General features: G+C 48.6%; 6 protein-coding genes, 1 long non-coding RNA gene and 1 other non-coding gene across 12 annotated transcripts; 5 read left to right on the top strand and 3 right to left on the bottom strand.

Moving 5' to 3' along the window:
• On the bottom strand, positions 19657-46404 carry C25H16orf72 (chromosome 25 C16orf72 homolog). The gene is made up of 4 exons (XM_018040433.1): positions 45480-46404; positions 44700-44780; positions 34476-34751; positions 19657-22690 (listed from the first exon to the last, which is right to left on the bottom strand). The coding sequence occupies exons 1-4, from the start codon at positions 45703-45705 to the stop codon at positions 22446-22448; spliced, it is 828 nt and encodes a 275-aa protein (XP_017895922.1). The 5' UTR covers positions 45706-46404; the 3' UTR covers positions 19657-22445.
• TRNAS-GGA lies at positions 134086-134158 on the top strand. Its single transcript has one exon. It is a non-coding gene; the product is annotated as a tRNA-Ser (tRNA).
• Positions 153189-207957, top strand: USP7 (ubiquitin specific peptidase 7). 2 transcript variants are annotated; one of them, XM_018040610.1, is made up of 31 exons: positions 153189-153470; positions 179658-179762; positions 184589-184787; positions 186202-186340; positions 187001-187089; positions 188922-189030; positions 189825-189955; positions 190393-190447; positions 191306-191386; positions 191488-191578; positions 193772-193854; positions 195537-195646; positions 197030-197186; positions 197906-198050; positions 198274-198404; positions 199050-199184; positions 199450-199551; positions 199685-199790; positions 200534-200626; positions 200716-200783; positions 201074-201174; positions 202044-202197; positions 202740-202807; positions 203250-203358; positions 203448-203525; positions 204457-204557; positions 205338-205437; positions 206080-206199; positions 206327-206398; positions 206526-206616; positions 206951-207937. In XM_018040610.1, exons 1-31 carry the CDS (start codon positions 153389-153391, stop codon positions 207055-207057), a joined length of 3312 nt encoding a protein of 1103 aa, XP_017896099.1. In that variant the 5' UTR covers positions 153189-153388; the 3' UTR covers positions 207058-207937. The 2 variants fall into 2 exon arrangements, with proteins under 2 accessions (XP_017896099.1, XP_017896100.1); XM_018040611.1 differs by lacking the exon at positions 153189-153470 and adding an exon at positions 180500-180674 and having other exon boundaries at positions 179652-179762; positions 206951-207957.
• LOC102171679 (lipopolysaccharide-induced tumor necrosis factor-alpha factor homolog) lies at positions 216076-220107 on the bottom strand. Its single transcript, XM_018039859.1, has 5 exons — positions 219976-220107; positions 219665-219746; positions 218170-218214; positions 216387-216528; positions 216076-216184 (listed from the first exon to the last, which is right to left on the bottom strand). The coding sequence occupies exons 1-5, from the start codon at positions 220105-220107 to the stop codon at positions 216076-216078; spliced, it is 510 nt and encodes a 169-aa protein (XP_017895348.1).
• CARHSP1 (calcium regulated heat stable protein 1) lies at positions 231857-245034 on the top strand. The gene is made up of 4 exons (XM_005697495.2): positions 231857-231947; positions 239863-240027; positions 240696-240818; positions 242853-245034. Exons 2-4 carry the CDS (start codon positions 239870-239872, stop codon positions 243013-243015), a joined length of 444 nt encoding a protein of 147 aa, XP_005697552.1. The 5' UTR covers positions 231857-231947; positions 239863-239869; the 3' UTR covers positions 243016-245034.
• LOC108633899 lies at positions 245424-246929 on the top strand. Its single transcript, XR_001917268.1, has 3 exons — positions 245424-245990; positions 246168-246284; positions 246482-246929. It is a non-coding gene; the product is annotated as an uncharacterized LOC108633899 (long non-coding RNA).
• PMM2 (phosphomannomutase 2) lies at positions 247017-272576 on the bottom strand. Of its 4 annotated transcripts, XM_013974851.2 has the most exons (9): positions 272396-272476; positions 270597-270624; positions 266613-266724; positions 264128-264204; positions 263325-263416; positions 260074-260173; positions 259886-259961; positions 257688-257803; positions 247017-248404 (listed from the first exon to the last, which is right to left on the bottom strand). In XM_013974851.2, exons 3-9 carry the CDS (start codon positions 266707-266709, stop codon positions 248303-248305), a joined length of 660 nt encoding a protein of 219 aa, XP_013830305.2. In that variant the 5' UTR covers positions 266710-266724; positions 270597-270624; positions 272396-272476; the 3' UTR covers positions 247017-248302. The 4 variants fall into 4 exon arrangements, with proteins under 4 accessions (XP_013830305.2, XP_005697551.2, XP_017896159.1 ...); XM_005697494.3 differs by lacking the exon at positions 270597-270624 and having other exon boundaries at positions 272396-272576; XM_018040670.1 differs by lacking the exons at positions 270597-270624; positions 272396-272476 and adding an exon at positions 268370-268392.
• TMEM186 (transmembrane protein 186) lies at positions 272691-275464 on the top strand. The gene is made up of 2 exons (XM_005697493.3): positions 272691-272731; positions 273873-275464. The coding sequence occupies exons 1-2, from the start codon at positions 272729-272731 to the stop codon at positions 274506-274508; spliced, it is 639 nt and encodes a 212-aa protein (XP_005697550.1). The 5' UTR covers positions 272691-272728; the 3' UTR covers positions 274509-275464.

The raw sequence follows: 285268 nt of genomic DNA, 5'->3' as shown, positions 1-285268 counted from the left end.
TGCTCACCTGGAAAGAGGGCCGTCTGGACTCTTCAAAAATCCTTTGACGGGACTTCCCTTGTGGTCCCGTGGCTAAGACTCCACACTCCCAATGCAGGGAGTTCTATCCCTGGTCAGGGAACTAGGTCCCACGCGTCACAACTGAGAGTTTGCATGCCATAAATAAAGATCCCAAGTGCCTCAACTAAGACCTGGAGCAGCCAAATAGATGAATAAATGTAAATAAATGTTTTTTTAAAAAGATGCAAGCCAAGGTGTCTGATCACAAGCGCCCTGTAGATCATAACTTATTAGATTTTATTCTTGCCTCATCAAGCACATTAAAAGGATTTGGTACCTGTCCTTCAGGGAAGGGCCACTAAATCCATAGATTGGCCTAAAGAAAAATAATCAGACATAATTTAACAAGAATAAGAGAGATGACAAATAGGAATGTACCTTCACGCAACTTGATTTTAAGAAAAGAATGGTTATCTCAATAAATGAAGCTAAATTTTCTTCTGGACCCCAGAACTCAATCCATGTTTATACGTATCAGCTATCCTTTAGGTTAAATGGACCTGTTAGGCGAGCTTGGGAAATGTTAACATTTTACTATTTTCTACAGAGAAAACAGCTTCAAATTTGCCTACCAAACAACTGATGAGCTGTTAAAGTACAACCAACCCTTTTTTAAATTGAAATGAAATGAAACTATACAGCAGTTTTATTAAAGTTCTATATGAAATAATTTCTCTTTCTGTAAAATTCAGTTAATATATAAAATACTGCTTTATGCCATTATAAAAATATTAGTACTTAATTTTTTTTTATTATATCAGTGTAAAGTAGTAACTGTAGTAAAGTAGAGAAGAGTGACACTGTAGAGCAGATAGTTAGCAGCATCACCAACTCAATGGACATGAGTTTGAGCAAACTCCAGGAGACACTGAAGGACAGGGAAGCCTGTCGTGTTGCAGTCCATGGGGCTGCAAAGAGTCACACATGACTGAGGGACGGAACAACAGAGTAGTAACAGGCTTTATTTCACCCCTAAATGTTATATTAAATTTTATATTTATTTATATTTAATAAGTCAATATTGTTAATTTTGAGCATTTTTTTACATTAAAGAACAACCATCTTGATATTTATCTTTTCTCTCCTTTCATCCATTGATAACAAACCTTGTAACAATTTTCTTTCTTCCATTTTACTCTCCTTGAATTCTGTGATTCAGTGGTTAAGAATCCGCCTGCCAATATAGGGGACACGTGTTCGGTCCCTGGTCTGAGAAGATCCTGTATGCCTTGGACAACTAAGCCTGTGGACCAAAACCACTGAGTCCACGTGCTCCAGAGCCCACGCTCTGCAACAAGAGAGGCCACCGCGATGAGAAGCCCAGGCGCAGCAACTGGAGAAAGCCCGCTTGCTGCAACCGGAAAAAGCCCACTCGCCGCAACCAGAGAAAGCCCCCTCTCACTGCAACCAGAGAAAGCCCGCTTGCCACAACCACAGAAAGCCCACTCACTGAAACCAGAGAAAGCCCGCTCATAGCAACAGGAGAAAGCCCTCTCACTGCAACCAGGAAAGGCCCTTCTCACCACAACCAGAGAAAGCCCGCTCTCACCGCAACCAGAGAAAGCCTGCTCACTACAAGAAAGACACAGTGCAGTCAAAAATAAATAAATAAATAAAAATTTTACTGTCCTTGTGCTTTTTCCCTTGGGATTCCTTAGGAATCACTATTTTGCAGAATCAAAGAATGTGAGAGCCAAATGGGATCTCAGAAGCAACTAAGTCAAACAAATGCTCATTGGACACAGAAGTAGCTATCACTGAATATTTGATACATAGGCCACCCATAGGTTACAAAGGACAAAGTTGAAATAGGGTCACTGACTCTGGGAAAGCGTTCCAACATGTTGTCTAAAACAGAGAAAGCCAACAAGAAGAATGCATCTAAATTATTTTGAAAGGCTGGGATTCAAATGTGGGAACAACTGAGCTATGTGCTTGTAAACAGCTATTTCAAAGAATGTATGACTTATCTTCCAACTGAAATGCCAGGCAAAATGTTCAAGCTGAGCTTTGTCAGCTAGAACAGTTAAACAAAAGAGCTCAACTGAAATCCTTTCTAGTTGAATTTGTTTTTTATGATGATACTGTTGTTTTGGTTTTTGTTTTTTTTGGTGGATCTTAATTCCCAGACCCAGGATCGAGAACAATAGTGAGAGTACAGTGTGCTAACCCCTGGACCACCAGGGAATTCCCAGATACTGTTTATTGTTTGGAACTAACACAATCTTGATCATGTTTCTTTCCAGGACTCTAGAGCTCTTGCTGGGACTAAGGGACTGCTATTACAGTTAGAAGCTAGAGAGTCTACAATAAGCGGCAGACATTTACTGAGTGTTGTAATGTGCTAGCTCTTGCAACAGGCAAGTTGTACATAATAACTCATTCCGTCTCTCCAAGAACTCTACGTGGTCATGCATTTCTTAGGGCTAAGTTCAGTTACAAGTAACAGATCCAAAATGTCAATGACCTAAATAAGATAGAAGTTAGAATCCGCCTGTAGTGCAGGAGCCCCGGGTTTGATCCCTGAGTCAAGAAGATCCCCTGGAGAAGGAAACGGCAATCCACTCCAGTATTCTTGCCCGAAAAATCCCATGGACAGAGGAGCCTGGCAGGCTACACTTCATGAGGTAACAAAAAGTCTGACACTATAACTGAGCAACTATCACTAACACTTACTTTTCCGTGACGTAAAAATCTGTGATGAAGTGGTCCAGGGCTGAGGTGGCAATTCCACACTGTCAGAGAAACAATTTTCTTCCGTCTTGTCCATCTGCTGAGCATGTCTTCCATTCTCCGTTCCTAAAACGATCTCATGTTCCAGAAGGCTGCTCCATCTCCAGCCATTACACCTGCTCAGGGTAAGGAGAAAGTGGCGGAGAAGGGCAACAGCCCCTCCCAGAAGTTCCCCGCATCATTTTTATCTATGCCCTATTGGCCAGAACTCAGTCACATGACTACACATAGCTGCAAAGGAAGCTGGGGAAAGTAGTCTTCATTTGGCATTGCTATTGTTTGTTTAGTTGATTAGTGTCTGACTCTTTTCGACCCCGTGGACTGTAGCCCACCAGGTTCCATCCTTGGGATTTTCCAGGCAAGAATACTGGCATGGGTAACCATTCCCTTCTCCAGGGGATCTTCCCAACCCAGGGATCAAACCCTTGTCTCCTGCATTGGCAGACGGATTCTTTATCACTGAGCTGCCAAGGAAGCCCCTCATTTGGCACAGCCCCAGCTAAAATTCAGGGGAGATAGGATCTTGGGGGGAAATGAGGAGTCTTTGCCACAGCTAAGATACTACTGTTAATCCTCTTTCACAGAGGAGGAAGCTTAGAAGTTAGTATCTTGACGAAGGTCACAGCCTTAATAGGCGAGGAGCTAGAATCTGCAAAATGCTATTTTGTGGCACTTTTTCTCATGTACCTGGCAATGGTAAGGTATTGGCTACTAATTCTACTATGTTGCTCAGAAGAGAGAAATTATACAAAAACAATATATTTATAATTTTACTCTATTATACTCAAACCGGAGAAGGCAATGGCACCCCACTCCAGTACTCCTGCCTGGAAAATCCCATGGACAGAGGAGCCTGGAAGGCTGCTGTCCATGGGGTCGCTGAGGGTCAGACACGACTTCACTTTCACTTTTCACTTTCATGCATTGGAGAAGGAAATGGCAACCCACTCCAGTGTTCTCGCCTGGAGAATCCCAGGGACAGGGGAGCCTGGTGGGCTGCCGTCTCTGGGGTCGCACAGAGTCGGACACAACTGAAGCGACTTAGCAGCAGCACACTCAAATTGCTATTTTATCAACCAGAAATATTTCAGAGTGCAGCTATCCCTGTGACAGAGAATACTGAGTAGATGAACAGAAAATAGGGTTTCCCCTTTGCCAGGGAATGTGGGCAAATGAGCCAGCCCCACTCATGTCCCAGATGGCTTTGAGCAGCAGATCAGCCTTCTCCCTCTCCAGGACTCACTGTGGCTATGGTTGCAGCATCTTGCACCCTTCACAGAAATTAACCCAAAATGGATTACGCCCCTAAATGTAAAATGTGAAACTATAAAACCCCTAGAAAATAACATAGGAGAAAACCCAAGTCCATGATGTTGGGCATAGTAATGACTTTTTAGATATAACACCAAAGGCACAATCCATTTAAGAAATATTTGATGAGCTGGACTTTGTTAAAATTAAAAAATAAAAACTTCTGCTCTATGAAAGACAATTCAATAGAATCTGAAGATCGGCAAACGATACATGTGATGAAGGTCCGCTACCCAAAACATACCAAGAACTCTTAAAACTCAATGATAAGGATATAAACAATCTGATTTAAAAATGGGTCAACACCTCCCAGAGTATTGGAAATAAAAGCAAAAATAAACAAATGGGGCCTAATTAAAAGCTTCTGCACAACAAAGGAAACTATAAGCAAGGTAAAAAGACAGTCTTCAGAATGGGAGAATAATAGCAAATGAAGCAACTGACAAAGAACTAATCTCAAAAATAGACAAGCAACTCCTGCAGCTCAATTCCAGAAATATAAACGACCCAATCAAAAAATGGGCAAAAGAACTAAACAGACATTTCTCCAAAGAAGACAGATGGCTAACAAACACATGAAAAGATGCTCAACATCACTCATTATCAGAGAAATGCAAATCAAAACCACAATGAGGTACCATTTCACGCCAGTCAGAATGGCTACTATCCAAAAGTCTATAAGCAATGAGTGCTGGAGAGGGTGTGGAGAAAAGGGAACCCTCTTACACTGTTGGTGGGAATGCAAACTAGTACAGCCACTATGGAGAACAGTGTGGCGATTCCTTAAAAAGCTGGAAATAGAACTGCCATACGACTCAGCAATCCCACTTCTGGGCATACACACAGAGGAAACCAGAATGGAAAGAGACACATGTACCCCAATGTTCATCGCAGCACTGTTTATAATAGCCAGGACATGGAAGCAACCTAGATGTCCATCAGCAGATGAATGGATAAGCAAGCTGTGGTACATATACACAATGGAGTATTACTCAGCCATCAAAAAGAATACATTTGAATCAGTTCTAATGAGGTGGATGAAACTGGAGCCGATTATACAGAGTGAAGTAAGCCAGAAAGAAAAACACCAATACAGTATACTAACACATATATATGGAATTTAGAAAGATGGTAACAATAACCCTGTATGGGAGACAGCAAAAGAGACACATGTATAGAACAGTCTTTTGGACCCTGTGGGAGAGGGAGAGGGTCAGATGATTAGGCAGAATGGCATTGAAACATGTATAATATCATATGTGAAGCAAATCGCCAGTCCAGGTTCGATGCAGGATACAGGATGCTCGGGGCTGGTGCACTGGGACGACCCAGAGGGATGGGATGGGGAGGGAGGAGGGAGGGGGGTTCAGGACGGGGAACACATGTACACCCGTGGCGGATTCATTTTGATGTACGGCAAAACCAATACAATATTGTAAAGTAATTAGCCTCCAATTAAAATAAATAAATTTAAATTTTAAAAAACTATTAAAATAAATAAATAAAGGGGTCAAAGACCTTAAGAGACACCTCACCCAAGAAGATACACAGATGGCAAATCAGCATATGGAAACATGCTCTGCATCATATGTTATCCGGGAAACACCAATTACAACAACAGTGAATAGCATTACATGCTTATTTAAAAGGCCAGGATGTGAAACAGCATCATCAAATGCCGGTGAGGACGTGGAACAACAGGAACTCCGATGCACCGTTGGTGGGAATGCAAAATGGTCTAGCTACTTTGGAAGACAGTCTAGTGGCTTCTTTCCTTTAATATTTTATTTATTTACGTACTTATTTGGCTGCACTAGGTCTTAACTGCAGCCTGTGGGATCTATGTCCCCGACCAGGGATGGAACCCGGGCCCCCTGCATTGGGAGCGTGGAGTCAGCCACTGGGCCACCAGGGAAGTCCTAGTCTGGCGGTTTCTTACAAAACTAAACACATTCTTACCATAGGATCCAGCAAGCTCGCTCCTTGGTGTTTACCCAAAGGAGCTGAACACTTTGGTCCCCGCAAAATACCTGCACGTGGATGTTTACAGTAGCTTTATTCATAAGCCGTGGTACATCCAGACAGCAGAATATTATTCAACACTAAAAAGAAATGAGCTATCAATCCATGAAAAGGATGGAGACATCTTAAACACACATTATTAGGGGAAAAGACCCAGTGTGGAAAAGCTATGTACTTTTCACACTATGTGGTGAGATGATTCTAACTGTATGACATTTTAGGAAAATCAACAGTAGAGTCACACTTAGAAGATCAGTGGTTTCCAGGGGTTGGGGTTGTGGTCGGGGGCTAAGAATCAATAGGAGGAGCACAGGGGGGTTGGGGGAGGCGCAGCGAAGCACTGTGTGATACCTAATGATGGATCCATGTCATGATATTAATACCATGTCCAAACCCGCAGCATGTACACCGCCAGATGAGCCTTGACATAGACTTCAGGTGATTTAGGATGTGTCAGAATAAGTTCATCACATGTACCACTCTGGGCGGGATGTTGATCATGGGAAAGGCTCTGGTAAGGAGGTGGGGGCGGAAGGTATATGAGAAACCCCTGTACCTCCTCTCAATCTTGCTTTGAACCTGAAACTGCCTTTTTTGTCCTATTTAGCTTATTTATTTATTTTGCTGCATGGATCTTAGCTGTCACATGCAGGAGTTTCACTTATGGCATGTGAACTAAGTTCAGCATTCAGGATCTGGTTTCTCAACCACGGACCGAACCCAGGCCCACTGCATTGGGAGCGTGGAGTCTTACCCACTGGACCACCAGGGAAGTCCCTAAAACTGTTCTTTAAAAAAAAAAATCTTACATTGGAGTCAAGGAACCTCCTAAAATAGATCTAGATGTATGTTACTAGGGAAAAGGCTAAAGGCTCTGTGCCAAGCCCCCCACTCCTATTAAATTATAAAATATTAGCAGTCTGGATCAATGGCTCTCAAACTCCAACATGTATCAGAATCACCCAGCGAGCATGTTAAAATTCGAGATTTTCAGCAGCCTTGCCCACCCCACCTCCAGCAAAGTCTGATTCAGGGAAGTTGGGGTGTACCCTGAATCTTTACTATCAAGTCTCCCAGCAGCGGCCAGCGGTGCAGGTTCAAGAACCACAGTTTAAGAAACATGGGCCCAAAGGATCTCTGTAAAGATCTTGACATAAGGAGTCTTGCAGGGTCTTTTCCAGCTCTGACCAAGCAGCGCCCCCAGCAGACAAGAGAGAACACCAGACACTCGAGCCCCATTGTTGGGTGGCTGCGGGGGTGGCGGTGAGCTGCGCGGACCGCTGCGCTGTGGGCCAGGAGCCTCTAGATGGCAGTGCTCAGCCAGAAACAGAGCCCTCGGTTGGTCTGGGGCCCTGCCCAGGGGAAAGGCGCCGGGGCCGCCCCCCACAACCTTCCCCAACTGGTTCACAGAGGGTAGGCCAGGCAAGGAGCCTTGGGAACACACACGTGTGCAACTGAGGCAGGAATGAATGCTCATTTGGGCATTTGACATTACCAATAATGATAGTAGCTCACATCAGCTGCCAGGCACTGTTCTAGCCAAATTAAGATCATGCTGTGTGTATTTCCTACTATATTATGAGCATTTCCTCATTTCTTGAAATAGTGTTCAAGAGCATGCTTTCTAAAGGCTTCATAATTTCCGACCTAATTTAACTAATAAGATTCATTTAATCAATGCCCTATCACTGGGCTGTTATGTTATTTCTTGGTGTCTTCTATTCCAAGTAAGATACTGTTGCCTAAGAAGGAGTTGCCACAATTCTGACTATTTCCCTCTTGGGGTAAATGTTTAGAAGTAGAATTACAGGATCAAAATCTAGGGCCATTTGTAAAGATCTTGATATATATGGCAAACTTATTTTTTGGAATATTGGAAGTTTGCCCTCAGGAGCATGTATGAATGTACATCAGCCTGGATTTCCCAGCGCTGAGTAGGATCCACTTATCTTTCCAAAACTGTATCCAAGGGAATTCTGGCAGTCCAGTGGTTAGGATTCCGTGGTCTCGCTGCTAAGGGTCTGGGTTTGATCCCTGGTCAGGAAACTAAAATTCCACAAGCCAAACAGCATGGCCGGGGGCAAGGGGGAAAAAAACTGTACACAAAGCACAATATCTCTTTTTAAAATGTGAATTTCACAAAGTAGGGTTGAACTTCCTATTCATATATTGATCGGTCATTTGTATTTCTGCCTCTGAATTCTCTGTTCATCTTTTCATTTCTCCTTTCTAGTGTATTACTCGTCACAGTCCCATTTTCCTTTCAATTTTGTTTATATTGGTGATGAACAAAAGTTTAAATTTATGCTATAATCAATCTTTTATTTTTAGTAAAAATATTGCCCATTTCTATGCTTGTGAGGTTAAATATTCATGAATATTTTCCTTATGTTTTACATTTAACTTTCTAAACTTATTAAATATTAGCTACTTATTCAAATATATTTTTTTAATATTTATTTATTTGACTACCAGGTCTTAGTTGCAGCATGTAGTTTCCTGACCAGGGAATGAACGTGGACCCTCTACATTGGGAACATGAAGTCTTAGCAACTGGAGCACCAAGGAAGTCCCTCAAATGTTTTTAATATTTATTGTTACTTTTATTTTTATTTATTTGGCTGCACTGGGTCTTAGTTGCAGCGTGTGAGACCTTTAGTTCTGGCATGTGGCTCTAGTTCCCTGTTGTGGTTGTTCAGTCGCTCAGTCGTGTGTGACATTTTGCAACAAATGGACTGCAGCACGCCAGGCCTTCCTGCCCATCACCAACTCCCGGAGTTTGCTCAAACTCAAATCCATTGAGTCGGTGATGCCATCCAACCATCTCATCCTCTGTTGTCCACTTCTCCTCCCGCCTTCAATCTTTCCCAGCATCAGGGTCTTTTCTAATGAGTCAGCTCTTCACATCAGCTGGCCAAAGTATTGGAGCTTCAGTTTCAGCATCAGTCCTTCCAATGAATATCTAGGATTGACTTCCTTTAGGATTGATTGGTTTGATCTCCTTGCAGTCCAAGGGATTCTCAAGAGTCCTCTCCAACACCCCAGTCCACAAGGGTCAATTCTTTGGCGCTCAGCTTTATGATCCAACTCTCATATCCATGGGTTTCCCTTGTGACTCAGCTGGTAAAGAATCCACCTGCGATACCAGAGACCTGGGTTTGATCCCTGGGTTGGGAAGATTCCCTGGAGAAGGGAAAGGCTAGGCACTCTAGAATTCTGGCCTGGAGAATTCCATGGACAATATACTCCATGGGGTCACAAAGAGTCAGACACGACTGAGTGACTTTCACTTTTCTCACATCCGTAAATGACTACTGGACTACTAGACCCTGACCAAGGATCAAACCTGGGCCCCTTCATTGGGAGCTCAGAGTCCTAGCCACTGGACCACCAGCAAAGTTTCTACATTTAACTTGTTAATGTCTCAATATACCTGGGAGCATGAAATGATGGGCTAACAAATTTTCCCCCAAATATTCAGCTTTCCCCATACCACTTATTGACTAACCCATCATTAATGACTTCCATCATTTTTGTGCTATTTTCTGATAGAATATCATGTATATTTTCTGCAGTATCTATCCTGTTTCATTGTTCTTGCCAACACCTAGCTTTTAATTATTACCATTTTATATATTTTTTTAAGGTCTTTTATTTCCAAATTTCCTTAGCTAATCTCAGCTGGGAATTCTTTCAGCTGAACTAAAATACTTCTGATCCATTTCCAAAAATCCCTTGGGACTTTTAATAAAACCATAAATTCAACTTTGAATGGTAAATTCAAAATTAATTTGGAAGGCGTTCCCTGATGGCCTAATGATTAGGATTTGGGGCATTCACTGCTCTGGCCCAGGTTCAGTCCCTGGGAACTGGGATCTCACATGCCCCCCCAAAAAAAGTTAACTTGGAAAGATTCAACACTCAACTGTGAAGACAATATGGGGAAATGGGTGCTTGCAGACACTGCTGGAGGCAGTATAAACTGGTCTTTCAGAAAGAGGATTTGAGTGTCTCCCAAATGGCACCCCACTCCAGTATTCTTGCCTGGAGAATCCCATGGACGGAGGAGATTGGTGGGCTACAGTCCACGGGGTCACAAAGAGTCGGACATGACTGAGCAACTTCACTTTCTTTATCAAACTCTTAAAAGTATCTGCGCTTTGACCCAGACCTTCTATGTCTTGGTATCTAGAAATTTCACACATATGCACAAAACGTTCACTGCAGCACTTTCTGCAATAGACTACAGGAGATAAACTATATATCATAGAGGCTGGTTAACAAATTATGGGATGGCCAAACTCTGAAATACTACTAGCAGCAGGCTGGTCTGCATACACAGAGGAGGTTCTTGATTTAACGTGAAGAAAAGCAAACTGCTAAACAAATGCCTACAGCAGAATTCCATTTATTATTCTTTATAATAATATAAATATATAAAAATACATAATGATAGGAAATAGTCTAGAGCAGGGGTCAGCCTTCTGTCAAGCACTAGACAGTAAACATTTTGGGCTTTGTGAACCACGAGGTCACAACTATTCAACTCTGCAAATGTAGCCCTAGACTGAAGTATGTAAACAAACAAGTGCAAATAAAACTTTATTCACAAAACCAGGCAGGGGACCGAATTTGGCCCTCAGATTCTAGGCTATGGTTTGCCGACTCATGGTTCAGAAAGATAGGTACCAAAATGATGTTAAAAATTATTGCTTCTGTGGTAAAAGTGGGAGGAGGTAGAGGGGAATTCCTAGGGGAAAAGAGGAGGATTGTGAGATCTGACAGCAGATTCCCCAGGCCCAAATCCTGACTCCAAAGTTGCTGGGCCCATTCATCAGCACCTACTCAGCATCAGGAATCCCCAGGACAAATCCTGCCCTGGGGGTTTGAGGGACCAAGGGGGCTATTAGCCCTATTATGGGCGAGGACCCTTCCGTATTATATTTATCCACTCTACCATATTAAATAAACTAAATGGCAAATGCTATTATAAGAACTTTATGATGTTAACTCATTAATATCTGTATTAATTTTTGCAGAAACTAACACCTGTGGCTGGTGATTTGTTCTGTAAATGATATTGAAAATAACATTTGGGTAACAAAGGAAAGGTGGCTCAGCGATAAAATATCCGCCTGCCGATGCGGAAGACTCAGGTTCCATTCCTGGAAGATCCCCTGGAGGAGGGAAGATTCTCTGGAGTAGGAAATGGCAACCCACTCCAGTATTCTTGCCTGGAGAATCCCATGGGTAGAAGAGCCTGGCGGGCTGCGTCCATGAGGCTGCAAAGAGTCGGACACAATTTAGTGACTAAGCACACACACACACGACAAAAGACATATTAATACTCCTCTGGTCAATAATGTGTTAAGTCATTAAATTTACTTAAGCTTAGTAGGCAACTCATCCACGCAGTAGATGAGGAAACTGAGGCACAGAACAGTTAAGTGGGTTTGCTCAAGGTCACACAGCTCATCAGTGATGGAGCCAGGTTATTTGAATCCAGGCAGCCTGTGTCCAGAGATTGCACATCAGCATTTTTTTTCTTTTTTTAGTCCTGCTGTGTTGTTCTGTTTCTTTAAATAGTGTGCCAGCCATTCTAATAAAGAATTCCATTTATGCTAAAGAAAAGGCATGATTGAGGGGGAAAGAAGCTATTCTCTCTCTTTATGCTGAGACCATGAAACATCATCATTTAACTGGAGTGAATAAAAAGCAAAATTAAACACTTAAAATGATACCAAATGACACACTCCCGACTGGATCACAAGTTTCAGCGAAAGGAGGATTTGATCCAGTAGAGTCACACAGCAAGAGAGTCTGGATTTGAGAGAGATGAAATTCCAAGTTTGAGTCCCAGCTGGGGATCCTCAGACAAGGCACTCAACCTCTGAGCAGCAGCTGCTCCACCGATCAACAGGCAAGCCTCGGGGGTCGCAATAAACTTGCAGTGGAATACATGCGTGTAAAGTACCCAAGACGGCATCACCGACTCATGGACATGAGTCTGAGCAAGCTCTGGGAGTTGGTGATGGACAGGGAAGCCTGGCGTGCTGCAGTCCATGGGATCACAAAGAGTCGGACACAACTAAGCTACTGAATTGAACTGAACTGAGAGGGTTATCAGCACCACTGGCCGTCCATCTCCCTGAGGGCATAGCACAAATTCCTGCAGGATTGGCGGATTTCCTGTTTGTTTTGGCATGTCCTCCTGCAGACTGAGAAGCCCAAGCCTGCTCTGCCCACAGCCACGGGTGTCTCCTGCCAAAGGCTAATGGAAGGATTACAGCCACAACTGGAGCCTAGGAAGGACTTCAGAGGCAAAGCCCTGGAGGGCAGACCCGAGGCACCTTCAGTACCCTGGTGCAGCCTGGGAATGGGAGGGAATTTGGGGGTGTCGGGGTGTCCAGGAACAGGAACTAAACCCTGAGAATAACTAACTGCAAGTTATGGTTCATAGATTCCAGAGTATCCCAAGCCAGGACCTCAAATCCTGGGCCGGTGAGAGGGCCCATTTTAGAGGTAGGCAACGTGAGGCCCAGGCTTCCCTGATAGCTCAGTTGGTAAAGAAGCCGCCTGCAATGCAGAAGACCCCGGTTTGATTTCTGGGTTGGGAAGATCGGCTGGCGAAGAGATAAGCTACCCACTCCAGTATTCTTGGGCTTCCCTTGTGGTTCAGCTGGTAGAGAATCTGCCTGCAATGTGGGAAACCTGGGTTCAATCCCTGGGTTGGGAAGATCCCCTGGAGAAGGGAAATGCTACCCACTCCAGTATTCTGGCCTGGAGAAGTCCATGGACTGTATAGTCCATGGGGTTGCAAAGAGTCAGACACAACTGAGAGGTGAGGCCCGGTAGGCTAGACGGCAGTTCCTGAAGGAGCCTGGAAAGACATCCAACCTTTCTCCCAGAGGCCCTGACTCAAGGGAGGCCAAAGCCAGCCCCACCCACAAAAGGTGCTCAGTTGGGCCAACAGTGTGTGTTGAACTTAAGCTTTCTTAACCAGCTGTGCCCTCTACAATTCACCTTCACCCTGGGGATGGCAGCATGACTCACGGATCTGATCTGAATGGACCACCCCCAACAAACAGGGCTTCATGGAATTTTCGCAGTATGTCTAGGCTCCTGTTACCCAGTTTGACAACGAAGGCCTAGACCAAGCAGCAAATTCAACAGAATTATTTAGGGGGTGAGGTCCAGAATGGTCCAGCAATGGGGTTGGGCACTGGGAAGTGGTGCAGGGTGGGAGGGCATAGAGAGGTCCTTAGGGGAATAGAAAAGGACTGTGCCATCTGGCGACAGACTTTGTGGACTCAAACCCTGACGCCAGGGTTCCTGGGCCCATTCATCAAGCACCCACTCAGCGCCGGGAATCACCTGGACAAGCCCTGCCCTAGGAGGACTGTCCCTTTAAGGCTCTGGTGGGCGGGCCCAGCCGTCTCCATGGAGCTGAGTCTAGGCTGTTTCTCAAGTCTTTCCCACACCAGGCCCAGACAGGAAGTGAGTCCCCACAGGAGAACGAGGGGCGCCCAGCCTTAACGGGATACTCAAGGCAGCAGAGGTCCCACCCCCATCCCGTGCGGGTGAGGCCTTTGCGGGGTGCCTGGCTTTGCCGGCGCAGAAACACGGTTTCAGCATCTGCTCGCATCAGCGAATGCTGCGCGCCTGAGGGCAGTTCTCAAACCCAATCCAAGTTCAGCCAGCTGACCAGGTCATTCAGGTCACACTGGCATCTTTCAATCCCCGACCAGGCCCCCAACCCCAGGAGGCAGTTAACCAGTGTCACCCCTACTTTGCATGAGGAAACTGAGGCTCAAGTCAAAAAACCTATCCAAGCTCCCAATTCTCTCGAATTTGAACCCAAGCTCTAGCTCGACAGGGAATGCTCACAAGCATAGTATCTTCTAGACAAGACAGAGGTAGACAGATACCTGTTCAGATCCTGGTTTGGGCACCCCCTTAACCTTTCGGTGCCTCTGTCTTCTCATCTGTAAAATGGGCATCCCTTCAGCCCATCAGGATGTGTTTACCCGATGTCCACTCAGTGACAGGCCCAAGGAGCGTGAACACAAGTGGCCTCCAGGAAACGCAGGAATTTCCCATGCAAAAGTAAAGCCGTAAATAAAATCGCAATAGGATGAGAAACAAGGAGCAGAGAGCATGACTGGGGAAGGGGGAGGTCCATGAGAGGACATGGAAGACAAACCCCAAAAAGAATAACGGGAGAGCTTTCTCAAAGAGGGGGTGAACCCCTCCCCATCGGCAACTGCCGAAAACCAAGCACGGTGGGGGCGGGGGGCGGGCAGGCGGTGGACAGGTCCCCAGGTCCCCAGGCTGTTAGGACCAGCCCCACACACACGGCCTGGAAGTAATTCCCACGGCCTCCAAGCGCCCCGACCCCCGCTGGCCACCTACCAGAGCCAGGACATCTGGAAGAGAGGCTCTGGTGTGGGGTTACTGGCAGCCGCCAGGCGAGCCAATTTAAACAGGGTTTCATTGAGCAGCTTCATCTTCTGACGTCGGGGTCCCACGATGAGAGGTGTCTCCGGTGGCCCCGCTGGACCCACCAGCTGCGCTCTGCTCCTCGTGGGCTGAAGCCGAGGGCTGAGGGCACGAGCCCCAGGTACAGCCGGCCCTTCCCCTTCCGGGCGGGCCCCTGGTACTGGTGCCGCTCGCCGCCGACCGGAGACCACCTGCTCCCCCAGAGAGCCCTCCTGCAGTCTGGGGGGGCCTCAGTGGCCCCCCTTCACCACTTAACACCCTCAGGACGGCCACCTCCTCTCTGGAGAAACGGATCCAGTCTTTTCTGTAGCCCCAGGGCCAGGATGAAGAACTCGGTGCTCACCCGGAGGCGAGTACCCTTCCGAGAGAGACATCACCTCTCTCATCCTCACGAACACCCTTCTTTACAGACGGGGAAAGCAAAGCAGGGTGGCCAACGCTTGCCCGCTGGGTGGCTGACTGTCCCTACTGGGCTCCACACCCTCTGAGCACAGCAGCGCAGTCACAAAGTCAGACACCCAAGCCTCACTCTCTTCTAGAAAATGGAGCTGACAGACCTGCCCCACGAGCCCGCAGGTATTCTCACCCTCTCAACAATACAATACAAGGTACACATCTGAACAGGCTGGCAAGGGAAGAGTTCCATTATGTTATCTGAAAATAGTGCAGTTAAGAGTGTTAAGTAACCCTTTTTGTATAGTTTTTCAGGAATACATTTATCAAGATCAAACCAGTTCAGTTCTCGAGGAAATCAACCCTGAATATTTACTGGAAGGAGTGATGCTGAAGCTCCAATCCTTTGGCCACCTGATTCAAAGAGTTGACTCATTGGAAAAGACCCTGATGCTGGCAAAGACTGAAGGCAGGAGAAGGGGGTGACAGAGGATGAGTTGGTTGGGTGGTATCACCAACTCAATGAACATGAGTTCTGGACAAACTCCAGGATATAGTCAAGGACAGGGTCACAGAGGCATACACTACTTAGCAACTGAATAACAAATGTACCACCCCAGCCTTACCTTCTGCTCCTTCTAACAGGATTCCAAGCTGAGTGATTGCAATGGTCGGTGTGCCCCAGGACCAAGGTCCTTCGGTTCCTGCCGTGTCCATCAGCCCATCTTGGCCCATCTTCCCTCACAATTGCAAGCCACAGAACCCCGGGGCTCAGCTCCACACAGGACATCCAAGAGGAAACAGCTCACAAGGGCTTGTCACCTGAGCCTTTCTGTACCATTTTCCCACGTGCATGTATTATCAATGAAAAAGTTTAAAAATAAGCAGGAGTAATAGATAGTAGGGCTCAGGATTTTTTTTACCTTTTTAAGGTAGAAACTCTGTCCTCTCCCCACACCTTTGGAATCAATGTATATGGGTGGGGAGTCCAGGAATCTGTATTTTTAAACCTCTCCCAAAGTGACACAGCCCTGCCAGGAGGGCTGTCTCCCGGGGCAGGGCTTCTGGTGAGCTCTGATTCACAGGGCCCTGGGACCTTGTGGGTACAAATTTCCTCCTGCCAAGCCCAGTGAAACAGCCTGCCCCAGAGGAAGGCACTGGTCACGTCCAGACTTCCTGAAAGCTCAAGGGACCGAAGGTGGCTAGGCAAGCAGCCAAGGAGAGGGGCAGGGTCCTCTGACAGCACCAGCTGACCTCAGCCTCAGGGCTGAGAAGCCCGGGGCCACTGGCTGAATTAACAATCTGGAAAGGGCCCAAGCACCACCCTTCTGCATTCTCCTCAGAACGCACCGGAGCTGCTTCTCAAGAGGAGCTTCAAAGATGCCGTGCCTGGCTCCCACCGCAAGGAGTCCCATCTGGTCTGTATGGGGTACGCCCTAACATGTTGCTTCAATGATATGGGGTAGGAGGTGGGAGGGGGGTTCAGGATTGGGAACTCATGTACACCAGTGGCGGATTCATGTCAATGTATGGCAAAACCAATACAGCATTGTAAAGCAAAATAAAGTGAATATTAAAAAAAAAAATAACAAATGTGCAGGCTGGGTGAGAACCCCAGGACTGGAGGGACAGGCAGGGAGAGGAGCTGAGCCACTGCAGAAGCCAGAAGAGATCCTTCTCCCAGGCTGCAAGGGGGTTTTTATCCAGCCACGTGGACTCACACTGAACAGCACTTGCGCCGCTTCCCACGTGCCAGCTGTGGTCCAGGCCTCTTCACCTCACCCTGCACCTGAGGCAGGGCTCAACTCCCTGACCAAGCCATCCTCTTCACCACCACACACTGGTTTCCGTCAGACTGTGAAGGCCCATCATGAAAAACAGGGACTTTTCATGAAAACCTGGAAAACTTCAAGTCACCTTTTATTTACTCATTCGTTCAAGAACATGTCCAAGTTCTACACTTTGTGTCAGGCACTGACATCCAGACAGCCTGGGTTTTCAAACTGGCTGTGAAATCGTGGTAGTTCACATACAGCATCCTGTTTAGGGAGATACCGGTGTGTGTCCACGCTAGGTCTTCATGGGAAAGGTTATTTCTTACCACTGATCACGGTCCAAAATGCTTGAGAAACACTTGAGAAGCAGCCCCAAATAGCCCCTCAGAACTTCACGGTTGTTACAAATGTCTATAGATACACCTGGAAACCAACACTGCTTTTGTGGCCGTGAGGCTCACCAAAGGAGAGACGGATGAGAAAAGCCTTCAACCTCCTCCGTGGTTTGGTAATTGTTCCCCCGCCCCACCCCAGAAATAGCCCAGCACCACTGCCACCCCTAAATAAATACCAATGGTCCGAGACTCTTTCCTCAAATGCCAAAGATATGGAGGCACCTACCTTGGTGGACTTACGGAGGATATCTGGATCCTAAGTCCACCAGGCCCCAAAAGGGGATGAGAGCAGCCCAGACAACGCACTGGTGGCAAGCGGCCCCAGCGCCTCCAAACCCCTCTTCCCAGTCAGGCTGCACGCCTGCTGAGCCCTCCTCGCAGCTCCGAGAACAAAGCCCAGGGCTCTCGAGTTTCCCACGGCAGCTGAGCGCACCCCCCACAGCGGCAGCAGGACTCTCAGTTCTCCCGAGTGCGGCGCTGGCGCCAGGGCTTGCACCTGAACGCACAGACCTCACGCCCCCTCGGGCTCTGAAGGCCTGGCTCCCCAACCCGAGCATTAAGAACTCATAAAGGTCGGTCACTTGGACTTGCTGGACTGTGGCATCCCAGCAAGCATTCTACTTCAGTCTGGAAAGTAAGACCTCCACAAACATGTGGATTGGCTTTTGCCCTAAAACTATTACTTTACAGACCGCAGGCTTCACCCTGTTCTGGGTACCTATGCCTCTGGTTTTAGACTAGCCCAGGATACAGTGAGACCCATCTTCAAGCCTGGAGCTTCCAAGTTCCAGTCTCTCACATCCCCCAGGTGTATGACTTGTGTATGGCTTAATACTTACTGCTATACCGCCACACACATGAAGAACTCAGAAACATACAGAAAATCATGTGGCAGGTTACTCTCCAAAACAGTTGTTTTTAACTTTGAAGCATGAAAGAGAAGATAAGTTGAAAGGGCCTTTAGGTTGTCTGTCATTTTAATTTTCTATACAAAAATGCACATTAAAAAAAAAAAAAAAAGCCACAATCCAGAGTTAAGGACTCCACTGATAGGAAGCAAATTTTAAGTGTAGATGTAAATGGTATCCACAGAATTCAAGTCACTAAGTTTCGCATCGTTTTTCTTTCCATCCCATGTCACAAACGATGAAACAGAGCCCAGGGTGGTGAACTTACCCAGGCTCCCACACCTAGTAAGTGGCGAAGTTGGCTTTCAAATCCACGTGGTTTCAAGCAAAGGCTCTTCCTTCATACAAGGGGGCAAAAGGCAAATGAAAATTGTGAGATCATTTCCATCTGCAAGTAGTACAAATACCCAGCAGCTAAGATGGAAAAGGCACGCTTACAACCACGTTGATGGAAGTTATTAACCGTTCCTACTTTGGTAGGACCTATCAACATTTTAAGTATGAATTCCTTTGAACCAGCAATTTTACCTGCAGAAATTTATCCCAGAGGAACCTAAAAAAAAAAAAACTATAGACGGTTCACTGTTAACCATGATAAAACATGGGATCCCCATAAAGTCCCAATGTGTAAGGAATTCTGTTTAGTCATAAAATATTACCACATATATCTAATCTTATGCAGTAAGATCTGCATACACTATATGCTACTGTATGGCTGGATTTTTGCAGCTTTTTTTTAAAAAATTAAGCATTAACTGAATACAAATAAAATGAGAGACCATCAGAAATTTGGAGTAAAATCAGCAAAAAGCCCGTTTTACTGAGAGCCACAAAATTTGTGTTTTGACTCTCAAAACCCTCTTGTGTCATGGGCTGGTGTGTGCTGGACTCCACAGAGAACATGCAGGTCCCGTCACAGGAAGTAAAACCCTGTCAAATGCATTATTACCACACACAGAGAGACCCCACTAAAACATCACATACCTCACCAAAACTCCAGGGCAGGGTCTGGAAGCTAGACAAAAGCAGTGTAAGGCCACCTGAGCTGATCAAAGTTGTAGCGGCTTCTGAGGAGGGTGCAGGGGCCACAGAAACATCTGCTCAGAATAACCTCCTAAATTTAACTTAACATATGAAATCTTAAGTTTCTTTTCACTTTGAAATACATCCATATAATCTAGTGGATGAAGCGGCAGGCTATACAAAATAAAGTGCGATGAGATTCATCTGCTAAGTCACTACACCTCTCAGAACATTCCAGTAGTAAGTAACGTTGCCTTACACCTTCACCGCACTGAGGCTGGCTCGTCCTCTCAGCTGGGTCTTGGTGATCCCCTTAATACTCAACGAGATCAGGAACTTAGCCCAGCTTTCAATGTTGCATGGCAATCTTTAAGGCCAAAAGCCAAAGTGACCCAAGTTTAATGAGTTCCGAGAGCCCCGGGAAAAATATCTCAGCTAGTTATTTTGTAAGCCTGAACTTCCATTTTATGTCAAAGTTACTCAGATGTGATGACCAAAAACAAAACTGCAGACAAGCCCCAGGGTTTTTTGTTTTTTTTTTTTTAATTATTTATTCATTGAATGATTTAAGGTGTGCACCACTACTCCGGTTGGGTAAACCACACTGAAGAATTTGACTGCAGGTCTTTAAGTTCAGCCAAATGCTTTCCATTCACTTTGCTCTATAAAATACTAAACATTCAATGTAAGTTTTTAATGCTCAGCCATGCTTGGAAGACTGCAGAAGGAGAACCCAACCCACTCACGCCAAGTTAACGTGACAGGAGCAGAACTCATGAGCTGTGACGTCTAAAAGAATCCCAGAATCTAGCTTAAGATGAAAAGAGGTTCTGTTCCCCCAACATAAACTGTTAAAGTTTTAAAATTCTGCCTACACTGTTCTCAAAGAGACTGGAGAAAAAAAAAAAAGAAAAAAATTCAACATTATTAAAAAAGTATCACACAAATATGCAATCTTCCATGATTTGTTTTGCATCTGAAATGGCACAAAGAAAGGCTGCAAAAAACCTAGCAGTCAGAACTAAATTTTCCTAAGAGAAATTACCTCCCTTTCAACCTCCTGGGTCTCCGGCAATGGGGTGGAGATGGGGAAGGAGTTAACCAGTCTGGTGACAAACCGCATTTAGAATTGAATGCAATGGAAAAGAATAACAATGTTAAAGTTTTTCAAAAGTTTAATGGAGCCAATATATAAATTGTGTTCTGGCAGACGTGAAGACCTGCTTTCTCTTACCAAAGAAAATGGCACATGTTTTATCAAAATTTGACAATCCAGAGTAAAGGGTACTGAGATTCAGAGCACCAACTAAAACAAAAACCACCAAAAAAAATTTTTGTCACTAACTTGGAGAGAGGAACTACACCCAAGGCATAAAGAGGAGATTAAATATGTGTTCCTCAGCCTCAAAAACCTTTAGAAGGAGTTCTGACCTCTTGTGAGCAACGCTTCACACTATCAAACCCAATTCCAGAACCTAAATTTACAAAGATAGAAAAACAAAGATAACTCCAAATGCATTTCTTGGTATATTCCAAAAGGAAGTGTCAAGTATTGAGAATACATAAGCTTGCCCATTTCTGGTATAATGATAAACTGTTATAATTCTTCCTATCATATTAAAAAAAAAATCCACTTTTGCAAAAATTTAGAAATGCCTCACTTTCATTCCTAGGTTTAGCATGGAATTGACTTTCTTTAAATAAGGGCTGTTTATCTATAGTGAATACAGAACTCCAGTTCACACATTTCCATTCACATCCCACCTGTCAATGAATATTATGGTGAACTTAGCAAAATTTCTTCAAAGATTATTAAATGGCCAGAGAAAATTGCAAACGTTAACAAAGTGCTGTGAGTAATTACTGGAAAAACCCTTATACTGATTTGCAATAGTCTTTAAAGGATAAAAAACAGGAAGTAACTGATACTGAACTATAAGTTTGCAAGGAAACATTTTCACTGTCCTACTTGAGATATATATATATATATAATAATATGGTAGAATAAATTACAGTACCTGGCAGGCTGACATCAGTTCTTCATCTAAAAAAAGACTACCATTCAGTTCAAGATATTAAAAATGAAGATGAAACATGCTCTAAAACACTGTAGCTACAAGAGGTCTTATATTTACTCAAAAGAGGAATCTATGAGAACTTTTATTTAGGTCTAACCTAACATCTAGAGGACTTCCATGCGATTCCATCTTTTCCCAGAATGAGATTCCAAACTGCACTTTCTTGGAGAGGGATGTGGAGTTGGGTTTTGCTATTTAAATTGGGATCACATTAATTATTAGCAGACAAAAGACCTTTCTCTTTCACCCATTCCAATGGAAACTGCACAAAGCAGAACATTCATGAAAAATGTAAAACAGAATGTGAAAGACTACAATGCCTAGCCTCCCCCACCACCCATCTCCCTCTCACTAACACTGAACCAAAAAGGAAGCCCGTTCTCAAGAATTCGTGACCTCTCTACTTCAGGTCTCCATCAATGCAGTCATCGTGTTTACATTTACCATAAGGATAGTACCCTGCTTGGGAAGTAGTACTTGTCTTAAAGATGAATTATTTTAAGCCTACAGGGTTGATTGGGGGAGGGGGGGCAATTTAATATTGCTACTTTTAGAGCACTAACACACACAAAGTGAATCCAATAAACTTCTGTGTATTGATTCAGTATTAAGTATTAATTGCATGACCATCATAGCACCTCTTTACATCACACAATCACCAGAATTATAGACTGCTTCAAAAACTAAAAAATAGGGCACAGTTCAATAATAATTCAAAGTTGCACGCTGTTACTAGAGAGAAATCAGGTGCGTGGTACAGTGCTGCTGCAGAAATGGAAGCCTGGAGATCTGACGAGGAAGCCAGATCATGTGTTTTAGACAATTTAGAAACCTGGCAATACTGTTGGAGCAAAATACTCAACACAGCAGGAAATGGACCCTCCCCCCCACCCCAAAAAAACCATTCTATAACCAAATAAACATCTGATATTTCCTTTCCCCTTTGAGAATAAATACAGTTAAGGTCACTTTTAGCCTTGAAACGGATATATGTTTGCCTATGAGGATCCTACTACACGGTATCTGATGTCCTCTGCTAGGATTATAGTTTTAAGAAAGCCATAGTTACAAGAGGCATCTACTATAAATACCTAGAACTTTCTTTTTATGGCAACCACTATAGGATTCACTTGTCTTAAACAGTGAACAATGGAAGATGGCCTCATATGTTTCCTTTGCAATAATAGTAATATGTTGAGGATCAAGTGGCTTTCAAGCAGCATGGTGGGTGTGAAAAATGTTTGCAGTTTAGATCATTCTGTTGCGTTTATGGGTTGGTGAGTCTGTAATGACATCGCCACACTGGGCTGAGGTACGCTTTCTAGTTCCACCATTGTCCAAGTGGAGTGCCATTTCTTCTGATATGAAAGTGTTCAAATCGACATCATGGAGTCCATTTCTCCTTCGACTAGCATTCGATCCACTGCTTACATGTGTAGGAGAGCCTGGGGTACTCGAGCGCACGCTTATACTAGCCATTGCACCACTAAGACCTAGGAAGAAGAAAAAAGGTTTTAAGAGTTGCTCGATTATTCCACCCTCTCGAAAGCAACCCACTTTTACTTTCAACGTCGTCATCGCGAAAAAGGAGGTCTGCCTATTTTCCTCACAAAGGGGTTCACCGGGGGAGCGGTTTTTCTCCTGGAGGAATGAATCGTCTGGCTCTGACACAGGCGATGTTCATGGGTAATACTAATCAATATTTACAATCCAGGTAACTACCAATTACTGGAAGCATATGATACATGGCAGGTACCCTCCTAGGTGTACAAATCCATCAGGAAATCCTGCCATCTACTCTACAAGGTAAGCACAATCTGTAACAAGAGCTGAGGGAAGAGGTGCTGGCTTTAAACAGAATGTCTTCCTTGTCCTCTCTCTGTGCCAACAGATCCCTGTGCTGTGCTCACGCGCACAGGGGAGCCTGCAGGCATTTCCAGCCCTGACTGGACTCAACTCTGACATCTCTATAAAGTGACTTTATAATTTAGCATCTAAAACAATACACTATTGAGCCTTAAAAGCAGTCCCTAACTATTAAGAATGATCCTTGGACATCAGATACAAAGTGATTCTGCCCTGGACAAATCAACCTACATGCTCACCCCAAGGTCTGGACTGTACTTGGGACAGCCTAACAACATCATCTCTAATCCTTCAGAGAAGCGGGGAGAGCAAGGGTGGTATAAAAATTCCTGCTGCCTTGCATTCAAGGTTAAGAGTTACTAAATCCAAAGCATTCCAGCACACATGGTTGGATACTCATTCCTTAGACCCCTGAACAGTTAAAGGAGGCAAATGGATGTTCTGCTTCTAAATGCTCGGGATACACCTGTGAAAGGCATGAGAGGGGCTAGGAGACACGCCACAGCCTTGAATTCAATAACCTGACTTCACTGGATTTTCCTTCTCAAGAACTTCCCCTTGGGCTATCTGAGTCTCATAATGGATTTCTTCTTTGCTTGACTGAACTGATCCGATCTAGTATAATCAACATTCGCAGAGAACAGGACTCCTATCTCAACAAGTCAGCTTAAAGGTTGATTTCCTAGGGACCCATTCTAATTTACTCTGTAAATGTACTTTAAATTTGATCATTAGGGAGCAGAGAATCCTTTTTCCACTTACCATACCAAAGCGTTTAAATTCCCTTTGACACCGTTGTCACTCTACAAATAGCCCGTGAACGTCCGCCCATCTTTGGTAGGCCCCAACCGCCTCCCAGGTACTCTCTGCAGCCCATACCTCCCTTTCTAAGCTGCTCTTAGCTCCCTCCTGCAGGAACCAACCAGACCTCTCACTGCCCTCTGGGCAGCAGCAGCACCCTCTCACCCTTCCGCTGGTGGCCAGGGGAAATCTGACCTCATCTTTCACTGGCTCTAAGCCTTTCCAAGGCCAGTGCCCATTAAAAATAAATAAATGCACTAATATTGGAGTACTTCCTGGGTCAGGCACTTTTTCGTTTCATCCTTGGAATAACCCTGAGATCTGTATCCTCTCGCTTTTGCAGATGAAAAACCAAGGTTAAAAGGTTAATAAGTAAGCCACTCGAGGTCACACAGCTAGCAAGCAAAAGCCGGGACCCAAGACGCAAGCACAATCTAAATTCCTAACTCTATCCACCTCCTCAAATCTCAATTCTTTCAGCACGGAAGTAGCCTCAGGAACTTAGGGTTCCAGTCTACCTCGTAGTGTCTCTGTGGCTCCTCTCCCTTCTGCTCTCTTCAATCCCATCCTAACACTCAATCCTTCACTCCCAGCATCAACTCATCTGCGTTTCCTAAAAACGGCCTGGTCTGCACCTGCCTTCCGACATCTGCTCCCCACTGCGTGAAGCCCAAGTCCCTCCCACCTCCGTCTCCCATCCTGGGCAACTTGCCCGGTTCTCCTATCTCTCCTCTGAAACTCTCTTTCCTGTTCTCAGGCTGCCCACTCCTTCCTCAGTGGCCTTCTCTTCTGTCCGTCTGGCTGACGTCAGCCAGCTACACGCCTTGGCCCCTGAAGCTTACCTACAGGAGGCATTTTCCACATCAGTGCCACAGGAACAGACCTTTTTCCTGAGCTCAAGGGCCCATTCGAATTTCTAGCTGCCTGTTGGTCCTCCAAACCTAACACCTTTGGGGAAAAAACCCACACTGCTTCTTCCCTAGCTCACACAACTTTATTAAAATAAAGTAAAACAGGAAAGGAGCACCCTGGGCTGATGTCACATAGCACAGTACCACTGCTCATCTCTTCCCAGACAGTACCTGTTCATCTGTCTCTCGTGAACGTAACACAGTGTCTGGCACGCAACAGAATGCTTCAAGGCTTTACCCCTCACTCTGAAATCCAAAGCTGTTGATGTTTATTCACCTCTCCAATGTCAGGAAACACACCCACGTGGCTCCCTTATATGTCTTTGTCATGAAGATAACACTCAATTATTTCCAGCTTGCTGGGTTTGGTCTTTTGTCTTTAAGTTCTCCATCAAGACTAAACCCCTTGAGGGGGACAGCTGTGCCTTTTTCCTAATCTCGCATCCTGTAACGTATTACTGAAAAGTGTCCACATACTTGAGACCACCTTTTCATACCTGTTTCATAACGCAGGAGGTTCTAAGGTAATTATGCTGCAAAATATAGGCCCTCGGCAATAAACTGGGCTATTTCAGTAATTAAACTCGGGATCCCCTGAGCATGAGACCCCAGAAAGAACAAACTCCGGTCCAATGACCTTCCGGTTAATGTAGGAGCCACGTGGCTGTATGTTTAACATTCAAGGCTCATAAAACGCTCCATCAGAAGTGAAGAGTCACCTCAAACAAATGCTTCAACTGCTATCCTCCATGAAGAAAGAAGAGAGATTTTAAAACATCAATTCGGTCCTTTTGAAAATTCCCCCAGTAACTTCCAGAAAACCACAATCTTTTTTCTGTTGGGTGTATGACCCTGGGCTTAGTTTGACAGCTAAAGCAGAAGTCACAATGTGTAACATTACCTATTTTATTTTCTACTCTCAGCAGTGAAAATTCTTTTCAAGGTTTAACTTAACTAATCTTCCCCAAAAGAAGACTTTTCATCACAAGGGTCAAACAAAAAAATTAAGATTAACAACCAAAAATATATGTATTTTAAACAACCCAAATTTTATTTTATAAACCAGTGACAGCTACTAGGAGATGCTTTAGGAAACCTTAGCTAAGCCACATAAACAATCACAGGCCTATACAAGTACAGAGAATCTAAACATGCTTCAGAACTAAAAACTAAGTTGTATGGCCCAAGGGCATACGACTTAATTTCTACCAAAACACACTTTTTCGAAAGGGCTGTGGGAATATCAATTGACAAAAAGCAGTAGAACAAGCAGTATCATTAGACAGAAAAGTCCCCATTGCTTAATACAAGATAAACTTAATCGTTTTAAAAAGTGTCTGCATTCCTTTTAAATGATTAGTGCAGGAGTGGGGGTAAAAAAAAAACAATTAGGAGGATTTAATCATACTCTGAAAGCTCCCACGGGAGCAAAAAACAAAAGTTACAGTCCAGGTTATAGGAATCTAGGTTACATGGCAAATTGTTAAAAGCACATAACTATAATTTTCATACCAAGGTCATGCTCAGGGTCATAAGAAAATCCTGTTTTCAGAATTAATTACATGTAATTCCAGTTTACCAGCACATAGTTAGGTCACACAGAGGCACAAAAAGCAAACGCAGAACCCAGCCAGCTTCCCTTCCTCCGACCCGCAGCCCTGGAAGTGGCCTCGAGGCGGCCTCTACCCTTTCCGCTGGCCGCCCAGCCTCCTGCAGCACCTGCGCGCCTCGCCCTGGAGGAGACAAGGCCGACCGTTCACTGTTTACTGCGGATCCACTCAGCGCAGCTCCAGGACCCTCGGGCTCTCTCATCTCGGGCAGAAGGGGGATGTGAAATCCCCACAACTTGGACCAACTGATTAACATCCTGACTGGAAGCCCTAAGAAGCTGGCATTCTTGCATTTGAAATAACTTGCACTATTCAAATGGCAACAACTCCCTTTGCACACAGTTGTATTCTGAGGTTTCAGGTAAGCAATGTGTGTAAATGTCGTGTTTTAAGTGCACAGGGGGGAGAAGTTCAAGCATGGAAAAGTGCATTCTACTAGGAAGACTTAGGTAATTTGAAGTAGATACCACTCCCCACCCCAATCTGTGAATTGTAATTCTGAACTTTTATTGAAGTAAAGCACACTAAATCAAACCAATTACAAAGATACATGTGTCACACCAAGAAAACATTTTCAGTTATGCTGACAGCCCAAAATGCTTTCAATTTTTCAGACAGTTTTAATGCCATGGGAAAAATGCTCACGACGTTAAAATGAAAAAAGCAAGATACAGTACCATATATGCAGTATGATCTCAGCTATGAAATAATTTTAATATTTATACATTGAAAAAAAAAAGACTGGAAGAAAATGCACCAAACATTTAACTGCAGTTATCTCTGTAAAGTGGGACAGCAAGATACTGAATTTTTCACTTTTTGGAAATTTTCAAATCTTCCAAGAAATCAGTATTATTAAATCAGAAAACTAGTGAAAAAAATTAAATATTAAAACTGTTTCACAACTACCAGTGGATTATTAAGGAAGTACTAGGTGAGTAAACTGGCTTTAAGGCCTGGCTACATGGACTCCTTTTTCACCTCAATGAAAAAAGTGTCCAAGAAAATTTTACTGCAAGTTTTGTATCATTAATGCTGGCAGCTTTTTAAGCCCTATCTCCAAGAAACTTCAGTAGCTAATATCTAAATCTTAATAAACAGAAAATGCCAACTTTTCATCAAAAATTTAATACTATCTTAATCGCCTTGATTGTTTTTCTTCTCAGAGGCTGGTCTGAACAAAGGCTATAATTAAAAAATTCCAGCCTTCAGAAGAGTTTCAATTAAAGATTATTTTAAATAATCAATTTAAAGCAATTAAGAGATGAGATTTGCTTTTGGTGCATTAATCTCTTACATCTTAATTCCCAAATAAGTTTTGCAAACATTTACTGTGAAATAACTACTGACAGTTCTCTGTTATTTCAGGAAGATGCAGAATGTAACATTCAACAAGCATTTATTAAGAACCTACTGTGTTCCACACATTGTGCTAGGAGTGTGGGCAAGATGTGGAAAAGGGATTCTGAAAGACTGGATATAAATCCCCCCACAAGCCAGTTCTAATCTATTCTCTGCAACTGAAACGGCCAAGAAGCTTCTTTCATATTGTACCATCAGTTTAAAAGAACTTTTTGTGTGACTATCAACATTTGTTTCTATGTATTTAAGTTTATCAATGGAAGAAATAAAAAGTGATAGAAAGAGACAGGAACCAAGCATCAATACTCAAATTTCTTCTTAAATGTACAGATCTCAAGGTTACCAGGAAGACACAGGCCAAATGTTGTGACAAAAATAACAAAAGCAACAGAACCTGTGCTCAAAGGAGAAAGAAAATCCTACTGGTCCATACTGCCTAAAATCACAGCTTTCCAAAACACCAGAGGAAGCAGGGAACCATTTTATGACAAATTAGGAATCTGCCTTACATTTTTTTTCTAGGTAAAGATGTCTACCTAACCTTATATCCCTGAATAAGATTTCAACTGAATGCCTTTTTCTTCTAAGGCCCTACACTCAGTCTCTCCAGATCCAAGAATCTTGTCAAGCACCTTAATGATTTAAGAGACTAAGGATCACCACATATGCCAGAAAGACTTTGTTAGACATAAGACAGAAGCCAGATATGGAGGCTATTAACTCCTAAAGTGACGGATCTGTGCCTCAATCTGATTGGGATTACATGCCTCAAACTGACTAATAATACAATTCTATTAGGCTAGAAACTCCTTGAGAGATTATGTGATTCATCTTTGTATCATCTGCTCCTATCACTAGCCTCTGAAAATCAGAATGCCTGGCTATTTACTGTGCTCAGTAAATGCTGGGCAATAGGAAAGACTACAGAATGACAATATACATTTTTAAATGACCACACCTTTCACAAAAGGATTTTAATTGCATACCACAGTCAGCCAGCCAAACACACTCAAAGACACATGCACACACGCACAAGGGTTTCCAAACCAACTGCTTGACTTCAACCCGCACTAAATACTATGTCTTCTTCTTAAACGAACAACACATTATCTCAGAACGAAACAAAAAACATCAAATTTAAAAACACTTTCCCTTTTGGCAAGGGAGGGAATTCTCCAGTATCATATCAAAGGCCAGATTGCCTGCACTTGCCTAAGACCCTTTCAGTACTTACAAACATAGTAGTCCACTGATGTTTAAACAACATGGAAGTAACTTGAACTTGAGCAAGGAGGCATCTTAAAGCCAAATGCCAGTGACAGCAATGGTTCCCCCACCAGTTACCCACTCTTTTAACAGCACACCCTGTGTGAACTGAATAACTTTACAAAGTCAAACCCAGGCCCAATGGGATTAGTTCCCTGTACTGCAGTTAAGAATGTCATCAAAATGATTTTTGAAACTAAACCCAAGTGTCTCAGATTTCTATGGAACAGTCTGAACCAGGGCTCGAAACGTACAAAGACCACCTCTAAGATGATCTGAGCAAGAGCAAGGTTTTTAATAGAGTTAGCAAATGAGTGAGGTCTGACTTGCAGCATCCTCTCCCATCCAGGTCTCTTCCACACCTGGGCCCCATTCTAACTCTGGATCTTTCTCATCTAATCCCCATGATGACCAACAGAACTCCTCTGAGGAGACTATACTTCAATCTAAGGCTTTCTAGACCCAGGGCAAGTCAAGTCAGCTCAGAATCTTTCCACCACCAACCTCCCCAGCTTATACCAACATGAAACAAGCTCAAGATCTTAGTAAGTAATAATATAAATAGGTAGTTAACACTAAATTTTAAATTATCCCTTCCTTTTGAGTAACTGCACATTTAAAAGGCCACCCTTACTAAAAGGAGAGGCAAAGGACCCTCAAAGGCCACCTAAGCTCCAGGCCTGTTTTTGGAGTATCGCCATCAGGGCGCTCACAGGACTTGGAACTAACCGAAGTCCTCTCCTCTCAAGGCAAAGAACACTTTACCTGTGTAAAGGCTAGGTGCTGCACTTGGCTTCTCACTCTATGTATTGCCTTACAAACAAAACACGTCACCTTTTCAGAGGTGACTGCCCTGGAGAGGTTGGTCACCCTGCCCAAGGTCATACTGGGAACGCAGCCTAGGTACAAAGCCTGAATACTCTTCCTGCTGAAACGAACCAGAAATAGAGGTCACAAGCCATTCATCTTCAAGCCTATGTACCCAGATTCACTTATGGGGAAAACCCCGAGGAAGAAATACCAAACTTAATGTTCTAATGTGTTCAGGGAAGAAAAATAAGCTTAGAGACCTGCTGGGGGCGGGGGACGGCAAGGTATGAGGAACCCTAAATGTACAAGTAGAGGTAACTGAATTTGGGAGCCAGATAGATCTGGAATATCTATTCAAACGTTTACTGACCTGGTCAATTTTAGTCAAATAAGCCTTTCTTCTTCAATAAGATAGCAATAACCCTGGGTAAATGTGGACAGCCCTCCCCCAGCAGGACGCTGACATGACCTAACACTGAAAGGACTGCTTTAATGGTGCCTCATCACCCTCAGGCCCCACTCCAAGTCTCAGCTGTTCAGGGTGAAGAGCTGACCGTGCAAGAGTCCTAAGATACACCTGCTCTGTTCTCCAATCTCCTCACCCTCATACTGCAGTCACCCAGGAAATCTGTGAGCCTCAACTCTCTGTAAAAGTTCTCTGTTCTGTTGACTTAACAGACCTCTGAACCCTGTGTCAGGCTCAGGACATATCTATCCCAGGTCCTGTCACAGCCAGCAGCTCTGAGACACAGCCCTGCCCCACCACACCCCCAGTCTACAGACAAGGAGACCAGATGGCCCGCTCAGGGAAGACCACAGAACAGGGAGACTGAAGGCAAGCTCCATCCCGGAGGAGACGCTCCATCAGTCTGAAGGGATCAACAGGCAGAAGAGAAAGCTTAGAAAAAACCATGAAGGTGTTCAGATGACACAATACGGCTAAGAAACCTGACCCAAGGTCAGATCAACTGACAAGGGCCTTACAATGTCATGCTGAGTTCTAACTTCACCCTACAGACCACAGGGAAACGAACGTTATTTTTCAGTGAACCAACAAGATCAGAGATCACTCCAGTGGTCCCAGGAAAGATGGACTGGAGATTGGGTCAACTCGGACTGGGAAGCAAGAACAGGCAGGAGATGATTCCAAGAGCCCAGGGCTCCCCTCCTCCAGAAAAGCCTTCTCTGAACTTATCGCTATGGCACACTGTGGAACTTTCTTTTCTGACCCCAGAACACCCTTACATATGACATTAAAATCAATTATCCAAGTGTGCACTGACCTCAACAGAAAAGGAAGCACCCTATTCAATCATATATTCCCCAGAGACTACACAGTATCTGCCACATACACATCTGCTGAGTGCAGAAATGAGGGAAAAAACATGTTTTTGCTGTAGTTGGGGATACCCTGGTGGAGATGTAGGCCAGGGCACAACAGGGTATACATGTTTAAGCAGTCTGGAGAGAGGATCTAAACTGTAAGGACAAATTTTAGAAATTAAGACTAAAAATCCCTTAAAGGGATTGCAGGAGGTAGCTAACAGCTAAATCCAGGGGAATGTAACCTATTCCCCTAAGTCACTGAAAGGTCAGAGGTCAAAGAAGCCTACTGAGAAGACCAGAAAAGGAAAATTTCTAGAAGAGAAAGGATGGCTAAGAGAAGCCTAATCAGAAGACAGGCAGGGAACCACAAAATGATCCAGATGATCTTTGGTCTATCTGCAATCTGTTTACATAAAAACAAGATGCCAGCTATGAATCCAGTTCCCAATAAATTTTAGATAATATTCTTTAAGACAAGCATGATTAAGAAAAGGAGTCATCAACACAGCAAACACTTATGCATTTCTCTGATTTCCATGAGTTTAGCATCCAGATGAGGACATATCATGTACACAGAAAATGAACAACATATGCTGCAAACAAGCGCCAAAATAAAGCACTAGGTTATATTCCTTAAATTCCAGTAACCATTAGCTGACAGTTTTGATTGAAATTGTTTGATAACTATTAACTGATGTATTGGGTTGGCCAAAAGGTTCATTTAAAGAACCTATGGCTGACCCAATACTTTTAATTGCAATTGCATATTTAAGTCTAAGGTCATGAGGGGTATTTATCAAAGGACCTTATCATTAGACCCTCACTGTCTAACATGAAATACTCAACAATTATGTCGTGGCCATTTCTACTCAAATAATTTTAAGCATATATGGGAGCACTGGTGGAAATGAGAATTTAGAAGCTGATTTTAAAAAAAAATACAAAATAACTGTCCTCTTTTGTGAGGACATGAGGTCATCTGTAGAGAAGAATAAACAAACATGACCTCCTACAATGTTTGCTTTGATTAGAAACTTCAAGTCAGACTCAATTCTTTTCCTACTTCCCCCTAGGACCCCAAAACTTCATAAATGTAGCCTCTCCCTCCAAAGAACCCCAAGAACTGCAATCTGACCTCACATTTGGTAGATCTGGCAATGTAAATTATATGCAAAGCCAAATTCTGACAAGCATGCACCCTAATTAGGATATTTCCAAATATATTTAAAAATATCTGAATAGTTTAGACTTCAATTTAGAAACTATTCAATAAATCAGATCATCAGGACACCAGGTTACAAAGTTAGCCATTAATCTAATTTACAATTTAGTTAATAATGCCCTATTATTAGAAATCATTTAAATTACTCAAAATACTCAATTCAGACTAGCATTTTCAATTCATGGATGTCCTTTAAAACCAAAAGAGCACAAAACTCCATAACTTATTTCTGTATACTCTTTACAAGTTGCTCTATTACTGCACTGCAACTTCAAGTTTTAACTATGCGAATTCAGTGCATGAACCCTAGGAATACAATATATTCTGTATTGGCACTACTTGAAAAGTCTATCAAAGTGGAAGGTTATTTTTTTAGATAGCTTTAAAATTAAACTTTTTAAAACCCTCACAATTCAAACACAAATCAAAATTTTAAATAGTACCTTCCTAAAATTACACCAACACTAAAACTCCCAAAGTTCAGTAAAATAATAAATCACAAAAGTTGAACGAACTCAATTTAAGAAAACGGAATGGGAGCTGGAGAATACAGTAGTTGTGGGGGGTGGGCTCCTGGCTTGTCCTTCTTACCATGTGTACAACTGCACTAAAGGTTTTATAGCAAGAGTGGCATTTATGTATGTTTCTCAAAATTGTTTTCTCTAAGCGTATAATACAGGAAAAAAAAGACTCAAAAGTGAAATGGAATGAATCGTATATCCACTGGATGACAAAGAAAATCAAAATGTTTAAGGAAACACAACTACATCAAATACTAACATGCACTACAATTAATCTGACAAACTGTACATGTCTAGTAATTTTTTCCAAACTTAGTGGTGAAAGATGTGAAACTTTTAATTCAACAGAACAGATCAATCTCTATTTTGCCTGAGTTTCAAAAATTCCACTATGTTAGGAACAGCAAGCAGTCTTAAGTACTGCATCCATACATCATGAACTTTCTTGCAATAAAATGTTTTTGTCTTTTTAACTAATCATAAACTCACAATCAGGACAGGGAAAAATAACAACACTTTTCCCAAGTCCATGTTCTGAATGGGGTTTTAGGTATAAAGAAGCAATGCTTGCCAAAGAGAAAAAGAATCTCTGTAAGCATTAAAGCTTCAATGATACAGAAGCTCTTTGTATATATCCCACTTATTATTACCAGGTTACTTTATTTTAGATGACCTCCACTGTGGTCCAGAAATGTTAACTTTTAACAAGGCTCATGACCTAACTCACTAATGACTGCTATCTGCGTAGTCACTTGCACAATCCATGTTTTCATCTTGGCTTCAACACCAAGTCTTGATATTCTGTGGTTGTATTTTTACAGCAGTATTGAATGACCTATAGAATACCTCTCCCACTTCTATCTGGAAGCCTGCATTAGAGAACAATCCACAACAGACTTACTGACTACATTCCCCAGGCTTCTCCAGTAGGACTTAAACCCATCAGCCAAGAAGGCCCTCTGACAGCAGGTCTGGCCCCTGGGGAGATGGAGATGGAATTGGCCTCTGACAGGCCTGACTATCAAGCAAGGCCCTCCGGACAACAGACATAAGGAAAGCTAACCTAACTATTCTCACATCTGTCCTCTCCTTCTCAGGCCCATCAACACTCACCCTCTGCAGGCACACTCAATAACCTAAGCTAACAAAGGGAGTTCCCAAGAGAACTCCCCCGACAGTTACCTGCCTTACTTGCCTGTCACTGACTAGGCTCTCCAGGCAATTATATAGGCGAAAGAATTCTTACGGCACAAGAACTTCCTCTTTGACTCAGAAGAGTGAGAGAGTATGTACAACAGAAGTGTAAAGCAATAAATTCTAATCAATGTTGCAAAAGATGCAGTTATTTTAACACCAATCAGCTCAAACTAACTTCCAAAAACAGTTTTTAGGATAGGCTGGCTAACATTCAAAAACTGCCCATGTAAGTTCTTAGCTTACATTCTATTTAAAACATTTCTAGAGCAAGTAGGTACTATTATAGACAAAAAACAGTATATCTGGATCTAAACCTAAATGTGAAATTGGGTCCACAGACACACTCTTAACCATTTTTCCAAAGAAATATGTTTAAACGGCTTTACCATGCAGAGCTATGGCTTCCCGGAAGGGTTGCAAATCAGTCTCTACAGATGAGCTAGTTTCCGTTGAAGTAGCTCGGTTAGGGGACACTACAGTCAGTCTTGGGGGAGCTCTAGAATTTCGTGGTGGAGGAACCTTTCCACACAGGAAGCTGATCAAATCTTCTCTACGAATAGTTCTTCTGCGCTTTTTAACCCAAGCCAACACATCCTTATTGCGTCGCTGATAGCCAATCTGAATTCCAATATCAAAACTTCTCTGATGAGTATCCACGCTTTCTGTTAGAAAAAAAGAAGAAAAAGATACATGATCATCAGTAGAGCCAAGGCGCCTTCCCTCCTACAGAAAACCATTTTACAAATTCACCAAAATGAGTATCATTAAGTAGGGGGCTCTTAAGTCTATCAGTCATCTATTCCACTGAACTTCATTCATGTTTATAATGTTATACATGACGTCTAATCACAACTGCCTAAATTCAGTCAACACATCACACAATCCTGGAACTTCTGTCTTGTTCTTTTAAAAAAAAATCAAGATAAAAAGGACTAATTATTAGCCAAATTATTAGCATTTTAATAATGTTTCCTTAAGAAGCTAACTATCTAAGCAACCTAGCTTATTTAACAATGCTGCTGCTGCTGCTGCTACTAAGTCGCTTCAGTCTGTGCAACCCCAGAGATGGCAGCCCACCAGGCTCCCCCGTCCCTGGGATTCTCCAGGCAAGAACACTGGAGTGGGTTGCCATTTCCTTCTCCAATGCATGAAAGTGAAAAGTGAAAGTGAAGTCACTCAGTCATGTCCAACTGTTAGCGACCCATGGACTGCAGCCCACCAGGCTCCTCCGTCCATGGATTTTCCAGGCAAGAGTACTGAAGCGGGGTGCCATTGCCTTCTCCAGTATTTAACAATGCTAACAATGGGTAAATCACTAAACGTTTATTAGTACTTTGCCCAGCTTCACCTGAGAAAAAAGGTACATGAATACCTTGCACTACCGTCCCCTCAGTGCAACCGAGGCAACAGGCCCTGGGTGACCACCACAGGATTCAAGAGCTACAATTTTTGGTCCAGAGTCTATGGGCCTTAACCACTAAGCTATGTTGTCATCTCAGAAAAACGAACTCTCAGGAATTCTACCCAGGAGCATTCACATCCTTCAACAGATGACTGAACACTGCCACAAGTCACTCAGGTTGTGCTCTCCCTCCAAGTACCATGTCACTTCAGACAGGTACTCCTACTGACAGGTTCAGCATCAAGAACTGGACACTAAAAGCAGGAGCAGGGCTTCCAGGTGGTGCAGTGGTCAAGAATCCACCTGCCAATGCAGGAGATGCAAAAGACATGGGTTCAATCCCTGAGTTAAAAGATCCCCTAGAGGAGGAAATGGTAACCCGCTCCAGCATTCTGGCCTGGGAAATCCCATGGATAGAGCCAGAGGAAATCCCACGTTACAGACGACAAGGGTCACAAAGAGCCGGACATGACTGAACACACACATACACAGACACACACACACACACACACACACACACACACACTGTAGCAAATATTTTAAAAATTTAAGGGAAAACTAATACTGACTGACTAGTCACCAAAACCAAATAGCACTGCGGAAACAAAAAGCCACACTCATTTCCCTAGGAATGTTTTCATTCTGCTTCCAGTTCCCAACAGTTTTCTGTAACTTCTAACCATTCCCAAAAGACCCTGTCCTAAAACCTATGACTGGTCTCCTCACCTCCCAGTAGATACTGCCCCCTGTACACACTAAACCCAAATTTTCAGTAAGACGAGGCCTGTCCCTAGACAAAAAAAAGAAAACCATGATGCCTGCCCTTTAGCGGCTTTACAGTTCAAAGAAAAATACCTGGGAATTTAAGTTACTGCAATTTTTAGTTGAGCTGTTGTGTTAGCAGGAAAATCACTAATACATCTTTAACGACATTAGAGAAGATGGTTCCTTTCCCCAAGTACGAATTCTCATTTAACACACAGAATCATTCCTCTATTACTTTTCCTGGCTTTGATTTTAATTCTATCTGCTACATCTAAAGTAGATGCTGAAAGGATAAGCAAACCAGTGACTAAAGAAAGAGCTGTGTCCCAAGAAAGGTAACAATCCAAACACCACAGAGGCTCCCAAGCTGCTTGAATTTGCATTATTAAAAAACATGGGGACTTCCCTGGTGGTCCAGGGGGTTAAATCCTCTGGGTTCCCAATGCAAGGGGCCTGGAGTTCAATCCCGGGTTGGAGAACTAGACAGATCCCACATGCCACAACTAAGACCCTGCACAGCCAAATATTTTTTTAAAAAAGCAACAGGGTAGCACAAACAGAACTTTATAATAAGGCCTATTCTTTAGCAGATGATCAGTTCTTGATGCTAAGAAGAAAAACGGAACAAGTTGGTCATGGGAGTACGCTAGAAAATAATAGATTCCATCACAGCTTTCTAATTTTACAGATATAAATGCTACTCCTGAATGACTTCTCCAGTGTCCCACTACTAGTATGCCCAAGTTACAGTGTGAATCAATGCATTCTGATTTCTCATTTTATCATCAACAAAACAAAGCATGAACCCCATTTAAAAAGTGAATAGCATTTAAGAGGATAAGTGCCTTCCCATCTCTTAAAGACTTAGATTAAGCCAACCTTAGATAAAGGGTGGATAATCTCTAAAATGACCTTGTAAGGCTGCAGGGTGTAGACCCTAAGTGACTTTTAAGAGAAATTAAGTTATGGAGTAAACTAACCCCACCCCATGCGACCACAAAAATGAGGGTAGCTGTCCAGTGTGATGCTTCTACAAGAAAGCAGGTTTCTACAAACCTGCCCGACCTGAGAGCATCGTTGTAATCAAGCTCTTAACCAGAGAAGTTTCTGTTTCCACAAAGAATGACCTGAGAAATTTTAATTTTTCGAGAACCAAATGGGGGTAAGCCCAGAACTGGAAGTCCATAGGGAAAAAGTTGAAAGCATGAAAGGGGTACAAGAAACAAGTGTGAAGCAAGCACGGACAGTACAAAGTAAGATGAACCAGGCATGTAAATGTACACCTGACAAAACAGACAGCAAGGCTGAACCTGATACAAAACTCAAGAGCCAAAAGAAGGAACCACGTGAGGTGGCTTAAGAAAAAGAAAACAAAAACCTGACAATCCTGGGAATAAAGAGCTGTGATTTGTTTTGATTTGAACACATGAGGAAATCCCAAAAGTCAGATCTGCAAAGGGCTGATGCTTTAATCACAGAGCTGAACAAAGCTGAAAAACTCAATAATCATAGTTTTAAAAGCAGTTATATAACAAGCTGTGAACGTCTTAAAATACTGACCAATCGTTTCATCTTCAAAAGTTCTGCACAAGTCTCAACATCAGGAACAACCAAGAACACACTAAGCACTTTGTAAGCAGACTCTTAACAGACGAAGAGGTACAGGAGCAGAAAAGCAGACTGAACATTCATGTCTTCAGGTACATGCTTTTGCACTGTCTGGGCATAAATTTGCTCTTATACCATTACAGCATATCCTGAAAGCCAAAGCCAAACACTGCCACATAAATTAACCCAATCTCCATCATTTCCTTAAACCAAGAATATCATGCTGACACTATAGTTCTTTACAGTTCTTTAACACCATAAAGAAGGCTGAGCGTTAAAGAATTCGAACTGTGGTGCTGGAGAAGACACTTGAGAGTCCCGTGGACTGCAAGGAAATCAACCCTGAATATTCGTTGGAAGGACTGATGTTGAAGCTACAATACTTTGGTCACCTAATGCAAAGAGCCAACTCATTGGAAAACACCCTGATGCTGGGAAAGAGTGAAGGCAAAAGGTGAGAAGAGGACAGCAGAGATGAGATGGTTGGATGGCATCACTGACTCAATGGACATAAATCTGCACAGAGTCCAAGAATAGTGGGAGGAGAGAGGAGCCTGGATTCTTGCAGTCCATGGGATGGAACAGTCAGACAGGACTTAGCAACTGAACAAATGTTGAAGAATTCTGAAGAGTTATTTGGTTGAAAATGAAACCTTCCTATCACATTCTGAACTAAGCAGAAGAGATAAAATGCTTATTGGAGAATCTTAAGAATAACTAGACTAGATTTTTAATCACAGGTTACTTTAAGGTCTAGTAGGATAATAAACACTCAAAGATGGCCTCCAGAAAGCTCTCGGCCAAAGACTGCTTTGAATGCATCTGAACTGTGTCAACTAGACCACCAAGTTCTAGAAGGGCAGAGCACAGAAAGCTGTGGGACAGAGTCTTGTGTCCAACACTATTTTACTGATGCCAAAGCCACTGCAGCAAACAGCCATAAGCGTGAAGGTTAGGAAAAGCCCAAGGGCATCAAAATGTCAATCTAACCTCTAATCACAACACATTCATTTCCTTAGTCAAAACAAACTGATTCATACAAGAAACAGTAGACATCTTTGCTTCGTATTGAAAAAAAAAGTTTTTATATTAAGTAGCTGCAGTAATAGCTAAAGTGATAGTGGAAGAGAGTGAAGCCTGGCATGCTACCGTCCGTGGGGTCGGAAAGAGTCGGACACAACTTACCGACTGAACAACAATGCAAGTAGCTGACACTGAACTCAAAGAATTTTTATTAGTCTCATTTTTCCACCACTGGCAAGGGATAGCAGGCAAAGGATCTATGATTTCTGAGACGAAGACCAAATGCAAAACTTTGTTACATGAAACAGACATAATCAGATTTCATGTATGAGTTAACCAAAGCAGATATCCCAATTTCATAAACAAGGAATTGGAACTGAGGCTCAAAGGGCCTTGCCCAAAGTTAGACAGCGAAAGCTCTTTCTAAAATAAATTTCTTCCTCAACAACAGAGAAGCCATCTTCCATATCTTTAGGGGACCTACAAACCAGAAAATCAGATAGACCAAAGTGCATTTCCAAGGAATACTAACAACTACAAACATTTGAACTTAGAATTAAATCTGTACTAACCAACTACTCTGCTCTAGGAAAAAAAATATATATATATACATATATGTTTCATTAGAAATAATTTTGAGTCATGTCAAAAAAAGTTTTTCAATTGTTTTAAGGAAGTAGTTTCTATACATTCTGTAACATAGTATCCAAAATAAACAACTTCTAGGTAACTTATGCACTGACTTAAATCCTCGCCTAGCATGAATGGCAGGACTCAGGGAGGATGCAAGCGGCCCCCTGCCTGCCATCCAGTCTGTGTCCTCCCTCTCCTAAAGGTATTCCAAGTCTCTGGCTAGCTCTGGGGAAAGCTTCCTCCACATTTGCTCAAATGATGAAACGTTTGGTTTAGTCTCAAATCTGTACAACCACAAAACCATGTGATTTTTCAGGCCAGAATACTGTGAGTGGGTTACCGTTTCCTTCTCCAGGGGCTAATATACTGAAACTAGCCTAATGATAAAGCCCAGAGGGGCAGACCCACACATGGGAGGAAAAGCGCTGCAGAGGAGGGAGGGCTGAGCCACTGGGTTCAGTCAATCCCACCCTCAGGCTTCAAGCTAGAGAGCAGCCAATCCATGTCCAGCCTGACTTTTATCTTCTGGTCTCTGCAGCCAAAACCTTTTACAGAGAAGATACACATAAGAAACCGATTTTTCTTCTGTAACTCTTCACAGATAAACAATAATGGTAATGACTGAAGCTGCTGCCTAGTGAGACTCGGGGTATTTAATCTTAATCCATACTAAAATGTTTTGAACAATCTCAAAGTAAAAGTGAAGTCACTCAGTTTGGTCAGATTCTTTGCAATCCCATGGACTGGAGCCTGGCAGGCTCCTCCAAGCCAGAATACTGGAGTGGGTTGCCATTTCCTTCTTCAGGGGATCTTCCTAACCCAGGGATCAAACCCAGGTCTCCCGCATGGCAGGCACTCTTTACCATCTGAGCCAACAGGGAAGCCCCAACAGTCTCAAAACTCAATGGTTTTCTGTAGCAGGAGAGTTACAAACCACTCCAAGGTCAAAACATAAGCTCAAACTTCAGTATCTGCCTGCAGGTAGATTATACTTTCTCTGACCAGTTATTTAAACACCCCTCATCCACAAATTCTTAGTACATGCTGTTCACTTTAGTTCACATACAAACCCAAGAGGACCACACTGAAGTGAGAACAACATACCACAGAGGATCTGGCATCAAGATGTCTCAAAACTAAGGACATTAAAGGGCATCCTACCATTTTTCTCCCCTGTCAATTCTATTTACATTTAGCCCTTTTAGGGAAAGATGAAGACACGCCACAGAAGTTATTCCAACAGAAGGAAATTTCTTCCCTTCATGTTAAGCAGTCCACAACCAGAAACATTATCTGAAAAACAGGACCAACTCGTAGTCTGTGACCACCAACACACTCCTCACTTGAAGACTCACTACATGCCATACTAAGAGCTTGGTTGCTAAGTTGTGGGTACTTAAACCTATTTCCAGTTGAGAAAATGAAGGCACATTATAGTCAAATAGTTTTTGTTCCATTATCTGTCTCCAGGGTCATATAACTAAGTAGAAAGAACAATCTCAACTCTGAACTAGAGGCATCATGGGGAAGACTCCATGATAATGATGCCCTGGCCTTCTGCAAGCGCTGCTAGATTCACACCTTGAGGACAAAAGCTGTGCAAGGAGAAAACCACAAACCTCTTTAATATAAACTATATCGTAAGATCTCAACATATAAGGTAGAAGTCAGTATGCAACTCAAGTTTCAGACACAGTTTTAAAATGTAGACAGCTTAACATAAGACAAAAATCAGGAAAGACATGACAAAGCTGAGAGCAATGAGAGAGAGAGAAGGGTGAGAAGCGGTGCAGGCAAGCACTGGCTCGCAGGTGGCTGCTGCAGAGCCAGCGGAGCACAGTGCCCATCTCCGATGACCAGGAGGCTCCACAGGACAGCTCTGTCCTCCAGGAAATGGCCACTACCTTAAGCCCCTGACAGTAGAAGCAATTTCAAACTAATGAGTCAGGAGAGAGATCGAAACCAGTCAGCCAAGGAAACGGGAGGTGGATTTAAGAGGCAAACAGGCTTGACCAAGCAGTTCTCAGATAAGCATCAAGCTGGACTAAATTAAAAACCTTAACTCCCTTTTAGTTGTAGGGGAAAAAAAATGTACTAAGCCAGGGACACAACCCGACTGAATATTTAACAAACAGCACTTCCTTTAAATTTACCAAGTCAAAGTAGAAACCACCACCAGTCATCAGAATGTTCTTCCCTTTTCACCCTTCCAAGGATGCCCATGTCTGACCCAACTCAGTATGTGAAGTGGGAGGAAACCATACACTCCATTTGGCTGAGTTCCATCCACACTGAGGACACCCCAACTCACTCTCCTCCAAGTCTCCAGCCACATGTAACCAAACCAACTGAACGTTCCATGTTTCAAAATCCCACAGGCAATCAAAAGGGGCCCTCTGCTAGACTTTTACCTCATTCTGACTTTCCTAAGCACTCACTGTAGCTGTTATCAAGAAGCTAGTAAAAGTGCCAACCTCTCTCCAGGCTGGGTGAGGCAAAATGAGCCATTTTTAGCTTGTAAGATAAATGCTTAATCATACAAAGTACAAGAGCACTGTCCATTTACAGGGATCCCTCAAAACCATCTCCCCACCCACCCCCCTCCTGGAAATTACATTTAGATACTGAATCAGAACTGTGACTAAATTTACCACTACTTACAGCTGCATGTACTGTGACACTACCTTGCTAATTTTATTGATTCTATTTAAAGTGCTCAATTATTAATACAGCTGCATTCTTGTTCTCTGAAGACCACACCCTGAAAAGGAGGAAGAATGTGAGGATCTGCAGAGCTCATCCACACTTTCCTTGCATCAACTAAACAAAGAATAATACTGCTACACAACCAAATTCCACAAACCACAATTAACCACTCCTCAGGTAGAAAGAGGATAGTAAAAGGGGATGTATTTCATTTTACAGAAATAGGATAAAAAATAAAACTAAGGCTGGACTGACAATCTAGCATATGCAATAATGCAAGAATTTCATGTTTGTTTAAAAAGGAATTCAATGTCTTTCTTCAAGTTTTCTGAACAAAGAAAAACACCGTTAAGAAGCATTTTCAAATCAAGTAAATTAGGGATTATTTCAGAGTTCAGCTTCTGAATCCATTTTTTTAATATGAAGAATTAACACTAAAGAAAACTGCCAGCTATAGTCCCAAGGAGATACATTCCAGGAGCACACCAACAGCACCAAAATCGTAGAACATTCATTATCTGTGTATGCCCTCCCTAGTCAAAGAGCCTGGCACATAAAAAGGACTTGAACTAAAAAATAACTGCTAAAACTGAGTGGATACACTGTAACACCTCCACACAACAGAAGCTAGTCAGGAAGGTGGGGGGAAGGGGGGGTTACTGAACTGTTTGTTATTATCAACAATGTGAACTCAATGGAGCATCTCAGAAACATGGAAGTGGAAGAAGCCAGTCACAGAAGACTCCACATTATACAGTTCTATTTGCTAAATTAAAGAAACGCAAAAACCATACATACAACAATCAAATCAGTACTTGCCAGGGGCAAGGGTGAGGGGATAGATATATCCTATTTACTAACAAAGTGGTTGTCAAATTCAACTTATACATCTTAAAAGAATGATCTTTACTGTATGTAAATTATACTTCCAGAAACTGGAATTTTCCAAGAAATGAGCTCCAACAATTATTTCAAAATTTCCTGTTTGGGTGAAACCTAGAGCAATTCCAGAGAACGTTCAAAACCCTCAAGTAGTAATGGATACTAAAAGTCAAATTTTAAGCAAATCAGCTACATAAAATCAAAGCTGACCACTGGGATAACATTTAATCATTTCCCTTTTTTCAGTAAGCCTGCACTATTAGTTCATTATTCCCTGAAATTAACATTCCATTCACCAGTTTAATCTTACATTCTCAAATTACCATCCCAAAAAACTGCAAGATCAACCCAGGAAATCCAAAATAAAGGACGTTTTCCCCTGAAGAGTACTATCTTAATTTGCTCATTCTTACACAAGAATGAAAATCTGAACCAAGTCTGCTCCACAGCCTGTTTCAACCTATTTTGATAATTCTGAAATGCACAAAGCTCTATTGCAAGTATCAGCAATTTCTAGCTGTTTAAAAGCATTTAATTACATTTTTACTAAGATTAACACTCAAATTCAATTCCTTTTTCCACAGAAATCTTGCCAAAAATCAAACCCAAATTTCCAAATCTTCAAAAATCGAGTAATACACAAAAATCTAAACCCACTGTTACTGAGAGTGCAATGGGCAAGAATATTCAGGCACATATGGTGGAGGGGGCGGGATTAACTGCATAAAGGCACTACCAAAAAACACTAATCAACTCAAACTGATCAGATTTCCTACCTACAATGAGATGTCAAATAGAAGGCAGCTCTGAAAGCAAATATCTGATGCCGTTGCTAGGAAATAACAGCACGTTCACGTGAGCACAGATTATTCCAACTGGCTAGTTTCCAATGCACCTAAATGCAGGGCCTGCAGGAAACTGCCTTCCACGAGATCCTTTTCCAAAAACAAGTGTCCCTCCCACTTCTGTCCTTGAGACAAACTCTTCTTCCCCAGATGCCCAAAGAGCACGTCTGGCCGGCTGAAGTGCTGGGCCTCTCAACTTGGGCACTACTACCCTCTGGGACCTGGGGTAGGGACTGGTAGGCGGTCTCACGCGCAGCAAGCCTATCAATGATGACATTAGCGTGCTCCTTGCAGGCGTGTTCAGTCGTGTCCGACTCTCTGCGGCTCTACGGCTCCTGCCAGGGTCTTCTGTGCATGAGGATTTTCCAGGCAAGAATACTGGAGTAGCTTGCCATTTCCTTCTCCAGATCTTCCTGACCCAGGGATTGAAGCCGAGTCTCTTACGTCTCCTGCATCTAACCACTGAGCCATCGGGGAAGCCCCCTAGAGTACCCCAGACACCGCCAAGTGCGGGCGAGGGGGCCAAACGACCCCAGATGAGATTCCCGTTATCTGGAGATGACATCACATCAGCGGAACCCTCCAGCTGCAAGGTACTGAGACTTAAGTGGCTGGATTCCGGGGCAGGAAACACTCCGGCGATCGAGATCGAGGCGGCCCTTGCACTCAGAACACCCGACCGAAACCCGGACGCAGGCTGCCCTCCTCCCGCCCCCGCCAGCGGCAAGGCTGCAGGTTCTCTTTACCTTTGTAGAGGTTCGTGACGGCGGTGGCTGCGTTTTGGAAGGGAACCCACAGAGAAAGTCCTGGCTGCTGACACACCCGGTCTGAAAAACGACGAAAGGTATAGGGAAGACAAAAAAAGAGAGAGACACACATACAGAGAAACACACAGAGACACAGAGAGAAAGAGAACAAGCGATGAAACTTGGGCGTCGATCATTCGGGAACGGCCATATTAGGTTTCGCCATTTTGTTCAAGTTTCGTGATCCCGCGCGGGGTGGTGGGCCCGACGAGAAGAGGGGGTCGGCGGCGGGGCGGCCCGGGGAGCCGCCGGAGCTCGGGGCGGAGGGCGAAGGGGGGGCGCAGCCAAGGGCCGAGGCGCGGCGGAGGGAGGCGGCCCCTCGCAGTCCCCGCCCCGAGGCCGGCTGCGGCACAATAGGGCCCCGGGGCCTCCTCCCTTCGCCATTTTGTGACCGGGGGCTCCTCCCTCGCCCTCCCCGGCCCCGGGGAGGCGCCAGCGACCCGGCCTCAGAAGCCGGCAGGGGACCCCCTAACCTGAGCCCCGCCGGGGGTGCGTCCCTCAAACCGGGCGCCCCCCCAACCCTGCCCCAGGCCGGGCCCCAGCCGCCCCCCCACCCCGAGCCCCTCCCGAGGGCCCGCCTCCCGCGGCGCCATCTTGCGGGGAGGGGGCGGCGGGGACGCGGCACGACGGCCGAAGCCCCCGACCCCGGGGCTGTCCCCCCGCCGACGGACGGCCAGCCCCGCAGGGGCGCAAGATGGCGGCGGCGGCGGCGGCCCTCACCTTTGTAGAGCTGGGCCACGGCGGTGGCCGAGTTCTGGAAGAGGTGCCACAGCTTCTGTTGCTTGTGTTCGGGCTGCGCGGCGGCCGCCGCCTCCTCCTGCAACTCCGGGGGCAGCTGCTCGTCCTGCTCGGCCTCGGCCAGGCACTGCCGCTCCCACTTGGAAAACCAGTGCTCGGGCCCGTGCTCCTGGATCTCGGCCTCGCCCTCCTCCTTCCGCTCCTCCATCCTCCGCGGCCTCCCGCGGCCTCGCCGCCGCCGCGGCCGCGTCCTCCTCAGGCGGGACCCCCGCGGGAGCGTCGTCGTCGAGCGGCCCGGCGGCGTGGCCCAGCTACCGGCGGCGGCGACGGCTCCTCGCGGCGGCCCAGGCCTCCTGCACCCCGACGGCCTACGAGCCCCGCCCCGCGGCCCCGCGCTGCCCGGGACGACCCCCGCCCCGGGCCTCCCCACCCCCGGGCCCTGCCGAAGGTCGCCGCGGGCCGGATCAACGCCGATTCCCCTTGCCTCGCCGGCCCGAGCCCGTCTACCGCCCCGCCATGGCGCCGCGGCCTCCCTAGGGCCGCTGCCGCCGCAAACCGCCTATCCCTGCGCGCAGCCCGGCTTGCGCCGCCGAGCCCACCCCGAAGACTGAGGAACGTCGTCGTCGCCGCGGCTGTCGACGCCTCTGCGGCTTCTGTTCTCCGCCCTCCCCCGCCCACATGCTGACTGGGGGAAGCACCGCCCACTTGGCCCCGGCTCCCCGCTCGGTTGGGGCGCGCCCGCTCCAAGGGCCTCCATTGGTCCGATCCGACTGGTTCCGCGTGCCAGCCTATGATTTCAGCGCCGTGATTGGCTAGTCGGCCTGTCCGCCTGACGTAACCAAAGGGCGGGGGGAAGGGAGTGAATGTCAGGAAGGATGGAGGAGGAGGAGCTAACAGTGGTTGCGTCCGAGCCTACCAAAAAAAAAAAGGGGGGATAAGTGCGCATGCGCACAGGCCCGCTGCCAGGAGCCAGCGGACATCGGTCACGTGACCCGGCTCCACGACCGCGCCCCGCGGGGGCTTTTCCGGCGCTTCCAGGCCCCAGGGGATGCAAAGTCAATTCTAGTGATCGCGCGGCGGGGACAGAGGGGTGTGGTGGGGTGGTGGCCCGCTACTCCAGCCCTTTGGGCTTCCAGACGGAGGAGAGAAATGAAAGTGAATTAGACTCCCAGCTCGAGGCCAGATTTGCAAGTGCTTTGCCAGCTGTTTATTTCAAACACCCATTTCTTAGATAGACAAGCTGAGCCTCAGCGTCCTTAAGGAAAAAAAAAAAAAACTTCCCGAGTCGCGAGGCCCGCGGGCCCTCCCACCAGCCTGCCGGGCGCCCCGGAGGCCTGCTGCTCGCTCTGCGTAGCGCCTGGGAGACCCTCCGGGCCGCCCCCAACCAAAGTGCGCCCCTCTCCACGAAGGCGCCAGCCCCATCCCACCCCAGGGGACACTGTCCCAAGACCAGACCGCAGCGGCCAGGAAGCCGAGAAGAACCCCGGGCGGGAGCCCGGGTGCCGAGCTGGCGGCCCCGCACCTGTCCCGAGCGGCACACTCCTAGGCCACATGCGGCCGCCTGCGTCACGCGCCAGTTCCCCCGCCGCCCCCGGCCGGAATCCGTGTAGCCGCGCCGAGTGGGAGGCCCCGCTTCCAGGGGGAAAGTTATGCGCAGGCTTCTGATTCAGCCGTGTGCCATCTCCCTAGGCACCCTCCGCCGAGCCAGGCTGCGCGCGCCACCTGCGAGGCTGCGCGCTGCTGTCAGGGGGCCGGGGGTGGGGGGCATACCCGGGGGACTCAGGATTTAGGGGAGAAGCAACGCTATCAAGGGGCGATGACGGCACAGAGGCAAAGCTGGCCGTCACACGCTGGCGGCGCGGGAGCATGAGCCACTGGGGCTTGGAGAAGTCCTACGAGCTGCCAGAGCACCCTTCTACAAAGCAAATTTGGCTGTAAAGCCATCACCTGGGGAATAAAATCTGACCTCACTGTGGGCTACAAGTCCCTGCAGGATCCGGCCCCGCCTCCTCTGTGTTCATCTCCGCGCCCTTCGCTTGGCTTGAGCCGCCCAGCCACATTGACCTTTCCGTTTCCTCGGAAACTGCTTTTGCTCTCTCAGTTCTCTCTTTCTGGAATCTCCTTCCTCGTCATTTTTCAAGGCTTCTCTCAAATGGCCTTTGGAAGCAGAGAGCCCTCGACAGACCGGCCTCGTTAAAGTACCATCCCCTTCACTCTCCTGTTGCCTGGTTTTGTTTTTTCATAGCCTGAATCAGTATCTGAAATGACTTATGTATGTGTCTCTTTTCACTGAAAAGTAAGTTCTTAGAGGGCAGGGATTTTGGCAGTCTTGTTCCTGATTGAATCTTAAAAGATAAGTAGAGTTCAGAAAGAGGGAGGGGTGGAGGTCAGGGCGGAAAAGACCTGCCCTGCAAAAGTAAGGATTATAGAGGAATCCCAGGTTTCTTTAGGTCAACTAGAAGGGGAGGGAGCAGCAGCTAGGGCACTTTGTCCGGTCAGTATTAGAGGCACACAGCCTAGGGTCTGTTTTGTACAAGCACTACAAAAACAATTTATTGATTCTATAGTGTTAAATTTTTTTAATGCAATAGGAAGAATTTTCCGTTATATCTACAGCAGATTATCATTGTCTTTATCATCTGAACGCATTGTAGTGTTTTCTGTGATAATGGAGATTTTTCTGGGACCTACCAAGATCTTAGGTGTATCTCTCTTAACTCTGGAGACCAGAATACTGGCAAATGATTCTTTTCAGTCTAAACTGTCTTTTTAAAAACCTAAGCAACATAATTATGCATCAACACCTGGCGTACAGGCTTCCCAGGTGGCTCAGGGGTAAAGAATCTGCCTGGCGATGCAGGAGACTTGGCAAGATCCCTGGGTAGGGAAGACCCCCTGGAGCAGGAAATGGCAATCCATTCCAGTATTCTTGTACTTCAGAGTACCTCGGTTGGGCAAGAATCTGCCTGCAATGCAGGGTTCAATCCCTGGGTCGGGAAGTACACTGGAGAAGGAAATGGCAGCTCACTCCAGTACTCTTGCCTGGAGAATTCCTTGGACAGAGGAGCCTGGCGGGCTATACAGTCCATGGAATCCCAAAAGAGTTGGACAAGACTGTGTGACTAACTTTTCCAGTATTCTTGCCTGGATAATCGCATGGACAGAGGAGTCTGGCAGGCTACCTGTTCCATGGAGTTGAAGAGTCAGACCCAACTGAGCATGCTCACACAACTTGGTGGGTGCTCCCAGTCAATCAGCAAAAGCTGTAGGGCGAGGCTCAGAAGCGACCGCTGTGAAAAACAGCATGTGCCAAATGCTGTTTGCCAATGATGAGAATCATGGAGGGCTTCCTGGGGTTGGGGCGGGGGGCGGGGGGAGCGGGGGACGTGGGGGGGGGGGTCAGGGGGCGCGGGGGGTGGGTGGAGCATTTTTAGCTAAGCCATGTAGCTCAGGCAAGGCTTGGAAAGGAGGGGCCCCTCGGGGGGCGGGGACCCATAGCTTCAGAGGCGCAGAGGTGGAAAGGGAATGATGTGATTTAACTTGAATCACTTTCTCTGTCTGATGATGGTGAGATGGTGCCATCTCATTTGGCTTTCTAAATAATTGTACAGGCACTTCCTAGCTGAGTATCCTTGGGAAAATTAAGTCTCTCTGAGCATGATAAATGGCGACAATCTCAGAAAGTCGTAGGGTTAAGAAAAAACGGTTAGGTAAGAAAGTCTCAGGATTAAAGGATAATAAGTGGAGAAAGTACTGAGTCCATGATCCCATCACACGAAATTACTCAACAAAAACTAGCACTCAAGGGGCTTGGAAGAATGCTCCTGGATTAGCCTCAATCCTTGGTATTAGGAGGCTGTGTGAGCCACAAAGAATGTGACATCTTTCAACTAAGATCTGGTAACTTCACATACATTTAATGAACTAATACCTACAAGAAATTCCCTGGTGGTTCAGTAGTTAAGACTTGGTGCTTTCACTGCCAGGGCCCTGGGTTCCATCCCTCCGTGGGGAACTAAGATCCACCCAAAGCACATGGCAAGGACAAAAAAAAAAGTAATATTTAGAACTGGATGGCTCAAGAAAATATGGATTAATGTATACTTTCATTTTTAACACCCAGATTTTGACGTATGTGTATAGAAACTTTTTGATATAAAAGTTATATTTTGCAACTTGTGAAACCTGTCTTTTGTTTCCCATTTTGTATCTTGGACTTCTCTCAATACAGCCACCGCATTCCTCTTATTGACAGTCCCATAGCGTCACATGGTAATACATGTAACAGTTCTCTGCAAAGGACATATACTTTTTGGTGTTTTCAAACTAACATTTACTCAGCACACATTCAATGACTTTCTTCGTATAAATTTTCTAAAATAAAATCACTTGGTGAAAGCAGTGTATCTTTCTGTATTCACTGGTTTTGTCATTACAATTTTTAACAGGTTTCCTAATGTTGGAGATTGTGACAGTCTTTAGCTATTGTAAACAATGCTGTAGGAAACATCCTTCCATGTGTGTATACATGTGTCTGTGTAAATATATATCTTCAGAAATATCATTTTGGGGTCAAAGGTGTATGAGTTAAAAACTTTATAAGAAACTTCAAAAATGCCCTTTGGAAAAGTAGAGTAGTTGGCACTGCCTTCCATAGTATATGTGTGCTGTGTTTATATAGTACTATCTATAGTATTATAGCTAGTACTATCTATAGCATTATAAAAAATGTTTTACTTTGCTTATCAAATAAGTGAAAAAAGGGTGTCCCTTTGTAGTTGTACTTTGATTAGCCCAATTTCCCAGTTTATTAGTGGCTTTTTTTATTTTGTCTATGCTTTTCTACTTTTCATGTGTTGCAAATATTTTTAAATAGGCAAATCTCTTAAATCTTCTGAGTTTTGGGAATTCCCTGGCAGTCCAGTGGTTAGAACTCTGTACTTTCACTGCTAAGGACTTGGGTTCAATCCCTGGTTGGGAAACTAAGATCCCAAAGCCTCACTGCATGGCCAAAAATATTAAAAATAGAATAAAGCGTCTGTGTTTTGCATAAGGCTTTCTACATTCCAAGACTGTTAACATGGTTAAACTAAAACTGTAGCAGCAGTCCATCTTTTTCCTCATGTGTTTTGACTACAAAACAATCAGAAGTGTCAAGAGAATAGGATACTAATAGCTTCTTACACTATATAATGCCTGCATTCATCACAGTGAGCAGCAAAAGTGGTCTCATGGATTAATTACTGCCAGAAAGGTCAAAGTTAGACTCGAGGACATGAGTCAAAAAAACATAAGAAAAGTCAAATAATATTCTAAGCACAAAAAGGGAATACTAATAGCAAGATAAAATAAAGTATCTTTTATTTAACATTTAACAGCATACAAATCAGCAAGCACATTTAAATAAAGGCAATTATTTTGTGTCTTTTAATATAGAATAAAGTTTAGGACCATTGTCAGACCCCATGGGCGAACTGATGGGTTTTACTAAGGATCTCTCAAAACTGAATATAGAATGGGATAATGCGTACATAACACAGTCTGCTAGCTCTCTGCCCAATTACCATTTCACAGTTATTCTTTGCTAACAGAGCCTAAATTTTATTCAAGTGGGAGAGGTGCCCTTTTTTTTTCCCCTTAGATATGAGCACACATTTTATTGGGATAATGGCTCAAATAGCTTCTTTTCAGGCACGACAATGTTGAAGGCCAGTTCATTTTGCAGGAGAGCTTTTTTAATCAGAGACATATCGTGTTCAAGAACGGGCTTTATTGGCCATCACTGAAGCCTTTTTGGGTGAATTTAGCAAGGACTATCATGTCCTCCAGGCCAATGGAGGGAAAAAAGATGGCAGCCAAATGATCATACCAGTGGGAAACAGAAGGTGCCCACTTGGCCTTGAGGAAAAGAAAGGTTGGCACCTTTGGGAACTCAAGGTGCCCATCTTAAGAACTACATTTCCCAGCATCCCTTGCAACTAAGAGGCTGATGAAATAAGAGGAAGTCATTGGGTAGGGCTTCCAGGAAAGCTATTTAGAGGGAACTGACTTAGCTTGCCCTCTTGCCACTTCCTCCTTCCTTCTATCTGGAATACAAACAAGATTGCAAGAGTAGCAGCAGCCGTCTTTGACCATGAGGTAATCTTAAGGAAGGAAGCTATATGCCAAGGATGGTAGAGCAGAAAGGAGGAAGTCACAGATTAATGGACTAGTGGATGTCCCTGGGCTAGCTATCACTAGACTTTTTATCTAAGTAAAAGAAAAAAAAAAAAAACCTGTAGTTGGTATAAGCAGCTGTCATCAGGGTCTCTGTGCTAACAGCTAAACAGAATCCATAATTCATTACAGTATTGAAGCTCATGGCGATTTGCATAGTGCTAAATAAATGATATTTGAGGATGTTTTTGCTTTGCTTTCCTTTTAGCCACTGTTTATGCCACTTTTCCCCATTATAGGAGCAGGTTCCTTCTACCTCTTCCAGGGCCTGAAACTGGGCTCTTGTCGAACACTCAGAAATGAATTGTCCGAGGAGACACGTGCTGACAAAGCAAGAGACTTTACTGGGAATGGGGCTCCCTGGGTGGAGAGCAGGAGGGTCAGGGAACCCAGGAGGACTCCTCTGCCATGTGGCTCACAGTCTCGGGTTTTATGGTGATGGGATTAGCTTCTGGGTTGTCTTTAGCCAATTATTCTGACTCAGAGTCCTTCCTGGTGGCACATGCCTGTTCAGCCAAGATGGATTCCAGAGAGGAGGATTCTGGGAGGTGGTCGCACATGTGATGTCTCCTTTTGACCTTTCCTGAACTCTTCCGGTTGGTGGTGGCTTATTAGTTCCGTGTTCCTTACCAGGACCTCCTGTTGTAAAACAACTCAGGAAAATGGTTAGGATGGTGCCTGGCCAGGGTAGGCAGTTTCAATCCGCATGCTTCCCCCAACGTGGCTAATCCTCAGTCTAGATTCCCTGGTGGCTCAGACGGTAAATCATCTGCCCAAAATTCAGGAGACTCAGGTTCGATCTCTGGGTTGGGGAGATCCCCTGGAGAAGGAAATGGCAACCCACTTCAGTACTCTTGCCTAGAAAATCCCATGGATGGAGGAGCCTGGTGGGCTCCAGTCCATGGGGTTGCAAAGAGTTGGACACGGCTGAGCAACTTCACTTTTCAGCCTGGATGTGTAGCTGCAAGTTGCTGCCAGTTATGAGATAGTAAATAGGTTAAGAATGTGATCCCTCATTCTGACTGCTATCCAATGGGAGCGTCACAGGCAATTAAACGAATTTTCAGCCTGTGGCCTTCCCAACTAGCCACAACTTTGCAGGCAGTACCCTGCTGAATGATTCCTTGGTTATCCTGAAAACTGACACTGTTCTCTAAAAACAGAAACAAAGGCTTAGGTCCCTTTGCCAATGTGGGTCTCACCAGAGAACCAGCTTCTCACTGAGACAAGATGTTTACACATCAGGCGTGCTGCCTGACCACCGTTTGCATCCTCAAACGTCCTCTTAGGAAATCGACCACTCCACACACACCACCTGGCAATCGCATTCAAATGCAGAGTTCGGTTCTGGGCAGCTGGGCTAGCGGGTGGCAGGTAGGGGGCACTGAGAATCTGCATCATTTCTTTCTTTTCTCTTTTTTCAATATATTTTTATTTTTGGTTGCGCTGGGTCTTTGTTGCCGCCCTCGGGCCTTCTCTAGTTGCAGCAAGCAGGGCCTACTCTTCATTTCGGTGGATGAGCTTCTCATTGAAGTAGCTTCTCTTCTAGTGGAACACAGACTCTAGGGTGCAAGGGCTTCAGTAGTTGTGGCGCCAGGCTTAATTGCTTCGCGGCAAGTGGGGTCTTCCTGGACCAGAGAATGAACCTGTGTCCTCTGCTCTGGCAGGAGGATTCTTATCCACTGTACCACAAGGGAGGTCCAAGTCTGCAATTCTAACAAGCTCCCACGTGATGCTGCTGCTGATTTTAAAATATGCTTTGCTTATTAAACATTAATTTTAAAATGCTTATTTATCTTTCCTAGTGAGGAAAATGTTGTCTTCTAGAAAAATATTTTTTCAAATAGAAGAGAATTACTTCATTGAGCTCTCCTAGGAGCAGAAACTGTCATGAGGCTGAGAGAGCAAGCTGTTGATCTGGGAGGTGAACCCAGAATGGGAAAGGAAAGCAGAGATACGGAGGAGCCAACTTGGGGTGCATTAATGAATGGGTTCACGGTTTGCATATTGCTGAAGCCTGGCTTGGAGAATTTTGAGCATTACTTTACTAGCATGTGAAATGAGTGCAATTGTGCAGTAGTTTGAGCATTCTTTGGCATTGCCTTTCTTTGGGATTGGAATGAAAACTGACCTTTTCCAGTCCTGTGGCCACTGCTGAGTTTTACAAATTCGCTGGCAAATTGAGTGCAGCAGTTTCACAGCATCATCTTTCAGGATTTGAAATAGCTCAACTGGAATTCCATCACCTCCACTAGCTTTGTTCATAGTGATGCTTTGTAAGGCCCACTTGACTTCACATTCCAGGATGTCTTGCTCTAGGTGAGTGATCACACCATTGTGATTATCTGGGTTGTGAAGATCTTTTTTGTACAGATCTTCTGTGTATTCTTGCTACCTCTTCTTAATATCTTCTGCTTTTGTTAGGTCCATACCATTTCTGTTCTTTATCGAGCCCATCTTTGCATGAAATGTTCCCTTGGTATCTCTAATTTTCTTGAAGAGATCTCTAGTCTTTCCCATTCTTTTGTTTTACTCTATTTCTTTGCATTGATCACTGAGGAAGGCTTTCTTATCTCTTCTTGCTATTCTTTGGAACTCTGCATTCAGATGCTTATATCTTTCCTTTTCTTCTTTGCTTTTCACTTCTCTTCTCTTCACAGCTATTTGTAAGGCCTCCCCAGACAGCCATTTTTCTTTTTTGCATTTCTTTTCCATGCGGATGGTCTTGATCCCTATCTCCTGTACAATGTCACGAACCTCAGTCCATAGTTCATCAGTAAAGTAATGATCAAAATTCTCCAAGCCAGGCTTCAGCAATACACAGACCGTGAACTTCCAGATGTTCAAGCTGGTTTTAGAAAAGGCAGAGGAACCAGAGATCAAATTGCCAACATCCTTTGGATCATCAAAAAAGCAAGAGAGTTCCAGAAAAAACATCTATTTCTGCTTTATTAACTATGCCAAAGCCTTTGACTGTGTGGATCACAATAAACTGGAAAATTCTGAAAGAGATGGGAATACCAGACCACCTGACCTGCCTCTGGAGAAACCTATATGCAGGTCAGGAAGCAATAGTTAGAACTGGACATGGAACAACAGACTGGTTCCAAATAGGAAAAGGAGTAGGTCAAGGCTGTATATTGTCACCCTGCTTATTTAACTCCTGTGCAGAGTACATCATGAGAAACGCTGGGCTGGAAGAAGCACAAGCTGGAATCAAGATTGCTGGGAGAAATATCAATAACCTCAAATATACAGATGACACCACCCTTATGGCGGAAAGTGAACAGGAACTAAAAAGGCTCTTGATGAAAGTGAAAGTGGAGAGTGAAAAAGTTGGCTTAAAGCTCAACATTCGGAAAATGAAGATCATGGCATCTGGTCCCATCACTTCATGGGAAATAGATGGTGAAACAGTGTAAACAGTGTCAGACTTTATTTCTGGGGGCTCCAAAATCACTGCAGATGGTGATTGCAGCCATGAAATTCAAAGACACTTACTCCTTGGAAGGAAAGTTATAACCAACCTAGATAGCATATTGAAAAGCAGAGACATTACTTTGCCAACAAAGGTATGTCTAGTCAAGGCCATGGTTTTTCCAGTGGTCATGTATGTATGTGAGAGTTGGACTGTGAAGAAAGCTGAGCACCGGAGAATTGATGCTTTTGAACTGTGGTGTTGTAGAAGACCTTTGAGAATCCCTTGGACTGCAAGGAGATCCAACCAGTCCATTCTGAAGGAGATCAGCCCTGGGTGTTCTTTGGAAGGAATGATGCTAAAGCTGAAACACCAGTACTTGGCCACCTCATGCGAAGAGTTGACTCATTGGAAAAGACTCTGATGCTGGGAGGGATTGGGGGCAGGAGGAGAAGGGGACGACAGAGGATGAGATGGCTGGATGGCATCACCAGCTCGATGGACATGAGTTTGAGTGAACTCCAGGAGTTGGTGATGGACAGGGAGGCCTGGCGTGCTACGATTCATGGGGTTGCAAAGAGTCGGACAGGACTGAGTGACTGAACTGAACTGAATGAATCGGTTACTGCCATGAGTCCCTTGGGGACCTCCGGGAGTGAGGAAGCTGGAGTCCCTCACGTTGGTTGAGGTTGATTGGGTAGCAGTCATATCATCCACTGGGTCAAGCCCACTTCCACAAGAACAAGGGCTCACCAGAGAATCACGTGTCCTAGCAGAGAGATGATGGGCAAAGTGTAAGTCAAGGAGATAGAGGCAGGTGCCAGTGGGGTCTGCCACTCCGAGGGTGTATCCTATATAGAAACTTCTGGTCTTTTCCAGGAACCACCTGCCTCCCACCCCAACTCCAGGTCACCAAGATGAAACCCTACAAGCCTTATTTTGCAGACCTCGGCCAGCCCATACATTTCCAGCCTATAGGCAGGCTAGGACAAAAGGCACCTTCTGAAAATTAATTTTTTATTGAGATCTAATTCACGGACCATTAAATCCACCATTTTAAAGTGTACAGTTCAGTGGTTCTACATTCACTGTATTGTACAACCATCACCACCATCTAATTCCAGAACATTGTCATGACCCTTATAAGAAACCCAGTGGTCATGAGCACTCACTTCCAATCCACTCCCTCCCCCTGACCCCGCCCCCGCCCCCCGCCAGCCCCCGACCACCACCAATCTACTTTCTGTCTCCGGATTTGCCTATTCTGGACATCTCATAGAAAAAGAATCATCGTACAATATGTGACCTTTTGTGTCTCGTTTCTTTCTTTACCTTAATGTTTCCAGTGGTTCCCCAGGTTGCGCTCGTGGTAAAGAACCTGCCTGCCAATGCAAGAGACACGAGAGACTAGGGTTTGATCCCTGGGTCGGAAAGATGCCCTGGAGGAGGGCATGGCAACTCATTCCAGTATTCTTGCCTGGAGAATCCCTTGGGCAGAGGAGCCTGGCAGGCTGCAGTGCATGGAGTCACAAAGAGTCACACGACAATCGACTTAGCACACAATGTTTCCAAGATTCATCCATGTTATATAATGTATCACTCCTTCAAGCTTTTATGGCTGAATAATATTCCATTGTCTGGAGAGCCCACATTTTATTTACCCCTTCATCCATTGGCGGACGTTTGGATTGTTTCCACTTTTTGGTTATTATGAATAAGGCTGCTGCTATGAATATTTGTGTACAAGTGTTTGTAACATATGATTTCAATTCTACTGAATGTCTCAATTCTATTGAGTGTCTCATGTTAAATTATTTAGGGGGAGGGTGCGCCTGTGTAGCCACCACATGGCATGTGGGATCTTAGTTCCCTGCCTAGGGAGTGGACCCACGCCCCTTGAAGTGGAAGCGTGGAGTCTTAACCACTGGACTGCTGGGGGTGCCCTCAGATGACTTTTTTTTAGCAGCTCTAAGTAAGTTCAATGGCTAGGTTGGTAAGTTCCCCTGGATGAGGGCATGACAACTCACTCCAGTATTTTTACCTGGAGAATCTGTCCAGAGGAGTCCATGGGGCTGCAGAGTCGGACACGATTGAGCAACCAAGCACACAAGTACATTCCGTAGTTGCAGCGAACGGGGGCTTAGTAGAAGGATTCTTAATGGCTGCATAATACTTATCCCTTGTGTGTTTTTTCTAATTTATTTGAGCATTCTCCTATGCAGTTCAGGGTTTCTCAGCCTTGGCACTATTAACATCGGGGCTCAAATCATTATTTGTAATTGATTTCTAATAATTTAGGGCTGTGCAATGCATTATAGGATATTGAGCTTCCCTGGCTTCTACCCCTAGATGTCAAGCAATGCCATCCCCACCCCAGTTAGTTATGACAACCAAGAATCTCTCTGGATTTTGGTCTCCTGGCATGGGGGGGAGGGGGGGAACAGGACACGGAAATCACTTTGGTTGAAAATCACTGCCATGGCTGGACTTCCCATTGACCCAAAAAAAGGGTTTCAGTCGGGAGGTGAGTCTCAGAGCGTGACCCCTGCAGCAGCAGCAGCAGCACTACCTGAGAACTTGTCAGAAATGAAAACTCTCAGGCACCTCTTTCAGACATGAGAAATCAGACCTGCAAGGGGTGGGACCAGGCCAATCTATGCCTTAAAGGGCCTTCAGGGGATTCTGAGGCCCTCTCCAGTGTGGTAGGGGGGCTGGAGGTGAAGGTTTCAGAAATAAGAATAGTGTTTGAGATGGGAGCAATACGTGTTTGTGGTTGCATCATCTGATTTTTTTTCCCCTCTGGCTGATCCGTGGCTGGTGTAGGCGATTAGTACAAATTAGCTGAGTTCTGGTGTGCTTTTGACTTAAATACCACCTTTCAGCTCAGGATTACCAAACACCATTTATTTTTACCCCAGGGAGGCTCTGAGAGGCTCCAGGGCCAAAGACAAAAATTATGAACAGAAAACAAGTGGGTCAGCTGACTTTAGGCTCTAATCACCGCTTGGGCTTCTCCACTGCGTGTCAACCTTAGTTCTTTAAACAAAGAGCATCTCTTGTCTTTTCAGATACTGAAGAACCACAGAAGGTGAGGCCAAGCCAAGGTGTGTTGCTGGCAATTACCTCTCCCTCTTGTTATCATCTTGGACCTCAGCTACCATGAGTGCAGCTCAGAAGTATGGGGGTTCACAACTTTCCTTTCCCGGCTCCTAAATGGTGGCAGATCCTTGCCTTCCCCTGGAACCAAAGAGCCTCTGGTCCAATGGGTCTCAATGGTGACAGTACTGCCCCATCCCAGGGGGCATTTTTAAAGGGGGCTGGTGGCTGCGTTATCACAATGATAGGGACCTTTTGGCATTGAGTGTATTCATGTGCGCTGGTTGTTAACCATCCTGTTAGAGTGCTGACTCACGGGGCTGTAAACCGAGGAGGGCATGCGACCCAGTCCAGTATTCTTGCCTGGGAAATCCCACGAACAGAGGAGCCGGGAGGGCTACAGTCCGTGGGGTCGCAAAGAGTCTGACACAACTGAAGCGACTTGGCATGCACGGGGATGTAAACCGGTGCAATCCTTTTAAAAAACAATTCAAAAAATAAATAAATAAATGAAATGATAATAATAAATTAAAAAAATAAAAAAAAGAAAACAATTCAAGAGTTTCCTCTAAAATTCAGCATACGCTTAGGATTAAGACTCCGCCACTGTACTCCCAGATATTTATCAGAAAAGAAAGTCTGCATGCACATTTATACACGAAAGTTCATACCAGGTCTATGTGTAACCGACAAAAACTGGAGGCAACCTGAATGTCCATCAACAGGTGAAAGATACACGGACTGGGGTACATTCATACCATGGACCCAGTGGTCCCCTGCGATAAGGGTGGACTATTGTTGCACAATATGGCGCAGATGAATCTCAGAATAATTGTGTTGAGTGAAAGAAACCAGACACAAACAGTACGTGTTTTATGATTCATTTCCTTGACATAAAGTTATAAAAAAAAATGCAAGCTAATCTATAGTCATAGAAAACAGATCAAAGGTTGCTGGGAATGTGGGGGAGGGTGGGGAGAGATATGAAGGGAGGAATTACCAAGAGTATCCCATTGTAATTCCTTTTGGGAAAGGAAGCAGTTTGGGTGATAATTACGTTAATTAACTCCCCCCACCCAACCCCTTGGGGTGGCTTGCATCCTGGCAGCTGGTTTCTTTCAGCGGAGGGAGGGAAAGAGGGAGGGAAACCATTCAAAACTTTGGATAGAGCTGAAGTCTTCAGTCCCCTCCCCCCACCCCTTTTTAGAGGTCAGTGGTTGAAGCTGAGTGCTAACCCTCCTGTCACATGATCACCTGGTGACCAGCCCTATACCAAGGCTGTCCAGGGGGTCCCACACTAAAGCAACGCTTTATACTGCTCATCAACATAAACTCAGGTGTGACTGAAAGGGGCTTCTTGTGAATTCCCTGGCTCAGACGGTAAAGAATCCGCCTGCAATATAGGAGAGGCAGGTTCAATCCCTGGGTGGAGAAGATCCCCTGGAGGAGGGGACCACAACCCACTCCAGTATTCTTGCCTGGAAAATCCCATGGACAGAGAAGCCTGAAGGGCTATACAGTGCATAGGGTCACAAAGAGTTGGACGCGACTGAGCAACTAACATTTTCTTGTGAATAGCAGAAGACCGCCCCCTCCCCCCCTTCACTCAGGAAATTCCAAGGGTTTTAGAAGCTTAGTGCTTGGAAGCAGGGAAGAAGACCAGATATTTTCGTATCATTCTGCAGAGGTTAAACAACTCATCCAAGCTCATGGGGCTGTCCTCTGGCCACCCCTCCTGGTCCACTCTGCCGCTTCTCTCAGCTCCCAGCCCCTGGAAGTTCGACGAGTTGAGCGCTTGTGCACACATTGATGGGCGCCGCGCATCTGCAACAGTTTAGCCAACGGGAGCCCAAGAAAGAGAGCAGAGGGCGGGACACGAGCTCCGGCACTTAGTCTCCCGGTTCCTTACCTGCGGGGTTGCGGCAGCCTGGGATTGCAGTCCTGCCGGGACCCACGCTTTCTCCCTAGGGCTACCCCGTCTGATTGCTGGTAACCACTCCCTCTGCTCGCCTTTTCCAGCACAGGAGAGAGAGCTTAGCTGTCCTTGGCCCCAGAGTACATGATCCCCTGTACTGCTCTCTCCTCAAATTATCCAACTTGAGAGGTCACCTGTCTGGTGCAGGGACCCTGGCTGATACAGAAAAGAAGCAGTAGCCTGGGATTGGTGGTGTGATGATACGATTATGTATCAGATGTCTTTCTAAAGTTCACTTGAATGGCTCTCTCTGCCCGTGCTTAATTGCTCAGTCTTGTCTGACTCTCTTCGACCCTATAGATTCTAGCCTGCCAGGTTCCTTCTGTCCATAGGATTTCTCACGCAAGAATACTGGACCAGGTCGCTATTTCCTTCTCCAGGCGATCTTCCCGCCCCAGGGATTGAACTCACGTCTTCTGTGACTTCTGCATTGCAGGCAGATTCTTTACCACTGAGCTATGAAGGAAGCCATGCTTTAATGACTAACTACACAGAAATTACATCATTTAATGGAGTAAATAAAAAATAACTTTTAAAATTAAACTACATTTTCTTTTCAAAAAATAAAAGATATTCATTGTAGGGAGATATAAAAACACAAATAAATGGAAAGAAATCATACTCTTGGCCCACAACTCGAACGTAACATCTTCATATATATCCTTCCATCATTTTTTGTATGCATAAACATATATACATTGGTTTTACAAAATTAGAATTTTCCTATTTTCATCCACTCAACATAAATTGTAATTAACTTCTCACACTGTTACACCCTTTTCAAAAATTTTAAGTACATATGTATTAATTTATCTTAGCCACACTATTTGGTGTGTGAGATCTTAGTTTCCTGAGCAAGGATTGAACTTGTGTCCCTTGCAGTGGAAGCTTACAGTTTTAACCACTGGACCACCAGAGAAGTCCCTGTATCCTTTTAAATGTTTGCTTGGTGTTGGGTTGTGGCATTACATCATTGGTTTTAAAGCTAATTTCCAGAATCTGCCTGCAATTCAGGAGACCCTGGTTCGATTCCTGGGTCAGGAAGGTCTCCTGGAGAAGGGATAGGCTACCCACTCCAATGTTCTTGGGCTTCCCTGGTGGCTCAGCTGGTAAAGAATCCACCTGCAATGCAAGAGACCTGGGTTTGATCCCTGGGTTGGAAAGATCTCCTGGAGAAGGGAAGGGCTACCCACTCCAGTGTTCTGGCCTGGGGAATCCCCTGGACTATCCAGCGGTTGCAGAGAGCAACTTTCACTTTCCTATTTGGGGCACTTAGGTCATTTTCAATTTTTGGTTCCTCCAAATAATACCATACTGAGTTGAGTTGAGCTTTTTTTTCTTTTTCTGTTTATGCTGGTCAAATCTTTGCATACATGTTTACTTTCTTCATGTAAATTTCTAAACATAGAACTGATGTATTCAGGAGGCACATTTTAATTATTCGTGTATAAAATGCCAAATTTCTTCCCGATTTCTGCTCTTACTCTGGACAGCCTATGAAATGTCTACTTCTCTACATCCCCTGCAACACTAGATATTAAATATTTGCTTGAAAATCGCTGCAAATCACTTCAATGTGATCTATATTTTTCCAGTGTAATGTTTTAATGTAATTCAGTGTCTTCAATCTGAAAAATAAAGCGTCTGTCTTTAAAGCATGAATTTAAATCAAATAAATTAAAGCTAGCCTTTCTCTGAATAGATCTATGCAGCAAAAATTAATGTTAGAATTACAACCACACAGCCAGAGTGAAGAGGAAATCAATGCAACAGTCAATTAAAATTAGAGCACTTAACAGTGTCGAAATCTGACAGGCACCATCACCAGGTGAGCAAGTTCACATCAAGAGTGAAAAATCACAGGGACTTCCCTGGCAGTCTAGTGGTTAAGCCTCTGAGATTCCACTGCAGGGGACATGGGTTTGATCCTTGGTCAGGAAACTACCACCCCAGGTGCTGAGCTGGGCAACCAAAAAATTTTAAAAAAACTTTTTTAATGAGTGAAAAATCCTACTGGTAGAATATATCTTTAATGTGGGCCTTGATAAGGTACTTTTCCTTCATGATTTTCCTCCTCATAACTGTAGCGTCCTCATGAGAAACACATGGACATTCTACAAAATACCTAAGCAGTACTCCTTAAAATAATTAAGGGAAGTCATAGTAGCCATAGATGAGTATGTCCATCACTGATAAATGGATAAACAAAATGAGCTATGTCCACTCAGTGGAATAATATTCAGTCATGAAAAAGGAACCAAGGGCTGATGCCTGCTACAACATGGATAAACCTTGGAGACACTGTGCTCAGTGAAAGAAGTTAGACACAAAAGGCCGCCTGTTCTATGATTCCATTCATACAAAATTTCCGGAATAGGCAAAACCATAAAGACGGAAGGTAGATCAGCAGTTGCTGGGAGGTGGGGGTTGTGGTTGTGGGGAGTGAGTGCTACGTGGGTGTGTAGTTTCTTTTTTAAATATAGTACCTTTTTTTCTTTACAATTTTTTTCACAAATACAGCCTCATTTACTCATTACTTTTTTTTTTTTTTTTTGGCCATGCAGTGCAGCTTGTAGGGTCTTAGTTCCGTGACCAGGGATCCAACCTGCACCCTCTGTGGTGGAAATGCAGAGCCTTAACCACTGGGTCATCAGGGAAGTCCCCTGAGTGTGTGGTTTCTTCTAGAGGTGAAGAAAACATTCAGGACTTAGTAGGGATGACTGCCCAATTTTTGAATGTTAAAACTGAAGTGTACCCTTTGAAAGAACGGATATGGTAGTACGTGAATTGCAACTCGATTGGAAAAAAAAAAAAAGTCTGAGAAACTGTCACAACCAAGAGGTGTCTAGGGAGTCACGGTGAGTCCATGTGATCATCTGGTGTCCTGGGTGGGATTCTGGGCCAGGAAAAGTGCATTTAGTAAAAACTAAGGAAATCTGAACACAGTACAGCGGCCAGTGAAAAATGTGTCACTGTTGGTTTATTCATTGTGGCATACATATGCGGACATTGTGAGATGTTTATAATGCAGGAAAACCATGGGGGGACGTGGGGGAGGGGGCAGATGGGGAATCTGTACTGTCTTTGCAACTTTCCTGTAAATCTAAGAGTTGAAAAATTAAAAGTCGGGGAGTTTGGGAAGGGACATGTACACACTGCTGTTTTTAAAATGCATAACCAACAAAGACCTGCTGTATAGCAGGAGAGACTCTGCTCAATGTTATGTGGCAGCCTGGATGAGAGGGGAGAATGGATACATGTATACATATATGGCTGAATCCCTTCACTGTTCACCTGAAACTACACAACATTGTTAACTGGCTATACTCCAATACAAAATAAAATATTTAAAAAATTTTATTAAGAACATAACGATCAAGGCATACCCAATGGTGATAATTTGAGCCACTTGAAGAAAACACAAGAGAAGGCAATGGCACCCCACTCCAGTACTCTTGCCTGGAAAATCCTATGGATGGAGGAGCCTGGTGGGCTACAGTCCATGGGGTCTTGAAGAGTCAGACACGACCGAGCGACTTCACTTTCACTTTTCACTTTCATGCATCGGAGAGGGAAATGGCAACCCACTCCAGTGTTCTTGCCTGGAGAGTCCCAGGAACAGGGGAGCCTGGTGGCCTGCCGTCTCTGGGGTCGCACAGAGTCGAACAAGACTGAAGTGACTTAGCAGCGGTAGCAGCAGCAAGAAGACACAAGTGTTCTTGCCTCTGGCTTTAAGGACTCAGTGCATTCTGAGTTTGTCTTTAGGAAAACTGCCCACTTGGTAACTGAACCTAGCATTGGCACATCAGGTCACCAGGGAAGCTGTTGGCTGAGCTCAGGATAAACACCCGCGATTCTATTCTCAGTAAGTGGTTTTCACCACTAACCCTCCTTCCTTCCCCTTTGGTTTGTCTGTATCATGTCCAGGCCTGAATTATCCTTTCGGGGTAAGATCTGATTCTGGGCGATTTTTGGCTTGAAAAATATTGGGAGATTTCAGTAGATTTGCCTAAAAAGAAAACTCTGATGACTTTTTTTGTGTGTGTGTAAACATATGACTAACTTCAACATTAATGCCAATGCTTATGACCAAGGAAATCAGATGACACAAAGCTAAGCAGAATTTTCAAAAGACAAGGGATGCTATATGATATCCAGACACCGGTTTTCAAGGGGGCACTGGTGCAGTCCTGAGAAGCAAGCTTGCCTTGTAGAAACACCCAGGATATTGACGTATTAAAAAGAAAAGGACCACCCCAAGCTTGGAAGTTAGGGTCTTGAGAAGCAAGTCCTGAGAAGCAAGCTTGTCTCGTCGAAACACCCAGGATATTGACGTATTAAAAAGAAAAGGACCACCCCAAGCTTGGAAGTTAGGGTCTTGTGAAAGTTTTTAGTAGGAGACAGGGTACTTGAAGAGCTTAACTATTTGGAAAAACAGGGTAATGGGCCTCACATCTGTGAGTATTCTGAGAAATCATTTAAATTCACTGAAATCATTATTTTAACGACAATAAAAATAGCCCTGGGTAACATTTTCTGCACAGACAGCAATGCTATGTTTGTTCCCTTTTTAAAAGCAATCCTGTGACTCTCCACAAAACCGAGTATTGAGGCTGAGTCCTGAATCATTCCGGATACATTCCTTGGAGAAGAAGCTTGACCCAAACCAATTTTTTAAAAAAGAAAGCTCCAAAGAGCCAAATTCTTGGCTTTTATGAGCTCCTAAGCAGGCTTTTGAAATTCATGGTGGAGACAATAATCTTGAAAGCCAAGTATTTTGATTTGCAAGATTTGCAGGAGAGAGACTTTTTTTAAAAAAAGATCTCTAAACTTTGGTGTTGAGTATCAAAACTTTGGATTCAAAAGCAAATCCCTGAAGAAATTTTGTAATAAAGCTGATGCCATAATAAGCAATACATTTGCAGGGAAACTAATGAAAAGTCACATTTTCCTTTCCTTGAGGCTGAAATTTAAAAAAAAAAAAATCCTGGGGAGGAGAAATTAAAAATCCCAGAGGCCTGGGGAGTGGATGAAACTGGATTGGTCATGAGCTGATGAGCTGATTGTTGTTGAAATTGCATTCATTTTTTCCCCTCTACTTGTGCCTATTAAAAAAAAAATTTGTAGTAAAAATTTTGCTCTTGTGACTTTTTAGTGTGGAAGTAGGGAGACCAGTAAGAAGTTTATTGAAACACTTGAATCTAACACAACACTGTCAACCAACTGTACTCCAAAATAAAATGTAAAAATTTTTAAGACAAAAAATAAATCAATTAATTAAAAATGAAAAAGAGGAAAGACTTCCCTGGCAGTCCAGCAGTTAAGACTGGGTGCTTCCACTGCATGGAGAAGGCAATGGCACCCATTCCAGTACTCTTCCCTGGAAAATCCCATGGACGGAGGAGCCTGGTGGGCTGCAGTCCATGGGGTCGCTAAGAGTGGGGCACAACTGAGCGACTTCACTTCCACTTTTCACTTTCATGCACTGGAGAAGGAAATGGCAGCCCACTCCAGTGTTTTTGCCTGGAGAATCCCAGGGACGGAGGAGCCTGGTGGGGTCGCACAGAGTCGGACACGACTGAAGTGACTTAGCAGCAGCAGCAGCAGCTGCCGCTGCAGAGGGCATGGGTTCAATCCCTGGTCTGGGAACTAAGATCCCATATGCTGTGTGGCACAGCCAAAAAAAATTCTTTTTAATTAAATTAAAAATTTTAAAGAAGTTTATCTAGATTATGCAGGGAAGAGGTGGTGGTGCTTGGACTAGGGGAGTCATTATGGAGAGGAGGGAAGAGGCTGGATAGAGGCATTTGGATTCAAAATATATCTGGCGGGATGGCACTGGATTACTGCAACATCTCATACCCTAAACCCCATGCATTTCCCCTCCTCCTTCACATCGAGAGCTTACTGTCCTGGGCACTAGACTTTGGGAAGAGAAGATGGGTTTCAAGAAAAACAGTATGGATGGGGTTAGTCTCTAGGCTGGGTTCCTGAGAAGGGTCTTTGCTCTGAACACTATATACAGCCTGAAGGACTTTAGAAACATCCAGATGCCTGTGAGCTTTAGTCTAGGCACCATGGGAACCTCAAAGGGTCTTTAATAGGCCTTGGTTTGAGCCGATTTTAAAAGTCCTTTGACCCCAGCTACTGCATGGAGCAGTTTGGAGTGGGCTCTCTGTGAAAATGGACCAGTTATGAGAAGCTGAAGCATTCTGCGTACTTTATATAAATGTGCTTTTACTCCTCCAAGCCACTGTGTGAAATGGGGATCAGTATTTTCATTTTGAACACAGGCAATCTGAGATCAGAGAGGATGAGTCACGTACCCATGGTCACACAGCCATCACCCTAAGGTTGCCAAATAAAATATAACGAAACCTGGCATGTAACATAGTGACACTAAAAAAATTATTCACTGTTTATCTGAAATTTAACTGGGTGACCTATATTTTTATTTGCTAAATCTGGCAGCCTTAATTACTGACCAAGCCAGGATTTGAGTCCAGGATCTTGCTCCAAAATCCTGATCCTTCCCCCAGACTACCCTGCTTCTAGGGCAAGAATTTGCCCCAGTTCATCTTGACACCCTGCTCATCACCTCTGTTGGACCTTGCCAACATAGAGTCACTGGCAAATGTTTATTGAGTGAATATGCAGAACATGCAATGTCAGAGAACTTGAAAGTTTTGCTGGGCAATGCAAAATTCTAGTACACTGAGTCTGGTGGTGGGTTAAGAGCACAGGTTCTGATATCAACTCCCTGGGTTCGGATCTGGCAACCATCATTTACCCAGCAGCCCTGTGATATGGGACCAGTTACTGAAGCCCTGTGCCTCAGTTTCTGCATCTGTAAAATGGGATGATAGAAAATAGTACTACTAATAGTACTTTCCTCAGAAGTCTGTTTTGAGGATTAATGGAGCAATGCCAAGGCTTACTTCACAGAGAATAAGACCTCAGGAAATGTTGGCTATGAGAACAGGTCAAGAGAAGATAAAGTAATAAGTTAAATGCTGTGATCCCTCCTCACACTGACAAAAATACGAAGGCTTTTCTTTTGGGGTGGGAACTGTGTTTCCTTTCCTAATCGTCCCAGGTGTGGTCACAGAGCCCTGCCCCTGGTAGTGCTAAGTCGTTTCAGTTGTGTCCGACTCTTTGTGACCCCATGAACTGTAGCCCGCCAGACTCCTCTGTCCAAGGGATTCTCCAGGCTAGAATACTGGAGTGAGTTGCTATGCCCTCCTCCAGGGGATCTTCCCCAGCCAGGGATGGAACCTGTGTCTCTTGTCTCCGACACTGGCAGCCCGTTTCTTTACCATTAGCGCCACCTGGGAAGCTCCTAGTAGTAGGCACCATAAATACTGATTCAATCAATAAATGAGCCAGGAGAAGAGTTTGTAAGGAGATCAGAATTGACCTCTAAAAATAACCCCCCCAAAATGGCGCTATATTCAATATCTTGTAAGAACTTATAATGAAGAATAATCTGAAAAAATATATGTGTGTTTAATTGAATCACTTTGCTGTATACCTGAAACATGACAAATAAACTATATTTTACTTAAAAAAAAATTTTTTAGGGCTTCTGTGGTGGTCCAGCAGTTAAGAATCTGCCTTCCCATTGCAGGGGAGACAGGTTCAATCCCTAGTCTGGGAAGATTCCATTTGTCTTGGGGCAACTAAGCCCGAGAGCCACAATTACTGAGTACTCACTCTAGAGCCCGTGCTCTGCCACCAAAGAAGCCACCGAAACGAGCTCTTACCCCGCAACTAGAGAAAGCCCTCAGCAACGAAGATCCAGCACAGCCATAAATAAATTAGAAGGATTGAAAATTTCATAGGAAAAAAATTCAAACCCCAACACCCAAAATAAAAGAAACCCAGAGAACCAAAACTGGATCAGAGGGAAATAATTAGAGGGACAATCCCAGAATGTGACAGTGAGTGAGTCAAAGCGTCTATTATTGAAAAGATTGTATTTTGAGAGAAACATTTTGATCACCCAGAAAAAAGCAAAACTAGATTGGGGGTGGCAAACGACAACAGATCCTCTCATTACAGCAAAATTAATGCAGGTTTTACATTCAAGAGGTCACGAAACAGCCTGGCTGGTGACACTCGGGCCTAATTATCGTGCCTAATAATTACCTTGACTAATTAGAGCAAAGGTTTTGGAGTCTGTTTCTATTCCCAGACATTGAGTCATCAGTGACCCAGAAGAAATCATTTCGCTCTATTTGCGTCTTGGATCATCCACTTGGAAGCACCCTCGGCCAACCCCTCAGGGAAATTCCAAAGGCTTTGTTAATTAATATTTGGAAACAGTGTAATTTGTATACATTGGGGCTTTAGAAATATGACATCAGTATGTTCTGTATGGTGGGTTCATTTATTTAATTACTCAGCTAAGCTCCAGGGGTACTTAATATTTATTAAGCTCCTATTCAGAGCCAAGCCCTGAAGTAGGAACTAGGAGTGCAGTAGTGAAGAAGAAAGATGAACCCCTGTCCTCATGCAGCTGAGAGTCTAGTGGTCGAGACAGATGATATGTCAGTGAAGCAGCAAATAAAATAATCACAAACTGCTAAGTGCTAGGAAGAAAGCTAATAGAACTCTGCCACAGACAGCAGCAGGAGGCACCCACTTGTTTTAAGCTCTATGTGTTTATTTTATGTTTTGACTGCTCTGGGTCTTAGGTGCTGCACGAAGGCTTTCTCTTGCTGCAGCAACCAGGGGCCGCTCTTCACTGCGGTGCACCAGCTTCTCATTCGGTGGCTTCTTCTGTTGCAGAGCACAGCCTCTATGGTGCACAGGCTCAGTAGCTGTGGCGAACGGGGTTGGTTGCCCACCCCATACAGTCTCTCAGGGGAGCCCCAGGGGAAGAGTCCCCAAAGTCCAACCTGGTACCCTGCCCATTAATGCACCCTGCACTCATTTTTCTCCCTTCCATGTCTCACTTCACTCCCTCTCAGAGCTTCCTGGAATTAGCTCTCAAGGATGGGATGGGGCACACGATGTGTCTAGAGTGTAAAACGTAGGGATGTGCTTAAACTGATAAAGGGATAAACACGTGTGGTCTGTCCCTATGATGGAGTAATGTGCTGCTGTGCTTAGTTGCTCAGTCGTGTCTGACTCTTCATGACCCCATGGACTCCTCTGTCCGTGGGATTCTCCAGGCAAGGACACTGGAGTGGGTTGCCATTTCCTCCTCCAGGGGATCTTTCCAACCCAGGGATCGAATCCAGGTCGCCCTCATTGCAGGGGTTTCTTTACCGTCTGAGCCATATCCTGCCTCAAAAAGCAATGAAGTTCTGGTGCATGTCACAATGTGAATGGACCTCAGAAACATCACAAGTGAAAAAAAACAGACATGAAAGGTCACATATGGTAAGCTTCCATTTATGTGAAATGTCCTGAAGTGGTAAATCTAGTGGTTTGTAGGAGTTTGGGAGGAGGAGGAATGGAGGGTGAATGCTTAGTGGATACAAGGTTCTTTAGGGTGCTGAAAAATGTCTTGGAACTAAATAGAGATGATGGCTGTACGACAATGTGAACGTATTAGAAGTCACTGAATTGTTCACTTTAAATGGTTAACATTAATTTTATGTTGTATGAACTTCACCTCAATTAAAAAAAACACGTTAGGGGCTTCTCTTGTGGTCCAGTGGCTAAGACTCTGTGCTCCCAGTACAAGGGTCTGGGGTTCAATCCCTAGTCAGGGAACTAGATCCCACAGGCCCCAACTGAAAGTCCCGCATGCTGAAACTAAGACTCCATGCAGCCAAATAAATAAATATTAAAAAAAAAATACATTACATGCACACACACAGGCATACGCTGAGTTGGGGCCAGGAATCCTCAGCCCAGTCCTGGGACCCTGCTTGGGAATTGTCACCTGGCATCGCCCCAAGGGAGGGGAAGCCCCTTCTGTGCTGAAAACGATGTGGGCCTTCCTTCCTGACTGAATTTGAACTCAAGGTCGTCTGGGGAACAGCCCGGGGGGGGGCAGGGAGCTTTCCTTCGTCAGCATCCTAGGCGAGGCTGGGAGAGTTAGAAGTGTGACAGTTGAGGGCGTCAAGGTGATGACTCATCCCTCAGGCCGAGGAGCCGGGAATCCTGACAGGGGGCTGAGTCACCGTTTCCGGCCCGCTTTGTGCTGACTTGCTCATACCTCCAGTTCTTGGCCTCCCTGAGTTCTTTGAGGGGAGGAGGCCAGGGGCTCCACACAGTTTGGGCCTCCATTCTCATCCTGCCTCTGCCTTCTTGGCCGGGACTGTCTGACCCAGGTGAAGCCACAGACGTGGGCCCAGACCAGCAGTCCCCATACAGCTGTGCATGCGTGCTAAGTCACTTCAGCCTTGTCTGACTCTGTGATCCTATGGACTGTATCCTGCCAGGCTCCTCTGTCCATGGGATTCTCCAGGTGAGAATACTGGAGTGGGTAGCCATGCCCTCCTCCAGGGGATCTTTCCGACTCAGGGAGCAAACGGTTCTTTACCACTAGCACCACCTGGGAAGCCCACCACCCACCTGCGGCCAGCTCTAAATGCTGGCAGTGGTGAGACCTTGAAGACATTCCTGCTCTGAGGTTTTCTTGAATGGGACAACCCCGTCCATACCTGACTTACCTAAAACACTCCTTTAGTCTAATGTTTAAAAGAGGAAAAAGAAGCCTTAGCCTCAGGCAGAGATGGGCTTGAAGGCCCAGATCTGCCTTTTATTAACTGTGACCTAGGGTTCCTTATTTGACCACTCAGTTCTTCTATTTTCTCATCTGGAAAGCGAGATAATAACATTATCTGTTTCCAAGTGTGGGCAAGAGGATGGAACAGGACTTTGGAAAAAAAATTATTTATTTATGGCTGTGCTGGGTTTTCCTTCTGCGAGAGGGCTTTCTCGACTTGCAGCGAGCGGGGGCTACTCTCGAGCTGTGGTGCATGGGTGGAGGCTTCTCTCGTTGCCAGGGTGCTCGGGCTTCAGTAGTTGCAGTTGAAGGGCTCCAGAGAAAGGACTCAGTAGTTGTGGCGCGTGGGCTTAGTTGTTCCGAGGCATGTGGAGTCTTCCTGGGCCAGGGCTCAAATGGACTCTTATCCACTGAGCCACCAGCAAATTCCTTTCTTTCCTTTTTTTTTTTTTTTTTTCTGATTAAAGTATAGTTGACTTACAATGTTGTGCTAATTTCTGCTGAACAGCAAAGTGCCTCCGTTATACACATATATACATTCTATTTGAATATATATGTGGGCTTCCCAGGTGGCGCTACTGGTAAAGGACCCGCCTCCCAGTGCAGGAGACATAAGAGATACAGGTTGAATCCCTGGGTTGGGAAAATCCCCTGGAGGAGGGCATGGCAACCCACTCCAGTTTCTTGCCTGGAGAATCCCATGGACAGAGAAGCCTGGTGGGCTACAGTCCACAGGGTCGCAAAGAGTCAGACGCGACTGAAGGGACTTGGCATACATTCAACATATCTATATACTTTTCCAGACGGTTTATCCCAGAGGATTGGATACAGTTCCCTGTGCTACATAGTAGGACCTTGTTTTCAGCATCTTTTCAAAGGTGTGTAATGACCGTTTCTGTATTACCTCCTGTGAACGCCCTGAGACTGTTGATAGCGCTGTGGATAGTTCACGCTGCTTTCTCAGCACACTCCAGCTCTGCCCTACAGTGGCCGTATATGTCCTGGCAGTCCAAATCCTCTCTTTTCCCTGTGGTAACAGTCCCTGTGGTCCCCTTCTCACCAGTCTCCTGCGTGGGCAAATTCACAGCCTTTGGCCCAAGGGGAGCCAACAGGTCCATCCCCAGGTCGTGGTGATTGGTTCATGGCAGAGCCCATGACCCCAGAAGGGCCATCCAGAGAAAACAAGGCTCCAACCTTCCTTGACTTCTTTTCCAGCTCTTGGACAGAGAAACTCTTCTCCCTCTGCATTTGGTTCAGCAATATGGGGAATGTGAGGTTGCCAGGGAACCCCAAGACAAGCCAGAAACTGAAGTGGCCACAGAGAAGGCAAAACCAAGGATGGCAGAGATTCTGGGTCTGGATGCTATTATTACCTGAGTCTCTGGATGCAGCCTCATCCAAAGTCAAGCCATGCCTGAAATTCCCCATGATGGAAGGGAATGAATTTCTTCTTCTTTTTCTTAGAAGTAGTAGTCAAAGTCACTCAGCCGTGTCTGACTCTTTGCAACCCCATGGACTGTAGCCCGCAAAGCTCCTCTGTCCATGGGATTCTCCAGGCAAGAATACTGGAGTGAGTTGCCATTCCTTTCTCCAGGGGGGGATCATCCGGACCCAGGGATTGAACCCACGTCTCCTGCATTGCAAGCAGCTTCTTTACTGTTGGAGCCACCAGGGAAGCCCATTATTATCATATAATATTATTATTTGAATGATTATTTATTTTTTAACAACTTAGGTTGAGATTGTTGGGTTTTGGCTTTTGAGTTTTTTCATTTATCCTCTTGTAGTGAGTCTTAATTGATCCCCATGCACAGAAGGAAGAAAACACAGAACTATATTCAGGCAAACTTGGCTCTCCAGCCTGAAGGCTCATAGATAAGCTGCCCAGAAGGAGTTAAGTACATCTTTTTTTTTTTTTTTCTAATGCTAAATGATGTGGAAAGCATGAGCCTCCCTGTTTTGGAGGGAAGCAGGTAGGCACAGAAAAGACAATGCCTGGCCCTCCGATCCTTGGAGAATTTATTAAAAAAAAAAAGAGAAGGAGGAAGAGCGTTTGTGATCTGAGCAAAAGCCTGGGCGGCAGGAATGAACAGACGGACTCATTACTTTATGTTTGGCTCTGCGGTTTTCTTGCACGGGCTGGAGGCTGGGGGCTCTCCTTTATGGAAAGAACCACAGCTGTTACCGAGAGAGGCTTTCACACATTTGGTGAACAATTGTCTTTGAATTCTAATTTTTACTTTCCAAATAAAATGGACTGCTCTTGAGATTAGCCAGAGGTCCCCAGACTGGGAGAGAGGAGGCTGCTGGCTGCTGATAACGCAGGCGGATCACCAGATAGTGAGAGGGGGAGAATCGGGGAGGGAGAGAGAAGGCGTGGGACTCCCAAGGTCAGACTCTGCCTCCCTCTCTTACCAGCTGCTCCAGTTGCTATGACAGCAACACAAAGTACCCTCCAGACTCAGTGCCATGAAGCAACCATCTATTTGGCTTACAGATGCCTGGCAGAACACATCAACTAGGGGCTTCCCTGGTGGTTCCCTGGTGAAGAACCTGCCTGCCGACGCAGGAGACGCCGGAAACGAGGGTTTGATCCCTGGGTCAGGAAGATCCCCTGGAGGAGGGCATGGCAACCCACTCCAGTATCCTTGCCTGGAGAATCCCACGGACAGAGGAGACTGGCGGGCTACAGTCCATGGGGTCGCCAAGAGTCGGACACGACTAAAATGACTTATCATGGACATTCTTTTTCGCGTTCTTTCTCATACAGGTTATCACAGACTACTGAGTAGATCCCTGTGCTATACAGTAGGTCCTTGTTGGTTATCTGTCTTCCATGTGGTAGCGTGTGTATGTTCATCCCATGCTCCTGATTTATCCCTCTCCATGTTTCCCTTTGATAACCATGATTTCATTTCCCATAACTGTAAGACTGAAAAATACGGAATGCTTCATGAATTTTCATGACGACTAGTGCAGGAGCCATGTTACTCTTGTCTGTATAGCTCTAATTTTAGTATATGTGCTGAAGCAAGCACCTAACCGTGTTTTCTGGTTAAACATTATTTTCAGATGTATTTGACAGAAATAAAGTATGGGTTATTGTTAAAACAAACAAAAATACGAAAGTATACATTTAAAAAGAGCAATCCCCTTGCAGTGACCAATCCCAGTGAAAGGTGGTAAAGACCGTTAACAGTTTGGTATATATCCTCCTGCATACTGAGAAGTCCCTTGACAGTCCCTTGAATTGCAAGGAGATCAAACCAGTCCATCCTAAAGGAAATCAGTCCTGAATATTCATTGGAAGGACTGATGCTGAAGCGGAAGCTCCAATACTTTGGCCACCTGATACGAAGAACTGACTCATTGGAAAAGACCCTAATGCCAGGAAAGGTTAAAGGCAGAAGGAGAAGGGGATGGCAGAGGATGAGATGGTTGGATGGCATCACTGATTTGATGGACATGAATTTGAGCAAACTCGGGGAGATAGTGAAGGACGGGGAAGTCTGACATGCTGCAGTCCACCGGGTCATGACTGAGCTACTGAACACCACCACTACAATATATGTTCTACAAAAGTGAATACATGCATGTACAGGGTGTGGTTTTCAGCAGTGAGTTCATGTGATAGGACCCCTTTTACTACCTGCTGTATTCAGCTAATGTATCTGGACGATCAGATAAGGGCTGACGTCAGAGCAATTCCAGAGGGCATCTCCATAGAGGGCAGTGTGAATGGGCTGGAGAGGAAGCATCGCAAGGAATACCCAGCCTGTGCAACTTCAGCACTGTGGACAGGGGCACAGCTCACCCCTCCAACCCTGAATGGTCAATGCAAAGACGACTAAGACATAGACATTGTCCTCAGGGAATTCACAGTCTTGTGGGAGGGTCAGCTTTGTGGTGGAATGTGAATAGTGTTAGTTGCTCAGTCAGGCCGACTTTTTGCAACCGCATGGACTGTAGGCCGCCAGGCTCCTCTGTGGAATTCTCCAGACAAGAATACTGGAGTGGGTTGCCATTCCCTTATCCAGGGGATCTTCCCAACCCAGGGATGGAACCTGGGTCTCCTGCACTGCAGGCAGATTCTTTACCATCAGTCAGTCAGTTCAGTCGCTCAGTCGTGTCCGACTCTTTGTGACCCCATGAACCGCAACACGCCAGGCCTCCCTGTCCATCATCAACTCCTGGAGTTCACCCAAACCCATGTCCATTGAGTTGGTGATGCCATCCAGCTATCTCATCCTCTGTCGTCCCCTTATCCTCCTTCCCTCATTACCATCAGAGCCACCATAATAGCTTAATAATGACATTACAAGAAAATACAGATGTAATTCCCCAAACTCTGCCCACAAGACTTGAGTAGGATCTTACTGTAAGTTGAAGGGAGTTTTGTCCTGACACATGGTTTGTGAAAGAATGAATTGCTGTTGGGTTTGACTGATTGTAGATGAGTTGTGGTGTGGTTTATCTAAAAGCTATTGAATGCATCTTATAATACTCAATAAAAATGTTTATTCTTTTACTATATAGTCAAAGCTATGGTTTTTCAGTAGTCATGTACAAATGTGAGAGTTGGGCCATAAAGAAGGCTGAGTGCTGAAGAATTGATGCTTTCGCATTTTGGTGCTGGAGAAGACTCTTGAGAGTCTCTTGGACTGCAAGGAGATCCAACCGGTCCATCCTAAAGGAAGTCAGTCTTGAATATTCATTGGAAGGACTGATGCTGAAGCTGAAGCCCCACTACTTGGCCACCTGATGCAAAGAGCTGATTCAAGGGAAAACACCCTGATGCTGGGAAAGACTGAGGGCAGGCGGAGAAGGGGGCAGCAGAAGAAAGACAGTTACACAGCATCACCGACTCAATGAACATGCATCTGAGCAGACTCCGGGACATAGTGAAGGACAGGGGAGCCTGGCGTGCTGCAGTCCATGGGGTCACAAAGAGTCGGACACTTGGTGACTGAACATCAACAGTGTTCGTGAACATCCACTGAGCATCCTGTGCTAAGCATGTTGCTTGCATTATCTCTGTTAATCCTCTTCACCACACTCTGATGGAGATAATCTTAAGGATCCTGTTTTACAAATGAAGAAACTGAAGCTCAGAAAGATGAATTGACAGGAGTGAATAGTGATCTTATAAACGCACAGGGAAAACCTCTAAATGTGGCATTTGGGTGGCAAAAGCCTGTGGCCCGGTATGACATTCAGCTAACTGGCCTTGGGGGTTAAGGTACATGCTGAGAGAGGGTGTGCCTTGCAGTTGGGCCCTTTATTTATTCATGCTGTAATAAGGAGCTGCCCTGGCGTCTCAACTAGTAAAGAATCCGCCTGCAATGCGGGAGACATGGGTTCCATCCCTGGGTTGCGAAGATCCCCTGGAGAAGGGAACAGCTACCCATTCCAGTATTCTGGCCTGGAGAATTCCATAGACTGTATAGTCCATAGGGTTGCAAAGAGTCGGACAGGACTGAGCGACTTTCACTTCACAAGGAGCTGCTGCTAAAATTCACTCACCTCCGTACAGCCACGCAGGAACAGTAAACTTCTATCTCCTGGCCGGCGGGACGTGGCTGTAATGTCCCAGACCGCCACAGCCACATCTCGTGCTGTCTTTGTACCTATGGAAGCATCCAGAGCAGGCACTTACTTGTCCAGGGATCCCCTACGCTTGTGGGTTTACTTCCCAGACAGGGCCTCGGGCGTCTCTCTCTCGCCCCCTGCTGTCTGCTTTCCATACTGCAGCCAGCCTCCTCTAATAAGTATGTGAACTATTAATATTTTGCTCTGTTGTTGCTTTGTTTTCCTGTATTCCTTTTTCCTTATTATTGGCACTTGTAGGATTTATTTTTTTTATTTTATTTATTTATTTGACTGCACCGGGTCTTTGTTGTGGCATGAGGGATGTTTAATTGCAGCATGTGGAATCTAGTTCCCAGATCAGGGGTCGAACCCCCGTTAGCCGCGTGGAGCCTTAGACACCAGACCACCAAGTAGGTCCCTAGGATTTATTTTATTAATCTTGAAATTAAAAATAATTCAGTAAGAAATGTTTCATAGACGCCTCGACTATTGAGTTTGGCTTATAGAAATTAAGTTTTTCTTTTCAGATAAGAAAAATGATTCCCCAATTATTGCCATAAATATTTGTCTCATTATCTGTTCTTTGTTTCTCGAATGTGTAATATTCATTTATTGAATTTCTTGGCTCTTTGTTTCTATTTAATACTTCATATGCAGTCCTTTAGTCTCTGAGTTTAATTTTTTTTTTCTATAATAAATTATACACCACTCCAAGAAAATGCGTATCTGACCCCTCCTTGGATGCTCCTTCATGGCAACCCATCGGCTCTTGGAGTGCTGTGAATGCCCCTAGACCTGCACACCTCATTCCCACCCCCACCCCCGCCACTTTCAAACTCCGCTTCATACACAGGCGCTCTTCACCACCCCAGCTCCTTGTTTGGTTCTGATAACATGTACAGCATGACCACGCCAAGGAACTGTGGGCACCCCCGCCCTCCTCGGGTCAGCCTGTCTGGGGAGAGGGAGGCGGTCTCCACAGGAAGTAGGTCCGCTCTCTGCGGCTGCCCGCAGGCCTCTCGGCTAAACACACCAAGGATTTATTCTCATCATCACCACCCCCATCAAAGGTGGTAGGACATTACTCTGCGATGCCTTTCCGGAGCTACAAATTATTCCCAAGGAGGCTCTGAAACAAGCCTTATTTCCTCTGCTGAATCAGCTCCCTGGAGGAACTTGCGGGCTGGCAGGGGAGGGGGAGGGGGAGGGGAGGGACTCTGGAAACCCCAGTCTCCCGTCAATCCTTCCTTCCTTCCATGTTTAAAAAAATAACTTATTTATTTGGCTGCGAGGGGTCTTCGTTGTGGCATGCGAACTCTTAGTTGCAGCATGTGGGATCTAGTTCCATGACCAGGATTGAACCTGGGCCCTCTGCATTTAGGAGCAAGAAGCCTTAGCCACTGGACCGCCAGGGAAGACCCCCACCCATATTTTTAAAAAGTAACCCCCCAAAAGGTGAAATTAGCATTTATATTTTATCTAACCCAGTATATAAAAAACTATCATATCAATATATACTCCACATTTTCTTAGTTTTTAATGAGATACTCTAAAATATCTGGAATGCAAAAGTAGGAAGTCAAGAGATACCTGGAGTAACAGGCAAGTTTGGCCTTGGAGTACAAAATGAAGCAGAGCAAAGGCTAACAGACTTTTGCCAAAAGAACAGACTGGTCACAGCAAACACCCTCCTCTAACAACACAAGAGACAACTCTACACATGGACATCACCATATGGTCAATACCAAAAATCAGATTGATTATATTCTTTGCAGCCAAAGACAGAGAAGCTCTATATAGTCAGAAAAAACAAGACCAGGAGCTGACTGTGCCTCAGATCATGAACTCCTTATTGCCAAATTCAGACTTAAAGAAAGTAGGGAAAATCACTAGACTATTCAGATATGACCTAAATCAAATCCCTTACAATTATACAGTGGAAGTGAGAAATAGATTAAAGGATTAGATCTGATAGACAGAGTGCCTGAAGAACTATGGATGGAGGTTCATGACATTGTACAGGAGACAGGGATCAAGACCATCCCCATGGAAAAGAAATGCAAAAAGGCAAAATGATTGTTTAAGGAGGCCTTACAAATAGCTGAGAAAAGAAGAGAAAGGAAAGGCAAAGGAGAAAGGGAAAGATATACCCATCTGAATGCAGAGTTCCAAAGAATAGCAAGGAAAAATAAGAAAGCCTTCCTCAGTGATCAGTGCAAAGAAATAGGAAAACAATAGGATGGGAGAGACTGGAGATCTCTTCAAGAAAGTTAGAGATACCAAGGGAATATTTCATGCAAATATGGGCTCGATAAAAGACAGAAATGGTATGGACCTAACAGAAGCAGAAGATATTAAGAAGAGGTGGCAAGAATACACAGAAAAACTGTACAAAAAAGATCTTCATGACCCAGATAACCATGATGGTGTGATCACTCACCTAGAACCAGACATCCTGGAATGTGAAGTCAAGTGGGCCTTAGGAAGCATCACTATGAACAAAGCAGTGGAGGTGATGGCATTCCAGTTGAGCTATTTCAAATCCTGAAAGATGATGCTGTGAAAGTGCTGCACTCAATATGCCAGCAAATTTGGAAAACTCAGCAGTGGCCACAGGACTGGAAAAGGTCAGTTTTCACTCCAATCCCAAAGAAAGGCAATGACAGAGAATGCTCATACTACTGCACAATTGCACTCGTCTCACATGCTAGCAAAGTAATGTTCAAAATTCTCCAAGCGAGGCTTCAACAGTATGTGAACCAAGAACTTCCAGATGTTCAAGGTGGATTTAGAAAAGGCAGAGGAAACAGAGATCAAATTGCCCATTTGGTAATAGAAAAAGCAAAAGAGTTCCAGAAAAGCATCTACTTCTGTTTTATTGACTATGTCAAAGCCTTTGACTGTGTGGATCCCAATAAACTGCGGAAAATTCTTAAAGAGATGGGAATAACAGACCACTTGACCTGCCTCCTAAGAAACCTGTATGCAGGTCAAGAAGCAACAGTTAGAATCAGACATGGAACAACAGACTGGTTCCAAACTGGAAAAGGAGTAGCAAGACTGCATATTGTCACCCTGCTTATTTAACTTCTGTGCAGAGTACATCATGAGAAATGCTGGGCTGGAAGAAGCACAAGCTGGAATTTAGATTGCCAGGAGAAATATCAATAACTTCAGATACACAGATGACACCACCCTTATGGCAGAAAGTGAAGAGGAACTAAAGAGCTTCTTGATGAACGTGAAAGAGGAGAGTGAAAAAGCTGGCTTAAAACTCAATGTTCAAAAAAGGAAGGTCATGGCATCTCGTCCCATCACTTCATGGCAAATAGATTGGAAACAATGGAAACAGTGACAGACTTTATTTTCTTGGGCCTCAAAATCACTGCAGATGGTGACTATAGCCATGAAATTAAAAGATGCTTGCTCCTTGGAAAAACACCTATGACCAACCTAGACAGCATATTAAAAAGCAGAGACATTACTTTGCCAACAAAGGTCTGTCTAGTCAAAGCTGTGGGTTTTCCAGTAGTCATGTATGGATGTGAGAGTTGGACTATAAAGAAAGCTGAGCGCTGAAGAATTGATGCTTTTGAACTGTAGTGTTGGAGAAGACTCTTGAGAGTCCCTTGGACTGCAAGGAGATCCAACTGGTCCATCCTAAAGGAAGTCAGTCCTGAATATTCATTGGAAGGACTGATGCTGAAGCTGAAACTCCAATCCTTTGGCCACCTGATGTGAAGAACTGACTCACTGGAAAAGACCCTGATGCTGGGAAAGATTGAGGGCAGGAGGAGAAGGGGTCGACAGAAGATGAGATGGTTGGATGGCATCACCGACTTGATGGACCTGAGTTTGAGCAAGCTCCAGGAGTTGGTGATGGACAGGGAAGCCTGGCGTGCTGCGGCCCATGGGGTCGCAAAGAGTCGGACACGACTGAGCCACTGAACTGAACTGAATGAGATACTTTCTTCTTTTCTCATATCAAGTTAGGAAGCCCTATGAATATTTTACACCACTAACATATCTCCATCTGGGGGCCCCCACACATTTTGTGCTTAGTTGTTCAGTCATGTCTGACTCTTTTGTGACCCCATGAACTGTAGCCCCTCAGGCTCCTCTGTCGATGGGGATTCTCCAGGCAAGAATACTGGAGTGGGGTTGCCATTTCCAGCCCCTGTGTTAACAAGGTGTGGCTGGTGGCTCCCATACTGGAGAGCACTGCTCCAGAACACTCATTCTCAGCGGGAAGTTACCCCCGCCCCACTCCACCCCTGTTTCACTAGGAAGACATTTGGGAAATTTTAGGCACTCTTTTTGTTTCCACACCGTTTTCTCTCCTTTGGCTGCACCTTGCAGCTCCTGGGATCTTAGGTCCCTGTTGTCCTTGTTCAGTCGCTCAGTCAAGTCTGACTCTTTTTGACACCATAGATTGCAGCACGACAGGCTCCTCTCTTCACTGCTGCTGCTAAGTCGCCTCAGTCGTGTCCAACTCTGTGCGACCCCTTAGACGACAGCCCACCAGGCTCCACCGTCCCCGGGATTCTCCAGGCAAGAACACTGGAGTGGGTTGCCATTTCCTTCTGCAATGCATGAAAATGAAAAGTGAAAGTGAGCTCGCTCAGTCGTGTCCGACTCTTTGCGACCCCATGGACTGTAGCCTACCAGGCTTTTCCATCCATGGGATTTTCCAGGCAAGAGTACTGGAGTGGGATGCCATCGCCTTCTCCGCCTCTCTTCACTGTCTCCTGGAATTTGCTCAGTTGCATGTTCATTGAGTCGGTGACACTATATAATCATCTTATCCTCTGCTGTCCTCTTCTCCTTTTGCACTCAATCTTTCCCAGCATCAGGGTCTTTTCCAAAAAGTTAGTTCTTTGCATCAGGTGGCCAGAGTAGTGGAGCTTCAGCTTCAGCATCAGTCCTTCCAATGAATATTCAGGGTTAGTTGATTTCAGTTAGGATGGACTGGTTGATCAGTCTCCTTACTGTTCAAGAGTCTTCTCCAGCACCACAATTTGAAAGCCTCGGTTCTTTGGTGTTCACCCTTCTTTATGCCCCAGCTCTCACATCCGTACGTGACTACTGGAAAAACCATAGTTTGACTGTACAGAGCTTTGTCGGCGTGGATCAAACCCATGCCCTCTGCAGTGGAAGCACGGAGTGTTAGCCACTGGACCAGGAGGGAAGTTCCTGTTTCCACAATTATTGAAGAGCTGTTGGCGTAAAGCGGGCAGGCGCCAGGACAGCGCTGCCAAGTGAAGAACGGTCCTATGTCCCTCGTGTGACTTTTGAATCTTCCACTGGACATTCACAAAGATGGTAAAACAAATGAGCAAGCAAACAGAAACATCTGTAAACTCTGAACCTACCTCTCTGTTTTATGCACGATCCCAGAGTGTCTTTTGGACTCTTTTGTTGTACGCTGAACAGTCCAAGAAGTTAGCTACCCAGTAAATCCCGGGAAGACCATGCTTTGTTTAGTTTGGAATCTTACCAGGAGTCATCTACCAGCTGGGAAATTCACATTTCCAAACGCGGTGTCTGGGTGCTGACACAGCACAGCCGTATCAGTTTGCATTTTCAGCATCTGCCCGCTCTTTTAAGTCTCGCAGAGTATTTGTGCCTACGCATTTACTTGTAGAAATGCATATTACTTTATTGTAAATGACATTTTTTATATTTTTCTTTTTAAAAATACAGTTGGGTCATGGTATTCATTTTTGTAAAAGTATGCGTAGAAAGAGGCTACGTTGTCCATGAATTTTCTTTCAGGAGAGTAAAGTGAGATTATGAAATATTTGTATTTAAAGGAAGCTTTAGGGACTTCCCTGGTGGCCCAGTGGCTAAGACTCCACACTCCCAATACAGGGGGCCTGGGTAATATCCATGGTCAGGGAATTGGATCCCCATGCCACAACTAAGGGTTTGCATGGCTCAACGAAAGATTCCCACCGGCCGCAACAGAGATCAAAAATCCTGTGTGCCGCAACTAAGACCTGGTGCAGCCTAATACTTTTTTTTAAAGAAAAAAAAAAGGAGCTTTGCGTGTAATGGGTTGTCTGCAAGACCCAGGCCCTGGCCTCGCCCAACTCTCCTGTTGCTTGGAGGGACTGAACTGTCTTTTCACCACCTGAGGTTTCTAGGGCATCTCCTGATGGCACACTTTGATTGTGTGTCCCAAACCCTAAAGGATCTAGGCAAAGTAGTCAGAACCAGGTCACGAGGAGCCTTGAATGCCATCCTAAGGGCTTTGAACTTAATCCTGAAGGCAAAAGAAGCCACTGAACAGAGGCTATTTGTTCTTCGTTTGATTTCAAATCGTCCATGTCCACAGCCTCTCTTCAAAATTTCCCCTGTATTTAATAAAGCCTTCATCTTGAAATAATTTTAGAGTTATGAGAGGTTGCAAACATAGTACAGAGAGTTCTCATCCACTCTTCACCCCCCTTTCCCTAATCATAGCATCTTACATAAATAAATTTTCAAAACCAGGAAATTAACACTGGTATAATGCTATTCACTAAACTCCAAACTTCATTTACGTTCATGGTTCACCGGTTTTTACAGGTGTTGTGTGTGTGTGTGTGTGTGTGTGTGATACTATGAAATTTTATTACAGGTGTCTAGATTCTTATAACCACTTCCACAATTGTGATACAAAATGGTGGCAATGCTACAATACATGTTTAAAAACTACGTGCTTTACTGATGGGCAAGCCATTGTGTGTTATTTGGTAAGTATTCACAATGGATCATTGTATAGATTATACAAAGAAGGATGGGGGAAATGACAGGACACGTCCCTTTTTATTTCCTTTGATCAGCTATATTTTTTATTTTTCTTTTTTATTTTTCTTTTTTATTTTTATTTTTTAAAGAGTCAGAAGTATTGTTTCCACATTTTAGGTAGCTAAATTTCCATTCACCGCTCAGTCTTACAACTCTGTTTCATCAAAGTTTGTTGTCTTTATCAAAGGACTTCAAACTAGAAACCAAAACACAAGGGATGGTATGACATATCCCCTTTGTTGTATCTTTTTTTTTTTTTTTTTGCTGTATCTTTTTTAAAAGGGATCATAAGAATAATTTGTGAAATAATTTTGATAATGAGTCAGTACCTAGACTATGAATCACAATCTTGACTGCTGATTGATTAGGAGCACATGAATAGAAAGATTCTTTTAAAAATCTTACGTCCAGGCTCTAATTTATACCAATCAAATCAGAACCTATTGGGACTTTCTCTGCAGTCTGGGGGTTAGGACTCCACGCTTCCAATGCATGGGGTGCCGGTTCAACCCCTAGTCAGGGAACTAATATCTCATATGCCACTTGGTGTGTCCTAAATAAATAAATAAAATGAAAAATATTAACAATGTTTATTTACATGGATAGCATATAAATGCTATCAAAGTTAAAAAAGAGTCACAACCCTATTTGCATAGGGTCTAAGCATCAGCAATATTTTAAACTTTTAATTTTGAGGTTATTTTAGATTTATAGAAAATTTGTAAAAAAAAAAAAAAAAGAGCCCAAATAGTTTCTCAAAAACTCTGATGCTGGGAAAGATTGAAGACAGGAAAAGAAGGGGACGACAGAGGACGAGATGGTTGGATGTCATCACCGACTCAATGGACATGAGTTTGAGCAAGCTCTAGGAGATAGTGGGGGACAGAGGAGCCTGGCATGCTGCTTTCCGTGGGGTTGCAGAGTTGGACACGACTGAGAGATTGAACAACAATATCTCTTATAATCATAGGGCAATGGGGTTACTGGTTATGGAGCAATAAACAACTCATAGGTACCTACCTCCTAGTTTTGTAAAGATTGATTTTTTTTTTAGAAATCCCATTCTGGGTTGGGCTTCCCATGAGGCTTAGTGGTAAAGAATTCCCTGCCAATACAGAGCACTCAGGAGACTCGGGTTCAATCTCTGGGTCAGGAAGATCCCTGGAGGAAATAGCAACCCACCCCAGTATTTTTGCCTGAAAAATTCCACAGACAGAGGAGCCTGGTGGGCTGTAGCCCACGGGGTTGCAAAAAGTCGGACACGCCTGAGTGAGCAAAGCACATATTCTGGTTTGTCTGCCCTCAGCAAAACTTAAATTAAATTATTTTTGGCTTCGCTGGGTCTTCATTACTTTGCATGGGTTTTCTCGAGTTGCAGTGAGCGGGGGCTACACTTTGCGGGGCTTCTCACTGTGGCGGCTTCTCTTGTCGCAGAACATGGGCTCTAGGCGCACGAGCTTCAGTAGTTGCAGCTCAAGGGCCCTAGAGCAAGCTCAGTAGTCATGGTGCACAGGCTTAGCTGCTTCACTGCATGTGGGTTCCTGCTGGACCAGGAATCGAACCCAGGTCCCCTGCATTGGCAGATGGATTCTTATCTACTGCGCCACCAGGAAAGTCCAAGATTAAATTTAATAATGTATGGTAAAGGGCTTAGCATAGTACCTTATATAATTGCTTATTAATGTGTTTAAGATGATATACACACATACACAGAGATTAAAAAATGACAGCGATCCCAGGGACAGCAGAGAGAATGTCCTCATCAAATGTCTTGAGGAGAGAAAAGTACAGAGGCTATTGCTCAAAGTCTAGAGAAGTTGCTTGAAAAACTTATGGAAAGAGGGCTGCAAGTTGGTGGCCAGGAACCAGAATTTAGCCCAGGAATGTGTTTTTGTTGGGGTCGTAAAAAAAAATTCTTTATAAAAAAAATCCAAACCACTATATAAAACTCAAAAAAAGTATTTTAACATCAAATTCCACATTTCATTTTCTCTTGAAAATTCCTAAGCTATAGCAACACTGGGCTTCCCAGGTAGCCCTACGGGGAAAGAGTCCACCTACCAATGCAGGAGACATAAGAAACTCAGGTCTGATTTCTGGGTCAGGAAGATCCCCTGCAGGAGACCATGGCAACCCATGGCCTCCAGTATTCTTGCCTGAAAAATCTCGTGGACAGAGAAACCCGGCGGGCTACAGTCCATGGAGTCCCAGAGTCGGACACGACTGACGCGACTTAGCACATATGCACGGCAACACTGCACCCACCCTTCCCCTGGCAACAAGCTGCTGGAATTCAGTAGTAGCTGTCCCTTTAAAAAAGGGAAGTGTCGGGATTCCAATTTGCCACAGTCCCTACTCCTCCCAATTGCCCTCCAGCACTAAGGCTGAAACCCAAACACACTTCACATTTCAGCATTTGAGTTGCCATTTTCTTTCAGCAGAGCCATCTTTCTCAGTACTCGTTTCTCTCTCTCAAAAATGGGGAAGTTAGAGAAAAGACTTTCTGACATTTGAAAAGGAAATCTAAGTTCTGTATTATGTGAAGAAAGATTACTCAAGGCTCCCTGGCATTTGGTGGCATGAATTTACCCTTTCGAACTTTATAGATTCTTGCTAACACCTGTCAGAAGCTGACAAGCCTGGGAAGGAGGGGGCTGGGTGTGGCGGGGCGGGGGATGGAGAACACAGGCGCTTCTAGAACTCCATTCGCCTTATTGCTACAATCTCAAATGTTACCGTATGAAAGAGAGGACTGGGAGGCTCTGGAAAACAGGAGATGGACAAACTGCTGTTTTCTGCAAATCCCCGGACAGCTGGTATTCTTGGCAGACACCGAATTGTATGAGACCAGAGAAGGAATTTCTCAGCAATGTGCATTAAAATCTAGCTGCCTGTTTGACTCAGTGCATTTTCCCCTCTGCAACAAGAACGTGTTATGTTAATGCTCCTAAGAATTATTGGGTTGCAAGGTATAGTTTTCAAGATACGAGGAAAGAACGAATAAGAAGGGTGATGTCAGTCATTTATCTGATCACCTATGTGCCATGTGCTTTTACACACTCTGAGTTTTCTCCTCCTGTCTCCCCCTTTCTATTCCCCGAATTTACACTGAAGTCAGCCTAGTACTCGTGACCTGAGGGGAGAGACGGAGCAGGGGACAAAGTAGAAATAATCTTTGGGGCTTTTGTTTTCAAAACTCAAAAAAGCACGTTATGTGGAGTAACAGCCAAGAAATAACTGTGATGGAAATAACTGTGATGTGAAGCAGATGCAGAATGCCTTGATTCGTTTGTTAAAATTTGTGTTGGGGAAAAAGGAAGGAAGGAAGGAAGCTGTGTAACTCTAGTGCCAAGAGGCTTCTTGGAGAAATGGCTGAGTTTAGACCTGGAACAGGACATGTGTGACGTGAGCAAAGACTACGCGGGTCCTCTGAAATCCAGATGTTAAGTTCAAGAGTCTCCTGAACTTAACTTAACAAAGAGGGGATAATTTGACTATCAATAAGGATAACTGAGGGGCTTCCCGGGTGGCTCAGTGGTAAAGAATCCACCTGCCAATGCAGGAGACATGGGTTCGATCTCTGGGCTGGGAAGATCCCCTGGAGAAAGAAATGACAAGCCACTCCAGTATTCTTGCCTGGAGAATCCCATGGACAGAGGAGCCTGGTGGACTGCAGTCCATGGGGTCGTAAGAAAGTCAGATACAATTTATTGACTAAAACAACAAGGATAACGGAAATGGGTTGAAATAAATACATTTAAATCCATAAATGCAAAATCATGCTTTTAAAAAAAACAAACAAACCTCACCTTACAGGATATGAATGAACCAGCTCATTCTGTTTTGAAATCTGGCCAAGAAGGGGAAAGAAACAAGCATTCGTTTTGCCTTCCTTCTTCAAATAGAACCTCAAGATAACTAAACAATTGATTTAGCGAAGATTCCACCTAACACAGGAAGAAAGAATAGATTGAATCAGAACGTCGCCACTTAGCAACTTTAAATAAATTAACAGTTAAGGCAACAAGCGTTAATGACCTCAAAACTGACAAAAAGAGACAACCTGAGGCTGTGTACTTTCCAGCAGAAACGCACACACCAGCCTGAAGAAGTCTTGCCCAACAATGGAATCTGATACTAAAGGGATGAATATTAGGGGACAGTAGGTGGTCTCTGCCCCAAGCAAGAGGAAGCACCTCACAGGCAGACAGAACAGCCTCAGGACACAAAGCCTTTCAGAGTTGGGAATTCCCTGATGGTCCAGTGGTTGGGACTCTGTGCTTTCACTGCCGAGGGCTCGGTTCAGTCCCTGGTTGAAGATCCCACAAACCACGGAGCACAGCCAAAAGCAAAACACAAAACAGAGTACCTGCTACTTGAGCTGGGCATTAGGGACTGAGTGGGAGTGAGCCCTTCAAAGATACAGCCATAGAGACCTGAGAGATGTCAGCCGTGGGGGAAATGAAGTCCAGGGTGGCTGGAGAATTAAGAGCAAAAGAAGTCTCTGGAAAGGAGGCTGCTGCCCCACTCCTGTGTTGCTGTTGATGTTCAGTCGCCAACTCGTGTCCAACTCTTTGTGACCCCATGGACTGCAGCATGCCAGGCTTCCCTGTCCACTATCTCGCAAGTTTGCTCAAATTCATGTCTGTTGAGCTGGTGATGCTGTATAACCATCGCATCCTCTGCCACCACTTTCTCCTCCTGTCTTCAATCTTTCTTAGCAACTCAGGGTCCTTTCCAATGAGTCGGCTCTTCACAATCAGGCGGCCAAAGCATTGAAGCTTAAGCTTCAGCATCAGTCCTTCCAATGAATATTCAGGGTTTGTTTCCTTTAGGATTGACTGGTTGGATCTCCTTGCAGTCCAAGGGACTGTCTAGAGTCTTCTCCAGCAGCACAGTTAGAAAGCATCAATCCTTTGGTGCTCAGCCTTCTTTATGGTCCAACTCTCACATCGTACATGACTACTGGAAAAATCAAATCTTTGACTCTACAGACGTTTGTTGGCAAAGTGACATCTCCGCTTTTTAATACACTGTCTAGGTTTGTCATGTCTTTCCTTTCAAGCAGCAAGCATCTTTCTGTTACAGGGAATGAAAGATCAGGGAAGTTAGGAAATTTAGCCAGGGTCAGTCTGTGAAGTCAGGACTTAAACCCAGGTTTATAGAATGCTTGCAGCCTTGAGGTTTCCATTTGCTCAGTAGGATTTTTTGTTTGTGTTGCTTTTTTTCTTTGCATTAAATCACACACCCAGATGTGCTGGGCATGGAGCCTAGACAACAGTATTTTTTTAAGCCCCCATTCGCATAATTCCAACCTGCAGTCTGGATTGAGAACTACTGGGTGGGTTGATCCTCCTAAATCTCCACGCACTTTCCAATGACTCTAAATCCCTCATTCGGCCTGTCCAGGTGGACACGCTTTCACCGTGCTTGCTTAATTTTGAGCGTCGGAAGTTTCTTGAAGGTGGGGAGTGGTGGTGATGCAGAAGCTAAAGCAGATGAGCTCGGCTGTTTCCTCAGGGAAGGAGGCCCAGGGACTTCTTCCCACATTTCGGTACCCAATGTGCAAGAAAAGAAGCTGAGAACATTCTCCCTCCTGTTGTTTGGTTTGGGGGAATTTTTGTTGGTGCTGTTCTTTGATTTTTTTTTTTTTTCCACCTAGACTCCTACGAGGTGAGAAACGGGGAGTCCTGCTTGGCTGGGCAGGCGGGCAGGCAGCTGCTGGGGCCGCCTCCACACTGGAGTCATCGCCGCATCCTGACTCTCAAAGTGGTCCAGGCCGCACACCCACCCACCCCAGGGCAGGAGCCGCAGCTGCAGGCGCAGAGCAGACGGAGCGCCGCCCCTCGCCTCCTCCGCCCCCACCCCCAGCGCCGCTGCGAGGGGAGGGCAGAGGAGGTGAGAGAGGGGGAACCTGTGAACCATCTCCCAACTGCCGTGTGCACCCGTTCCTCCCGGGGAGCGGAGGTGGCCCCCAGGGTGCTCCTCTTCTGGACTCATCCTCTCTTTTTAACATCCAAGTGGGGATGCCCCCACTTAAGGCAGTACGGGGCGGCCATCTCAAATTCCAGGTTTAGCAAGCTGCAGCCTGCTTTTCCGGGAGCTGGGCGCGCCTGAGCCTGACCCTCTTTCTCAGGTACCCAGGGACCCCGTCTCTCTCTCTCCATCCCCTCACATCCCCTTAAACCCGAGTCGACTGTGTTACACTAGCTTTGAGAGTAATGGCACTGGCTGAGGTAATGGCAACCCAGGAAAGGAAAGTTCCTGCTCAACGTGAGCAATCACCCTTAAGCAGTCATTTCCCGCTGTGTTAGCTAGGAGCCTTTGGGTTCCAAATAACTGAAACCCATCTGAAATGGCCCTGGAGAAAGACGCGGCAACCCCCTCCAGCATTCTTGCCTGAGAAATCCCAAGGACAGAAGGAGCCTGGCGAGCGACTGTGCACGGGGTCGCGACTACACAACAGCATCTGCAAGGGGCTTAAGCGGATGCGGAAGGGATCGCGGCAAAGTCCGGGGCGGGGAGATCTCAGGTCCGGCCGGATCCAGCACCGGTGCGAGGCTTCGTTCTTTCCTGTCCTGTACCTTCCCTCCCTCTTGTTTTGTGTCCCCCCTCTTCTCTTTCCTGTCAGTGGCTACCCTCCTCGTCCTCCCCATCTCTCTCTCCATCCTCCCTCCCCCTCCACCACCTCTGCTCACTAGAAACCAATAGCGTGTGCCCAAGCACACCCGCGGGCACACACACGGAGCAGTTGTGACAACCCAAAGTGTACCTAAACATTGCCAAAATCTGTGTGCATGTGTGTATCACACCTCCCCTGCCTCATTAAAGGAAGAAACCTTTGTGAGAGATAACTGAGGGGTGGAGCAGTGGGGAAAGGGAGCCTGTGGGTCCTAAATCTGGATTCCTCTGAAGATAAGCTTCCCACTGCCATGTCTTTAACTGAACTGGGGAGTTGTTGTTCAGTCGCTCGGTGGTGTCCAACTCGTTGCGACCCCGTGGACTGCAGCACACCAGGCTTCCCTGTCCTTCACCATCTTCCGGAGTTTGCTCAAACTCCTGTCCTTTGAGTCAGTGATGCTATTCAGCCGTCTCATCCTCTGTCACCCCGTTCTCCTCTTGCCCTCAATCTTTCCAGCATCAGAGTCTTTTCCAGTGAATCAGCTCTTCATATCAAAAGTGGCCCAAGTATTGGAGCTTCAGCTTCCGCATTGGTCCTTCTGATGATTATCAGTGTTGATTTCCTTTAGGATTGACTGGTCTGATCTCTTTGCAGTCCAAGGGACTCTCAAGAGACTTTTCCAACACCACAATCTATCCTTTGGCACTCAGCCTTCTTTATGGTCCAACTCTCACATCCATACATGACTCCTGGAAAAACCATAGCTTTGACTATACACACCTTTGTCGGCAAAGTGATGTCTCTGCTTTTTAATATGCTGTCTAGCTCTTCTTCCAAGGAGCAAGCGTCTTTTAATTTGGGGAGAGCCTGCATGAAATCCCACCTTATCAGTCCCTGAAGCTTTCTGGGCCTGTGTCACTGTTGTTTATTTATATTTTAATGCTGTGAGCATAAAAGAGATATTTATTCAAAAACATTTAGCGTGGCCCAGAATTGACAAGTTTATTTTAAGGTCCTGCAAACCAGTCCTGAGAGCAGGGTTTGATTGCCACCTTGGCATCAAATTAGTGCCTTTGAAGATGCATTAAATCGTCCCTTTGATCTAATAATTGCCTTCTGCTATGGCGACGCCTCCCAGCTGGAAACAAAAGCCATTGTTAACTCCTGCAACTTAAAGAAAAATGTAATTTTTCTCAGACTGGAAGGTTAGGAGGTGACAAATTACCCAGATTTGACTGTTTTCTTCCCAGATTTGGGCTGAGGATGGCACCTGGCTTCGCTTGTAAACTTAGTTCCTTTGTGTGTGCATGTTCAGTCGCTTCAGTCATGTCTGACCTTTTGTGACCCTTAGACTGTAGCCCGCCAGGCTCCTCTGTCCATGGGATTTCCCAGGCAAGGATACTGGAGTGGGCTTCCATTTCCTCCTCCACGGGATCTTCCCGACCCAGGGGATCTTCCCGGCCCAGGGGATCTTCCCGGCCCAGGGGATCTTCCCGGCCCAGGGGATCTTCCCGACCCAGGGGATCTTCCCGGCCCAGGGATGGAGCCTGAGTCTCCGGCATCTCCTGCATTGGCAGGCTGATTGTTTAGTGATGAGCCAGCGGTGGTGGTTCTTTATCTGACAGCAAAAAGCTTGCACACTGTGTCTCCCTTTTCACCCTGGATTCTGGAAACAACAAAACTTAAGTACAGAACAATAACCATCAAGTTCATTGACCATCTCCTGCCTGGCTCCAGATACAATTATCCTGCCTTCCTTAAGTGGTTAGAGGTGACTCATTTTTCTTTATTATTTTTGCTTACTCTGGGTCGTAATATTTCAGGAAGGAATCTCTATGGATCCCACTGGGGAAATGAATAAGCAAATATGTGAATTCAGCTTAGATTTTAAGCTGAATAATAGGAAATTGATTTTTTGTAACTTAAAAATAGCTGAGTATCAACAAATTCATATACTACAATCTAGTGTTTATGGATGGTTGGATGGTTGGATGGCATCACCGACTTGATGAACATGAGTTTGAGCAAGTTCTGGGAGTTGGTGTTGGACAGGGAAGCCTGGTGTGCTGCAGTCCGTGAGGTCACAAAGAGTTGGACATGACTGAGTGACTGAACCACACTGAGTGTTTCTGGGGCCCTGAAAGAGCCACAGAAGGGACGCAATGCTCCCAGATTCAGGACCCAGATGGTGAGTGGTGTCATTAGGTTAGAAATGGTCCCCAAACCCAAACAACCCCTGGAAGACCATTTGGTGGTCTAGACCTACAGTTACCAGTAGCAGCCAACTCAGGTGCGTTTTACTTTCTTCCTTAAAAGATGTAGTTATCAGTGGTTGCTTGGAGACAGGAAGTAGGGGGGAGGGAGGAAAGAGTGGAGGGAACACAGAGGGATTCCAGGAAACTTGTGGGCGGTGATGGGAATGGTCACTATCTTTTTTTGGCTGTGCTGGGTCTCCGTTGCTGTGAGTGGCCTTTCTCTAGTTATGGCGAGCAGGGGCTACTGTGTTTTTTGCAGTGTGTGAGCTACTCATTTTGGTGGCTTCTCTTGTTGAAATGCATGGGTTCTAGAGGGTGGGCTCAGTGGCACGTGGGCTTAGTTGCTCCATGGCATATGAGATCTTCCCAGACCAGGGATTGAACCTGTGTCCCCTACATTGGCAGATGGATTCTTAACCACTGGACCCCAGGGAAGTCCAGGATGGCCACTATCTTGAATATAGTTATGGTTTTTCAGATATATATATATATATACACACACACACACACATACATATATATCTATATGTACTAAGTCACTTCAGTCTTGTCCGACTCTTTGCGACCCCATGGACTGTAGCCTGCCAGGCTCCTCCATCCATGGAGATTCTCCAGGCAGGAATACTGGAGTGTGTTGCCTGTCCCTCCTTTAGGGGATCTTCCCCACCCGGGGATCGAACCCCAGTCTCTTACATCTCCTGCAGGCTGGTTCTTTACCACTAGTGCCACGGGGGAAGCCCTTTATGTATATATATGTCGAAACCCTACATCAAAATGGACACTTAAAATATTTGTGCTGTTTACTATATGTCAATCATCCTTCCAAAACGTTATAACATTCTGCATATGTGAAACAAATCAAGGATTACGTACCATTTTTTAAATATTGCAAAGTGATTTTGTTCCACCCATCAGGATGGTCACCATCAAAAGAACAGAAAATGACAACTGCCAGCAAGGAGGCAGGGAAGTTGGAACCCTTGTGCAGTGTTGGTGGGAATGAAAAATAGTGCAGCCACCATGGAAAATAGTATGGAGGTCCTCAAAAAATTAAAACTATAATTATTCTAAGTTCCAGCAATCTCACTTCTGGGCATAGATCCAAAAGAATTCAAAGGAGGATCTTGAAGAGATATTTGCACACTTACGTTCATAGCAGTATTATTCACAGTAACCAAGAGAGGGAAGCAACACAAGTGTCCACTGACAGATGAATGCATAAAGAAAATGATTATTTTCACTTCTCCTGGGTTGGCAGGCAGGTTATCACTAGCGCCACCTGGGAAACCCCGCGGCAGATGACTACTCAGCAATAAACAGAGTCAATGATCAAGGCGTGCAACAGCTCGAATGAATCGCAGAATTATGATGCTGGATAAAAGCAGGCAGACCACCCAAAGACTGAGCACACACTGTATGATTCCTCTGAGGGAAAGCTTTTTAAAAATGCAGATGAATCTATAGTGACAGAAGGCTGATCGGTGGTCACCCAGAGATGCAGCAGAAAGAGAGAGAAGAAAAGGAGGGAGACTCGTGGAAGCCACCGGGAAACATTTGGGGGGATGGACAGGTTCACTGTTTTGATGGCTGTAATTTTTTTTCTTATGATTCTTCCAGTTTTATCCAGATATATTCGACGTACAACACTGTATAAATTTAAAGTGTACAGCATAATGATTTGGCATACATACATCATGAAATGATTATCCCAATAAGTTTAGTAAACACACATCTTCTCATATAGATAGAAAATTAAAGACATAAAAAAATTTTTTTGTGATGAGAACACTTGGGATTTACTCTCTTAACAACTTTCATCTATAACATACAGCAATGTTAATTGCATTCGTCATTGTGTGCATTACCTCCTTAGAACTTATTTATCTAATAACTGGAAGTGTGTCCCTTCCGCCCACCTTGGTCCAATTCCCCTCCCCCACACTCACCCTTTGGTATGTGCAAATCTGAAATATTTTTCTGTGAATCTTTGTTTTTGAAGTGTAATTGACCTACAATGCTATGTTAGCTCCTGGTACACAACATAGTGATTTATTATTTCTGTACATTTCGAAATGGTCAGCACTGTAATTCTAGTTATGATGTGGTGGCTGTGAATTTATTGCAGGTGTCTGTGTACCTCAGACTCATCAAAACGGACACTTAAAATATGTGCTGTTTATTACACGTTAATTATCTTAAAAAAAAAAACTATGATGGAATAGCTACCACTTTTTAAATGCTCCTGAAGCTCTGTTCTCATTGCTTTGTTTTTTTAAAAATTATTTATTTTTTAATTTTTGGCTGTGCTGGGTCTTTGTTGCTATCCAAGGGCTTTCTCTAGTGGTGATGAGTCACTCTCTAGTTGCACTGCACAGGTTTCTCATTGTGGGCCTTCTCTTGATGCCAAGCAGGGACTCTATAGTACAGGCTCAATAGTTGGGCACACAGGCTTAGTTGACCCTTGGCATGTGGAATCTTCCCAGATCAGGGGTTGAACCCGTGTCCCCTGCATTGACAGGTGAACTTTTAACCACTGGACCACCAGGGAAGTCCCTCATTGCTTTACAGACACTATCTCAATTAACTCTTACCACAGTTCCGCTCTACAGATAGAAAGACAGAGGCTCAGAAAGTTGAAGGCACTGCCCAAGTCCACGCAACTATTACTAGGTCTGTCTGGCTTCCAAGTTCATTCTTTTTCTGCTGTCAACCTCAAACAGCATCTCTGCCACACACATTACAGCTAATCTTCCTTATCACTCACCGCAAGCTGAATACTTTGTACAAATTAATTTAATCTTGAGCCTTGGGGAGTTTGGGTTTGCCCAAGGACACACAGTAAGTAGAGCTGGGATTTGAACCCAGGGAATCTGAGGCCAGAATCACATGCTGAACGCAAGTGCTCCTGGAAGGACACCCTTCCCAGTTTCTCCTGGGAGCCCTTCTTGAATAAAATACTTGTCCAGAATCTCTGTCACAGTTTCTGCTTCTGGGGAATGGAAACTTAGACAGCATGAGGTTAAAAGGCTTTCTTCAGAACACAGATGTTTTAACTGGCAAGAGGAGGGGGTCAGAGTTGCTGCTCTAACAACAGAAACTAGAAACAGCCCTGGGGGCCAGACTGTGCACTGAGATGTGGGATCCTGGGGCAAGTGGGGGTGGCATGGGACTGCAAAGCCACCTCGGATCCTGAGAGGATGGGCTTTGCCTAGTCCCTCCCACGCTGTATTCTTTCCAAAAGGGCCAGTTCCCTGCCACTGATCTATTTGTCAATTTCCAGTTGCCCCCTCATGGCATGACTCAGCCATGGGGCAAGGAGTGGGGATCCCAATTACAAAGGAAGAGAAACCCGTTCAATCTTTCACTCAGTGACATTCACTGAGCTTGCCTCCAGGCCAGGCATTATGCTTGGCACTGGAAGGATCTGATGGTGAACAAATGCCCTTCCCTGATCTCAGGGAGCCAAGGACACGGCTCCAGGAATAAGCCGTCTCAGCAAGAGTGATTCGACGGAGGAAAGCACAGATCCCGCGGAGGTGAGACGAGAAGCGTCTAACTCTTTGCTACCCCAAGTGTGGTTCACGCACCATCAGCATCAGCATCATCAGGGCAGATGTTGGAAAATGTAGAAACCCAGGTCCCACTCTAGACCTACAGAATCAGAACCTACAGGTTAACTAAGGCCCACAGTGATTTGAAAGTGCATTAACATTTGAGGAGCTTTAATGTAACCGAATCGGGGCGAGACAGGCTGAGGTATAGGTGCGGGTCAGAGAAGGCTGCCTGGAGGAGACGACACCTGAGCTGGACAAAGGAGTAGGAGTCAGCCAGGTCAGGCAGAGATTGGCTGGCTGTTCTCCAAACCTGCTTATTCTTTTCTGGTTGGACCACATTCCAGCGTCTTACAGTTCCGGGTGGCCACATGACCAAGTTCAGGTCGGTGGAACCTGAAGAGATGCCTTGGGCACCCTTTGCAAGCCTGGCCCAGGGAAACCTCCACAGTCTGATCCTGCTGAACTTTCCGGATTCACCAATCACATGGAGGTTGTGCTGCCAATTCAGGGCTCACAGGTGCGATCCCTGGTCGGGGGACTAGGATCCCACATGCTAAGTGGTGCAGCCAAAAAATAAAAATTAAAATCAAATAATCTTAAAAAAAAAAGAATCCATCTTCAATTTTACAGTGAAAAACAACAGAAAAACAACGAGATACCACTACACACCTATTAGAATGGCTGTAATCCAGGACACTGACAACACTAAACGCTGGTGAGAGTGTGGGGCAACAGTTCATTGCTGGTGGAAACGCAAAGTGCTATGGACACTTTGGAAGACAGTTTGGTGGTTTCTTATGAAACTAAACATATTCTTAAAAAAAAAAGACTAAATATAATCTATAATCTTAGTGGATGATTCAGCAAACTGACTCCTTGGTATTTACCCAAAAAAAAAGCTGAAAAGCTAAGTCTACACAGAAACCTGCACACAGATTTTTTATAGCAGCTTTATTCATAAGCGCCCAAACCTGGAAGCAAATAAGATATCTGTCCTTCAGTAGGAGAATGAATCAATAAACTGTGGTCGATCCAGACAATGGAATTTCATTCAGCGCCAAAGAGAAATGAGCTGTTAAGCTATGGAAAACCATGTAGGAAACACAAAGAGGCTTCAGTGATATGTTGTACAGCCCAGGGAACACAGGCAATCATTTATAACACGTTTAAGTGGAGTATATAATCTATCCAATGGTTGAGTACACTATGTTATCCACCTGAACCTAATGCAATATTGTGAATCTACTATACGTCAATTACAAAAAAAAAAAAGAAAAATTGAGAAAAGACAAGACGTGGAGGAAACCCAGACACATATTATTAAGTGAAAGAAGCCATCCTGAAAAGACCACGTGCTGTAGGGGTTCAGCTACATGACGTTCTGGAAGAGGCGAAACTATGGGGACCAAGAGCAGTGGTTGCCGGGGATGAGAGGAGAGGGAGGGACGGATGAGTCGGCGGAGCGTGGAGGATGTTTAAGTCAGTGAAAATACTTTACATGACACTAGAATTACGCACACATGTCATGTAACATTTGTCCAGACCCATAGCAAGCACAGCACCAGGCGTGAACCCTTATGTAAAGGATGAACTTTGGGTGATGATGTGTTCAGGTCAGTTCGAATGTTACAAAATACGCCACTCTGGATAAGAGGAGCTCCTGAGAGTGGGAGAGGCCAGGTACGTACAAAAAGCCTCTGTATATGAACAGACGGCATGAGGGAAATCTCCGTACCTTCCCCTCAAATTTGCTGCGAACTTTGTTGTTGTTTTTGCTGTGAACTTTAAATGGCTCTAAAATATGATAAGCTGCCCTGGTAGTTCAGTCAGTTAAGAATCTGCCTGCAGTGCAGGAGACCTGGGTTCAATCTTTGGGTCAGGAAGATCCCCTGGAGAAGGAAATGGCAAACCACTCCAGTATTTTCTCATTTTAGTGAGAAAACAAGATTCCTTTTATAGCTAACATGGCCGGGGCACATTGATCTGATAAGGCCATGGACATCTGTGTTTATTCAGCATCACCGTTCTTCTGTGTTACCGTTTTTTATTAATTTTTATTGGAGTATAGTTGATTTACAATGTTGTGTTACTTTCTGCCGTACAGCAAAGTGATTCAATTATATATGTACGTGTATCAGCTCTTTTTTAGATTCTTTTCACCTCTAGGTCATGACAGAGTTTTGAGTAGAGAGCCCTGTGTATAAATAAGTCCTTATTAATCACCTGTTTGATATATAGTAGTGTGTATATGTCAACCCCGATCTCCCAATATCCCTCCCCCCACCATCTTTCTTTTAAAAGAGATGTCTGACTGGGATCCATTCTTCTTCGCTCTCTTTTATTTACCTGGTAGTGCACACTGGTGAAGAATCCACCTTCCCCGGGGCAGGGAGGCTCAAGAGATGTGGGTTTGATTCCTGGTGCGGAAGATTCCCCTGGAGAAGGAAATGGCAGCCCACTCCAGCATTCTTGTCTGGGAAATCCCATGGACAGAGGGGCCTGGTGGACCACAGCTCACGTGGTCGCAAAGAATCGGACACGACTTGGCGACTAAACCACCACCACAAGGGCAAGAACAGGAGAGTCTGAGTTTCGGCACCAGATGGGGACCCAGCTCCCGAATCTCTGCTGAGCTGCTAAGTCTCCACTAGAGGGCGCAAGGGCCCCAGTCAGCTGAACCTTGGCACAGCCCTGGCCGCTGGGGTCAGGGCACTGGCTAATGATTCAGCACGGGGGCGCCCTCCCTGCCCCGGACGCGGCGGCGGGGGGCACGAATAGCAGGCTCTCCAAAGCCCCAAGACTGCAGATAACACCCCTACCTCCCTCCAGAGCTTCCGCTGGCATCTGATCCAGATATGCTAATGACAGTCTGGGGCCGCAGTGCCCGCACACCCAGAAGAACATCCTGGGGTGGAGTGAGGGGGTAATTTTGCCCACCACCCCCCAACCTCGATTCTGCATTCCTGAGCTTTGACCTCCACGGAGCAGCCACAGGGCAGCTTGAAACCCTCCCAGCCCCTCTGCAGACAGTCTGGCTGTGTCGGAGAGCTCGCAGGTACATTACAGGCTAAAATAGCCCTGTGTTGGATCAGCCTGCCCTTCCTGTACACGTCCTGGTTTTCATTTACTGTAAATTACCCTGCTTCTCCTATGAGACTTGAAAGGGAGAGGAGGGAAAGGGCAGGAGCGTAGCCATGAGTTTGCTTCACCCAACATGGCGGCCTCCAGTGCAGTCACGGCAGAAACAGGGACTGACCCAAGCCTCTGAGTGTAACCTAAGGAGCCTGCATGAGAGGTGGCGCTGGGAAGTGCAAAGGGCCTGGGTCTCCCGAGTCAGAAAGGCTCAGGTTCAAGTTCAGCTCCCTCATCTACCAGCAGCTGGTTACCTCCCCTCTCAGGGCCTCAGTCTTCATTTTGAAAGTGGAAGTGGGGACTTCCCTGGTGGTCCAGTCGCTAAAACCTCTCGCTCCCAATGCAGGGCGTGCAGGAACGATTCCACACGTCCCAACTAAGAGTCTGCATGCCCCCACTAAAGATCCCACGTGCTGCAATGGACACAAAGACCAGGTGCGGGCAAATCAATTTAAAAAAATTTTTAAAGTAGGACTTCACTGGTAATCCAGTGGTAAAAAATCTGCCTGCCAACGCAGGGGACACTGCTGCGATCCCTGGTTCGGGAAGATCTCACCTGCCTCAGGGCAGCTAAGCCTGGGAGCCACAGCTGCTGAAGCCCGCGTGCCTAGAGCCTGTGCTCTGCAACAAGAGACGCCACTGCAACGAGAGGCCCTCACACTGAAACTAGGGAGAGGCCCCTGCTCACCGCAACTAGAGACAGGCTGCGCTCAGAATAAAGATCCAGTGCAACCAAGATTAAACAAACTTTTTAAAGTGGAGGTGATATTTAGCACACTGGTAAGAGATAATGATTCCCTTTGTTGTTGTTTTCTCCCTAAGTTGTGCCCGGCTCTTTTCTCACCCCGAGGCAGGTGAGATCTTCCCGTACCAGGGATCGCAGCAGTGTCCCCTGCGTTGGCAGGCAGATTTTTCACCACTGGATTACCATGAATTATAGCCCTCCAGGCTCCTCTGTCCGTAGGATTTCCCAGGCAGGAATACTGGAGTGGGCTGCCATGTCTTCCTCCAGGGGATCTTCCTGACTCAGGGACTGAAGCTGCATCTCCTGCTTTGGCAGGTGGATTCTTTACTATGTTTCCCTAGCACCCAGCATAGCAGGGCTTCAATTCATATTAGATAAAATTGGACAGTGGCTTGAAACAGCCTTATTATTATCCCGTCGGTTTTGTCAGTGGCCTCACGAGGCTATTTCACAGCTGATGTTGCTTGGGGTCTCTCAGGCTGTTGCAGTCCGATGGATGGAGTCATCTTGGAGGCTTCAACAGAACCTGGGAAGGTTGGATGCTGCTCCTCTCCAAGCTGCCTCAGGGTTTATCTTCTTCTCCGTGTGGCCCCCTCCAGCTTTATCTACCGCATCTTGGGATTCCCAAAAGCCCAAAAGTAGAGCCGACAAGTCTTCTGATGCTTGGGTGTGGAGCTGACAAGCATCTCATATGTCATCATCTGTTGGTAGGTCCCAGGTCTTGCAGATTCAGTGTGGGAGGGACCTGTCCAGAGAACAGATACTGGAGGTATGGCTCACAGGGAAATCTGGTTAGGGACTAAATGTGAGATGGTGTATTAGTGTCCTGTTGCTGCTGGAACAAACCACCACAAATTTAGTGGCTTCAAGCAACATACATTTATTATCTTTCAGTCCTAGAAGTCAGAACTGCGAGATAGATCTCTCTAAAGAGTCTCCCAGTAGTTAGGTACAAATGTGAGAGTTGGACCATTAAAAAAAGGCTGAGCGCCAAAGAACTGATGGTTTCAAATTGTGGTGCTGGAGAAGACTCTTGAGAATCCCTAGGACTGCAAGGAGATCAAACCGGTCAATCCTAAAGGAAATCAACCCTGAATATTCATTGGAAGGACTGATGCTGAAGCTGAAGCTCCAATACTTTGGCCACTTGATGCGAGGAGTCAGTTCATTGGAAAAGACCCTGATGCTGGGAAAGACTGAAGGCAAAAGGAGAAGGGGGCAGCAGAGGATGAGATGGTTAGATAGCATCACTGACTCAGTGGACATGAACTTGAGCAAACTCTGGGGAGATGGTGAAGGACAGGGAAGCCTGGCGTGCTGCAGTCCATGAGATTACAAAGAGACACAACTCAGCAGCTAAACAACAACCCAATAAAAGGGCTAAAATCAAGCTGTGCCTGGCTGCCTCCCTTTCCGGAGGCTCTGGGAAAGGATTCCTTGCCTTGCCTTTTCCAGCTCCTAGAGACCACCCGCGAAGGCTTCCCAGGTGGCTGAGTGGTAAAGAAATCCACCTACCAATGCAGGAGACACGGGAGATGAGGTTTTGATCCTTGAGTCGAGAAAGATTTTCTGGAGGAGGAAATGGCAACCCACTCCAGTATTCTTGACTGGAGAATTCCATGGACAGAAGAGCCTGGTGGGCTACAGTACATGGGCTCACAAAGAGTCGGATACGGCTTAGCGACTAAACGACAAGGGCAAGAACAGGAGAGTCTGAGTTTCAGCACCAGACCCAGCTCCCAAATCTCTGCTGAACAGCTAGCCGACTCTTTCCTCCCAGTGGCCACTAGAGGGCGCACGGCCTGCCCTCCCCGCCCCCAGGGGGCATGAACAGCAGGCTCTCCAAGGCCCCAGGACTGCAGGTAACACCACCCCAGTCCAGAGCTTCCGCTGGCATCTGATCCAGGCAGGCTAATGACAGTCTGGGGCGGCGGTGCCAGGAGACCCAGAGGAACGTCCTGCGGGGAGGGGTGTCTCTGTCCCCACTTCAGTTCTGAATTCCTTGACCTGTGACTCCTCCCCATCCTCATCACGTTACTTCAACCTCTACTTCCCTCATCACGCCTCCTCTTTCTTCTGACAGCCTGACACCTGTCTTTACAAATAAAGTTTTATTGGAACACGGCCACATCCATTCATTTCAGATTGTCTGTGGCTACTTTTTGGACTACAATGGCGGAGCTCTCCACTTGCAAGAGAAACCATGGCCCCCAAAGCTAAAAATATTCAGAATCTGGCCCTTTGTAGAACAGTTTGCTGACCCCGGTTAAAGTCAGTGGTTCTCAACTCCAGCTGTAATTTAGAATTATTTGGGGAAGCAGTCCTTTCAAAGATGCCAAAACCCTGGGCCCCACTCAAAGCCGTTGTCATTTAATTGACCTGTGGGTGGACTCAGGGCATGTATTTCTTAAGAGCTTAGGGACTTAGGGACTTCCCTGGCTGTCCAGTGATTGGGACTCTCTGTACTTCCAATGCAGGAGGTGCGGGTTTGATCTCTAATCAGGAAACTAAAATCCCCATGCCCTGCGACACAGCCAAAATAAAATAAAATAAATTAACCACCTCTGGCATCTCACAATAATCTTTTAAAAAATACCCAGGTGATACTATTGGGCAGCTAAGACAAAAAACCATTGGTCTAAGCCAGTCATAGCTATTCAGTTCGCCTTTAATAGGAAATGATTTGGTGATGGGAACCAACTCTGGCCAATGAACCATAATGGGGAGTTCATTGGGGGTGGGTGGCTGGTCTGGGAACCCTTTCCCACTCTGATATAAGGACAAGGATAAGGAGAAAGTGGCTGTAATTATGGCTGATTCTCCCTTCCTGTTGTGGATGCTGTTGGGTAAGGGCCCATGGAAATAATTAATTTCAATATCAGAAGAAAAAAAGAATAGAATCCTGCCTGCCTTGTATTTGCCTTTATACCAATACAGTCACAAAATAGTCTTTTTTTTTTTTTTTAATGGAGGAAGATCCCAGAAAACTTATAATATGACCGTGACAGTGCCTGGTACAGAATAAGCCTTAGTAAATAAGAGTTGTTTTCATCATCCTCAGGATCACTGCTGTTAGTGGCAAGAATGGGTGTGGTCATCAGACCAGCCTAGCCAGATGGAAGGGTGAATACAGCCAAAGTAATAACAGGTACAGAAGCGGTGAGTGTACACACCCTGCTTTGTCCTAAAGGCAATCATCTTCTCCTCTTCTCCACCCAGCCTCCCTATCAGGTGGATGTTATTATCCCCATTCTACAGATGAGGAAATGAAGGCCACATCAGTTAAGTAATTTGCCTTGGATCACACAGGTAGTCAAAGGGGAGGCAGGATGTGAGTCCAGGTCTGTGGGATGTCACAGCCATATCTTCTCCGTGCTAATCAGAGAAGAGAGAAGTCCTCCAGTGACGGTCATGGGCATTTGGATTGGAGCAAACAGCTGACAACACTGGAAGATTTTTGGAAAGGAGCTAATGGCATTTAGGGAGCTGGTGGGTTGTCACATTAATTCCAGGGAACATTTGAAGAGGTGTCTGGGAGTGTTAGGACCTGAGCCACTCAAAGGATTCATTTTTCCTGGAAACAGCTCACTTGGGCCATACACTGAAAGTGAAAGTGTTAACCACTCAATGGAGTCTGACTCTTTTGTGACCCCATGGACTGTAGCCCACCAGGCTTCTCTGTCCATGGGATTTTCCAGGCAAGAATATTGGAGTGGGTTGCCACTTCTTTCTCCAGGGGATCTTCCCAACCCAGGGATCAAACCTGGGTCTCCTGCATTACAAGCAGATTCTTTACTGTCTGAGCCACCTGGGGAGCCCAAAATAACAAGATATAATGCACCACAGCCCAGAACTCCTGGTCTCAAAGGTCCTCCAGCCTCAGCCTCTCAAGTAGCTGGGACTACAGGTACAGGCCACGGTGCCTGGCAGGCAATACTCTGGTTTAGTATTAAAAGGTTTTAAGTTTAGTGTCAAAAGGAAGTTGGTAGGACTTGCATGGTGGTCCAGTGGCTAAGACTCCATGCTCCCAATGCAGGGGGCCCAGCAGGGAATGAACTAGATTCCACGTGCTGCGACTAAGAGTTCCCATGCTGCAACTGAAGATGTCACATGCTGCAACTAAAAAAAAAAAAAAATCCTGCATACCATCACAAAGATCAAAGATCTCATATGCTTCAATTAAGACCGCAGCCAAATAAATAAATAAAAATAAATAAATATGTGTGCATGCTCAGTTGTGTCTGAGTCTTTGCAACCCCAGGGACTGTTGTAACCCACCAGGCTCCTCTGTCCAAGGGATTCTCCAGGCAAGAGTACTGGCGTGGGTTGCCATTCCCTTTTCCAGGGGATTTGCCTGACTCAGGGATCGAACCCAAGTCTCCTGAATTGCAGGTGGATTCTTTACCACTGAGCCACCTGGGAATCCAAATAAATACACATTAAAAAAAAAAGAGAGAGAGAGAGAGAGAGATGGAAGGGAGTTTCAAAAGGGAGGGGATGTATGTATACCTATGGCTGATTCATGTTGAGGTTTGACAGAAAACAGCAAAATTCTGTAAAGCAATTATCCTGCAATAAAAAATTGATTAATTTAAAAAAAAAGGAGTTAGAGGAACTGTCAGCCCAACCACCCATCCAGCAATGATCTGGAAAATTATCTCTTTGAATACCTTGACTTTGTGGTGGGAAAAAATACTACAAACCCTACTCATGATCTGCACGATGGCTTTGTTCAAAATGATCTGGCGCTAACAAACAGTGATCTATTAAACAAACACTTACTACATGCCCAGTTTGTGCCAGGTAGTCCATCGAACAGTGGGGCACAGAGCTGGAAAGATTTACAAATCTCTGTCCTTTCAGAGCTTATATTCAAAGAGGGGAGCGTGTCCCAAAGGAAACAGACAAGCAACTCAAGCGATAACAAATTATGACCGGTTCTGGGAAATAAAGAGGAGACTGTTTACTGGAGACAGAACGCAGGTTACCCGGTGTTCTCCCACATCTCTTCTTTCTTTTAAAGTCATAGATCCTGGAGAAGGAACTGGCACCCCACTCCAGTATTCTTGCCTGGAAAATTCCCATGGATGGAGGAGCCTGGTGGGCTACATACAGTCCATGGGGTAGCAAAGAGTCGGACACGACTGAGCCACTTCACTTCATGTGACCTGTAATGTTCGTAGTGTGTAGTAATATTAATGTTTCTAGTAAAAGTGAAAATCTTCTTTTATCTCCTTTCATGTAAATGAAAATAAAACATGTTTATCACTTTTAACCTTCAAAAATAAATAAATAAATAAAGTCATAGATCCCCCCATTCGTAGCTGGGCATGTGGCCATGCAGGCCTTCCCTGGTGGCTCAAATGGTAAAGAACCTGCCTGCAATACAGGAGACCCAGATTCCATCCCCGGGTCAGGAAGATCCCCCGGAGAAGGGAATGGCAACCTGCTCCACGATTCCTGCCTGGAGAATTCCAAGGACGGAGGAGCCTAGCGGGCTACGGTCCATGGGGTTGCAGAGACTTGGACAGGACTGAGTGACTAACACTTTCACGTGCCGTGTGGAATATCCCAGGCTTCCTGGTGGCTGGCGTGGCCATGTGACTGAGTCCTCTCCAATGGGATTGGAAGCTGAAGCCATGTGTGCCTCTTATAGGAAGGGTCCTAAAAGACAGGGTGGATGGCAGAATGCTGGAGCACCTGTCTTAACCATGTAATGAAGGTCGTGCCCAGCAGAGCAACAGGGTAGAAGGAGTCTGGCTTCTTGGGGCCTTGAAACCCCAGCCCAGCCTAGCGCTGCCCACTTTTGGACTTTTAGGTGACAGAGAAGTAAATACCTGTGGTTAGAACCCAGCTATAGGGGAGAGGGCTTACTCTGCGTGGAATGGTTCAGAAAGGCTTCCTGGAGGAGAGGGCATTAGATGGATGCCATCCAATACAAACATAATGCAAGCCATATATGTGATTTCTAATTTTCTAGTAGCCACGTTTTCAAAGTAAGAAGAAACAGGTGAACATTTTTTTTTAATTGCTTTTCTTTTTTTTACTAAGTCTTGGAAATCTGGTGTATGTTTGATGCTTACAAGCACATCTTGGTTCGGACTAGCCCCATTTCCTGTAGCTGAGTGTGAGTGCCAGCGTCTGTGCTGAACAGCCCAGCTCTGAAGAAATGAAAGAGCCAAGGAGGAATTCTTCAAAGAGCATTTTATGCTGAGGAAACCAGGCTGAGTGCAAAAGACCAGAGTGGGAAAGATCAGATCTGAGAAATACGAGTCCTCGCTTGACAGAATCTTCCCCAAATACAAGATGGGCCCAGTAGGGGGCTGGCACGCTTTAATGTATATATTAATTATATATATATATATATGCACACACACATATATATGTTTAGCTTTATTCACTTTAACATGTTTTTTAAAAAATTGTCTTGTACTTGATTTACAATGTCATGTTAGTTTTAGGTGCAAAGCACAGCGATTTAGATAGATAGATAGGCAGGTAGATAAATTTTCTTTTCCAAATTGTTTTCCCTTATAGGGTGTTACCAAATACTAAATATACGTCCCTACGCTATACAGTAGGTCCTTGTTCGTTATCTATCTTTTTAACCGATACGTTACTCAATCATTTATTTACTCATTTTTGTTTTTGGCTGCCCCGGCTCCTCATTGCTACGCACTGGCTTTCTCTGATTATGGGGAGTGGGGGCTGCTCTCTAGCTGTGGTGTGAGGGCTTCTCGCTGCCGCGGCTTCTCCTGCTGCAGAGCACGGGCTTCAGAGGGAGGGGACTCAGTCATTGTGGCCCACAGGCTTAGTTACTCTGCGGCAATCAGGGATCAAACCCGTGTCCCTTGCATTGGCAGGTGGATTCTTAACCACTGGACCACCAGGGAAGTCCTATTAACTAGTATCTTGAAAGCACCTTGATATTGGATTTCCCTTCTTCCAGTAGTAACACCAGGGTCCACCACAATGAGTGATGAGTCAGACCTTTTATGTTCAAATCTTTGCTCTATTTCATACTGCTGTGTGACCTTGGCAAATTACTTCCTCTCTGTGTGCCTCCGTTTTTTTTTTTTTTTCCCATCCCTAAAGGAGAGATGATAATTATAGGACTTGCCTCAAAGATAGTTGCAAGAAATGTATGCTAAGCCCTGGGGGCACTGCTGGGCTTGTGGCGGGCGTCCTTTAGACACTGGCTGTAGACTTGGGATGGTTTTTAGCTCCTAAGTTAATGATAGGCAAGAAGAAACGAGTAAAATATGATCCTAGTGCCAGCTGGGTTTCCTGAGCTTCAGACAGGAGAGGAAAGAAGGGAGGTGAATGTTCCAAGAATGCAACTCATTTAAAGTCGTAACATAAGGAAGTGGGTGGTGGTGCAGATACAAATGCAAACTGGAAAAAGTTAGCCAGCAAGAAAAATAACCCAGGAGATAAATGGACACAGAAAAAGAACGGTCACTATTTTTTTTTTGCCTCTGTGCTATGCCCTAAGGTTTGGAAACTCAGAATGCCTAAAGGAGCTAGGCTGGTTTTGCAAATAAGTGAAGCCACTTGACTGTAAGATGATAGAATATGGTGGCATCCATGGCAACAACTTTCCAGGCTTAGCCAACTGAAGTCAGTCCTAAAGTACATTTTCTCTATTTGGCAGAGTAAGAGCACTCATAGTTGGAACTTCATCAGTTATGTGACCATGGAAAAGTTGCTTAACCTTTGTGCCTCAGTTTCCTTATCTGTTACACAAAGACAATCGTAACTATTCACAAGAATAAATGCAGGTGAATTTGAACAGGACTTGACATGTAGTGTGAGACATCCAGCAAGTCCGCCTCTTGAGAAAATTGTATGCAGGTCAGGAAGCAACAGTTAGAACTGGACATGAACAACAGACTGGTTACAAATGGAAAAGGAGTACGTCAAGGCTGTATATTGTCACCCTGCTTATTTAACTTCTATGCAGAGTACATCATGAGAAACGCTGGGCTGGAAGAAGCACAAGCTGGAATCAATATTGCTGGGAGAAATATCAATAACCTCAGATATGCAGATGACAACACCCTTATGGCAGAAGGTGAAGAGGAACTAAAAAGTCTCTTGATGAAAGTGAAAGAGGAGAGGGAAAAAGTTGGCTTAAAGTTCAACATTCAGAAAACGAAGATCATGGCATCTGGTCCCATCACTTCATGGGAAATAGATGGGGAAACAGTGGAAACAGTGTCAGACTTTATTTTGGGGGGCTCCAAAGTCACTGCAGATGGTGACTGCAGCCATGAAATTGAAAGACGCTTACTCCTTGGAAGAAAAGTTATGACCAACCTAGATAGCATATTGAAAAGCAGAGACATTACTTTGCCAACAAAGGTCCGTCTAGTCAAGGCTATGGTTTTTCCAGTGGTCATGTATGTATGTGAGAGTTGGACTGTGAAGAAAGCTGAGCGCTGAAGTATTGATGCTTTTGAACTGTGGTGTTGGAGAAGACTCCTGAGTGTCCCTTGGACTGCGAGGAAGTCCAACCAGTCCATTCTGAAGGAGATCAGCCCTGGGTGTTCTATGGAAGGAATGATGCTAACGCTGAAACTCCAGTACTTTGGCCACCTCATGCGAAGAGTTGGCTCATTGGAAAAGACTCTGATGCTGGGAGGGATTGGGGATGGGGGGGGCAGGAGGAAAAGGGGACGACAGAGGATGAGATGACTGGATGGCATCACCGACTCGGTGGACGTGAGTCTGAGTGAACTCTGGGAGTTGGTGATGGACAGGGAGGCCTGGCGTGATGCGATTCATGGGGTCGCAAAGAGTCAGACACGATTGAGCGACTGAATTGAACTGAACTGAAGTGAAGTATTATAGGGACTTCCTAGTTGAGAGTTCTGCCAATGCAGGGAACATGGATTTGACCCCTGGTCCATGAAGATTCGACGTGGAGAGGGGCAAATAAACCCAAGTGCCACAATGACTGAGCCCAACTGCCAGGACTGCTGAAGCCCATTCACTGAGAGCCCGTGCCACAAGAGAAGCCACCACAATGAGAAGCCCTGCCACCGGCAACTAGAGAGTACCCTGCACAGCAAGGAAGAGCCGGTGCAGTCATAAATAAATACATAAAAACATTTGTAAAAAGCAATATTATGTTGCAGGCAGATTCTTTACCAACTAAGCTATCAGGAAAGCCCAAGTATTATATACCATTATATAATATACCATTATGATTACTGCTGCTATTGTTGTCGTTAGTTGCATTGCAGAAACGGGGCGGTGGGGTGAGAACAGAAGGGCGTGGCATGGGTGCACCAGCTAATCCTCACACGGTGTGATTAAAGGCATTAGCATGGAAGTGCTAGAGACCCGGATCTGCCACTCACTAGCTGAGTGATTCATTTACATTATGTAACATCTTTGAATTCAGCTCTCTCAAATGTAAAATGAGGGTAAATATCTACATGCATCAGTGAGATGTCTTTGGCTGTAAGGAACAAAAATGTGTATCAACCATAAGAAAATGTATCATCTCACATAGCAAAAAGCCAGGAGCTAGGGTGGGCTTCAGAAATGGCTAATCTTGAAGCTGAATCGAGGACCCAGAAACTTTTATTTTTCAGGCCAAGGTTGCGGTTCTTTTGTGGCTATTGGAAGACTTCTCATGGTAACTGAGGCCACATGCCTTGTTGTTCATATCCAACTGAGCAATAGAGACTCACCCCCCCAGATCATGGACTAAAATTCTGTCCTTTCAGTCTAATTGGTCCAATTTAAGACTGAGAAGCCATTCCCTGGGGGATGCCTGAAGCTGATTGGCTTGGGCCTGGATCCCTGAGCCAGTCACAGGCAGCAAAATGGGATTACCAAGTTTAGACCAATCAGAGTCCACTCCTGGAGCTGGGGGACGGGATTGGCTGGCCCTCAGTCACGTGGGCTACATGCATCTCTGGATTTCAAGAAAAGCCAGGCTGGTTGCTGAGTAGGCAATCAACAGTGCCCCCCGCACTGCCTCCCAGGGTTATCAAGAAGATTAAATAAGAAAATGCCTTTAAAGCACTTAGCACGGTGCCTCACACCTATTATTAAGCTTATCTGTGTTGTTAGTGGGAGCCAATTGAGTGCAGGGCACTGCTAAATTGGTTTCCAAAGGAGAACAGAGAGTACTGGCAGGGTAGATTTTTCTTTCTTTCTCTTTTTGCTTGGTACAGTTAAAAGAAAAAGAGTATAAATATTCTTAACCATTTGCCAGCTGTCAGGTGCCTTGAAGACAGACTCAGAAACTAATGCAATCATGAGGCAGTACTTGAGTTTAATCTGATACAACATTCACCACCACCACCCCCCCAAAATAATAATAGATGTAAACAAATGAAATGACTGATCTTAAGGGGGTGTGAGGGTCATGAAGCTTGAGTTTTGGGGGCCCTTACTTCTCCCTTCCTAAGACCTGAGTGTAAGATGATGACATATTTTAGGTGTTGTGTTTTTAAGTCATAGGGTGTGCTTTTTGATCCTTTAGATCAGGGGTCGGCAAACAGTAGCATTTGAGGCAAACCTGGCCTGCTGTTGGTTTCCTAACAATTTTATAATAGTGATTAAATCTTTTTTTCTTGAGGAAGACCACTCCAAAATCACATCAGCTGGAATCCCCGATGTGACTTTCTCCTTTGAATACAAAGCCAAACTCACAGAGGTCAGTTTGGAGGTAAGTTATTGGTGAAAACCCCTGGGAACTTCAGAGGTAAGTTCTTTCTCTTTCCTTTTCCTCTCTCTCTGGTCTCTGTTGCTTGCTGCCTGGCTTTATTTTGCATGGATATTCTTGCTATGTGGCTTCCCAGATGGCTCAGTGGTAAAGAATCCTCCTGCCCACGCAGGAGACGTGGGTTCAATCCCTGGTTTGGGAAATTCCTTGGAGAAGGAAACAGCAACCCACTCCAGAATTCTTGCCTGGGAAATCCCATGGACAGAGGAGCCTGGTGGGCTACAGTCCATGGGGGTCACAAGCGGGTCGGACACGACTTAAAGCCTGAAACAACAACAATACAGCATTACACCGAGGAACTTCAATCATTCACTCCATTCCCATCAGTGTTATCACTGAGGGTACTGTGAACCAGAGGAGGGACGTTTCAGTTTACACAAGGTTACCCTGTATTTGCACAGCAGATCAATCAGTATCATGAAATCACAGACCTGATATAAAGTAATCCTCCCCCCACATTCCCAGGATGAGAAGTGTTACAGGGGAGGGAGAAAGTGCCACATTTATCGTGTCGCTGGTTATGGCTCATCATCTTGGGCCTTCTGACCCACAAAAATGGGAAAGGGCTGGAGTCAGAAAGTCTAGCAGGACTCATTTAGGGCTAATCAAACGGATGTCTTTTAATTTACCCGCAGAGGCTCCTCCTTGTGGAAGCTTCTCTCAATGCTGCCAGAGCCTCTTTCCTAGAATAGCTGCAGTTCAGGGGGTGGAGGTGGGTATATTCTCATCCATCAACTTCAGAGAATCCAACATCATTTTTCATCGCTACCTCCAGGGATTCCAGCACCACACCACTCCCTTTAGTAGACCGGATGTCATCGGCATCTCACCTCCCAGTGGTGTTCAGCAAAATTGTCTCCCTGTCAACCCAGGAGAATGACAGCTGTAACCAAATGCTTCCTCCGTCCTTGTCAAGAGTCAGCTGGGGCAGGAAGGCAGCCAGCTTGAGCAAAGGAGAGAGCTCACGTTCAGGAGACGGGAGCACCTTGCCGAACCTAAAGGCCTCAGGAGGGTCCAGAAGTGGAAAGCCATCAGAAACGCAGAACGGTTCTGCATTTCAAGAGCATCTAGGCTCAGTTTCTCTTTGCGAGTTGCATGCCTCCTTTCTCTCCCCAGCCTGACTCCCTGTACTCCTGGACCACTCCAGGGACTGTGGCAGCTTCAGAGCTCACTCCTAGCCACACAGTCTTTCTCTCAACCTCTCTGTGTGCCTGGTAGTGGAGGAAGGGTGGCCACAGATGGTTAGGCAGGTTCCGCCCTGTGCAAGGGCCCCTAAGCAGTGAAGCCCCTAGAGGGTTGAACCCTAGTCCCTCCTGTGTTTATCAAGCCATTCATTAAGGGTGAAGGCTGCATCTACCCACAGGGAAGGTCTTCCTCTAATTCTGCAAAGCTGTTGGATGTATTAGTGGTACCCAGAGCAAACTTTTCTCTGAACTCATCCTCCAACTGTGGCCCTTGAATTTACTTAAAGGAAATTCTCTTTCTCCACTACTTGCAGCTTGACTGAGCTTGTTGATCAAGGTACCAAAGGGTAAGGATGTGCTGGGACTAGACCTGTCTTAAAATCTAAATCTTGGAGCCTGCTCACCCTGCAGCAGTGCCTGGAGAGACTGGTGGAGCCCAGCTCGTGGAGCCCAGGGCTACTCCTCTCCCTTCCTGGGTCTGGGTTGTTCACCTTTTCCTTGGATTCTCTGATCTATCCTCTCTCCTTCCAACAAATGCCTATTTTTTACTTAAGATAAAGTTGTATGCTGCCTAGAACCCTTAGAACAGAAGAATCCTAACTTTATAACAACAGCAACAACACGCATATTTCGAGCACTCCCTGTGTGCCAGGCGCTGTTTAAAGCACCTTATGTGTAAATTCATTTTCTCCTTACAACAGCCCTACGAGGTAGATACTAATGTAACTATTCCCATTGCGCAGATGTGAGAACTGAAGCTTGGGGAGGGGACTTAACGTGCTCAGGACCACCCAGGTGTTAAGGAGTGGAGCTTGGATCTGGAGTCAAGCAGCCTCAAAGTGTCCAGAATTCACATTCTTCTTTAGTCTCAGTTCCAAATTCCCAGGAAAATGATTCCACTTGGCCTTAATGAGTCAGATATACAACCTCAGTTCAGGGACTTCTCTCATGGTCCAGTGGCTAAGACTTAGGGCTCCCAATGCAGGGGGCCTGAGTGTGATCCCTGGTCAGGAACATAGATCCTGGATACAGCAACTGAAAGAAAAAAAGATCCTGTGTGCCTCAAGGAAGAGAAAAGATCCGTTGTGCCGCAACTAAGACCTAGTGCAGCCAAATAAATAAAAATAATTTTTTAGAAAAGGGGGACCTAGCCATCTGCCTTTTTTAAAATAGTCACCCCAGGCATTCTTATGCTTATTAGGTTGAAAACTGCGCTCTCTTTGTAGTGAGCCTCTGAAGGGAGAAGAAAATTGCAGTCTTTGTTTGGGATGTCCTGAGCATCTTGGCATAAGGCAGATCAGTGGTAGAGACGGACATGCCCGCTCTGTCTCCTTTCTGCCCCCGCTGCAGCCTGGCGCCCCTCTGATGGCACGTGTGCAGAGCAAGCGGAGGCTGAGCCCTGGGTGTGAATCAGCTCTTGGGCTGCCCGGGAGTCAATGAATGTTTCTTGGTTTCTAGCCTGGCAGTTCAGTCCGTCGGAGCCAGAGCTGGTCCCTCTGGCCCCCAGGGATAAAGGCTCACATGCTGCCAGTCTAACAAGATGACAGCTAGGCAAGATGGGGCATCAGATTACCTTTATCTACTTTGTTTCACTTTTTTCTATTTCATATTCAGTGCTCCCATTTCATTTAGTTTATGTTTTCCAACTTTGCCATCTCTCTCTCTCTCTTTTTTTTAATGTTCTTTCTCAAGCCTTTATCAAGCAGAGTAGAAAAGTTTTTGTTTGCACATATATAAATCATATGTATAATATATATTTTAGAAGACATAAATTTTTACCTAACTAAAAAATTTATGACATATTGATTCCACTTGTTTGACTTATTATGAATAGAACACTAAATTTCTATTTTAATATAAATTTTAATATCTAGTTTAAATTTTAGTATCTATTTTAATATCTGTTTTTTAAAAATAGATATGTAACAAGCAACAAAAGTTTATTGTACAACACAGGGAACTATGAGTTCGTATCTTGTAATAACCTATCATGGAAAATAATTCCAAAAATAATATACGTATATATGTATGAACGAATCATCTCGCTGTGCACCTGAAGTGTTGTAAGTCAACTCTACTTAGTTGCTCGGTCATGTCCAACTCTTTGTGACCCCATGGACTGCAGCCCGCCAGGCTCCTCTGTCCATGGGGATTCTCCAGGCTAGAATACTGGAGTGGGTTACCATGACCTCTTCCAGGGGATCTTCCAACCGAGGATTGAACCCAGAGAAGGCGAGGAGGAGGAGGAGCAAGCCTCCGCCCTACTTCCTTGCAAGCAGCAGGCTGTGTCCCCTACAGGTGGCACCTGGAGTGAGAGAAAACCCTGCCCCAGTTTTTTCCCTGGGAGACTTTTATCCTTTGCCCCACCCTCTTTCTGGGAAAACACCGATTCTTCTGGCATCACCTGAGCTGGGCATTGCACGGAGGTCAAGAGTGTAGATTGCAGAGCCGGGTTCAATCCCTGATTCTGCTGTGTGATGCTGGCAAGTTACTGAACTACGCTGTTCCCTCAGTTTCACAGAGGCCTGCCCCTCATGCGCAAGAGGGAGAATTCAGTGAGTTAATATATGTCAGGGACCCAGTGCACCTGATGCCTGTGAGACAGAAAACAAGGAAGAAGTGTTTTTTGGTACCATCAGCACTAATATTGAAGATAGTTATTAATGTTCTGTGTGTGTGTGTGTGTGTGTGTGTGTGTGCTTAATCCCTCAGTTATGTCCAACTCTCTGCGATCCCATGGACTGTGGCCCGCCAGGCCCGTCTGTCCATGGGGATTCTCCAGGCAAGAATACTGCAGTGGGTTGCCATGCCCTCCTCCAGGGGATCTTCACTCCTCCAGGTCTCCCGCATTGCAGGCAGATTCTTTACCATCTGAGCCACCAAGGAAGCCCAAGCTCTTCCCAAATCCATGAGCCAGTGTGAAAGCTTTAGATGTATGTTATAATCTTCATAAAAACCCAATAGGGGGACTTCCCTGGTGGTTCAGTGGTTAAGACTCCATGCTTCCAATGCAGGGGACACGGGTTTGATCCCTGGTCAGGGAACAAAGATCCTACTGCTGCGTGGTGTGGCCAAAAAATACAATAAATAAAATAAAAACCTATTAGGTTCTGGAACAACTGGATAGTGGTGATGGCTGCCTCACACTGTGAATGTGCTTACTGCCAGCAAATTGTGCAGTTTAGAATGGGAAAATGTTACATCTTTATGTTATGTATATTTCACATCCTTCCCCCAACACACACCCGAAGTCCACTAGGGTAGGAGGTATTGTGATCATTCCTTTATTACAAATGAGAGAAACTGAGGTGAAAGAGCCCCTGCACCTGCCCCAGGGTCCCAGGGCTGGGAGTGGCTCCGCCTGGATTTTATCCCAACATGCTCCACACTACTGTGAACACAAAGACCCACTATGTTTCTGTCCCCTTGTCCCTCCCTCCTTTTATTCTTTCATTCGACAGCCATGAGTTGTACCCCTGCTATGTGCCAGGTCCTTTACCAGACCCTGGAGAGTCAACAGACAGCAAGAGAGATGATCCTCAAACACTTGTCCAGAGGAATGTACACTTACCCCCTGGGCTGGTGCTGAGATGAGAGGTGCCAGGAGAGGAGATGACAACTGGTGTGAACCAGTCGGGGGACCTGGGGGACAGCGTCATGGAGGAAGTGACAGAGTCGGGGTGAAAGATGCTAGGAGTCCCCGTAGGGAGGTGGGAGGGGAAGAATGGTCCTGGCAGAGGAAGCAGCCACTCGTGCAAAGGCCCTAGGGCCCATGTGGCTGGTGAGAGGGCATGGGAGAGACAGAGGAAGCCAAGGGCAGAGAGGACCACACAGGTTGCCACGTGGGGAAGCTTTGCCTTTGTCCTAAGTGTAATAGGGGTCTTTCAGAGGTTGAAGCCAGGAAACATAGCCTATTTCGCCACCCCTAGGAGAGCCCACCTCTCCCCAGCCTTGACGTCCCAGCAGCAATAATAAGGAGGGCCAGTGCTCCTCCTCAAGACCCCTCCTCACCCTCATCCCCCGTACCACCATGCCTCACCTGCCCCTCAGCCTTCTACCTGTACCCTCCCCAGCCTGCCCTTCTCCTTGCTTTATTCCTCTCCAGAGATCCCTGGGACCCTGTGTATCTTACTCTCAGCTTGTCTCTTCCCCTAGAATGAAGGTTCCTCAAGGCCAAAGACTGTCTCCCCGGTGCCCCCAAACAGGGCTGAGCATCCAGTAGGTGCTCAGTTATCAGGTACCCAACCACTGAAAGGAGTCCTAATGCCTCATGCAGGTGGCAAGGGGGCAAAAGTGAGGGGCCAGAGCTTCCCCGATGGTCCAGTGCTTAGGAATCCACCTGCCAATGCAGGGGACACGGGTTCGATCCCTGGTATGGCAAGATCCCACATGCCACAGAGCAACTAAACCTGAGCGCCACAACTACTGAAGCCGTTGCACCAAGAGCCCGTGCTCTGCAGCAAGAGAAGCCACCGAAATGAGAAGCCTGCGCAGCCAAAGATAAATTAGACTAAAATTAAAAAACGAGTAGGGGGCCAGGTAAGGATCTGCTGTGGGGTTCTGAGTGGAGGCACTGATGCTTGGGCTGCAGAAAGTGAAAGTGTTAGTCACTCAGTTGTGTCCGACTCTTGAACTGTAGCCCACCAGGCTCCTCTGTCCATGGAATTCTCTAGGTAAGAATACTGGAGTGGGTTGCCATTTCCTTCTCTAGGGGATCTTCTCAACCTAGGGTTAGAACCCAGGTCTCCTACATGACAGAGAGATTCTTTACCATCTGAGCTACCAGGGAAACAGAAAAACGGGAACATTTCACAGTGTGGGAGCAGTCCTCGAAAAGCTTCTGAAAGTGTCTTGGCCCAGGAGAGGACAGTTTTCCTGATTGGAGAAGGCCCAAGGTCAACCTGGGTGTGATAGCGGGACTGAGATTAGAAGTCTAATCCATTTCCACCCAGCAGGACATATCTGATTGCACCCACCAGACCCTTCCTGGACCCCTCCTGTCTTCCTGCAGCTCACACAGAAGCCAGCCTCCAGGCATTTGCCCTCCGGGTCTTTCACTCCTTAAGGCAGAGCCTCTGCTTCTCCTTCCTGGTCTAGCTTCAAGGCTCAGCTTCAAAATCAAGCCTTCACAGAAGTGTTGGAGGAGAGAGAATGGGAAGGACTGGGGGGAAGGGAGTGGAGAGAAGCCAGTCTGGTTCTAAGGCCAAAACACAAAAGTTTTTCGGATTCATTCATTCACCAAACTGCGGTTGTGTGTGTGAGTTGCTCAGTTGTGTCCAGCTCTTTTTGACCCTGTGGACTGTAGCCTGCCAGGCTCCTCTCTCCATGGGATTCTTCAAGCAAGAATACTGGAGTGGGTTCTATGTCCTCCTCCAGGGGATCTTCCTGACCCAGGGAACAAACCCGGGTCTCCATTGCAGGCAGATTCTTTACCCCCAGTCATATGCAGGCTTTGGGGAGACAAAAAGGAGACGGAGGAAATTCTTTCTGTTTCGTGGAGCTGACAATCAATAGCGGGGAGATGGATATTAATTATCACAACAAATTATGATTATTACTACTACTACTGGGGACTTCCCTGATGGCTCAGGTGGTAAAGATTCTGCCTGCAATGCAGGAGATCCAGGTTTGATCCCTGGGTCAGGAAGATCCCTTGGAGAAGGGAATGGCAACCCACTCCAGTATTTTTGTCTGGGAAATCCCATGGACAGAGAAGCCTGGTAGGCTACCATCCACGGGGTCAGAAAGAGTCGGACACAACTGATTGACTCAACAACAACAACAACGATTATTATTATTATTTTGAATAGTCTGTATGAGGGTAAAGTGACCTCACTGCACGTCAGAGTCTGAAGGAGACATTCTAGAAACACAGGGCTCCCTGCCCAGCCAGTGCCCAGGTTCTCTGACATTGCTCTATTCTATCCGCAGAGTGACGCCGGGGCCAGCGTGACTGTCTCCGTTGCTGAGAATCCAAACACTGAGGCACAGAGAGCTCCACCCCTCACCCCTGACCAAGAGCAGGGCTGGCGGGCAGAGATACCAGGGCGGCTGGACACTTACCTCCCACTGCCCCTCCTTAGAAGGCGTTCCTGGACCACCCTCTCTTCCCCTCAGCCTGCCTTGCTTCTCTTCCTGGCACTTGGAGATGTATCTATTTTTTAATCCAACTCCTCCAGGAGAATGTAGGGCCAAAGGAAAGTTGCTGATGACTCAGCCCCTGCTGCTGCACTCACCCGAAAATAATTGGATTTGGAAAGAAAGGCATTCCGTTGACTTTGATTAGCCCTTTAAAATCATAACTATTATGGGAGCTCTCCTACTGACAGAAACCCTTGCTAGACTTGGCTGCGTTCACATCCCTGTTCCTAAGGCTGAGCACATAGTAGGTGCTCAGTAAGGACCTGGTGAGGAAATGGATGAGTGAAACCACTGGGGACTTTCCTTTCACTGATCAATTATATCCTCCCTGTGCACTTTTTCTTCCTCTCTCCTTCCCCGATTCCTTCCTGACCTCCTCAACTTTTGATGCCCTGTTCCATGTCTTGCTCTTATGCAGAGCCTCTTATGTACAAACTAAAAGTGACACAAAGTTCACAATAGTGGGGTCAATAGAATCTGTTTTTTAAATTCCCTTTAAGGGAATTCAATGGATGTCCAGTGGTTCGGACTTGGCGCTTTTGCTGCGGGGGTCCCCAAGCTGTGTTGGCACGGCCAAAATGAAAAAAAAAAACAACTCCCTTTAAGATAATGTGTTGTATTGTGCTTAGTCACTCAGTCGTGTCCAACTTTTGCAACCTCATGGACTGTAGCCTGCCAGGATCCTCTGTCCATGGGGATTCTCCAGGCGAGAATATTGGTGGGTGGGTTGCCATGCCCTCTTCCAGGGAATCTTCAACATTATTTTATGGAAGTATTTTTCCATCTCTTGCTTCTTTTTTCAGCTTTGGTATATGTAATATAGGCTTCCCAGGTGGCTCAGTGGTAAAGAGTTGGCCTGCCAATGCAGGAGATGCAGGTTTGATCCCAAGGTCAGGAAGATCCCCTGGAGAAGGAAATGGCAACCCACTCCAGAATTTTTGCCTGGGAAATCTCATGGACAGAGGAGCCTGGCAGGCTACAGTTCATGGTGTCTCAGAGTCAGACATCACTGAGCGACTGACCATGCAGTCATACTTAATATACAAAAATTGTACATTAAAAATATGTATTTATGTATTTGTCTTCACTGGGTCTTGGTTGTGGTTTGTGGCATCTAGTTCCCTGACCAGGGATCAAACCTGAGCCCCCTGCTTTGGAAGTGAGAAATCTTAGTCACTGGACCACCAGGGAAGTCCCCTAAATTGTGCATCTTTAATGTATTTATTTTGGGAGTTTGGACACACACATATATGCCCACAATACCATTGCCACGGTCAAGGGAACAAAAATATTCATCACCTCCCAAAGATTTCTTGTGCCCCTTTTTTTTTCTTTTTGTGTAGTCAAAACACTTACCCTGAGATCTGCCTTCTCCACAAGTTTTTAAGTGAGTGACATGCGTGCCTGCTCAGTTGCGCAGTCAGGTCTGACTCTTGGCGACCCCATGGACTGTAGCCCACCAGGCTCCTCTGTCCACAGGGTTTCCCAGGCGAGAACGCTGGAGTCCGCTGCCATTTTCACCTCCAGGGGATCTTCCTGACTCAGGGGTCGAACCCAAGTCTCGTGCATCTCCTGCACTGCCAGGCGGGGTCTTGACCACTGAACCACCCGGGAAGCCCAAGTTCATGACACCACGGTGTTAACCGCAGGACCTAGGTTGCACAGCAGGTCTCTGGAATTTTCTCCTTGTGGAGTTAGACCAAAGCTGGAGCGGGGAATAATCCATTCTGGGGGGAGTGAGGCGGGCGTAGAGTGTGGAGAGCGGGGCCACTGGCGAAGCCTTCTGAAAGGGCAGAAGTCTGAGAAAGACTCTGAAAAATGTCCAGAATTTCATCTCCTGTGGGCCATGGAAACTGCTGGAACAAAAGTGTGGAGGTAGAGAGAGACAAATACTATATAATATTGCTTATATGCAGAATCTTAAACATACAACGAACTATCAAATATGACAAAAAAAGGGCAGACTCAGGGATTCAACAAACTAGTGGTTACCAGTGGGGGTGGTGGGGGCTATGAGGGGAACTAAGTCGCTTCAGTCATGTCTGACTCTTTGGGACCCCATGGACTAGAGTCCACCAGGCTCCTCTGTCCATGGGATTCTCCAGGCAAGGATACTGCAGTGGGTTGCCATGCCTTCCTCCAGGGGATCTTCCCCACCCAGGGATCGAACCCACATCTCTTATGTCTCCTGCATTGGCAGGTGGGTTCTTTACCACTAGTGCCACCTGGAAAGCCCCCTGGGGGGAGCGGGAGGTGCAAAGTATTCGGTGTCAGATAGGCTAAGGGATGAGCTATTGCACAACACAGGTGATATAGCCAATTTTCAAATATTTGTTTATTGATTTGGCTTCACTGGGTCTTAGTTGTGGCACGTGGAATCTTTGCTGCATTTTCTGGGATCTTTGGTTGTGGTGCACAGACTCTCCAGTCATGGTGCTTGGGCTCAGTAGTTGTTCAGTTGCTCAGTCATGTCCGACCCTTTGCGACCCCATGGACTGCAGCATGCTAGGCCTCCCTGTCCATCACCAACTCCTGGAGTTTACTCAAACTCAACTCAACTCCCAGAGTTTACTCAACTCAGTAGTTGAGGCATGTGGAATGAGTTGCTCTGTAGCATATGGGATCTTAGTTCCCAGACCAGGGATCAACACTTCATTCTAAGGTAGCCCCTGCATTCTAAGGCGGATTTTTAACCAGTGGCCCACCAGGGAAGTCCCAGCCCATATTTTATAATAATTGTAAGTGGAATATAGTCTTTCAAGTTGTATACAATTTTAAAAAGTATAATAAGAAACTAAAATGCAAAAAAGAAATTAAAAAGTAAAGCAGTAACTGACATTAGAAGAACTCCAAGTACCCAGGGTAGCTAAGCATGAGGGGTTTTGTAGGGAGTGGCAGTTTGTCAGGCCAGCAAGTCCTTTTTAAAGTACTTATGACTCAAGTGGCTGCATATTTAACTAATGGTTATATCTGCAGCAGATTTTGCATCAGCCCTAGAAGGGTTTTATTTTTTACCTTTATTGAGGTATAATTTACACATCATAAAATTAACCCATTTAAAGTGTACAATCCAATGATTTTTAGTAAGTTTACCGACATGCACTTCCACTATAATCTAATTTTAGAAACTTTTCATCACTCTCAAAGGATCCCTTGGGTCCATTTACAGTTAATCCCGTTTGCTCCACCAGCCCCGGGCAACCACTAATCCACTCTCTGTCTCAGTGAATTTGCTTATTCTGGACATTTCATATAATTGGAATCCTACTCCATGTGGTCTTTTGCATCTGGCTTCTTTCACTGAGGGTTTTTCTAGTGGCTCCATGGTAAAGAATCTGCCTGCAGTGCAGGAGACTTGGGTTCTACCCCTGGGTCGGGAAGATCCCCTGGAGAAAGAAGTGGCAACCCACTCTAGTATTCTTGCCTGGAGAATTCCCATGGACAGAGAAGCCTGGCGGGCTACAGTCCTCAGGGTTGCACAACTGAGCGACTAAGGACAGCGTCAGTTCAGTTCAGCTGCTCAGTCATGTCCGACTCTTTGTAACCCCATGAATTGCAGCACGCCAGGCCTCCCTGTCCATCACCAACTCCTGGAGTTCACTCAAACTCATGTGCATCGAGTTGGTGATGCCATCCAGCCATCTCATCCTCTGTCGTCCCCTTCTCCTTCTGCCCCCAATCCCTCCCAGCATCAGAGTTTTTCCAATGAGTCAACTCTTTGCATAAGCATGGACCCAGAAATGTTGACTGGAAGGTCTTTATGGCTGCCTATTTTCATGTCTTTTGGATAAATACCCAGGAGTCGACTGGCAGGTTGGATCGTCAGTCAGTTCAGTCGTTCAGCCGTGTCCGACTCTTCGCGACCCCATGGACTGCAGCACGCCAGGCTTCCCTGTCCATCACCAACTCCCAGAGTTTACTCAAACTCATGTCCATTGAGTCAGTGATGCCATCCAACCATCTCATCCTCTGTCATCCCCTTCTCCTCCTGCCTTCAATCTTTCCCAGCATCAGGGTGTTTTCCAGTGAGTCAGATCTTTGCAAAGTATTGGAGTTTCAGCTTCAGCATCAGTCCTTCCAATGAATATTCAGGACTGATTTCCTTTAGGATGGACTGGTTGGATCTCCTTGCAGTCCAAGGGACTCTCAAGAGTCTTCTCCAGCACCACAGTTCCAAACCATGAATTCTTTGACACTCAGCTTTCTTTATGGTCAAACTCTCACATAAGTACAGACTACTGGAAACGGTGCCCTACAAGTGTAGTGGCTTGATGACTTCATTCTTTTTTTTTTTATGACGTTTTACATGTAGCCGTACATGTAAACCACCATACAAACCAACACCAACTAACAGAATATTTCCAGCACCCCAAATTTCCCCTCACCATACCCCTTCTCCACTCCCTGTCCAGTGGTAACCGTGATGCCAAGTTCCAGCACCATTGATTAGTTTTGTCCCTTCTTGTAGCTGATGTAAATAAGATGTTTGTCATGTTGTCACGTCTCAATAATTTGTTTTTTTATTGCTACAGAGCCCTGGAGAAGGAAAAGGCAACCCACTTCAGTATTCTTGCCTGGAGAATTCCATGCACAGAGGAGCCTGGCACGCTACAGTCCATGAGGTCGCAAAGAGTCGACACGACTGTCCAACTAACTTTCACTTTCCTTTGCTCTAGAGTATTCCGCAGTATGATTATACTAAAAATAATTTAACCATTCTCCTGTTGATGGACACTTGAGCTATTTCTAAGGTTTTTGTTGTTGCTATTGCTATTAGTATATCCTATTACTTAAAAAAAAAAAAAGAATAATTCAGACTTCCCTGGAGGTCCAGTAGGAATCTGCCTGCCAATGCCGGAAATGCGGGCTCCATCCCCAGTCCACATGCCATGGGACAGCGAAGCTGGAACACCACAACTGCTGAAGCCCTAGAGCCCATACTCTGCAACGAGAGAAGCCACTGCAATGAGAAGCCCAGGCACAGCAAATAGAGTAGTTCCTGCTGGCTGCTAGAGAAAGCCCACGCAGCAGCAAAGACCCGGTGCAGACAAAAAGAATTTAAAAAATTTAAAAGAACATTAAAAAAAATTTTTTTTAATTAGAAAAAGAATAATATGTTCCGACCTAAATAGTATGTTCCCAAAGCATTCTCAAACACCCGTAGTATGACAACCTGGTAAGAATTTATTCAAAATATAAAGCTTTTAAAATGACCTGATTATTTCACAGCAGTGAATTTGTTAATGGGAACTTTGTGAAGTAGGCGTCAATATGGTACAGTATGTACGGCATATAATAATGCTATATAACATTATGTTTCCTTTGTGCAGCGAACTTGTACTGTAATATGATTAAACAGTGAAATAATGTGTTAAGGTTACAAGAAAAATATCTAAAGTGGACCTCATTTCATAGCCCCCAACATACCTAGCCAACTTTGGAACCTATGAAAGGGTAAGTCTTCAGGGAAAGAATGGGTGAGATGAAATGAACAGCATTTATATTTTTTAGTTTATTTTATTTAAGTATAGTTGCTGTACAGTGTTGTGTTAAATTCTGCTGGACAGCAAAGTGACCCAGTTATATAGGTATACACATTCTTTTTCAAGTTCTTTTCCATTAGTGTTTATCACAGGGTATTGATATAATTCCATGTGCTATATTGTAGCATTGTTGTTTATCCAGTCTAAATACAATAGTTTACTTCTGTCACTGGGGCTCTAGCCTTTCCCATTCTATTGTTTTCCTCTATTTTGCTTCCCTTAAGAAGGCTTTCTTATCTCTCCTTGCTGTTCTTTGGAACTCTGCATTCAGTAGGGTTCTCCTTTCTCCTTTGCCCTACGCTTCTCTTCTTTTCTCAGCTGTTGGTAAGGCCTTCTCAGACACCCACTTTGCCTTCTTGCATTTCTTTTTCTTGGGGATGGTTTTGGTCATCACCTTCTGTACAATGTTAAGAACCTCCGTCCATAGCTCTTCAGGCACTTTGTCTACCGTATCTAATCCCTTGAATCTATTTGTCACCTGCACTGTACAATCTTAAGACATTTGATTTAGGTCATACTTGAAAACCTAGTGGTTTTCCCTACTTTCTTCAATTTGAGCCTGAATTTTGCAATAAGGAGCTGATGATCTGAGCCACAGTCAGCTCCAGGTCTTGTACAGAGCTCTTCCATCTTCGGCTGTGAAGAATACAATCAATCTGATTTCGGTATTGGCCATCTGGTGGTGTCCATGTGTAGACTTGTCTCTTGTGTTGTTGGAAGAAGGCATTTTCTATGACCAGTGAGTTCTCTTGGCAAAACTCTATTAGCCTTTGCCCTGCTTAATTTTGTGCTCCAAGGCCAAACTTGCCTGTTACTCTAAGTATCTCTTAACTTCCTACTTTTGCATTCCAGTCCTCACAGAGTCGGGCACGACTGAAGCAACTTAGCAGCAGCAGCAGCATGATGTAAAGGGCATCTTTTTTTTCCCCTTGGGTTCCAAAATCACTGTGAATGGTGACTGCAGCCACGAAATTAAAAGATGCTTGCTCCTTGGAAGAAAAGCTATGACAAACTTAAACAGCATATTAACAAGAAGAGGCATCACTTTGCCAACAAATGTACACATAGTCAAAGCTATGGTTTTTTCAATAGTCATGCACGGATGTAAGAGCTGCACCATAAAGAAGATCTGAGCATCAAAGAATTGATGCTTTTGAACTGTGGTGCTGGAAAAGACTCTTGAGAGTCCCTTGGACAGCAAGAGGGCTTCCCTGGTGGCTCAGAGGTTAAAGCGTCTGCCTGCAATGTGGGAGACCTGGGTTCTATCCCTGGGTCGGGAAGATCCCCTGGAGAAGGAAATGGCAACCCACTCCAGCATTCTTGCCTGGAGAATCCCATGGACTGAGGAGCCTGGTGGGCTACAGCCCACGGGGTCGCAAAGAGTCGGACACGACTGAGCGACTTCACTTTCACTTGGACAGCAAGAAGATCAAAACAGTCAATCCTAAATGGGAAGATCCCCTGGAGAAGGAAATGGCAACCCACTCCAGGTATTCTTGCCTGGAAAATCCCTTGGACAGAGAAGCCTGGTGGGCTACAGTCCAAGGGGTCACAGAGATTTGGACACAACTGAATGACTAACACTTTCTTTCTTTCTTCTTTGGAAGGACTGATGATCAAGCTCCAATACTTTGGCCACCTGTTGTGAAGAGCAGACTCATTGGAAAAGACCCTGATGCTGGGAAAGACTGAGGGCAAGAGGAGAAGCGGGCAGAGGATCAGATGACTGGATGGCATCACTGACTCAGTGGACATGAGTTTGAGCAAACTCAGGGAGATAATGAAGGACAGGGAAGCCTGGTGTGGTGCAGTTCGTAGGGTTGCAAAGAGTCAGACACGACTTATCGACTGAACTGCTACCAGGTGGTTGGTTCGGCAGTATAGAATCTGCCTGCCAATGCAGGGGACACGGGTTCAATCCAAGTTGGGAAGATTCCCTAGAGAAGCAAATGGCAACCCACTCCAGTATTCTTGCCTGGGAAATCCCATGGACAGAGGAGCCTGGCGGGCTACAGTCCATGGGGGTCTCAAAGAGTCAGACACTACTTGGGGGCTAAACAACTAATCCCATACTCCCAACCCATTCCTCCCCTTCCCACCTCCCCCTAGGCAACCACAAGTCTGTTCTGTGTTCTCGAGTCTGATTCCGTTTCATAGATAAGCCCATTGTGAGACGCACAGTGTTGAAATGGTAGACACTGATTTGGACCATCTATCATCTATCTTATCTACCTATCTAGGAAAATATAGCCAATATTTGGAGTGAAAGTCCGAGTACGAGGTGGGTTTTGCACAGTAATTCAGTAAGAGACTCCAAATTGTTCTAACTGCAGTCTTTGTAGTGATCTGGAACCACACCTGGAGTAAACCTTTAAGCTATGCAAATGAGCAAGGATTCCAGACCCTGCCTTCGGAAGAGCTGGGGTGGGGAGGAGGGTGGTGGGAGGGAGCCTTTAATAAGTGGAGGCTGAGAAGGGTAGGACCAGAACGCTTTCCCATTACTGCTGGCTCTCCCAGACGCAGGGCCCTCTTTATGCTCCCAGACAACTCATTGTCTTGGGATCTGCCATGCTATCGAAGTCAAGGACACCTCAGAAACGGAAACGAATGCCTGTGTATGGCCGGAGGACCAAAGTATCAAATGGCCCCCGATTGCTGAGACAGCTCTCCCCTAACACCCCCAGCACCAGCTTAGCCTGCAGGCTGTTCCTGGAAGCCCGGAGGGACACAAGACAAGGTATGCTTTTTGCAATGACGTTTTCCAAACTCAATTGCTGGTTCATAAGAAAGCTGTTGATTTCAGGGAGGGGGAAAATCCCATGGATGTAGGAGCCTGGTAGGCTGCAGTCCATGGGGTTGCTGAGAGTTGGAAACGACTCAGGGACTTCACTTTCACTTTTCACTTTCATGCATTGGAGAAGGAAATGGCAACCCACTTCAGTGTTCTTGCCTGGAGAATCCCAGGGACAGGGGAGCCTAGTGGGCTGCCGTCTATGGGGTCGCGCAGAGTCGGACACAACTGAAGCGACTTAGCAGCAGCAGATCTTGCCATGGGCCACCTTACAGAAATCTTAACTTTGCCTTCCAGAACTGGTTTGTTTCTTCTCCAGGGAGGATGTAGGTCTGCATGCAAATACGTCTTTTCCTTTGCAGTTGAGCCTCTGTTTCTCATTCTCTTGCATTTGTTGGTTTTTCTTTGGAAGTTGAATTGACCACATTGAGGTTGGGTCTTTGAGCAGCTAGTTGAAAGAGAGGGGTGGGCACAGAGGTTAGTGGATGGGTGGAGAGGAAAGGCCGGTGGGTCCAGGATCATGGCTAAAAGCGCTCCTCCACAACACCAGGCTCCAACATGAGATGGGCACAGATGCCCAAGAGCAGTCATAATCACCCTTGAAAATCCGTTAAGTCACTTTTGCTACCTTTTTAAAATCCAGTTATCTTCCAAGGTAAGAACAAGATTACCTAATTGAGTACAGCTGAATTGACTGTTGTGTTTAGAAATGTCATTACTTTTCCCTCCTTCAAAAAAAAAACAAACAAACAAACTTCAAATCCGGAATCATCCCAGTCCAGAGCTGACGTTGTATAAGTTAACATGAAAATACTGAGCTTGTTCTATCTCTGTAAAACTTCTAAGATCTTTTTCCTCCCTTGGTTTCATCTGAGGCTCACGGCCCTTACTCCCATCCCTTTGAAACTGACATTCCGGGCCTCACATAAACACCATCTTCAGCTTCCTTCTGCATGTTTTTTTGTGGTTCCCCATTGCCTGGATGGGGAAAGTGGTTAAAAAATACCCACCTGCGAATGCAGGAGACACACGACACTCGGTTCGATCCCCAGGCCAGGAAGACCCCCTGGAGTAGGAAATGGCAACCCACTCCAGTGTTCTTGCCTGGGGAATCCCATGGACAGAGGTGCCTCGTGGACTACCGTCCATGGGGTCACAAAGAGTTGGACCCAACTGAGCCCACACGCAGTGGATAAGGGCTTTCCAGGTAGCGCTAGTGGTCAAGAGCCCGCCTGCCAATGAGGGAGACAAAAGAGGCGTTGGTTCTATCTCTGGGTTGGGAAGATCCCCTGGAGGAGGAAACAGCAACCCACTCCAGTATTCTTGCCCGGAGAATCCCCAGGGACAGAAGAGCCTAGCTTCTTCAGCCATACTGTCGCAAAGACTTGACACGACTGAAGTGACTTCGCTTTACCTGCACAGGGAATTCAGCCTTCAGAACCCCACAGACAGGTAGAGGGGTGTGTGTCTGAGGGTAAGGTTGGAGTTGGGGATGTTGGAGGAAGATGCCGGACTACTCCTTGGTGGGTGGGGTGCCTGCAAAGCTCTGCTAGTTCCCACAGCTGCCACAGACATCCTGGCTCTGCTCAGTTCAATTCAGTCGCTCAGTCGTGTCCGACTCTTTGCGACCCCATGAATCGCAGCACGCCAGGCCTCCCTGTCCATCACCAACTGGAAACCTACAAACCCTACAAATGTATCGGTTTATTCCTTTAGGCAATATTTGAGTCTTTCCTGTGGATTCTAACTAGAATGAGATAAGGGCAGTTACTACCTTACGGAGGATGGATACATTCTGCTGGAGGAGACAGAGGCTTTTTGTTTTTTAATCTATATTTAGCAAAATGTCAGCTCAGGTTGAGCACCTGTGTGTACCTGGCCCTAGGGAATGGGGTTCTGCTTCACTGAAGAAACTCACATCTAGTAGGGAAAAGATGAAACAGGGATTTTTGGCAAACACCACTGACGGTCCAGTGGTTAAGACCCTGCACTTTCAATGCAGGGGGCGTGGGTTCGATCCCTGATCGGGGAACTAAGATCCTATGTGCCATGCAGCACAGCCAAAAATTGAAAGGAAAAGAGAGGCAAAACACATAACAAGTGTTAAGTCATCAGTCCTTTTAATCAACTGCAACGATGGCTGTGAAGAAGTATCAGGTACAGTGATGGGATGCTACAGAGGACCTTAAGAAAACGAAGGAAACACTGTGCATCATTTCTCTTAGTAAATCTTTGAAATCTAGTATATATTTCACATAAATATGGAATACTTATGGGTTGCTAGGGTAAAGGATGGGGAGAAGTGATAGGGAGTTTGGGATGCCCATGTATACACCTCTTCTTAATATCTTCTGCTTCTGTTAGACCCATGCCATGTCTGTCCTTTATTGTGCCCATCTTTGCATGAAATGTTCCCTTGGTATCTCTAATTTTCTTGAAGAGATCGCTAGACTTTCCCATTCTGTTGTTTTCCTCTATTTCTTTGCATTGATCGCTGAGAAAGTCTTTCTCACCTCTCCTTACTGTTCTTTGGAACTCTGCGTTCAGATGGATATCTTTGCTTTTCTCCTTTGCCTTTCCCTTCTCTTCTTTTCTAAGCTACTTGTAAGGCCTCCTCAGACAACCATTTTGCGTTTTTGCATTTCTTTTTCTTGGGGATGGTCTTGATCCCTGCCTCCTGTACAATGTCAGGAACCTCCATCCATAGTTCTTCAGGCACTCTGTCTATCAGATCTAATCCCTTGAATCTATTTGTCACTTCCACTGTATAATTGTAAGGGATTTGATTTAGGTCATACCTGAATGGTCTAGTGGTTTTTTAGACCACTACTTTCTTCAATTTAAGTCTGAATTTAGCAATAAGGAGTTCATGATCTGAGCCACAGTCAGCTCCTGGTCTTGTTTTTGCTGACTATATAGAACTTCTCCATCTTTATCTGCAAATAATATAATCAATCTGATTTCGGTGTTGACCATGTGTAGAGTCCAGTGATGTCCATGTGTAGAGTCTTCTCTTGTGTTGTTGGAAGATGGGTTTGCAATGACCAGTGCGTTCTCTTGGTAAAACTCTATTAGCCTTTGCCCTGCTTCATTCTGTACTCCAAGGCCAAATTTGCCTGTTACTCCAGGTGTTTTCTTGACTTTCTACTTTTGCATTCCAGTCCCCTATGATGAAAAGGACATCTTTTTGGGGTGTTAGTTCTAGAAGGTCTTGTAGGTCTTCATATTAAGAAGAGGTGGCAAGAATATACAGAAGAGCTATACAAAAAAGATCTTCATGACCCAGGCAATCACAATGGTGTGATCACTCACCTAGAGCCAGACATCCTGGAATGCGAAGTCAAGTGGGCCTTAGGAAGCATCACTATGAACAAAGCTAGTGGAGGTGATGGAATTCCAGTTGAGCTATTTCAAATCCTAAAAGATGATGCTGTGAAAGTGCTGCACTCAATATGCCAATAAATTTGTAAAACTCAGCAGTGGCCACAGGACTGGAAAAGGTCAGTTTCCATTCCAATCCCAAAGAAAGGCAATGCCAAAAAATGCTCAAACTACTACACAATTGCACTCATCTCACACGCTAGTAAAGTAATGTGATGCTCAAAATTCTCCAAGCCAGGCTTAAACAGTATGTGAACCATGAACTTCCAGATGTTCAAGCTGGATTTAGAAAAGGCAGAGGAACCAGAGATCTAATTGCCAACATCCATTGGATCATCGAAAAAGCAAGAGAGTTCCAGAAAAACATCTACTTCTGGTTTGTTGACTATACCAAAGCCTCTGACTGTGTAGACCACAACAAACTCTGGAAAATTCGTAAAGAGACGGGAATACCAGACCACCTGACCTGCCTCTTGAGAAATCTGTATGCAGGTCAGGAAGCAACAGTTAGAACTGCACATGGAACAACAGACTGGTTCCAAACAGCGAAAGGAATACGTCAAAGCTGTATATTGTCACCCTGCTTATTTACCTTATATGCAGAGTACATCATGAGAAACGCTGGTCTGGAGGAAGCACAAGCTGGAATCAAGATTGCTGGGAGAAATATCAATAACCTCAGATATGCAGATGACACCACCCTTATGGCAGAAAGTGAAGAACTTAAGAGCCTCTTGGTGAAAGTGAAAGAGGAAAGTAAAAAAGTTGACTTAAAACTCAACATTCAGAAAACTAAGATCATGGCATGTGGTCCCATCACTTCAAGGCAAATAGATGGGGAAACAATGGAAACAGTGACAGACTGTATTTTGGGGGGCTCCAAAATCACTGCAGATGGTGACCGCAGCCATGAAATTAAAAGACGCTTTCTCCATGGAAGGAAAGTTATGACCAACCTAGACAGCATATTAAAAAGTGAAGACATTACTTTACCAACAAAGGTCTGTCTAGTCAAAGCTGTGGTTTTTCCAGTGGTCATGTATGGACGTGAGAGTTGGACTATAAAGAAAGCTGAGCGCCGAAGAATTGATTCTTTTGAACTGTGGTATTGGAGAAGACTCTTGAGGGCCCCTTGGACTGCAAGGAGATCCAACCAGTCCGTCCTAAAGGCAATCAGTCCTGAATATTCACTGGAAGGACTGATGCTGAAGCTGAAGCTCCAATACTTTGGCCACCTGATGGGAGGAACTAACTCATTTGAAAAGATCCTGATGCTGGGAAAGATTGAAGGCAGCAGGAGAAGGGGATGACAGAAGATGAGATGGTTGGATGGCATCACGGACTCCATGGACATGAGTTTGAGTAAACTCCGGGAGTTGGCAATGGACAGGGAGGCCTGGTGTGCTGCAGTGCATGGGTTTGCAAAGAATCGGACAGGACTGAGCAACTGAACTGAACTATACACACTGCTATATTTAAAATGGATAACTAACAAGGACTTACTGTATAGCACATGGAATCTACCCAATGTTACGTGCCAACCTGGATGGGAGGGGAATTTGGGGGAGAATGGATACATGATTATGTATGGGTGAGTCCCTTCTCTGTTCTCCTGAAACTATGGCAGCATTGTTAATCCGCTACGCCTGTGTGAGTGCTAAGTCATGTCCAACTCTTTTGCAACCTTTCTGTAGCCCTCCAGGCTCCTCTGTCCATGGGATTCTCCAGGCAAGAATTCTGGAGTGGGTTGCCATGCCCTCCTCCAGGGGATCTTTCTGACCCAGGGATCAAACCTGCGTCGCTTGTGTCTCTTGCATTGGCAAGCGGGTTCTTTACCACTAGTTCCATTTGAGAAGCCCCTCACCGCTCCCCCTCAGCCAATATGAAATAAAAACCCTTTTTTTTTTTTTTTTAAAGAAAGTGAATGATGTCACCTGGGGCAAATGTTGGAGGGACGTGGATGGGCATCTCCAGAAAGTCCTTGAGGCCTTCAGATTTAAAATGAGGTGGAAAGGCAGGCAGGGAGGGTCCAGATAAAGCAAGGTGGGATCTAGAAGGTTCTTAAGGGAGTTATCCCATCACATTTTGAAAGGATGACTCTGGCTATGGTGGGAGGAGTGGCTTAGACATGGGAGTGTCTGGATGGATGGGCCTGGGAAACTGGGGGCGCCCTGGGAGGGTAGAGGGGAAAGAAAGTCAAAGAGATGAACAGGAGGGTGAGAAGGAACATTGGCCTGAACTTGGGCAGGCAGGGATGGACAGAGGCAGGGAACTCATTAGGAGCTGTTAGGAGGCAGAATAGAGTTCCAGGTGGGAAGAGAGGATAAGGCATATGATGGACAGACTTGGGCTTCACCCCTCTAGGAAGACTGGGCTACCTGGAGGTTGTCCCAGTGAAATACCTGCATGGTACTCAGCACTCTTGAGAGCTGGACATGCACAGTGCTAACTAAACTCTTTGTTGTTGTTGTAATTTAGTCACTAAGTTGTGTCCAGCTCATTTGTGACCTCAGAGACGGTAGCCCGCCAGGCTCCTCAGTCCATGGGGTTTCCCAGGCAAGAATACTGGAGTGGGTTGGTTGCCATTTTCTTCTCCAGGACATCTTCCCGGCCTAGGGATCGAACTCATGGCTCCTGAATTGGCAGGTGGATTCTTTACCACTGAGCCACCAAGGAAGCCCAACTAAACCCATGAATTCGATTAATCCTCGTAATAACCCTCTAACCCTGTGCTTCGAGCCAAACTTTCTGCCATGATGGAAATGTTCTATATCAGGGCTGCCCAGAACAGCAGCCACCAGCCCCGCTGGCAGCTGGGCCTTTGAAATACAAATAGTGCCACTGAGGAGCTGAACATCTAATTGAATTTAATTTGAATTAATTCAAGTTTAAGAACTGATGCTTGATTCTGTTACTGAAGAAATTTTAAGTGTTTTTGCAATAACTTGGTTATATAGTTCTACTTTTGAATATTGATATTATCTTCAAAGGAAATTTGAAAATACATAGAAATACCATTTAAACTGTTCTTGATAACATTTTGACTCTACTTTTTCAAGGTTAAATTTTTTGAAATCTGAATGGACATCAAGTATTTCCCAGTGAAATTTTGACATCTAAATTGAGATACGTTGTAAATGTGAAATATAGGCCAGATTTTGAAGGTTTACCGAGAAAAATGATGTATGTAAAGTGTCCCATTATTAATTTTTTTATGTCAATTACATATTGAAGTGATAAACTTGGAGGGACTTCCTAGGTGACTCAGTGGTTAGGACTCCTGTCTCTTTCACTGACGGGACCCAGGTTCACACCCGAGTTGGGGAACTAAAGTCCTACAAGCTGTATACTGTGGCCAAAAAGAAAACAAGATAAGCTTGGATATAATTGAGTTAAATGAAGTATATTTATTAAATATAAATAATATTTAAATGATGATTGCCAAAGCCTGCTAACTGGTCTCTCTGTTGTTATTGCTGTTGCTCAGCCGCTAAGTTGTGTCTGACTCTTTGCGACCTCATGAACTGTAGCACGCCAGGCTCCCCTGTCCTTCACCATCTCCCAGAGTTCGCTCAAACTCATGTCCATAGAGTCGGTGATGCTATCTAACCATCTCATCCTCTGCCACCTGCGGTCTCCCTGCTCCAGGGCCAAATCTCCTCCAGCAGCCAGAGATATTTTTAAAAGTGTAAATCTGACCATGCTCTTCCCTGTCTGAAACACTTCAATGGCTTCTCCATTCCAAATGTATCAAATGTAAATTCTTTCCCATGGCCTGGCACTCATTTGATGCTCACTGAAACATTTGTTGAAAAAATAATGGAAAAAAGATTCCTTTCGTTTGTTTCAAACCTATGTTTTTTAAACTTAAAGACATTTTAAACTGAAAAATTTTAAACACTTAAAATTTATTATTCATGGGGATTCCCTAGCGGTCCAGTGATTAGGACTTGGTGTTTTCACTGCTGGGACCTGGGTTCAGTCCTTGGTTGCAGAACTTAGGTCCTAAAAGCCAAAAAATTATTACCCAGGATAACATCCCATCTGCAATAGAAGTCCATTTTCGTGAATCATCTCCATCACTGGCTATTCATCTTTTAAGTTTTTAACTATGGCCAATTTGCTGGGTGAAAAAGTACCTTGCTTTAATTTAGATTTCCTTGCTAGTAACTAGGTTGGCTACCTTCTGTTTGTTCATTATTTACTATTTGGTTTTATGACCAAATTAATCAATAAAACTTTGTTTTTATTGAAAAATATTCTTTTCTGCAAGAAGGATTTCCATCCTTCGTCTATGTCATGACTATTTTTTCTCTATTCATTGACTTAACAACAATGATTTTTGTTTGTTTATTTCATGAGTATTTTTTCCCTATTCGTCATTTGTTGGCTTAACATGAATAGTTGTTTTTGTTTTAATTTGGCTGCACTGCTCAGATTTCAGGATCTGAGTTCCCTGACCAGGGATTGAACCATGCCTTTGGCAGTGAAAGTGCAGAGTCCTAACCACTGGACTGTCAGGGAATTCCCAACAAAATATTTTGAAAAGTAGTCTTCTAGAAGAAAATGAATGCTTGCAAATAAATCTAATTAATTTAAAATACAAGTTAAGAAAAAGATTGGTGTGTGTGTATTAGGAAAATGGTTGATAAAGAAGAATAAATAGTAGTTGATATTTATATGGCAGGCTTCCCTGGTGGCTCAAGCTTCCCTGGTGGCTCAAGCTTCCCTGGTAGCTCAGAGGTTAAAGCGTCTGCCTGGAATGCAGGAGACCCAGGTTCGATCCCTGGGTCAGGAAGATCCCCTGGAGAAAGAAATGGCAACCCACTCCAGTACTCTTGCCTGGAGAATCCCATGGAGGGAGGAGCCTAGTAGGCTACAATCCATGGGGTTGCAAAGAGTCAGACACGACTGAGCGACTTCACTTTCTTTCACTTTCCCTGGTGGCTCAGTGGTAAAGAACCAACCTGCCTATGTAAGACATGTAGATTCGATTCTTGGATTAGGAAGATCCCCTGGAGAAGGAAATGACAGCCCACTCAGGTATTCTTGCCTGGGAAATCCCATGGACAGAGAAGCCTGGTGGGCTATAGTCCATGGGGTTGCATACAACTTAGCAACTAAACGATAACAAGAACAATTTACATGGTAAGTGCCATTTTACCCAGAGCATTCTGCATCTGCGGTCTTCTTTTTTTTTGGTAAAGTTTCAGATGTTAAATAGTTTGGACCACTCAATCTGTCTCAACCACTCCAGTGTGCTACCCTAAGAACCACAGGCAATAAATGAATGGCTGTGGCCCTGTTCCAATAAACCTTATTAATGGATACTGAAATGTGAAGTTTCATAATTTTTCAAAATACTATTTTACACTGATCCTTTTCTCTCAACCATTGACAAAAAACGTAAAAACCATTCTTCCCTTTTGGGGCTATACAAAAACAGGAAGTAGACCAGAAAAATGTGGCCCACAGGCTATAGTCTGCCAACCCCTGCTTCGTCGCTTTTGAACTTGACTGTAGCTCAGTGAGATTGATGGCAGCAGGATTCTCCACTTTGAACACATGCAGGGGCAGGTTCAGGAAGGGGAGGACGCAGAGCTGATTGAGTTCTGCCCTGTGGCTCACAGATGCTCAAAGGAAAACCCGAAAGCTTTTACTCAAAACCAAACTGCTACAGGTTTTAGAAACTTAAGTTTGTAATGAATTTAAAGTTTTAACAAATTCCTCCCAAGACTAAATACTTCAAAGAAGGAATACCATGTCCCTTTGAGAATAGTTATTTGAATACTTTGCTTGCCAAACTGGATCCCATCAGGGCTACCCACTTTAAACTCAGCAGGTGGGTTTGTCTTTTTAATGTTTATTTCTTCATTTGGCTGCGATGGGTCTCAATTGTGGCATGCAGGATCTTCAGAATCTTTGGTTGGGTCCCCTGGGATCTAGTTCCCTAAGCAGGGATCCAACCTGAGTCCCCTGCATTGGGAGCAACTAAGTCAACCAAGCGGTGGAGCCCCAGCTTCAGAGTGTAGACAGACTTAGAATCCTGGTCCTAACACTTGCTGTGTGACTTTGGACAAACTACTGCCAACCTCTACATAAAATAATCATCTTTTAGGGTTGTCGTTTTTCAAATCTGAATCAATGACTTAAAAATATGGGTCAAACCTCAGTTTTTGTCCTCACGTGAAGTAGTACCAATTGTATGTTGTTGTTGTTTAGGCCCTAAGTTGTGTCCAAATCTTTTGCAACCCCATGGACTGTAGCTGGCCAGTTCCTCTGTCCGTGAGATTTCCCAGGCAAGAATACTGGAGTGGGTTGCCATTTCCTTCTCCAGGGGATCTTTCCAGACCAGGAAGTGAACCCAAGTCTCCTGCATTGGGAGGTGGATTCTTTAACACTGAGCCAGCAGGGAAGACCAGATTCCTTTGACCCCCACATTTATTTAAGGCTCCAGTAATCTCAAGGCTCATAGGACCAAGAGGCCTGAAGAACACTTAGTGTGTCTATACTCCGACCCCATCTGAGCAGGTAAACAGAAATACCCGCCTTCCATTGTCAAGGGTAATCTTGAATGATTAAGCTTTATAAATGTTGCCGAGTCTTCAGGAACACAACCTGCCCAGAAAATATGGGAGCCTGGAATCCACCCTACCCAGCTAGTGTGAAAAATGGAGTTAAAAGTAGAAAAAGTAACAGGACTTCCCTGATGGTCCAGTGGTCAATGCAAAGGACCTGGGTTTAACAGGTTTGATCCCTGGTCTGGGAACTAAGATCCCACATGTGTGCAATCACAAAGGAAAATTTGAAAAGTAAGTTAAAAAAAAAAAGTAAGGGAAGTAGCTGGCGCAGGGGCGGCCAGGCTAAATAATGGCTGTTTGTATTAGTTCAGTGGCGGAGTATTAATCTAGGAATTTCTGGGATGTGGGTTTTGAAATTTGACAGGCCTGCCTGAGTCAGAGCAAGCTGATGTGACCTCCTATGGAGTGGGGTTAAAGCTGCAACAGTGGAAATCTTTTGTGTCTTGTTTTGTTTGAAATAACAGCTTTAGTGAGATATAGTCTACTTACTGCACAACTCTCCTAGGTATATAATTAATGTTATTTTTTGGCTGTGCTGGGTCTTCGCTGCTGCAGGTGGGTTCTAGTTGTGTCTCTTCCTTGCAGTGGCTTCCTTGCTTCCTTGCAGTGGCTTCTCTCTTGTAGAGCACACGGGCTATAGGGCGTTCTGGCACCAGGGCTTAGTTGCTCCATTGAACCCGCATCTCCTGCGTCTCATGCATTGTAGGCGAATTCTTTACTGCTGAGCCACGGGGATTGTGCAGCCTGTCCTGAGTGCTTCTCACGAATTCATCTACGTGTCCTAACAACCCCATGAGCAGAGAGCTGTGCTTGCAGTTGTCCAGTGCGTGCATAGCACCAAGTGTGAGGCAAGGGATCAGAGTTGGGCAGGGTCAGAGAGAAGCGAGAAGGGGGAGGGTCAGGGAGAAGGGAGAAAGTCGACAGCGGGGCGGGGGCTGGGGCGGGGGCGGGGGCGGCAGAGGAATTTTTAAGATGCTCATTTTGATAGTGGGGGAGGGGGATACTCGTCCCTATGCATTTGCAAAACCGATAGAACCTCACAAGGAATGAACGTAATCTATTTGGAGCATGGCTGTGCTGGGTCTTGATTGTGGCATATGGGATCTAGTTTCGTGACCAGGGGTGGAATCTGGGCCCCCCAGGCAGTTGAAACACGGAGTCTTAGCCACTGGACCACCAGGGAAGTATCTAGAGTGAACTTAATGCACACAAATTGTGTTAAAAGTCAAGAGGGATATTGGCAGGGGTTGGGGGGGGGGTTGTCCAAAGACGAAATGCAGACAGTAACAAATGAATCCAACTATAGGACAAGTATTTAACAAAAGCTCACTGAAGGGGGTGGGAGAAAATAGAAGCTGACTTAAATGACTTGGACAATGGCATTGTTAATGGAAACTATGAAGCTAAAATCAAAGCACTGGACATTTTTGAAAAAGGTGAGGGTAGGGTGTAAAACCCAGCCCAAGAACCTCTGGCCAATCTTGCTTCTGGTAACAAAGGCTCTGTCTGTGCACACTGCCCTGTGATGAGACAAGTGTCTGCCAAGAGGGGCACTTCTATTTCAAACAAAGGGGCTGTGTAGGCGAGTCCTGGCCCTGCCTACGACCTGGAGCCATTACCCCATTTTACAGATGAGCAAGCGAAGACAGAAGAGGAGGTTAACTGGTCCAAGAACTGGCCCAATAAAGGGTCAAGGTTTAGCTTCTGGAAGTAACTCAAAATACCTATGAACAGATGAATAGAGAAATAAAAGTTGTACATCCTGCAATGGAATATTATTCAGCCAGAAAAAGGACCTACACACTGACACACGCTATCTTGATGAACCTTGAAGATAATATGCTGAGTGAAATAAGCCAGACACAAAAGGCCACATATTTTCTGATTCCATTTATGCAAAATGTTCAGAATAAGTTTATCCATAGAGACAGAAAGCAGATTAGTGGTTGCCAAAGTCTGTGGGGACAGGAACTATGGACTTAGTGCGTGCGTGCTAAGTCACTTCAGCTGTATCCAATCATTTGTGACGCTATGGACCATAGCCCACCAGGCTCCTCTGTCCATGGGATTCTCCAGGCAAGCATACTGGAGTGGGTTGCAGGCAAGCATACTGGAGTGGGTTGCTATGTCCTCCTCCAGGGAGGAGAGATCGAACCTGCGTCATTTATGTCTCCTGCATTCGCAGGCAGGTTCTTTACCACTTAGGGCCACCTGGGAAGCCCCAGTGGGTAGAGGATTTGGGGGGAGAAATTAAAATATTCAAAATTGGCCACAGTGATGGTTGTACAAATCGCCGAATACACCTGAATTAATGATACACCTAGAAGGAGTTCCCGGTGGTCCGGTGGTTAAGAATCCACCTGCCAATGCAGTGGATATGGGTTCCATCCCTGGCCCAGGAAGCTTGCACATGCCGTGGGGAAACCAAGCCCGTGCCCGTGAGCCTAGAGCCTGTGCTCCGCAGCAAGCAGCCTGAGCACCAGGACGAAGAGCAGCCACGGCTCACCACAGCTAGAGAGGGCCCGTGTGCAGAAACAGAGACCTGGCGCAGCAGTGAGCACATGAAAGGTGCATGGAGAACTACACTAAGGCCCGTCCAGTCAAGGCCACGGTTTTCCCAGTGGTCACGTATGGATGTGAGAGTTGGACTGTGAAGAAAGCTGAGCGCCAAAGAATTGATGCTTTTGAACTGTGGTGTTGGAGAAGACTCTTGAGAGTCCCTTGGACTGCAAGGAGATCCAACCAGTCCATCCTGAAGGAGACCAGTCCTGGGTGTTCTTTGGAAGGACTGATGCTAAAGCTCCACCTGAATTAATTAGAAACTCCAGTACTTTGGCCACCTCATGCGAAGAGTTGACTCATTGGAAAAGACTCTGATGCTGGGAAGGATTGAGGGCAGGAGGAGAAGGGGATGACAGGGGATGAGATGGCTGGATGGCATCACTGACTCGATGGACAAGAGTTTGGGTGAACTCCGGGAGTTGGTGATGGACAGGGAGGCCTGGCATGCTGCGATTCATGGGGTTGCAAAGAGTCAGACACGACTGAGTGACTGAACTGAACACCTCAAAGAGGGGAGTTCTTAAAAAACAGTCTTTCCTGGGATGGTGATGCTGAAGGCGCTGGGACCATACTCTGAGAACTTGCTTTGGGGTGACCTGTATAATGTGGATCAGAAAGTGCTAGAGAAGTTCTGGTGACCCCGGGGGAAAAGGGGACAAAAGAGGTTTTCCATAGTGCCAGCCCTGGCAGAACCTGGGAGTCCATTGTACCCTGGAGGAGGCAACCAAGAAAAATGGTACTAGGCTGAAGGTCTCAGATAAGGGGCCCTTGGACCCCCTACCACCAACCAAGACTCAAGAGGCCTGGGTTCTCTGCCTTCTCATCTCAGGTTCCCTGGAGCTCTGCGCTAATGCTATATGGTTTTGCTATGTGTTTCCTCCGGATGTTATTATTACAGTATTATATGCACATGATAAAATTATTATATGCACAGAAAAAATTCAAACAGTACAGCAGGAATCGACACATTTTCCATTAAGGGCTGAGTAAGTACTTGGTAAGTATTTTTGGCTTTGCGGGCCCTGTATGTGACCTCTGGTCTCTATTGCAGCTATTAATTTTGCCTTCATCTGCTGCAAGTAGCCATAGATAACACACATATGAATGAATGCTGTGTCCCAACAAAATCTAACTTTTTAAAATAATTTTATTTATTTATATTCCTCTTTGGCTGAGCTGGGTCTCCATCGCTGCCAGGGCTTTTCCCTAGTTTTGGCGAGCAGGGGCTATTTTCATTTGCCATGCACAGGCCTCTTGGGCTTCTCATTGTGGTAGATTCTCTTGTTTCAGAGCACGGGCTCTAGAGCACAGCCTCAATAGTTTTGGTACAAGGGTCCAACTGTTCTGAGGCAAGTGGGATCTTCTCGCATCAGGGATTGAACCCATGTCTCCTGCAGTGGCAGGCGGATTCTTTACCACTGAGCCACCAGGGAGGCCAAAATTTAATTTTTTAATATGGGAATTTAAAACAATTTACTGGAGTTTAGTTCGTTTACAATTTGTGTTCAGTTCAGTTCAGCTACTCAGTCGTGTCCAACTCTTACGTATGCCAGGCTTCCTTGTCCATCACCAACTCCTGGAGTTTGCTCAAACTCATGTCCATTAAGTCAGTGATGCCATCCAACCATCTCATCCTCTGCTGTCTCCTTCTCCTTCCACTGTCAATCTTTCCCAGCCTCAGGTCTTTTCCAATGAGTCAGTTCTTCGCATCAGGTGGCCAAAGTATTGGAGTCAGCTTTAGCATCAGTCCTTCCAATGAATATTCAGGACTGATTTCCTTTAGGGTGGACTGGTTGGATCTCCTTGCAGTCCAAGGGACTCTCAAGAGTTTTCTCCAACACCACAGTTCAAAAGCATCAAATCTTCGGCACTCAGCTTTCTTCACAGTCCGACTCTCACATCCATACATGACCACTGGAAAAACCATAGCTTTGACTAGACAGGCCTTCTTTGTTGGCAAAGTAATGTCACTGCTTTTTAATATGCTGTCTAGGTTGGTCATAACTTTTCTTTCAAGGAGTAAGTGTCTTTTAATTTCATGGCTGCGGTCACCATCTGCAGTGATTTTTGGAGCCCAAGAAAATGAAGTTTATCCCTGTTTCCATTGTTTCCCCATGTATTTGCCATGAAGTGATGGGACTGGATGCCATAATCTTAGTTTTTTGAATGCTGAGTTTTCAGCCAACTTTTTCACTTTCTTCTTTCACTTTCATCAAGAGACTCTTCAGTTCTTTTTTTCTTTCTGCCATAAGGGTGGTGTCATCTGCATATCTGAGGTTGTTGATATTTCTCCCAGCAATCTTGATTCCAGCTTGTGTTTCTTCCAGCCCAGTGTTTATCATGATGTACTCTGCATGTAAGTTCGATAAGCAGGGTGACAATATACAGCCTTGACATACTCCTTTCCCGATTTGGAACCAGTCTGTTGTTCCATGTCTGGTTCTAACTGTTGTTTCTTGACCTGCATACAGATTTCTCAGGAGTAAGGTAATGTGGTCTGGTATTCCCATCTCTTTAAGAATTTGTGTTAGTTCAGGTGTATAGCAATTACCTATTTTATATACAGTAGTATTGTATATATGGGACTTTCTCAGTAGCTCAGCAGATGGAGACTCTGGTTCGATTCTTGGGTCAGGAAGATCCCCTGGAGGAAGAAATTGCAACCCGCTCCAGTATTCTTGCCTAAAAATCCCATGGACAGAGGAGCCTGGTGGGCCACAGTCCAGTGAGTAGACAGGACTGAATGATTAAGTACAGCACAGTGTATATATCGGAGAAGGCGATGGCACCCCACTCCAGTACTCTTGCCTGGAAAATCCCATGGACGGAGGAGCCTGGTAGGCTGCAGTCCATGAGGTTGCTAAGAGTTGGACACAACTGAGTGACTTCACTTTCACTTTTCACTTTCATGCATTGGAGAAGGAAATGGCAACCCACTCCAGTGTTCTTGCCTGGAGAATCCCAGGGACAGAGGAGCCTGGTAGGAGGCCGTCTATGGGGTCGCATAGAGTCGGACACGACTGAAGTGACTTAGCAGCAGCAGCGTGTGTATATATATATATATATGTGTGTGTGTGTGTGTGTGTGTGTGTCAAGCCCAGTCTCCCAGTTTATCTCTTACTCCTTGAAATAAACCTTATTTTATCTTATTTAGTTCTACCAGTTTATTGCTACCAACCCATCACCCTCCACCCTCATGCACACATGCTTGGTCATGTGACCCCATGGACTGCACCCCGACAAGCTCCTCTGTCCATGGACTTTTCCAGGCAAGAATACTGGAGTGGGTTGCCATTTCCTTCTCCATAAATCTTACTTTTAAAAACAAGTACTTGTATTTTTGGGCAATGGGCCTTAGTTTACTAATTCCCGTGGAAAAGTAAAGCTAAAAAAATAAATAAATAAACATGGAATCTCCTCCTCTTCCCAAATTCCTCCAAGGAAACCACTGTTAATTTTCTTGTGTATTAGTATTGTGGCTAAAAGCACAAAAGTCAAGTTTTTATATAAAGGCAAAACAAGCCAGGTGGCATCATAATTTTGAGTGAAACCCAAAAAGCCCAAACCATTTTTTTACTCCCTTAAATACCTTGAATGTAACAGAGATTAAAAACATACTTTTTAAAATATATTTTCATTCGGCTGTGCTGGGTCTTAGTTGTGGTATGTAGGATCTAGTTCCCTGACCAGGAATCGAACCCAGGCCCCCTGCCCACGGAACACGAAGTCTTAGCCACAGGACCACAGGGAAGTCCGATGTTTTGTTTGTTTGTTTCATAATTTTACTCATTTATTTTGTTTACTTTTGGCTGTGCTGGGTCTTCGTTGCTGTGAGAGCTTCCTCCAGCTGCAGCGAGTGGGAGCCACTCTCTGGCTGTGGCGTGAGGGCTTCTCATTGCGGTGGCTTCTCTTGCTGAGCGTGGGCTCTAGGGCACAAAGGCTCAGTACCTGCAGCTCCTCGGCTCCGGAGATCAGGCTCAATAGCTGTGGTGCCTGCGCTTAGTTATTCCGAAGCATCTGGGATCCTCCCAGATCAGGGATCAAACCTGTGTCTCCTGCATTGGCAGGCAGATTCTTTACCACTGAGCCACCATGGAAGCCCCCTGAATTTTTTTGTTTAATTGATAAAGCAAGTCAGAGTTGATAAATAACAATGGAAACGATTTAACATATAGCTCCTATCTTTAGGATAACTTAGTAGGTGTTCCAAAAATGTGTATTGCATCATTTGATTTTTAAAAATACTCCAGGATGATAAGCATTCTCCTAGAGAATCAGGGCAGTTCAAGTTAAATTTGGCCCAGTTAATTTAACCCAATATTTTGAATATCCATGTAGATTTATTAATTGCAGATTTATCTTCTCTGTCCTCTGCTTTTGAATTTCTACTCTCAGAGTATCTAAGAACTGAATTCTGTATTAACCACTGACTGCTTGCATTTGTCTTCTTGGGATGTTACTTCAAGTCAATAGCAGAATTAATCCAGGAAAAAACAAGGTTTTTAGAACTCAGCTAACAAGGACAGTCTTTCTCTAGGTCTTGAACATTTTTATTGTAAGAAAAAAATATCTTGATAACACCAAATCCTGAAACACATTGTTCCTTGCCATTTAAAGATACTATAGTTGTTAAAAAAAAAAAAAAGAAATTCAAAAGGCTCTCTCAAAATGTAGATTCTTAAAGTATTGACAAGAATTTCCTTTCTATTTTCCTTTGGTTGATGTGCTGAGCAGGAGCAGAGATTATTTATGAACAAAAACTACTCTAAAGAAATAATTATTAATATGGGATATTATCTTTAAAAAAAATAGAGCAATCCCCAGGGTTCCTGGCACATAGTAACTGCTTAATAAAAGTTGTCTATTTTGTGCGTAATTTTCTTTAAAAGGGACCTCGGTGTTCTCAAGTTGGTTGCCTCAGAACCTGAGACTCTTTCCCTATCAACCTTGATATCAAATGCCATTATTTTAATTAATTTAAATTGCCTGAGATCCTATCTGGCAGATAAAATCCAGTTGCTGCTTGCAACAGTCACTGTACTCCAAACAGTGGTGCAAAAAATCTGCTTGTTGCCAGCATGTGTATTTATTGAGTCAATCAGAATATTACTCAGCGTAACTCCCCTGGTGGTCCAGTGGCTAAAACAGGGGGTTTTAGCCCCATGCAGGGGTTCAATCCCTGGTTGGGGCATTAGGTTCCCATATGCCACGACTAGGGCTTCCCTGGTGGCTCAGACGGTAAAGAATCTGCCTCCAATGCAGGAGACCAGGGTTTCATCCTTGAGTAGGGAAAATCCCCTGGAGAAGGGAATGGCTACCTACTCCAGTATTCTTGCCTGGAGAGTTCCATGGACAGAAGAGCGTGGAGGGTTACAGCCTGTGGGTTTGCAAAGAGTTGAACAGACTGAGCAACTAACACTTTCACTTCATATGCCACAACTATGACCCAGGGCAACCAAATAAATAAACATTAAAAAAAAAAAATTTCCTGAGCAAGAACTATGGAAGGAAAGACCTATTTCCTGACCAGCCATAGAGCTTAGTATTAATAGCTTAGCTGTGCCTTGTGTCCAAGTGTCCTAAGAGATGGGAGACAGGGGATCCAAGGATGTGACAACCTCACTGGCCAGGGGACCCACATCACAGCCTTAAAGACGTTCCTTTTTTTCTGCCTTCATCCAGACCTTGAGTATGGGGGTGCCGGAGAAGCATTCTGCATTTGTTGCCTGAGTGAATGATTGTACGTGAGGTTAAATACATTTACTTTGAACGCATGGATGTTCTCCACCCTCATTTTCAAACCCTCTTTGAAAATAATTTTCCAGGTCTGCAGTTTATTTTTAGGCTAATTAGGAGAAGAGTAAGTTGAGTCATTGAACGAGCTAATGCCAAGTCTGGAGGCATTTGTGTTTGTCACAGCTGCTACCGGCATTCAGTGGGTGGACCAAGGATTCAGATAAACATTCTACAGTGCACAGGGGAAAAGTGAAGTGTTAGTTGCTCAGTCGTGTCTGACTCTTTGCCCCCTCATGGACTGTAACCCTCTAGGCTCCTCTGTCCATGGGATTCTCCAGGCAGGAATACCGGAGTGGGTTGCCATTTCCTTCTCCAGGGGATTTTCTGGACCCAGGAATGGAACCCTTGTCTCCTGCATTAGCAGACAGATTCTTTACCACGGAGCCATCCTGGTTCAAATCTTTACCTTATTTGTTTTTATTATAGTAAAGTACATAAGATAAAATTTACCATTAATGACATTTCATCCATTCACCATGTTATGCAATCATCACCAGTATTTCTGGAACATTTTCATTACCTTGCTCCCAGAAACCGCATATCCATTAAGCAGTCATGCCCTCCACCCCCATACCCAGCCTCTAGCAGCCATTAATGTGTTTTCTGTCCCTGGATTTGGCCATTCTGGATATTTCATATAAATGGAATCATACAGTATGTGGCCTTTTGTGGCTGGCTTTTTATTCAATATAATGCTTTCAAGTTTTATTGAAGCAGGTATACATGCTTCCTTTTTAAGGGCTGAGTAATATTCTACTGTAGGATACATCGCCTTTTGTCAATCTATTCATCTGTCCATGGAAATTTGGTTGTTTCCATGGAAACAATCTTCTGATAGGAAACTGTCATGCCTCCTGCTGCAGTGAACATCTGTGTACAAGTTTTTGTTTGAGACCCTATTTTCCATTGTTGGGTACATCCCCATGAGTGGCATAGCTGGGTCATCCCGTGCTAAGTCTATGTTTAAGCTGTATTAAGAATCCCTTCCCTTGTTTTTCATTACCTCTCGGCCCTTTCCTTCTTTGCGCCTTGTTTCCTCTCCTGTAAAGAGGGGTGCGTGGTTTTATTTCAAAGGGCAGTTGAGAGGATTAAACGAATGAGTTACTGTGAGCCCTTGGCCCCGTGCCTGCCACGGGGAAGCGCTCAATAAACACGAGCAATTACCATTGCTCTTACCTGACTGTGGGGATTAAGACGCTTGAACACAAAGCATGCTACCTAGCTCTTTGAGGAGTTACTATTTGGTTTACAATTCATGCTAAGAAAATTCTGTCAGGAATGTGTGAGATGTGGCAAACCTCTAGGCTGATCCTGGTCAAACATGAGTCAATTGCCTTTCAAAACAAAGGATGGTGGGACTTCACTGGTGGCCCAGTGGTTAAGACTCCACGCTTCCAAAGTAGGGGGCGTGGGCTCCATCCCTGGTCAGGGAACTAAGATATCCCATGTGCTGTGAGGCCAAAAAAATAAATAAATGATAAAACTAAAATAAAACATGGCTTCCCTGGTGGCTCAGTGGTAAAAAATCTGCCTGCTAATCCAGGAGACCCAGGTTCAATCCCTGAGTTGGGAAGATCCCCTGGAGAAGGGAATGGTTACCCGCTCCAGTATTCTTGCCTGGGAAATCTCATGGACAGAGGAGCCTGGAGGGCTACAGTCCATGGGGCCACAGAGTTGGACACGACTGAGCCAGTGATACTTGATTGGTAAATGGCAGAGACTGAATTTAGTCTTGTCTTGCTTTGGCTGCTCTGGGTTTTTGTTGCGGCACGCAGGCTTTCTCTAGTTATGGTGAGCGAGCGCTCAGGCTTCTCGAGTTCAATCCTTGCTCCGGGAAGATCCTACGTGCTGCAGCTACTGAAGTTCTCACCTCCTAGAGCCCATGCTCCACAGCAAGAGAATCCACTGCATCGAGAGACCCGAGCACGGCGACTGGAGAGCAGCCCCCGCTCCCTGCAACTTGGGAAAAGGCCATACCGCAATGAAGACCCAGCACGGCCAAAAAAATAAATAAAACAAAATTATAGATCAAATTTATAAGACTCCGCAGAAAGGAAGGTTCCTGAAGATTTGGCATGAGCAGTGCCATTGAAAAGTGGCCTGTATCGCTTTTCAGAATGAGAAGATAGTGTAAACACAGTCCCAAAATTATGAGGGTCCTGATTCCAGTGGGGGAGGGGGATTTCACATTGCGGGTATCAAATGAGTTGCTTAGTAATTTTTTTTTTTTTTTAAATCATGGCAATTTGGAGCCAGACTGCTTGGGTTCAAATTTGGACTTCTCCGTTACCAGCTGTGTGACCTTAAGCCAGTTACTTAACCGGGAGCCTCAGTGTCCTCCTCCATGAAATGGGCATCAGAGCGCCTGCCTCACAGGGTTGCTACTGCTGCTGCTGCTAAGTCGCTTCAGTCTTGTCTGACTCTGTGCGACCCCAGAGATGGCAGCCCACCAGGCTCCTCCGTCCCTGGGATTCTCCAGGCAAGAACACTGGAGTGAGTTGCCATTTCCTCCTCCAATGCATGAAAGTGAAAAGTGAAAGTGAAGTCACTCAGTCATGTCAGACTCTTCTCGACCCCATGGACTGCAGCCTACCAGGGTCCTCCGTCCATGGGATTTTCCAGGCAAGAGTACTGGAGTGGGGTGCCACTGTCTTCTCCCACAAGGTTACAGTGAGAATGAAATGAACTGGGTGACACCTGAAGTGCTTCAAGTTCCTGCCTCACAGTAAGGGCTATTTAACAGAGCGCTTACATTGTTTTTTTCAATTACCCCATTGTTCCATAGTCTTGGGCTTCCCTGGTGGCTCAGATGGTAAAGCGTCTGCCTGCAATGCAGGAGACCCAGGTTCAATTCCCGGGTCGGGAAGATCCCCTGGAGAAGGAAATGGCCACCCACTCCAGTACTTTTGCCTGGAAAATTCCATGGACGGAGGAGCGTGGTAGGCTACAGTCCATGAGTTCCCAAAGTGTCGGACACAACTAAGTGACTTCACTTTCACTTACACAGTTTTACCCTTTTAAGAAGATCTGACCAAGAGGGGTGGTAGTAGTCTGACAAATTTTCCTAAAATGCAAACAAACAGAAACAGGAAAAGAAGGCACTCACAGTCTCACTGCCTCTCATTAGGGCATCTTTGTCTTAAACTTCGAGGCAACCCACTCATATTACCAAAGCATCTTTTCGTGAGCTGTTTCTTTCTTTCTTTTTTTTTTTTTTGAGTAAACAATATCCCACTATCTGTAGCACACCAGCCAACCATGAACAGCCATTCTAGAAGAGAGTTTGCTTTAAGGTTTTGTGACTTCCTTGGTGGTCCACTGGTTAAGTAGGACTTTACCTTCCAATGCAGGAGGTGCAGGTTGGATCCCTGGTCAGGAAGCTAAGATCCCACATGCCTAGAGGCCAAAAAACCAAAACATAACACAGGACTATTGCAACAAATTCAAAAAAGGCTTTTTAAAAAATGGTCCACATCCAAAGAAATTGTAAAAAAAAAAAAAAAGAAAGGCAGTAAGGTTTTGTTGTTTCACAGCCTAGAAGCATATTGGCCACGTGACTTCCTTAGCCGCCCCCATGGTCATTTTCGCCATTTGTTTAACTCAGGCAGCCCTGTCCTTTTCACAAGTGGGTTAGGGTTAGGCCTATGAATAGTTTTGAGTGAAAGGATGATGGTGTCAGGAATGGGGAAGGGCTGGGGTCTCATTCATTCTTTTACAAGAACAATCTCACAAGCTCTGGATGGGAAACTATTTGAGAAAAGTCTTATCTTTTCACTTGGTTTCCATAACAGCCCCTTGAGATAGAAACTAGCCTCCCCATTTCCTTGATAAGAACCTTGAGTTCTAAGAGGTTGGGTAAGTTTCCCAAGTTCAAGTTTGCGGAACCCCCTTGAACCACCTGGTTCCGCACCCTAAAGCCCCTTACCCTCCCGAACTGCTTACAGATACACGACCTTTACCGAATGCCTTATCTCTATGCCCACATCCTCACTAACCTTGTGGTTAGGGGTTTAAGTTGTATCTTTCCAACTATGGATTATAACACTTACACTGAAAAAAAAAAGAAAAAGAAAAAATGTGCTTGGTACTCTCATTTCTTCTTTGACATGTCCATTAATTTATTTTAGACCCTGATGAGAACCTGCCTTCCAGGTAGGTAAATAGTTTGGGTGGGTCTCAAGAAAAAAAAAGCTGACCAGCTGTTTATGCCGAGTCATGGCTGGAGCTCTGGGAGCAGCAAAATATGTTTTGCTCAGACAGTAGTGATAGGGTGGCCCCTCCCTACTTGGCTCTACCTACTGACAAGGGAGCTGGTCCAGAGGTTCCTGTCTCCCCGGTTTTCTGTCTCTTCCTCTGGTCCTTGGTTTCTCGGAACCAGGGGAGGGGTTGTGAAATTTAAAACAAATTGGCAGTGACCAGAAACAGTGAAAATCCTCTTGCCCAAACAGAGTTCTCCAAACAGCTTCTTTGGAGCATCTTGGCATTAAGGCTCCCAGGAAGCAGAATTTCCACACTGATTCCCTTCTTCTGCAGAGTTCTTTCCCAACAACCCCTTCTGCATGTAAAGGGGCTTTAATAATTCCACTGGGCCAAGAAGAAAACACAGTAGCACAGTCCTCGGGAATAACTGAGTCTGGGCCTTCTTGGTAGGCTTCAAAGTGCACTGGTCTTGCTTTCCTAGTAGCCATGGGGGCCTAGGGATAAATTCTCCACCTGCCATCCACTCCTCTGTGAAAGATGGGCAAGGGCGGAAAAGAGTAAAGAAGTAAGAAAATCCATCTGAGATGCCTTAAAAGCAAGCAGGCGCTGTCTTTCCCATCTTTGCCCCAGACGGCTCCTAGCTCCTCACTAGCAGTTAGTAAGCATCAGCTGGGGTGGAAGCAGTGATTCAACCTTTATTGAGTATCTGCTATGTGTCAAGCACTGTGCTAGGTTCTGTGGACAGAGCTGTGAGAAAGATAATTTCTTCCATCAAGATGCTTCTAGGAGTGGACAGAGATTATTTATACATGTTCATTTTGTTTGTTTTTCCCTTTTCGCTGTATAACATGTGCATGCTAAGTCATTCAGCTGTCAGACTCTGCAACCCCATGGACTGTAGCCCACCAGGCTCCTCTGTTCATGGGATTTCCTAGGCAAGAACACTGGAGTGGGTTGCCATTTCCTTTTCCAGGGGAGCTTTCTGACCCAGGGATTAAACCCAGGTCTCCTGCATTGCAGGCAGATTCTTTACCACCTGAGCTACCAGGGAAGCCATCTAGGATGACGGTTGTAGGGAATAAGAGAATGCTAGGAAGTACTATGAAAAAGTAAACCAGTTCCCAGAATCATCGTTTCCTCTGTGGGTCCCTCTTTGTATCAGCATATGACTGTGGCCCACATCTGCTATATATAATATATCCCCACCTCCCTAGGTGACCTCTAGGCTCTCATATCATCTCCACACATTTCTACCCATCAGTCCAGAATCCTGTTGAACTAATTTCTTCACACCTCCATATGGATAATGTCTGGGGCTTCCCAGGTGACTCAGTGATTTAAAAAAGAAAAAAAAAAAAAATCCACCTGTCAATGCAGGAGACTCCGGAGGTGCAGGTTCGATCTTAGGTTGGGAAGATCCTCTGGAGGAGAAAACAGCAACTCACTCTAGCATTCTTGTCAGGAATATCCCATGAATAGAGGAGTCTGGTGGGCTACAGTTCTTAGGGTCGCAAAGAATCGGACATGACTGAGCAGGCATGCATAGATAATATCTAACAAGCACTTCAAATGTAATACAGTAAAAAAAAGAAAAAAAGGCAAACACAAATAAAAACAACAACCCCTTCCCAGCTCCCCAAAGTAAAGCCAGAAAAACATCTCAATTTTACTCCCAAACCTGTGTCTCCTCCAGACTTCTCCCCCATGTTGGTAACTGGCAGCATCATTCACTTAGTTGCTCAAACCAGAAATCTGAGAGCAATACTTGATTCTTCTCTCTTCTGTCCCACCCAACTCCAGGGTATCAGCAACTTGACCTGCCAACAGACTAACCTGTTTTCTCCATCTCCACCCTGCCCCCACCCCAGGCCACTCCATCTCCAGCACTCTCCTAGACTACGAACAGCATTCACTCCGGTCTTTTATTCTCATTCTCATCTTTTTATTTTTAAATTTTATTATTTGTTTGACTGCACTGGTCTTAGTTGTGGCATACAGTATCTTTAGCTGCAGCATGTGGGATCTCGTTCCCTGACCAGGGATCGAACCCGGGCCCCCTGTGCTGGGAATGTGGAGTCTTAGCCACTGGACCACCAGGGAAGTCTCCTCATCTTTTTCTTTTTTTAAAAATCAACTTTATTGCAATCTGACCCATACCATATAATTTACCCACTTAAAGTGCACAATTCAGTATTTTCAGTATATTCACAGAGTTGGATAATCACCAGAATCAGATTTTGGATATTTTCATCACCCCCCAACCCAAAGAAACCCTGTGCTTTCTAGCAGTCACTCCCCAAACCCTTAACTGTCCTTAATCTATCTTTCATATCTATAGGTTGATTTTCCTGCTCTGGGCATTCCGTGTCATTGGAATCATCATACACTATAAGATCCTTTCTGTCTGGCTTCTTTAACTCAGCACAGTGTTTTCAAGCCTCATTCAATTTTTTAAAAAAAATTAATTTTAAATGAAATGATGAATGTTTTTAACGATAAAAGGTATAATGCACAAAGATAGGCATCATAAATCATTAGACACCTTAACAACAAAGAAACAGATACATATAGCAAAAAATCAGAATATAAAGAAAAATATATAATAATAGTGAGACATATTAACATTTCTCTGAGAATATTTTATCAAGTGCAGAAAAAATAGGAGCATCTTGAATGATGTCATTAATTTAAATATATTTACATTTAATTAATTTATATTAATCCATTCTTCATTGCCAAATAGTATTTTACCGTATTGGGTGTATCACATTTAGTTTAACCATCATGCAAAGTATTCCCTACTCTTATCCTTTTTTAATTCCCGAGTTGGTTCTGAACCCAGTGATGAAGATAAGGTTGGCCAGTGTGGAACCCGATAAGCACCATTATCATTGCCTGCCACCCCTTCCGCCAGAGCGGTCCGGTCTGCCCTCCCCCAAGTGAGAAGGGTTCATTTGCATCTGAGAACCGTTTATTAGCATTTGTGTGAATAACAACACCTCTTCCTTATCTGGGGGGTGATGCTGGGGCTGGACTGATTCGTCGTGAAGTGTCTCCTTCCCTCTTGAATGTCACTGCTTGGGTCCAGCAAGAAACTCACGGGTGGGAAATGCTTGAGGGGTGGGAGGTGGCGGGGGGCTGGATCTCATCACATTTGAATCATACATTCATTCAACAAATATGTATCTGAGTACTTGCTCTGTCTCAGGGCGCTTGGGATACCACAGAGAACAAAACATTCTTTTCCCGCTAGGGAGACCGACAGTGAATCAAGTAGAGAAAACAGGAGAAAAACGCAGGGACAGGAGATGAGCAGATAGAAAATCTTCCTGGTCATTTGAGGACAAAATTATATTCTCCCTGGAGACGGTCACTAAGAGATACAGTAGAGACGCAGAGATGTACGTATCCTTCTCCACTCCCTTCTTCATCCACACTGCCTTGGATCTCATCAGAAAGTTGAGACCCCAATCGCCGGTCTCCCAAGGAATGGGAAGGAGGCAGGCCCTAAAGGATCTCAGCCAGATTGGGTTGATGTGAAGGGAATCAATTATTGCCAGATCAAGAGGTACTTTGACTGGTTTTGAGGGGACCAAAACCTGGTTTCTGGTTTGGGCTACAGTGAGAAAAGTTCTCGCACAGCGCGGTACTGGGCTGAATGAATTACACATCTGTTTTCAAAGAGGTAAAATAATCATCACCAGGGCCAGCAAGGGCTGACCAGCGCCGGCCGCTCGCTCCGATCGGGCCGTCTTCTGCCGAGTCCCGGGACGTCTTCAGACAACCCTCCCGCGGTCACCGGGCCCCGGGCAGGGTTTCGGCCCCTGCATCCCCCGCCTCCCTCCCCGGACGGCCCTGGGGCTTCCTGGATGGACCACACTCCCTGCCCGGCACCTGCCGGGGCCACTCGCCCCGCTAGGGCTGGGGGCCCCGGGTGCGCACGCCGGGGCTGGTCCGCGAGGCTCCGGGGCGGGCCCCTCGGGTCGGGAGAGGCCGAGGCGGGCGGCGCGGGGCGCCGAGCCGCTGCGCTGAGGGCCGCGAGCGGGCGGGCGGGCGGGCGGACCCAGGCGGCGGCGGCGGCAGCGGGCTGGCTGCGCCCCGCTCCGCCTCCCCGCTCCGCCTCCCCGCTCCGCCCTCCGGCGCGGCGCCCGCCCGCCCGCTTGCTGCGCCGCCCGCCCGCTCTCGTCGCTCGCAAGCTCGCTCTCGGGCCCCCCATGCGGATGTGACATTTCACGCCGCCGCCATTTTGAGAGCGAGCCGAGCCGAGCCGCCGGGCGCCGCGTCCGCTGCCGGAGCCCCGACGACGACGCCGAGAAGGCGGAGGCCGCAGCGCCCCGAGCGCGGCCGGCCCGTCGCCCGCCCGCGCCGCCGCCGCCGCCGCCGCTCCCGCCGGCCCCAGGCCCCGCAGGCCCGCCGCGGCCGGCCAGGCCTCCCGCCCGCCGCGCCCGGCCCGAGGCGGGGCTGACTCCGCGGCCCCCGCCCGGCCGCCCTCCGCCCCCGGCCGGCCCGCGGCCCCGCAGCCCCGGCCCCGGCGGCGGGAGGCGGGCCCCGCGGCGGCGGCGGCGGCGGCGGCGGGAGCGGCGGCTGAGGCGGCGGCGGCCGCAGCAGCGAGCGACGAGGCCGCCCGGCCCGACCCGCCGCCCGGCCGCCCGCCTCGGCGCCGAGATTGGGCGAATCGCGAGCAAGTACGTGCGCGTCTCCCTGCCTCCGCCGCCGCCCGCCGTGGGCCGCCCCGGGGCCGCCGCCGCCGACGACGCGCGCGAGGAGGAGGAGGAGGCCGCCCCGCCGCCGCCGCCGCCGCCGCCGCCGCCCCGGCTCGCCGCCGCCGCCCGCCCGCCGGGCCCGCAGTCCCGGCCCCCGGCCGCAGGCGAGGCCCAGGCCGCGGCCGACATGAACCACCAGCAGCAGCAGCAGCAGCAGCAGAAAGCGGGCGAGCAGCAGCTCAGCGAGCCCGAGGACATGGAGATGGAAGGTGAGGCCCCGTGGGCCGGCTGCGGCGGGGGCCGGGGGGCGCCTTCCATTGTGGCCGGGGCGGGGGGGGGGGGGCGGAGAGCCGCGGGAGCCACGCGAGGGGCTCGCCATCTTTACGCAGGCCCCGGGCGGCCCGCGGGCCTCGGCCCGGCTGCCCCGGCCCGGGCGAGGCTGCACCGTCATGCCGGGGGCCTGGCGGGCGGGGGGCGGGCGGCGTGCGCCCCCCCTCCCCCGCGCCTCCCCGCCCGCTGCATTGTCCGGCCCGCGGGGCCCCCCGGCCGCCTTCCTCGCCTGCACAAAGCGCCCGGAGCCCCCCGAGTTGTAAAGGAGGGCGCTCCGGGCCTGGCCGCGGAGGGACGCGGGCGCTTTCGGGCTCTGCGGTGCGCCCCGGGTGGGGAAGCCGGGCTCCGGGGAGCTTGTCCCCCACGGCCTCGGTGGGGCGTCGTGTGGTTTCCCCCGCTTACGCTCTGGAAACAAGATCTCCGTGGGTTCTGGGGCTCGGGCCGCACCTGCTCGCGCGCGCGCTCTCCCTCGGAGAGCTCACCGGGGGCGAAGCGGGGCGCCCCGCCCCGACCTCTACCCACCCCCACCCCCGCACCCCGATCGCTCCGTAGCAACACTTGCTGGCCTCGGGCTTGGTTTGGAAACACCTGCAAGGGGCGGTAGAGGTTCGCAGCCTCTGGACGGGCCCAGGATTCGGAACCGGGTGCGCTCTTCGTTTCCGAGTTAAGCCGTTTTGCGGGGAGTTAGGTAACCTGGCTGTTTGCGGTGCCTCCGGCCAGGTATGCGTTTGAAACTACGTGACCCCCCCCTCCCCCCCCGCCACATACACACACACACCAACACACACACACCCTTCTCCCCAGCCTACGACTCCTTACCTCCGAATTCAACCTGACTTCAAAGGTAACTTAATTTTCTGCTTAGGTGCCGGCAGTTTTTCAGAGTACCCAGCTTTGAGATGATAGCAAGGGCTTGGTAATAGACGTTTGATGTAGAGGGTCTGGACAGGAAAGGGTCTTGCTTGAGCTTACATAGCGCAATCAGTGCTGGTTTTTCGAAGGCTCGTGGCCTAAGTGCTTGAAAGGGCAAAGTGTAAGAAGTATTCAGAGAGGGTCCTTAGCTGTTTCGAGAGGGGGACAGACAGGCAGGAGTCAAAAAGAAGGCTTCTGAATGAAGGGGGTACTGAATGAGCTGTCCTTATGTTGCTTTTAGCCAGAGATTTTGAGCTGCGGAAATGAACAGGGTCGGTAAGGAAGCGTTCCTACAGTGGGGTGCTGCACCCTGGTTGGTGGGAACTCTCACCGTGACTGGTACTCTCCTGTGAATAACAAGGGGCGGCCAGCAATTGAATGTGCCCTGAAAAAAATTGGCCTACAGGATCGCAGAAGGCACTTCCCACCGGGATTTCAGTGGCCACTAATGCCGGGACAGGGCAGCCCATCCATGGCCAGGCTGGTGCTATATCTTCTGACCCCAGCAAGGCAATAACTTCATAGAGCTTTTGTCGTGTGTCATTAAGCCAACTAGCCAGAGGAGTACATTGCCCGGGAGAATTTTGAATATTAAAAAAGAGGTTGTTTTTTAGTGTCCTTTTTAAGTATCATCCAGTCAAGACAAAAACCCAGTAGTTATGTTGTCTTAGCATTTTTTAAAGTGTTTTGAACAGGAATGAGAGCTGATCAGCATGGCCCCCCACTGCAGAGCAGATTTCTGGTGTAGAGCTGCATCTCTGGGGAAGTAGTCATGTCCACAGGTTTCAAGGGCTTTTCTCTAAGACCAGAGAGTGTTGAGTGGGGGAAGAATTGTCAGAAGTCATGCCTGCTTTTAAGACGACTTTATTTTCTCAAGGTGTTTTTGGTTCTCATATCCAAGTTTGCATTGGGAAAGTCGCCCATATAATCACTAATCTGCAAATTTACTGCCATTTCAAACTGGATTGCAGAGGTTGTAGTTTATTACTACTCATTCCATAAACTTAAAAGTCTTGTTTCTTTCAAGTGGGTCTCTGTCCTGGGTTTATTTTCCAGAAGGTACCTTGTCTTTATAGGGCTTATGGTCGACACCTTGTCCTGGTAGGCTATCGCTGTTGACCCCCTGTGAGCACCTACAGGTGAGACAGTCTCCCCTATCTCAGGCAATCTCTGTCAGCCTTTCTTAAGCCTTCCCACTCCAAGTGTTGTGCTTGGTTTATATATTGTACTTTAGGGTCAGTAAGAGCTAAACAATCCTTCCTATTAAAAAGGGAGAAGGGTGGGGTTGTGGTGATCCACTGTGCGTGGCTTCATAAGCCAGGCTCTGCAAATGACTCGCACCTGTTTGGTGTTCGCCTTGGTTCCCATAGACTCAGCAGCTGAAAGCTGTCAGGGCTCTGATCAGCTTGAGGAGCTCTGCCCTTGAGGAGCATTGCTTCCCACTGCTCCTAGGCAGGGTGGTTTCAAAGGAGCCGGAGAGGCTGGTTAGATTGGCGCTTTCCCCCTATCAACAGGTTAATGGGCTCTCCTGCTCTACTGTTCACTGACTCTGCACAGCCTTTGTATGTCTGCTGGAGAAAAACTGCTCAGGCCAGGTTATTTTTAAAATGTCTTGTTTTGAGCAGTTGGGAAAGTTCGGAAGGGCAGCGAGGGAAAAGGTGGGGCGGGGATGGTGGCAGTTCATTGGGGTTGAGACCACACGCTTCCTTCCTGTGAGGCCTGTGCACGTGTTTCCAGGTTGGGAGGCAAATAGCATCGTTGAGGTGTAGCCTCCGTCGGGGCCTGGCCAGGAATGAATTTGCTCTGCAGTTTATTTACCCTCCAACTCAGAGGCAGTGCAGGCCAGGGGGCTGCGGGAGGGCCCCCGTACTGGCCAGTGCCCCCTGGAGTACTTGAGAAGTGATAATCAGGGCTGTTCATGCCCCCTCGGAGTCAACAGGAAGTTTCCCCGAGGCCTCCCTTCTGCTGCTCTGGGCTGGCTGGCACCAGAGTCAGCACCTCCATGTCTGTTCCCTGGTGTGATTCTGCTGCCCATGTGAGCAGTCTGAGTGTCATCTTTGAGACGAATGGCGACAGACAGTTTCATTTAGTACTTTAGCATAACGCTCAGACCATTGCTATCAGGACACCAAGGTGGGAGCAAATGAAGAGTGTGGTCTGCCATTTCTGAAAAGAATTCGTCACTGACTTCTGTGTCTTTTTGTTTGGGGTGCCCCAGTGGTAGATTTCTTTTTCTTTCAAACCTGTGTGGGTAGATTTCACAGAGTTTCAAGTTACTTTTCTGCTGAAGCAGGTTTAGGAATAGAAAGTGAGTTGTCTTGTATACGTGGATCCAAGTAGACTACACCTGGGCATTTTAGTCTATCTAAAGCATGTTTCCTTTTCAAATAGCACCATAACAAGGCAGAAGTCAAATAATATGAGAATATAGGTTATCCTCTCACAGTAGCTTCGGTTGGTAAAAGAACTCTACGAAGTGAGCATCAACTTGGAGAATCCAGGGGAAAAAAAAAATGGAAGAATTTAGGCCAGACCTAGAAACTTCTGACTCTGATGTGAGCCTGTCAGGTTTTGATGGGTTTGGAAGTTACTCGCCACAGGCATTTACCCTCCTGATTCTTCCAGACTGCTGACTTAAGATAAACAAAAGATTGATCAAGTTTTATCAGACATATTGGGGAAGAAATGTATACCTTCATCTTGGCTTTTTTGGGGGTGGGAGCGCAGTCAGTTTTGTGGAAAGGGAGAAAGAAGCTGTTGAGTTAACTCAAGGAAGGCAAGTGGAGTGAGATCGAGTATAGGCTTAGTGCCAGGCCCGTGTCTGAGCGTGGACTTTGCCATTTAATTGTTGTGTGACCTCAGCACGTTGCTTAAGCTCTCAGTTGTTGCATCCTGGAAAAGGAGGTTGGTGGGACCCTGCAGGGTGGTCGTGAGGGTGGAGACATAAAGCATGTGCGCAGTGCTGGGCACGGAGTGGGGTGCTGTGGCGTTCAGTCACGGTGTGCTGATGGCAACAGGGTCGCACCTGGGCCAGGGACAGGCGCAGGTTAATCAGGCGTGCTGCCGCACACAGGTGGGGCTGGTTGGCATTCGTGGTTCTGCAGTAATTATATCCTAACGTGGATTAGGAAGCAAACTGACCAGCCTCAGTCCAAGCAGCATTGTTTATGAATGGGCTTGATGTTTCTAAGTAGATATTTAAGGTTAATGATAGAATATTTTAAGAAAAGTGCAGGGAGCTCAGGAGGAGAGAGGACGGTGGATTTGGTGCGGTGGGGCACTGCTGGTGGCGCCTGGTCAGCCTGGGGGCCTTCTGCTGAGGGTGTTACTTGACGATGATCCAGTATCCAAAATTGACATGGTTGCCAATCAGGTTTGTCGCAGGGAGGCCAGGTCACAGGAGTGTCCCAACCTGGGAGTTGGCCCTGAATTCTTGTCTCTAAATCCCACATCCTATTACCAAGCCCTTTTGGTGTTCCACCCGCCAGGCCCCTGTTGCCTCATGCGGGGACTTTGCAATAGGCCTCTTCATGTTCCCTGCTTCCTCTCCTCCCCACACGACTGCCTGGTCCCCTTCCTCATGCAGGTAGATGGCTAGTTGTCCAGGCCTACTTGATGGATCCGTGACCCGGTTTGTGCTTCAGGCTCCGAGCGCGCGCACACCTGCGCGGCACAGGGTTCAGCCATGGCTTTCAGGCCCTACTCTTGCATGGGTAGTGTCTGCCTCTCCTTGACTGCACACAGCACAGAGACCCCAGGAGAGAGGCTCAGAAGCCCTTCATTCATTTTCTCAAACTTCTCCGGTGGTCTCAGGCACTAGCCTTGCATAAGAGCCGTGTCTTTGACCTGTGGGCTTGCCACTGTATCCTCATCTTCCCCACCTCGGGACCGTTCCTTTTCTGTTAAGTGTTTCTGTGGGAGACACTCATTCAGGAAACGGCAACCCAAAGGCAAAACAGTAGTACCGGAGGTGGCTGGCTGGCCAAGTCGGTGTGAAAGAGAATGCCGAAGCCATAAACCAATTTCGCTTTGATAGCTGCTAATTCAGTTTTATTGCTTTTAACGTTCAGTTGCTTCGATTGGCATTTTTGATCCTTTTGCCAGGAAAAGGTCCTTTTCCACACACAGGGCATCAGCGCACCTTAATGATGTTTCCTTTTGAGTATTTTTGAGTTTGTCATTGTTTCTGGTGTTTTGCCTGAGTAGTTCGTAGCCTGGCTGCTTCTTGATTTCCAAGGCAAAGGAACTTTGGAGACTGGAGTTGTAACACGGCATTTCTTGACATGTACTATGACAGTGAAATGTTAAAATGTCACCTGCTTCACAGACTTCTTGTTCTGAACTAATTTGGACTCAGGAAAGTTGGAGGAAGCAGGATTTTTAAGTGTCAGGCGTAGGCAAGAAAGTCAGTTATGCCATTTTGGTAGTAAGTTAACACACGACTCGGCTAATGAGAAGTCACATGTGTTGAAACCCTCTTGAAGAGAAGCAGGCCTGCTTCTGAGCGTTGGTGGTGTAGACTTGGAAGCTGGCAGTGGAGGTAACTGCAAAGTTTGTTGGGTAGGGAAATACACCGACCTGGATAAGAGTGAGTGCTTCCAGAACTTAAAGAAGATGCTGGTGTGAACTAGAAAGAGCCAGGGTGTGGGGATGAGGGGAAGGGGCCTCCGCGGGGTCACACCTTGGGGAGGAGAGTCATTGTCATTGGTGTTGGGCAGAGAAGACCGCCGACTGGAGGACGCACTGCCTGCATGCGCTGGCGGGGGCTGGCACTGCATTGCTGCCCCTTCGGCTGGGACCCATTAGTGCGGGCACAGCTGTTAATGTTCACGGAGATGCCCGGTGTCCTTCCAGGGAGTGCAGGTCATCCGATTGACCGGGGCTTTATCTTACCAAATGTGAGTGAGCACCATGTCTGAGTCTCAGGGTGGTGGGTAGTTTGCCCTTCTTTTTGTGTCATTTGCGGGGTTTGGGTGGACTCCGGGAGTTGGTGATGGACAGGGAGGCCTGGCGTGCTGCGGTTCATGGGGTCGCAAAGAGTCGGACACGCCTGAGCGACTGAACTGGGAGCCGAAATGATAAGAGGGAAGTTCCCTTCCTTGTGCGACCACGACGGTTGCACGTGCTTCTCCCGCCTGGCATGGGATATTCGAAACCCAGGCCGGCCCGCCCTCCCTGGGCAAGGAATGCCAGTGACTGGTTTCCCTGAGGCCCTGCTACCGGGACAGCAGCGTCCCATGCAAGGTGCCAGCCCCGGAATATCGGCCAGGGGAAGGTCTGACTTGAGCAGTGAGTTGTTAAACTGGCCTGAGCTTTGGAGGGGGGTTGTGTGAGATTGTTGGGGTGACCGGTGACGCAGAGCATGATCACATCCAGGGCGTGACTCCAGGTGTCTGGGTGGCAGTCTGACCTCTTGGCTCCCTCCCACCACCCCCTTTATGGTGCTTTCAGAAGGACTTGAGGGGGCCTTTCTCTAGGGTATATAGGCTGAGCAAACTAGGCTTATGCACCTAGAATTGCAAGTACATTTCATCAATATGACTTTGGGGAATAAATTACGTTTCAAGGCTCTTAATTGACCCGGTGCAATTGCAGTTTTCAAACAAGCACCTGTAATACTCTTCAGCCTGTTTACATGGTTAGATCTTCAGCTCCTCCTCTGAAATAGTGAAGGGCAGGTAGTTTTCTTTTTCTAATTGAAGTGTAGTTGGTAGTAGGTAATTTGGGAGTGCTTGCTTCTTAGAGTTGGTAGTTTGTCAGCTTGGAGGAGAAATTATTCAGTCAAACAAATTGGGTGTGAATTGGTTTAAGACATTCCTCAATCCCTAACCTCATTTCCTCTTCTATCACCATCATAGATGGACCAGTAAGAGTTTTTCCCCGCAAATCTCAGCCTTGCCCTCCTGTCTTTAGCTTGTGCAGGCAGAGGCAGAGCAGATGGGGCTGGCGTGCCTGGCCCGCAGGATGTCTCTCAAGAAGCTGGTGGGTGAAGTTGCTGAGCTGAGCCCCATGCTTTGGGCAGTCCCCCTCCTCACACAGCTCTGTGTGATGTCCAGCCCGCGCTAGCCAGAGGGCTCCTCCTCTTTCTGAAGCACTCCAAGTCTCCTGCTGCTACTGATGAGGACAGATTAAACCTGTTTTTCTCCCAAGACCCGTACTGCTGGAGAAGGCCACTCGGAGTCTTGGGAGCAGGAGAGAGGATGCTCAGGGTGTCACCTGCACTGTGCAGTAAGGTGGCCACTGGCCACACGGTGGCAGTTGCAGTCCTTAACTGACCAGCCACGCTGCAGGGGTTCAGTTGCCGCCTGTGGCCAACGCCGCCACCCGGGACGAGCAGATGCAGCGTGTGTTCGTCGTACAGAAAGTGTTCTTGGCCAGAGCTCACCTAAACAGTCTGGCTGGAACTAGCTAGTGGTGTTTCTGGTGGCATTAGTGTCACGTTGAGTGTTGGAAAGATACAGTGTGTCCTGGAAAAGCTAAATGAAAATGAGTGAATAAATAGTTCCTGGGCAAATGCTACAGAGCCGGCTTTCTTCGGGTATTTGTGGTGAAGATCGTGTTTGTCTTTTTTAAATTTCCAGTCCACTTGTGGACAGTTTCTTTCTGTGTCTTGTAAGCAATACAGGGTAAACAAATTATTTAAGAAATGAAATAAAAACCCACATACAGAATGCATACCCCACGTTATTACTACATTAAAGTCACATTTCAGCAGTTATCTCTGAGAACAAACGCATAGGAAGAAAGACTGGCAGAAGTTATATATGTTCGCTGAAAGTGTGTAGAGGCCATTAGTATGCGGAGCTGTGCTGTGCCCCTGTGACTTTGTCATGCCCCTCTGGTACCTAAACAGTTTTGTGTGAAGTAGCAGTTCCCCATAGTAAAAGCTTCCTTGCACACTTGGGAGGAATGCCACGTATGCGACTGGTCTTTCTTGTGTGTTTGTTTCGTTTCTGACAATTTTGGCCGTGCTGGGTCTTCGTCTGCCTTGCTGTACGGGCTTTTCTCTGGCTGTGGCGTGTGGGGCCTCTCTCTAGTTGCAGGTTTTTGGGATTCTCACTGTGATAGCTTCTCTTGGTGAGCGCAGGTCCAGGGCGCTTGGCCTTCAGTAGTTGCAGCACGTGGGCTCAGTTGGGACTTGCAGGCTCCAGAGCACAGGCTCAATAGTTGGGGCGCACGGACTTAGTTGCTCCTCCACGTGTGGGATCTTCCTGGTCCAGGGATAGAACCTGTGTCTCCTGCGTTGGCAGGCGGATTCTTTACCGTTGAACCACCAGGGAAGCCCACTGACTAGCTTTCAAAGTAGCAAGTAATATTGGTCCTGTTTGCTTGGGGGATGTCCTTGCTCCTCGTGGAGCATGTTGATTCTGGCCATCTTGGCATCTGTTTTACCAGCAGTAAATAGTATGCACGTGAGTCCAGGGCTGCAAAGGTGTGCGTTGGGAGGCATGTAGGACACATGACTCCACGCTCCAGTTTGACGGCGGGTAAACTGGCCCGTGCTCGGATGTGGCAGGAAACTCAAGTCGCTGATAAGTCTCCTCCCTTGCTCCTCATTTCGGTGAGGCCCGAAGACTGCACCAGCCTGCAGGCTCCTGCAGAGGCGCCCTTGGTCCTCCCCACCCTGCTTTTTGCTGGGTCTCTCCGAGCACCAGGCCTGCTCCTGACTCCGCGGCACCCTGAGCCTGCTGCAGGGCTTCTGTCCTCAGATAGAAGACCCTCCCAACTGGCGGTGCTGTGCTGGCCGCTCCCTGCGCTTAGTGAGGGCTCCTGGTGAACATGTGCAGGGAGGGCTGGCCTAAAGGGTTGGGTCAGTGGAAGTGTGAGGGTGTTGTGCTCAGAGGCAGGAGGTGGCGAATAGCACCATGGCCTTGGGACCTAGCAGGAGAGGATCTGTGGCCCCAGAATCGTGCCCCACAGAGGTCTGTCCTGATCCCCTGGAAGCTGTGACCACTACTGCCTGACAGGGTGCTTCTCAGGTGTGGTTAAGTTCAGGATCCCTGCATTGGGAGATGATGTTCAGTCACTGAGTTGTGTCCGACTCTTTGCCACCCCATGGACTGCAGCACGCCAGGCCTGCCTGTCCACCATCTCTCAGAGTTTGCGCAGACTCATGTCCATTGAGTCCGTGAGGCCATCCAACCATCTCACCCTCTGTCGCCCCCTTCTCCTCCTGCCATGTTTCTTTCCTGGCATCAGGTTTTTTTCCAAGGAGTTGATTCTTCGCATCAGGTGGCCAAAGCATTGGAGCTTCTGCTTCAGCCCTTCCAGTGAATATTCAGGGTGGATTTCCTTTGGCGTTGACTGGGTGGGGAGGTGATTTGTGTTATCCAGGTGGCCCCAGCGTAATCTCAGGGCCCTCCTTCCCCTGAGAAAGAGGCTCGATGTGACATGATGTGAGAGGCTGCTGCTAGCTTGAGGATGGATGAGGAACCCAGGAGATGACCAGGAAGCAGGTCCCGCCTCCAGAAGGAACCCTGCCCTGTGGACACATTGATTGGAGCCCAGGGCGGCCCGTTGTGGACTTCTGACCTCCAAAGCTGAAAGGATAAATGTGTGGTGTTTAAGCCAGTGAGACTGTAGTGATGTGTTGAGCTGCCAGGAAACGGGTCAGGGTCCAGGGAGTGGATGAGATGCGGCAGGCAGGCGTCCGGGAACCTGCACAGAGGCTGGGAGAGCGTGGGCCGCCACTCCCAGGGCCAGGCTGCTGGACACCAGGGCTGTGCCCGCGTCTGCCTGTTGGCTCCTTCCCACAGCTCTGATGTAGAGGCAGCAGCATTCCCATTTCACCCCTGAGCAAAACAGAGGTGCTGAGTGCGCTCCATAGCCTACCAGGGCTCGGTGGCAGTGGCAGGCTTTAAATCAGGCCAGCCAGCGGCACAGAAATTTGCGTCTCATCACATTCAGCAGACACTTGGTTGTGACGTCATGGTCACCCCCCTGCTGCCCTCTCCAACGGTTCCTGTCTCCCCGCCCAAAGTGGCAGGCTGCAGGTGGGCTCCTTAGTCGGAAGGCTTTTGTGTGGTTCACCACATGCTTTGAATGTGGAAGGCAGCTCACTGCAGAGTCAGTCGGGGCCGCCTTCTGCTCGAGCACGTGGACGTGGTGGGTGGCAGAGGGTGACTCGAGGTGTTTCTGAAGGTAGATACCTGCTTTCCTCACTGAATCAGGTCCTCAGTAATGTGAGCCTGAGCCGAAGTGCATCACCCCAAACAAACCATTCAGGGCTCTGGGTGTCTGGAGAGATTTAAATTTGAGAAGGCTCCCCGCCTTCGCTCCCCGGCGAAAACCCCGGCTCTGCGGAGCCACAGATTGGAGCCCCTGAGGCCGCTCGTCCACCCTGGTCCTCCGGTCAGCTCACCCACACAGCCCTGCCTCTGCTCGTGAGCAGACGAGGCTCCTCCAGCCACACAGATGGCACCAGCCCGGCTGTCCCCCGGCTCTGTCTCTAAGCCCCAGCCACCTGCATTCATCTCCTCAGTGCCGCCTGAACCATCTGTTTCTTAAGGCAGCAGCTTTCACCAGGTGGAAAGAAGACAGGGTTGGAAGGGCCAGAGCCGGGTTCCTCAGCCGGCAGGGGCTGAGAGGCCAGCCAGTCCCCTCACTCCTGACATCCAACTAGCAGCGTGGGGGCGTATCCTGAATGTCCTCCTCCTGGGCCTCTCTTCCTGACAGTTTTAAAGGTTTAAAACACAAGATGGATACATACATACTGCTAATATGTTGACCGCTGGGTTGGCCAAATTGCGACCTTCAAGCACATGGTTTGGGGGTTGTCTGGAGAAGATGGAGGTAAGCGAGGTGACTCGGGCATCCTCGTTAAGACCCAGAACACAAATGATCTGTTGAGGTGACTTGTTCCGCTTCAAGGTGTGCGGCTGGCAGTGACCCAGACACTGCCCCTCGGGGTCCGGATTGGTGGTGGCCGTGGACTCCTGCCGGACGCCCAGGTCATGGACATGGTGATGTTACAAGCAGGGTCCCCGGGAGCTGTTAACAGTCCTCAGAATTCTCCAGGTGGTCACTGCTGACCCTGAGGGCACGGGGAAGGAGTGAGAATCACAGACCTGAGAGTTTTCTGTGATAGCCAGTATTTTCTTGGGAATCAGAGATGATTATTTAAAATCTTTATTTCTCTTTTGATGAAGTTCAGTTCTATACTTTTTAGGGGCTGTTGTTCTTAAAATATTGCTTTCATTGTGGCTGTGTTGTTGGAGAGTTCGTATTCATGTGATTTTGTTTTAGAGCAGACTGTGATTATTACTCCCCTTACTCCAGAGGCCAAGAGACCCAAGTCTCTGGGAGGGTGAAGTGATTGAAGTCAATTCTCAGCTCCCCAGTCTCACCAGATCTGTTCAGAGGCACGTAGCACCCGTGGCTCGCCGCTTCGCAGCGGTAGATGGTCTCCATCGTCACAGACAGTTCTAGTGGCCAGTCGCTGCTCTGGATCCAGCCTGTGAGCTGGTTTTGGGAGACTGCCTTGAAGCGGATTGCTCAGAGTAACAGAAAACCAAGCATTTTCTTCTGTAGAAAACCCAGGAAGAGGCATCTGCAGACTGACTCCCCCGAGCGCCTGCTCGCCCTTCGCCTCAGATCTCTGCTTCAGGCGCTGGCCCGGGTGCTTTCTCTGCTTCAGGCGCTGGCCCGGGTGCTTGACACAGAGGAAGAGGGGATCATGTGTCAGCCGGAGGGGAGTCGGCTGGATCTAGACGGCCCTGGGAACACACAGTTAATGCGGAGAGAGAGGGATGGCTGCCACAGAGGTGCAGAGCCAGGGCTCTGAGCGGGGGGGTGGGGGGGCGGCTAGGATGTGCGTTCCGGGGACTCGAGGCGAGAGTGGCAGAGGTCTGGCTTTGGGTAGATGGAGGCAGAGCCCTCTTTGCTTGCTGCCTGGGCACGTGGATCGCGGTCGAACCCGAGCTGTGTCTCTCTGCTCTCCGCCCCCCGTTAGTCTCTGAGGCCAGTGACATTCCGTTCTCTCCGTGAGCAGCCGTTTCTACCAGATACCTGAACGCGCTGCATTTTTATATTTTAGTTCCAATAGGCTGGGAAAGGGCACCGTTTGCAGTGCAAGTTAGCCTTCATTTTACCTGCTTCGGAACTATTATAAAGGTTAGATTTGCATCTGTGTGTCTGCAAGTCTCTGAAAAAATGTCAGTAGTCACCAAAAATTTTAAAATAGCGAGTTATATTGATGATTCCCATCCATCACAATTTAAACCACCCATTTAAAGCATCCAATTTATGTGAGCGTCAGCGCAAATTTTGAACTTTTCTGTTACCCCCTAAAGAAGTCCTGTATTCAGCCCCAGGCAGCCCCCAGTCTACCCTCTCCCTGCCTGTTGTGGACATTGTGTAGCCGCCTCACACTTCGTGTGGCTTCTGGCATCTGGCTCCTTTCGGTAGCATGAGAGGGAAGGATCAGCACGCTGTCCCTTTTTATTGCTCAATAGTGCTCCGTCCTGTGGAGCCTCGCCATGGTTTGTATGGGATCAGAAGATGTGCAGGCTCTCACGATTCTGTCGTCTATAAGAGGTTTTATTCAGTGTTTTTAAAAGGGACTTGGAACTTTGTTGAGGATGTGATTCACCGCCAGATCTAATCAGCTGGGTGGTGCGGGTGAGGGTGTATCAGAGTCAGTGGAGGGTTGTCAGCAGCTGTAGAGCCGCATGGAGGCACTTACGAGGTTTCTCCCGCGCCCAGCTCTGCGAGTTGCTGACAGTCCACTGGCGCTGGCACGGGAGGCCACCTGGCCGGTGGGCTGCGAAGGAAGACGGTGGCAGGTGGGCGAGCGAGGCTGGAGCGCATCCCTGTGGGCTTCTCCCCGCCTGCTGGTGCCGTCCTCACAAAGCGAAGGGGCCAGGAGGACAAACCCCCGGGCACTGGGCAGTGCGGGTCTCCATTGCTGCACCCTCCTCATTGCTGGAGCTCCGCGGGGAGGGGCCTGGGTTGCAGGGTCGCTCAGGTGGCACACATCCACCAGGTGGCCTGGTCTCTGGGCTGTCACTGCTGAGAACCCCGGAGAGCTGCTGGGTAGGTGGGTTATATCTATCGTTATTTGCCAGGTTAGAAACTAAACATTAGTTATTCATTTAGAAGTAATAAATCAGCACGTGGTAGCACATTTAATAAAGTGGGGTTTTTGGCTATGCAGCACAGCGTGGGATATCAGTTCCCCGACCAGAGCCTCTGGCAGTGAAAGCACAGAGTCCTAGCCACCGGCTTGCCAGGGGACACCCACATGTGCAGGAGATGCGTTCCAAAACAAAAGTTTAATGAGGAATGGCCTTGTACATACATTTTGCAGATTCATTGTCAGACTTGATAGGAGTCAGCTGGGTTTTCATATCTGCTTTTGCTGACAGCTGCAATGTAAATTTTACTGGAGATATAAAGAAACCCAGTCTCACAGAGGTCTATACTTACAGAGGGACAGCCTTGTCAGGTAATTGTGGCAGTTCGTTCATGCTGCACTACAGTTTGGTAGCAGCTTAGGTTCGTTGCAGCATGCAGTTTGAAAACTATGAGTTAACTTTTCATGCTCTATTACATTAAAACTTACTGGTTTGTCTTGAACTTTGAATGCTGCATTTCTAATACCATTCATTGGTCATTTGAAAATTCCGATTCACAGTTTGCAGACATTTTAAATGTTGGTGTATTTCATTGTGCGGTTACATTAAAAAGTCCTTAAAACATCACATTTTCATTCAGCCCACCGGTGTTACCTAATTGGGAACAGGGTTGTAGTTAAATCTCCAGAAAGCTCATGGCACAAAGAGAGTGGTGACTTCCGATCTATATGTTAGAGTCACCACTACTTGGCAGGTGAATATGAAAGTCACTCAGTCATGTCCGACTCTTCGGGACCCCATGGACTGTACAGTCCAGTCCATGGAATTCTCCAGGCCAGAACATGGGAGTTGGTAGCTGTTCCCTCCTCCAGGGGATCTTCCCAACCCAAGAAGCGAACCCAGGTCTTCCGCATTGCAGGCAGATTCTTTACCAGCTGAGCCACCAGGGAAGCTCAAGAATCCTGGAGTGGGTAGCCTCTCCCTTCTCCAGGGGATCTTCCTGACCCAGGAATCGAACTGGGGTCTCCTGCATTTCAGTTGGTTTCTTTCCCAGATGAGCCACGAGGAAGCCCACCCAGTGAAGATGGTTGGATGATAATTAGCGACTGGCAGCCGAGTTGTCCACACCAGCTAATTCCAGGTTCAGGCAGTGTACGGTGGTCCCCGCAATGGGGAATTGTCCTGTGGTCCCACAAACACACTTAAAAATGTATAGAATGTATTTTTATGAATATCTAAAAATGTATAGGCTCCATTAAGATGAACAGATATTCTGTCAGAATTCAAGGAGAGGACAGTTAAGTAGAAATAATTAGTGATTTTGAGTATTTTGCTTCCTGCTCCTTCCTCATGGCCAGCATTCACTTCCTGTTCTCTTTGGGTCTTTCCCCTCACTTTCTCCATTTTCCAGTGGATTGTGTGGAACAGTTGGAGGAACTCTGAATTTAAACATAGCTTTTGAAACAGCACACCTTATTTATGTACCCGAGTTCACTGTCTGCCCTCCCGTTTTCCTGGCTTCTGGACGTTCTCGACGCCCTCTCCCCCCAGAGAGAGCGAGCTGTGCTGCAGTCATCTGTGCACACGACTGCCCGCAGGTCCTGGGTGGAAAGACTCAGACCTGCATCTTTTATGCCCTGTTTTCTTTTCCCCTGTGGATAAGGTTCTGAACTCATAACCCAGGGCGGTGTTTAGAGAGTTGGTAAATCACATTCTTCTCCTTGCCCCACAGGTGCTTTTCCTTTGGTTTTACATATAGTGAAGTTGGCGGCTGCTCAGCGGCTCGGCATTGCAGCCTAGGGGCAGGTCTGTGTGTGCCCCCTGGCCCAGCGGGGCCCGGAGCAGCCCCTCACGCCGAGCTGCCTATGTGTCTCGGTGCAGTCTTGTCATCTTGCAGAATTGGACAGCTTGTAACCTGATCAGTAGTTCGTTGCTTTTTATTGCTGGGCTCTATTCCACGGAGGGACATCTGGGTTGTCTCCAGTTTTTGGCAGTTACAAATGAAGCCACTATAAATACCCATGTTCAGGCTTTTGTGTGAACATGAGTCTTCATTTCTCTAGAGGAAGGTGTCGAGTTGTTGGGTGAGGCGTGCTCCATGGGGAACTGCCCACCTGCTTGCTGTCCCCGTGCCTGGGTCCTCTGCACCGCCTCCTCAGCCTCGCCAGTGGTTCCATCTCAGTCGTCTTATAGGTGGCGGTCGTTTTAATTCACAGGTGTCTAATAGCTCAGGCACACATCTTTTTGTTTGTTATTTGCCATCCTTGTGCTCTCTCTCACCCGTCTGCTTAAAGTGTTGGGTTTTCTAAAGTTCTCACTGCTGTCGTCAGGTTGGAGAGCTCTGTAAGTATTCAGGGTGAGTCCTTTGCCAGGTGATCTGCAGATGTTTCCTCCCAGCCTGTAGCCTGTTTTTCCCCTTAATGGTGTCTTTACAGAAAAGTCCATTTTATCAACATTCTCTTATTGATCTTGCCTCTTGGTGGTATGTCTAACAATTCTTTGCTGGGTATCACATGATTACTTTTTAAAGTTTAAATGTTTGTCCACCTAAGTTCCATTATGAGTTAGTATTTGAAGGTGGGAGGTTGTAGTTTGTTTATTTTTGCGTATGAACGTCCAACTGTTTCTTTACTGTTTGTTGAAAAGACTGTCTCTTTTCCTCTGAATTACTTGCACCTTTGTCAAGAATCAGGCAGTAATGTTGACGTGGGTGTTTTTGTGGACTCCTGTTCTGCTCTGTGTCCACCCCTTTGCTAACACAGCTCCATCTCAGCTGCTGGAGCAACTCAACTACTCCTTTCAGAATTGTTTCCCTTACTGTGCTGGGAATTTGACTGGAATCGTGTATCAACATAGCGATTGATTTGGGGAGATCTGAGGTCTTCACCCCGCCTTCCAGCCCTTGAATGTGGTCCGTCTCCTGCTCTGGTGACTTTACCTGGGAAACCAGTCTTCCTCCCACTTTCTGTTGACACTAGTTTTTTCAGAAGGTCTTGGATGTGAGTGTTCCTTGATAGTCTGGATGGGCCCCCCAAAAAGGAGGGTCAGGCCTGAGTGATAGTCCAGTAGCACCAATGTGGGGAGAAAAAGAACAACCAGAAACGGCTTGGTCCTCCGTCCCAGACTGTTCTGTTTGTGGCTTTATACAAATAAAGGAACTCCCCTGACATGGGCTGTGCTTGACTGGTTTGTTAAAGTTTTAATTAGCACAGTCAGAGTATGTATTTTACAATCTCTCCTCTGCTTCTGACCCCATTCTTCAGTCCCCGGATTTCCTTGTCTCTCTGAGTAGAAAATGCAGGCATTTAAGGGTGGGTGTTGCTGTCTGCCCAGGTGTGCAGGGCCGACCGCCATGGTCACGGATAACGGAGGCAGCCCCTCCGCCTCTGCCCAGGGGGGCAGCTCCGCACCCCTTGCTGCCGTGCTGCGGCCTGGCTGGTGCGCTCAGGCTGCAGGCTGTGTTCTGCCCGTGCCTTTTCTCTGCACTGTGGGGTTGCAGAGAGTCCTGGACAAGACGAGCAACCAAATGAACTGTAAAGGCGTGTGTACTTGCTGAGGCGATGGGAGGGCAAGCAAGGCTCCGTCCAAGGGGTGAACACTGGGTACTTGATGCACGAGGGCCGTTGCCCTGCCCACACGCACTGCTTTCTTCCCAAGGACTTCCTGCTCACTGAGTCCTCTCTGGGTGGACATTCTCCCTTAATAGTCTTGCTTTCTTTAAAACTACACGAATGTGGGGTGAATTCATACACACAAATAAATTTTATAGATAAATGGGTCTTTCGAACAGCACAATGGATTTTTTTTTTTTTTTTAATTTTTGGCTGTACTGGGTCTTTGTCGCTGTGCGGGCTTTTCTCTAGCTGTAGTGGACAGGGGCTGCTCGCTGGCTGTGGTCACGGGCTTCTCACTGTGGCGGCCTCTCGTTGCAGAGCTCCCAGGCTCGTGGGCTCAGTAGTTGAGGCACACGGGCGTAGTTGCTCCCCAGCATGCGGGGTTTCCCCAACCAGAGGTGGAACCCGTGTCTCCCGCGTTGGCAGGTAGATTCTTTACCTCTGCACCTCCATGGAGGTCCCAGAGTCTTTATTCCTAGAGAAAGAGTGCAGAAAGTAGAGCATTTACACCTGCCTCAGGTGTTCAGTTTCAGTTGGGAAAGAATCCGCCTGCAGTGCAGGAGACCGCAGATCAAGTCCTGGGTTGGAAAGATCCGCTGGAGACGGGACAGGCTTCCCCTGTGGCTCAGCTGGTAAAGAATCCGCCTGCAGTGCGGGAGACCTGCGTCGGATCCCTGGGTTGGGAAGATCCCCTGGAGAAGGGAACAGCTACCTACTCCCGTGTTCTGCCCTGGAGAATTCCACGGACTGTATAGTCTGTGGGGTCGCGAAGAGGCGGATGTGACCTTCACTTTCACTTTCAGGCGTTCAGTGCACACAGCAGTTCCAGGCAGAGCCCTCGAGACGGCTCTGCTCTCTGAAACTGGTTTGTCCCCATGCAGAATGGCCTGTTTCTATTCAGTTCTTGTCCCCTCCCCCCCTAAACAGTGCAGCTTTATTGAGATATTCCGTATATCCTGCAACTCAGCAGTTTTTAATAAACGTATTCACCCATCACTGCAGTCGGTCTGTGATACCTGAGAGGAACCCCTGTGCCCCTCCGCCGTCACCCTTCCGGTCTCCCTCCCAGCTCTGGGCACCCACTGGTCTGCCTTCTAACTCTGTGGAAATCACTCTTCTGGACACCTGATATGAATGAATGGAGCCACACCACATAGGGCCCTTAAAATTAATGAGCACTTGGGTTGTATAAGGTTTTCTCTGTGAAGCGTGCTGAAGTGTAAGAAACACGCTTGTGTACAATTTGGGGCATGTATGCTAGTTTTCTGAGAATAGATATCTAGAAATGACATTCTGAGTTAAGATTCTGGCTTTCATAAATATCACCTTTGGGGAGAATGATTTGACTGTAAGTTTAGACTCTGGCCGCTTGGCACCCATTTTATGACGTGAGATCCTTCGCATCTGTGGGCATCGCCAGTATTTTTCACTGTTGATGTGGTTAGACGGAAAGGGGTGTCCTGTTAATTAGGGGGGTTGTTACTTGTATTCCTTCGGCACCGCTCCTTGGCTGCAGTTGGCTTGTTTTGTCTTGACTTCAGTATCTCGTGAACCCTCCGGCTGCTGCAGGCTGCTCATAGTCTTCCTCCGTCCTGGCGCGTCCCCGTCGTCCCCCCTCTGCTGGGCTTGTTGGGGCTTGTTTTTCTCTCCGGCAACCGGACAGCCCTACGCAGTAGAGCAGATGAGACCGGACATGTACGAAAGCAGCTGAGGCGTAATTATAAGTTCCTCGTTTGGGCCGGGTGCACGCCCCTCTCCGAGCCTGGCCAGTGTCCACACCAGTCTGCAGTCGTGGTCTGTAGGGCAGACGTGATGGCGGGTTAGCACGGTCCTCCAGAGAACAGATGATTTTTGCATAATGAAGCCAAACGGAGAGCCCCAGACAAATAGTCTTATTTAAAGAACACAAGTTTATCCGTGGCCTTCCTTGGGGCTTTATTTTCCTATAACTGATGTAAATCTGAATTATTTAAGAGTATGGAGCCCACTGTTGGGATTTGGCACACTGCTTCTGCTTGGAACTTTCAGGCTCTCCGCAAGGCAGGAGCTGAGAAGCCCCAGTTTAACAAGGTGGACACCACCCGCGAGTGGACTTCCAGCTCCCTTCACGGAGTCAGAGCGTATAAAAATTAAACCCAGAACACATGTTAACATGTGTTAACACAACTTAGTGTTGATTAAGTCACGATCTCATTGTTAACATGACCAAAGGAAGTCTAGAATCACTGGAGGCTCCCTGGGACAGGGGCACGAGAGCACAGAAGTGTTCTCTCACACACACACACTCTCACACGAGAGCACAGAAGCTCTCTCTCACACACCCACACACACGAGAGCACAGAAGCTCTCTCACACACGCACACTCACGAGAGCACAGAAGCTCTCACACGAGAGCACAGAAGCTCTCACACACACGCACACACACGAGAGCACAGAAACTCACGCACACGAGAGCACAGAAGCTCGCTCTCTCTTACACGAGAGCACAGAAGCTCTCACACACACACTCACGAGAGCACAGAAGCTCTCATGCACACACACTCACTCATACTCTCACACACTCAGGAGAGCACAGAAGTGTTGTCTCACACACACGAGAGCACAGAAGCTCTCACTCACGCACACACTCACATGAGAGCACAGAAGCTCGCTCTCTTACACGAGAGCACAGAAGCTCTCTCACACACGCACACACACACTCACGAGAGCACAGAAGCTCTAACGCACACACACTCATACACACTCACGAGAGCACAGAAGCGTTCTCTCACACACATACACACACACACATGAGCACAGAAGCTCTCTCACGCACACACACACACACATGAGAACACAGAAGCTCTCACACACACACGAGAGCACAGAAGCTCTCTCACACACACACTCACGAGAGCACAAGCTCTCTCACACGCACACCCTCACTCACATACACACATACTCATGAGAGCACAGAAGCGTTCTCACACACACACACACGAGAGCACAGAAGTGTTCTCTCACGCACACACACACACTCAGACACACACGAGAGCATAGAAGCGTTCTCTGTCTCGCACACGCACACACTCACACAGAAGCTCGCTCTCACACGAGAGCACAGAAGCTCTCTCACACACGAGAGCACAGACACACTCGCACACACACACACTCACGCAGAAGCTCTCACACACGCACACACACGTGAGCACAGAAGCTCTCTCACACTCACACTCACGAGAGCAGAGAAGCTCTCACACACATGTGCACACACAAACATGAGAGCACAGAAGCGCTCTCTCACACACACACGCACAGTCCCCGCTTCCTCCCAGGAACCAGCTACAGACAGATGCCTGGGCCCGTGGTGGTTGGACAGGCTCGGTCAGATGGCTGCCTGGGGCTGGCAGCCAGGTTCAGACATGGGACCTCTCAGTCCTGACCCCCCCTGTTCCGAGTGTCACGTGCTTCCGGGCCACAGGTGGTTCCTCTTGGCACGGGTGCTTGTGTGTCCTCGGGGGTTTTCAAGGCCCTGCCCGCCCTCTGCCCGAGCCTCACCACCCACCTCCCCCCGTGCCTGCCGGCTGCCTGGCTCCTGTTGACTGTGGAGCCTGGCAGGTGCATCTCGGGACCTCTGCCCGGCCGGCCCCCCGTCTCTGGTCCCGGCCTGTGTGTGTCTGTCTGCCCTTCTGTCACCTTAGCCCGTGTGTCCAGGGTCTACTGATCAGTTCTCCCTGCTGCCTGGCCCAGCCTGTTGTTGACACATCTCGACGCTTGCTAAGTGAGGGACTAACCACTGAGAGGAGGGCAGCCCGCTTCGCCTCCCAGGTGGGTCGTGTGTGCAGACCAGTGTCAGGAAAGGAGTCCACCCCTTGAGGGGATGGAGAGCCTGCTAGTGTGATAGTGGATTCAGAATGACTTTTTTGAAGTGTAGTCAAAGTTTTCTATTTCTAGGAGGTTTCACAGAGTGAGGGAGGGCATTTCCTCACAGCCCACGGGCCCTGTGGTCCTCCGACTGGGCCGGGATGGGGTGAGCTTGTTGGCAGAGCCTGTGGGCTCTGCTGCCTGGTCGGCACCGGCTCCTTCCCGCCTGGCAGTTGCCGGGGTGGTTGACCTGCGTGAGAGCAGACAGCTCACACGGCCATTCCGCCCCATGTCTGTGTCCTCGGTGACCTCCATGTTCTGCCCAAGGATGCGTCCCCTGCCTCTTCCCTCTCTGTGCGAGGCCTGGCTCGCCCTGAGACTCCCCCAGGGGGACCAGAGTTGACACCGAGTAGAGTTCTCCCACAGAATTGTAGGTTTTGTAGGGGTGTCTGGAATTGTTCCCCAACACCCAGGAGTTTCTGGCTTCTTGGGGAATGTGACAGCTGACACCTGTGGGTCCCTGCTTTTGTGGAAGCCTTTTCAGACCCTCTCTTCCCCATCCTCTGCTGGCGGTGGGGCCCCAGCTGCTGCCTGCTCCCCGCCCCCATCCTCACTCCTCACCATGCCTTCCTCTAACCGGCCCAGCCTCTCAGCCGGGCTCAGCAGGAGTGGTTCATCTTCTCTCTCTCACCATTGAGTTAGCAGTTGCTTCTTTGAGCTCAGAGCCAGGGGTTTTGTGGATCAGAACCTTGAGAAATCTAGTGTATCTGAATTCTTGAGAGGAAGTGATGGAGCTGAAACAGGATATGTATGCACATCTCTGTTCGGACCTGTACAAAACTCTATTTCTGGACCACTTTGCCTTTTGAAGGTGATCATCTCAATTGATGGTTGCTTGATTATGTGTCTGGGCCTGATAACTGTGGGCAGCTTTAAAAAGAGAATGCTGAGCGAGAGCTCCTGGAGGTTCTATGCAGTCACTCTGATGTGGCTGAGAGAACCCTGCCCTCCCCTCCCCCCACCCCAGCAGATTCTGCTGCAGAGCCATGCAGACATGGCGGGGAACTGCGCACTTGGACCACAAGGTGACTTGTGAGCCCAGAGGGGGCCTCATGACTCCGAGTGGAGAGGAGGGGGACCAAGCAGAAGCCTGGGGGCTCTGACCTGGAGGTCGGGGTGGACTGGTGGGGAGGGGCTTAAGCTGCGTTGGTAAGGCTCTGCTTGACACATTCAAGAAACTATTCATGTCAAGGTCGCCGTGGTGTCTGTGTCCCTCCACTTACCCTGTCTGCCCTTTTTAAACCAAGTCATGGGTTTTGCTCACGGGGTTGTATCACTAGTTGGGATTTTGAGGAGAAGTTTGCAGGGGTCGGGGGGTTTCTGAGTAGAGAGCGACTCTGAGGCATGGCTGGACCCTTGTGGCCCAGCTAGCTCCTCGGGGCAGCATACAGACTTAATTGGAAGGCCGTGAGGTTTTATTGGAGTTGTTTGGTCCCCTCTCCCCAACCTTTTTGGCAGAAGTTTGTGAAGTGATGGAAGACGTCAAGGCCATCAAAGTGGAATTTTCTGTTTTTCTCCACCAGGAGTGAGATTCAGGCACTAAATCGGGACCATCTCATTTCCATAGCAATTGGCCGGCTCTGGGTTGTGACATCACAGAGGTCTGAGAAGAGTGAAGCTGGATATAGATAGGTCCAGGGAGGCCCAGTAAAAAAGGAGGAAATACAGGCTTTGTAACTAGACAGGGGAGCCTTTTGTGTTTCTAAAGTGACTCTTTTTTTTTTTTTTTTTTTTAGGGGAGTGGGGAGGATTTGGGCTGCTTTCTGTGGAGGTGGGGTGAGTGATGGGTGAAGGGGAGAGAGCGTGAGATGGGGCTGGAGGGGCAAGACTTCAACCACAGTGCCCTGGCTGCCACCAAAGAGTTTTATTTCTTCAGGGGAGCAATACCATCCCATTGATGCTTTTTATTTTTTTTAATATAAATTTATTTATTTTAATTGGAGGTTACTTACAATATTGTATTGGTTTTGCCATACATCAACATCAATTCGCCATCCTGAACCTCCCTCCCTCCTCCCTCCCCGTACCATCCCTCTGGGTCGTCCCAGTGCACCAGCCCCAAGCATCCAGTATCATGCATCGAACCTGGACTGGCGATTCATTTCATATATGATATTATACATGTTTCAATGCCATTCTCCCAAATCATCCCACCCTCTCCTACAGAGTCCAAAAGACTGTTCTGTACATCTGTGTCTCTTTTGCTGTCTCGCATACGGGGTTATCGTTACCATCTTTCTAAATTCGACATATATGCGTTAGTAAAGTCACTCTTTTTAAAAGGTATTTTGTGCCATCAGTTCAGTTCAGTCGCTCAGTCATGTCCGACTCTTTGCGACGCCATGAATCGCAGCACGCCAGGCCTCCCTGTCCATCACCAACTCCCGGAGTTCACCCAGACTCACATTTTGTGCCGTATGTGTATATTAAAATTTGCCACTGATCCTGTCACAATGCTGTTGTCAAAAGGCCTGCTAATCCTGAGCAATGGAAACGATCTGTTGTATTTCTGGCGTCATATGTACATTTCAGAATGATAATCACCCCCTTCCCCTCCCTGACATCTAAGTGTCCCAGAGACTTGGTCTGTATGTTTGCGGCATTTTGTATGGTCAGTGGTGTTTCTAGCCATTGTGTCATCGTTCATATTTGGCCGAATGAGAGTTAACATATCTGGGAAAATTCCAGCTGAGCAAGATAAGAAATTCAGAACAGGATCAGTTTATATGGTGATAAATAAACATAAATGCCAATCTTGCACTTCTTCCTCGATTATAAAGATAGCCTTATCATTTAGGATATTTTTGGAAGCCTAGTTCAGATTGTGATATCAGGCACTTGCATCATTTAATTCTGGTCCAGGGATTTACTGTGTCTTAATTAAATTTTTAATCCTTTTGTTGAACTAACTCATTTATGAGGAGCTTATTTTAACTGGATGCAGTCCCTTAGGAGCTAGGCTTGAGTTGCCAGCCTTTTCTCCAAGGGTCCCGTGCCAGGTGGTTGGGAGGGCCTGTTGCTGACAGTTTCCCCCTGTACGTCATTGGCCAGCCAGGGGGTTTTTCTGCAGTTTGGCAGCTGCCGGCCTGGACCACTGTCACCATGCCTGTGAAGTGTGGAAAACTGGTCAGCCCAGCAGGAATGTGTACTATGTAAAAGATGGGACGGTGCTCAGGGGAACCTCATTCTAACTGTGGAACCCTAGCCGCCTTGCCTTTAGGACCCAACTTCAGAGAAACTTGTCATTTTTGCATGTGTGCACTCTAAACCATGCTTTAAAGCTCTTCTAGAGACTCGAGGAACTAAAGTCAAAGTGCCAGGCACGTGTCAAGCAGATGGCTTCAAGATTTCTAGTGCATTCATGTGACGTGTGTGTGTGTCCGCAGGGAAGAATCACTCTGCTGCTTCACAACCTCGTACTAGTTTGTGTTCCAGTCCATGTCTGTTTATTGGTGTAAAGGGCAATAAGAATTTATACAGTCTTACTCCAGCAAAACTCTTCTCTTTTATAGCCATGATGATAGATATGGCATCTTCATTTTTAAAAACTTAATATTATAAACTCAGAACCTGGTATAGTAGGTACACTGAGAACCTTTCGTTCCCTGATCAGGGATTGAACCTGGGTCCTGGGCAGCGAAAGTGTGAGTGCTTAACCACTGAGCTGCCAGGGAATTCCCCGAGAACCTTAAAAAAAAAACCGCTGCTGTATAATACTCCATTGGTGGAATGTGCTGTTTATTTCATAGGCCTTTGTAGGATTTTTCCTCAAAATATTTTTTGATGGCTTGAGGTAATTAACTTAGGAGGGTAAATGTGGAAATTTCAGTCAAAGTACATTTTTAGCATATATGGTTCAAGCTAGATAAGCATCGGGAAAAGGAATTTCTACTTTACTTCTTTCCCCGGTTTTTTTGTCAGGGTGTCATGATTGAGAGGGCCAGTTTAAAAATTGTGTTTTCGTAAATAGCTTTTATTGATACCCTGACAAAAACTTATTAAATGTATATATTGATATTTAGTGGCTCAGCTGGTAAAGAATCTGCCTGCAGTGTGGGAAACCTGGGTTTGATCCCTGGGTTGGGAAGATCCCCTCAGGAAGGGAAAAGCTACCCACTCCAGTATTCTGGCTTGACGAATTCCATGGACTATACATGGGTCGCAAAGAGTTGGACATGACTGAGCGACTTTCACTTTGGGCTTCCCTGGTGGCTCAAACAGTAAAGCATCTGCCTGTAATGGGAGAGACCTGGGTTCAGTCCCTGGGTCAGGAAGATCCCCTGGAGATCCTTGTTGGCAACCCACTCCAGTATTCTTGCCTGGAAAATTACATGGATGAAGGAGCCTGGTGGGCTCTAGTCCACGGGGTTGCAAAGAGTCGGATACAACTGAGCAACTTCACTGGTTTATTGATATTTAATAATACAAAAATATCAAGACTGGCAGTGGTCTAAATTTGGGTGGTAATACCTGTGTCTTGGCTTCCAAGGAACTCTAAGGTGTGTTTTGAGATACTTAAGAAAAAAAGGATGGTTTATATTCAGGAAGTATTTGAGAAATGTAACCCGACAGTTGGGGTTTGGAACTTGCTTAGAGGGGAAAGGGAAGGGTGCTGTCCATGGTGCTGAATCGGACCCACTGCTTGTTGGAGTGGTATAAAGGCTCTGAAATACTGAGGTCCAAATACACAGCTGTGTAGCTACTTTAAAAACCACATCTCCTGTTTGTAGCTGATATCCTTAATTTCTGTTGGAGTGTTTGAGTTGCCAGGGAAAGCTGACCATAGAAGGAAACACAGAACATCATTAGTTGCAGTAAACTGTTCTATATGCCAGAAGGACAGGATTTAAATGTGAAGTATGGCCATTTTGACCAGTAGAGGCTGTTTAAATCCTAATTCCTGCCAGAAGTTTAAAAAATTTTTTTTTCTTTTAAACCATGGCCCTATGTCTTGAAGAAGATTGTACTTAATGAATGAAGAGGGATGGGAGTGTTACAGTTGGAGTTTACACTTCATGTTTGTCCGTCCTTGGTTAAAAGTTTTAAATCCTCGCTTCTGATTTTATACAAAAGTTTTCCAGGCCAGCCTTCAGCAAGCATTTTGCTAGTCTCGAGATCCTTTCTAGGATCTTCCTCCATTCCCATCCTCCCAGGGACCCCCTTTTCAAATTCCCCATGCCCCAAAATGCCATTCCTGTTCTTTGGTATGGATTCACGCTTTATATAATTGAAGTGTCCAGTAACAGCTTGAGAATGAGCCTGCTGTTTTAAGGCACGTGTATCCATGATGGAAGATTCTAACGTATGCTGTTTTAGTAACCCCCACCCCCAAACAATATTTTCTCTAGGATTGAGTTTTAATGAGTAGAAACCTTTTTCAAAATAAATTCCATTGCAAATTCAGCAGATTATTGTGTGTTCATATCCCACTTAGCATTTTGAAAGGAACAAAAGTTTGTTTAGCAAACATACCAGTAAGTATCTTTTGGGTTAAGAATGTAATTATTTGGCTCGGTTGGAACTTACTAGTGCCTGGAAATCGTCCAAAGTACAGATATGTTTTTGTTTACTTGATCCAAGCCAGGAAGGTAAAAATAGTGGAATTTCTTTGTTTCCTTCAAAGCTGGAGATACAGATGACCCACCGAGAATTACCCAAAACCCTGTTATCAACGGGAATGTGGCCATGAGTGACGGGCACAGCAACACAGAGGAGGACATGGAGGACGGTGAGTACCCGGGCTTCATCTCCTGGTGCTGGGCAGAAAGCAGTTGGAAGCAGACACCTCTTCCGTGAGGACTGCCGAGTCTCTTTAAGAGTAGCTAGTTTTCAGGAAGTTGTATCTGAGCAAAATTTAGGAGCCTGGTTTGGTTTTGAATTTCACGATTGCCTGCAGATTTCAAGGTAAGTTAATTCTCCCCAGCCTAGGCGAGAAGGTTAAAATACAGAAGTCTGTAATTGACGGGTATTTGCTCAGGCCTGCAGTTAATTTTCCAGCCACTCCTAGTACTCAGAACAAGTACCTTACTGTCCTTTCCTTTTCGTCTGCAGCACGATACTTCTAGACACTGGAACGTGGCTTCCCATTGCATTCCTACTGTAGCAAGCGTATCAGTTGTTTGTAGCTGATCACCCCTCCCCACTCCGGTTAGGTTCGAAACCAGAATCGAGCTTTGGGCTTCATCCCCTAGACTGACTTTTGGTCTTTTATCTTCTCTGCGCAAAGTGTACACATTTGTACATGCATGGGCATTTTGGGCCTAGGGGAGCACTTTCTCTCGAGGCTATTTCTTCATTATGCCTTATCAGACGGGTGTGGCCTGTGCCTTTGCCAGGTCAACCCCACGAGAAGGTAGCAGCCAAGAGTCACTTTATGCGGCCCCCCGGAGTCTTGCAGTGTAATATGAAACCGTGTTCTGTCAAGAGCGTGTCCATCAATCCTCATGAGGGTTGTGTCCTTCCCAGGGGTGTAACGGGGCAGTTGAAAGAAACCGTCAGTCACGGGCTGCACCACCAGAAGGACTGCTGTTCAGACCTCCTGCCAAAAGTTCAGCCTCCATGAGAAACTGCAGCCGTAGTTGAGAGTTCTCTCACAGTGCGCTTTACCCCTGGCAGCGGGCTGAGGCCATATCTGAGGAAGGTAAAGAGGCGTGGTCTGACCCGCTGCTTTGTTACCTGTGGAGTGCGCTTTCCACCGCAGACAAGAGGGCGACGGTGTGGGGTGGCCCCCCGGCTGCGAGGGCCCTTTGGTTCCATCGCAGACCCTGGAGACGCCAGCAGTGGTTCAGAGAGCGCCGCGGGGAAGGCCCGAGGCAGGGGTCGATGGTAGCCTCTCCCAGAGCAGGGAGCCGCCCCAGCCGGCCAGAGCCCTGTCCTCAGCTGGTTCCACAGTGCAGGCTTGTCCTGGCGTCGCCCCAGGTGTTCTTGGGGTGGGAGGGCTCGGGAGGAGGTGCAGATGTGGATCCAGACGCAGGCTTCCGAGGGCTCCAAGGCCTTTTGGTGGATCCTTCTTGGTCAGAAAGGGCCGTCCTGTACTTTTTAGGTTGCTGTGTTATCCCCTCCTCCCCGCCGAGTCGTGACAGCTCCAGAATGTCTCTCAAAGTGGCTAGAAGTCTCCTTGGGGCCCCAGATTGCCTCACCTGAGAACCAGTGTAAGGAGAGCATAGTGTATACAACACCCCTTTCTTTTGAGGCCAATTGTACTAAATTGTTAGTAGTCAATGATGGCGTTATGGAACCTAAAAGCAGAAATGCTCCTACTGCGAATTATCAGCTGGAAAAAGCACTTTACAGGGCAAAGTAGCAGTGGTCTTCAGTACCCTTTGTTCCTGGTCTTCTGAAAGGCCCAGGGGCAGGAGAGTGAAAAGACGGTGTCTGTGGGGCGGGGGGCCACGGTGATAGTTATTTTGAACCATTTAATGGCAGAATATGTGTGTGTGAAATTGTTCAGAAATCTGCAGAAAGTGAGAGAAGTGCTGGGTTAAGTGCGTTCTTTACTGAGTACTTGTGAGCTGTTAGCCTCCTAACATCTTTCTCCAAAAGCCCTTTTTGTTGTTGATGATTCCCCAAGCCTCTGAAATGCTAGCACCTCTTTTTTCCGAGTCTCCTTTGGCAGTGTAATGTAGGGAGGGCACGCGGTGTGGGGAACCGCAGGGTAGGAGCCTCAGTCCGCGCAGAGAAGCCTTCGTGGCGGGGAGGCTCTTGCACGGCAGCTGAGTGGCTGACAGCAGTGGTGGGAGAAGTGTCCAGTCGAGGTAGAGTGACTGTTGTAGATACAGGTGGTTGGTGCCCTGGAAGCAGTAGTTGTGGTTTTTTTTTTCCTGGTGGGGGGTGGTGGTGATTAACTGGAATGTGCAGAGATTTGTATTAGAACAAATAATTGAGGTTTGATACACCTTCTGCCAGAGTGCCCTTTGGGGGAACCTCAGGCCCGCCTTTTGGGGGACCAGGTTTTCTGCCAGGATGTGTGAAGGCAACAGGCGGCACAGGCTTGCCGACAGGCACTGGCGTGGGTCAGTCAGTGTCCCATGGTGCTCAGGCAGGTCAGAGTCTGCTTGGATGAGGCAATAATCCGGCAGGGTACGAGCTAGCCTTCGTAATCCCAAGTGTACCACTTTCACCCAAAAGAGTTTCACTTGGAAGCCATTGCAGATAGAGAAAGCTGCAGAAATAGTTTGTGGAGTCCTGGGCACCTTCCACCCATTTTCTCCCCTAACTCCTCAGAGGACAGTCACCAGGCCAGCCCTGTCCGCCAGACAGAGAGGGGCTTCCTACCTGCCGCTCTGCTGTACCCCTGCCTGTCTGGACCTGCTGGTACTTAGTACAGGTTCTCAGCTGCTCCGTTAGCGGGAGGAGCTCAGCGGGCAGCTGTGCTCTGGTCTCGGCCACCAATGCCACGGGTACGAAGGGCTTGAAGAGGGGGTGGTGACATTTTTATTCACGTGAAATCTCACATCAAACCTCCTGATTAGCATATTTTGGAAGCTAATCCTGTGCCTTGGGCATGAGGCAGCATCTCGCATCTGGTGTGTGGTTCAGCGAATGTGAGCTGTGTGGGGGAGGGGAGGGGAGGCGAGGAGGCGGGCCAGGGCAGCACCAGGAACCCTGGAGGGCTGGCCTGCTCCCGGACCCACGCCAGGCTCCTGTGGTCCTGTTTGACTAACATGTAGGGAAGAAGAGCAGAAAGGCATTTTTTATATAAAACTCATCCTACAAAACCCTTAATGGTAACTGAAAGTCGCGTAGATGGAGGCTTGTGACGTCATGTCTTTGGGTCCCTTTAACATGTCCTGTCATCACCAGATAGTGGTTGGTTTAATCAGGCTCTGCGTTTGGTCCCCTAAACTCTTAAGGTGGTGTTGGTCACTGTGTTTAGTGTCCACAGATTTTGGGTCCTGAGACCCCTTGTGACACCTTGGATGAGATAAGCCCCTTAACCTCAGCAAGCCTCGGTGTCCCCACCTGTAACGTGGGAGCTGAGTTACACCTGCCTTGCCTGGCCGCGGGGTTTGGACACTGCTCAAATACGATACGTGTGGCTGTGGAGGAGCGGCCCGCTTCTCTCCCCAGCGTTCTGGACCGCATTCTCTGCAACAGGCATTTTGCCTTTTCCATGGACTCTGTATGTCGGGAACGGATGAGGGTGACCCCTGCAGAGGCCCGAACGCGTTGCACGCCATTCAGCTGCTCTTCCTTTGAGGGCCTCTGCAAAGAACCAGGGTTACGGGTAGTAAAACAAGTGGGGACAGAGCCTTTAAATGGAGGGAAAAGCGCTGTTAGCACATCCTGTGGGGTTTTCTTTCTTTGGTAAAGAATATTACCCTCTCATGAGGACTGATGGACATGTTTTCTTAAGAACAAACTCAGCCACAGTGGAGGCAGTTTCTGTGTGCAGAGAAGTGAAGTGTGGAGGGCCTGGGCATATTCTCGGCACGCTCTCCCTAGGCCTGAGAACCCCAATTGTGCCTGGGCTCAGGGGTGACAAAGTAGCCCCTGCCGCTCAGCCAGAAAAGGCCCTCCTGTTACTCTGCAGGTCACATGTGGCCCTCGGCCCCTGTGCCTGTCAGCTGTCCCCTCCTGCCACGAGAAGGCTCATAAAGAGCAGGGAACTGCTTGGAAAGTTGTGTAGCGATTTGTCCTCCCCGCTGCAGTTTTCTTATGTGCTGGCTGGTAACAGGTTTTTTTGGGGCGGGGTGGGGGGTTGGACAGCTGCAGAAGGCTAATGGGTTGTCGGCGCTAATTATCACTGCCTGGGGTCACTTGAAATGAGTAGTCACCAGCAGAAAAGGCTAGAATTCAAAATGTGACTTTTTAGTTTAATTCTCATCAGTGCTTTGCTTTTTATTGGAGGAAACCTTGATTTCTTAAGTTGGCCTTTGGTCTTGCTGAGTAAATTTAACAGTTCATTCTGTTCATGTCCAAAGGAATACCAGTTTCTTCTTTTTTTTTTTTTTTTTTGTTCCCCCAAATATTTCCCCTTAGAGAATCTAGCGTGCTATTTCACCAAAATGGTGAACTGATGAAGTTAACGTTATTTTTTAGCTAACTTCTTAGGAATGGTCTTATCTCTAAGCAGGGCTGCGCTTCCTAGGAATGGCTGTCCCCACTCCTCGGAAGGCCCTGTTTGCCTGCAAATCCATGTCTCTTCTCTACGCTCAGCCCAGGTCTCAAGCCCTTTTCTTTCCCTCCTCAAGCCCTGTCGTTGAACAGATGTGACAGAAGTTCATTGCTTTCCTCCAGCCTCTCCACTCACTGCGGATTACTTGGGAATTAAGACAGAGTAGAGTAGACATTCTTAATCACACTGAGCCAGTCTGGTGGGAAGGCAGGTGTGTGTTGCTGGCCCTCTGAGTCTGGGGTTTCTTTCACACAAACTGTATGTCATCTCACAGTTTAGATTGATACTGAATTGGACATGATGCTCTCCTTTCCCCAGAGGGTTAGGCTTTAGCAGTTGAATTGCCATTGTAGAGAACGTTTATGCCAGGTTTGTCCTGCCTTCAGTGTTGTCCGACGGTCCCCGGGCCCTGTGATTGACAAAGCGTTTTCTTGCAGACACGAGTTGGCGCTCCGAGGCAACCTTTCAGTTCACTGTCGAGCGCTTCAGCAGACTGAGTGAGTCGGTCCTTAGCCCTCCGTGTTTTGTGCGAAATCTGCCGTGGAAGATTATGGTGATGCCACGCTTTTATCCAGACAGACCACACCAAAAAAGCGTAGGATTCTTTCTCCAGTGCAATGCTGAATCTGATTCCACGTAAGACAGTTTAAATGATGCGATTACAAATCCACAATTAGTTATAAGCCAGATTGGCCTCTTTGAATTTTGGATTTCTCTGTGAATTTCCTTGCTGCCTCTACATAGCAATTTGATTTTTAATTAGATTCAATACATTTCCCTCTTTAGAAACTCACTGGTAGGTATTATCTCCAAACTAGAAGAGGTGTATATTTTTCGTGCAAATAAAACACTAAACTTTGTGTATGTGAGAATCTACCTGCCCGTGGAACATGGAATTAGGGCCTCTCTGGACTACTGTAATTCTTATCCTGCCAATAACTGCCAGAGGGGAAGACGATAGTTAAGGGAAACTCTCCAGGCAGACATCCACACTGTCTGTTAACTAATTCTGTGGGTTATTTGGAAAGCTAAAGACCAAGCTCTTGCTGCCCAGTGTTTCTCAGCAGCACAGTTGAGCGATCGTTTGAGGGGATCCCAGCTCACTTTGTCTCTTTGCCTCATTCTGCACTGACCCACCCAGGAGAAGGCCGCCTCCTTGGTCCATGTCTGTCTGCCGCGGCCCCGGGGGAACCCAGCTCCTTTTTTTCCTCTTTACCTGAGTGTTTCAGAAGCTAGTTTTAAGGAGCAGTCAGGGCCTCGGCTGTGTTTTTACTTCTGTGTTCAGTTCACATTACAATCTGACCTGATCGGACGAGCCTTGGGCTGGGTTTCTTTAGTCCGGCAGACAGCCTGAGCCTGAGCAGCAGGTGGTTCAGGCACAGCCCGGGCCCGAGCGGGCAGCAGCCGCTGCCCCCGTGCTCACGAGTCTGCGGTCATGTCAGAGGTCATTTGAAGCAGTCCTGTGAGCTCCGAGTTGGGCCTTAAGCATTTAATGTGCAGTCTGCCCCGGACGTCTGCACCTGCAGTCGTTCCCAGGTGGCAGGGTCCTTCTCGGAGCCCCCTGCACAACCCGACCCGGGAGCCTCGCAGCCCGGGGGGAGGGGCAGGAGTGACACTTGTGGAACCTGGAGCTTTAGGTCTGTCCATCTAACAGCCAAACAGGTTCGTCATTCCTCAGTGTGTCTCAAGCAGCCCCACCGTATTTGATACTAGAACTGCTATCTGACCAAAAAGCTATCGTCTCTTGTCAAATCTCAGGACACTGTTTGAAGTTCAAACGCTGGTGTTTTATAGATACCAATAAAAAACTTGAAACCTTTTAGGAATCAAAAAGACATAAAACGTAGACTGAAATCCCTCCAGACTACACAGGGGCACCCCGGGACCCTCTTCACTTCTTTCTTCATTAAAGATAGACATATGTGCTCTTTATTCCATCTAAAAAAAAAAAGATAGAAGGAAATGATAGGGGCGATTTTGTGTGCTCTTGGAAAGGGGGTCGGTGTGGGTCCGCCTGTGGACTGAGGCTCAGGTCGCCCTCCTCGCACAGGTCGTGGTCCTGTCACGCGCAGGCGGTGCTGAAGATCATCAACTACAGGGACGACGAGAAGTCGTTCAGCCGGCGCATCAGCCACTTGTTCTTCCATAAAGAGAACGACTGGGGATTTTCCAATTTCATGGCCTGGAGCGTAAGTAGCAGTTACTCAGACTGAAAATCCGAGCCCTGATCCTTGATTCTTCAGCTCCTCTGTCCATTCGTTTCGGAATCAGAAACATTTGCTCTGCTAGTTGGGTAGGTAACTGAAAACAGGTTTCCTCCTGATTCCTTGCTGAGGTTTTCAGCAGCCAGTGTTTCGATCAGACATTGTAAGATAAGGTAGTCTAGCACTTTTTGGATAGGCTAGATTTCCTTTAAGAAAAATAATACTGAGGCAGGCACTTTGTGGGAAGATTGCAGTAACCATTGAATTCTAACGTCAGCGCTTTGAGGCTGCTTTTGCAGGAGCAGAAGCCAGTAGGACGTAGGAACGCCCTGCTCAGCTCTCTAGGGTGTTCTCGGTGGCCTCCCGGGAGCCTGCCTGCTAAGTGGACGTGGAGGCCTTAGGTCTGAGATGTGGTCTCCCTCTACTCCTCCAGGAGGCATCCAGACTCTGGCTGATTTCATTCGGAGAACAACATTGTTGAAAATAGGCCAGAGCATTGCAAAACTAGAAAGCACAACTTCAGTGTTTTGAAAAGGCAGTATTTTAATCTGTTAAGTACCGGGCACTAGGGTTATTGTTTGAAATGAAGCGAGCATTTGTGTGTTCTCATGCAAGTTGGATATTCTTTTTTTTTTTTTTTTATAGGAAGTGACTGATCCTGAGAAAGGGTTTATTGATGATGACAAAGTTACTTTTGAAGTCTTTGTACAGGCGGATGCCCCCCATGGAGTTGCGTAAGTTTTCCTTTGATTGGGTGCTGTAGTGAAAGGAGTGAGCAGAGGTGCCTGTGTCAGCAGAGACGCAGCCTCTCTGTGCTCACCCCGTGGCACACAGACGTGTGTGCCAGCTTCACGTCGGTGCCTTTGTGTGGCACCTTTATCGAGCAGTTTATATGAGCCTGGGCTTCCCTGGTGCCTCAGATGGTAAAGAATCCACCTGTAATGTAGGAGATCCGGGTACAATCCCTGGGTCAAGAAGCTCCCCTGGAGAAGGGCATGGCAACCCACTCCAGTATTCTTTTCTGGAGAATCCCACGGACAGAAGACTCTGGTGGGCTACAGTCCACGGGGTCAGAGTCGGACGCAACTGAGCGAGTAACACAGTTCCATGAGCCAGACACGCTGCTGGGCTCTGGGACTGTAACTGTGGTGAATGAGGCAGCTACAATTTAACAGCCTCAAAGAACTTGGGGACCGGTCGGGCAGAGGAGTTAATCACAGTAACTATGGCAGCATAAGCGCTTGTTACTTTGTTGGTGAGCTGGGCAGCGCCATGACATGTGTGATGATGGGGAGAGGGTGGGGAGCTGGGAGGATGGGCTCCTTTCCCAGGTCTGGGAGGGCTGTGTGCAAGAGCAAGGTTTTGGCCTTGAAGAATATGTAGCTTTGGGTCCCTGATGGATAAGAAGGGAGAGGAATGGCCAGGGTGTCAGGGGAGTCTGCAGGGGGCACCGGAGGCTGAGCTGGTGCGTTGGGACCAGGTTGGGGCAGAACGGGTGTCCCGAGGCCAAGCACTGAAGCAGCACGGTGCCGTCTAGGAGCGAGGCAGGCTCAGGTGCCCTGTCCGCTCACGCGTGTTTCTCTTCCCACGTGGCCCTCCTCTGGCAAGAGCGCATAGACTGACCTGGTGGTTTGGTGGCACTGGGAATTTTAAAAAACAAATGAGATTTGTTGGTTTTCATATTAATTGGGTTACTTTCAGAGAAATCAGACTCCTTTTTGAAACACACTTGAATTGTACACTTGAATCATATTCAGATATCCGGGGTCAAGGGTGGGCCACAAGGTGGTATTTCTAGTTTTTTGTGGGGGTTTTTTGCCCTCGTTTTAAAACTGTGTTCCCCTATACTTACGTTTTTTAACTAAGAAAAACAGCAGAATGGGTTTTTCAGACTTAGTAGTCAAAACTGTCTTACTCAAGAAAACCTAATACCCGCAGCATCAGAGTCTTTGCCGACACTGACCTCACAGGAAACGTCTAGCATTGGCCATATGTTCACATTGCGCAGAGAGGGAGGGCTCCTCTGCTTCCTGTTACTACGGGGGGTCATGGGGGTGCTGCAGACGGTACAGTGTCCTAAGCAGCCAGAGATACAATGGACTCAAGAGAAAAGGCTCTGGGAGTTGAGGCCTGATCCTGTCGGCATACCTGTCCTCACTCGTGTACGTGGTACTACAGAAAAGAGGGTTTCAGCGGTTTCTGCCTTGCACCGACTACACGTGTGTGTTACGTGTGTGCGAGGGAGCCAGTCTGACCGCAGTGTAGCTTGCATGTGGGAGCAGTGCCCTGGGTACACGAAAGCCACGCAGCCACTCCAGTGAGGCTGAGTTCCCCCTAGTCCCCGCACTTGAGTGGGCCACATGGGTGGTGCTGGAGGGAGCCGGGGAAGCAGGACCCCTGGCTTGGCGATGAGTTACTCCCTTGGAGGCGGGTGCTCGGACGTCATCCCGTGTCAGGATGGGGGCGGAGGTGGTTGCACAGAGCAGCCAGCCCCAGCCACGCTGCCCACACGTGTGGCAAAAGCATGGGGGCGCAGCCTTTCCTGAACCTCAAACTGGTCTCGTAGGTGGGACTCAAAGAAGCACACGGGCTACGTCGGCTTAAAGAATCAGGGAGCGACTTGCTACATGAACAGCCTGCTGCAGACTTTATTTTTCACAAACCAGCTACGCAAGGTAAATGGATGGTGTTTCTCCCCTTCAACCTTCCCCAGCCTGCCTTCTCTCTGCAGGATTCTGGGGCAAGAACAGCCCGGCCCCAGGCTTGTCTCCAGGGAGGGCCCTGCCTCATACTTACACGTAGCTTCATTCCTTGCTGTTCAGACACTTGTGACGCCAAGTGGTGTGATGAGAAGCTTGGTACAGCTAGCAAACCTAACTTTATTAGGCTGGAAATAATCAAGCTTTTTTTTAAAAATATGAAAGTCAGTAGTAGCAAGATATGAAAAGTTTTATATGGAGCTTGATGAGTTGAAAGACTACTGGCTAGTAATCTGATTTTTCAGTTTTTGTAGATAAAACGTAAAACCTAACAGGATAGTTACTTGTACTTTAGGAAGGTTGTGCAGACCCGCTCTGCCGGCACTCCTGTTTGCATCGCACTAGTCTTCCAGGAAGCAGTAATTACCTAGATAGGATTAGATCAGAGGCTGAGTGTGGATAATTTCAGTAGCGTTGAAGGTTTCATCAACTTTTTTTGTTCACATGTCAAGCTAAGTTAAAAAATGGTGCTCTAAGGAGTATGCAATAGAAGTGGTGCTCATTGGATGGTATGCTGTGAGCAATGTTTAAAATTGTTTCTGCACTTTCTTGTAACTTCTAGATTGTCTCTAAAGAGACATGAGTGTTGGAAGAATATTCAGACTCTTTGGGGGGATAGTGAGAAGCCCTACCCATCTACCTTAGTCGTTGTGGTAGAAATGATGCTTTCACATAAGATTCCATTTTTACTTCTGAATTGCTTTTTTCAGGCTGTGTACATGATGCCGACAGAGGGCGACGATTCATCCAAAAGTGTCCCTTTAGCCTTGCAGAGAGTGTTCTACGAGCTACAGCACAGCGATAAGCCCGTAGGAACAAAGAAGCTGACTAAGTCATTCGGGTGCGTGTGGGGAGACCTTTCCAGCGAGTGGGCGCAGAGGGCTGAGAGCAGAGCCCAGGCGCGCAGTGGTGTCGGGGCATCTTACCCGGGTTGTTTGTTTCACTTTTTTGTAAATGGAGGCTCTTAGAATTTTACTTGAGAACTAATGCGCCACTTAGGTCTGCCTGTCAGGAAAAGGACAGGTAATGGTCTCCAAGCTTTCTGTGCGTTTACTTGCAAACACGACCTCCCCATCCAGTAAGGCATTTAGAACAAGAGACAGTTGGGAGCGTTTCAGTGTCCCGATAAAGTTCAGCTTGGCTTTGATTTGTACCCCCCCCCCCAAATAATCCTCTAAATTAGTTTAAGAATGATGACTGGTGATACAGTTTAGTTTGTTAACTTATTCTTGTGTGAAATTTAGAAGTTTCAACGTACATTCGTTTTATCTTTCTAAGGTGGGAAACGTTAGATAGCTTCATGCAACACGATGTTCAAGAGCTCTGTCGAGTGGTGAGTTTGCTGCCGTAATTTTTTTCCTCTTACATTTCATATTTCGAAGTTGTTACCAAACAAAACCTCAGACCTACCTTTAGTCACTGTTATTCCAGTTATGCCCATCTTTGTTCAGGACCAGGGCTAGGCTAGAAAGAAAAGATGGCACATATCTCATTTAAAGGCCAGAAAGACTGTAAAATGATTTGGTAGGAAAGTGTGAGGGGAACCAGTACAGGCAGTGGACTGTTAAGTTTGTTAAATTGGTGTAATCTACCAGCTAGTAGCCCAAGAAACAAGTCCTGGTTGAGGCAGACCTTTGTGTGGGTGATTCTCCCCCAAACCGCCTCTAGTCACTAGCAGGTGCCCACTCTTCTAGTCGTGATGCGAGACACACACACGTGAAATGGCAATTCAAGGTGATTGGCTGGGCAAGGTGTGTTTTCTTTTTTGCAGCACTAGCTGGATTGAATCCAGTTCATTAAATATCCATGGACAAACCAGTCAATCCTGTTGACAGGCTCAACCTCATTAATCTCTTGGTGTGGACCAATACGAGTTAAGTTTAGTGCTCAATTTACATGCTTTTCCACAGAGGTAAAAATGAATATAAAAAAATGCTTCTAAAGGCACTACAAATTACTAATTCATTCCAAAGGCTGTATAGAGGGTTAATCTCAACTGTTGCATGTAGTTATTTTTGTAAATATCCAACCAAGAAAGAAGATGTTGTATGTTTTTGATAATTGCATGCTAAAGGTCATAATATTTATAGTCTAGAATTTCTTTGACCATTGAAATTTCCTAATGACGTTTCAAATTACTGCATAATGCTTAAGCGTAACATTTTCTGAAAGCCAAAACTTTCTCTTCCAGTTGCTTGATAATGTGGAAAACAAGATGAAAGGCACGTGTGTAGAAGGCACCATACCTAAATTATTCAGAGGCAAGATGGTGGTATGTGATTCCCAGTTTTAAAGAGTGACTTGTGTAGAAATTTCTCAGCGTCCGTGTTTTGACGCTCGATGCCTAAGTCACCGCATTTTCCTTATTTGTAGTCTTATATCCAGTGTAAAGAAGTAGACTACCGATCTGACAGAAGAGAAGACTATTATGACATCCAGCTAAGTATAAAAGGAAAGAAAAACAGTAAGTTCTGTGTACATACAGCACGACCTTCTCACAGTTCATTGTCATGCTTCATTGATGCGAGCGGTTTTTATTAAAATACACTGTAGAGAAAGTGGTCCAAACGATGAATGTATTTCATGAACACAGACAGGTAACCCCACTCAGGTCAAGAAACTAAAATGTTTGCTAATTAAGGAAGGCGTTGGCCCTTTCCAGCCACTGCCTACCTCTCCTCCTGGGGAGCTCCGGGCTTCTAACATCCTTTGCTGGATTAGTTTACAAGGACGGGAGAACGCAGGGCATAGTCTGGTAATTGTCGGTTTGCTTTTCTCGACGTTGCCTCCATGCACTTGTGGCAGCAGTTACGTGATCATTTTCATTGCTGTTTAGTATTCTGCTTTGGGGATGTAACGCAGGACTTTGGGAACCATTCTTTTCGAGCTTAGCAGATGCAGCCATTTATCCCTGCCACCCCCCAGCAAGGTGCGAGCGTTTGTTCCACATCCAGTTGGTCATCAGGATGTGGAAGATGGGGCTGTCTTGGGTTTAATTTGCATTTGCCTAGAAGTCAGGGAGAGTTCGCCTTTTCAAAAGCTCATTGGTGATTTGGATATCTCCTGGAACGTGCGGAATGTCGTCCACGGTAACTTGATGTCCATGTCTGCTAGTGTCTGCTAATCCTATGATTTCTGGATCTGTCTCCGTCGACTCGTTTTTCATCACGGGCTGTGAGTTGCAGCCCCGTTGCCGGTCCAGTCGTCTTTCATCAGATGTCAGCTGTCGTGACTTTTATCTTGTGTTGGCTGTTCTTCACCCCTGTCCTGGGGCGCATTGCAATTATGTGGAGATAGTTGATGCTTTTGAGGCCTGTTTAAGTGTGGTCTCTTGCTGGAGCCGTGGGGTTCAGTTGTCCCCACAACCGAGGCAGTATCTGCCAGGTTTTCTGCCCAAGGTCCCGTCCCTGTGGGGCTTTCTAACTGTGGCTGCGGAGAGCAGGGCTGTTCCAGGCCTGGGTGAGCTGCGGGGACTGTCCTTCCCTGGTTAGTGCTCAGCAAGGCTCTAGGAGAAGCCTGAGCACATCGCCTGGGCTCCCCTGGGCCCGCCATCTTGCAGAGGTCCCTATAATCCCCACACTCTCTCAGATTCTGGGGTTTCCCTCCCCAGCGCTGCCGCCTGGAAGGTCCAGGCAGTGAGCTGGGGTCTTGGAGGGCTCGCGGGGTCCTGTACTGCCATCACTCAGCGTATGAAAATGGCTGTTGCCCTTGTACTAAAGTCCAGCGCAGGGGGCGCACCGCTTGTTACCCGTCGTGACCACCATGCGGCTGGTTCCTCGTGGGCTCTGGACACTGGGTTGGGTTTTGGGGCTCTTCCCTCATCTGGGGCTCACTTTTTTTACTCTTGCCATCTTGCCATTTGTTTAACAATTTCATAATTGTGAAATCCAGTGTTTCACTCTGCTTTTGTGCCTAAGAATGCCTTCCCTGAAGCATCAGCAGACAGTTCTTTTATCTTTTCTGTTGGTCTCCAACCCACCCAGAGCAGTTCCTTTCTACCTGGGGCCAGTGTGGACCCGAGGTGCTCTGCCTGCCCCTCTGCCAGCGGAGAGCCCTGCTTATCTGTGCAGGCCTGTTTCTAGACTCTTCTGCTGGTCCGTTGGCTACCGTCCTTGGATCACTTCTGGGTTCTTCCTTTTCAGCTTTCTGGTGGTATAATTGATGCAATCATAAAGGGTCAACAGGTATTCATCATGATTTGATGTGCATGGATATTGTGAGAGAATTACTCCCCCATGTAGTCGGTGAACCCATCCATTATTTCACTACCGTTTATGTTTTAAATTTAGGGGGTGAGAACACTTAGGTTCTACTGTTCAGAGTTACACGTGGCCGCATTCTCGGCTGTTTCTAATGTTGCTGATGTTATTATTAATAAAACATCCACTCCATGTTATCATAAGACAAGATAATATTGTAAGATATTACGAAAAACCCAAACAAACTTTCTGGCCAACTCAGCAGCACCCTCAGTTTGCTTAAGAGTGTACACCTCTCCCTGGGTCAGTGAAGGTGCAGACCTGGGAGTTCGTGTTCATGGCTGCGGTTGTTGCTATCTTCGTTCCTCTCTGGTGCCTGAATTGAGCGGTTGGCTGTGTTATAATCGAAGCTTCATTGATACTTTGGCTGACTTTGCTCTCTCTCTCTCTCCTGAAAGTATTTGAATCATTTGTGGACTACGTGGCGGTAGAACAGCTGGATGGCGACAATAAATACGACGCCGGGGAGCACGGCCTGCAGGTAACTGAGACTGTGGGCCGCTGTCCCCTGTGGTCCTCGCGCTCTGTGTTCAGACCCCGTGCTTAACCGCGAGCTGGAGACCCCCTAGAGTCTGTCCACGCGCTGCTGGTGTGCAGCGCGTGGAAGGATCATGTTTCTCAGTCTGGACGTGACAGCAGAGAGCTGGTCATGCCGCTGGTGCCCGGCTGGGGAGGCCGTGGGCAGGAGGTGGCTGAGCCTCCTGTGGATCAGAGGCGGGACCATCATCCGACTCCCCTGCCCCTCCCTCTCCATCCGACGCTGCCCCTGACTCACTGCGTCCTCCAACTCGGAACTCTGTCATCTCTCCCGGGCACGGGGAGAGCTGCTCAGTTGCTGGACTCTGGTTTTGGTGGCTGGTGGCGATGGTGCTTTGCCTTGCCTTTTTGCTGGTTTTCTGACAATCCTGACTTCCGGCATGAGGGGCCCGTTTCTGCTGTTTGTTGCCCAAGTGCTTGGTGTCCCCGCCCGTTTGCCACTCGGCCTTGCAGGAACTCTGCGAGGCGCTGAGGATGCGACCCAGCCACAGTCTGTGTGGCCTGTGGCCTGTGCAGCCTGCCGTTCAGGCTGCTCGGTGGATCAACAGCGTCCACATGGGTCCAACCACCTGGCCTTGTAATCTCGACCGACCGACTCAGCTAATTCATGAGTGTTTCAGACCACCCCGTGTTTACCAAGCTTGCTAAAGCAGTGTGTGCATGAGCAAACCCGTGTTGCAGCGTGCCTGCTGTCCTCCTGCCGGGTCAGGCCACTCGGGGTGCTGGGGTGTAGATCAGGAAGTCGCTTAGGGAACATGCTGCTGTATATGCTTAGGAAACACAAGTCACAAGAACCGCCCTTAGCCGCACTGAATGTTTTGGGGTCTGGGTGAGCAATATGTATATTAGAGTCTCTGGAGACAGTGGCCAAGAAACAGGACCCTTCTGTTATTCTCCCGAGTGGTACTAAAACTATGCCATTCCTTTGCATGGCAGTGGGTTTCTGGGTTTTTGGTTTTCTTCTCAGAACTGCCCTGTCCTTTAGATATGAGAATGTACATCAGAGAACATTGCCACATAGGTGTGGCTGCTCGTGGACACCCGTTCCTCCAGGTGGGCGTTTCCTCACCGTTGTTGGACATAAGGTTCACAGCTCAGAAGGAAGAGCTGATGGCCAATGGCCTGGTGGCGGCTGGATTCGGCCAAGGCTGCTTTTAGTGAGGAAAGAGCTGGCCGAGGTGGAGCGGAGACAGGGGAGTGAGGCGGGGGCTGGGCAGAGGCCGTGCCAGTGGGCAGGGGACCTTGCTGTAAGCAAGAGGGAGTGTGTTCAGAAGTGGGAGTGAACGGCCAGCACTGACTGCCCCAGGGAGGGACGGTGCCCTCAGGCAGCTTTCCTCTCTTCCATTTGGTTTTCTCACACTTCTCCAGAATTTCAGAGTCCAATGACTGTGTTGCTAGGGCAGCAAGTGCCTGTGCCTCGGTTTCCTTCCTCATCCCAGTCACTGGGCAGTAAGATAGTGTGATACAGACTGAGAGGAGATCACACACGTAGAGCATTTAAAGGCCCCTGTACCTGTCTCCCTAGCAGACTTCCCCCATGTGTTCCCATCCTGCTGTGAAATGCTTTGGTGGCTGGGAGAAGTAACCAGAGGTGAACTAAGCCTGCGTTTCCTTTTCATTGTTCAGGAGGCAGAAAAAGGAGTGAAATTCCTGACGTTGCCACCAGTGTTACATCTGCAGCTGATGCGATTTATGTATGATCCTCAGACGGACCAAAACATCAAGATCAATGATAGGTAATCTAGAGTGGGCTTGTGAGACATAAGATTTACTCAGCGTCCTGACGCAGGGGTTAGTCTTCCTGTCTTGTTAAAGTCTTTGTATTCTCGCTCTCATCTCCCATTTGTTTAGGTTTCCCCTCTGCCTAGGTGTCCCGAAACAGACACCTCGGGACAAACTTTTTGGGGTGGAGGGGGGCGGTGCACTGGGAGGCTGAGCCTCTCGGCACGTGGGATCTTCCTGACCAGGGAGTGAACCTGTGTGCCCTGCATTAGGAGTGTGGAGTCCCAACCACTGGGCCGCCAGGGAAGTCTGATCTGTACTTTTGAAGGGATGGCTTCAGGGGCTGCGAAGCCGTGTCTCCTGCCCAGGGAGACCCTGTGTCTGCCCTCAGGCAGATGGCACACTGGGGAGGGTGCTTTCTGCTTCTCAGGCCCTGCTTGCCTTAGAAGTGGGGCTCGGCGTCCCTCTGTCGCTTTACCCGGGGTTCTCCAATGGTTTGTTGTCTCTGGGTTCCTGTCGACTTAGAGAATGTGCTAGAATTGTCAGGGCTGCTGGTGTGGGTGGGTGTGCTCCCCCCGCCATGTGTTTTCTAGGCCCTTAACGCACCTGTAAAAGTTTGGTACCCCCACACAGCTTCGTTTGGTTCAGCAGACAGAACTTGGAGCAGTGACTCTCTGCCCCTTGGTCAGAGGGTACAGCCTGACAGTAACCAGCCTCCTGGACAGTGGCCAGTCACCCCCAGACTCGGGGGAGGGCGTGGCTCGACCCCATTGCCTGCAGCAGCCGGGCCTGCTGGTCTCTGCTTGCCCCTCACTGTGGGCCCTGAAATGGCGGGGCTCGCAGACCAGTGGCCTGCAGGCACGTCCAACCTGCCCAGGAGCTTTGCTGGGCCCTCACCGTGGTTTTCTTCCTGGTTCTATTATAATCGGTTGCTGACGTTTTTTCATGTCATGAGCTGTCACATGGGAGTCCTGTTTTCTGGCATCTGAGGCTTGGTTTGAGAAGAAAGCCTGTAGAGTACTTGTGTACATGGCATGCCGGCCCCGAGTCCCTGAGGGCAGTGTGGGGCTGGCTCTGTCTCCCACCTCAGTCCTCCAGGAGATGCCGCTTCCTAGAAAAGGCAGCGTGTTTTGTCGCAATATCCTGGAATTGGGGGATTCTGGTAGGTGTATCAGTACTCTGCAGGCATTTTTCTCAAATCCAGCCTCAGATTTTTGTCAATGTGCGAGTCATCTGAAGGAGTTCTGGGAAGGTTGCATGTCAAATTCCCTGCCCTCTCCACATAACAAGGAGCCAGTGAACTGGAGGGCCTGGTAGCAAATAAAACCTTAGGTGAAGTGTCTTACCGGAAGTGAAACCTGGATTTCTCTTTAAATGATTTTTTTGTTTTTAAATAGGTTTGAATTCCCTGAACAGTTACCACTTGATGAATTTTTGCAAAAAACTGATCCTAAAGACCCTGCAAATTACATTCTTCATGCGGTCCTGGTTCATAGTGGAGATAATCATGGCGGACATTATGTGGTTTATCTCAACCCCAAAGGGGATGGCAAAGTAAGTATGGGTCAGGGGATGAGGTGGTCAAGAGGCTGTGTGAGAATTCAGTGACACTCGCTTCAGACTTGGCGTTGGCGGCCAGGGATTCCTTCTTGGCCTCTGACGTGTCTGCACGTTCTGATCTGTGTTAACTGCTGACACTTTCAAAGTGTATTTAAGTTGTGATAGTCCTTTATGTATACAGTCTTAGTATTGGACATTAGATCTGACAGGATCCCTTTACGTCTGACACTTATCATCTGTGGTCCTCGAGGGTGGGGTGGCAACCAGTGCGTGTTCCCGCATGTGCCATGTATAATGAATACTCTGGCTTTGCCTGCTTCACGTGGGTCCCATCATGTGACCTTCACCAGGAGGAGCAGATGGCGGGTCTGGGGGTCTGTGTCCAGGCCCAGCAAGGAACAGAGCAGGTTGAGCCCTGCTAGTTCACGCAGTGGGGGTTCATGATGGTGGGACCCCCACGGCCAGATGCAGAGCCTGCAGCCATAGGCGTTATTGCCCGGTGGACTGTGATGGAGCCTGAGCTAAAGCTCGGCTGATATCTGAGCACCTTATAAAAAGTGCCCGTGGGTGGATGTCAGCAATTTCCCCGGAGTTTGGGACAAGGAAGGCGAGAGCGCTGGCGAGTTTCTGCAGGTCGCCCGCAGCAGAGGATGTGTTTCAGGAAAACGCCACCTCCTCCTTCGTGCGCCTTACCCCTGTTGTTCCCGTCACAGTGGTGTAAGTTTGATGACGACGTGGTGTCCAGGTGCACGAAGGAGGAAGCCATCGAGCACAACTATGGTGGCCACGACGACGACCTGTCCGTGCGGCACTGCACCAACGCCTACATGCTGGTCTACATCCGCGAGTCCAAGCTCAGTGAGTGCTCCGGGCGCCTGCCCTCGCCGGGCCAGCTCCCCTCCTGGCCGTGGGCCTAGGAGCCGCAGGTCCAGATGCGTGGAGCTTGCACTCCCGCCCTCCCGGCATTGCCTGGGAGCAGCCGGCGTGGGTTTGGATGTGGACTGAGGGTGGAGAGCGGCGTTACCTTAAAGGATGGCTTTTGTAATGCACAGAGGTGAAGGCAGGTGCCTTTGTCCCCCAGGTGAGGTTTTACAAGCTGTCACCGACCAGGACATCCCTCAGCAGTTGGTGGAACGATTGCAGGAGGAGAAGAGGATCGAGGCGCAGAAGCGGAAGGAGCGGCAGGAGGCCCATCTCTACATGCAAGTGCAGGTCAGCCTCCGGCCGGCGCGGCAGCTCCACGGACCTGGTCTTCCTCCCGAGTACGGGTGCCAGGGCCAGCAAGCCCCGTGAGCACACAGCCGAGCGGACGCTCAGGCTAGTCCCCTGACCGTTGAGAGTATTCTTTCCAGTTCAGGGGGCGGCTTAGATGAATGGGAGAGGTATTCAAGCTGCCAGAGAAGGCAGCGGTGTGCGAGCGTTCATGAAACGGGCAGGGGACTGGAGAGCAGCAGGTGAGCAGGGGCCGGGAGGGTGCTGTTGGGATGCCGAGGGCTCCTGTTGGGTCATGATTTAGTTGCTGTTAGAAACCAGGCAGTCGTAACAAGTTGACTGAGTAAAAGGTACATGTGCATCCTGGCTTTATAATTGGGGATTCTCACCCAGGTGGACCTGCAGTTGAAGCTTGGGGATGAGTTTAGACTGGCTGCATAGAAATGTTCAGTTTGGTCTTTTCTAAATAAATGACTGAGTTCATGCTTGGTCATTTGGGGTTTCTCTGCGTGGGTCTTCTGAAGAAGGCAAAAGACGGGTCGCTCTTGCTCTTAGCATTGAAACCTTGGCTTCCGTCTGTGTGGCCTGGTTCTGTTCTGCCTTTTGGGTGTGAACCCTGGCCTGTGTTTCTACGCCTCTTGGCAGATCGTCGCAGAGGACCAGTTTTGTGGCCATCAAGGGAACGACATGTACGATGAAGAAAAAGTGAGATACACTGTGTTCAAAGTGCTGAAAAACTCCTCGCTTTCGGAGTTTGTCCAGAACCTCTCTCAGACCATGGTGAGTGCGCGTCCCCCTGCGGGCGGTCCTCTCCCTCCTCCACCCCTGGGTGTGGGTGGTCATCCCTGGGGCCGGTGCTGCTGGGCTCCCTCCCTCCCGGTCGTGTCCTCGGCAGCTCCCCTGCCGCCAGTGCGCTGCCGCCCCACACGTGGGGAGAGGTGTCGGCATCACTTCTCCCGCTTCTAATCATAGAACCGTCACCTTGATACCAAATTAAACTGCAAACTGACTGTGCTTCGATTAACTGAACTGTGAATATTTCCAGGGATTCCCACAAGATCAGATTCGGTTGTGGCCTATGCAGGCGAGGAGCAACGGCACCAAGCGGCCAGCCATGCTGGACAACGAGGCCGACGGCAGCAAGACGGTGAGCGCGGCCAGCGGCCGGGCGGGCCTCGCCGGGCAGCCTGTGGTCCCGTGGCACGGGATCGGACTTGTCAGTACTCAAGTGTCTCTCAGCCATTTAAGTCTCCTAAACCCGGCCTCTCTCTCGGAAATAGATGATTGAGCTCAGTGATAATGAAAACCCCTGGACGATATTCCTGGAAACAGTTGATCCGGAGCTAGCTGCTAGTGGAGCCACGCTACCCAAGTTTGATAAAGATCGTAAGTGCTCCCATCGCCCAGCCTGGCACCCCCAGAGGGCAGAGTTAAGTCCTGGACCGTCATGCTAAACATAGGGCTAAGCGTTTTCTCGCAAAGAAATCTCACTAGTCCCCAGAATACTCATTAACATCTCTACAGTCAGGTCAAGTCAGACCGACTGTGGGCTGTAGTATCTGGCAGGTGAGGAGAAGGTGGCAGCCACCGGTCATGTCCCCTGCTGGGCTGCTCTGCACGTGCAGAGGGGGTGGAGCAGGGTCGCTCTCAAGGGCCGGCAGTAAGTACTTGGCACTTTGTGGGCCATGACCCTCTGCCTGCCATTGGAGCAAGCAAGTGGCCACAGAGATTAGGCCAGAGAGCCTGCTGCAGCACAGCTTTATTTACAAAGCAGCTGGGTCTGAGTTGCTCTGTTGTACTGCTTCAAGTGGTCACCTCTCTGGCAAAAACGCAGACACAACCCTGAACAGGTATCCCCGGGTAGCTAGTGAGTATCGGGTCTCGAAGCTAGGTTTCCTACGTTGTCTGCACTTACTCTCGCCTTCGCTGCCTCGGATGCAGCGCTTCCGTGGGTTTCATGTCTGAAATGGCGCTACGACGCTGGGCGCAGCCTCTAGGAGCCCTCACGGCACGCAGTAGCTGCCAGTGCTCCGCCCTGTCACTGCGGCTGTCGCTAAAGCTTACTGTGTGCACTTGTCAGCCTGGCACTGACTGGAAGATCCCACAGAGCCTGTCTGTTGACCTTGCAGATGATGTGATGTTGTTTTTGAAGATGTACGATCCCAAAACACGGAGCTTGAATTACTGTGGGCATATCTACACACCAATATCCTGTAAAATACGTAAGTCTGACTGCAGTCGCCTTCTGAGCAGGTTTTGCTCAAGTCGCCACATATCGCAGCCTTGGATTCTTTATTTTCCTTGAACCTAGGTGACTTGCTCCCGGTTATGTGTGACAGAGCAGGATTTATCCAGGATACTAGCCTTATCCTCTATGAGGTTTGGATCCTTATTTTTCTGTAATTCTCACGTCAGTGGTGGTTTGGGAAGGACGGCTCCTGTCTGTGTGGCTCCCCCTGAATTTGCAGTGTGAAGACCACAGCCAAGTGGGCTGGTGTCAAGTCAGGATTCTCTGTCCGCTTCTGACTGTCTCCTCTGTGGGTGTCCATGATTATTATTAAAAACGTAGAGCTAATGGAATTGGGTGTAGAGAAAGGACATAGAGTGTGTGGCCATATTAAGCACTGGACAGGTATTGGGTTATAACCATACCGTTTCTTTCACTGCAGGAAGTTAAACCGAATTTAACAGAGAGAATTCAGGACTATGATGTGTCTCTTGACAAAGCCCTCGATGAGCTAATGGATGGTGACATTATAGTGTTTCAGAAGTACGTACCCTTTGAAGGGCTTTTCTCTCTTTGCACGAAGATCCGAAGTCCTGGAACCAGAAAACAGATCACCTCTAGACCCTGAGACACGTTTTGTTTGGTGTTGGCAGCATGTTAACTGCAGCTGGCCTCCTCTTGAGTTTGGGAGTTAGGGGTGGTGAGCTTTTTCCTCACTGGATGCCTTTAGTTCCTAAAAATGGTGACAGTGAGCGTGATAACTATTTTCAGGGGGACAGAGGTCTTCATGGAATAGCGAAAGTATTGTGTTTTCCTGAAAACATGAAATTCCTTAGCCTGCACCTACTCGGGTAATCGCTTGAGTCTGTCTTCACGAGAGCCAGCAGGTGTGTGGTCTGAAGGCAGCCTGGTGGCACAGCCAGGCTCCTGAGGCCTTCTGGCTGGGCAGGACAGTCCTGGACCCTGGCCACGGGGAGGTCGCCACACATGGGGCCAAGAGTGGGGCGGCAGACTTCTCCTTAAGGGCCAGGCAGTGAGGATTGTAGGTTTAGTGGTGACCCGCTCCCGTCGAAGGAAAGTGCCAGCTCACCAAGCCCCGGTCAGGGAAGGGACCCTGCACAGCCGGCAGGGTGGGCCCCGCCGTGCGTCCTGAGTCCTCCTCCTTGTCCAGAGGGCACCGTTCTGTCTCGGGAGTGAGATCAGGCGTGGAAAGCAGCCGCTCAGGGCTCACCTTCTGTCCGCGGTCCCGTTTTCCTGGTGGCCGGGCAGGCTCCCGGCTTCGGGAAACGCTGGCCCAAGTTCAGATCCGCAGCGCTGGTGCCACTGTTGCGTGGGAGACGGTGCCTTTTTAAAACAAGCGAACAGTGAACCTTGGCCTGGACTTCGATCGTCTGTTTCTTCCGCTTCCCCAGGGATGACCCCGAGAACGATAATAGTGAATTACCCACTGCAAAGGAATACTTCCGAGACCTCTACCACCGTGTCGATGTGATTTTCTGTGATAAAACAATCCCCAACGATCCTGGGTTTGTGGTGACACTGTCAAATAGGATGAATTATTTCCAGGTATTGGATCAAACACTCTTCCCTTCAGATTCCACACCAGGAAGACCACATTCTTACGTTAAAACTATCTTGCTGATGAGGCTGTGTAGTGGATTTGGTTCTGGGGGAGGGGTTACCATCCACTGTCTGAGGAAGTTCCTGCTCCAGGCTGGTTGGTGTTGATGGTACCCGGGACCAGAAGCAGTGTCCCCCTGACTCCCCCGCCCCCGGCCATGTTCTCCTCAAGATCCTCCCTACCCCTCAGCAGCTTTGCTTCTGTTTTAATATGCCAAGTGTGAGCTATTAAAATAATTGCCTAAAGAAAATATAGACCTCCCCATTAAAAGTGAAAAGTGCTTTTAAAGTTCTTCCTCAGATATGCTGTTCCCATGGAGACATACTAAGAAATATAGTTTATCCCTGTTAAATAATAAATTTCTGGGGCATTTAAACTCCGGCAGCTTATGCCCCGTTCGAACATTAAGCAGTTCGTCAGTGCTAAGTGCACGGGCCAGGCTCAGTTTGCTCTGAGGATGGAAGCCTCACTCTCTGCTCCCCTCCAGGTGGCAAAGACGGTCGCCCAGAGGCTCAACACCGACCCGATGCTGCTCCAGTTCTTCAAGTCTCAAGGGTGAGCCGAACCCGCAGATGCCCGCCGTCGTCGGGTCCTGACTGCATGCTTTCCATAGCCTGTCCGTTAGAGCCCCTGATGGACACAGCTCACAGCCGGCCACCTCGCCTTGCCTAGTTTCAGCATAGAATTGTCACCACTCACATCTTGACCCCACTGCTGCAAGGTGTCAGAATAGCAGGCAGCCTTGTCTAAAGCCAGCCTTACTCTAAAGACCACACGCCTCCCCTCCCGTGTTCTGGCTGGGCCCGTCCCAGCCAGGACTCCGTGTGCCGTGCAGACAACATTCCCGTGTGGCAGATGCAAGGACTGGGGACCCGGGGATGGGGGTCACATTTCAGGGCGAGGGGGCAGGGCGGAGGCTTGCTTTGATGCTCACTCACGGGTGTGTGTTTTAGGCAAATAAACAAGCTTTGTATTGATGTACCGTTCTTTTGTGTAGTTACAGGGACGGCCCAGGTAATCCTCTTAGACATAATTATGAAGGTACTTTAAGAGATCTGCTACAGTTCTTCAAGCCTAGACAACCGAAGAAACTGTACTATCAGCAGGTATGAGCCCAAGTTAACAGACTGTGGGTCATAGAAGACTCGGGTTTCTGTTGGGATGGGTCTAAAATGCCTTTCTTTTTTCTTAACAGCTTAAGATGAAAATCACAGACTTTGAGAACAGGCGAAGTTTTAAGTGTATATGGTTAAACAGCCAATTTAGGGAAGAGGTAAGTATTTTCATGGTATGAAATTTTATTTTTATTGCGGCTTGTTTATTGTTTCTCTCTCCTTATGCCTTGAAAAACTTCCTGGTAACAGGGTCAAAGGGCTTCCCTGGTGGCTCAGCAGGAAAAGACTCTGCCTGTAGTGCAGGAGACATGGGTTTTATCCCTGTGTCAGGAAGATGCCCTGGAGAAGGGAATGGCAACCCCACTCCGGTGTTCTTGCCTGGAGAATCCCATGGACAGAGGAGCCTGGTGGGCTGCAGTCTGTAGGGTCACAAAGAGTTGGACATGACTGAAGCGACTTGACAACTAAAACAACCACAGAAAGGTCATAAGCGGCAGCGTGTGTTAGAGACCCTGCCCCAGGGTCTGAGAACTGGATGGGAGGTGGGGTGAGCTCTGTCCTCCCCCGCCCCCGGGGCTGCAGCGGAGTGACGGTGTGACAGTGTCGGGGACTGTTGTCACCGACGGGGACCTGCATGCTTGGCCTTGGGGCCGGCAGCCTCTCCTGGCACCTCGCAGGCGCCCTGCCCTGTGTTGGGTGGCTCCTCTGGCAAGTCAGACCCCTAGCCGTTCGCCTCTCTGGCCCCACCGGGTGGAGAGGGACCTGGACCACACGCCATCAGTGTTGCCCCCTGTGCACTCTGTTGGGGTGAGGAGACAAGCTCCACCCTGGGCCTCCTTGTCTGTCTCAGCGTTGAGAACTGGACAGGCTCTTCGTGACTGTTCTAGGGGAGAAATTCCTGAGGAGCTGTCCTGGGAACCGCGAGCTTTCTGCCTCAACCTGGCCGTTGATAGATGCACAGCACTGTGGGGTGGGTCCCAGGCTGGGCGGGTGGTCTGCGTGAAGGTCGGCAGGGAGGTGTCGGAGCTGAGTGCACAGGCCCTGCGTGTGTCATGGTTCCCCTAAAGCCTTGATCTTGTCATTTCTTAGGAAATAACACTATATCCAGACAAGCACGGGTGCGTCCGGGACCTGTTAGAGGAATGTAAAAAGGCTGTGGAGCTCGGCGAGAAGGCATCAGGGAAACTTAGGTGATTATTTCCCGGAGATGGAGGTTGGGGTGGCCCCAGCCTGACCCCACCATTGCCCCTGATGCATCATTACCGTACTCGGCTTTTCTGTCCTTGGCAGCAGTTTATTTAAATATTTCGTGGTTTTTCACCCGTTTTTCCCTCCCTGATTCTTGACACTAATTAGCAGCAGTACAAAGGGAAATTCACGCAGGAAAAGCCAAGCAGAGGAAGTGAACTCAAGCAGAATGATCAGCTGAAACTGGAAAACTTGGGGCTCGCTTGTTTCGGGGAAATCGGGTTGCTTATCCTCCATTTCTCTCGTGTTCGGGCCGAGGGAAGAAGCACCAGATTTGATGATCAGTTTTTATTTCCGAAAGTTGGGTTCTCTTCTTACCACCTTGTCTTCGGGCAGCACAGAGGATGAAACAGTCCTTCGGGCTGTTGGTCCCCAGAATGTTTTCTTTGCAAAATTAACAGAAGAATGAGGCCTTTATTATCTAACGAGTGAGAAGAATATCACCAACCCTGCTTACTCTGGAACCATTGTGGGAAAGGCCTGCTCAGATCCCTCCCCAGGCCCTGGCCCAAGGGTCCCCTTCAGACTGGCCTTACCACGCTTTCCTAGGTGACCCCCGGCCAGTGTTCTGTCTGCTCCCCATGGATACCTGCTTTTGACACTTAGATTTTGATAAGGACAAGCAGATCTCCATATTTTGTAATAAAACCCTTGTAGAAAACCATTTGTTGGCTTTTTCCCCATGAGTTTGTATAGTTGATTTTCTTCCTTGCTTTGCACAGGCTGCTAGAAATTGTAAGCTACAAAATTATTGGTGTGCATCAAGAAGATGAACTATTAGAATGTTTATCTCCTGCGACGAGTCGAACGTTTCGAATAGAGGTGCGTGTCCTCTGACTGCAGCGAGGGGCAGGGGCTGGGGAGTTGGGAGGGGGTTGCTATGACCTGGTGGGAGGTGGGGGCCGTGGCTTGTTCAGGTAACACAGCAACTCCCAGAACATGCTGCCATCCCTGGGGTTACTTCTCCCAGGTTTTGAAAATGTAGACGTTGACACAGTAGGCCTGACCTAAAAGCCACTGTCTCAGGTGTCCGCTTCGTTCGGTGGCGTGAGTCCGCCCATGTTGTTGGACAGTTGTCGCCGCTGTCCATCTGCCCCCAAGGCCCCCGCCCCACCCCCCACTCCCAGTGCGTCGCTTGTTCGTCCCTATAAATTGATTTCAGTGGTGGATCGCCAAGCACATCTAATCAGAAACCCGAGCCCTGATAATTGTGAAGCGGCTGAGATTGCCGCAGTAGCTGCAGTGATTGATCATTTGGTCTCTTAAAACTCGGCGTTTTCTTTGAGGTTTAGATCTTTCTTCTGACTTTAAACCCTCATCATTCTCGTGAGCCCCTAACGTGACCTCGTGGCAAAAATCTGCCCTCACTTCCTTGCTGGAGGAACGAGTCAAAGAGTTCGGAATCCAAACGTGCAGTGCTGTGTTGGCCTTAACCGAACATCTGCCCACTCTGTGTGTCCCCAGGAAATACCTTTGGACCAGGTAGACATCGACAAGGAGAACGAGATGCTCATCACGGTGGCTCACTTCCACAAGGAGGTGTTCGGGACGTTCGGGATCCCATTCTTGCTGAGGATACACCAGGTGAGGCGCCCTTCTGCCGGCTGGCTGGCCGCCCCGGGTCCGCCCCACTCAGCCTGGGACGCTGCCCCAGGCGGCCGCACAGGTGGGCGTGAGCCGTGTGAGCATACACGCCCTTTGTCGTCTGCAGGGCGAGCATTTCAGAGAGGTGATGAAGCGGATTCAGAGTCTGCTGGACATCCAGGAAAAGGAGTTTGAAAAGGTACACGTTTCTTGGATACCGGCAAGTCATTTGTCGGGTGGGATGCTAAAGCCTTGACTCTTTTTGCCAGAGGTGTGAGTTTCGCTACTCTTTGGAATTAATGGAGTTTTCCGTTTTTGTCTGTCAGTTTAAATTTGCAATTGTGATGATGGGCCGACATCAGTACATAAACGAAGATGAGTATGAAGTAAACTTGAAAGACTTTGAACCTCAGCCTGGTAAGAGCCCTCCCGTGGAGATGCAGGCCGTCAGGGCCCAGGGGGCAGGTGGCCCCGGGTTCGAGGACCAGGCCTCCCTTTCCTGGCTGGGGAGTGAGCCTCGTTCTCGTCCTCTGTGGAGCAGGGACAGTGGCCTGCCTCCGGTGACCTTGGCGGGCGTCACACGATGGCGAGGGGGGTAGCGCCTGACAGTGCCACACGGGGAGCCAGTGACCTTGGTGGGGTGTGGGGTCCCGGCTGCGGGGCCCGTGCTGCCCAGGAGGCCCCTTGGCTGCTCCTGACCCCAGGGCCCGAGTGCTGGCTCAGTGATCTGACCATCTCCTCTCCCTACCAGGTAACATGTCTCACCCTCGGCCGTGGCTCGGGCTTGACCACTTCAACAAAGCCCCGAAGAGGAGTCGCTACACATACCTTGAAAAGGCCATCAAAATCCATAACTGACTTCCTCCCCGGCGGGCGGGCGAGGCGGACCGCAGTGGGTGTGCCCCTTACCAACAGCCGAGAACTCTGGTGCGTGAGCACCACCCCACGTCTTCAGCAAGAGGATTTGCTGCTGGTGTTAATTTTATTTTGTTGAGGCTGTTCAGTTTGGCTTCTCTGTATCTATTGATTGCCCTTTTTGAGAAAAATGAAGGTGTTTTTATAAAGCTTGGATGCCAATGAGAGTTATTTTACGGTGACCACGATGCCAGGCGCTGTCAGCGTGTCGGGGAGCGGCCGGCGGGCGCGGCGCTGGGCGGGCGCGGCTGACCCCCTCCCCGGGGCCCGGCCACCAGCCCGCAGCTAGGAAGTCTTCTGTTTAGGCTCGTCTGACGTCTTTCCCTCAGTTATACTTTCAGTGACCTTTTGTGCATCTGTAAAGGCGAAGCAGAGAAACTCACAACCTAATAAATAGCGCTCTTTCCTTCACTGGTGTCCTGTTGCCCCTTCCTGGGTCTCCCCGGCTGCCTGGGTCTTTTTAATAAACTCGTCTCCCTTCCGTCAGCCCCTGCGTCCCACAGCCCGTTTGCAGAGCAGATGCACTGAATACAGGCTTGACCAGACACTTTGGGGTCTTTTTATTCAATTAAAAAACAACAACAAAAAAAAAAAACAAAAAACACTGTTCAAATCCAATTAAGGTGTACTATGCTGCCTCTGGGCAAACCTAATGATCTCAAGAGTTCATTCGAGCAGGTGAAAAAATTATAAATGGACTCGTCTGCTTCAAATGGGACAGACGGAACCAAGAAAGGAGGGCCTTTTAGCTAAGAGGGTATGCCCACTGGTGTTCGCAAGCTGTTGACTTTGTATAAAAAAAGTTAAAAAAAAAAAAGTTAAAAAGCGAAAAAAAAAAAAAAAAGGAAAAATGAGATTGTATATTTAAGGAATGGACATGTACAATTGACCACGGGGAGGAGGTGGTGGCTTCTGTCGGGTGACGGAGTGGCCCCCAGAGGTGTCGACATTCATCGTGTGTGGTTTTCTTTCAGTCCGGCCGTTTCCTTTGGAGCTGGCGCCAGCTGCGTGTCTAGTTTTGAGTGCAGTAAAATAGAATCAGCAGATCACACTTAGTTTTCATCCTTTTCCAATATTTTTCTGTTTGTTTGTTTCTGTAGCAGCAGTGTACACCAACTCTTCCTGTATATTGCCTTTTTGCTGGAAAATGTTGTATGTTGAATAAAATTTTCTATAAAAATGATAATTCAGTGAGTTGACGTGGAAGTTGAGGGAGCCATCAGCTCTCCCTGCAGGTAGGCCCGGGGAACCTTTTATCGCTTCATGGCAAGGTTTTGGGGGTTCTTGCCTCCTCTTCCTCCTCCTGTTGAAGCTGAAGAGATTGAGGTTTTCCAGGCAGGAGTCGAGTACGCTGAGATGACTGTAAATATGGGAATGGCCGAAGGCATGGTCCAGGGGGAGGTGGCCTCGTGTCCCCCACCTGACACGGCGTGTCCACTGGCTGCTCTCCACCTGGAGGAGGGCCTTCCTGCCTGGGTCCCCGCAGTGACCATAGACAGCGCTGTCTTCTGCAGAAAGTCACTCCCCGGGTGCACGACTTTGAACGTTTATTAAATTATTCGGGATTTTTTGTTTTTTAGGTTTTGGCCGACAGTAGATGAAAGTCTTGGGTCACTGAAACTTACTCCCAGGTTATTAAAAGGCTTTTCTCAAAGGCCATTTCACAGTGTGGGCAGTCAGCACACACTGCCTGTGATTCTCTTCCATTCCTTCCCAGCCACAGCCTGAGTCCAAGTTCATAAAACCGATGGGGGCAGCGGGGATGGGGCTGGACCTGAAAATAACTCCTCGCTTGGGGACCCCGGAACCGCAGTGTATCGTTCTCGAGGGGCTTGAGGTTCCTGTTACTACCAGAAACAGTCCAATGGGAGAAAGGGTCTCTTCGATGAGAGGAGCAAACTGTTTGCAAACATCCATTTCAAATGTCAAGGTCAAACCACAGATCCCTGCTGTGGGGTGGTCGATACTGGCATTTCCTCGAATGGGAAATGGCAGCCAACTTTAGGATTCTCGCCTGCAAATCTCCATGGACAGAGGAGCCTGGCAGGCTAGAGCCCATGGGGTCGCAAAGAATCGGGCAGGACTTGAGCAGCTGAGCATGTGCTGGCATTTCTGCCGGTCTAGGCCTTGGCGTTCTGACCACTCAATGCCCAGTGGAATGACCTAGGTAGTGGCGGAGGGGGGTATGCTCTGTCCCCTGCCCAGGGAGAGAGCTATACGCCCCAGGTGTCTACTGAGTATCTGAAATGTGACTGAAGTAGCAGAGGTGAATTTTTATCACTGATGTAATTTTTTTTATTTATTTGGCTGAGTCAGGTCTTTCCTGTGCCATGTAGGATCTTTCAACGTGGCATGGGCTTATTTTCCCAGTAGTGGCAGTGATTTAGTCGGTAAATCGTGTCCAGCTCTTCCTACCCCATGGACTGTACATTGCCAGGCTCTTCTCTCCGTGGGATTTCCCAGGCAAGAATACTGGAGTGGGTTGCCATTCCCTTCTCCAGGGGATCTTCCCGACCCAGAGATTGAACCTTGGTCTTCTTCATTGCAGGCAGCTATTTTACCCACTGACCCACCAGGGAACACTCAGGCCAGAGTCCCTGGTACTGCAAGGCAGTTTCTTGACCGCTGGACCACCAGGGATGTCCCTGGTTTAGTTGTAAATCGCCGCCGCATGTGACTGAGGCGTCCTGACCACATTTTCCTCGCTTTGTGGTTGTGGTGGTATGGTGAGTTCCCTCGAGCCGTCTTAGTTAGTACATAAAGCCCTCGTTAGTGCCTGAGAGTTTTCTTGACCTCATTAGAGGAAGCCGTGGGGGCGTCCAGGGGCAGGGTAGGAACCAAATGAAATAAGGGCCCAGTTCCCCCAAGGTCTTCCGTCAGCACCTTGTACCCTCTGTTAACTTCTAATGAGGCCTGGAAGCAGGGTCCCGGGCACCCTGGGGAGCGGGCTGATCAGAGTGGTGTCTGCACGTTCAGAGGCAGGGTCCCTTTTCAGCAGAGGTCTGAGAGGGCACTGACCCACCCAGGTTGGAAGGGGGCGGGCAAGCATCATCAGAGGGATCCTGGATGGTGTGTATGCCAAGTCTCTCAGTCATGTCCGACTCTGACACTGTGGACTGTAGCCCTCCAGGCTCCTCTGTCCATGGGGTTCTCCAGGCAAGAATACTGGAGTGAGTTGCCATGCCCTGCTCTAGGAGATCTCAACCCAGGGGTTGAACCCGCGTCTCAGGTCTCCTGCATTGGCAGGGAGGTTCTTCACCGCTAGCGCCACCTGGGAAGCCCCATTCACAGCAAGATAGAGCCAATTTGATACGTGTGCCCACTGCAGTGTCCTTGCCTGGAGAATCCTGTGGACAGAGGAGCCTGGCGGGCTCCACAGAGTCGCGAAGAGTCGGACATAACTGAAGCGAGTCAGCTCGCATGCGGAGTTATGAGATGCTGTGGGAGAGAACCCGCACTCAGAGCCCTGTGGAGCCTCGCCTGGTCCCTTCCCCACAGCAGAGAGGCGGCCCCTCATCTGTTCAGACCCCGCGCCGCGCAGGTTGGAGCTGCTGTTGGGCTGGTTCATTCCACCCCACCCCGCGCTGGGCAGGCGGTGGATACACGGGATGGCAGCGCGGCCACGCTTGGCTCTCCCGACCCTGCGGCACCTCTGGCATCTCCTGCCTCTGGCAGGAAGCTGCGGGAGGCATCCCCAGTGCCTGCCACACTGTGCCCGTGTTGGGGTGGGGGTGTTCTTTGTCTCGTCTCGGGGGGCCCGTGTGGTTGGGAAGACCAGAGCAAGGATCCTGATAAAGGCTGTCACCACTGAGCACACCATGGGCCGGCAAGGAGGCAAGTGACCAGGACAGAGGGAGTGAAGCCCCCGGGCTGGGCAGTCAGGGCCTGCTGAGTGCAGAGCCAGCCTGGAGACCCGCACTCACTGCCTCCCCTTTCTGAGTGCTGCCTCCCTGCTGGAAGGAGGGGAACCCCACTTTAAGATGAGAGCTTTGGGAGAAAGAGGGGCTGGGCCAACCTCCTCCGCCTCCCCCAGCCCAAGCCCTGGCCCCTCCTGGCCAGCCCCGGAGGTCGGTTCAGATGAAGAAGGAGCCTGGGGAAGCCTCAGGGAGAGAATGGGGTCCCATGCACCCCAGCCTGGGTCTACAGTGAGGTCTGGGGACCCAGAACCAAGGCCTCGGACATCAAGGGGTGGGACTTCCCTGGTGGTCCAGTGGTTAGGAATCCACCTGGCAATGCTGAGGATGCAGGTTCGATCCCTGGTTTGGGGACAGAGATCCCACATGCTTTGGAGCAGCTAAGCCCACACACCACAACTAAGACCCAACGCAGCCAAATAAATATTTTTTTAAAGCAACAAAATAAACAGACTAAGAAGTGGGAATAGTGCTCTAGGTCAAGTTGTCTGAGGCAGCGAGTGAGGAGGCTCTGGGATGACGGGGACTTCAGGGGCTGGGCCAAGGGGACAGCCCTAAACTTGCTGAACCCACCTGTGCACAGATTTTGAAGCCGAAAAATCTGGATTTTTTTGTTTTTTAAGTTGACACTGGGCAGTCTGAGTCAGAGAGGCCTGGAGTGACTCCCTGGGCTCACGGACCACTGCTGGGGAGCTAGACAGGGCCTCGTGGGTGGGCTGTGGTGACTGAAGCAGGTCAATCAAGGGGGGTCCAGGACACTACCCACAGCCGGCACTGTGTTGGCCGTGGGACAAAACACTCCTGCCTGTGGATCTCTCTGGAGATCTGAGCAAAACCCGGCAGGTTGCCTGATGGGCACAGGATCAGACGGCCGGCTGGAGCTCTGCAGACGGGTCTGGGTCCTGGCCTGGTTCTGGCAGAGCCAGGCAGGCTCGGTGACTCTGGCCCCCCTGGCCTGGGTGCCTCTGCAGGGCTGTGGGCCTCCAAACCATAGATTGACCAAGTCCCAGCTCCACACCCCTTACTCAGGGTTGTGGTGGCCCGTGAGCCTGCCTGGCCTCCCTGGTGGTCAGTACACACAGGTGGTCCACTTGGTGCCCCCGTCCTGATGTATTACGAATGGGAAGTTGTTTCCCAGGGCTGGATGCCTAGTTTGTGTCAGATGCTTCATCTTCATCTTTACACACACACACACACACACACACACACACACACACACACACACTTTTATTTGTTTGTTTATTTTTGGCTGCACTTCGTCTTCATTGCCACACCGGCTTTTCTCTCCTTGCAGCGAGCAGAGGGCTACTCTCCAGCTGGGATGTGTGGGCCTCTAGTTGCAGCGGCTTCTCTTGTTGCAGAGCGTGGGCTCCAGGGCGAGCGAGCTTCAGTAATTGCAGCACGGGGGCTCAGTAGTTGTGGCCCCCAGACTTCAGAGCACAGGCTCAGTAGCGGAGGCAGGCACATGGGGTCTTCCTGGGTCAGGGATCCCCTGTGTCTCCTGCACTGCCAGGTGGATTCTTCACCACTGAGCCGCCAGGGAAGCCCAGATGCTTCATCTTCTAACCTTAAAAATCTGAAGTCCCAGGGCCTTCCCTGGCCGTCCGACTCTGCACTTCCTTTGCGGGGCAGGGGAGGGCACGGGTTCCTGGTCGGGGAAGTTCCGCATGCCTCGAGATGCGCTCAGAAACAGATGGGTCCCTGTTTGGATGTGGATGCCAGCTTCCCATCCGGCAGCTGGTACCACCCCCGGAGTTCATGCTCTCCCGGGCTCTCCCGGGTTTTCCGGGGCATCTTGGGGGGAGGGGGCAGAGGGGCTGCCGCCAGCCTCTCCGGGGAGGCTGACACCCAGATCCAGGGAAATCCGTCCCCCTACGGGTCCTTTCCCCCTGCTGGTGTGACACGCTCCGCCAGTGCCATCGCAGCAGCGCCAATCACCTGAAGGCTGCATGGTGCCTTCACACCAGCTCCCCGACCATGTCTCCACTCTCTACACAGGCCGTCCCACCGTCTCACATTTTCTGCCTGTGCAGGAGCCTCGGGCTGGCAGAGCCGAGGTTCCGGCTCCCCGTCTGGTCACTGGATCCAGACTGGCCGTCTCTAGGCCTCAGCTTCTGCATCTGCCTTCCCAGACGGTGCTGAGCAGGGACGGAAGCAGCTGCCACCTTTCGGTGAATAAACCATAGCTCAGTGACCATCCCACCTGACTACTCGTCCTCCTCTGCCTCTTAATTCTTCCGCTTCTGTCCCTTCTCTAGCAAATCCCTTTTAATTGAAAAGAGGAGTGAGTAATATTTGTTATATTTTGCAAAACTGAAAATATCCCTTTGGGGGATTCCCTGGCAACCCAGTGTTTAGAATTCTGAGCTCTCAGTGCCGGAGGTCCTGGTTCGATCCCTGGTTAGGGAATTAAAAATCTCATAAGCTGTGCTGTGTGGCCAAAAATTAGAATAATAATAATAAAGACAGAGGGGAGACACCCTATGATACAAATTATTTTTAAAATTTATTTTTAATTGAAGGATAATTGCTTTACAGTATTGTGTTGGTTTCTGCCAAACATCAACATGAATCGGCCATGGGTGTATATACATCCCCTCCCTCTTGAACCTCCCTCCCACCTCCCACCCCACCCCACCCCTCTTCATTGTCACAGAGTGCCAGTTTGAGCTCCCTGAGTCATATAGCAATTTCCCACTGGCTATCTATTCCTGGGTCAGGAAGATCCCCTGGGGGAGGGCATGGCAACCCACTCCAGTATTCTTGCCTGGAGAATCCCATGGACAGATGTGCCTGGTGGGCTGCAGTCCATGGGGTCGCACAGTCGGACACAACTGAATCGATGACACCCACGCGTGCACAGCGTACATGTTTCCATGTTAAGACAGAAATTCGTTAAAAAAAGAATTCAGTCATTGTGACGTTCAGCCCATCCCCCACTTGGCCTTGCCCCCTAGGCCAGCAACACGGTACCCGGTGGGGTCCCGCTCAGAAGCCAAGTTGGGACCTTTTCTCATCCTAAGCATTTGCCAGATTCCTCCTGCATAGCTTCCTTCGCAGGACAGAAGAGCTGCTCTACTGTAGCCTTGAGGGAATTTAAGGGATTTAAAGGATTAAACCTCTTGTTGGGGACTGGGCACAGAGATTTGGGAAGACTGGTTCCCTCATCCCGGCTGCCAGAAACCCACCTGTCCCTGCCAGGACCTGGGGTCACCGGGGTCTGGGGAAGTGACAGAGACCCAGGAGCCAGTGATGGGGCTGGAAGGAATTGGCGGAGAGAGAAGGGGGCAGGCATGGAGTTGCAGGAGAGGCCAGGGACAGAGTCTGGACGCTCAGGTGAACACTTGGGCTCTCTTGGTCCTGGCTGGCTGGAGCACAAGGGAGCAGGAACCACAAATGCCTCAAAGGGGCCTCGTGTTAAAAGTCTGGTCCCAGGATGGACCTCCCTGGCGGTCCAGTGGTTGAGACTCCGCCTGCCAGTGCAGGGGTCACAGGTTCAATCCCTGGTGCAGAAAGATCCCACCTGCCGCAGAGCCACCAAGTCCCGGGGTCACGACTACTGAAGCCTGTGCTCCACCACAAGAGAAGCCACCACAGGGAGAAACCCGTGAACCGCAAGGAAGAGCAGTCCCCACTCACCCCAACTAGAGAAAGCCGGCACACAGCAACCAAGACCCGACCCAGCCAAACATAAACAAGCAAAACGAAAATGCAAAAATGAAGCCTGGTCTTGAGGGTAGTGAGTACTAACTGGGTAGTGTCAGAGCCAAAGGTCCGAACTGTTGCCCCTGATCATTGCGCTTACTCTGTGCCAGCCAGCAGCCACAGGGGAGGACCGGGAGGCGTGGTCAAGGCTTGGGAGCTGGGAGATGCCATCAGGGATTCTCGCCTCCTTTAAGGAAGAGAGGGGTAGGGGCGCGGGGAGGTAAAGAAATCATTGCAGGGCAGAGGGGACAGGACCCAGGGCTCGTGCAGAGAGGGGCTAAGGGCTGAGGGATAAGAGGAGGTGATGCAGAGAGGTGGCCATGCCAGCCTCAGCCACCAGGGGCACCTGAGGAGGTGGGAAGAGGAGTGACTTGGAGACCTGATGGGTTTGGGGGGGCCTTTGGGCATCCGGGGAGGGCTGTGGGGTTCAGGAGGTGAGAATGGAAACCTCAGGAGTGGCTTGAGTAGGGAGGGCTTGAGGTGGGACAGCAGGCCAACAGGATGTACTGAGAGGATGCGGAAGACTTGGCCAGAGCATCAGTGCCGGACAAGGGAGGCGGCAGGGAGGGCCCGGGCTGCTGAGGGTCCAGGCAGGTTGGGAAGTCAAAGTCGCGCAGTTGTGTCTGGCTTTTTGTGACCCCATGGACTATAGAGTCCATGGAACTATCCAGGCCAGAATACTGGAGTGGGTAGCCTTTCTCTTCTCCAGGGGATCTTCCCAACCCAGGGATCCAACCCAGGTTTCCCATATTGTAGGCGGATAGTTTACCTCTGAACCCCAAGGGTACCCAGACAGGTAGGGAAGAGAGCAAAGTGCCTGGAGGATGCGGGATTTAGCCAGGGGAGCTCACAGGTTCTCTGCCAGCGTGAAGGGCAGGTGCGGCTCTGCAGGTTGCCTGACTGGAGTTGCAGAGACGTTGTCACAGACGACGGAGCTTGACTGATGGAAGAAGTGTTAGTCGCTCAGTCGTGTCCGACTCTTCGTGACCCCATGGAGTGTAGCCCGAACCAGGCTTCTCTGTCCATGGAATGCTCTAGGCAAGAACCCTGGAGTAGATCGCCATTCCCTTCTCCCGGGGATTCTTCCCGACCAAGGGATCAAGCCCAGGTCTCCCATATTGCAAGCAGAATTTTTTACCATCTGAGCCAGCAGGGCAGTCTGATGGGAAAGAGTCGGGAAGGAAAGAAGAGGGTGGAGCCTGAGAAGGGAAGGCCACTATGCATACCATCGGTCGGCCCCTCAGTGGTCAGTCAGTACAGGGCACCTTCTGTGTGCCAGTGCTCACCAGCCTCCCCAGGCGACAGATGTGCGCAGACAACAGTCACTTAGTCAGCATTTATTTCACAGGCGTTTGTAGAGGAAGAGCTCCTGGCGACATACGGGGCACGTGTGCCTCACGTCCATCAAGCTGTCCACGCAGAAGGGGACGAGGCAGCAGCCCAAGAAGCACCTGAAGCCTCGGAAGCAGCGGGGACTCACTGGGGGCCAAGCCAAGCCTGACAGCCCCAACTCCGTCCCTGGGGCTGCCCGGCCAGCAAGGTGGGCTAGGAAACCACTCCTCCCTCCACACCCCATGCCAGCACCCCCCGAAACCAGCAGGCTCCCTGCACGGATGCCCAGGGCCGTGACGGAGGCGAGGGGGGACCACTCACCCGGCCACGAAGAAGCCGGTGCAGAGGAGCCAGGTGAGCACGCCTGGGACCGGTGTGGTCACGGTGACGATCCGGTTCATGCAGTATGGACACGTGAACTGTACCGGATCTGGGGACAGCAGCCTCGGTACCCTGAACAGTTCTTGGGGGAGGAGGAGGGGAGGGACATGTCAGACCCCACACCACACCCCAGTTCCCCCAATCCTGTATCCACCACGGGGGGGGCCACCCCACCTGCAGTTTCTCTGTGCTCCCCTGAGCCCCCCAGGCCATCCCGATGGGCCCAGCTTCCCCCTTCACCACCCCCTACCCACCAGCCTCCAGGTCTCAGAGCCCTTGCTCAGTTAAGACCTCCCGCATTTATTTCACAGGGGTTTGTAGAGGAATAGCTCCAATTTTTTTTTTTTTTAAGCAATAACTCTAAGTGACACCCTTGGGGAAGCAGTAGCTTGAAAACTGCTGCTGCTGCTGCTGCTGCTAAGTTGCTTCAGTCGTGTCGACTCTGTGCGACCCCATAGATGGCAGCCCACCAGGCTCCCCTGTCCCTGGGATTCTCCAGGCAAGAACACTGGAGTGGGTTGCCATTTCCTTCTCCAATGCATGAAAGTGAAAAGTGAAAGTGAAGTTGCTCAGTCGTGTCTGACTCTTCGCGACGCCATGGACTGCAGCCTACCAGGCTCCTCTGTCCATGGGATTTTCCAGGCAAGAGTACTGGAGTGGGGTGCCATCGCCTTCTCCGAGCTTGAAAACAACAACCCCCTATAAAAACTTCCTTTTGGTATTCTTGCTTCTTCTTACCCAGGCACAGCGTTTTTCTGGGGTGAGGGTTCCAAAAAAAAATGTTGATCTGTATTTAGCTTTTTTAAACACAACGAGCATTTTTACTGTCTTGGGTGTGCAGAGAGGTGAGGTCTTTGGTGGTGGCTGAATAGTTTGTTAAGAAACTAGGATTCCAGGGAGTTTTCATGCTCTAGACGGAAGGCTTGGCATCTGGTCTGGGTGGACTGTCGAGCCATGAGGAGGGGCCTATGACCCTTACAGACTTTGGGTTCCTGAGGGGCCGAGGGGCCGAGGGGAGAGGATGTTGGGGTTTAGAGAGCTGGGCTCTAATGTGGGGGTGCCACCCCACCCCTAGTTTGGCAGGAAACCAAGGGAAAGAACTACGTTTGGCTAGATGGGGCTGACCCATGGTTTAAAGCTCACTCTCCCACACCAGACTTGACAACCCAGCCCAGCCACTCTCAAGCTTTTTCTTTATTTAAAAATCCCTCCCCACCTCCAGATTTCCGTGGTGGTCCAGTAGTTGGGACTCCACGCCTCCATTGCTAGGGGCACAGGTTCGATCCTTGGTTGGGGAACTAAGATTCCACAAGTCGCTGCGCAGTGGAGCCAAAAAATAAAAATCTCCCCAAAGCCCAGACCCTACAAGGTTGGGTGGGTGGGTGGGTGGTGTCTGAATTCCTCTCCTCTTTGATTTCAAGAGCGATGGATTCGCAGAGTTGAGAAGAGGGCTTCTTTTCATAGACATTTCCTGAGCACCTACTGTGTCCCAACCCCTTCCGCCAATGATGGCACATCAGAGAGAAGGGCTCCAGGCCGTGGGCAGTGTGGGGGTCACAGCTGTGGAGGGAGGGATCACACCACTCGGGGGGCAGGACGTATGCCTTTCCAGAGGAGGTGCTGTTCGGACAGTCTTGGCAGGTGGTCAGGGCCGTGCTGGGTGTGAGACAGGGAAGCCTGGGGAAGGGGGCGTGGAGGGGGTGGGGACAGGAGGAGCACTCACCCGGATAAACAGACATCGGGGGAGGAGGCGGAGGCGCTCCAAGTCCTGGAGGCGAAGAAGAATAAGGAGGAGGAGGCCCTTGGAGGAGGAAAGAAGGAGAAACACCTTTAGACCCTTGGAAGACTGACTGCATGCCAGGTGCTGAGCTGAAAACTTGGCTGGTCTGAAGCAGGGACCCATTTTACAGGAGAGAAAGCTGAGGCCTGGAGGGATGGATCAAGTTGCCAGCGGTATTTCAGCCAGCAGATGGAAGAGCTTGGATTTGAACCCAGACATTTCTGACCCCACTGTGCTCCGGGTGTCCTAGGGTGCAAGCTCTTCTTGGAGGCCATGCCAGGGGCTTGAGGCTGCAGAAATAACATGGACCCCATAATCTATCCTTCTCTTTCTTTTCTTCTTTTTGTAATCCCTGGAGAAGGAAATGGCAGCCCACTCCAGTATTCTTGCCTGGAGAATCCCATGGACAGAGGAGCTTGGCAGGCTACAGTCCATGGGGGCTGTAAAGAGTCAGACACGACTGAGTGACTAACGCTTTCATAATCAGCCCTTATGTGCCAGACTCTGTGCTGAACACTTCACACACCTTGCTTTGTTTACTCTCACCAAAACACCAGTAAGGTAGATTGTGGCATTATTCCAGTTTTGCAGATGTGGAAGCTAGGCTCAGAGAGGTTAAGCAGCTTGCCTGACGTCACCCAGCACAAACATCAGAGTCAAGGATGGAACTGAAGCCGGCCTGCTTCCTGGGAGTGCCATGTCCCTTGCCTCTGGTCATGACGGCTCCAGAAGATGCAACATTCCATTTGCTGCTTCCAAGAACTGTCTGGGCCCCAGGCCGGCCTCCTTCTTCAGCCTTGTCTCCCTCCTGCCCTACCGGGGGCTCAATCCCTCACCTCCCAGGAGTCAGCCTTTGACCCACCCCCAGGGCCCTGGGAAGCTTCCTCTCCCAGGCCCTGGAAGCAGGTGTGAGGCTGTTTGGAGGAGGAAATTCTGGGATCCTAAGTATCCAGAGGGAGGTCTGGAGAGGAGGAGGGGAGGCCCCGAATCTTAACCAGTGTGGGCGATGGGTGGGGTCCCTGTGTGTTTTTACTGGAAACCTCTCCAGGGCTTTGCGTGGAGACCTGGTCCTCTCAGGAAAGGAGTCTCAAGGCTTGAGGGGGCACCTGGGCTGTCCCCACCCATGCCTCCTCCCATAGTAGGGGCAACCAGAGAACAGGAATCCCCTCCCCACTTCCCACCGCTCAGTCTAGGCTCTGTGGGACTGGGGGTGATTTCTCTCCCATTTGGTCCCTGCAGCCCTGCCTGGGCTGGAATTTGTACCCATTTTACAGATGCACAAACTAAAGGTCAGGAATTAAACCACCTGGCCCGGGACCACCAGCTGGAAAGTCCTTCTGAGCTCAGATCTGGTTACCGACTGCCCAGCCCTACATCCATTATCTCTTTGAACCCTCCCAACCCTTTCTGAGATGAGAAAAGAGGTTCGGGGACTTACCTGAGGCCATGGCAGCGTGGCCGGGACCTTCCTCCCCACCAGCCCCCAGGGCACTCCAGGTTGCCTCTGGCCCCTGGGTGGGCTGTGGGTGGAGGGCCATGTCATACTTGATATGGGGGCGTCATCAGTCTATGGATAGTTTGAGGGTACAGGCTGTGGGGGCCCCACCTTGTCCCTATCAGCTCTCTTGGTCCCCGGGTGGGCGAGAGCAATGTGACTTGTGGGGTGAAGACGGGAATCAGACCCAGTTCAGCAAGGGGACCCGTAGCCTCCCTGCTCCTGCCTGGGGGCCCCTGCAGTCAGCGTGTCACCTGAATATGGAGACCCTCACCCTGGGCGTAGTACCCTCCTGGGGCCCAGGAGTTCTGTTCCAGCAATGGTGTCGAGGCAGCTTTGGGTTCCAAGTTCGGAGCGGCCCGGTGCTGGCCTCGGGAGGCCCCCATCCTGCGGCCTGGCTGTCTGCATGGGATGGGAGTGCAGGTCACCCCGGTGCCTCTTGCTGGGCCTAGCTCGGGTGGAACAGCCATTGTGATGTGTATCCTCACAGTGGCTAGGGGTGGGGTTGGGGGGGCTTTGTCCCCATTCCCTGTGGGAGGGGGCGGGGTCTCCATGAGCCCAGCTTGAGAACTCTTTAGACATCAGATGACTCCCCCTTCCCACGCTGCAGGCCCGTCGGAAACTGGCCAGGATCAGAGGGCAGGGTGGGAGCCTTAAAAATATGAATCCGGGGGACTCTCCCGGTGGTCCAGTGATTAAGAATCTGCCTTCTAATGCAGGGGACATGGGTTTAATCCCTGGTCGGGGAACTAAGATCCCACATGTTGTGGAACTTCTGAGCCCATGTGCCACAACTAAGCCCCAATGCAGCCAAATAATAAATCTTTTAAAAAATATATGAATCCGGGGCTTCCCTGGTGGTCCAAGCGGTTAGGACTTGTGCTTCTACTGTGGGGTGCCAGGTGTGATCTTTGGCAACTAAGAAGGCGCATGGCACGGCCAAAGGAAAAAGACCAAGTTACTCTGTTGCGAGCAGTTCTTTCGTTCAGCCCATGGACACAGAGATGTAGCTGTGAGGATGTTCACATCTTCTTTAGAAATGCTGGTAGGTATATGTACACAGGTACACACGTGTATATATATCTATATGTATATGTGTGTGTGTGTGTGTGTGTGTGTGTGCGTGCTGAGTCACTTCAGTTGTGTCCGACTCTGCAACCCTATGGACTGTAGCCCGCCAGGCTCCTCTCTCCATGGAATTCTCCAGGCAAGAATGCTGGAGTGGGTTGCCATTTCCTTCTCCAGGGAAAATTCCCGACCCAGGGATCGAACCTGCGTTTCTTAAGTCTCCTGCCTTGGCAGGCACATTCTTTACCACTAACGCCACCTGGGAATACACACACACATATATACACACACAGAGACACAGGTACACACATACAGGTGTGTGTGAATACCGGCACACAGTTGTGTGGATAAACACGCAGGTATTATGCGCACACAAACATGTCAGTCTGTGTCACCTCATAGTCTAGCTACCTCTCTGGCTTGTTTAGCTGTGAGTTTGGGCAAAACCCTAACTCTCTCTAACCCTCCATCCTGCGGCTTCCCCATCTGTAAAATGGGGGTAAGATAGCTACTTCATAGGGTTGTTATGGGATCAAATGCCACAATCCAGGTAACGGGTTTGGCGCAGGGAGTAAAGCCAGCATTTTTATTGGGAGATCATTGGTGACATGAACCAGCCAGAAGAGATGGTCCCGACTGTAGAGGGCAATCTCCACGCTGGGGCTGGCTCCGAGCTCCACCTAGGGTCACAGCCAGGAAGCGCATAGCTGGGCTTAAGGCACGAATTGACGTCTGTGTGCTTGACCTGTACACTCCACGGCTTCTCATTACGCCTCCAGAATGTCCAAGATAGTCTGAGATAGCCCTGCTTCCAGCCGATTGGCAGAAACCAAAAGTGATGGTGAATGGGAAGGGGCGGGGAGCAAGCTTTCCCATACAAGAACTAGAAGGTGGCATTGGCCGTATCCGACAGAATGCCCAGGTGGCACAGTGGTAAAGAATCCATCTGCCAAAGCAGAAGAGACATGAGAGACTCAGGTTCGATCTCTGGGTCGTGAAGATCCCCTGGAGGAGAGAAAGGCTGCTCATCCCAGTACTCTCACCTGGAGAACTGCATGGGCAGAGGGGCCTGCGGGCCACCGTCCATGGGGTGGCAAATATTTTGGAAGCAACTGAGCAACTGGGCACATGTACATAATAGACCCTTTGACCGGGCAGTACTGTTTCTAGAAATCCATCCTAAAGATTTGTTGTTGTTGTTCAGCTGCTCAGTCGTGTCTGACTCTCTGTGACCCCAACGGACTGTTAAAGATAGGCTAGTGGAAATATCAGGTGAGGGAGGTGCCAGGCTCTTCAGGGTAGCAACAAAAAACCAGAAATCCAGCAAATGTCCATCCACATAGGGACTCTTCAGCTACCCAAAATAAAGGGAGAGAGGGAGGCGAGAAAGGGGAAGAGACAGGAAAAAAAAGAAAATCTTCATATATGACTATGGAGCAACCTCTCCAGGATATCTTGTCCAAAAACAAACAGGAAGATATGTGTTTTTATGTATATATAGTACTCTCTTTGTTGTTGTTGTTGTTCATTGCCATGTGGCTTGTGGGATCTTAGTTTCCCAACCAGGGATTAAACCAAGGCAACAGCAGTGAAAGTGTTGAGTCCTAACCACTGGACCACCAGGGAATTCCCTATATTTAGCACTCCTTTCAATATAAGCAAACGGAGAGGGAGATAAATAATTTCCAAGAAGAAATAAAAGAAGGATGAATCAAGAACTAAAATGGTTAATGTTGAAAATGGAAGCCAGTTCTCTCTCTCTTGTTCATGAGTTTGACTTTGGAACCATATCATTATTTTTACTAATTAAAAAGGAAGTACATCAAAAAGAAAAAAGCAACACCAAAGAACGGAAAGCGACTGAAATGTGATCATGTATCAAGATTTCTTACACACCACGAGGCACGAAGCACGAGCTATATAAGGAAAACTTGAAAGACTAGTTCATCAAAGCACCTGCTTCTTAAAAGATACCATCTATAGATACAATAAAAAGGCAAGCTACAGGTCAGGAGAAAATATTTACAGGCCAAAGGACAAGTAAACAGAGTATAAAAGAACTCCTTCAACTCAATAACTAAGAAAAACTCACAATATTAAAAGTGGGCCAAAGGCCTGAACAGACACTTCACGAAAGAAGATACAGAAATGACCAACATGCATATTAAAAGATCCTCAGTATCCCTATTCACTTAGGAGATGCAAATTAAAAGGCTGAGTTACCAATGGTTAAAATTTATTTTTTATTTATAAATAAGTTGGAGGGAAGTGGAGTCTTTTCACTTAGTTATTGATTGATCGATTGATTTTTGGCCATGCACCATATGGGATCTTAGTTCCCTATTTGGGGATTGAACCTGCTCCCCCTGCAGTGGAAGCGCAGAGTCTTAACCCCTGGACCACTGGACCACCAGGGAGGTCCCTCCACTGGTTAAACTTTTAAAAACAGACAATCCCAAGTGTTGACAAACATGCAGAATAACTAGAACCCTCCTGCGCTGCTGGTGTGAGTGTAAAATGCTTCATCATTTTGAAAAAACCAACAGTTTCTCCTGAAGGCAAACATCTGCACACCTGGGACCAGGAATTCCACCCCTAGGTCTTAATCTTTTTATTTTTTGGCCATGCTGCACGGCTTGTGTGATCTTAGTTCCCTGACCAGGAACTGAACCCTGGTCCTCAGCAGTGAAAGTGCAGAGTCCCACCTACTGGACCGCCTCCAGGGAATTCCCTCCACTCCCAGGTTTTTACCCAGGAGAAATAAAAATGCATGTTCAAGAAAAAAAAAAAAAAAGGCCTGTATGAAAAAAATTCATAGTATCTTGATTCATAATAGCCCCAAATCTAGAAACAGCCAAATATTTGTCAACAGGTGGGTGGATCATCACATCATGTGTATTTATTCCAAGGAATTCTGCAAGCAGTGAAAGGAATGAACTATTGGTATACTCAGCAAGATGAATGTGTGTCAAAAAATGATTCTGAGCACAAGAAGCCCGACTCAGGAGAGTATGTCTCCTCTGAGCCTATATGTTTGAAGTTCTGAAACAGGCCAAGCTATGAGAGGCAGTAAACATGGAGGTGCCACCTGCAAAGGCAGAGAATATGGGCATGAAGGTAGTTGCGCCTGGGGTACCAGAGCCACTTACATCGCAGACACCTTAGATTTGTGAACTGTTACAAACGTTATTCAGCTGGTAGAGAAAAAGCGCCTTAAGGAAGCCCTTTCCTGATTCCCACAGAGATTTTGTCTTCCTGGAAAAAAGGTATCTCCTCTGTGGTCTGGAGCGCCTCTTCCCGCTCGTCCCCTCTTTCTGGAGCTCTTTTGCGATTCCATGGGTTTCACACCCTAGAGTCTTGAAACAGCCAGCGAGGCGTGCCTGCTCAGTCCTTTCTGCCGCCGCGTGGTGATGCGTTGCCCACTCCCTGGCCCCAACCCCCCAACCCCCGCCCCCGCCCCCGACGCCCGGTCTCCTTCGGACCGCGTTATATCTCTGTGTGCATTGTGGTCTGCGGCTTGATGCCTGCTTTCCGCACTCTGCATGCCGCAGCTCGCAAATAGAGGAGAAGCTGCACAAATACAGATTGACTGTGTGAATGAGTGAATGAGCTGCCCACCACATTTGGCTTAAAATCCTTCCGATTTTACGGCCCAGGGCGCAGGGGGCTTTGCATAGGCTTGAGGTTATATATCTCGGGATGGAGTTGGGGATCGCCTCCTCCTCTGGAGATTTTGGGGACGATGATCCCCATAACGCAGGGTTGGGACACCGGCTGCTGTGTCTGAGCTCGGACACTCTTGAGAGGGAAGTAAAGATGCGCCTTGCTCTCTGTCTCCGGCCATCCCAGTCATCGCCACCAGGGGGCAGCACCAGGCTGCGCGAGCCAGCCTCGCTTCCTCCCTCGGGGCTCAGCGGGCGGAGAGGTCCGCCGTCCCGCGCAGGGAGGCCCAGGATACCAAGCCGCCCGTGCCACAGTCCCTTTAAGGCTGGCCTGGTTGCCTTCATATTGCCCTGGGGCTGAAGCCTCCCGTCCCACCTCGTCCCTCCTCAGGCCAAGCTGCAAGAGGGCTTGAGGCCAGCCCCGGGCCATGCGGCCCCTTGGACCCCAGTCCCTCCGCACCCAGATCTGGGCGTGGGGCGGGCCTGAGGCCTGGCTGGGCTCCTCCTGGGCCTTTTTCCTGAGGATGAGTTCTCTGTGATCAGCCAGCCACTCTGCATCAGCCTACCTGATTCAGTTTTGACAGCACTTACCTATGCCTGGGCCTGCCCCATTCCTGTTTAGTTGGCTTGGTCATTGTTGACCCTAAAACTTCAGCTTTGTGAGGGCAAGCTCAGGGCTCCTGCAGGAGCCCTTTTGTTGTTTGTTTGTTTTCCACCTTTTCATCCCCTATATAAGATCTGGCAAGGAGGAGGAGGAAGATGGTTAAAGCATGGGTTCTGACTTCCCCAGCTGTGTAACCCAGGGCAGGAGTCTTCACCTCTCTGAGCCTCAGATTCCTCTTCTGTAAAATGGGTATCGGTTCAGTTCAGTTCAGTTGCTCAGTTGTGTCCGACTCTTTGCGACCCCATGGACTACAGCACTTCAGACTTCCCTATCCATCACCAACTCCCGGAGCTTACTCAAATTCATGTCCATCAAGTCAGTGATGCCATCCACCCAGCTCATCCTCTGTCATCCCCTTCTCCTCCTGCCTTCAATCTTTCCCAGCATCAGGGTCTTTTCCAAGGAGTCAATTGTTCCCATCAGGTGGCGAAAGGACTGGAGTTTCAGCTTCAGCATCAGTCTTTCCAATGAATATTCAGGACTGATTTCCTTTAGGATTGACTAGTTTGAGCTCCTTGGAATCCGAGGCACTCTTAAGAGTCTTCTCCAACACCACAGTTCAAAAGCATCAAAAGTAATAATAATAATTACTTATTGCTAAGAGTCTTAGGAGGGCTTCCCATGTGGCCCAGGTGGTAAAGAGCCCGCCTGCCAATTTAGGAGACATAGGAGATGTGGGTTCGATCCCTGGGTTGGAAAGATCCTCTAGAGGAGGGCATGGCAACTCACTCCAGTATTCTTGCTGGAGAATCCCATGGACAGAGGAGCCTGGCCGGCTACAGTCCATGGGATTGCATAGAGTCGGACACGACTGAAGCGACTTAGCATGCACACAAGGGTCTTAAGAAGATTCAAGGAGACAGTTTTACCTTGCTGGCTGACCCTTCATTCATGCCTACCTTCTATTCCATTACTTTGGCCACCTGATGTGAAGAGTTGATTCATTGGAAAAGACCCTGCTGCTGGGAAAGATTGAGGGCAGGAGGAGAAGGGGACAACAGAGGATGAGATGGTTGGTTGGCATCACCAACTCAACGGACATGACTTTGAGCAAACTCAGGGAGATGGTGAAGGACAGGGAAGCCTGGCGTGCTGCAGTTCATGGAGTCGCAAAGAGTCAGACACGACTGAGCGACTGAACAACAACAATCAGGACAGTAATACATGAAATAAGCAGAGTTCCAAAAGCCAAGGCAGGGGTGGAGGAGTGGACAGGGCATCCTGGGAATGGAGTGAGCCTGGAGTTCTGGCAGCCGGGACTCCTGGGGGGCCCTGGTCCTCTCCTGCTTGAGACCCTCGACACCTCCCTCACCCTTTCTGCACGCTGCAGAAAGAAAGACTCTGACAGCCGGGGTTGCTCAAGGGGAAAGGGAGATGGGACCTTTTTTTCCTTCCTGCTCATTGTCTTCCCAGAAGGGCCCGGCTCCTGTAGGGAAGTGATGAGATAAGGAAGAAGGAATCTGGAGGAAGGAGTGGTGACTGTAATTATTGTGCAAGTGATGGAAGCTGGGCTGGGTTCCCAAGGGGCTGGGCGGTGTGGGCGGGGGTGGGGGGCACCTGGAGAAGCTCTGGTCTAGGGAAGGGTGGTGCTTCGCCCAGTCCTCCTGTTCATCAGAGGGGTCATCGGTCAGCAAGAAGAGCCTGGAGCCCTGGGTTATCCTGGGATGTCACCTAATGTCTCTGGGCGGCACTGCCAGCCTCTGTCTGCTTTCTCTTCCTCCCAGTCTGTGGTGGGCTGGGGGCAAGAGGCATGGGAGTAGACGGGCTGCTTCTGACTCTTTGTGACCCCATGGACTGTAGCTCGCCAGGCTCCTCTGTCTGTGGGATTCTCCAGGCAAGAATACTGGAGTGGGTTGTCAGTCCCTCCTCCAGGGGATCTTCCCGACCCAGGGATCAAACCCACATCTCTTATGTCTCCTGCATTGCCTGGGAGGCTCTTTACCACTGGCGCCACACAGGAAGCTACTGTAGGTGCCTCCACTCCAGGTTCCATCGCTTCCTGGGCAGGGGGTTGAGAGGGGGGAGTTCTTGTCCCCTGGGCATCAATAGAGGCCGAATCTCTGAAGAGTGAGCATCCCAGATAGGGGTGACTTCTTCCCCAATGACTGCTTTCCATTCTCTGCCCTCAGAACTCTGAGATTGAACCCTGAGGTCTGCCTGGAGGAGGCGGCAGGGGGGCTGTCTCTAGATCCAGAAAACCTTTGGGGTCTGGAGTTTGGGGGAGAACCCAGAAAGCTGTGTGGTGGGAGAGTGTGAGGTTTTGCATGTTTTTAACTGTGTGTGTTTGCATGAGTGATATGTGTGTGGGGGGAGGGGCGCGGATATGGGTGTTGTGTGTGGGGTGTGTGTGTGTGTGCATCAATACCTCATTGTCAACTTGAAAAAATGCAGAATGTGAGAGTTGTAAGTTAAGTTTTATTTGGGGCAAAATGAGGACTGAAGCCTGGGAGAGAGCTCTGAGAAACTGCTCCAAAGAGGTAGGGGGGAAGGTCAGTATATATGTGATTTTGGTGAAGGGGGAGTACATGCAATCAAACATATATGTTTCCAAAAGGTTTCTACTGGTCTCGTGAGGCTTTTGGTAGTCACAAGGAGCAGTCATCACCATAAAGGATTTAAAAAAAAAAAAAAAAAAACAAACCCAAACAGGGACTCTTATTTAGTCTGGTTTCTTAAAAATGAAAGCTCAAGGACAAAAATACTACCTTAAGAAGCATAAATATTCAGTGATTTAAGGCTTTTGTAGACTTGATTATTTTAATAATACCCACACAATCTTTTTCATATCATTTACATATTCTGTGTGACCCATAAAAATATTACATATTCTCATGTGTTCTATAAGCAACCCTATCAATCTAATTTGAAAGTAGATCTATGTTCACCAATAAGATATTCAGGCAGTCCTGGGGTGATATATACACAATAATCACATAAAACTGATTCTGATTTCCTGATACACAGTTGTCAATGTGTAGCTAGGGAAAAGCAAAAACTAGTTGTCAGGTCTAAATGAAGAAGACACCTCAACTCTTATAGTACATTTCATTATTTACACATTTCACTGGGCAATTGCCATCCTTGACCAACCATGGAAGCTTCTTTCCATCAAAGGAAACTTAACAATTCTGCTGCTGCTGCTGCTGCTAAGTCACTTCAGTCGTGTCTGACTCTGTGCAACCCCATAGACGGCAGCTCACCAGGCTCCCTCGTCCCTGGGATTCTCCAGGCAAGAACACTGGAGTGGGTTGCCATTTCCTTCTCCAATGCATGAAAGTGAAAAGTGAAAGTGAAGTTGCTCAGTCGTGTCCAACTCTCAGCGACCCCATGGACTGCTGCCTACCAGGCTCCTCCATCCATGGGATTTTCCAGGCAAGAGTACTGGAGTGGGGTGCCATTGCCTTCTCTGACCATAAAGGATTTTAATGCTTTTCTAGATGCAAGGCGATGCAAGTATTCAGTTCAGTTCAGTTCACTCAGTCGTGTCCGACTCTTTGCAACCCCATGAATCGCAGCACGCCCCAGGCCTCCCTGTCCATCACCAACTCCCGGAGTTCACTCAGACTCACGTCCATAGAGTCAGTGATGCCATCCAGCCATCTCATCCTCTGTCGTCCCCTTCTCCTCCTGCCCCCAATCCCTCCCAGCATCAGAGTTTTTTCCAATGAGTCAACTCTTCGCATGAGGTGGCCAAAGTACTGGAGTTTCAGCTTTAGCATCATTCCTTCCAAAGAACGCCCAGGGCTGATCTTCAGAATGGACTGGTTGGATCTCCTTGCAGTCCAAGGGACTCTCAGGAGTCTTCTCCAACACCACAGTTCAAAAGCATCAATTCTTCGGCGCTCAGCCTTCTTCACAGTCCAACTCTCACATCCATACATGACTACTGGAAAAACCATAGCCTTGACTAGACGGACCTTAGTCGGCAAAGTAATGTCTCTGCTTTTGAATATGCTGTCTAGGTTGGTCATAACTTTTCTTCCAAGGAGTAAGCGTCTTTTAATTTCATGGCAAGTATTGGGCTCCTAAAATCAGCTCCTGAAAATATTTAACTATCTGAAGACCTGTTCTGCCAGTTTTTCCCAGAGCATAGAGCACCTGCTCTCCACCCTGAACTCCTTTCAGGGGGTGTTGAAGGTCAGCAGCACGTGATTTAACTCATTGCAGAGGTAGATAGGTAGATCAGTTCAGTTTCAGTCACTCAGTCACGTCCGACTCTTTGTGACCCCAGGGGCTACAGCACGCCAGGCCTCCCTGTCTATCACCAACTTCCGGAGCTTGTTCAAATGCATGTCCATTGAGTTGGACATGAGATAGGTAGATGGCCGCTGCCAGTTTGTAGTTGACCACATTCACATGGGGTGAAGGGTGAATGGTAACCACGGGTGATGGGACAGACTGGTGGGGGGCACGCACTTAGTTCAGGGTGGGTGGACGTTCCCCTCAGTGAGCTGTAACGACCAGAGCGAGGCAGCCTGAGAAGATGCAGGGGAAAAGAGTGTCCCCAGATCTAGAGGCTGGTGAAGCTAAGTTCACCCACCATCTGTGGCCCCAGAACCTGCAATCCTAGCCCAGCACAGCTGGCTGGGGTCACTTGCCCCGCTCACCAAAACATCCTGAAGATATAAAGTGGCTCTTCAAAATGATGGAAGAATTAGAAGGAAACAGGAAATGCCACAGAATATTTGTCTAACCTTATCAGCTGGGCAAAATCCCCAGAAGCAGCAAAAAAAAAAAAAAAAAAAAAGTTTGGCTGAATTTGACCACGTGAAGCTGGTGGGCCCTCCTGTGGCTGCAGGTGATAATGATATGTCAGTTGTCAGTTGTAACCAGTAAAGGTTACTAGTGTGGATGTTGCTAGTAAGGGAGATGTGGCTGTGTGTGGGGAGGTGATTTCTGATCACCTTGATCTGCCTTCAGCACGAGTCTTAGCTAGCTAGTTCATCCAGAACCGTCCTTGACCCGTGATGTTTTTTTCTCCTTAGTAGTTTTCCATCCATCGTGCTTCCAACCCACTTTGGCTATAACTTTCCACTTTTCCGTGTTGCATTTGGAGTTGAGCCCAATCTGTGCCAAGACCATCCTTGTTTTTTGGTGGTCCCTAACTTATCCCAATCAGTTCCTAAACAAAGTCTGCCTTACCGTTTTAACAAGTGTCATGAGTGATCTTTTCTTTAACAATGGTTGGCTTTATAAATGGTTTAGAAAGCTCATTCTGCCTGCTGCAAAGAAAATTGGAGCGTAGGCACGGATGTTAGGGGGAAGGTAGAGCAACTGGGTGGAGGCTGCTGCTCCTGGTGAGATGGGAGAGGCTCAAGTCATGGGGGGAAGAAATAGGTACAAGTGGGCGGACATGAGGCACACTTTGGGGGGAGGAGTCTCCACTCATACCTGCCTTAAGCTCTCTCCTGGCTGCCATCAATCCCTAATTGAGACACTTGAATTTAGTGCATCCTGACCCCACGCTCCCTTTTCTCTCTCTCTCAGCCCCACCACACTCCTTCCCACCTCAGGGCCTTTGCACATGTTCTCACGGCTCTCAGGAATGTCCTTTTGTCTGTTTAATTCCTGACTTTCTGGAAGATCGGAGTCGTAATCACTGGACAACCTGGGAAGTCCTGGGGAAGTTTTAAGCTAAGGGTACATGCCTATTCAAGAAGGGGCTTGAGCAGAGGAGAGTACTGCATCAAATTCGGGCAAAGGTCAGCAGAGGCCACGTTTTAGTTGATAGATATCAGGAAGGTCGACATCTTCATACCTTTGAGGTGGTCTCTGTTTCATTGCTGAACTATTGTTTCTTAACTGTTTTTTTCCCTCATTCCTGCGTTCCCTCACTTCCCTTAAAATCATTTAATTACCGAGCCTGGTTAAAACACTGCGGCTAGGCTTCAGATTACAAAACAGCTTAGGCCAAAACTGGCTTCTCTTATGTCAAGGAAGCCATACCTGTGTTCTTCTCCAGAGAGCCCCTAACCTGACCATACAAGAGAGGCAGGGAGAGTTGGTGGGTTCCAGGAAGGACCCCTGTGCCACCCCAATTCCTGGGCCCTGTTGTCCCAGACAAGAGTATCCCTCCCCACATGCCACCCCTCAACTACCAGCCGGAGCCTCCATCCAGGGCTGACTTTCCTTTCAGGGCCTGCTCTGACTTGCTGGGTGTGAGGAGATGGGTCACCTGTCTGTGCCTCGGTTTTCTCTCCTGTAAGATGGGAGTAAGTTCATTTACCTGCAGACACAGAGGACTCAAGGAGCTGAAACTAAAACCAAAACAAAAGGAACAAAATCAGTTCTCCCAGTTTCGTTGTTCTTCTTTCTTTCTTTGCACTTTTCTGGTTTGCTTTTTCTCCCTTCGGCCACTCTCTTCATCCCTTTCCGTCATTCCTTTATCTTTTTCTATCTGCTAAAACGGAGGAGGTGCCCGGGGCCCATCCGGATTCTGGAGCAAAGATCAAGTCGGGGATCAAATCCGACGCCGTCGGCTCGGGGAGGGACTCGCTCGGGCGCGACGACCAGATGCTTTCCTTTTTTCACCGGAGCCTTCCGGCCGGGGGTGTGCAGCACAGACGAGAGCCCGGGCCACCCCCCACCCACTCGCCCCAGGCCATGCGCCCAGCACTCCCGCCAGTCCCGCGCGCGGACACAAAGGTCCCGTAGGGACTGGTCCCCGCTCGCCCCGCCCCTCCTCAAGACCGCGGCCCCATTGGCCGAGAGCTCCCGGGGGCGGGGGTCAGGGGCGGGGCTCGGCGAGCCCGCCCCGCCAACCACGCCCCCTCCCCAGCTCTGTTCCCCGCAGTTGAAGCTGAGCGCCTGGTGGAGCGGAGCGGATAGTCAGGTAGGGAGCTTCTCTGGGGACCCCAGAAAGGGCGTGGTGGGGGTGCCCTCGCCTTGAGGGAGGCCCAAGATCCTCCGGCATGGGACCTCGGCCTCTTCTGCCCCCGCTGCCCCCCATTCACCCCCACTCTGGAGGGTTTTCCAGCTCGCTGGCTGGGTCTCTGGGCCCCTCGGAAATGCTCGGGCGGCAGTGGCCTGTTTAGGCAGCGCGGGTTACTCATCCCCGCCTGGAGGATGGTGGGTGTGGCAGCAGCCCGAGGGATTTGGGACGGACGTCTGGTTGCATTTCCCGCCTGGCCACCTGTTTTCTTGGTGCAGAAAAAAACCCCTCTTCTTCTCCTCCCGCGCCCCCACCCCCAACCCTCCCCTTGCTTTCGCTGGATGGAGCTGGATGGGGTGACTCGCGAGGCGCTGGGGCGAGGCGCGCGGGGCGGGGGCGCCGCTCGGGGAGGTGGAGCCAGCCCCCCAGCCAGGCCTGGCCGCGGCAGCTGCGGGCTCGGCGGTGGGACCGCTGCCAGGCCTGGCGAGGAGGTTGGGGAGGGAGCGGGGACATCCTGGCGCCGTGTGATTGGCCGCCTCTAGGGAGGAGGAGCTGCCGGGCGCTCACCCGGGGTGTTTGCGCCTGGATGGGGGGGCCCCCCGAGGCCGTGCAGAGAAACTTCACCCGCGCCCACGGGCTCCCTCCCTGCGGGCCTCATTGGCAGCCCAAGTTTTCAGGCCGGAAATGCAACGGTTTTTTGTTTTGATTTCTAAAAAGGAAGCCCCCAATAGCTTATCTAGGGTTGGAGTGGATGTTTCTATTGGGAATGGGGTGGGGGGCTGGATTTCAGCCCCCTCCAGGCACGATCTCCGTTCCCACAGGCAGGAGGGTCTCACTGCAACATAGAAAACTTCTCTGAGCCTACGTTTCCTCATCTGTAGGCTGGGGATGTAAGTTTCCCTGCCATAAAGGGGTGTGTGAGAATAAAAGGAGATAGCTGACCTAGGACTGGGGTGGGGGAGCTTTAGCTACTGTTACATTTTTTACTTGCTTGAAAAAAAAAAAACCATATATATATATATTTCTTGGTCTCTTCGTTCCCAGTCTTGCCTCTCCAATATTTTTCTCTACCCTGCACGCAGGGGATCTTGTAAAAACAGGTTCAAATCAACCCCGGGCTTAAAATCGCCTATTGATGTCCTCGTTGTCTTTTCAGTCCCATACTCTTCACCAGAGTTTTCTGTTATCTCTCTCCCCCAGCCAGACCGTCCCAGCCCCTTTCTGGCACCCGCCCTCCCTTCTTGTCCCTGAACCTGTGCCCCTGCAGACCCCTCTGCTAGGAATGACTTCCCCATGGCCCCTGTAGGGCTTGAAGCAGGCGCTCCTTCCTGGGGCCCAGGGACCTTCTCCAAACCCCCTCTAGGCTCGCCTTTCCCGGGCGGCCTTGATGGCCGCGGGTTCTTAATGCTGCGGTCTTTATCACCCTCCCGGGAGCCCCAGCGGAGCAGAAACAGGGCCTGTAGTATCGCGAAGCCCGGCCCCGAGTAGATGCTCGGAAAGAGCTGGGCCAGGCCCATCGCCGGGCTCTGAGGTCTGGGCGGGGAAGAGGGAGGCCCTCTCGAGAGGGGAACGGTCTTTGTCTCACCGAGCGGCAGAGTCAGGGCATTCAGGGCATTCGATTTGTGTCCCATCAGCAGAGACGAACGTGGGAGGGATTATTCTAGACGGCCGGAGCCTGGCAGTGCTACCATTAGCGGCTCGACTATTGTTGCCTGAAGCTGTTGTATCTGGCACCCTCCTGTACAACACCCTCTGTCCGCCGGGCTGGGAGGCTACACCAGGACCGTCCCATTTGATAGATGGGGAGACTGAGGCAGGGAACGGGGAGGTCGCTTGCCAGAGGGGTCACAGAGGGAGCGAAGAGCACAATTAGGCCTGAGACTCAGGTCTGATCGAAGCCCTGGATGGAGGCGAAGATGGAATACAGGAAGGCTGGAGGTGGGGGGGGGCGATGGGATGGAGATGTAGAATCGGCCTCGAGTTACCCACAGGGGCTTGGGCGCCTCCCAGGCCGGGGGCCGGGCACGCTAACGGCAGGGCTGTGCCGGAGGGCGCCTTGGCTTCCCGGTCGCTAGTTCTCGGGTTTCCGGCCTCTTCCCAGCACTCCGGGGCGGCCGAGTAGTTCCCAGCTGGGCTTGCCCCCCACCCCGGGCAGGGGCATCTCAGATGCACCTCGGTGCCTTGTTCGTATTTCTCTTTGCTGCGGGCGCGGCCAGCTCCAGCCAGGCCGCCTCTCCCTCGCGCCCCCTCCCCTGATTCCACCGCCTCAACTCCCCTCGACCCCTCCCACCTCCCGCTGCCAGGCTCGGATCCCCCCTCTTCCAGGCACTGCCCCTCTCCCTGGCCCCGCCCTTCCTGGCCCCGAGCCTCTCCCCGGCACCGCCCTTTCCCTGCTCCCGAGCCCCTCCCATCCCTGGCCACGCCCTTCCTGCCCCTCCCCCCGCCCCTCGCCCCCGCCCCGCCCACTGGCCCCTCCCCTCCCCTTCTCTCTTTCCCCCTCCCAACCACCCTTCTCTCCCCCATCTGAGCCCAGCTCTCCCCGGCCGCAGCGGAGGGCAGTGCGGCCCAAGCCCGCCTCGGGGCTCTTTTCGTGAACTTCTTCCTGCTTCCTGGGACCCCGCTGTCGTACTGACCCGTTTGGCCCAAGTGACCCCAATCTGCGGGGTTGGGACTCAGTTGCTCTGGAGGTGGAGAGGGGAAGGGTGGCGTCTCTGCCTCAGTTTATAGGTGAAGCACCTGGGTGGACTAGGGTGACTTTGTGACTCATCTGGTGGCCCTCTTATGCTGGCTGAGAGGTGGGCCGGGCCAGTAACCCCATAACCAGTACTACTTGGTGTCAATCTTGCCTTGCTGGGGGGAGCTCCTTAGAAATGCAGAATGTGGGACCCTATATCTGTCTTAAGAAAGTGTTCTGTCCTGTTCCCATTGTGTGGGCTGGAACTCATTCCCACCTGCCAGCAGGGGCCTGGCCCCCTGGCTAGGAGATATCTGAACATGGTACCCTGCCCTGGCCTCCCCCATCCAGAAACCCAGGGAAGGCTCCACACCCCAGTTTTCAGAGTAGGCTTGATGAGATCTGGCTTTGCTGCCAGGCTGAGAAAGAAGCTCAGTTCTTTCTCCCACTCCGATCTTCCTGCCATCAAGGGCCTGAAAACTACCAAGAATGGAGGAACCTTGTGAAATGAACTGCAAATATTTCACTAAAGTGTACATGACCGACAGCACTGCCAAGGATCCCTTCCTGGAGTCAGCAACCAGTTCCGTGACTTAAGACAGACTTGTCTTATTTATTTTGTTTTGGCTGTGTTGTGTCTTTGTTGCTGCGTGGGCTCTTCTCTCATTGAGGTGAGAGGAGGCTACTCTTTGGTTGTGGTGCTAGGAATTCTCATCATCGCTTAGCTTCTCTTGTCGTGGAGCACAGGCGCTCAGGGACTGGGGCTTCAGAGGTTCTGGTTCCTGGGCTCTAGAGCACAGTCTAAATAGTTTTGGCTCACAGGCTTAGTTGCTCCTCTGGACCAGGGATCGAACCTGTGTCTCCTGTATTGGCAGGCGGATTCTTATCCACTGAGCCACCAGGGAAGCTTCAGACTTGCCCTTGATATGACTGGTGGGGCTTGAGGCCGAGAGGGCAGGAAGGCAGGGGCTCTGCATGGCTGGGTAGGTCTCCAGTCCCTGGATGTGTGGGTTGGTGGAAGAGGGGCTGGGAAGACCAGAGCCTGATGCCCAGCTGAGCTCTGTAAACCCTCCTGGAGGATCCACAGGGCCTGTGGGAAATTCCCAGGCTATTTTGGGATGAAGCCCCCTTCCTGCCCTTTTCCAGGGTAAAGGCCTTTCTGGTGCCGGGGGCGGGGTGGCTCCCTGCACCCCTCCCTGCCCAGTCCATTGGTGTTCACATGTATGCACGCACTTGTGTGCCTGGCTTCACACACATGCATGTGCACACATACACGTGCACCACACACACAGGTGCACCACACACGCAGCCACACACATATACACATGTGCATGCACTCATGCAGAAATGTGTGCACACAGCTCAGCAGCCGTGACAGGCCTTGGGCATGACACCTGGTCTGAATTTGCTGCAAGCCTGAAGCCCATCTCAGGTCTGGCCCAGAGCCTCAGTCTCAGGTGACCCTCTGCAGACTGCCTGCAGCTGTAGAGAGTTGATGAAGCTGTAGGGAGGTGAGAGGTCTCCGACCTGTGGCTAGTGGCAGAGGGTGGGCTCTGCCTCTTCCAGGACCAGCTTCAAGCCCCGCCCCCTGGCGTTACTGGGAGAGCAGTTGCTGGTTGGAAGTGTGAGAGTGGCGGGAGCGGGGGTGGGGGGGTGCTGCATACTCAACGCCCCCATCTGTGTTTGGGGCGGGAGGTGGCCGCAGCCGACCCCAGAGCCGGCTCCTGGGTGACCGGCTCCTGCCTCCGCGAGCTGGTTGCCTTACAGCTGGACTTTAACCCAGGCCTTCCCACACAGAGGCCCTTCACTCCTCCCTGTCCCCGTCCCCCATCCCCGCAAGCCGGTGAGGGTGGCTGGCTCCCGTCCAGGTCTACGCCAGCTTCAGCTGTGCTCTGCACGGATGGCCCTCTGGAGGCGCAGGCAGGGTGGTGGTTGAAGCCCCTTGCTCCCTTCCCCGACTCTCTCCCGGAGGTTCTGCGGCCCTCGGTGCCTCAGTTTCTCCCACTGGCAAGTGCGCATGCGCGCAGCCCCCACCTGCAGCACGGCTGTGCCCGGCGCCCGGCTCACAGTGCACGTGAACGCCAGTGGGGGCTCCCGGTCCCGAGGCTGGTCAGAGGGACCCTGCTCTGTCCCAACCCCAGTGTCGGGGCCCAGGACGTGGAGGGACTCCGTGTTACCCTCGGGTTGCTCTGTCCCCAAGCTGGGGGCTTCCACTGGAATCTCTGCTGGACTGGGTGTCCTGAGACAGTCAAAGGGGCTGGGGAGGAGACAGAGGGGGCCCCAACTGAGACCTGCTTTACGGGGAGGTGGGGAGGAGGGAACAGTCAGATGGATGGACATGAGCAAGAAGAGTGGAGACCCATGGGGACGACGATGATGCCCTAATTCCTGAGCTGGCCTGTCCCTCCACCCACCCATCTCCTGTCTCTCACCCCTCCTTCCCCAGTGACCCCCCAACCCCCAGTCTTCTTGCTGGCCTTTAGTCACACCTGCCCCTGCCAACCTCAGGGCCTTTGCACAGGCTGTTTCCACACTGGAAGAACCTCCCTCTGTTTTACAAATGGCCCACCCTTGTTTGTTTGTTTGTTTATTGTTTTTGGCTTTGCTGGGTCTTCCTTGTAGTGCACGGGCTTCTTGTTGCAAAGCATGGACCCAGTAGTTGTGACTCATGGGCTTAGTTGCCCCACAGCATGTGGAAGCTTCCCAGACCAGGGATTGAACCTGTGTCCCCTGCCCTGGCAGGTGGATTCTTAACTACTGGACCACCAGGGAAACCCTGCTGTCTGTGTCTCTACTGCCTAAAAACAGGGCCTGCCATCAGGCACATGTTTGTTGAATGCCTTTATGATGACGGTTATAACAACAATTGTAGCTGATCCTTAAATGCTCACTTGTTCTGGGCGGAGGGTGTGCAGAATGCTTAAAACATGTATTATGTCATTTCAACTTACTGACAGTGGTGTAAAGTCAGGACTGTTAAAAAAAATCTCCAGGTTCCAGATACAGAAACCAAGGTCCAGAGAGGTCAAGTAACTTGCCCAAGATCACACAGCTGGAAGGGTAGGATTTAAAGTCAGAGGTTCCTGACAGCAGGGAAAAGAGGGAGATTTTGAGTGGGAGTCGGGAGGGCTGTTCCCCACCTGGTGTCCTCAGGCCTCAGTGGTTCCCACCGGCTGTCCTGGGTGTGGGGCCCTCCCTTTTTCTGAACCTGCCTCCTTCCCAGAACCCCAGGCATTGGAACATTCTAGGACTCTATGACCTGTGCTGGTGGGTCATGCTGGAGCCTTGACCCCAAGCCGCTGGGGCCTTTCTGAGGTGGGGGCTCCCGGGACTCGCGGTCCTCCCTGGCCGCGGCCGCAGCTGAGAGAAGGGTCAGGAGGTACTATGTCGCTTCCTCCAGGGAGCCAGCTGGCTGTCTCCCCTCTCAGCCAGACGGAGCTGAGTCCTGAAAGGGGAGTGTGTAGGGGGCTGCGGGGCCACGTGGAGGGAGCCAGTTTGTCCTCTTGGGGGGCAGAGGTGGGCCTGTCCCCCGAAGAATCAGGCCTGGCTCTCAGACGGTTTGGGTTGGGGGCAGAGGGGTGTTGCTGGGCGATGCAGGTTGAAAGCTGGTGCCCTGGGCCGCATGAATGCCTGCAGACCAGGAAAGCCAGGGCAGTGGCGGGGGATGAGGGTGGTGGTGGGGAGGTGGACTGGAGGCTCTGGTTGTCAGAGCTGCTAGTTTTCTCAAACCTAGCTGGAAACGTTGCCTGAGGGAGGGGGTCAAACCTCTGGGATGTTTAAAAGATAGCTCGTGCTTTTAATATGGAAACCTCGTGTGAACCTCTCAGAACCCAGCGGGGCTGCTCCTGCCCCACCACTCCCTGTGAATGGGGGAGTGACATCCTGGGAATGAAGGGGGGTGATATCTAGTCAGGCTCCTCTCCTTCCTGGGGCTACGGGGCCCGCACCTGCCCCACCTGAACCCCCAACACCAACCCTGAGCAGGTGCTGCGTGACGCCCACCCAGCTGCACCGATGTGCAGAGTTCATCCCAGACAGCAGAAGGGACTCAGCCAAGGCCCTTGGGTCCTGGGCTTTGGCTCTTTCGTCATGGCCTTGGGCCAAGGCCACCAGCAAGTTGGGTACAGCGGCCATGTGCTGCTCTCAAGACAGGAATGTAGATCCTCTCTCTCCAGCAGGGTCTCCCTCTGGCCTCTGATGCATGTTAGGGGTCACAGAGGGAATTCCATTTCTCAGCAGCAATCGAAGACTCGGGCTGGGTGGAAATGAACTTTAAGGCCTGGATCTGAGTCAGGGGCCTGGTGGCTGGAGATGCTGCCTTTGAAATGCCCCTGCCTGCTCCCCCTGCCCCCCCCGCCCGGGGTTCCTCCTGGACGCGGACTTGACTTGGGGTCCGAGCCCTTTCTGATTTGTGTCCCCGAGTTTCCTGAAGGAGCGCTGAGTGTGGGTCCCTTTTTCGCTTCCCCTTCCCCATAGTGCCCGGTACTTAGTAGGGGTTGGGAAATGTTTGATGAGTGGCGGAGTCCTCATCCAGGTGGTTGGCACTGAAGCTTTCCTGCCTGTCCTGTCTGCCTCCCTCCCTCTCTCCTTCTTTTTCTCTCCCTCCCTCCCTCCCTTTCACAAGAATTTACCAAGTGCCTGAGTGTGCCAGGGCTTCCCGGGTGGTGCTAGTGGTAAAGAATCTGCCTTCTGATGCAGGAGACCTAAGAGACTCGAGTTCGTTCCCTGGGTCGGGAAGATCCTTTGGCGAAGGGAATAGCTACCCACTCCAGTATTTTTGCTGGGGAATCCCATGGACAGAGGAGCCTGGTGGGCTATATAGTCCATAGGGTTGCAAAGAGTCGGACACGACTGAGGCAGCTTAGTTTGCGTGCATGCTGAGTGTGCCAGAGCCTGTGCTGTGGGTCCTGGGCACAAAGAGGGGGCCAGTGGTGTCCTTGTGGCGTTTCTGTGTGGAGCTGTCATAGAGGGAGGTGCACGGCTGCAACAGGAGCGCAGACCAGGCACCTGCCCCGACCGGGACGAGTGGGTGCATTTCTGGAGCAGGTGACGTCCATGCCGAGTGAGCCTGGAGCCTGCATTCCACGGCCAGAGGAATATTCGAGTCTCAGATGACACACTGTCCGGCGTGAGCGTGGGGAGGCATCTGGAGAGCCCCCCTAGCAAGGCGTGAGCCCCTGAGAGCCCCCTGTCTCTCTCCAGGTCAGCCATGTCATCTGAGCCTCCTCCTCCATCCCAGCCCCCCACCCACCAGTCCTCGGCTGGGCTGCTGGACACCCAACAGGCCCGGGATCGCTCACCGTCCCCGCTTCGGGGCAACGTGGTGCCGAGCCCACTGCCCACTCGCCGCACCAGGACCTTCTCAGCGTGAGTCTCGGGCTTCCCCAGATGGGTCGCCTCCGTGTCCCTGTCTATCACATGGGAAACTTGTGGATTGGGAAAGGGCTGATGGTGGGAAGCTGGGCAGGCACCTTGTAAACCCCGCACCGCACCGCCCCCAGGCCCCTCCTTGAGCCTATCGTGAGCTGCGGCTGAGGGATGAGGGTGGCCAGGGATAGGAAATCGCTGGGGTCTTAGATCATCAGGCTTTAACCACACACAAGCCCCTTTTCCCCTGGAGCCCTTGACCTTATCAGCTGCAAAACAGGGACAGTAGCAGATTGGCCACTGCTGCAGGAGACCCACACGGCGCCTGGCAGGCGCAAAGCTCAGGCCAACATGTGGAGGCTGCTGTTAAGTTAGCCTTCAGAGGGAGGGATGCTGAAGGGATGCTCAGGGGATTCTACTCAGACAGGGACACTGGGGCCTGAGAAAAGTTTGCCAGCATCATTCAGAGACTCACTGTCCCCAGGGTCTCTGAATGGCTCCCAGAGTTGTGCAGTGCATAACCTGCACAACTGTACATGGTGGCCCTGCCCAGAATGCCCTGGGGCACAGCTGTGGGTGGAACTGGAAAGAGCTGTGTGTGCCCCTGAGAGCAAGGGGCTGTCCTGGAGGGCTGGTGGGGGACCCTCATGCTCTCCCCTCTCTGTCAGGACGGTGCGGGCCTCCCAGGGCCCGGTCTACAAAGGAGTCTGCAAATGCTTCTGTCGGTCCAAGGGCCACGGCTTCATCACCCCGGCTGACGGCGGCCCCGACATCTTCCTGCATATCTCCGAGTGAGTCAGCAGCTGATCCGGGTGCTCTGGGGCTAGGGTGGGTGCTGTGGCCTGGAGGAGGCAGGGGGAGTGTGTGAACTCTACTGGGTGGGTACCAAGTGTGATGAGGTTGTATGGGCCAGGCTTGTGTGACAGTGTTCAGGGCTGGGGGTGTGAGCCTGTACGTGGTGGTGGCAGCGTGTGAGACACTGGATGCGACTGTGTGTGTGTCTCTGTGTGTGCATATGTCTGTGCACGTTTCTCTGTGTGTGTACACGCATGTGTGTCTCTGTGCATATGTCTGTGTGTATGTGTCTCTGTATGTGTGTGTGTCTGTGTGTGTGCGTGTCTCTGTGTGTATGTGTGTGTGAGGTGAGAACCTCCTTTGGGCTTGCTTCCCTGGTGGCTCAGCTGGTAAAGAATCTGCCTGCAATGTGGGAGACCTGGGTTTGATCCCTGGGTTAGGAAGATCCCCTGGAGAAGGGAAAGGCTACCCATTCCAGTATTCTGGCCTGGAGAATTCCATGGGCTGTATTCCATGGGGTCACAAAGAGTCGGACACGACTGAGCGACTTTCACCTTGGGGTGGGTCTGAGTGCCTGTGTGTGTCTGGTGGGCAGGCCTGGGTGTCCCTGGGAGTCCTGTGAGCCTGTGTTTGGCCTGGGGGTGGGTGCTTGCACTCCCCCGGGGGCCCTGCCCTGGTGAGGCTGGGGGCTGACTGAACTGTGCTCCAGGAAGGAAGTGTGGGGCTGGACCCTCTCTCCTGCCACTTGCTCACTGACGTCCTTCCTTCCTGAGTGTCTGGAAACCCTGGCGGGGAGAGAAGGTGGCCGGGGTTGGGGGGGGCGGGGCGCCCAGGGTGGGGCCCACACATCCTCGGCTTTGGGGCTGGAGGGTGCCCTGCAGGCTGGCCTCCACCTCTGATCTTTTAAGCAGCCTGCAAATTTGTGCGGACCTAATCGCCTCCCCTACCCCATCCCCATCTTTGACCTCAGCAACCCCCCCAATCTTTTTGTCAGTGGCAGGCAAAGTACCCCACACAGCAGGCCTGACAATATGTAGAAACCATGTTTTGAAATTAGGCTCCTTTGCAAATGTCTGCTGAGATGGGAGAGTTACCCTTTCTTACTCTCCTCCAACATCCCTACATGCCTGGTCTTCATAGACCCCCTGTACAATGCAGACACAAGGATGCTGCTAAAGCAATGCCTTTTGACATACGTATGAATCATATGTGGATGTAGAAATACATATCTATATTGCCTCTTATTCCGGAAGGAGTTGTAGTGCTTGACAAGGATAGACACAGTGCTCCAAGAAAAATTAGTAAGGAAAGCAGGCAGTTGGGGCAGAGAAGAAAGATGGCGTTTGGTTTCACTGCTAGCAAGGGGCTGTACCTTTACTCCTGAGCTTCCTGGTGGCCACAGCAAAGGGCAGCGCCATTTGGCAATGTGATTCTTCAATCAAGGCCATATTATAGTCCCAAGGGAGAGCTGACTGGACTTGGCCTTTAGGATCTGAAGGGGATATTCCTCCTGGGGGGTGGTGGGTGGTGGGTAAAGCCAAAGGGGCATCAAGATGGGGACCTCTTCATCCCGGGTGAGATGGTGGCTCATATCCTGTAGAAAAAGAGGGAAAAGGACTTTCTGGAAAGCTCCGTGGGATTCTGAGGAGCTGAACAGCAGAGGTGCAGCCTGGTTTCCAGGACTCCTGGACCGGGCAGGGGGTTGTGGCCGCTGCTCAGGAAACCTCCGCGAGGTCATCCCCCACCTCTGATTCTCAGGCTCAAGACTGCCTCTCCTGGCTCTTCCATCCATAAGGCCCAGGGCGCCCACGTGTAACTGCCCTGTGAGCATCCCTGGGGGCGGGGCTTCATCTCTGTCTCCGCAGCCGAGGTCCCGGGAAAGGAACTGATTGGGTCAGGGGACCCTCAGCCACGCCCGAGGGCCCCTGTGGCTCCTCCCACAGGGGCAGGGTGGGGGGCAGCTCCTCTCCCAGGGCCGGAGTCCCGGCTTCTCCCAGCGCCAGCCCTGAGTTTCTCTCCTCGCCCTGCAGCGTGGAGGGGGAGTATGTCCCCATGGAAGGCGACGAGGTCACCTATAAGATGTGCTCCATCCCGCCCAAGAACGAGAAGCTGCAGGCCGTGGAGGTGGTCATCACCCACCTGGCGCCGGGCACCAAGCACGAGACCTGGTCCGGCCACGTCGTCAGCTCCTAGGAGCGGCCGGAGGCACCGTGGCTCCCTGGCTCTCGGGAGGCCCCGGGGCAGGAGGAGGCAGGACCAGACGGGAGAGGACAACTGTGCAGCTTGAGATGGGGCGTCGGAAAGGGGGGGAGCGAAGTCCCTGTCAAGTGTCTCCTGGAGGAAGGGGCTGGAGACCGGGGCGGGCACGGGGGTGCCCTCGGCCACCAGCACAGCCTCCGACCACCGACCACCGCAACCAACACCTCACCATCTGAAAAACATTAAAAGCATTGAAAAAGGAGAGGCGCTCCCTGGTGGCTGAGTGGAGGGTCTGAGCCCCGCCCAGGGGCCTGGTCAGGCGGCTTCCCTGGCCCGCAGTCCCTCCCACAACCCCCGCCCCCACTGCCCCCCCCATCCCACCCCCCGCCCCGGAATTGAAGGCTGAGAATCCCCAATTGGTCCTCTGGATAGTGACATGGACCCTGAGTGATTTCCCAGGAAGAATTTTCACCCAAGTGTGTGCACCATCCCGCCCTCCGCCCCCAAGCGTGAGTCTCTCCTTGGCCCTGGGCAGAGCAGACTTTTCTGGTTCTGAGCTGGTTGTTCCAAGGGGCTGGGGGCAGGGAGCGCGGGGGTCTTCGTGTCTCTGCAGCAGGAGGTGAAACTGGGTGTCTGGCAGCCCTGAGTCCTCCATGTGGCAGCCGTGTGCTCAGAGGCGAGTCCTCATTCTCTTTGAAGCCTGGTCCTGTCTGTCTGTGGTTGAGCAATCCTGGCTCAGCCACCCATCCGGGAGGTGGTGGGGAGGGGTGGGGACTGTGGAGACCGGGAGGGTGTTTGTTTCCAAAGGGATCTTTCTTGGGATCCATCTAGAAAAGAGCAGGTGGTTTGCTACCTGGGAGCCTGGTGAAGTCACAAGTTGAAGGAGAAATAGGCCTTTGGTGGAGTTTTCTAGAAAACTGGTGTGAACTGCTTAGGATTTTTTTTTCCTTTAAGAACTCAAGCTCTCGCCGGAGCCAGTTCTGTTTGCACTTTGCTGTTGACATTGCAGACTTGCAGACCTTTGTGGATATTTCCAGTAAACAGATCCTTAAGGCTTTCCTTTGGTGTGGCTTGGTTCAGCTTTAGTTGTGATTTAAAAATAGAAATAGCTGGGAAATATGGGAAAAACATGTTTCACACATCTTGAAATATGTGGCCACACCCATGAAATATGTAGTCAAGGGTCCATTTGGCAATACAGGGAGGCGCGAGCCCTTGAAAGATAGTGGGGCCTCATCCAGTGTATCTGAATTTCTGCGAGGGGGCCAGAGGCCAGAGCTATTTTGCTGAGGACCAGTGGAGTTGTGTGTGTTTTTTTAAGTATAACTGATCTACAACACAATCTTAGTTCCCCGTGCACAACACAGCGATTTGATATTTCCATACATCACGAAATGACTACCGGAGTTGTTTTTAAGTAGGCTAGTAAGTGTTGGTTACGAGTGCGCAGTGAAACGTCACAGTTAAGGAAGCTGATCTTTTTTCCCGGCCTTTCGTGCCCCCTTGAAGGGTCTTCCCCACTCTACCTTCTGCTGGTCCACAGTGGCCGTCTCCCCTCCAGCCTTGGGCGGTCCCCAGGTGGCCCCCAGAGACCCCTGTCTGTTGGGTATGGACCACACTTTGAGTGAAGTCACCTGGAGACCCATCCTTGAGATTGAGAGCCTGCGTCTTTGCCACCCGCTCCCTCAGGCGACTCCACTGCCTTGCCCTCACCCTGGTACAAGGTTGGTCCTCCATGTGACCTCAGCAGCCTGCTAGTGGGCTGGAAGTCGGATCTGCTCCTCCAGGTGACGTGTGGGTCCTGTCTCTGGGAGACTCCTTTGTAAATGCTCCATTCTCACTTTGTGTCCTGAGGGCTGGAAGGGACCCCTCCACTGAAACCACAATCTCAGTTATCCCAGAGGCTCTGGGAGGATGGATGGTGTTCACGACCGAGCTGGGGACAGAATCCGGATTCCTGACTCCAGGTCTTTCCTCTCACCAGCACCTTTCTCAATAAATGGTTTTGCCAGAGTCTGGCCTTTGGCATTCTGTGTTAAGGTGGAATCTGGGTGGAATCTGGCTGCAGGGAGTTCTTCCTTGAAGCCAGCAGGTGGGGGGGCGGGAAAGTGGGGAAGAGGGGCTGCATCTCCCCAAAGGAGGCTGATACAGTCATTCAGTCTTTTTTTGGGGGGATGAGTAAGAAAGTGGGATCATCCATGCCTTGTTCCTTAATCAGCACCCTCGCATGTAGGTGAGCTGAGCAAAGGGATGTGGCTTCCAGACAACAGAAAATGCCACTTGGCCGGCCAGCTGTGAAGTGCCCTGTTAATGCATTTCCCTGTTTACAGTGTGAGCATGCGCAGACAGGGGAGGCCGCCCAGGTTTGGGGTTTCCAAGGGCATGGGGGTGGGTGGGGGAAATGCAGGGGGCAGGAGAGGCTGGGAAGGTCTCCCTCGAGAGGCAAGTGATGACTTTGGGGTGGTGCGCAGGTGAACATCTTTAATGTAAGAGCATACTGATGGTCAGAGCACATTAGGAAAAATTATGACCAGCCCATCGAACTCATTCAGAGAGAGGCTGGAGCTGGCAGTTCGCACGAGGGAGGGTTCGGTGGCAGCCAGGGTGCAGGGGACAGGAGGAGCTGCAGAAAGAGGTTTTGGGGTTTGTGGAGGCTTGGCGGGTGGGTGGGCAGATGTGGAGCCCCGGCCGAGCGGGCCCTGCCTGGGGAGACAGGAAGTGAATCGACTGCCGACTGCCGAGGCGCCTCACCTCGCCCAGACTCACCCAGACGTCTGCCTGGTCTGCCCGACTGGTTCCTCAGCTGGGCCTCCAGTCACTCCCCGCCCGGGAGCTGGACAGACCTGTCGCACAGATCCCTCCCTTGGGATCAAGTTCAAGCTCCTCGCTGAGGTTCACAAGGGCCTTGCTGGAGCCGGTAGCTGCTGCTATGGTCTTTCCCCTGAGGTTTCCTAAGCCCTCGAGCCCAGGTCAGCTTCCAGAGTGCTGGAGGTGGGGGTGGGGGTGGGGGTGGGGTGGGGTGGGGCCTGGGGAAGGGAAAGAGGGAGGCAGGAAGCTTTCTTAACAGCCCCAGGCTGACCTGGGGTGACCTCTCTGCTTCCCTCTTGCTCAACACTGAGCTACTGTGTTTACATTTCTTGCGACAGTGTCTACCGTCCTCGAAGGCAGGGAGGGACCCCCTCGCCTGTCAGTCCTGCCTCAGGGTTTTCTGGGGATGATGAAGTGAGCGGCGGCTCCCACTCTTCCAAGTGCTCCCCTGAAAGGTCAGCTCTGTTGCGTGTGTGGTGGGGACTATAATCCCACCTGAGCGTCCGTGCTGAGTCGTGTCCTTTGCACCGTAGCCCGCCAGGCTCCTCTGTCCCTGGGATTCTCCCAGCAAGAGTAGTAGAATGAGTAGCCATTCCCTTGTCCAGGGAATCCTCCAGACCCAGGGATAGAACCTGGGTCTCCTGTATTGCAGGCAGATTCTCTACCGTCTGAGCCACCTGGGAGAATGTCTGAAGAAGAGATGGACGACATGACTGGGGGAGCTTGGGCTGGGCTGGACCTGGTATAAGACTACAGAAGCAGGAGAAGGATGGCGGGAGGTCTGAAGTCATCTGGAGAATGGGAAGCAGGTTGAGGGAATCCGGACAGTGCGGGGTGGGGGTTGGGCCGGGCCCGGCCTTGGGGACCTGCCCAGGGGAGCTCCAATCAGGGCGGGGAAACAGCACGCCCTCCACATCATAATAAGGGTTGGGACAGTCTGAGTAAGACTCAACAGTCTTTCGACGTAAGAAGTTACGGAGACTTGCAGGGTCCACTGGATACTAACCCAGAAGACAGAGAAGCGTGGAGGAAGGCTCTGCGCCAGCCGCAGGTACCATCCCGCAACATCGTGGAAACTGCTGCATGGAAAAGAGTGACTCTAGGGTCCCAAAGGGCTGAGCTCTTCCCCTAGAATCTGAGTAGGCACCGGCTCACTGAACCACCCAAGGACAAAACAGGAATCAGAATGGGAAACAGGAACCAATAAAATCACTTTAATTTGCTACTTTTCATTTTGAAAGATCATTACAGTATCATTTGTAAAATCCAGCCAGGAAAGATGCCCCAGGACCGCTGAGAACGGTCACCCTAGCATGTGACCGTCAGCCAGTGGGGGCCGACCTCCAGCCTGGGGCTGCTTCTTGCTTCCAGGCTAAGACGAGCCGGGCTCAGGAGAGGCTGGGGGGAACCAGGTTCCTCTATGATGAAGGCACCTGGTGGGGACCAACTGTAGGGTGCCAGAACACCCCTCTCCAGTTCCCCCACCCCCAGATTCAGGTTCAAGTCTGAGAGTCCCCAGCAGAGGTCATGCCTGGACTGACCCTACCCTGGTCTGGAGGGACCAAAGCTGAAAAGTGATGTGTGAACCGTTTCTTGGAAAGCTCGCGTCCGTGCTCTGGATGACGCCAGAGCTGCCGTCCTTCCAGCCACACAGGAACTTGTGGGAGGCGGGAGGGAGGAGAGGAGAGAGGGTCAGAGGCCTGACAGAGCTGCTCCAGCCCTGGGGTCAAAGTCTAGGTGGGGGTGGGGTGGGGTGGAGGGCTTATTATTCAAAGACCGGGCTCCAGATCTGTTAGCAGCTCAGGCCCTTCCCTGATCCCTGAGGAGTGAAGTGCGATGGCCTCGGCACTCGCGGGGCCGGGGCTCAGAGCAGCATCTTGGGCCAGCCTGCGGGCCAGTTCTCAGTGGGGCTGTTGGTTCCACTGTCCATGTCCCGGAACCAATGTGTAGTGGATACGGAGCTACCCCGAGTCCTCAGCCAGAGATGTGCAAAGTCCCAGGGGTCAGTGGTCACTGGGCTAGCGCAGACATTCATGGGCTTCATTTCTGGAAATGTCTTTACCGTCTGTGCTGGGGTCGGCTCATCATAAATGTCCTGTCCTTTCTCATCAAGAGCCCCCTTCCAGTGTTGATGCAGGGGGTCCCGGCATGAACATCTGTTACATTTGCCATGAGACCCATGAAGAGGGAGGGTCCAGGCTCACTCATTTCATTCTCTCCGGACCATTCCAGAATGATGAGGAAGTTTAAAAACAAAACCCCCGGGGCACCGTGACTGCACAAATGGGGTGGAGTGGGGGTGGTCGGAGACTCGGGTGGGGATGTAACTCTGCTGGAGGCAGTCCTGGGAACCGTTCTTGACAAGCCTTTTCCTCTGGCCCTGGAGATGGAGGGCCATTCCCCTGCTGAGCAGGGACCATAGCGAGGACTGCAGGGTGGGCTGGGGGGACCCCTCCCACAGGGTGAGGGCTGGTCAGTAGAAGAGCTCCTCGCAGATCCTGCGCGTGTCCTCGGGCGCCGCCACCGTGTAGCCCACCGTCCTGGGGTCTGTGAAGATCTCGTGGTCATTCCCGCCCTGTGAAGACACGAGGCGGATGCAGGCGCCACCTGGTTTGTCCTGGGCCTTGGCCCCTGCCACCCACGGCCTGGGACCACCAGAGAAATGGGGACCCCGCGTTTCACTGGGAGCATCTCTCTGCAGCTACCATTCCGGGAGAGGAACCACCCGGTACAGCTGCTATCGAGAATGGGTTTTTCACCTTCCCTTGAACTGCCTTCAGCTAGGAACATGTGATTATGCCTGTGGAAGAAGTCACAATGTTCCCGAAGGCCTGTCTAAGGCTTATTTTCCTATCGAGAAAGCAGGCACAGTGGGTGACAGGAGTCTCACTGCCACTGATTTGCTTTAACCGCACCCGTATGTCCCTAACAGGTCACAGGGGAGGGCAGACAGGCCAGAGCTGCGCTGCCCTTGAACTTCCTGGGACCACAGACATGGTCCATCTCTGAGCTGACGTGGGCCATGCGTGGGGCTGGCCTGACAGATGCGTGACTGGCCACGTGTGTGGCTGTGTGTGACTTATTAAGCTTCAACAGGTCCACATGCCTGCAGCCCAAGCCTGCTGACCTGGGCTCAGATCCTGGTTCCAGCACCGGCGACGGGGGCGCTGTGGGCGGCTCCCTGTCTGTGAAGGGGGGATCATGGCTGAACCGTGCCAGAGGCGTGGAGGCCGCGGTGGACGAGTGGTCCTGGGGCAGCCCCCGGGGCTCAGCCAGCGCGGGGGCCCTGCTTTCTAGCTTCCCTTGCCCACTGCGCCCCCAGGAGTTGAGGGCACGTATCTGGAGGACCTGGGCATGCTGGGGGGAGGGGGTCCGTGACTGTGGGTTCCCCCCAGAGCCAGTGCCGAAACCCCCTCCCCCGGCCCTGCCCCTGCTTTCCTTCTCATGGAAATTCCTACACTTTCCTTATAAAAATGGATAAGCACCCTAACTCAAAAATCTTATAAAAAAAAAAAATCTGACAACCTTTTAAACGACTGACACCTGAAATTACAGCTGCTCTCATCTTTGTAAGAACCAGCCACCCCCAAGCAGAAGGTGGAGGTGGCGAGGTTCACAGACCCAGAAGAGTCAGCTGCCGGGGCCCAGGTGAGCTGGGTAGAGCTGCTTTGGGAGCCATGACCTTGGAGCTGTGCCTGGGCAGATGTGTTCCCAGGAGCTGGCCAGGCGTTGCGTGGGCCTCACAAATTTATGTCCCATGAAAGGACTCTGGTCATTCAGCCAGCTCCCACTTCATGGCCAGTGTCTCCTAAACAAATACGTGTTTGGGACTTCCCTGGTGGTCCAGTGGCAAAGAGCCCGCGCTCCCAAAGCAGGGGGCCCGGGGTTCGATCCCTGGTCAGGGAACTAGATCCTACAGGCCTCAACTAGGGATGCTGAGTGTCGCAACTAAGACCTGGCGCAGCCAAATAAATAGACGAATAAACATTAAAACAACAACAACAAATCAAGTACATGTGAAACCAATTCTTATGATGAAACGAAAGATTTCTCTTAGGGCCGCCCGGGTGCGGGACGGCATCGGAGTCCTGCTCCGTGCAGACACCCAGCGCCCCCGGGCACTCTCACTGCTGCGGCACTCACGGACCCTGGAGGGAGCGGTGGGTTTTCACGGGTAAACCATCAAACCGCGGGCAGCGCCCACTACCCACCTGGCCTGGGCTCGGAAGCTGGAGGGACAGTGGCAAAGGCCACCGACGGGCTGCCTTCTGAGCTGGTCTCTGAGACCGACCCAGAGGCTCCGGTGGAGGCTGTAAAGAATGCAGGGAGGGGCCGAAGGAAGGGAGGTGACGGAGAAGACAGTGACCGCCCATCCGGGAAAGGCTGCCCCTGAGAACCCGCCGGGAGGACGGGGATCCACGCCAAGCCTCCGGGGAGCCAGGCTTCACACCGTCAGGTTCCCGTCACAAGAGGGTCCTTCTGGAGAACGGGTTGTGGGGGGGGGCAGTGAGGACTCCAAAGGGGGAGCAGAGGAGGCGCCTGCCGCGGACAGAAGACACCGCCTGGGGAGCAGAACCTCTGGGGCAACCAGGCTCAGAGCCGCCACACCCGCTCCCCTGGGGAGGGCATCCCGTGCGGGGACAGCTGGGTGCCCACCACAGCCTCACGAGTCAGCCACTGGCTGTATAAGCCACTGGCTTGTATCGAGCCAAGGTCCAGAGATTCAGATCATCTGTGAAAGCGGAACCGCCCGCAGGCCTCTCCCGCCGGGGACCTGGCCTCAGCGCAGCAGGCTCCTCCTGGGCAGCACAGACCTCACCAGCCAGACTCGGAAGGAGGTCGGGAAAAGCAGAACCCAAACACTGAGCTAGTGAGAGCACCGCCCTTGAGAAAAATACGGCTTTGGTAGTAACGCTTTGGACGACAGGAAATGGTGGAAATTTCAAAACTGGATTTACATATGCACCGACTCAGCCTTCCCCAAGCTCCAGAACAAAGCTCTGGTTTCCCGGGAGAAGAGGGAGGGGGCGGAAGGATGAATAAGCGGTCGTGTTTCCGTTGGGGTGAACCTGGCCGGCCCGAAGGAGAGGCCCCGGCTCAGCCCAGGCTGCCCATTAATATTTAATCCCAGAGAGGCCAAGGTCTGGGCTACAGGGGAGAGGGTTCCAGTGAAACCTGATTATGCCGACGCTGGAGACAAAGATAGGGAGCAGGGCTCAGTGTCCCCGACCCAGGTTCCTGCAAGTCAGACTAGACATGACTTCCAGGGGGTCTGGGCTCCGTGGACACCCGCCCACCGCATAGCCAGGCTCTGCGGCTGCACGAGGATGTTTACCCCGGGGAGTCCAACAGGCGCTTGGCAAATCTCTACTTGTTAGGGGTACAAAGGCCTCCCAAGACCAGGGCTCGGCCCAGAGCAGGGATTCACCCCCTGGTGGCAGGTGACAATCACTGCAGGAGCTTCAAAAATTCATCAGTAAAATTGGGAAAGAACAAAAGATGGGGGGCCAGAGGCCTGGGTAACTCTGAGAGCTCCCACCTCAGTGTATCTCCAGCCACCTGAGGGCCAGGCGCCCAGGGCTTGGGCAGCAGGCTGTGGGTCTGGGGGCTCCCCACCTGACTGCCACGTGTGCTGTTCTCCCGGTGTGAGGACTAGCTGTGGGTGAGAACAATCTCACTTTGCCAACAAAGGCCCGTCTAGTCAAGGTTATGGTTTTTCTAGTAGTCATATATGGATATGAGAGCTGGACTATAAAGAAAGCTGAGTTCCAAAGAATTGATACTTTTGAACTGTAGTGTTGGAGGAGACTCTTGAGAGTCCCTTGGACTCCAAGGAGATTCAGCCAGTCAATCCTAAAGGAAATCAGTCCTGAATATTCACTGGAAGGACTGAGGCTGAAGCTGTAACTCCCAACACTATGGCCCCTGATGCGAAGAACTGACTTATTGGAAAACACCCTGATACTGGCAAAGATTGAAGGCGGGAGGAGAAGGGGATGACAGAGGATGAGACGGTTGGATGGCATCACCAACTTGAAATCTGAGCAAGCTCCAGGAGTTGCAGATGGACAGGGAAGCCTGGTGTGCTGCAGTCCATGGGTCACAAAGAGTTGGACACCACTAAGTGACTGAACTGATCGGACCACAATCTCAAACAACTTTAATGTTTGAAAATGAATGCCCTTAGAGAATAGTACTGATTTTTTTTTTTCCTAGAAAGAAGTAAACAGGGTAAAAAATAATAAGAGCCTGGCACCAGGGACATGAGGTTTTGAAAGGAACCAGGTGACTCCAATGTGCCTCCAGGGACCAGTGGTTTCAGATCTAGTGATGACCAGGTGGCTCAGTGGTAAAGAACCCATCTGCCAACACAGATGATGCAAGAGACGTGGGTTTGATCCCTGCATCGGGAACGCCCTCTGGAGGAGGAAATGGCAACCTACTCCAGTGTTCCTGCCTGGAAAATCCCATGGACAGAGGAGCCTGGTGGGCTACAGTCCATGGGGTCACAGAGTCGGACATGACTGAGCAACAGAACAGGCACACACCAGATGACCCGGCCAGGGGTGGCGGAAAGCAAGCTGGCTGCTGGGCTGAAGTCCTGGATGACTGACACTTCCGGTCTGCTGATGGCTCTGGCATATCCTACCTCTGATCCATAAAACGGGGTTCAGAGCTGTGAGGGGTCCTGGCTCGGGAAGCTGATGCTGTGAACACCAGTGCCCCTGGGGGCCTGCTCTCCCTGAGCAGGAATGCTGGGGTGGCGCGGCGCCACTCCTGCCTTGGGCCTGGTCCAGTCAGCCACCGTCCTGTCCTCTGGACCTGGGAGGCCATGGATTGTCGTGTCTGGAAGGAAGGCGGGCCCCCGGTGGACACCTGGAACCTGTGGTACCTCTGCACCCCATTCTAGCTTCTGCTCCTCTCAGCGGGGGCACAGGAGTCTTCGCGGCTGGGCTGAGACCCTCTAATCTGGTCCAACCTCCTCCAGGGGGCTCCCCTCATCCCACTAACAAAGCCTGCCACCAGCTACCTGAGACCTGGTCCTTAAATTTCACCAGAGAAAGGAGTAGTGAGTGAAGCGAGTCTGACCCCAGGACACAGTGCTTTCACTGGGGACCCTGGAGATGCCTTGAGACGCTGGGCACGGCAAGGAAGTCCTAACTGCGGCTAAAGACCTGTGAGCATCTTGAGGGTGGCTGGGTACCACTCACAACGGTGACGTGTCATCCGCCCCGTGGGCCCCAACCTCACATGGCGCCCTCAGCCCCAGGTGAGCCTTATCCTAACTTCCTTAGAGGCAGTGCCCCCTGGATGCAGGCCAGGCTCGCTCTGCTGCCTGCCCTGTTAAGACCTCACCTTGTTCTCGAGCCTTCGGAAGGGGACCCGTGTCCCCAGTGGACAGCCCAGGGCACCGAGGCCCAGGAGGAGACAGACTCGCCTGTGGTCATCGCGCCGGGGTCCTGGGGGTGCAGATTTGGGTGCTCTCAAGCCCATTGCCCCTCTCCACCACGTGGGTTTTAGGGAGAGTGATCGCAGTGCTTTGGAAGTGAGGGGAGAGAATGACAAGGGAGGGGCTTCCAGAGCCCACTTAGGGGCTGACCCTCTGTGGGGCCCCCGCCTTCCCCAGCTGTGGTTGGGACGGGGCAGACAGACCCCATGGAAGTGTCCAGCACAGGGTCTGGGGCTGAAGAAGTACTTGAAAAGTTTCATCTTCTTCCCTTTTTCAATTAGACAGTTTAAAGTTTGATTTTTCAATAGAGATAGCACCTTCGGGTAGTTCAGAAATGTAAAGAATAGGATCTGGTCACAGCGGGAAGTCTCTCTCCCCTCCTCGCCCCTACCCCCACAGTTAACTCTGGAATTTGTTTCTGGGGTATCTTTTCAGACTCCCTGTGTGTCCGGACGCGCAAATGTGAGGAGAGAGGACTTCTCTGTCTTTAGACAGTTACGCAGCCTGTTACCCCACTCTAGCTGTTTCAGGCTACCTGGCATTGCGCTGCTTACTCCATCTCCTCCTGACGAAGGGTGGGATCCTAGCTGGGCCGGCCCCTCTCTGAAGCCCTTTCCACACTCGGAGGAGAGAACTGTGAGCTGAATTAACCAGAGCAGAACTGCAGAGTCAGAGTCCATCAGTGGGTAACGCTCATGAAGGGTTCAGATGTGTTTTCAGGCTGCAGCGACTTAAAGCCAAGATGTTTTTTACAAAAAGCATTAAACACGCAGAAGCACTGTTGCCTGGGAATTCAGAAAGGCTGGGGGTGATCTGGCAGCCCCCCAGAGAGCCAGGCAGAGTGGTCTGGATCATCTTCCCAAGCCCTGGCTGTCTCCCTCCCCACAGCAAACTGACGCCCCCAAGGCTGGACCCAGGGCCTTTAACCTGAACTCGGAGCTGGGTTTAGAAGGACACTGGTTGTTGTGACTGCTGGTGAGGATAAGGGGGTTTCCAACACTGACAAGAGTTTAGAAAAGCAAAGGCCAGCCTCTTACTTCTCCCCTCTGCTCTCTGGAGGTACTCAGGGTGGGCTGGGGGTCGGGAAGACATGGGGGACCCCATACAACGTCAGATCCCATCGGAGGGAAACTGAGTCTGCTGAACTTGACAGGGAAATGGTTTCTCACCCAGTACTCAGCTCAGGTGCCGCCTCCCTGGAAGCCAGCAAAAACATTTGCCTGGCAAAGGGAAAAAACAGCTTACAGAATGTCTGTCACCGAATATGTAAAGAAGCGTAAAGCTAGCGCCTGAACTGCTCCCTGTGTCAGGACGTTGAAAGAACTAGATGGCTGGGCTGCTAACTCCCATTTCCGGGCAAACCACTGACAAAGAAGATCAGAGAAGAGGGCCAAGGATGACGCAAGAAGGGTTCACCACAGTGTTCGTTATGAGAGCAAAGAGCCACAACCCAAAACGGCCTCTACTAGGGAAATGGGTCAATAGACTGTGCCTAAACGCTATAATGTTATACGGCCACCAAACGTTTGTCTTCAAAAAATATTCCCTAACACAGGGGCGGGCATGAAGTATGTTGAGAACAAAAGCAGAAAAGAAATGAGTGAACGTGCCAGGTCCCACAGCTGGGGTCATGTGCAGACGTACAGAAGGGCTGGGCAGCGTGTCAACTGTGACTCAAAAGCGCCTTCTACTTTCCTTCTCACGCCGTTTCTAATTTTCTACAATGGATGCCTATTAATTAAGAATTGAGTCGGCGGGGGTGGGGGGGAGCCTCCATTTCACAGTACCTGTTTTTTAAAGGTATGTAAGATTAAAAAAGAAGATAACTGATACACTACTATGTGTAAAAGAGGTCAGCGGTAAAGAATCCTCCTGCCAAAGCAGGAGACACAGGGATTTTTCAGTCCCTGGGTTGAGAAAATCCCCTGAGGAGGAAACGGCAATGCACTCCAGCGTTCTTGCCTGGGAAATCCCATGGACAGAGGGGTCTGGCGGGCGACAGCCCACAGGTTCACAAAGAGTCAGACCCGACTCCGTGACTGAGCACGCACCAGCTGCACAGCACAGGGAACCCTGCTCAACGCTCTGTGGTGACGCAAGTGGGAAGGAGATCCAAACAAGAGGGGAGGTGTGTATACACAGCTGATTCACCGCTGTACTGCAGAGAGTAACAGAACATTAAAAAGTGACTATCCCCCAGTAAGGGCTTTCCTGGTAGCTCAGCTGGTAAAGAATCCGCCTGCAATGCAGGAGACCCCGGTTCGATTCCTGGGTCGGGAAGATCCTCGGGGGGAGGGGATGGCAACCCCCTCCGGTATTCTCGTTCTGCAGGGTCCCTGTGGACAGAGGAGCCCGGCGGGCTATGGTCCATGGGGTCGCAAAGAGTCGGACATGGCTGAGTGACTAAGCCCAGCACAGCACATACTCCAGCAAAAGTTAAAACAACAATAATAAGCAGCAAAACAGACTGGTGTGTGGTACGGCAGTGGCTCAACAGAAAACTCTCTAATTCCTACGTGAAAAATTCCCCAAAGAAGTTTATTGATTACCTCAAGGAGTGCATTCCACTCTGCAGAGCCCCAGCTAAGGCCTCAGATGGCTGTTTTCGCAGAGCAAGAAGGCCATCGTCACGCAATATTCTGTCTTGGCCCGTCTGAAGAGCCTGCTTATCAGACTACAAGGACTGGCTCAAAGCTGGGGGAAGGGGGGAGTCTCCGGCTGTCCCTTAGATCCTGGGGGTAATGTCATTCGCTCGCTTTGCCTCAGACAGTGACTTTCTTCCCTCAAGGCCTGAATTCAAAAGCACTTCTGCCTCAAAGCATTTCAACAAAAGGAGGTGGTTATAAACCGTTTCCCTCCATCATTGAGAGAGAGGCTCGCTGATACAGCTCCTGAGAAGCATGGTGTTCGCTGGGGAACGAGATAGTACCTTGCCCACTGGAGAGATGGTCTGTGGACTGGTAAGTATACTCATTGAAAAAGTGGGGAGCTGGCTCTGGGGTCACCAGCTCTATCATTAGCTGCGTGACCTTGGGAAGGTTAACCTCGCTGAGACCCAGGTTTACAATTTTTTTTTCCGGCCATGCCACTCAGTTTGTGGGATCTTAGTTCCCCGCCCAGGAACTGAACCCAGGCCCGCGGCAGTGGAAGCTTGGAGTCCCAGCCGCTGGACCGCCAGGCAAGTCCCCCAGTTTTATAATTCGGAAAGCAGGCCTTGAGACTATACTATCTGGAAGTCCCTTTCCTGCAGGAAGACTAGCACGTGGAGATCTTACTGAAAGAGGCAGGTCCACGTAGAACGTGTGTGCTAAGTTGCCCAGTCATGTCCGACTCTTTCCAACACCATGGACTGTAGCCCGCCAGACTCTTCTGTCTGTGGGATTCTCCAGGCAAGAAAACTGGAGTGGGCTGCCATTTCCTCCTCCAGGGGATCTTCCTAATCCAGGGATCGAACCTCCATCTCTTACGTCTCTTGCACTGGCAGGTGGATTCTTTACCACTAGCACCACCTTGGTAGCCCTCCACGTGGAACAGACTTTAGTAACAGCACAAACCCTGGGTTTTTTGCTGGAGGAATTGAAGACTCTGTCTAAGCAGTCTTTCTGCAGCACTGGCTGCTGCAGTTCAGCCACAAAGCCTGAGACAGGAGCCTGACAGCAGGGAGCTACCACACCGGGTGGCCCGTGGGGAAGCAGAGGGACGTGAGGTGAGAGATGGTGAAGGGAGGTGGCCCTGGGCTGGGCAGCGGCCATCGGGGTGCACCCCCTCAGGGCCTCGATGGCGGTCACGCCTCTCAGTCCGGCCTGAGGAGACCCGCCTGTCCTCAGGAGAGCCCCAAGGCTCCGGGGAAATTCCTTCGGCTGGCGCTGGCCTCTCCACACCGGGCTTTGCTCTCAGCCCCCAATTCAGATCCAGTCCTGGACTGGGGGTTCCTGACCGTGCCCCAGGGATGGCCCCCTACCAACGTGAGTGATGCCCAGATCTGACCCTACACCTCTCATCTCTCCTGAATGTCAGACCCACGAGATTCCCGTTCTACCTTTCAGGGCTCCTCGCGCCTAATCAAGATGAATGCCTCTGGGAAAAATATGGTGAAAAATAAAAAGGGCAAGGGCTTCGAAACGCAAAGAGGGTATGATGACAGCTCCGAGCCTTGCTCTGGAAGGTGCTCAGGTGGGCGACACTCAACGCCACACTGAAAGGCTCTATCCTTATCTCCAGAGGCGGCAGGTGTCTGAGCGCAGAGAAGAGGGGGCTCCATCACCCCCACCCCGCAGGAGAGGCCGCCACCCAGTGTTAGCCAGGCTGCCGGGCGAAGTGTGTGTGGTAGGGGGAAAAAGCCCCTCTGTCTGTCCTTTCCCCCAACCCAAACTGAACAACACGGCTGCTAACACACTTCCATACTTACTGGCATGGTTTTGTCGCCGAAGAAATAGATGGTCTTATAGCCGTCCTTCTCCACGTGTCCCAGGCAGTACCTCTTGTCCCAGCCATCGGGGAAGACGTCGAAGCTGATCTGGCCTCCTGCCGAGGGGGAGAGAGACACACAAGCCAGAGATGCAAAGGAGGTTAATGATATGTCACTGAAAAAAATGTGCCCTTCAAGCTAGTCTGTAACTGGAGCCCCAAGGTTGATTTTTATTACCCTGGCTTGCTAATTACCACACTTTAGGGGTAACTTCACCCACTCCAGTGTTCTTGCCTGGAGAATCCCAGGGACAGGGGAGCCTGGTGGGCTGCCGTCTGTGGGGTCGCAGAGTCAGACACGACTGGAATGACTTAGCAGCAGTAGCAGTAGAGGCAGCTTCTAGGAATTTTTTTTCCTAAATAATTGTTGCTGTGGTTGTTTTAGTTTTAGTTAAGGTATGGAAATATGCACATATTTTTTGATGCGGCTCATTTTTGAAGTCTTTACTGAACTTGTTACAATGCTGCTTCTGTTTTACATTTCGTTTTTTCCGCCTGGAGGCCTGCGGGATCTTAGGTCCCTGACCGGCGATAGAACCTGCCACCCCTGTATTCGAAGACGAAGTCCTAACCACTGGACCACCAGGGAAGTCCCTAGAAATTAATTTTGGCATTATGCTTCCCCTGCCCCCAACATCATTTCACTTAAAATCTAAAAATCTGAAGTCTGAAAAAGAGACACGGCATGCTGACTCACAGTGAGAACCACGTCTGCCTCTGCAGGGCAGGGTTAGACCCTGAAGCAGGCCAGCGTGCAAGCTGCCAACGGCCTGCTGCAGCCCTGCTCACCTCCAGCCACACCATGCTCTCGGTGCATCCTCCCAACAGCAGGATGCACACAGCTTGTTGTGCAGGAAAATGAAAATCCCACGGATGGCAATTTTCCACACAGCTTTCACGGGCAACAAAAAACCCTTTCAAGGCTTTGTTGGGACACTTAACAGCCCACCCATTCATCTTTTACACAGAGTCCCGCTGCAGCTCTAGTTTTCTGGCAAGTGTACGCTCGCTTATTAGAGCTGGTGAAAGGAGAGGGCTTTAAGGAATGGCTCACCAGCACCGACAGTAGAAACCCGTCTGCTTAAAGCTGGGCATGTTTCACCTGAATGCGAGATGGAGACACCCGGCGCTGCAAGAGGGGCTCTGCATCAGACACAGAAACAGCCATGCTGGCCAGTCACTGTCGGCAGAAGCTCTGGGAACCTAGACGAGCGCCTGCTCCTTTCTGGGCCCCGTTTCTTGATTTGTAAAATCAGCCCAAGTGACTTCTAAGGTTTTCTGCTGGTCACACGTTACAAGATTTCAGACACATTCGACTTACTTGACCTAATAGGGCCCCTCCAACCCCTGCCTTGTCCCATCTCTCTTCTACGGAGTCACCCACATGCTGTCCTCTGCCCAAAGGTGCACGTGTGTGCGTGCACGTGTGTGCGTGCATCTGTATGTGTGTTCAGTCATGGCCTGTGGCCCTCCAGGCTCCTCTGTTCACAGGGTTCTCCAGGCAGGAATACTGGAGTAGGTAGCCATTCCCTTCTTCAGGAGAGCTTCCTGACCCAGGGATCGAACCTGAGTGTCTTGCATCTCCTGTGTTGGCAGGTGGATTCTTTACCACGAGTACCACCTGGGAAGCCCCATCATCACACACAGTTCATCAAGCAAGATGCTCTCGTTTTTGAGCAGGAGAAGCACTGGGAGGAAGAATCCTGCTGGGTGAGGATTCAGAACCAGCAGCCTGGAATTCATCTCCTAATCCGGCAAGTCGCTGCTATGGCTAATTCTGCAGGACAGTGGTTTTTATTTTTCAAAAATTTATTTTAGGCTATGCTGTGTGACCCGCAGGATGAGTTCCCCAACCAGGGATCGAACCCATGTCCCCGTTTTGGGAGTGCAGCATCTCAACCACTGGACTGCCAGGGAAGTTGCAGGCGAGTGTTTTCCCTCTTATGGACGGGCCACCCATAAAATCCTGCTGCCCATCAGCAAACTGAGCACTGAGTCCAAGAGCTGAACTTGGACTGGGCCGTGTGGCCATCACCAACCCCACGTGGCTCATGAGCCCTGAACTTGAACTGAGTCCAAGTCCAAGAGCACACAGGCCCACAGCCACCTCCCAGCACGAACCCCTTGGACATATGGTACCTATGGAAAACGTGAGGCCTTTCCCAGCAAACTCTTTTCGCAGATCCTCCACGAACTTTTGTCTTATGTTTTCTTTCTGAGGAAGACAAAAAGATACCGAGAATCTAGTGCAGCAGACCGCAGGCTTTCTCGGCCACAGAGAGGCACACCACGTGTCCGCATGCCTGGGCTATTTCAGGAAGACTCACCAGATCAAGCTCGTAGAACTCAATGCGTTCTTCCTGGCTGCAGCTTCTTCCGATCGGCGACACGTTCAGCATCCCGTTACGGAACTCTATGAAAGTGCCCCTGGGTGGGAGGGGAAGGGGAGAGGGGTCCCGGAGACACATTTGAGCAACATGGCAGAAGGACAGATGGGCTAAGAGGCAGGCAATTCCATAGGCAGAAGTGGGTGCGATCAACATGTGGAGGAGCTGTGCTGGGCCGTGGGCTGTCACCAGGCCCACGTGGCCCGTGAGCCCTGAACTGTGGCTGATCTGATCAGAGACGAGTGTTTAGAGACTTCATGTGAAAAAGTCTCACTAATTGATCCTCACTAATAAGGCTTTACTTATTTTTTAAAATATTTACTTATCTGGCTGAGCTGGGTCTTAGTCGCAGCATGAGGGACCTAGTTCCCTGACCAGGGATCGAACGTGGGCCCCCTGCATTGGGTGTGTGGAGTCTTAGCCACTGGACCACCAGGGAGGTCCTGATAATGCTTTACAATGACTATATTTGACATGACTGTATTTTGGATATATTTGGTTAAATAAACCATATTAAAATGAATTTCACTTGTTCCTTTCTTTCCTAAAAACCAAAAAACCCAGGACCACAGAAAACTCAAAAAATATATTACATTTCAGCTGGACAGTGCTGCTGTTGGGCAGAGAATGTTACAGCGAGCAAAGAGCTATGGAAACAATTACTGGCTCTTCACGCTCCCGAGGAATCTGAAAGTATCTATCCAGACATCGTGGCCAGTGATTTAATGAAATGCTGCTTTTCACCAGGCAAAGAGACACAGGGAAAGCTGCTGAGGATCCCAGGTGAGCTCAGTAACAATACTGTGAGGATGAGCGCCAGGCATGGGGCTGGGACCAGATTCCAGGCCAAGGCAGGCCACAGTTTACCAGGTGAGCTTGGGCACCACTCTGAACCTCAGAAAGGGGCTAAGGGCACTCGCCCTAAGCCCCCGAAGGAGCTCCTGAAATTTTTATGTAAAAGTACTTTGCTAATTGAGTAGCAGTGAAGACTCAATCAGGTAAAGTAAAAACAGCCAAGTCTCCCTCACTGGACCCTCCCCTGCTATGCTCCACTTACAGAGAAAGAGGCAAACGTATGTACACTGGAGATACTATCCCAACCCCCCACCCAGCTGTCCTGGACTCTGTACAGCCCGGCCGGTTCCCCACGCCATCTACATGTACATGGGGGTGGGGGGGGGCAATGGTTATCATTCGGGGGCAGGGATCCTAGGCCTGTGGGTCCTAAACTGTCAGAAAGAGAGCTCAACTGTTTCCCCAGCTCAAGGACACATTATTACTCTCATTCCCGAGAAAGGCAGGGCAGCTGACACATTGTTGAAAGGCTTCTAACAGCAGGACTAAGGCGACTGATCAAGCATTAACTTCCCCCCTGAAGATCTGGACTATCTGACATCTCACTGCACCTGCCCGACCTGTGTGGGGCACAAAGTGAGGCCCACGAGAAACGTGGGCAAACGCTGCTCAAAGAGGGTTTCAGCTCTGTCTGCTGAATCCACCGGGAACCTTGGGCTAATTCAGTCGCAACTCTGTACACTGGTCTCTCACGAGACAACATCCTCTCTGAGAACAGGAGTGGATCTTACCTTCTTTTTATTTTCCCTTAACGCTTGGCCCAAAGTAAAGACTGAACTGACCTGGGATACTTTCTATAACGGAGAATTTCTAGTTTACGCAAATGTCAACACCACAGGGTAACAAACGCTCATAGGTCACTTCCCAGTTCCAACAAAAATGGATCTGAGGGCCCGCCCACCTCATCCACCCCGCTTCCTGGGACAGAGGAGAAAAGAGGAGAAAACCAAAAGCCCCGCCCTCTGAGAGGAGGAGCCGAGCAGGGCCACCTGATTCAGGAACTCAGTCTTCAAAGCACAGCATCTCTTGAAATTTAACTGCCACTTAAGAATCGTTTCACCTCCTAATCACTAGGGTGTCGCACATTAAGTGCAGAAAACAGAAGAAAATGAAAAGTATTTCAAAGAAACCACCTGTGACCTCATTACCCAGAAATAGCCACCGTTAGCATCCGGTCCATTTCCTGCCAATCTTTTAATTGTGGGCATGTGTGCATGTTACTGTTATTATTTTAAAATGGGAATTGAGATGATAAGTGTTTGGAATAAGAGGTAGGTTCACAAATCACTGTCTAGAGAGGCCAGAAAAATGAGACAAACAGCCTGTGAAAGGCTGGAGATGGTGGTGGCGGGCGGGGGCGCAGCACTGTGCCTGTGCCCCTCTCCAGCTGCTGCCATGCTGAGGGCGGGCACTGAACTATGGGGTCTTCAGATGCAACAGAAACTGGAAGCCCGGACATTTAAAATCAGACTTTCAAATGACAGCACTGGGACTAACCCGGTGGTCCAGTGGTTAAGAATCCACCTGCCAAGGCAGGGGACACAGTTCGATCCCTAGTCTGGGAAGATTCCACATGCTCTGGGGCAACTAAGCCGGGAACTCAAGAGCCCTCGAGCTGCAAACAGAGTCCAGAGCTTTGCAACAAGATGCCACCGCACCGCAACTGGGGTAGGCCCCGCTCGCCACAACTAGAAAAAAGCCCGTGCATTGCAGCAAAGACCCAGCACAGCCAAAAATAAACGAATGCATGAATGGGTAACAATTAGAAAACGACAGCACTTAACTCAGATTGCATTGAACAGCGGGGGCCAAGTGAACTTGGCTCTGGGGGGGATTTGGCCTGGGGGCCTCTAGTTTTGACCCCACAGCTGGGGGCGATGCGTTTCCCACGCTGCTGTGTCACGGGCAGGGGGCTTGAAAGCATCGAACTTTCAATTCCTGTCATGCGGACATGCCATCATTTATATCATCATTTGTCCACTGCCAGGCGTTCCCTGGTGGCTCAGACGGTAACGCGTCTGTCTACAATGCAGAGACCAGGGTTCGATCCCTGAGTCTGGAAGATCCACTGGAGAAGGAAATGGCAATCCACTCCAGTGCTATTGCCTGGAAAATCCCATGGACAGAGGAGCCTGGTAGGCTACAGTCCATGGGGTCGCAAAGAGTCAGACATGACTGAGGATTCCCCTTTCACTTCCCTTCATCCCCTGCAGGCCCCGCAGAAGGCTTCCGGTGGCCCCTTGTAAGCACTGCACTGTGGAGTTAACTGAGCCCCAACCCGCCAGATGACATGACGCCATATTCCAGCAGCGCCTCGTCACTAAGAGCAAACCCACCTCTTCTTCGGGAGCTTGATTTTTGCGATGTAGCTCAGACAGTAGTTGATTAAATCCTGGATTAGGGCTTCACCTAGGTGACCTTGAATATTCTAGATAAAGAAAATGCTGATGTTACTTGACACAGTGGGAGATGTTTTCAAATGGCTTTCCAGCCAAGCCAGGTCTTTAGCCACCTCGGGCTGAAGGTCACCTGGTGGGGCTGGGTGACACCCTCACTGCCTTCCTCCTCTCTTTTTTTTAAAATTTTTATTTTTACTTTATTTTACTTTCTCTCTTTCTTATTTGCTGAAAACATTGGGCAAACTAGAAAGGGCTTCAGTCAGAACCATTTCCTGCTTCACTACTCAGGATTTTTATGTTCGTTCTCTCTCTAAGTACTTCCTGGAAGCCCCCGAAGAGTTCATTCGTTGCTGCTTTTATTCCATTAAAATATCTGCAGACACAGATAGAAAACATATTTGTTCCACTTCAGTTTCCTCTTCTGTCTGAACAGAATGATCTTAATGGTAATAAGAGCTACACAGGACTGCATAAAAATGTCTGTAGCAAGGCAGCCTGCACTGGTCTCTGCTACCATAACAGAAATATTAAGTACCCTTAAAAAGCAATTATAAAAATTAAGTTAGCAATTTGGAATGTGTAAGTTAGCAATTTGGAACCATTGTCACATGGTTCAACATCCAAAATGTGAAAAACGAGGGTGAAGTTTCATTACCACTCAGCCCCCGGAGGCACTCAAGTATCTTTCCAGAAAACATTTGACTAGTAGTCTGTCATAGTCTGGATACTTACAAACCTACCTGTTTACACAAGAGTTTCCCATCTCTGTATGCTACCAAGCCATTTTCTGGAAACACGTAATCATATTTTTTAATAACTGCCAACAAAACAAAAGAAACTTTAGAATGCAATGAATTGAACCCTGTGTTTCTATTTCTTCATTAACACATGGCCAACAAAACTGCTAAACTCCAGCACTGACCTATCTTAACAGATTGGGAGGGTGGAATAAAGCTCCTTAAAATTTTTTTTAAAGACGCTTTGTTATCAGTTTAACAGATGACGACTAGGCTGCAGACTGGAGAGTGGGTGGTGGGTCACTGCATGTCTCTGCCTTCCGCCTGTTTATTTGTAAAGGCCAAGTGGAAACCACCGATGGCTCCCAAACCCCACCGTAACCTGCATCATCTGGACAGTGAGGAAAATCTGCCGAATTTGAGGCTACGCTCCCGGAGTTTCTGAATCAGAACCTGCAGGGGCCGGGTTAAGAATCAGATGATTTTTTTTTTTTTTTAAAAAAAAGCTCTTCAAGTGACCCTTAAGACCACCCGCATCAATCTTGCCTGCGTTCATCCTAAGTCATCTCAGTCGTGTCCGACTCTACGTGACCCCATGGTCCGTAGCCCACGAGGCTCCTCTGTCCACAGGGATTCTCCAGGCAAGAACACTACAGTGGGTTGCCATTCCCTCCTCCAGGAGATCTTCCTGACCCAGGAATAGAACCCACATTTCCTTCACTGGAGGCAGATTCTTTACTGCTGAGCCACAGGGGAAGCCCACATCCATCTGGGTGGTCTCAAACTTCAGGCGCTTGTTATAGCACAGATTCCCAGGCACGGCGTGTTGGGTGGGGGCCAAGCTCTGCATTTGAACGAGGTCCCAGGTGATTCTCATACAGGTGGTCTTTCACTTGCTTCTGGCTCATGACTGTTGTGAATCTGGTGTTTCTACTCATACTCTGAAAGGTAAGACACTGTCCTACACTAACAAAACCTCTCTGAGCCTGTGGTTAAATACGTGATCAGAGGCAGAAAGGGCAATCAGGACCTGGTAACAGGGTCTTAATGTGCCCCATTATGTTGTTTATATGGGCTTCCCAGGTGGGCTCAGTGGTATAGAATCCACCTGCCAATGCAGGAAACTCAGGGTTGATCCCTGGATCGGGAAGATCCCCTAGAGTAGGAAATGACAACCCACTCCGGTATTCTTACCTAGGAAATCCCATGGACAGAGCAGCTTGGAGGGCTACAGACCACAGGGTTGCAAAGAGTCAGACATGACTGAGTGAGTAAATTAAATAACAAACAACAACATGTTGTTTATGGCGTTTCTAAACAGAGCACCTATAAGGACAATTAGTGAAAGAGGAACAGAGAGCTTTGTTTTCGGCTGTACCCCAAGACATGCGGGATTTTAGTTCCCCGACCAGGGACTCGAACCCATGACCCCTGCAGCGGAAGCATGGAGTCTGAACCACTGGGACCGTCCGGGAAGCCCAGAACAGAGGGTTTTAAAGGGCCCCCATAGATTACTCTTTCAGTAACCTGTCTGACACATACAGCCCACACAGATTTGCACTGGAAGGTATTACATCTCAAGGAGTGGTTTTCAGCTGGGGGTGACGCTGCCCCAGGGGACATCTCTGGCGTCTGGAGGCGCCTGTGGTTGTCACCCTGGGTGAGGGGGCGCTGCTGGCATCAAGTGAGCAGAGGCCGCGGATGCTGCTCAACAGCGTCCAGTGCACCGGACAACCAGAGTTCTTGGCCCCGGACGTCAATGGTGCCAAAGAGAAAGCTCAGGCCCTCGAGGTCTCCACCCACTGTTCTCACAGGCCCCCGTCTCAGGCACCTCGGCGCCCCTGGGGCCATGAAGATGAATAATCCGCAGTCTCAGTCTTCAAGACAGACAGAAGCAGACAGTCTCCAAAACTCAGTGCTACATAAGCAGCCCTAGAATCTCCTGAAGGCAGTTGCTGAAGTACGATTCCCAGGCCCCGCGGACCCACTGAGTCAGTCTCTAGCTTCCTGGGGCCCTGGGGGTCTGGATTCTGATTCCCTAGGTGGGCGAGGAGCCTTGGGAGACTCTGGGAAACACTGAGCGATAGGACAACAGAGGTGGGCGTGAAGACTCACAGGGCCCCTCAGTACCGAGGTGAGCAGGATGTCTGGATGGTGCCCAAACTGAGGCCAGAAAAGCAGTTAATGGATATCAGCAAGAAGGATTCCAGGCTGAGACACAGACACCCACATTTCTAGGTCCATCTGTCCACGTGTCTGAGTACCAACTGCTTCACCAGCAACTCCAGAAATGTATTTATAGGATTAAAAAAAAAAAAACAGAAAAACTAAGGGCAGAGAAAATGTTCCCCCATCAAGGAAGCAGGAATGCTGCCCCACAGGCAGGAGGATTCAGGGCTGTAACCACGACACTAAGTGGCAATGGATCCCGATAACCTCAAAAGAAGTTACCGTTTCACCAAAACATAACAAGCAACGCAGAGCCTACCGTCATCTCCCAGTTGCTCCTGTACTTTCTCAAAGTCCGACCCACCGACAACGCCAATTTTGATCTTCTGCCTCAGTTTTTGCAGAAAGCAATCCATGTCTTTGGTAATTTTCTGCATTTCAAAAAGGAAAATAAACAGTCAGGAGACATGCAGGAATTGGGAGATTAAGACCCCCAAGAGTAACGCAACCTTTACTCTCATACTTGTCTATCTGCTTCTATATCTACAGGTAAGACCAACTGTTTGGTTGTGCTTTGGGGACATTGGGGGAGTCCCTGTGGCTCAGATGGTAAAGCGTATGCCTGCAATGCAGGAGACCAGAGTTCTATCCCTGGGTCAGGAAGATCCCCTGCAGAAGGAAATGGCTACCCACTCCAGTATTCTTGCCTGGAAAATCCCATGGATGGAGGAGCCTGGTGGGCTACAGTCCATGGGGTTGCAAAGAGTCAGACACAACTGAGTGACTTCACTTTCACTTTTCACTTAGGGACATCAAGGTATCAGGAAAAAAAACCCCAAAAACTTGTTAAGTTAAAATTTTTACCTGGCTTAAAACACACAAATAATACAGTAACAGCTGTTGTGGTTTGCTCCAGATTGTTTTTCTTCCTGTGCATTTACACACTTCTCTGTAGGCACATATATAAACATGTTCTACTTTTTGAAACACCAGTTGGACTCATTATCTGTCTTGCACAATGACTTGCTTTCTCAGTATTAAGTTGTGCTGATTTTTCCAGAATGCGCATCGATCCATTCCTTTCAAATGCTACACTGTACTGCATTTATGGATTCAAGTTGTGGCCAATGCCAACCCATGTGCTAATTCGAAATAAATTTTAAACTGAGATGAAGTGATATCCCTGTGTTAGGCAAACCACAAAGTATCTTTTAAACCCTTGTTTCACTGCTGCTGGCAGTCTTAATGGTACACTTACATGGACTTATCTTCATAAATAAAGCTGTGATTGTACACTTATTTTCACAAATAAAGCTACCAGAAACTAAAAGCAAAAAAATCCACCTAACTTCAGTATAAAAACATCTACAGTTCAATCTTCTCTTTTTCTTTAAAAAGCATTATTTTAAGAGTAGTACATGCATATGGTTAATAAAACTGTGCAGAAGGGCTTCTAAGAGAGTGCAATCTTTTCCACATCTTCCGGTGAGATCTTGACCTAGTGGACAGTCTAGTGGCCTCTGAGTCAGTGACTGAAGACATGAGGTCAGAACGGGAGGAAGTGGGGAAGAGTCTTGTGATTGCAGAACATTAAAAATGCAACACTAACAACAAACACAACACTTACACCTTCACACAGAAGCCAAAGGGTACCATTTATTTTTATCTGGACCCTTGTGAGCACCGATGAGCTGAATGGTCTGGCAGGTCAGCCAGGAGACATGCTCAACACGCATGGGTCAGAGAGGCACCTTCCCCCTTCCAGGTGGCAGCAAATATTTTTCGACAGGAAATAAGACCCAGCTGCTTCTGACCACAATCGAGCATCTCAACTACCCCCCACCGCAGGAGAGAGATACAGAGATACGGAGTAAAGTAGCCACACAGCAAAACTGTCACGATGCTTCTTTTTTGGAGGGGGGCGCACACCGGAGAGGCCTTTTCCCATTTATTTAAATATATTTTTAAAATGTTTTTACAACGTTGTGTTGATTTCTACCATACAGTGCAAGTCAGCCATAATCACACATCCACCCCCTCCCTCCCCTCCAGGTCATCAGAGTGCCAGCTTCTCACCAGCTATCCATCTTGTTTATATGCTGTTGCTACTTTCTCCATTCATCCCACGCTCTCCCTCCCCTGTGTTCACAAGTTCACTCTCTGTAATAGCTGCGTCTTCATTCCTTCCCTGCAAATAGGTTCATCAATATCACTTTTTTAGGTTCCGTATAGACACATTAAAATATTTGTTTTTCTCTTTCTGCCTTACTTCACTCTGTATAACAGGTTCTAGGTTCATCCACCTCACTACAACTGACTCAAATTCGTTCTTTTTTATGACTGAGTAATAGTCCTTTGTATATATGTATCTCAGCTTCTTTGTCCATTCATCTACCGATGGACATCTAGGTCGCTTCCATGTCCTGGCTGTTGTAAACAGTGCTGCGATGAACACTGGGACACATACGTGTTTTTTGATTATGGTTTTCTCAGGGTATATGCCCAGGAGTAGGGTTGCTGAGTCATATGGTGGATTTATTTCTGGTTTTATCTTCACACTAGTCTCCATAATGGCTGTATTAGTTTACACTCCCGCTAACAGTGTAGGAAGTGAAAGTGAAGTGAAAGTCACTCAGTCGTGTTTGAGTCTTTGTGACCACGTAGACTATATATATCCAGCCCATGGAATTCTCCAGGCCAGAATACTGGACTGGGTGGATGTTCCCTTCTCTGGGGTATCTTCTCAAGCCAGGGATCGAACCCAGGTCTCCTGTATTGCGGGCAGATGCTTTACCAGCTGAGCCACCAGGGAAGCCCAAGAATACCAGAGTGGGTAGGCTAACCCTTCTCCAGTGAATCTTCCTGACCGAGGAATCGAACCAGGGTCTCCTGCACTGCAGGCGGAGTCTCTACCAGCTGAGCTACCAGGGAAGCCCTCACAAAGTAGGAGGGTTCCCTTCTCTCCACACTCTCTCCAGCATTTATTGTTTGCAGATTTTTTGATGATGGCCATTCTGACTGGTGTGAGGCAATACCTTATTGTAGTTTTGATTTGGATTTCTCTAATAATGAGTGATGTTGAGCATCTTTTCATGTGTTTACTGGCCATCTGTCTGTCTTCTCTGGAGAAATATCTGTTTAAGTCTTCTGCCCAATTTTTGATTGAGTCATGTTTCTAAATAACTCTTGTGATAAATTCAAGGAATTCTTTATAAGTCATCCCAGACAAAAGAAAATGCAAGGAGCCCAAAACTTGGAATAAATGTGAAAAAAAAATATATATATATAGAAGACTTCCTAGGGATAATTAAGGAAAATTAAGGAGCAGAAGAGTCAGAAAACCAGGCCTGTGGGCCAGAACCAACTCTCTGCTTGTTTCTGTACAGCGACTGCAACACAGTCATATCCATTCATCTCTGTGGTGTCTGCAGCCATGACTACACAGGGGTGAGCAGCTGTGCGAGCCTCAACCATTTCCTACCTCCTGTGGTGGGGCTGGGGGAGGTCAGATGCTCGATCATGGTCACAAGCAGCTTTTTACAGAGTAAAGTTTGCTGACCCCTGTATAAAATCACTTGAAGGCACTGCTGATCATTTCCTTAGGTGTGATCACAAAGTTGTGGTTACAACAGAGGTCCCTGTCAAGAGCTGCAGGTGTAAATATTCAGGGGTTGAAGTACCATTATGACTACAGCTTCGGAAATGATGCAGCAAAGATTAAAAAAGAGAGCGAGGACTTCCCTGGTGGTAGAGTGGGTAAGAGTCCACCTGCAGGAGACACGGGTTTGACCCCTGATCTGGGAAGATACCGCATGCTGTGGGGCAACGGAGCCCGTGCACCCCAACCACTGAGCCCACACGCTGCAACTGCCGAAGCCCATGCGCCCAGAGCCTGTGTTCCGCAAAAAGCCGCCACAAAAAGTCAGTGTGGCCCCAAGAAAAAGTAGCCCCTGCTTGCAGCAACTAGAGAGAGCCTGAGGGCAGCAACAAAGACCCAACGTGGCCAAAAATAAACCAATAATTAAAACAAAACAAAACGCAATCATTGCTGAATCTAAGTGATGTGAATATGGTTCTTCTGGGTACTGTTTTTTCCCCCCAGCGATTCTGTACATTTGAAGCTTTTCATGAGAGAAAGCTGGAAAACAGTCCACCCAGGTTTATGCCCTGCTTCTCTTTGCAGGCTTCTAAGTCTCAACTGCTTTTAGATGCAATGGCATTTCTTAGGAAAGCACTCAGGACAGCAATGTTTTACCAGCACATTGAAATGCGCAAAGCTCTGACACCACTGGCTAGATTTTACCTGATTAGGTCATATCCTGTTTCAGCAGCTGCAAGAAAAGATAATCCATTTGATTGCTTTCGGATTGCCTTGTGCTTATCAGTGTTTGCGAATGTTGTTTATTGAGGAAGGGAAAGGTTGTATAATGCAGATCTGTTGCTAAATTAGCTTTATTTTTTACCTGGAGCACCCAGTGCATATAAAAATCATGTTCACCAAAGAAATGTTTCAAGGGAATACACTGCAGGTTGCCTGGTTTTGCTGCTATTTCATACTTTGTGCTTATATGTCCTGATTCCTTCTGGGAATCAGAAGCATGTTCCTGAATGGCACACCTAGTAACCAAAACAGCCTCCACCTTGAAGCTTTGGCAGAAAATGGCAAACTTAGCAAATAACAATACCCCGAGGCCCAGAGATTTTTGTCAGATCTTGTATGGAAACCAAGGTGATGGTTTTACTGTGTCTGTTTCCTAATTTAAAATGAAAATAACTACTCCACTTGGGATGAAAAAGGGAGAAAGGTTAAGAGGCTCTAATGATATTGTGTAAGAGGCCTTGGAATGTAAACCCAAGATCATTACAACCAAAGAGCCAAACTGAGCAGCAGTTTTACCGGAACACAGCTAGAGTGTCTACGTATGGTCGATGGCTGCTTTTGCATTAAAGTCGAGCAGTTGGTACTGACCATATGGTGGGCAAACACAAAAGTATTTGCTACCTGCCCCTTTACAAACAATGAATTACTGACCTTGGCTCTGAACCACTATGGGTTTTTAACAACGTACAAGTGTGTGTGGATCGTGGACTCTCAGAGTCAAAAAGGGCCTTTGGAGAACTTGCAATTGAGTACCATCATTAGATACATAGCTCCTGTGCCTCAGAAAGGTACAATGATGCAGCTAAGGTCACATACATTCCGTGTGAACTCCAGAGCGCACCCACCGCTGCTACCATCCGGCCCGAACCAAGCAGGGTAGAGACAGAACTTGAAGACAGCGAGGCCACTTGGAACCAGTCCCAAGTTTGAATGGCTGCTGTTCAGTGACTGATTCATGCAAGGGGGAGGTCAGAGTGAGCGTCATCACAAAATCTGAGCCCATGGCAACAAAATCTGGAAAAGAGAAGTTTCCAGGAGTCCAGGGAGACTCTCAACAGGCAGCCTGTAGCAATCTAGGTCTTATCCATCACCCCACTCCACTGCAGGGCTGGAGAAGGCAGCGGTGGTGGTGGTTAATACTAACTGAGTATTATTGAACCCAGCCTACCGCCTGCAAGATACTTTCATGAACTTATATGATTTCATTCGACCTCCACAAACACCTCAAGGAACAGGTCACCTCCCCACTTAAAGCCATAGATACTGAGGTTAAGTGACTTGCTCAAGGTCACACAGTTGTCAGGAGGTAAAGCTGAGACTCTACTAGGTCTGTCTGACTTGGAAACCTGTCTTTCACATCAAGCTACAGGCACAGACCACAGTGTTACATCTGAGAAGGGCACACAAGCTGGTAAAGGGGCTGAGCTGGGTTTCACAGCCAGGGCTGACGGTGAAAGTCCAGAATTGCGTTTTCCAAGCCAACACAAGTTCCTTGCTCTCTTAGAGTTTTTCGGCCTGTCCCATCTCTCCGAGCACCCTGAGGTCTTGAAGATCTGGTTAGGGCTTCCGTCTCAGCCCTCCAGGGAACACAGAGTAGAGTTCAGTCGCTCCAAGGGAGGTGGGCGGTCTCTAGCAGCCCCAGATTGCCTACCTGGGCGGTCGTTAGCCCCGTCTGGGAGCAGTAGGGGGCTCTGCACCGGCTACCGCCGGGCGCCTCTTACCTGCCGCGGGGCCGTCAGGGTCCCGTCCACGTCGAAGAGGCAGAGCGCTGGGCCGGAGGCAGCCATGACCCTAGTTTCCACGCGCACCCAATAGGACTCGCTGGCACTTGGAACTCTGCCCGGAACTTCCGGGTCCGGCCCCCGTGCCGTAGGGCACTCCGGGAGGAGGAGAATCCACTCCCACAATGCCGGCGACTAGCGGCTCTGGGCTGTGCTCTGGACTACAGATCCCAGAATGCAACATGCCTCTATACTGTCCTATTAGGGCCCAGCACGCGCTCTTAGCGGTTCCGGGAGCAGGTGGATTCACTTCCGGCACCGGGCAGTGATACCATGGTAAGAAAGTGAGTGGCGGGGAGCGAGGGAGGTGAAGTGCTTTGGGGGTCAAGGGCAGGCCTGGGGCAAGTATGCAGACGCCAGGGGTTCTCATTCGGAGAATCTGCCAGAGGGACATCCCGCGTGGGTTTTAATTTGCTGCTTCCCGCCTTACTTTGCCCTCCGGTCACGTGGACCTACAGCTGGCAATAACTAAAACTCTCTGAGCACTTGGAGCGCATCAAGTGCGTTTTGAAATCTTTCAGACCATCATCACATTCAGTATATTCGGGATCCCCGTTTTGAAAGATGAAGAAACTGAGGCCCAGAGAGACGGAGTAATTTGCCCAAGGATCCACAGCTGGTGACTATAGGAGTCGGGATTGGAACCCAGATCTGACTCCACCGCCCAAAGTATCTTTCACTGCACTATTCGAGATTTGAAACTGCGCCTCATGTAACCCTAGCGCAGCGGGTTAATGCCTCCATCCCTCTCTCCTCCTTCGTTCAACCTCTTCACAGTCTAGGCCAAGAAATAGCGTTTCATTTCAGACCCCAAGAAGACGCTTTAATCTAACCGAGGATTGGGAAGTTATTGCGATGACTATCTCCCTGGTTTGTTCCCCCCTAGGACACTGCTGGCATTTCCTGCCTGAGGAAATGTCATACAAGCTATGGATTATTCAGTGGCAGCGTAGAGCTGTCCTTTCGCAGGATAACTGTTGAATGAATGAAGGTTGTGCCTTCTTTCCCATATTTACTTGAACTACCTGGAGGAAAGAGGACCACTTTAAAAAATAAGACTCTGCCCCACTGACTGGCTGTGAGTCTTTGGGTACATTGCTTGCCTTCTCTGGGCTTAGTTTCCTCCATGGTAAAGTAGAAGTAGTGGTTCCTGTGGTGCACAGCTTTCCTGAAGATCTGTGAGGTAAAGCAACAGAGGAGCCTGATGGGCTGCAGTCCATGGGGTCGCAGAGAGTCAGACACGACTTAGCAACTGAACAATAGCAAACAAAGCCACTGGCTTTACCTTTCTTAATATCTCTGGCAGTAATGCCGATCTCACAGGACTGGCCTCTGTGTGAGGGGTTTGCACTTGTCCCTTGAGTGGTCCACACGGTTGAGTTGCCTGAGAGAAATGGTCTCCCTGTCTCCCTTCCAGGCTGCCTTCCTCCGAGCTGTGGCGCTGTCTCCAGGGCCAGCCGCCTGGGGCAGGCGGCTCCACCGGCTGTGCTGCTGCGGTGGGCAGGATCCCAGGAGGTGGGTGGGAAGCGGGCCGCCCCCCTCCAGGGAGAAGCCACCGGGCCCAGAGACGGAGAAGTTTCAGATGGTGTACCGCTTCGATGCCATCAAGGCCTTCGGGTACCTGTCTCGGCTGAAGGTGGCACAGACGGCCCTGACGGTGGCCGCCCTGCCGCCGGGCCTCTACTGCTACTCCCAGGACCTCATGCCCTTCAGCTCCTTGTGCCTGGCGGGCGGCGTCGCCGGCTTCGCCCTGGCCATGTTGTGCTGGATGAGCCATTTCTTCCGGAGGCTGGTGGGCATCCTGTACGTGAATGAGGCGGGCACCGTGCTGCGGGTGGCCCACCTGACCTTCTGGGGCCGGCGACAGGACACCTACTGCCCTGTGGCTGACGTGATCCCCATGACGGAGAGCCCGGATTGGCCCCAGGAGCTGTTCGTGCGGATCCAGCAGTACAGCGGGAAACAGACCTTCTACCTCACCCTGCGTTATGGTCGCGTCCTGGACCAAGAGCGGTTCACGCAGGTGTTCGGGATGCTGCGCACGCTCAAGTGAATGGCCTGGAGCCCAAGTGGATGCTGGGAGGCTCCCGCAGGAAGGCAGAGGGTGTGGGCGGGGCTGAAGGACGGGGTTGCGCTGCTGGGAAACTTCTGCCGCGGCCCCTGAGGTGAGAAAACTAACAAGATAGACATTAGTAGCCGGGTTTAGGAAAGAGGCCCTGAGTGCCGATTCTTTACTGCACTTGCGTGTGGCATCGAGATAATGGCCAGAATTTTCTGGTAGGTTCTCGGAGGAAGCAATGACAGGTTTGCTCAAACCATCCTCTGCTGTGAAATCGGACAGGTGTGGGGGACTTGGGTTTTGTTAGTTCTCAAAGCCCGCGCCTGGGCCAGGTTATGAAGTCTCTCAGGACCTTAGTTTTCACGTCTGTAAAGTGGAAAAGAATCCTCCTGGTCTCCTGGGATGGTTGGATGTCACTGCTGATGCAGAGCTGGTGGCTCGTTGAAGAGCTCTCAGGCAACGGGGAGGGATTTCGGCCTGCTGCGCCTCCTGGTGCACCCAGCACCTGGAGGGGTTGATCATTTAGAATAGCCACAAGGGAAAAACCTTGTTAACTGTGCGAGATGCTGGATGTTAACTTACTGTAATTTTACTATATATATAAAAATCATATTGTATATGTTAAATAATACAATGCTATATGCCAGTTAGATCTCAAAATTAGAAAAAAATGGGGAGTATACTTACAATACATAAAAACAAAAGGCCCAGATTATTTGATTCTTATAAATACTTTTTATGCAAAAAAAGAAAATCAGTAATTGCAAAATATTCCACTCAGTGGATGTAGCTTGTCCTTTTAAATGATTTCCGTTTTCCATTGCTGTAAAGAATGTGATAAATATCAAATATTTGGAGAGGTTTCCTTCCTCTGTGTAGACTGAAAAATGGCATTTTGAGAAAGATGACTTTATCATCAAAGATAACATGAAACACGTTTTTTTTTTTGGCTTGTGCGTGCTCAGTTGAGTCCCACTCTTTGTGATCTCATGGGCTGTAACCCACCCACTAGGCTCCTCTGTCCATGGGATTTTCCAGGCAAGAATACTGGCGTGGGTTGCCATTTCCTCCTCCAGGGGATCTTCCTGACCCAGGGATCGAACCTGGGTCTTCTGCATTAGCAGGTAGGTTCTCTACCACTGCACCAAGTTAGATCTTAATCTACTGCATTTCACAGAATGCAAGTAAAGCATATAATTCAAGATGGTTTGGTGCTTATCTGGGGCCCCAGTGGTGGAGTCTGCCTGCCAGGGCAGAAGATTCAGGCTCGATTTGATTCCTGGTCCAGGAAGATCACACGTGCTGTGTAGACTCTCTGCCCATGCGCCACAGCTGCTGAGCCTGTGCTCTGGAGCCTGGGAGCCACATCTACCAAAGCCCACATGTCCTGGAGCAACTGCTCTGCAATAAGGGAAACCACCACAGTGAGAAGCGCAGCTGGAGAGTAACCCCCACTCTGTAACGAGAGAAAAGCCTATACAGCTTCGAAGACTCAGCACAGCTAGGAAAAATAAAAATTAAAAAAAAAAAACCACACAGTTTGTTACCGCAGGCTTCCAAGTCAGCCAGTCATCCCAGACCTCTTATGCCGGGTTTAAGGCGTTGTATGTAGTTCAGAAAAGGAGGGGATGTGGGGCCGACTGTTGGTGGGGAGGGAGGCTGGATGCTAAGTGTCTGTGTGTTAGAGACGGGGAAATATGCAAGGCAAGAGAAGAGTAGGGTGGTCCAAAGCAGAACAGCAGCAGGGGGTGAGTTGGGGAGTGGGGTGCAGATGGCCTGGGGCCTGGACCTTGAAGGGCACCCCAGGTGTGGGGAGGAGGTGGGCCGCAGGAGCAGCAAGACTGTCCTGTCCTGGACAGGAGCGGGATGGACACCCTTGCTCAGAGAGGACTCTGATTTGGATCCACATCACTGTGGGGAAGCTTTGATGGTCAGAGAAAATGGAGAGAACTCTGAAAGCTTGGGAGCACTTAGGAACAAGAGGAAGCGGCTTTAATTTGTATTTGTCTTTAGTTAATGATGCAAGTGATAGGACTAGGCTTATCGTGGGTTTGTTGTTTCCTCTGTTAATTTTCTCCCTAGGTATCTACATAAAAGTCTCTCGTTTTTCAGTTTCTTCCTCTGTATTAAATTCTGCCAGTCAGAGGCCATGGTCTGCGGGGGTGTGGCTGTGATTATGTGTCTCAGATGTTTGGGAATGCTGTCCAGCCCTCCCCTCACCCCCATTGTCAGCCACACCCCCGCAGACCATGAATGTCTGTGAATTCCCTAGGTAGAGGGGCTGTGTGTGCAGTGGAAGGCGTGACCGAGAGCCTGATGGTGGGCCTGGAGGGTCCCGGAGGGCTTCAGACCCACTCAGAAGTGCCGGCTCTTCAGGGTAAATGGCATGTGGTTCTATTGACAGACTGTTTTATACCGACTTTAAAAACAGCCAGAACCTGACTGCTCTCACCTCCGCCAGCCCCGCCACCTTGATCCAGGCAGCCCTTGTAGCCTCTGGATTATTGCAGGTTTCTGCTTCCGTCCTTACCCTGCTAGAGCCTGTTCTCACAGCAGCCAAAGTGATGCTTTGAAAAAAGAGGATTGCATCACTCCTATAGAAGTTGAAATTCTTACTGTGGTCTATAGGTCCCGCCTGGAGCATGGCCTGGACCCTTCCCCCAGCTTCCTTGCCTCATCCATAGCTCTGCGCTGATCACTTCACTTGGCTGTATTTTCCTTGCTCCTCCTCCAATGGTCAAGCACCCTCCAGCCTCAGGGCCTTTGTAATGACACAGTTCCTCTGCCTGGAAGCTTTTCTCTCCAGTTATCTACATAGAAGTCTCTCCTTTTCCAGTTTCTTCCTCTGTCTTCACCCTCAAGAAGTTATAGTGTGGAGACTTCCCTGGTGGTCCAGTGGTTAAGACTTTGCCATCCAATGCAAGGGGCGTGGGTTTGATCCCTGGTTCAGGAACTAAGATCCCACAAGCTTTGCAGCCGAAAAGCCAAAACAAGCAAAAAACAGAAACAATATTGCAACAAATTCAATAAAGACAAAAAATGGTCCACATCAAGAAAAGACTTTTAAAAAAGTTTATACTGAGGATTCAGTTATACAGAAGACTTAATTATATAATTATCTAGAACTGTCGGTGCCTGGCTCTGCCCTTCCCTCACCTGCTCATCAAGTGCCTTCAACGCCTGTGAGCCTGTTTTCCCAAGGCTGACTATTCGATAGTCTGTTCCTATAAAATGTCTTAAGGATTAATGGTTTGACCTTAACTTATTAAAACCCAAAATGAACTCAAATAGGCCTCTTGGGATACTTGTAAGCACTTTCCTGAGCAAGCTTCAGCCTTGGAGTTTCTGATTATGTCCAGGGTTGGGTCCCCAGTCTTTTTGTCAAGCTTGAGGCTAATTCTGCAATGCAGCCAGGTGGGAATTTCTGAAATAGATGATCTAGGTTCTCAACCCGGGCTCCACATGTAGAATCACCTGGAGACCTTTAAAAAAACACCATTGCCAAGTATTCTTGCCTGGGAAGTCCTTTGGACAGAGGAGCCTGGAGGGTTACAGTTCAGGGGGTCGCAAAGAGCCGGACATGACTGAGCAGACCCGCACGCCCAGGCCCACGCCCAGCTTCTTTAGGTGATGATGATTCCCATCGTTGTCTAGGTTGACAGTCACAGCCCAGAAGTGTCAGTGCAGTGGGAGATGAGAGCCTAGATTCGCACCAGTTTTGGCAGGAAGAGTCACCTCTACCCACTCCAGTATTCTTGGGCTTTCCTTGTGGCTTAACTGGTAAGAATCCACCTGCAATGCCGGAGACCTGGGTTCGATCCCTGGGTTCGTCCAATCTCTGGAGAAGGGAAAGGCTACCCACTCCAGTATTCTGGTCTGGAGAATTCCATGGACCGTATAGTTGCAAAGAGTTGGACACGACTGTGTAGCTTTCACTTCAGTCCACTTCCAAGACGTGTGTTTTGCTCACACAGTACCAGCAGAGGGCGCACAGAGCAAATGCATCCTTCCACCCCTTCATTTCCTGCTGCCCCCCCCGCAGCCCCCCAAAATCCCGGGTCACCCTTTGGCAACAGAAATGGGTTAGGGCCTCTGCAGTGCACCAGCAGGGCAGCACCCAGGAGCTGTCCCCATGCCCCAGATTAGCAACAGCAAAGCCAACAGGAAATGGGGTGACTTGTAATGTGTTTTCACATGGTAGTTGTTATGGACTGAATGTGTCCCCTCCTAAAATTCGCATGTTGAAACCATAGCCCCCCGTTGCCGTGTGATGGTGTTTAGAGGTGGGGCCTCTGGGAGGTGATTCTTGTTAGATGAGGTCATGAGGGTGGGGCCCTCATGATGGAATCAGTGCCATGTGAGGACAAGTAGGAAGAGACCCTCACCAAGGACCCAACCATGAACTACCAGCCTCCAGACTCATGAGAAATAAATGTTGGCTGTTTATGCTGCCCTGTCTATGGTATTCTTTTTTTAAAAATTTATTTTTGTTAGTATTTACTTTTTAAAGTTATTTTATTATTCTTATTGTTACTTTATATTTTTTGGCTGTGCTGTGTGGCATGTGAGATCTTAGGATCTTAGTTCCCCAACCAGGGATGGAACCCATGCCCCTTGCATTAGAAGCCCGAGTCTTAACCACTGGATAATCAGGGAAGTCCCTGCCTATGGTATCCTGTTTGAACAGCCTGAGCTAAGACAGGGTCCTCTAGCCTGTGGTGAGGTCAGCTGCAGCCAGAGGCATTCACAGTGTGCAGAGCTGGGGACTACTGTCCTTACTATGGATGCGTGCGTGCTAAGTGGCTTCAGGCGTGTCCAACTCTGTGACCCTATGGGCCGTAGGCCACCAGGCTCCTCTGTCCATGAAGATTCTCCAGGCAAGAACACTGGAGTGTGTTGCTAAGCCCTCCTCCGGGGGATCTTCCGCGCCCAGGGATCAAACCCAAGTCTCTTACATTTCCTTTGGCAGGCGGGTTCTTTACCACTAGCTCCGCCTGGGAAGCCCTGTCCTTCCTCTCCTGGTTATCGAAACTGAGCCTCACCTTGTTATAGGCCCAGGTAGTCCACCCCCATCCCGTCATAAACAGGCACATTTAATGCAGTCCCCCAAACAGATCTGATGGGCTTAGCTGCTTGCAGGGGGCCAGCCTAGGGCAAGTTACCCAAATAACTAGGCGCTTGCCCTAGGCTGCTTTAAGAATTCAGGGCTCATGAGTCCTAAATGGAAAGCCACAGGGTCCTTTTGAAACCTGGGCAGAATCCCAACTTGTATGGCCTTGTTTTGATAGTGCAGCATTCATTCAACTGTAAATTCTTGCCTGATGAGGGTTAATCAGGCAGGGCCAATACCATCTGGCCGTGTCTGTACCAGCCCTAGAGACAAAGCATCCATGTTACTGGTTAACTGTTGTAATCTACCCTGGGATCTGGTGGGACTGTGTCCTTGTTGGAAAGTAGATTTTATATTTAGAGCTATGTGTGAACGCCATGCTTGAAGATCAAGTGGCTGAAGGAACCAGCGTGTATTCAGCACCTGTTACGTGTCAGGCGATGATTATGTGCTTTTCTTGAATCTCCACCCCCCCCACCCCCGCAACAGCTGGAGTTGGAGAGCCAGAAGTTGCACGAGTATGAAAAGCACCATGTTTGGAAGCAAGACTTCTAGCTGGTTGGAACCCCAGCCCTGTCACTCCTGGGCTGTGAGTTTGGGCCAGTCATATAATCGCTCTCTGTGCCTTGGTTTCTTCCTTTGTGAATTGATGACACTAAAAGCACCCACCTAAGGTGGTTGAAGGGACTGACTTCCTACACGAAAAGCACTTAAAATAGCGCTTGGTCCAGGAAAGCCCTCACTAAGTGTCAGCAGCATTACCATGATCAGTCTTACTCTGCTGGTGATGCTCAGGGAAGTGAAGGGACTTGCTCAAGGTCGCCCAGCTAGAAAGCAGCTGATCATTCTCCTGCCTTGTCCTGCCTGCTCCTGGGGGCATGCGGGAAGAAGGACAGAAAAATGGAAACAGTAACTTTTAAACAGAAGTCCTGGCACCTTCCACCTACCTGCCTCAGGGACATACATTCAGGAGCTTACACTAATGCTGGCCCGTTCAAGTCCGCTTTCTTTGGCCAGTGGCCAGAATGGCAGAGAGAAGTGTCCTGAGTGCTCGCTCCTCAAGCAACCCCATGCTGACGGAGTATGCGCACGCACACCACACCGTTTCTCAAAGCCCTGCCTCCAGGCTGTGTGATGCTGGGCAGGGTCTCCAGCCTCTCTCAGCATCAGGCTTCTCATTTTACAAACAGGCGCCACATGCCTAGGCGTGTTGTGACAATTACAAAGCCCCAGTAGAATATGGGCTCCCCTGGTAGCTCAGATGGTACCTCAGAATCTGCCTGCCATGCAGAAGACCTGGGTTCCATCCCTGGGTAGGGAAGCTCCCCTGGAGAAGGGAATGGCAACCCACTCCAGTATTCTTGCCTGGAGAATCCCATAGACAGAGGAGCCTGGCAGTCTATAGTCCATGGGGTCGCAAAGAGTTGGAAATGACTGAGTGACTCACACTTTCACCAGAATGTGCTTAAATGTAGCAGATACTCAAACAAGTGATAAATATTATCATTACCTGTGATTATTCTTAAAAGCACATTTTAGAGGAGCTATCCCACGTTGAAGGTCAGGAACGGTGGCGGTAAGGAGATACCCCTCATCCAAGGTAAGGAGCAGCGGCTGTGCTTTGCTGGAGCAGCCGTGAAGAGATACCCCCACGTCCAAGGTAAGAGAAACCCAAGTAAGATGGTAGGTGTTGCAAGAGGGCATCAGAGGGCAGACACACTGAAACCATACTCACAGAGAACTAGTCAGTCTAATCACACTAGGACCACAGCCTTGTCTAACTCAATGAAACCAAGCCATGCCTGCGGGGCAACCCAAGATGGGCGGGTCATGGTGGAGAGGTCTGACAGAACCTGGTCCACCGGAGAAGGGAATGGCAAGCCACTTCAGTATTCTTGCCTTGAGAACCCCATGAACAGTATGAAAAGGCAATATGATAGGATACCAAAAGAGGAACTCCCCAGGTCATTAGGTGCCCAATATGCTACTGGAGATCAGTGGAGAAATAACTACAGAAAGAATGAAGGGATGGAGCCAAAGCAAAAACAATACCCAGTTGTGGATGTGACTGGTGATAGAAGCAAGATCTGATGCTGTAAAGAGCAATATTGCGTAGGAACCTGGAATGTCAGGTCCATGAATCAAGGTAAATTGGAAGTGGTCAAACAAGAGATGGCAAGGGTGAACGTCGACATTCTAGGAATCAGCGAACTAAAATGGACTGGAATGGGTGAATTTAACTCAGATGACCATTATATCTAATACTGTGGGCAGGAATCCCTCAGAAGAAATGGAGTAGCCATCATGGTCAACAAAAGAGTCTGAAATGCAGTACTTGGATGCAATCTCAAAAATGACAGAGTGATCTCTGTTCGTCTCCAAGGCAAACCATTCAATATCACAGTTTTCCAAGTCTATGCTCCAACCAGTAATGCTGAAGAAGCTGAAGTTGAACGGTTTTATGAAGACCTACAAGATCTTTTAGAACTAACACCCAAAAAAGGGTCCTTTTCATTATAGGGGACTGGAATGCAAAAGTAGGAAGTCAAGAAACACCTGGAGTAACAGGCAAATTTAGCCTTGGAATGTGGAATGAAGCAGGGCAAAGACTAATAGAGTTTTGCCAAGAAAATGCACTGGTCATAGCAAACACCCTTTTCCAACAACACAAGAGAAGACTCTACACATGGACATCACCAGATGGTCAACACCGAAATCAGATTGATTATATTCTATGCAGCCAAAGATGGAGAAGCTGTATACAGTCAACAAAAACAAGACCGGGAGCTGACTGTGGCTCAGATCATGAACTCCTTATTACCAAATTCAGACTTAAATTGAAGAAAGTAGGGAAAACCGCTAGACCATTCAGGTATGACCTAAATCAAATCCCTTATGATTATACAGTGGAAGTGAGAAATAGATTTAAGGGCCTAGATCTGATAGATAGAGTGCCTGATGAACTATGGAATGAGGTTCATGACATTGTACAGGAGACAGGGATCAAGACCATCCCCATGGAAAAGAAATGCAAAAAAGCAAAATGGCTGTCTGGGGAGGTGTTACAAATAGCTGTGAAAAGAAGAGAGGCGAAAAGCAAAGGAGAAAAGGAAAGATATAGGCATCTTAATGCAGAGTTCCAAAGACTAGTGAGATAAGAAAGCCTTCTTCAGCAATCAATGCAAAGAAATAGAGGAAAACAACAGATTGGGAAAGACTAGAGATCTCTTCAAGAAAATTAGATAGCAAGGGAACATTTCATCCAAAGACGGGCTCGATAAAGGACAGAAATGGTATGGACCTAACAGAAGCAGAAGATATTAAGAGGTGGCAAGAATACACGGAAGAACTGTACAAAAAAGATCTTCACGACCCAGATAGTCATGATGATGTGATCACTAATCTAGAACCAGACATCTTGGAATGTGAAGTCAAGTGGGCCTTAGCATCACTATGAACAAAGCTAGTGGAGGTGATGGAATTCCAATTGAGCTGTTTCAAATCCTGAAAGATGATGCTGTGAAAGTACTGCACTCAATATGCCAGCAAATTTGGAAAACTCAGCAGTGGCCACAGGACTGGAAAAGGTCAGTTTTCATTCCAATTCCAAAGAAAGGCAGTGCCAAAGAATGCTCAAACTACCGCACAATTGTATTCATCTCACATGCTAGTAAAGTAATGCTCAAAATTCTCCAAGCTAGGCTTCAGCAATACGTGAACCATGAACTCCCTGACTTTCAAGCTGATTTTAGAAAAGAAAGAGGACCCAGAGATCAAATTGCCAACATCCGCTGGATCATGGAAAAAGCAAGAGAATTCCAGAAAAACATCTATTTCTGCTTTATTGACTATGCCAAAGCCTTTGACTGTGTGGATCACAATAAACTGTGGAAAATTCTGAAAGAGATGGGAATACCAGACCACCTGACCTGCCTCTTGAGAAATCTGTATGCAGGTCAGGAAGCAACAGTTAGAACTGAACTTGGAACAACAGACTGGTTCCAAATAGGAAAAGGAGTACGTCAAGGCTGTATATTGTCACCCTGCTTATTTAACTTCTATGCAGAGTACATCATGAGAAATGCTGGACTGGAAGAAACACATGCTGGAATCAAGATTGCCAGGAGAAATATCAATAACCTCAGATATGCAGATGACACCACCCTTATGGCAGAAAGTGAAGAGGAGCTAAAAAGCCTCTTGATGAAAGTGAAAGAGGAGAGTGAAAATGTTGGCTTAAAGCTCAACATTCAGAAAACGAATATCATGGCACCCGGTCCCATCACTTCATGGGAAATAGATGGGGAAACAGTGGAAACAGTGTCAGACTTTATTTTTTTGGGCTCCAGAATCACTGCAGATGGTGACTGCTGCCATAAAATTAAAAGATGCTTACTCCTTGGAAGAAAAGTTATGACCAACCTAGATAGTATATTCGAAAGCAGAGACATTACTTTTCCAACTAAGGTCTGCCTAGTCAAGGCTATGGTTTTTCCTGTGGTCATGTATGGATGTGAGAGTTGGACTGTGAAGAAGGCTGAGCGCCGAAGAATTGATGCTTTTGAACTGTGGTGTTGGAGAAGACTCTTGAGAGTCCCTTGGACTGCAAGGAGATCCAACCAGTCCATTCTGAAGGAGATCAACCCTGGGATTTCTTTGGAAGGAATGATGGTAAAGATGAAACTCCAGTACTTTGGCCACCTCATGAGAAGAGTTGACTCATTGGAAAAAACTCTGATGCTGGGAGGGATTGGGGGCAGGATGAGAAGGGGACGACTGAGGATGAGATGGCTGGATGGCATCACGGACTCGATGGACGTGAGTCTGAGTGAACTCCGGGAGTTGGTGATGGACAGGGAGGCCTGGGGCGTGCTGCGATTCATGGGGTCACGAAGAGTCGGACATGAACTGAACTGAACTGAACTGAACTGAACTGAACACTTTCTGAGTGCAATTATTTCATAGATGTGTTGGGTGTCCCAGCCAGAAGGAACATTGGAAGTCTTGTGATCCAAACCATACATTTTCCACGTGAGAAAAATAAGGGCTGCGTAGGGGTATAGAGACAGCTGGGCGCAGAAGCGAGTCAGCAGCGCATGACCCCTGCATGGTTCCAGGTCAGGACACCAGGAGGACCAAAGAGGCAGACTGTTTCCCTGCCCCCACAACCCCCGCAGGTGCTGACTCAGCATCTCTTCCCCGCTTTCCCATGCTGCACCTGCCTGCGGGCTGATTCCAGCTGGGCCTCAACTTAACCACCTCAAGCGGTGGCAAAAAGAATGCAGTTGAATTGGTTTGGGGTAGGGCACAGAGTTTTACAAAGCTCTTTAGGGCGACTACAAAGTGCGTCCAGTGTTGGGATTTCCCAATGGCTAAGACTGCACACTGCCAAGGCAGGGAGCCTGGGTTCGATCTCTGGTCAGGGAACTAGATCCCACATGGCACAACTGAAAAACAAAAAAGATCTCCCATGCTGCAACGGAGACCTGGTGCAGCCAAATAAATTAAAAAATATTAAAAAATGAAGCCACACAAGGTACCTAGTGAGGACTGTCAGTATCCTGGGCTCTGTGGGTTCAGTGTTCATCCTCTCCCCATCCAGCCCATTCCTGTTGTCCTGGTCGGGCCACCCAGTCATCTTGAG

Source organism: Capra hircus, chromosome 25 (assembly GCF_001704415.2).
Source record: "Capra hircus breed San Clemente chromosome 25, ASM170441v1, whole genome shotgun sequence".
In the NCBI taxonomy this organism is placed as follows: domain Eukaryota; kingdom Metazoa; phylum Chordata; class Mammalia; order Artiodactyla; family Bovidae; genus Capra; species Capra hircus.
This window is presented reverse-complemented; position numbering and strand designations above follow the sequence as displayed.

Bases quoted from the DNA above. Each gene is read 5' to 3' on its own strand.
- C25H16orf72 (XM_018040433.1), bottom strand. From the start codon at position 45,705: ATGGAGGAGCGGAAGGAGGAGGGCGAGGCCGAGATCCAGGAGCACGGG. The intron at 34,752-44,699 runs GTAAAGAGAACC...TTTTTCTAACAG, and splicing joins CGTCACGAACCTCTACAAAG to AAAGCGTGGATACTCATCAG. The intron at 22,691-34,475 runs GTAAAGCCGTTT...TCTTCTTCCTAG, and splicing joins GGAAGCCATAGCTCTGCATG to GTCTTAGTGGTGCAATGGCT.
- USP7 (XM_018040610.1), top strand. From the start codon at position 153,389: ATGAACCACCAGCAGCAGCAGCAGCAGCAGCAGAAAGCGGGCGAGCAG. The intron at 191,579-193,771 runs GTAAGTTCTGTG...CTCTCCTGAAAG, and splicing joins TATAAAAGGAAAGAAAAACA to TATTTGAATCATTTGTGGAC. The intron at 197,187-197,905 runs GTAAGTATGGGT...TTCCCGTCACAG, and splicing joins ACCCCAAAGGGGATGGCAAA to TGGTGTAAGTTTGATGACGA.
- LOC102171679 (XM_018039859.1), bottom strand. From the start codon at position 220,107: ATGGGGGCCTCCCGAGGCCAGCACCGGGCCGCTCCGAACTTGGAACCC. The intron at 219,747-219,975 runs GTGACACGCTGA...CTCCACCCACAG, and splicing joins GTGAGGGTCTCCATATTCAG to CCCACCCAGGGGCCAGAGGC. The intron at 216,529-218,169 runs GTGAGTGCTCCT...TCCTCCCCCAAG, and splicing joins CCCGATGTCTGTTTATCCGG to AACTGTTCAGGGTACCGAGG.
- CARHSP1 (XM_005697495.2), top strand. From the start codon at position 239,870: ATGTCATCTGAGCCTCCTCCTCCATCCCAGCCCCCCACCCACCAGTCC. The intron at 240,028-240,695 runs GTGAGTCTCGGG...CCTCTCTGTCAG, and splicing joins CGCACCAGGACCTTCTCAGC to GACGGTGCGGGCCTCCCAGG. The intron at 240,819-242,852 runs GTGAGTCAGCAG...CTCGCCCTGCAG, and splicing joins ATCTTCCTGCATATCTCCGA to CGTGGAGGGGGAGTATGTCC.
- PMM2 (XM_018040669.1), bottom strand. From the start codon at position 271,631: ATGAATCAGTCACTGAACAGCAGCCATTCAAACTTGGGACTGGTTCCA. The intron at 266,725-271,490 runs GTATGTGACCTT...TTTGAAATGCAG, and splicing joins CTCTGGAGTTCACACGGAAT to AAAATTACCAAAGACATGGA. The intron at 259,962-260,073 runs GTGAGTCTTCCT...TGTCTTCCTCAG, and splicing joins AGTTCTACGAGCTTGATCTG to AAAGAAAACATAAGACAAAA.